At 43.4% G+C, this 288,358-nt stretch overlaps 1 protein-coding gene and 1 non-coding gene across 3 annotated transcripts; both read left to right on the top strand.

The window, feature by feature from the left end:
* Nucleotides 1–77,954: 77,954 nt before the first annotated feature.
* On the top strand, nt 77,955–274,540 carry GABRB2 (gamma-aminobutyric acid type A receptor subunit beta2). 2 transcript variants are annotated; one of them, XM_084832388.1, is made up of 12 exons: nt 77,955–78,198; nt 79,133–79,366; nt 79,532–79,623; nt 80,608–80,675; nt 166,288–166,508; nt 198,328–198,410; nt 246,949–247,086; nt 248,632–248,784; nt 251,861–252,105; nt 260,295–260,405; nt 268,109–268,159; nt 272,707–274,540. In XM_084832388.1, the coding sequence occupies exons 2-12, from the start codon at nt 79,290–79,292 to the stop codon at nt 273,052–273,054; spliced, it is 1,587 nt and encodes a 528-aa protein (XP_084688514.1). In that variant the 5' UTR covers nt 77,955–78,198; nt 79,133–79,289; the 3' UTR covers nt 273,055–274,540. The 2 variants fall into 2 exon arrangements, with proteins under 2 accessions (XP_084688514.1, XP_084688515.1); XM_084832389.1 differs by lacking the exons at nt 260,295–260,405; nt 268,109–268,159 and having other exon boundaries at nt 78,003–78,198; nt 272,707–274,218.
* LOC146354300 (U1 spliceosomal RNA) lies at nt 242,802–242,963 on the top strand. The gene has a single exon (XR_014788723.1). It is a non-coding gene; the product is annotated as a U1 spliceosomal RNA (small nuclear RNA).
* Nucleotides 274,541–288,358: the final 13,818 nt, after the last annotated feature.

The raw sequence follows: 288,358 nt of genomic DNA, 5'->3' as shown, positions 1-288,358 counted from the left end.
GGAACGTACAATCTAAAAATCTGTCATAGGAAAGGCAGCAGAGGAAAGGAAATGAGAGCAAGGCTAAACAGGGGGAGAATATGCATTTATTTTAATTACATGTATTGAGACTTGGCTACAACTGGATATGAGGACTAGAGGGCACTTCCAAAGACCTCTTGGAAAAGTTGGGTTCGGAGAAGAAATTTGAAGGAAGTGAGAGAGGTGGCACCATGCAGGCATTCTGAAAAGCAGCCCCAGGCAGGGAATCAAAGGTAAACGGGTGGGTTTCAATTGGGTTTAGGCAGGGCAAGGTAAGACTCATACTGACAGGAGAGGCTAGGGAGCTTAAGCTTTGAGTTGTAAGATCCTGCGTGAATATTTCAGGCACAGCAAAAAGTCCTTCGCACCACATGTTTGTGTTTTTAATTCATTTTATTATGTATGCACATCCTGAGGCACTGAGCAAATTTAGTCATCACCATCATTATCATCATCAGGAAGTAAAGCAGTTTCAGGGACTCGTGGAAACGATGAGACAAAAGCAATTCCTCTGCAAAATATAGCAGAAAGCTCAGAAAGAAAACTCTTATGAAAATGTGGTAAATGAGGTGAGCAGAAAGATTTCTCCTCTCACTAACCCCACAATAGATACAAAACAAACGGAAGATTTGATCTTTACTCCAATGATCTTTCTATCACTAGTTAGTTGGGCATTCATTCACACTAGCAATCACTTTCATTACCAACAGATCAAGCATCCCTTCACTGGAATCCTGCCAGAAGACATTTAGGCTGTTTCTACATTAAGCAAACAACCCGCAAACAACCCACATCCTTTCCAGAGCTTCCTGCCTTCGGTTTCTTTGCGGGATTAGGAAGGGCTTCTTTACACCGCAGCCTCATGGTTTGAAATGAAGGGGTGCCTTCCTCCCTCCCTGGCATGTGTGCAAAGGAGCGGGGGGAGTCTTGTTTTCATAGCTTACATTCTGCTGTACTGTTTTCTCGCAGCCCTCAGGAAACCTCTGACTTACTACTGAGTAGACATAAAATGTAAGATTGTGCTGTAAGTCTGCAACCCTTGGCATACTTATGTGGAAGTAAGCCGCACTGAACTCAATGGGACTTACTTATGAGTAGACATAAGATCACCCTGTAAGTCTGCAACCTTTGGCACACTTACTTGGGAGTAAGCCCCACTGAACTTAATAGGGTGCTCTGAAACAACAGAGGACGTTGCTTCTGAGCTTGGTGGGGTGGGGGATCAGATGTGTTTCCCTTCGTTGCAGGGAGGCATTTTACCCTCTTTTCCCACCAACTGAGAAATGCAGAGGCAGGAAATGCAATCGGCAGGCAATTCTTGCCCTCGCTCCTGTCAAATCTCATCCTGACCGCCAATGACTGAAAAGAAACACGCACAGCAGACAGACACAGAGGTTTCCTCCTCTATTGTAGAATTTCACAGGGAGGTCATGGCGCTCCTGCTCCATGGGTTGGAAAAAATACCACATTTTTTGCATTTGGGGAAAACATGAGATAGGCTGGAGGAAATGGCAGGAGACACCCTGGAGGGTAGCAGCAGCATCTAAAGAGCCCGCAAGCTTCTAAGAGAGAGCACCATCTCAATAGCAGGATAAAAACCCGGTGTGATGAGCCCCTTAGAATGAAGGAAAGAGCTGTATGCTCATGGATGATAAGCTCCATAGTTCTACAGCTCAGCAGCCTTTTTCCATAGGGCTCTTGGCTAGGGATGTATGAAACCCTTACCTGGCTCCGTTCCAGGGCATCCGCAGTGGGGGGGAGATGCTCCATCCCTCCCCCCGGAATCCTCCCCAACCGGCTCCACTCTGCGGCGACTCCACGGAGCCGCCGGCCGGGGCCAGCCGCAGCCGGAATTCCAGCTGCTGCTGGGCTGCCATTTGCCATTTGCGTCCCTGCCAAGCTGTGATAGGCTACGTAAATACTTACGTAGCCTATTACGGCAAAGAGCCATAGGGGTAATAGCCTATTACCCCTGCTCTTTGCCGTGATAGGCTACGTAAGTATTTATGTAATAGACCATTCGCGGCCACAGCAGCCCGGCAGTGGCCGGAAGACGAGCTGGAGCCTCTGCCGCCGGAGCTGCCGCTGGAGCCGCCGCTGCATCTGCCACCAGGTAGGCTCTGTCCTGGGGGGATTGCTCCGTTCCGCCACGGACTCTTTAGAATCCAGCCTCACTGGAGTCCATGGCGGAATTCTCCAACATCCCTACTCTTGGCTTCTGTATTGTGGTGACCTCGATGGAATCAACGGAGAGCCTAGCAGCACCTTAAAGACTAACATATTTAGGGTGCGATCCTATAGAGATAGTCGGCAGCCTCCAAGCTCGGAGGCTAGCAACTATCCTATGTAGGGTGAACGGAGTGCAGAGGGGATCCTCTCCTCCATGCCCCAGCCACCCTGCATTTGTGGCTAGACACACTTTTTTGCCCATCTAACTGTGGCTTCAGGGGCAGGGGGGAAGGGGCCTGGAGACCCGATAAGAAGCTGTCTAAAGCCAGTGTGGTGTAGTGGCTAGAGTGTTGGACTGGGAGCTGGGAGATCTGGGTTCTAGTCCCCACTCGGCCATGGAAGCTCACTGGGTGACTTTGGGCCAGTCACAGACTCTCAGCCCAACCTACCTCACAGGGTTGTTGTTGTGAGGATAAAATGGAGAGGAGGAGGATTATGTAAGCTGCCTTGGGTTCCTTGCAAGAGGAAAAAAGCTGGGAGATAAATGCAATAAAGAAAGAAAGAAAGAAAGAAAGAAAGAAAGAAAGAAAGAGGCTTTTGCAGTCTGCTCCCTGCCCCAGGGACTGCCCCCTTTTTGCTTTCTCCATGCTCTGTTTATGAACATAGAGGCAGCGGTAGTGCAGAAACTACCGTGCCAACTACAAGGGGGCAGGGAGCCCTCAGTTTCCAGAAACTGAAAAATCCTATGGCCGTCTAGATGGTGTCTAGTGGCCACAGAATTGCTATCGTATTGTTCTTTAAGCTTTTGTGGACTACAGCCCACTTCATTTGATGCTTGAAATGTTATCCTATACTGGCAGATATACACATACCTGTGGGTAGAAAGACAAAACATAGAACTGAGAGTCAGGGTGGGTAGAAAAGTCCAATGCAGTTTGTGAGGTCCCAGGGCATGGCTTCAAGGTACATGATGCAGCAACATTTTTGAAGCTAAGCAGGTCTAGGTTTGTTTGGTCAGCGCCTGGTTGGGAGACCACCTGGGACCCACCCTGTGTATATCTCACTGAGTTCCATGATGGAAGAAAAAGAGGAGGTAACTGTAATAAAGAGTCATTAAGGTATCAGTATCAAATCTCAGTACTGTTTTCTAGGTGATACCAAGAATTCAACATAAAACATAACCCAGAGTTTTGGTCTTGCTCACAACTGAGGCTTTTTCACTTCAAAGAAAATTGGGTGGCTGAGATAAGAAACATCTGGGCTGGATCTACACCTTGTGTCTTATCGATACGATCCCATCATGGTGACGCTATATCCCTCTTGCATATTTATACTTCATAAAAACACAAAATGACATCTGTTGTGGTATTTTGGATAATATGGAATAAAAAGTGGGGGGAAACGCCAGAAAAGCGGTATACAGAATGTGTAGTGTTCCCCAACAGTTATCAGTGCACTTCAATACCAATAAAGAGCACTAGTGTGGATCTAGCCCAGGTGGACAAGCAGGCTTAAGATTAAAAAATGGACATCGCAGCCAGCAAGGCAGAAATAAGGTGGTGGAGGTAAAGCATAGCCAGGGATCCCACTGGGCATCAACTTGGTAGCCCTGGTCAGGGCAAATGGTTGCCAGTGAGAGTATTTATAGGACCTGGGAATGTGGAGGAACCAGTCTGGAGGTAGAACCTTTGAGCCACGGTCAAACTTTGAGAAATGATATCTGGATCAATTCAAGATTATGCAGCATTCAAAGAGCTGTGGCAGGAGGGCCAGGAGCACAAGAAGCACTATTTTGGGAGGATAGAGAACAGGCTAGTTGAACTATCAGCGGTCTTCTGGATATGTTAACTGCTCCCCTCATTTAATACTAAAAAGCTGATCATGCTTCCAAACTCCAGAGACCTCTGCCCTTTCACTTCTCCATATCACACTCACCTAGCTCTTACGCTGTTATTTGCCAAAGACCCGTGTACGCCTCTGATTGGTTATCAGCAGCATGAATGTACCCACTAAGGGCCAATTTAAGTGCTATATTACAGGGGTGTGTGTGTGTGTGAAGGATACTCCCATGTTTGCATTTATATGAATCATGTAAGCTTTGAGTCAAGAGCTTAGTAATGTCTGTGGAAATCATTTTCATGGTCTTCTTCAACATACATTTTAGAGTGCCAGAGATCACAGACATTGCTGTATCTGAAAGCCAGTACCTCATATGGCTTGAAAGTTTTTCGTTGTTGTTTATTCGGTCAGTTGCTTCTGACTCTTCGTAACTTCATGGACCAGCCCACACCAGAGCTTCCTGTCGGCCGTCACCACCCCCAGCTCCCCCAAGGTTGAGAAAGTCTTCTCTGGTTGAAATCTAATTTCAGCCATGAACTTACTTGTTGGCCATATACAGACCTCTGTATCTCTCAACCGTCCCATGTGCAAAATGGAAATACAGATCTACTTTACATGGCTGCTGTAAGGATTGCTGAAATAATAGATTAGAAGTGAATATATAAGAAAGACTTCGAAGGATTGCTTCAAGCTCCTGGGGAGTTTCCAGTTGGCGTGGCTGGTGATCCTGTGGAAGCCCTAGTCATTTTGTGGAATGAAGTCGACATGATCGTTCCTAAGTACCCTCTCTCAGATTGCGGAGTTTGGCTAGCCCCCTGGGTTACCAGGGAGTTTGGTACAATGAAGTGGGCTGGAAGACAGCTAGAGCACAGGTGGTAGAAGTGTCGATGAGAGCTTTTTCATCAGTGGTGCCTTGGCTGTGGAACTGCCTCCCAGTGACATTTGTCTGAAACCTACATCATTGTCTTTTATGCACTAGGATAAGACATTTTTATTCTCTCAGGCAGTTTAAATTAAATTAGTCTTTTAGCTCTGTGGGAAAAGGAAGCTATATTTTAAACAGTGAAGCTGAGCTATCCAGTTTTTCCAGAAGTTGGAAAGTGCTTTTGTTGTCATTGTGGGGTTGGTAGTATTTTAATTAGGTGATTGTATTTTTATTGTAAATTGTTAGAATTTATTGTAAATTGGCATATATTGTATGAAGGGTGGTATACAAATTCCTTAAATAAATAAAATGTTTTGTTCACTCTAAAGCACTCTATAAATGCTAAGTATTAATATGATTCTACATGAAAAGCCCTGTCATCTCAAGGATGGCTGGAGGTAGCTCCATGTTGTACAGTTCCATTCTGGTATCCCAGCAATTACACCAGGGGAGGGCAACCTCCAGCCTGTGGGCCTAATCCAGCCTGCACTGGGGCCCAATCCCACCTGTGGAAGGTCCCGGCCTCAGCCCTCCCCAAGCCCTGCCCCCTTCCTAAGCCCCACCCCCTGGGGAGAAGAATCCCCATGCTATCTCCAGTCAGAGAGCTTCAGCTATTGGGCAGTATAGAAATGTAATAAATAAATAAACAAAGGGATTCCCCTTTGTATCATTCATTCTCCATCAGAAGGTGAGTAGTGCAAAGAGGCACTGGAGATAAGCTGGGGATTTGCCTGTACCCCAGCCAGGACACGAGCATTGTGTGAAGGAGCAGTCCAGCTCCAAGTCGTACTCCTTCCGAGCAGGGTGGGAAGGAGCTGCTTGACTCACCTGGTGCAGTTGGGATGGGAAGGAGTCCGACTTGAATTACAATGTGTGTTAGAAACATAGGATGCTGCTTTATATCAGGTCAGACCATTGGTTCATTTAGCTCAGTATGGTCTTAAGTGACTGGTAGCAGTTCCCCAGAGCTTCAGACAGGCATCTTTCCAAGCCCTACCTGGAATCGCCAAGGATTGAACCTGGGATATTCTGAATGCAAAGTAGGTGCTTCATCACTGGGCTATGACCCTTCCCAATTTCCTTAGCCCAACAAGCTGCCTTTTGCTGAGTGCAGCACTGACACCATGCAGCCCGGAAGTTAACTTCTCCCTGCCAACCTGCCACATGCACTGTTATGGCTCTGAGTTGGGCTTGCCTTGCAGCTCTTGGGCCAGATCTCTTGATACTCTTTGGTGCCAGTTCATCAGCAGCTCTTGGCCTGAACGCAACCAGCTGTGGCTTTCATGTTCCTCTTCCAGTCCTTTGCTTGCTGCCTGTTTCCTTCACCTCCCTAGTCTTCCCTGCATCCTCTTTCTCCTTTTCTTCCTTTCTCTGACCTACACACACACACACCAATAAGGTCCCTCACCTTGGATGCTCTTAACCCCAATCTTCTGTGCGCTTTCCCAGAACGCTGCATTAGCAGCTTCCACCAGGCTCCAGTTCCATCAATTCCAGATCAACTCATGCCGCCCCCCCCCTCCCAGCCACCCACCATCCCCTAAAATGTGTTAATTAGGTAATGAAGGTTCCAGCAATTAATTGTTGGCCATGAAAAGTACAAAAAATTGACATATTTTTCCTCTAATATTTTACTTGTTTTGAAATGAGTCAAAACAAGTTGTTGTTTTTTAAAAGGTGGGGGAACGGATATAACCAGTCCAAATACAGCAGTATTACTTACTTCTGGAGACCATTCATTTGTCTGTTTAGATTTATAGCAGTGATAGAAAATGCAGTCTTCAGGCATTCCTGAGGAAAAGTAATGCATGTAATTCAGCCTTCCTGTTATATACACCATTAACATGTCTGTGGAAGCTTTGTCTGTTAGCTTGTAGCAGCAAAGACTTTCTATTAAAGCCCTTTCTCACTCTGTTAGTAAACAAGAAAGCTGGCTAAGCAAGTTTTCACATTGATACAATTCTTTCTTAAAGCACAGGGAAACAATCCAAGGCTTCTTGTTCCTGTTTCGTTCACTGGAGAACGCCTTGCTGAACATGAAAACCATATCCAGTCTCAGCTTTATTTAGTTGCCTTTTCCCACCTACTGGGAGATGTTGAAGCATTTCAATATATACTCTAGCTGCAAGTTGGTGAGCAGTTATGCATATGTAAGTCTCACTGAAGTCAGTATTTATTTATTTATTTATTTATTCATTCATTCATTCATTTCATTTCTATACCGCCCAGTAGCTGAAGCTCTCTCAGTAGTACTAGAACTGTAGCCTTTTAAAAGTTATTAGTATTACCAGGGGTGAGCAACATGCCAGCTGCATGCAGCCCCCCTGGCTGTTTTTTGCACCCCGTCCCCATGCCACCACCACCAAATTTGTCACGGTGGTGGCAGAAAAAGCCAGAATTTTCTTCAAGGCAAGCAGACACAGATTCTGTTGGGAAGCAGAACTGTGCTTCCAGAAGCCACCCAGGAGTGCAATTTTTCTACCGAACAAGGCACGCACTCCCCTGTTTTAAAAAAAATGCCACTTTTTTGCCACCACACCACTGCATTTTGGTGGCAAAATTGGCAGCCCAGCAGCACTTTTGGCAGTGGGGGGAAGTGTGGCCTCACTTGGGTTTGGGGGAAGGGAATTGGCCCCTGGACCTGCAGAGATTTTCTACCCCTGGTTACTCACATATGTAAAGTACTACTCATCACTTTTGTCTCCATGTTAAGAATATGCAGCACTAATCCATGTTTTTACACTAACGTGAAGTCATCCTCCAAGTAAAGCATAGCACATTGACACAAACAGTTCATCATACCAACTACAACTATACTTTTCTTACAATAGCAGTCTATGAGGGATAGGCAAGATAAATAAATGTTCAATTGTTTTTGCTGCAAAACAGAGCCAGTAATCCCATGAAAACAGACTCTGGGCTCAGCTTCATACACAAAATTAAAAACCCTGGTTGTGTGAACGCAGGAATTTTAAAGCATGGTATTGTTACTATTTGTTTCTCACTTTCTTCAAATACTATTCATTCATTCAGCATTATGGTTGTACATAGTTCAAGCAAAAAAAAGTTAGATACATCTCTCCACCACCAAATGCTTACAAACTAATGTTAGAGAGCGGAAAGAAAAGCAGTTAATGGGACAGGCAAGGGTATTAAAGATGGAGGGAGCAATCCTACTGGGGTAGGCGGCCGCCTATCCAATGCAGGGCAGGAGAAGTATGGAGGGGATCATCCCCTCTGCGCTCCAGCCACCCTGCATTTGATTTCAGCTGTCTAGCCATGGAAAGGCGGAGCGGGAGAAGCGGCTGCTGGACGAGACGTTGGATGTGTCGTACTGGCATTTCCGTCTTCCCTGCCCCAGAATGCCCCCAGGAATGCACATTTTCACTGCTCCGCATTCCTGTTCCGAGTGCGGGGCCATTCCAAGCTGCCTGCAAGGAAATGCAGGAGGGGGGGAAAGTCGGTTTTCTGGGAACTGACCTCGGACCACGGGCTCCGAGGTCAGTTCCTGGAAACCAACATATCCATGGCCATCTAGCTGCTGACTAGCAGCCATAGGATTGCTCCCTTAATGTGTGTAAATTACAAATAATTGGACATTGCTGACTGGGGCTTAAGCAAAGAAAAGTGGAATTTCAGGCAGGATTCAAAGGAAAAGAGAGAAGCACCACATAGATGTTTCGGAGGCGGAGGGAGCTCAGTTAAGCAGCCCATAGTAGGTAGTTTGAGATGTTTCTTGGTGTATAGTGATTGATTGATCTGAAGTTGGACTGAAGTGGGCTTTTTCAAAATCCTCTTTTAAAGTCACACTTTTAAAGACTTCAGTCACTCTTATTGTGTGAACAGAGCAGTGGCTAAATGATTGATGAAGAACCAAGTTAAGTAGAATTTCTTGAACTAAACCTTCTGAATTCCAGGATGCTAGCCAGTGGGGGAGGGAGGCCAGGGGAGAATGGTCACCTAAAGAAAGGTAGCAGTTAAATTTATATATCATAAATTCGCTCCCACCAACCCCCCATGAAGTTGGTTAGGGCTTTCCCCCTGCCATACCACTCCTATCCCCTGGATACTGGCAAAGCAATTGCAATAGGGTCTATAGGCCAGGAATAGACCAACAAATGTATATTTTACACTTTTGTCAGTACAGAAGCATAGTACATGGTTACCCAAGCCCCAAATGCTTTTCTAAATGTATTGTACCTAATGTAGGAGTTTTCAGTTTCTGTCTTCAGGATTTCATTCAGCCATAGACTCATGTTATGTACTGCTTATGGAGACATGGGTCTGAAAAATTATGCAACTAGGTATAAAACATGATGGCCAGCATCATTTGCTCCTCTTGCTTTTCCTTGATCTGAAGCAAAAGCTATTCTGATGCACATATATTTTGTCAAATATCTCTGTGAGCTTTTATGAAGTATAGCCATAAACTTGTTCTTTTAGGTCAGGAGCCAGGAACAACACCATAAAACAAATCTTATGATGATTAAGAAAATGGCTATATTAGGCTTTTATTCTCTCCTGTTAGATTTTATGATGAAATTTATATCAAAAACTGATATAAGATCAAGATAGACACCATAAAACCATGATATGCCATGCTTGAAGTTAGGATTGTACTGAAATTTTGCTGTAGTCAAAATTAGGTGCAAATGTTAATCTTCAAATGTTTCCATACCCAATTACGTTGTTTCCTCTTTAAGGCACTTTGATTCATGATAGTACATTTATATATTCATATATATATGCCAGGTGGCCCAAAAGTAGGTATACAGTTGTTTAGAATGTTGATGGGAGGGGGAGAAAATGTGTGAGTAGAAGATGTGTGGGTGGAGTCAGAATGACAGTTGGGAAGAGTGAGTGACAGTTAAATCAGTTAAGTGTAGAGAGTAAGGGGAGTGAGGCTCTTAAGTAGGTATGCAGTTGTTTAGTTGTTGAGTTATTTTTTTTACTGATATTGTGAATGATGGCAGCAAACTTGAGTCAAGAACAAAGAAAGTGGATTCTAAAGCAGTACTGGAAGACTGAAAATGCTGAGCGGGTGTGCACAGCATGGCAAGAAGCATCTGACACTCCTCCATCAACACGTCTGATAATTTATCGTCTTAGAGATAAATTTGAAGCAATAGATGCACTGAAATCTGGACATCCTAGGACGTCTGTGCCAGAGGAAAATAAGATGAGAGTCGCTCTGACATTTGTGAACAGTCCGAAAAAGTCCACACGACGTGCGTCTAAGCAGCTATCCATACCTAGAACGTCCTTGCAACACTTAATGCGTAAACTGAAATTGAAGTCATCTTCTGGAGGACGACCCAGACCATTGGTTGCAATTCTGTGAGATGATGCGTAACCAAATCTCTAATGAACCAGACCTTCTTGATAAGATCATCTGGTCAGGCTTCTTTCAAGTTGTCAGGCCATGTGAACAGGCATAACTGTGTGTATTGGGCAGATGAAAATACTGTATACCTACTTTTGGGACCACCTGGTGTATGTGTGTGTGTGTGTGTGTGTGTATATATATATATATATATATATATGAGAATATGTGTGTGTATGTATGTGTGTGTATGTGTGTGTGTGTGTGTGTGTATGTATATATATATGTATATATATATATATATATATATGAATATGAGAGGGAGAGAGGGAGATTTAACAAAAGTGTGTTTCTAACTTGGTTGAGTCCTTCCGCACACCATGACGCTGCACTAGAATTTCAGTAACTGCTCTTCTGGGTTTCTATTTTAAAAACCCTCATTAAATAGCTTGTTATTACAAATCAGTCACCTGGTGTTCTTCTTTCAGTCCTCTCTGCAACTGATGCCCTCGACAAAAATTTCAACCTCTTTGAAAATCCACATCTTGATAGCAAAATAAATGATACAAAATAAATACACCTCAATATTCTGAGTACAGTGTGGATACTTTTATGGACTTTTATTAGTGTATGGCATGATGAGTGCCAGTATTATACCATTGTCCTTTACCCCATCTGATTTTTTTTTTTAATATATGCTACTGAGCATGCTTGAGTGCAATTGAGCACAGTCAGTACTACAAAACCAAGCCTGGTTCCTTTTTCTGCCCAAACTTCCTAGCAGAGGTCGTCATTCTATTCAAAGATGGACAAGATGAATCTAACTTCTGTGGAAGAGGACCGGGTTCTGTTCCATGTGTTAGTTGGCACCCAAAGAAGTGTGAAATGCACCAAGGGAAAGACTTCCATGGTGTTTACAAAGAGACATCCGTAGCAATATGGAAGATCTGCAGAGCTGGCAAAAAATTAGCATGCTCAGTTTCAGAGGAGTTAGGTGATATCATGAATGTGATTGGACTGTTATTGGACTCACCTGAGGAGAGGGGAAGGAGACTTTTGTCCTCCCTATTTCAAGGCTGTGCTGTAGCTGAGCCTGCAATTGGGAGTGGTAGAAAAGGCTTAAATATTCTTTGGACTGGAAGCCAATATATGCTGTAGTTGGAGGGACAGAAATTAGTACATAAGTAGGCCTTATCCCATCAGAATTGTTTAGCTGCACCCAGCCTCGCATCACATGGGGAAAAGCAGATGGGGCAACCAATTTGGATAGAAATGGGAATGTGATGGCCAGGCCATCAGAGAACATTACCCTGTTGTTTTGGGATTGTTTAGGTGTGCCCCGCCTAATGAATTCTGATGGAAAAAGGGAAATTGATGGCCTGGACATCAGAAAAGGTTACCTTGGTATTGAAATATGACAGGGTATTACTAAAAAAAAGTATAGTAGACCATCTGAAAATATTACCATTAAAAATTATGTGGGATAAGGGAAAATGATATTACACCAACTTCTGGTTTGAAGGAGCCCTTGAGCAAGTTGCCCTCACTGGACCCCCTCCCTGAGTGGGTTTACCTCTCCACGGCCTCTTCAGTTTTCTTCTTCTTTTGGACCCAATCTGTTACGCCACTCAGAGGAAGAATGAAAGGTGTTCCATCTCCTGACTCTTGTCACTGCTGGCATGCTCAGAGAGGGGAGGTTAACAGACAGTGTCAGCAAGAAGGAGCAGCAGTAGCAGGGCCATGAGGATCTTAGCATTGCCAGTGGGCCCCCAGCAAGGGGGTGTGGGCCTCAGCAGGTGCCCAACAATTCCTACCCCTGGTGGCAGCCCTGAACGATCCCCAGCTCCTAAGGAAGGCTTTTAGAAGATATTGCAAAACATTTATTTTTACAAAGACCTCTGCCGACTCATTGCAAATATTATTTGAATGGATGACATGGTGTGTAGATGACAAGCAGTAACTGAGATAGAACAATGAGAAATTTGTCACAATTTTATTGTCACCGGCAACACTGCTGCCATTTATTAGGTGGGACCTAAAAATTAATATATTTATATCCTAAGGTAAAGGTGTCCCCAACCAGTTGTGTCCGACTCTAGGGTGTGGTGCTCATCTCCATTTCTAAGCTGAAGAGCCAGCGCTGTCCGAAGACGCTTCCATGGTCATGTGGCCGGCATGACTGAACACAGAGGTGCACGGAACGCTGTTACCTTTCCCGCCGAGGCGGTACCTATTTATCTACTTGCAATTTCTTGCTTTCAAACTGCTAGGTTGGCAGGAGCTGGGACTGAAGACAGGAGCTCACTCCGTCATGCAGCACTCGGGTCTCAAACTGCTGTCCTGCTGACCTTCTGGTCTACAATTCAGCGTCTTAACCACTAAGCCACCGTGGCCCCATTTTATATCCATTTTATATTTTATATATATAATAAATATATATTTTATATATATTTATATCCTACCCTCCAGTAAAATGTATCAGGGTGACTGACAAACTTCAAGTTAAAAAGGCATAATGAAACAGATTGCAACAAGAGAAAATAAAATAACAGAAAAACAGGGTAGAAACAGATCAAGTTTGGATCTAAAACTACTTTGCTTAAAGAAAACGAGGCAGGGAAAATTAAAAAAAGGCCATTGCCTGGTGCTGAAAAGATGACAGGGCAAGATCCAGGCAAGCCCTCTTGGGGAGAGCACTCCATAAGCAGGGGGCACCACTAAGAAGGCTCTCTTCCCAGTTGCCACCCATCTCAGCTCATTTGGCAGGAACAACTAGAAAAGAGCCTCTGACAGCTACTTCAGTGTGGGGGCAGGCTGCGGTGCCATAAGCATATATAAAGGGGGCTCTCATTGTATTCTGTGAAAAGAAGACCTATGAAGATCCCTTTTGGGGAGTTCAAGTGCTGGGGACAGACAGAGAGCTTATAAGGGAGCCATGGAATAGGATAAGAATTAAACTTTGCTTCACAAGCAGGCCTGTCCTTCCTGGAGAGCTGAAAATGCTTGCTGCTTGGAGTCTGAGATGCAGGAAATCCAATCATGCTGATGAAGCTGTGGTCCGGTCATGGATCAATGGACCAGTAGAAGAAGAAGTTGCAATGTTTGTTACTCCTCACAGCTAGCAGCTCCATGAGTCCGGAGTATTCCCGTGCATCCTGATAAAGCCTATGGTAACATCAGCTGCCTAAAATGGAAAACTGGTTTCACAGGGTTCTGCCCACCCCAACAGGTCAGTCACCAATCCTGCCCTATTCCCTCTGGTGTTCAAGCAGTACTGGGGGCTGGCACATCAGTGGCTGAAGGTACAACAGAGGAGCAAGCAGAGCCAGAGTCCACAAACAGTCCAAGTCAGATCCCTAGTAACAAATAGCAAGTCAGGCAGTAGAGATAAAGGGGGTTATCCAAAGAGAGTAGTCCAGTCTGGAACAAGGCCACTTACAGAAAGAGGTCCAATCCACAGGCAAGATCACAGGCTGGCACTAAAGCGAAGCAACACATTGTTTCCAGCAGCTCCTATAAGCGTCTACTGGGCTTTTTATCCTAGAGCCGTCAGGGCCCCAGCCAAGTCCCAGCTGCAGTCATTCATTCCAGTTGCAGAGAGTCCCCCTCATGAAGAGGGCTCTCTGGTCACGAGGAGGCCCTCTGGTCATGAGGAGACCTCTGCTGCAGCCTGGCACTTCGTTGAGGGTCTCTGAGTTGGGCGTGCCTCCTCCGGCACTGGCACTCCCTGGACTCGGGGGTGCTCCGCCTCCTTCTCTGTGGCAGACTCCCCCTCTTCCTGAGAGGCTGGGACCTCAGTGGGCTCCTCCATGGGCTCAGCCCCTGTCGCGGCGCAGGCCTTTGCAGGACGTGGGCGTCATCTGCCAGTGGGGCCTCTTCCTCTCCCTTGGAGCCTTCTGATAGGAACATGACAAATCCAGAACCACATTTCTAGTTGGGAATGGGGAAGAAAGAAAAATGCCAATCAGAAGACAGGTAAACGTAGGGGCAGTGAGCGGGGAGAAAGCAACTGCATCCTAGGAGAGGGACTTTGTTCACTTCTTTCTTTGGCTTTATTCTATTTTCATTTTTTGATATCTCCAGTTTTTGCTGACAAACTTTTGCTTGTTTGGGCCGGGGCCTTTTAGGCCATAGCTTGTGTATTTACCTTCTGTTTGAGAGAAGGTATGTCTTACTTTAATCAGGTCCCTTCTTCAGTTTTTGAGGCTATCTTTTCTGAACTGGTCTTTTGGGGCTAGGTGCTTAGCTCCTGACCAGCTCAGTTCAGTTTTTCCGCACTATTTTGTTTTACTTACTGGTGAGGCTCAGACTTCACCAACCATTTCCATTTTAAAACATTTTCTTCACTTCCTATGTGGATTAATTTTCCCATCTGGACTTTGCTGAGTCGTATAGCTTGAACCCTGGCAAAGGGCTTCTCCAGTCTTCCTCCGAGTCCACAGGAGCCTGTTCTTCAGCGTTCTGCTTGGGACAGGTAGCTGTAATTTTCCCCCCACCTTCCTTTTCTCTAAAGGTTTAGACTACAGTACTATATAACTAGGGAAGCGGTGGCTTAGTGGTTAAGACGCTGAACTGCAGACTGGAAGGTCGGCAGGTCAGCAGTTCGAGACCTGAGTGCTGCGTGACGGAGTGAGCTCCCGTCTTCAGTCCCAGCTTCTGCCAACCTAGCAGTTCGAAAGCAAGAAATTGCAAGTAGATAAATAGGTACTGCATCGGCGGGAAAGGTAACAGCGTTCCGTGCACCTCGGTGTTCAGTCATGCCGGCCACATGACCACGGAAGCGTCTTTGGACAGCGCTGGCTCTTCGGCTTAGAAACGGGGATGAGCACCGCACCCTAGAGTCGGACACGACTGGTTGGGGACACCTTTTTTTACTATATAACTGGAAGCTTTAAGAATTGCATTTAACTAGTCTAGACTGGTGGAAGTTTAAGTGGAGCTAAGTAATGATTCAAACTGCTGCTAGGTTGGCCTGTCATAACTTTTGTATGCCATAGCTATTCCATTCGATGCTCCATTCCATTCCATTCAGTTTTCATAATATTGTTTTCTAATAGGCCTCCACAAGAGTTAAACTGTAGTTTACCTTCCATGGTGTAATCTTTGCATCTAACAGTCATACAGCTTTGTGGTTCATGGTTACAACTGCATTTTCTCTGTAAGCATTACATTTTTCACATTTTAGTTCTGCATGTGATGTTCTTTTGCATTTACTCTTTTCTATAAATAGTTATTTCTTAACATTTTCTGTGTGGCATGTTTTTTTATTTTTCATAAGTTGAAGAGCATTCACTGTTTTCTTGCTTGAGCTTTAAAATACTTTTTCACATATATTGAACTTTGGAATAGCCTGAGGTCAGCTCTGGTTACACTCTCTCACTCATTGGGGTGAAGTCAGAACATCATTTTCATGGAAAGAGACAGGAATTTCACTTGTCAAGCATTCTCCTCCCTGTAGAAAAGGATGGTGAATACTGCAAGATACTCCCTGAACCACCGGATCAGTGACATTGGCTTGACTTTCTACATTTGTTTTGCTGTTCCCCATGGACTGCAACATTATGGGATATCTTCTGATGGTCATTTGGTGGTATTTTCATCTCAAATTGGAAGGAGCCATTCACAGTTCAAAAGGTGATGAGACTGTGTGAATTTGTGCTCGGTATGACCTTCACCTCTGTTCCTGTATCTTAGGGCTCCTGTGCCTTTAGTGCAGAACAGGAAATTTGAGGAGGTGCAGCTTAATCTCAACCCTGTTGGGCTATGAAATGACAAGCTGCGCAAATCCCCTCTTCTAGCCAAAACAAGCCTGTCCTCATTTGAATTTTGGCTACCATTCTTTGCACCACTCCAGAAGCACAAAATGTGGTGATTCTACTACAAATAAGGCTCATTCTCTGGGAAGTGCCCTTGCGCATGCCTCATTGAAATTAACAGGAGCTGTACAGGTGCTGTTCTGCACCTTTCATTCATTTCAATGGAGTTTGCACAGGACGTCTTTTTGGTGGATCCTTTGTGCCCATACTCAACAGCATCTTCCCCTTGCTCCTGAAGATCTCTTGAAAGAGGCTCTTATTGGCAAAAACATGAGCAATCTGGACCTTCTTCCCTCCATGAATGTATGTAAGAAGATGACTTTGGCAGGGCTATGTATAGCTTCCACTGTGGAAAGCTCCACTGCACACCCTCCAGAACTGGTGAGACATAAAAATGTATTGAAGGAGAACTTAGTAATGGTGGGATTGAAACTGGGTCTGAAGTCAAAGAGCTAGGAAAAAAAAAACTCCCTGGCATACTCTTGCCCAGTTCATATAGCTGGCAGGGTTCTGGCACAGAGAATCAGTGGGCGTTGGAGGAAGTTATGTACATAAACTCAACCAACAGATGGAAATTGCTCATGCATGCTGCGAGACAGGATTTGCAACACTCTGTGTTATAAGATCAAGCAGCCAGGCACACAGGCAAGCAAATCACATACACATGCAGAAAGGAGAGAAACTACCAAACACAAGATGCTATTGTATATAAAATGTGCCTTAACAATTGAATATACTTAGATCTGTCCATACTTTGAAAAGAAGCAAACCTACATTTTTTGGTAGCTTGTGTGTGTGTGTGGGGGGGGTAACAACATTTGCTAAAAATTTGGGTATACCTAAATATCTTGGATTTTAAAGGACAGCCCAGTATTCCAGTATCTGGTGTTCAAATATTATTTTAAAGGAGTCACTGTGTCAATCTGTTAGCTCAAAGATGAAAGGGTCTTGTGTCATCTTAAAGCAAGCCAGCACAACTCAAAGTCATAACCCACAAAGCCAAACACAGCCCATGTGGCTCTGCATTGCACTTTGCTGAATGTTTAAGAATCTCTTCTCTTCCTCCCACCTCATCATTTTGCAGGAAGTCCACAATCCAACACAGAACTAAATGCAATAAGACCACTCAGAGGTGGCTGATATTTTTGGGCAGGCAGGGCACTGAACACCCAACTGTGGCTGAGATCTCTCCCCTCTGCTTTGAACTCATGGTCTAGTTGGCTCGCCTACGTTTAGGTGCCCTGCCCCACCAGCCCCAATGGGCACCAGCCACCACTGAGACTATGTTAGGGCTGAGACATAGGCAACAATCTGAGATGAGCCATGATCCAGGAGTTACACCAGGGGATCAGAGTCAATAAACAAAGCCAGAAGTCAGGACCAGGCCAGAAGTCAGGACCAAAGGACAAAGCAGGAGACAGGACTGAGGAACAACCAGAGGTTACAGGGAGACACCACAGCTTAGATAGACTGTGTTACTTAGGCAAGGCTGAACTGTAACAGGAAGCCCTCCTATGATCCTTCCTGTCCAAGAGGAGCCAATGGCCAGCCTGGGTGGGCCAAGAATACATCACTGCCTAGGTCTAGGAAAATGTTCTCCAACCTGGTATCCTCCAGATGTTTTGGACTGCAACTCCTAGCATTCCTGGGACTACAACTCTTAGCATTAGCCAGACTGGCTAGGGCTGATGGGAATTGAAGTCTAAAACACCTGGAAGGCACTAGGTTGGGGAATGCTGGTCTAGGAAGATGCTGTAATCTGCAGTTCAGTGACTCACCATACGGCGCAGATGACCGCACACAGATCCAAAAACTATAAATTCAAGTCTCAGCTTCTGACAGCAGGTAATGCTCAGCTATCACTGCCATTGCTCATCTTGGCCTTTTCCTGCTAGCATCCAAGATAGGAAGTGGCTAAGGATCACTTCTGATGTTCATTTATCTTTGGGGAAACAGAGAGGAGGGCCAAATGCAGGGAACAATCTTCATCTGCTACAACAGCCTGTATTGAGTGACAGAAGAAGGGAGTACTCTACAAGTGGCAGTATTATTATTACACACATTCCCTCAGTAAGAGTGTAGCAAGTAAATCACGTCTCACATTACCCTTGTCTGGACATTGACTAGAAGCCCATGTGGGAGCAAAGAAAGAAAGCCAATACTAGCAGCAGTATGGAGAGCTCCCAATGACAATCCAGCTCCAGCAGTGTCTGGGACAGATGAAAGCCTTCTATGTCTCCAGGTCCAGATCGCTCCTCCCAGGCTCAGACAGGCCCTGGCTTGAGGTGACGGGCCAACGTGGGGTCCCTGAGGTTTTTGCTGCATTTTCTTCTCTCTCCCTTTCCACAGTCCTGACAAAAATTGCTGCTCCAAAGTCGCCCATTTGCAATCCTGGAAAATGTCATTGATGACATCTAGTTTGGCCATTGCAGGGGTCTTGTAATGATTACAGCTGGATAATGCATGTGAAGCCTTTTCAGCACTTGAAAACACTATGAAAATGTTAAGTTGGATCCAAGATCTGCCTTCCACGGACAGAAGGGCTCCACTCACAGAGGTCCCTCTGCCTTCAGGGATCCCCTCTCCCCACACCACAGTTCACCCCATTCAGCAGTGTCCCCTGGCCCTGTAACATTTTCAGTGGGCTGGAGGGCTGCTGTGGGGAGGAGGAGTGGGGAAATTTGCTTCTGCCAGGCCAGTTGCAAGTGCCTAAATCTGGATCCAGATTAATATTATCCTTAAAGGCATCTTAAAACTAACAAATAAAAAATATAAAAACCCATTAAGTGTTGTTGTTGTTGTTATTGGCTCTTCTTACATGCCAATGCTGGGAGTCAATAGTGCAACATCCTGTAAGTGTTTTCAAAAACCTATTTTCTTTTTCTAAGGACATGTTAAAGCTGTCAGTTCATGTGATCCTACTCCTTACTTTTTCTCTTAACCCCTTGTGTACTGACCATATGTGTCTGTCGTTGTTTTGGTTTAGCTACATTTTGGAAGGTAGAGACTGTTTCATGCACCACCACCCTTTCCCCTGCAGCTCCTTGTACCCCTTGAAAAGCCACTCTTGAGGTTCTCCAGAATAGTGTACAAAGGAATGGAACAGCTGCAGTCTGTGTGGATTGAGGGGTTGGGTGACCTCTTCCCCTGTGCCTTCCCACTTGTCCAGGGGACACTTTAGACCCAAGCCTGAATACAGAAGCTTCTCATGTACTGAAATGAGTTCAGATTTCAGGTAGGAATAAAATTTAATTAAAGGCACCTTTATTTCTGTACATCAGAACCTGCTGCTGTCTGACAAATGAGAGGCACGGAGACATAGCAGAATAGGAGGAACAGTAAAGCTGCTTCCCTTTGTTCACCTTTCTTGACCATTTGCCAACCATAAAGAAAGATACATTTTTTGGTAAAGAAGAGGATGCCATTCTCTATGAAACCTGGCTGCAAAAGTGAGCTTCAGCTTCAGTGACTTCTAAGTGCTTGACAGAATGATCTTCAGCAACCTTCCCCAACCTGGTGCCCCCTAGATGTTTTGGACTACAACTTTTAGTATTCCTGACCATTGGCTATGTTGGCTGGGGTTGATGGGAGTTGAAGTCCAAAACATCCAGAAGATGTCAGGTTGAGGGAAGGTGCTGTTCTCTATAAATATTTCTAGCAACTATGTACTGGACAAATGGAACTAGTTCTTTTACTGCAGCTCTAATAACTGTGTTTCAATCATTGCTTTATCTGTTGTCGCTATTTTAAATATTGTGATCTTGTTGAACTTGTTGTTTTATTGTTTCATTATTTTGATTTTTTAGTATATTTTGTTGTGTTAATACATTTTTACCCGCCATTGGAGGATAGATAGATACCTTGAAAGATGGGCTAAAAATCCATTAAACAAGTAAATATTATTTATTTTCTTTTTTTTCCAACTTAAAGAGGCTCATTATGATAAAGCATGAGAACCTCTGTTTTCACTGAATGGTTGTTTCCAAAGATCTGTCAGAACACTATTGTGCCCTGATGCCTGCTGTCATCATATCAGTCAGTAGTTTTTTTTTCTTGCCTAAAATAATCTTGTTCTGGGCATCAACCCAAGACTAAGATTTTTGGATCAAACACAACTATTTCTTCAATGACCTTCACAGTTGATTCCAAAACTATTTTAGCCCACAGCATTTCCACAACATATTTACGAATGGATATGTAGTGCCCTCTTTACAATCCCAGCATGCAAGGGAGTACACAACACACCCGTTTTTAGAATGGGTATTCTGTGTACTAATCCATACTAAAAAATCCATTCATACATGCATAAGATTTGCCTTGCTGGATGAGAGCAATGGTGCTTCTAGATCAGCACTCTTGTCTTCTAGAATGGCCACTCCTCCTGGGAAGCCCATAAGCATGTGCAATGTTCAGAAGTCCACTTCATGTTTTCCTACCAGTTCTAGCATACTAGAAATCTAGATGAGCTTCAACTCAGGTTTTATTTAAGGCTCAGTTTTCTCTTTCTTTGCCTCTACCCAGCCTGTTCAGAGAGCCATGAAAGATTCTGATAGGCCTCCAAATAAGTACTTGCTTGATACTAAAGATGTTGTAATAAAATCATAATCTTGCTTATACCACTTGTCTGCATATTCCTGGGTTCCTGAACAATCTTACACATAGAATGATGGAGAATGCAATCTGGGTTGTATTTGCTCCTGCCATCTAAGGTATTCCTGCTCTGATGTGCACATTCCACTTAGCTAACTTGACTAAGAGCCATTAATGGCACTATACATCTTGATTTTGTCTAATCCTGATTTAATGGCTATCACAGCAAAGTACAAATAACTATGAGATGATGAAGTATTTGCTGTGTGTGTGTGTGTGTCTTGAACCAGTTACCAGTATGTCCCCCACATTCTTGTATTTTCAGAAAAAGAATAATTTCTGGGGCTGGACCAAACTTTCCAATTGTAGAAAGTTCAGCCTTTATTCAGGAGTGTCAGGGATGAAATGATGGGGGAACTGCATCCTCTGTTTCACATTTTCACATTTGACTTTCATGGGGGTGGAACTCACCAGAGTTCCCTCACAGCTCTGATGACCATGTGGCTGCTGTAGTCTTTTTCCCAGAATGCCCTGGTCTGAGGAACATGCTGGGGAAAAGAAAATGGTGGCTGCTATCCTATCAGAGCTGCAAGAGGACTCCTTTCAGCCTGCTCCCCACACATCAATCAGGAGGGGAGAAACTGAAATGTTAAGCAGAGCCCTGGGATTTTGACTTTCTCAGCTGCTATTTGCTTTCTCTTCACCTCCAATTGCAACTTGGGACATTTGGGAAACTGTGGCGAAAGGGGGACACTGATCAGTGACAATGACTTTGTCATGACGGTGTGCTTAACTGGCTTGGGGGGTCTCTACATGAGGCTTTTATTCCGGTTCTACTCCGCTCCCAAGTCGATCATGTCAGATGAAGCAAGAGGCTAGCATGGCATTTCTTGCCCTAAATCCAGAGTTTTTTATACTCATTTTGTGGCGTTTTTTTTTTTTTTCCATCACAGAGGCTTCAGTGCAATTTTGCAGTCTGTCAGCAAAGTGCAGTTGAGGGCAATGAGTTACTTCCGAGTAGATATTCAGCCCTCTGCTGGCCCCTCGCCCCACATGACTTTGCCTTCCTCCCATCAGCGCTCCTTCCACCAGCCTGCAGCGCAGCCAGCTGAGGTCACACAGAGTGCTAAATTGCACTGAAGCGTCGTCTGACACGATCAACTTGGGGGCGGAGTAGAACCGGAGTAAAAGCCTCATGTAGATCCCCCCCCCCCCCGGAGAGCATGCATTTACTTTCAATGTGCTAATAAAGTCGGGGATCGGGTAGATTGCTGCGGCTGCTTCCATCCAGTCATCCTCTTTCCCCGTCTGTAGTAGGGCATCCATGGAGTCCTTCTCAGTCATGACAGTGAGGAAGGAGGAGATGGGGAAAGAAACTGTTCATACTGAGGAGGAGCCAATCCGAAGCCCTTTGCCTGTCTTGCAATTCTCACTGGGTGAATCAGAGTAGGCAGAGCTATTTTTTTCTGACGGTTCAGCTCAGCTCAAAATATGGCCCTGGTTAAAATTTAGTTGCTGACCCAGGACGTAAAGGGTATAACTGTCAGTCTTTGAAAAGCACCTGAAGAGTAAGAACGTCATCAGGTAGTTTTTATGGGTACGCGTTTCGATTTGTTTTTGTGAAATGAGGAGGGATGAAGAAAGATTGAGATCCGGAGGCAGCGAACAATATACAAAGGAAGGTCCCGCCGCAGCCTGAGTGCCTGCCAACTTCAAATGCAACGATGTGCTCCCTAGACAGCTGCTGATATTTGAGTGTGAGCGGATCCTGGATATCGGCGGATCCTGTTCCGCTCAGGGCCTAAAATACCAGATGCACTATATTAAATTCAGTCTGCTGCTCTGCAAGCATCCAGTGTAAAGAAATCAGGGCAGGGCAGGGCAGCTTTAAAATTTTATTTCACAACAGGTGTCATTCCAGGAAAACAAAACAAAAATTAAAAGTAATTTCCCCATATCAAGTTCTTTCTTTAGTGCGACTCTCTGCTGCACCCAAGCCACGGGTGTTGCGTTACGTGGAAGAGGGGGGAATGAATGGGCCCTGGCAAAGGTTCAGCCATTTATAGCTTTCTGGCCTTGACTGACTAGAGCAGCCTTCCCCAACCTGGTGCCCTCCAGATGCTTTGTACTACAGTGCCCAACATTCCTGACTATTGGCTAAGCAGGCTGTGGCTGGTGGGAATTGAAGTCCACACCATCTGGAAGACAGCAGGTCGGGGAGGACTAGAGTAGAGAAACCTTGTCTCATCCACAGCCAGTGTGGTGTGGTGGGTAGAGTGTTGGACTGGGACTCTGGAGATCTGGGTTCTAGTCCCCACTCGGTCATAAGGCTCACTGGGTGACTTTTGGCCAGTCACAGACTCTCAGCCCAACCTACCTCACAGGGTTGTTGTGAGGATACAATGGAAAGGACTATGTAAGCCACCTTGGGTTCCTTGGAAGAGGAAAAAAAGGCGGGGTATGAATGTCATCTTCCTCATCCATTATGCCCCTTCCCCAGCCTGGTGTCCTGTGTTGTACAGCTCCATGATTCCTCACCAGCATGGTCACAGACCATGATGGGAGCTGTAGTGCAATGCATCTGAGCAACGCCGGGTGGGGGAAGGCTGCATTATGCATTCTCCAAATGTCATCTTCCTGAAGCATTTGGGCGCTTTCAGATTGAAGGTTTTTTCAGATAACAGGCATGTTCAGTCAGTGCACCTGACACATGACAGCAAGGACCATGTGCTGATTGTCCAAAGGGAGATCGGCAAGGGCAGCCCAATCACAAAATCATAGAATAGTAGGGTTGGATGGGGCCTATAAGACCACTGAGTCCAACCCTCTGCTCAATGCAGGAATCTAAGTCAACGCATCCCTGACAGGTGGCTGTCCAGCTTCATCTTGAATCCAAGTAGCCAATTTCAGAACTAAGTGAACACCCAGGCCAGATGGGAGGGGGGCCCTTACTCCAGAGTACCTGTTTTGCCCACTTCCAGTTTAGTACTACAAAGCTGCTGGGAAAGTTGCTAAGGGTTGGGGTTACTCATCCATACCTCTCTAGCAGGGAGGTGAAGTGTGTAGCTCTCCAGATGTTGTTGGGCTGCAACTCCCATCAGTCCTAGACAGCATAGCCAACAGTGTGGGATTATTGGAGTTGCAGTCGAACAATAGCCATACATTGCCCATTCCTGCTCTAAAGGATCACACCTTCCTTCCGCCCCTTTGTTCAGGTTCACTGGCTATGGGTTAAACTCCTCCACATGAATGCTCACTCTCAGGGTCAAAGTAGACATTTAAGTGTGAGATGAGGGGAACTCCCAACACAATTTTCTTCTCCAAAAGCAGCTGCAGGGACCCCAACTTGGATCACAGTTACAGGGGAAAGGGGGAAGTGTGTCTCCCCACACTGTGGCCCCCCTCTAAATTGGGGGCCCTGTAGCTGCTTTTAGCAGAGCAATTTACATTGAGAGTTCCAATCTTGGATCTCCCACATAACCTCTAGCCAAAACATAGTGAACATGACCAAGTAGAGACCTCAAGCATGAAGACTACCCAAACCTCACCTACCATCTCTAACAGTGAACAGCTGGTAACGTAGCAGGTTTATTTAACAGGCTTATCTACAGCTTCCTGGCAGGGCTCCTAATTCAGGCCTGCAACAAGCCTTCCCCCAAGGGAAGAGAGGACAGGGGAAATCTGGGCTACACTTCTGAGAGGGCACAGTTAATTTGCTGTGCTTGAATTCAGCACAGTTGATAGGGAGGGATTGTTTGAATCAATAATGGTGTGGCTAGCTAAAAATCCAGATGAAAAACAACTGCTGGGCTCTTGTTGTTCTCTAAAAGAGATATCACATTTGAAAGAACCGGTCCAGATAAGTGAGAGTTTCAGCTTTTGAGAACGTGGCTCAGAGGGAATATAGAAATTAACTGTGACATTTAGTCAGTTGATGACCTGTTACAAGTGTCTTTGTTTGTTACAGTCTCCTGACACAACACATTTAGCTGGAATGGTAACCAAAGCAGTGGTAGTGCTATAAATGATAGAACATGCAAGCGCTATTTTTAAATAAAAAGCAAAGGTAGCCATGTTGGCCATAAGAAAGATTTAAAAAAACATTTTAGGGTAATAACTTTTATTAAGCCAACTCATTTGCAAGCTTTCGAGAGCTCCGAATCTCTGAGTTCACCGAATCATGGATTTACCCTAGTATGGATTTTGGAATTTTAAAGTAAGCCCTCTGAACCCTGCTTCAAGCTTCATATATGATATGCCAACTATGCCCTTATCTGGACAGAAGTAGCATAGCTACAGTTATCCATGCTCTGATAACTTCTCATCTGGATTATTGCAATGTGTTATACACATGGGGCTGCCTTTGAAAACGGTCCGGAAGCTTCAGCTGGTCCAAAGCAGGGCAGCAAGTTTGTTAGCAGGGACTGGCCAGTGAGCTCTTCCAGCTGCACTGGCTGCCAGTCCATTTCTGGGCCCTATTCAAGGTGCTGGTATTAACATTCAAAGCCTTTAATGGCTTGGGGCCATGTTATCTGAAGGATCGCCTCCTCCCGTATGTGCCTGCCCAGACCTTAAGATCATCCTCAGTGGTCCTTCTTCGTGAGCCCCTGCCAAAGGAAGTGAGGCAGATGGCTACCAGGAAGAGGGACTTTTCTGCTGTGGCACCCTGGCTGTTGAATGAGCTCCCTAGAGAGATTCATTGTACTCCTTTCAGTGCCATGTGAATACTTTTTTTATTTTTCCCAGCATTTTAGCACTATATTTTAAATCTCTGCATTGCTGCTACCTTTTATTCTGGTTGTACTTGTATATTGTAGTTTCACGCTTTCATATTTTATATTTATTTATAAATAAATAAATATTAATATCAATGCATTGCTGTTATAATAATATTAATCCCCACCACCAATCCTAAATATATATATATGGTAGTTCTGCAAACATGATACTATCATGTTTTCTGACATGTCTATTACATTACAGTGCATATCCGTTGATTAGGGATGTATGAGAAATTCATTTCAGTTCATTTTTTATCAGGATTTTACCCAGTTCACACCTTCCAGACCAAACACAGACTCAGATGCAATCTGCAGTCAAAGTCCATACATTTCTGAGCTGGCCATGTGATTCGCGAAGCAAAAAAAAAAATGTTTGACAGCATGTGTACATTTGAAAAATGTGCATAAAAAAATATGTATATTTGAAAAACGTGCACAAATGCATTTTAATCAATGAGAGAGAGAAATGTACATTTCAAAGATACACACGATTGATGCATACATTTGAAAAAATATGCATGAAAATATGCACAGATTTTCATGTGAAAAGAAAAAAACAGAGCTTGCAATCTGATAGAGACTTGAGTAGGAATAACCTTCCAGATAGAATTTGGAGAACTTTGGAGAGCCCATTTCTCTAAATCTACTGCATCAATGTGCTAAATCCATATAGCAGGTTGTTGCACTGTCATAGCATGCAGGTATGTCAGTCTAAGTCAGGCATTTGGGGGCCTGTGGGCACATTTGGCAACTTGAGAAACTGTCCTGGGCATCACCACAAGAAGAGAGAAGCAATGGGCTGCAGCCAACTGCCATCTTCATTCCCTAAGACTGTCTCTGCAACCCACAAGTGTCTCCAAGGCATTCATGGGAAAAAAGATGGGAGCAGCTAGAGGCCCTCTTTTTGCCTTGAGGCAATGCCAGCTGCTAGTAAGAAATTTTGTCATTTTAAAAAGAAAAGAGCAAAATTAGGAGGGCTAGGGCACCTCAGCAGGCACCAAGAAATGTGTCCAAGGGCACACTGGTGCCGATGGGAACCACCACGTTGCCTACCCATGGTCTACATATTTATTTGTTTGTTTGTCTGCTACATTTATATCCCACTTTTTTCTTCTTGCAAGGAACCTAAGGTGTCTTACATGATCCTCCTCTCCATTTTAGCTTCCCAACAACCCTATGAGGTAGGTGAGGCTGAGAGTCAGTGACTGGCCCAAAGTCACCCAGTGAGCATGGTCAAATGGGGACTAGAAGCTGGATCTCCTGTCCCACTCCAGCACTCTAACCACTACATGCTAGATAAATACCTATTATCTCAGTATAGATTCAGTAAGGATGCATTCAGAACAATGGGACTGCATAGTTTATCCTGGGTTGGATCCAGATTTAAGCTGGATCAACTGCACTGGCCAAAATGGACTTCCCCAACCCTCTTTCCCATGGCAGCCTTTCCAGTCCCCTGAAAATGCTAGACTGAGAGTCAGGAGACCCACTGAATAGGGTGAGCTATGGTGGGGACCACTACTGCTGATGCCTGCCTTGTCTCCTGCCATTTCAACCCATGTTTTTCTGGTCCTCCATTAAGTGCTGGGTGACTTGGTGCCACCATTTAAATCCCCACAATGCTCCAATCTAGTGTTTCCCCAACCTAGGGGGCAAGGCTGCCACCAACCACAATGCTCCAACCTAGTGTTAAATCCCCACAATGCCCCAACCTAGTGTTGCACCAAGGCATTGTGTGAAATTAAAATTGGAGCGCTATTGCTGCCTACCGTTGTTCCCTGCAGGTAAGACCACAAGGAGAGGGGCCATGGAGGTAGGAGGGGGACCACCAGCCGGCAGTTTCCCTAAGGGCTCCTCAAAGCTGAAGCCCTCCCTTTCTGAGGCATAGAATGTGTTGCAAATACTAAGTTCCTAGTTCAACCGCAGGCATCACCACTGAAACATCTCAGGTACCAGGGCTGGGAAAGGCCCCAGCCTGAGAGCGAGAAAAGCCACTACCCATTCTAGCAGTCCTCAGTACAGGGCAAGATGGGCCGGCACTGCTTAATATACAGACCTCTCGTTTTCTGCTCTGTGGGTCTCGGATGATGATTGATGCTCACAAGCACTACAGCAAGGAATGTAGTGTTCAATGAGAGGAAGAATGTGCATGAAATGTTTGTGACAAGGTATCATAAGAACATCAGAACTCAAGAAGAGCCCTGCTGGATCAGACCAAGGGCCCATCTAGTCCAGCATTCTGTTCACACAGTGGCCAACCAGCTGTCGACCGGGAACCCACAAGCAATGCATGAGTGCAAGAGCACTGTCCTGCCCATGTTCCCCAGCAACTGGTGTACATAGGCTCACTGCCTCTGGTACTGGAGGTAGCACATAGCCATCAGGACTAGGAGCCATTGATAGCCTTTTCCTCCAGGAATTTGTTCAACCCCCTTTAAGAGCCATCCAAATTGGTGGCCATCACTGCATCCTGTGGTAGCGAGTTCCATAGTTTGACTATGTGCTGTATGAACAAGTACTTCCGTTTATCTATCCTGAATCTCCCACCAATCAGCTTCATAGGATGACCCTGTGTTCTAGGTTATATCGATAGCTCACGACTAATATCTAGCCATGTGCACAACAGTAACAGCGCTGGCATGTGTATCTTTTATTCCCATCCCTGTGTACAGGGATAGGCTAGGAAGAGGTCTACCCTAGTGATTTTGTTAACTCTATGCATAGTTTTCAACCCTAAAGAATTAGGGAATTATGGGGGGTGGGCTTAATGACATCCACAAGCCCCACCCCTTGACTCGCTGGAATTTTAGCTAAATCATGCCTCTGCATAGTCCTCTAAAACAGTAGCTTAGGGCTGGGGATGGTGCAGGCATCCACTTGGAGCTCGAAGCCCAGCAAGCTTGGCCCCTTGGATAGCTGCCCACTCTTGCTCCATTCAGCTCACGCCCAGTCAGGTAAGCACATGGCTGCCTGCTTCCTCCCTGAGCTGCCTGTCCCTGCCGTAGCTGCTGCAGTAATGGGAAGAGCAGGAGGAGAGGAAGCACCTTTCCTTTCCTCCTCCATCCCTGTCACCGTGGCAGCAGCAGCAGGGATAAGCCCCAGTTGTTTAAGTGTCTCACACTTGCGTAAAATGACTGACCTGTCCCTGTTACTGCCACAGTAGCAGGGACTGGAGGAGGAAAGGGGAGTGGTGCTCTCTTCTCCCTCTCCGGTTCCCACTATTGCAACCAAGTGCATGCCGAATGTTTGGCCCAAGTGTTTCCTTTTCCCTGAAGGGGCCCCTTCAGCGAATGTGAAGGAAATACTTTTGCCAAACAGCCGGTGCTCAACTGGCCATGATGCCAGTTATTTTATGGTAACGTTTCTTTCTCCGTGAAGAGGCCCCTTCAGAGAGACGGAAACATTTCCGCAAAACAAGGGGGTACCGCTGCCACCACTGAGAAACTGCGCCTCCCTCTGCCAGTATCTGGCAGAGAGCACTGCGGTTCCTTGCAGCAGCAAGATGGGGACCGATGCTCCTTCGCTGCCTTTGCCACCTTCGCCACTGCTAAGCGGCCTTGCCTCTCTCTGGCAGGCACCAGCAGGGAGGCACGGTTGCCTGGCGGCAGCAGCCCCTCATGCTCTTGCTTTCAAGGGGCTGCCTGATAGGCGGCAGGGGAAGGATCGCAAGCAGCTGCGAGCTGTTGCTAAGTGCCCGCATACCATCAGGCAGCTCACCCCACGCACTCACTGGGGTCGGGTACGGGAAGGGGGGCTGGCAAGCAGTGCACGGGGCAGATGTGGGAGGGTTCGTCCATCCCTACTTGGGACTCCAACTCAAAATGTAAGCCCCCCCCCCCGTAACTTGAGCACTAATGCTACTCATGCTCGGTCTTTCTTTAATTCATATATATTGGCTGCCACTCATAATTTCTGCCTGTGTTCCCACAGGTTTGCTGTAGGTAACTAACTAGTTGCTTTTCTCTGAAGCTAGGAGATATATTAACTTCTACAAGGAGTCAAACATATATATACTTACCAGGGGGAAAGAAACACAATGGGACGTACTTCTGAGTAAATATGTATAGCATTGCACTGTTGTCTGGAGGTTAGCATCCATAAAGCTGGCAAGAGAATGGAGGAATAATTCTGGCTTGCAGGATTGTTTATATGTTGATGGCATTTAAGGCTCCAGCAAACTTTCATTACTCTAATGCAGAATCTCTGCATTTTTTGCTGTGTGAGCCTGTGTCTGCACTGACAGCATGATAAAAGTGAAACAGCTACTGTTGAATAACCATAATAGGACCAGAATGTAGTGTCATTTGCAAAGGGGAGCATAAAAACAGGTATGGGTGGACTACATGGTATTTTTGCAGACTTCTTGTGCAAAGTGGCCCTCTCCTAAGTGTTAGAGCCAGTTGCATGTCATGATAAGCCATGCTAAAAATAAGCCATGGTGGGTTGGTCGTTCGCTCACTAATCCACATTATTGCCAACAGATGATCAACTTGCCATGGTTTGTTTTCCCCTTAGTCCTCCTGCCTGCTCCTGGCATGTATCCAGCAGCCACTTGCAGCTTTGTTACATCAGCAGCCCTTTTACTACTGGACTGGTACACTGTATGTGCTGGGTGTGTTTTGCGTTTCCCAGCTCCAGAGGGAAACTTTTACATCCACTCCCATCCCCACCTCCACCAGATCTCTATCTGCAAAGACTTTTGTGAGAAATAAGAATTAAACCAAATGGGTGGTGGTGTTGTACTAAGCCTTTTGCTGTGCCTGCTGGAGAAGCAGCTTTCATTCACCCTCCTCCTTCTCCACCCTCCACCACCTGCAAAGTTTTCTGAGCAATAAGAATAAAAGCCCCACCACCACCACAAGCATGTGATTTCTTTTTGTTTAAGCTTTTGGATGCCCTTCAATTCTTTTTTTTTTAAAAGCCTCCTTGGCAGCTCCGTGCAGCCAGGGACAAGTGATGTTCCACTTCCTAGCAGAGCCATTGGTATATGCCTGATTGACTTACCTCTGGACAAGTGTGTGCCACCCTAATTCAGGTCATGGTGATTTTGGATGCGGGGATTTAAGCTTTTCCCCCCTCCTATTTTCATGTTGAAATTCCCCCTCCCACATGTTTTGAGACTTTTTTTCCTATTGTAACCACCACCACCCAACTGGGGGAGGGGACAACTGACTTCGGGAAGCAAGAGGGAGGACACACTAGCACATGCTGCTGGCAGGCAGAGTTCAGCAAGTGAGATTGTGAGGAGGAGGAGGAACTTCTGACACTCTTACCAGGGGACTCTGTAGCCCTTTTGAACAAACCATACTGAAACTTCAGACATCATCACAACAAGCCACCCTGAAAACAAGCTGCCCTGAACAACCCAACAACAAGCCACGGGTTCTCTTAGGGTTGCTTGTGTGTGGTAACGAACCAAGCTGAAGTCACCCTGCCAGGTTTGGACAACACGACAAGCCACTCTGAAACAATCGTGGCTCACAACCCACTGTGGCTTATTGTGTTATGTGAACCCAGTCTTAGTGACCTGGTTCACATGATCATTGCAGCCCACAGGTGCCAGGCTGCCAATCCAAGCCCCTGCCCTGCCGCCGTGGCTTCTTGTTACATGTGAACCTGGCGAGGGTGGGTTGTTGGGGTGGTTGACAAGCCACCCAGAGCCCATGGGCTGTTTAAGGGTTGCAGGTGGCTTGTTAACCATCCCAGCAGCCCACCTTCTTCTGGGTTCGCTATGGTACACCCCCGCCACACTCTAAATATTCAAAATGGTGTCCGCTGCCAGGACAAGCCGTGTGGGGAAATTCATCCACAGTGGCTTCTTGTTATGTGTGAACCAGGCCAGAGTATCCTGTTGGGGAAAAACAATCCAGGAGAGAGATGCCTTGTATCTAAAAGACAGCTTGGAATATTACCCCTTCCTGCCTGTGGAAAGGTAGAAAACCTTGGGATGGGCTTTGGTCTGGGGAAAAAGAACGCATGGTACGAAATCCAAAGAAGCCATCTGAATTGGGCCAACAGAAGATAAAGCAGTTCTAGGTTATGGAATCTGGTTGGAAGAAAAAGTCGTAGAGGTTAAGGGGTGCTACTCTTGCATTGGTGTTGTTGCTCTTCATTGTAACTAGCACCACCTGCTTTTGCCTGCGTGTTTACTACCTATGCAACTTGTATGATTAAAACTATGCAAATATTACAGCCCAAAATGCTTTAAGCTTATCTTCCAAAAGCTGCCACAGAACTTCCTCAGCTAAGCAAGAAACAGGAAACAATACCGAATTTCTTGTCATGAATCATGCCTTCTATTACTCTGTTCTCTCTATCTGGAACATAACCTGCCTGTCAAACTCCTCCTCCTTCAAGTCTCTGCTTGGAAACCACTTTTGCAAAGCCTTTTCATGGACCAACCCAGCAACTTTCTGTATGGTTTCTGATACTGTAACACTTTTCCTTCAGGGTCTCTAAAGCGACTCACAGCAAAGGCTTTGTACAGGGACAATTAACATATATCATTTTAATTTCTTAATTAAAAACAATAATAATGCACATGTAATAATTTTACATGCATAACAGTTCACTTATCGCTAAAACAATAAAACAGTGCACAACCATCCCAAAGGTCTGTCTTTAGCCTGAGTCCACAACAAAAATGTAAATGAAACCTCTCTGAAGCTTGATTTTTCTGCTGGCCAATGAAAACTGCCTCTACTCAGTTCACTCCAGCTCTGCAGCAATCTTCTCAAAAATAGATCAGGATCCAGCAACACAGGAACAACGTAAACAGCCCTTTATATGATATAAAATAACATAAACAAGGAACTCTTAGTGTTGGGGGGGGAATCATGATTGGGGAAAAAATCATGACTCTTTAAAAAAATTTCAAAAGGAAACCTCCCTACTAACCTGTCTCAAGGGTTCACGGTCTTACAGGGAGGAGAAAGCAAGCTTATTCCACACTGCATTTTGGTAACTCCTAAAATGGTGGCCACTCCATATCTGACTCATTTACTGAGGACATGCAGGAATATTCCCTCAGAATTCTTAAAGAAAAGTATACCAGTGGGTTACACTGCCTTTCTGACATATCATGGTGGGAATTCCTGTCTTTTCCCTTTAACCAGTCTATATAATCCTGCACTCGCATCTGCTCTTGTGAAGCCGTTTTGCCCATATATGCTTCACACATTTCTGTCTTATGATTGACAGATCAGATACTCCTGCATTCTATATGCCAGGGGTGTTGAACCTCAGGTCTGCTGGGCAAATCCAGCCTGCCTGGGGTCCCAATCCAAAACCCACCCCCTTTCTCCCATTCCCTTATTATTTGGTGCTTTCCCAGCTTTTATGTGAGTGGGGTTTTTTTCCATTCTAAAAGGTTTTCCCCATTCTCTCCTAGGACTTAGGTACTGGCAGTAAGGGCTTTAAGCTAAAATATGCTGGTATTTTTGACCCGCCCCTTTTGCCTTTGGCCACTGGAATGCAGCCTCCGAAAGCTTCTCTGAAATTGAATTCAACCCTCAGGCTGAAACTGAAAGAGGCTTGGCACTCCTGCTTTGTGCTGCTGGTGTGGGCCTCTGGCATACACTACTGCTATTAATTTAATTTAACATGTGTGTACTGTTATGTACAACACAGAGATTCCATGGCTTGCATTTACATGATACTTATTGCACTCATGGCATTTGTACTGGCTGGAAAATCCATGGTTAATATGGTGTGATCTTGGGATATTCACTAGCTAAGTCAAAGACCAAAATCTTGCCAGATACTCAGCCCAGTCCTCCAGCTGGTAGTACTGCTACCTTAATACTGTTTGCACACTGCTCCAAGATCATCAGGGTTGGTTCAGTGCTAGAGATGGAACCATTCGCTCAGTGGTGGCAGTTCTACAACATTCAGGAATGCACATCACGCATTATGTGATCATTCATCCCGTGTCTTAACCTCAAGAATTCAGTCATTTCAAAGCATCAGTGCAGAAGAGTATAACTTAAACATGAACATGTTATATTGGTCCCATAATAGGCTAAATCTTTTCTTCTTGCTGGACATCACAGCCCTCTTCTCCAGTTGCTCCTTGGTCTGCTTGCCTGAAGTACGTTTGATTTCTGATGTGAATGGAAAGCTGAACAGAAAAGGCCACCTGTCAGATCCTGAGCCTAACGGCTAGATGCCATTTGGAGGTAGGGGGACCACAGCAAAATTTCTCATTAAAAAGCAGCTCTGGAACAAGATCTGTAATAGCACAAATGCTAACTGGCTTGTATCATGTTCAGTCAGAGGAAGCAGTGGCTTTAATTAAGGAGCTGAGCAACTTATGGCTCATGTCTAGACTTGGATTAATACTTGAGCCTGCTAGGTGTGGAAAATGAAGGGGAGATCAGAAAGCAGGCATAGGCTTATAATAGGCAACTAGGCAGCTTTGTTAAGGGCAGCAAGGCTCCATTTGGTACCTGTTTGTTCCTTGGTACTTCTAACGCTAGTAGATATGAACTGGATATGGCTGGGCGAATGGTTTGGGACAAGGGCCACACAGGTCTGAACTGCATAGGTGCAGTATGTTAAAAATGAGGGTATAAGCAGCAGTGGTGATACAACAGTGAGCTGCTCCTGGGATGAACATAGGAACTAGGATCAGTACAAGGGCTATGACGATGACTTAGCAGTGGCAGGAAGGGAAACTGCAGCCAGTCAGCCCAGAAGGAATTGGATGAAATGGGGAACCATTAGGGGCCCTGTTGGCTTATGGAAGAGTCAGTTTGAGCATCTTACCTGTGAGAGAAGGTGCTAAGCAGGATGCCTCTGGCTGCTTGAGGACCTAACCTCCAACCTGTCCTAGACCACATCATCTGCCTCTGGCACCTAACCTCCAACCTGTCCTAGACCACATCATCTGCCTCTGGCACCTAACCTCCAACCTGTCCTAGACCACATCATCTGCCTCTGGCACCTAACCTCCAACCTGTCCTAGACCACATCATCTGCCTCTGGCACCTAACCTCCAACCTGTCCTAGACCACATCATCTGCCTCTGGCACCTAACCTCCAACCTGTCCTAGACCACATCATCTGCCTCTGGCACCTAACCTCCAACCTGTCCTAGACCACATCATCTGCCTCTGGCACCTAACCTCCAACCTGTCCTAGACCACATCATCTGCCTCGGGCACTTGGGATCCTTGTTTGCCTGCTCTGGAACCACCTGCCCTGAGGTCTATTTGGACTACACTGTTTGAATCTGATCCCACTGGGCTCTGACAGTGGAGGGCTGCTTTTTTAAAGGAAGAATATTCAATTGTGTGACCCCACATGCACATACACACACCCCTGCACTCTGAAGTTGTACACATTTAAAAACAAAACAAAAACACTGCTGGAAAGCTAGCTGGGAGCGCTCTTCATATCAGGCAACTTCCAAATAATTGAACCAGAGCAGGTGTGCCAGCTTAGCTGTGACCCTACTGTGTGGAATATTTAGCCTACTGTTTAATCCAGACTGCAACAAATGCAAATCTTAAGAGAGCAAAACAGCGGGGCCATGCTGCTGTGCATAGAGAGGGAGGCTTGATAATGCCGTGAGATGCATGGGTTGCTCATGCCTCTCTCTCTGTGGGACCAATGTGCGACTCCCTGTTTTGCACATTATACAAGAAGCATGAGTCACTTGTGGTTCCTCCGTCATCACTTATTGCAATGTCAAAAACCACACAGAACCTGTGCTGTTGTTGACACTTGTCTTTGCAGTTATCTCACCCCCAGGGAAATAAGGTAGGGACCCTCCAGTTACAACAAGATGCTCAGACCTACAGGTCTAAAAGAGAGCATTGACTGTGTTAGTAGTTTTCACTCTGTTAATCACAATGATTAATTACTTGGAAGACTGATCTAAAAATAGACAGTTTCTTTTGTCTGCTCTATGCAGGTAGAAATTAAATAGAGAAGGTTTGGAATGTCTACAGGGTGGCATTTGTGATTTTTATGAGACCGTTGTTCTGTGCCATGTGTAAAAGCACCAGCATTTGTAAACGACCTTTATTTATTTCCTTGAGGGAAAGGTTTACCTTGAATTAACCTAGGCTTATGTTCCAGAATATATATACAGGATCTGACATCTTCACAAAGCTCATGCTGATTGCATGCATGCAATGTGCTTCATTCTAGCCAATATAGTCTATTTTAGTAACTAACATTTGGGTCAATCTGTTCTCAAACAAATTCTTTATAAATATGTCTCTTCCCCTCCATTACTCCCCCTTGCAGTGGCTGACCTAAGTATTACAAAAATAAGAGATATTGGAACTATCTTTCGAAGAGAGCTTTCTGTCCAAAATATTGTTTTACAGGTTTTACATTTCTTAAAAATGTGTTTTAAAAGTAGACAATCTCTGGGAGACCGTTTAATGGCAACACTAAGTCTGATCCACAAACTGAGGCCAGGTACTTGAATGTAACCAATGTACTCTCTCTTTAACGTAACTGGAATTATATTGATTTTTGAATCCAAATATCCAGGCCCTGATGCTTGCTTGCTTTGTCTCTATGAAAGGCTAAAATTATTGTCTAACTGCAGTGATATAAACTGTAATCCATCCTTCATTCACATAATCTGATTGTTCCAGGTGAAGTTACTGGGTTTCAAGAACTGAATTCACTAGTTCAGTTAGGAACCCAGCTTTCCCTTTATTTAGCGATCTACTTGTGCCCCATCTGTAAGACAGAGCTGGCAACATTCTCAAATCTGTTTCCTGACAATCTTACACACGCCTTTGCCTGCCCTTACCAGACGATGCCATTGGCTCCTCTGCTCTGATGTGACAGTATGGATTTACTTGCAAGTGACCCCGTTTTCTTGTCCTTAGGCCCGCAAAGCCTTTTAAAAACATCAAACAGCAGCCAACGCAGGCTTTAAGAGTCACAGCCTCTGTGCCTGCCATTTGATCAGTTGTCACAAAGAGGATCTTGCAGCCTTGGGTCAGAACACTGAGTGCTATGGGGAAATGGCAAACCAAGGTCCATGGATGTAGCATTCAGCAAACGTGGTGGCCCACTGCAGTCAGAAAGAGCAAGTCTCCTACCTGCTTAGACCAGTGAGCAAGGCTGACCAAGAGGGGTCATTATGGGGTCATTTTATAGGAGTCATTATGGAACTTTTTGTTTGAAGAGGAGTTGTTTCTAGTACCATTAGTAAGGGAATCAAGGTACCGAGTCCTGAAACCTAAATACAATGGGCATCCCAAAAGAAAATGAATCAGAAACCTGATTGTTTTATAAAAGGCCTCTTAGATGTTCTTAAGTACAACACACTGAGCTAATTTGCAGGGCTGTTGTAAGACACTAGCTCTCAACCCCAGAATGCAATATGGGAATAATAATACTGGACTATATTACATTTCAGGACTATCAGAAGCCAGTCTTTCTCAGACAAAGCCCCCCTTCACCCTCCAGCAACTTGCAATATGGGGATAATAATTATGGGCCATATTTGCATCACATTTTTTTTTCATTTTTTAAAAATGAATCAGTTTGAATTCCTGTTTTAGCTTCTACGTTGCAGGAGTGGGGGCAGAGACACACACAGTTGCAGCTATGTGAAAGTCCTGGACAAGTGACATGTTCAAAGTACAGATCAACTGAATGGCCTTAAAGCATTTCACAGGAAACAAACAAGGTAAGATGAAACCCATTGATTCCATTTGTTCCCAATATTTGTAGAATTTAACCGAAACCGCGCTGTATTCCAAAAACACATTACCACAAGATTAGACTCAAATGGCATTTTATTAAGCTTAAATTAAATGACCCACTTTTATAACTCTGCTGTGTTGCTTGAGTTACACACAAGGAGGACTAGCATTAAGTGTTCAGTAATTAAAGAATGTTATTATATTTTAAATATTTAATAGGCCCCAGGGCCAGGGCCAGCACCTGGGTTAACCCTGCCATCTGCATCCAGTCTTGTCTCATCACCAGGAATATATAAGGTCCATGTCGGCTTGAGGAGAGTCATGGGCCTCATTGTAAGGCTGTCTATGCCCGTGCAGTCAGAGTGTTGCTTTCTGGAGTGGGGGAGTTGGGTTCTAGTTCTTCTGCATCCTCCTTTTTCCATATAAAATTATTGTTGTCTTTGGGACACCCAAAAGGTAGACTTTGCTTTGTGCATGTATATCTCAGTCACCAAGGAGTGGCTCAAGTTCACACATCCTGTTTCCCATTGCATTGCCTTTTCTCGTTGATCAACAGCAGGGGTGGGCAACTTATGGCTCTCCAAATGATCTGGCCTAAAACTCCCATCAGCTCTAGCCTTCATAGCCAACGGTGAGGGATCTTGGGGATTGTAGGCCAAAACATCCAAAGGGCCACAAGCTTCCCCCCCCCCGCCAATTTACAGTAAGCGTTCTACAATGTCACTTCCTGTGAGCTTGTTCCTGTAGGTTCTGTGCTCCCTTATTCATGTGGTTCAAAGCCTCTCCCCTGCAAAATGCCAGTTTGAGATCATTTATGCAGCGATGTAGTGGTGGCAAGTCGTGCTGGGGCTTTGCTCCAGCACTTTTTTTGAAGCCAGCCCCCAGCTGGGTCACAGTCTGCTAGGTAAGGAGAGGGAGCAGAGGCAGTGCGGGCAGATGCCTCCTGGCTGCCTCTTGGTCTACTACGCAGAGCCAGCCAGACAAAGAGAGCTCTGTAGCCCCCTCTTCACCCCCCCATTCTCCGCCAGTCCCTGTTCTGTGCCTGCATGCCCGGCACTGCCCTGCTGGCCTCGTCTCCTGAAACACCGGCCACCCATTCAGGGCTGCTGCTGCTGCTGGCCACGGCAGCAGCAGGAGAGTGGGAGATGGGGTGCTGCCACCATTATTCACTTATGGGTCAGGTTGGGTGGTTGGATTGTGCTAGTTTTTTAGGATTTATCACACAATCCTATGCATGGTTACTCAGAAGTCAGCCCCACTATGTTCAGTTGCCAATTGGGCTTTCTCCCAGGTAAGTGTGCGTAGGACTACAGCCTTCGCTGCCTTCCCAAGGTCTCTGTAAATTTAATTCCAAATAAACACCCATCGGATTGCACTGTTAATTCTTGAACATTAATTTCTACAGTAAGCAGAATTGCCAAATGCAACCTGCTTTGTCAGCTACACTTTTTGGTACAAGGCTGGCACGTATCTGGGTAAACAAACCCTGGCGGAGGGAAGGGAAACAGAAAAAATCAGTCAGGGGGGAGAGGAGAAAGAAGGTAGGGGTGTGTGTGTGGAGGGGGTTTCAATTCAGCTGGGTGTGTGGATGTTTCTGTTGTAAGATAGGAGAGAGATAATGAAGGAGCTTAGGGAAGGCTAATGGGTAATGTTGGGCTGCTAAGGGAATGTGCGAGGGGGCTGTTTAAATGAGAAGGGATCTGTCCATTAGGCCTGAGTTGAGAGGGTGAAGCTTCCATAGAGTATCATATTTTGAAAACCTAAAATATTTGTGTGTGAGTGAGTGAGTGAGTGAAAAAGATTAACATCCCTGCATTTTTTCTCATTGGATCCCAGTTGAAGGCTGTATACCTTACAAGGTTGTACAGTCTTAGAAGGGAGCGTGGCTGTGAGGGGGCATGGCTGTAGGGATGTATGAAACCCCGCTTACCTGGCTCCACCGGGTTCCGCTGGGGGGGGAGGCGCTCCGTCCCTCCCCCTGGAATCCTTGCCTCCCCCTGGAATCCTGGCCGGCCTGCTCCGCTCCGCGGGGATTCCGCAGAGCCACCAGCTGGCTCTGCCAGCAGCCGGACGTCTGGCCGCTGGCTAGCAGGGATGCAAATGGCGGCGGCCGTAGCCACTGCCATTTGCGTCCCTGAATTCAGCCGTGATAGGCTATGTAAAGACTTACGTGGCCTATCACGTCTGGGTTAAACAAAAAAAAAACGCGTCCACAAATGGCAGCGGCTATGGCCACCGCCATTTGCGTTCCTTATTTTTGGCCGTCTTAATCTACGTAAATATTTACATAGACTAAGACAAAGACAAGAAAGGGGAATGCAAATAGCGTAGCGGACGCTATTTGCATTCCCCTTTATTTTCACCATCTTACCCTACGTAAATATTTACATAGACTAAGACGGCGAAAATAAGGGGGAACGCAAATAGTGTCCGCTACGCTATTCACGTTCCCTCTTATTTTCGCTGTCTTAGTCTATGTAAATATTTATGTAGACTAAGATGGCCCAAAAATAAGGAACGTAAATGGCGGCGGCCATAGCCGCCGCCATTTGCGTACACATTTTTTTTTTTTTTTACCCAGACGTGATAGGCTACATAAGTCTTTACCTAGCCTATCACGAATGGGGGGGGGGAAGCAGACTGCAAATGGTGGCGGTGGCGGCAGCCGGTCGGAAGACCAGCCGCCACTGCTGCCGCCGCCGCCGAAGCCACCGCTGGAGCCACCGCCCTCCGGAACATCCACCCCAGGTAAGTCTCGTCCCAGGGGGGATCTGTGGGGGGCTGGCAAGCTGTTCCGCCATGGAGTTCAGGGGGCCGAATGCACTGGCATTCGGCCTCACCGAGATCCGTGGCAGAATTCTCTGATATCCCTACATGGTTGTGACTGTCATGAAGGGACCCTGCACTTCGGAATTTGCCACTACACTGCTGCATTTATGTACATTCGACTTTATATTCCAGTCAGCCCTGGTGAAGGCTGTCCCGCTGCCTGAGGCAAGAGAGCACATATGCTGCTGCATCACAACCCCCACCCCTTCCTTTTCCAGACTGCTGCCCCTTCTCCTTACTGACACTGTGTCATGCCCCCCACTCCCTTCCCTTTACTGTATCATGCCCCCACCTTCTCCTTCCCACTGCCTCATTGTGCCCCCCATACCTTCCCCTTCCCACATCATGTTTCCTATCCCTTCCCTTTACTGTGTTATGTGCCCTCCTTTTCCCTTACCTTTGCCATATCTTTACAGGCAATCTTCTCGGACATCCCTCCCACAAGGCCTGGCTCTGAGGAAGGATCCCCTGAGAGCCAGGCATTTTGGCCTTGCCAGTTTTCTGAAGAACCATGCCAGCTGCTTCCTCAGCTGACACAGCTCTCCAGAGGGCACCTGCTCTGGAGAGCCCCACTGGTTGCTTTCTCACTGCAGCAAATACCATGGTGGGAGAGCAGCTGGCAGGGCTTTCCAGAGCACCCACTGGAGGTGGTGGCTGTGGGCCCTCCTGGCAGGGGCATGGGGAGTGGCACAATTCATTGCTCCTCACAGTCTGCCAGGTGGAGGTTTCATCCCACTTTATGGGAGGGCTGGCGCTGAGCCCAGTTTCCTCCACCCTTTATATGTAGGTGCCCAAAGTGGTTCATAGAACAAAACATCAAAACAGCCAATCAAACAACAAGAAGCAACTTCAAATGAAAACAAATCAATAAACTACCACAAAAAAAAACCAGCAATAAAAAGAAACCCGAATACAAGTCAGGACTAAATAAAATATAAACCCATGCAAAAGATAAATTAAAGGCTTGCTAGAAAATAATTGTGGTTTTTTTTCCAGGTGGTGACAGAAAACTGGCAGAGAAGGAGACAATCCAGAGCAGGGAGTTCCACATACCAGGTCCTCTCCCATGTCCCCATCAACCATACCGGAGAGGTCAAAGACATACAGAAGGGATTCACTAGAGGACCTCAGAGTGTGCTTACCACCTCTAAAGCCATTTAGGGCTTTAGAGGTGGTAAGCAGCATCTGGAATTGTGGCCAGCAATGGACCGGCAACCAGTGCAGCTCTTAGAACAAGGGGGTAACATTATCTTGAAACTTGGCACTGGTAAAAACATTAGCAGTAGCATTCTGCAGCACTAGCTAAAGTTTCTGAATGATCACCAAAGGCAGCCCCATATAGTTTCTTATGGTAATCTAGTTTAGATGTATCTATTACATGGCCAAGTCTGACCTCAGCAGGAATAGGAGCAGTTAGTGGACTAGCTAAAGTTGAGCAAAAGTTCTCTGAACCACAGCTCCCACCTGAACATCTCAGAACACTCCCAAGCTGCAAACCTGATCTTCCAAGAGGAGTACAACTCTATCCAGGACAGGCTGGCACCCTATCATTGGCTTAGTTGGTCTCCTGATCAAGAGCAATTCAGCTTGTTCAACCACATCCAGCCCATCACTGATCTCAGGCAATAGTTCAGAACCCCCACAGTTTCTCCAGATTTAGATACAGAGCTGTATGTCATCCACATCACTTGTAACAGCCAAATTCAAATATCTGGATGATCTCCTCCAGTGGTTTCATGTAAATGTTAAGTAGAATAAGGGACAAGATCCAACCCTGAAGGACATCATAGGCCAAAGGCTGAGCAGGAGACCCCCAGCACCATCTTATGGAAATGGTCCTCCAGGAAAGACTGGTGCCACCATAGTATGGTGCATCCAAGCTGCATATCAGCAAGATTATCCAGAAAGATACAATGGGAAATTGTATTGAAAGCCACTGAGAGATCTAGCAGAACCAACAGGGATTCATGTCCCCTGTCCAGATCCCAGCATAGATCCTCCACTAGGTCAGGCAAACAAGGCCCTTTCAACACCAAACCTAAGTTGGAAGTCAGACTGAAATGGCTCCCTTCACAGAGACAGCAATACAGAATTCTCTTCACAGAAGCATTATTCCTAGTGGGATCCAGAAACCCTCTTCCTGGGAAGTGTCTGGTTTCACCATGTAGATCCCCAACCCACTGTGTGATGTAGGGGTGTATGTGTGCTGTAATCACTTTCTGGCTGTCTTGCTGTTCATGGAGAGGGTGTGTGTACTGGGATGTAGCATGTTTCCAGACAAAGGGCTCCTAGAACTACCAATGAGAAGGCATTGTGCAGCTATTCCATTACTAGATGATCTGTGGTAAGAGAAAAGTCAGAAGAAGCAGTGGGAAAACATGGGAAGGTTATGAAGATGACAGTTTGGAAGCCCATAAAATTCTACAAATGAGGCAGGGCAATGGCACCACGGAAACTTCATCTGGAAGTATCCCTGGTCATGGGGTCTACATAACACGGGGTCATTTAGTCATCACCACACACTGATTGATGTCCTCTCTGATGGGTAATGTGGGGGATGTTTCAGGATTGGTGGGTGGTGGCAGAGTTGACAAGGCACCATGGAAGTGTCTGTATATTCTCCTGTCGACTTTCCTGCTGGGTGTGCATGAGATTATCACTATGTGTTAGCACTGGTGTAGTGCACACTGGCATACTGGGCACCTAGGATCCACTTGTAAATCTGTTAAGATGTGTAATGGGTAAAGCGAATACAAAGTAACATCCAAGTAGCAAAATGCATGTACTAGGTGCAGTGGAAATACACTTGGTGATTTATATCATCAGTACAAATTTCATTGATTGAAATCAAACCAACCTGCACTTTACTTGGCTATTTGCCCACAAGGGAATGATAATTTCTCAGAGACCTCATGTGTTACTAAAACTATTAACATCTGAACCAATCTTCATTGGGGTATTCAGAAACATTGCATCAATGTGCTTTCAGAATAACAACTGGATGAAGATGCATCTCTATGGTGGAAAAGAAGAAACAATTAAATAGGCGATCCTTTTGTCCTTTATGAGTGGCCTAATGGATACCAGTGACATACCACTGACATTTTAGATTTTGGTGCTAATAGAAGTGTACAATGCAGTTCTCTAAAATTGCGCTGGAACATTAATAATCCACTCCAGAGTTATTAGCTAACCACTCAAAGAACAAATTCTAATTTAACAGGAGACTTTTGAGGAACACAGACATATAGCTTCTTTCACTGTCATAATTTATGTGAGAAATATGCTCCCTCCCCCCTTTTTTTAAAACCATCAGTAGCTCGTAAGTGAAGGGAGGCACTATAAAATAGTAACCAGGGGCAATAAATATTTATATATGTATATGGTAGTTTACAGAGTAAAACAAACAAACAAAGATAATCCCTTCCCCAGGCAGCCTGCAAACCATATTTTGACAAAAGGGAAGACAAGAGAGAGAGGAGGGAAGGAAAAACAGAAACAATAGTAACAGGGGAAGAACAATAAGTTCAAGTATAGTTTCCTGTACTTCGGTTATTTCTTCACTGGTAAGGAATAAAGCATGAAGCCATAGGCTTCATCAAAAATTATGTTTTGAGGAGGGATTTGAAGGAAGCGAAGGGGCACCATTCAAGTTTGTTTCATGGCCGTCTTTTCTTTTGTCTTTTAATTCTATATCACTTCCATTGCTGTTTGTCAATACCACCTTAACCTTTTCGAACATACTATCAAAACAAATGGGGAGAAAAAAATGGAAGCACTGTAAGGTTGGAACAATATATATATTGTTCATTTCTTTTCACTGTGTGCAATCTATGTCAGTATCTTTACTAGTTACCTAGGTAACTACCAGCAGGTGGAATTTGATTGGTTGTATTCTCAGACTGATGACTAAAGTCGTGGGCATTTTTGAGTGGCAGATATTTCATAGGTTGCACAAAGTCAGTTGCTCTAAATGATTCCGGTTTTAAATCCTGTTATTCGGAAATAAATTATGTGGTACAATACATCAGTCTAGCTTTTTAAAGTTTTTTTTAAATCAAAGACAAGTAATAGAATGCAGATTTTTTTTTTCCCCCTCTGTGTTGTCCTATGTGTTTTCTGTACACATTTTTAACTCTTAAGGCTGAGCAGTTTTAATCTTATACCCTGTTGGGTTTACAGCAGGCAGGACATAAAAAAAAAAAAGCTATGTCTCCAAGTCCTAAAAGGGGAAAATTGTAGAATGAGAGGCAGGAGGTTAAAGTATCGATGCTTCCAAAATTCTCTGCATCTAGATTTTTCCACAGATTTTGGAATGCCAAAGTACTTGCCCCTTTTTTCTGAATTGGAACTGATGGATTTAGAGTCCTCCAGTGTTTTGTTTGTTGTTTTCAAATTTTCTACAGAGTGCTGAACTGTGCAGTTCACTGCAGCCATCAGTCCCTTCACTTCAGATATGCCTTCTCCTTCCCACCTACATTACCAATGCACAGGTGCAGGTAGATCTCCGCTGCAAAAAAAGCGATCTTGATGTGATTGTGTATGATTTCATTGCAATTCTTTATCTGCAATGTCTTATGTGATTGTATCAAATCACATCAAGAGTGCTTTTTTGCGGGATTTTATGCATGTTCACATGCACATCAGCAAAACTGCACAAAATGAATCTCAATGTAATCCAATATACAATCACACCATGAAAGGGGGGGGCGGTGCAAAAAAACAAAAACAAAAAAAGTGTGCATTAGTAAGGGAAGATGGGGAGATGCAAATGAAGGAAGTGGAAGCTGTGGCAAACGGCACATGCTCCAATTCCAGAGTTAATTTTAGAAGTTCTTCTTTGATCCGTAGATAACTTCTGTCTGGGGCACTGCCCACTAAGGACATTCTGCATGGCTGCCATTTCCCACTGAATTACACCAAATTCTGAAGACAGAACTAAACGTTAGATGGGCTAACAGAATACTGAGTTGAGCACAAAATGTACTATTGAAAATTGCATATCTAGTTCTCCATTGCCCTCCATACCATCTAGTACAACTTCCTCATGTCCTGAGAGCTTCGTACTCCATGTAGCTCCTAGTGGGGGCAAAAAAATAATGGCATCACAATATGGGGTGAGTACTACTACGACATGTTAGAGAGGAGGAGGTAGGATGGGAAAATTCAATGAGTGGCTGCCCTTTTCAGGAACAGTTCTCTGTTTCTTGTAATGCTTAGTTCCTCCTTAACTCTAGTGACAAATTAAGATATCTCCAGATAAGAATTGCTCAGCTGGCCATCATACTGCAAGCCACACATGGACAGTGCTACCACTCCTGCTCATTCCCACCAGTCCTAACAGTAGCCTGGAACCAGCAGAAGTGGCACAATCCAAATGATGGATTGTGGAAGGACACTGTACAACTGTGTGTCTTCTCTCTTGGTCATAATACCACTTCCCACTTCTAACTCAACTGCACAATCAAGCAACGTGGGAAAGTGCTACCTAGAAGCAACCTAACTGTACGTCTAGTTCATTCAAAAATCAGTTCCTCCCTTCATGCAATCACTCCAATTCAGGGAAGGCAACTTGTGGCCCTCCAGATGTTGTCGATCTACAACTTCCATTATCCCTCACCATTGGCTATGCTAGCTACTGTTGATGGGAGTTGTAGGCCAAAACATCTGCAGGGCCACAATTTGCCCACCCCTATTCTACATGAATGATGTCTCTCTTTCTATGTACAAATATTATTATTCCACATCCTAGGACAGTTCACGTTAATAACCTGCTTCAGCACCTTCAAGAGCCCATAATTAAGCCATACAGTACTGTGCAACAGTAACACCCAGCTAGAATGGCCAATAGCACCCTGGAGGGGACGTTTCCATAGCAGTTGTAGTTGCAAAGGGGACTTTATTAATGTGTGTTCAATTCATTATTTCTGTAGCTTCAGAAAGGATCTGGCCTCTATTCCTTAAATGTTTTCTCCCATCTTCATTTTTCCAACCCATAAATATATTCCTTGTTACTTAAAATGCGGTTTCTATATACATATGGCAGCTTCCACAGATCCATCCAAAAATGTACTTCTGTCTGATCTAGAGATCCATTTTTGCATCACAGAACTGGGCTTCCTACAAGACATTTAATCTGAGGAACAACAGGAGCAGATGCAACAACAAGGAACAATTGATGGATGAGATGGACAAGTCACCCAGAAAGTGAGAACATGAAAAACACATAAAACTGAATATTGACAGCCACAGTTAAGTCCAGGGGAAGGAGAAGACTGAGTGAAAGCCAAGAGACAGAAAATTTCCTTTATGCCCAAAGTGAAATAGGTTGGTGTACACTAGTCATGTATGGGGTAGCGCAGTCAGAGAAATGTCTATGGGATATTCCAGAGGCTAGTTAAGATCATATGTTTATTACATACATTATAACTTTAGTATAGAAAATGGGTGGGCAACCTCGCCAATGGAGGTAGCCCATCCAATTCATCCCACTCCCTAGCCTGGAGGCTACCAGGGGGTTTGGAAGGAGGCAGTAGATGAGTATCCTTATTATTTCCAATCTGTGATCAGAATAACAAGGGAATTCCCTGTACAATGCTTCCCCTCCCAATGGAGAAGGTGCAAGGAAGTTGAAGTGGCTTTGCTACACATGGGCCTTCTCCAAAGGGAGAAGCCCCACACATAGCAAAGACAGTTCCTGGTGGATACGCCAGGTGGAACATCCACCCTGCGTGCCTGCCAGGAACCAAATGTCATCAGGGGACATGGTCATGCCCCTTTGACATCATACACTCCACGCAAGGCTGGGAGGTGGTCATTTTTGGTTGCCCTTCCCTGGTCTAAACTATCTAGACTGATGCTAATGTTCTAGAAGATCTAACTGAAGATTTTTCCACACTTTCCCTAAGCCTGCTGGTTTTGTAGTGGCGTGTGAGGGTGTAGTGAAACTGTATTCATGAAATGCATCTGGTAAGCTCAACGTTTTCAACAAAACCCCACTAATAGGGAGAACCTTCTGAGCTGTAGCATTTGTATTGCTCAGAAATCACCTTTCATGCACTCAAATGGACTTGTTTTATCTTTCCTTTCCTCTAAGAAAATTCGCATTCATTTTTCTTCCAGTCATCTCTTCCATTCCATTACTATCGTGACTGCTGTGAGAACTGTGGTTTGCCCAAGTGTCACCAGCACCTATTGAATAGTGCTTGTGAAATTGTTGGTGAGCAGCAACATAACTCCTCCCATGCCTGTGTCATTTTGTGTATCCCCAAATGTTGTCTTTTGTTAAAGAAGGGACAGAAAGGAGTGGCATTGATGATAGTGTTCTTGTTTAAAGCTCTAGGCAGGTGAAGAAATACAGAAGAGAGATTGGGTCATTTTCTCCCCACACATTGTGCAAAATGTAATGAGGATGGATCCTCACTTCAGCCTTAACTATGCTTCAGTTTAGCTCTCTTGACATTGATATTAATTCCTAATATATTGGATCAACAACAAATTCTATCTCAGTGAATTCCTCTTTCCCACAATAGGTGGAACCAGAGAAGCGATGGAAGGACAAGCGCCCCCCACAACTAATTCACTCCCATTGCTGGACCCCTGCAGTTACTTAAGGAAAAGGTACTTACTAAAGCCCTTCCCTCCTCTGTCTGTGCCCCTTGCCTCCTCTGTGCCCCTTGCCTCAACACACACATGCACACACATACACAGAGAGAGACAGACAGAGAGAGAGACGGGAAAGAGGGGGTGGGGGCTACAATTTGTAGCAAGACCTTCTAAAGACAATTATACCTTTCCTTGGGCTGAAGCCCTTTCCTGTGGACAGGAACTAGTGCGTGTTGCAATTCCTGGTCTCAGGTGAAGAGGAAGGGGAGCAGAGAGCCTTGACTAGGGAAGGCAAAGCCCCCACTGTTGGCACCTTGCTCTGGCAACCAAGGAGCTTAGCGATTTGAGTGATTTCAGCGTGGAGCCTTTCCTCTGGGAGGAGCGACTCTGAGTGATTTCAGCAGCAGTGTGGCACCATACCCCTGCTGGGGTGAGGCACCTAGTGATTTCAGCAGCATAGCCCCCACCTCTGGGAAGAGGGGGACTGGGGACTGGCCCAACCTGAGGCTTCTTATACAGTTCAGAGAAAGGCAGCGACATCACAGCTCTGATGATCCAGACACTGCTCATAGGCACTGCAAATGGTGCTGCTTGCTGTGGGAGAAAGACTGAGTTGGCCTTCCATCCCGTATAACAAAAGAGCCTGCTTGAGGATGATGGCTGTACTTGCCAAAAACAACAGTCCTACTTACTATCTCTTATTCACTTAACAAAAGATGACTTTGCATCTTAATGACTGTCTTACAGGCAGGTGTCAAGGTTGGAGTTCAACAATGGGAGCATTTTGCAGGTGGTTGACGAGGTAACCTACCAGATATCACTCTTGCTATCCAGCACATTCATGTTTTGCTGAATTTTGACCCCCCCCCCTCCACCTTTGCCTTTGGGGAATGCATTTTAAGCAGTCCCTTAGAAACTGATTTGCTTGATCTAGTCTTGCATGTTGCTCTCAACCCCATTCCTGTGCCTTTCTCCCACCTTTGCTGAGGCTGGGGATGAAGATGTCTGGCTTTTTGTCCGTCTCAAAATGGAGTCAGTATTGTTCACTCAAAAAAGAGCTACGTAACAATACTTTGATGGAATGTATAAAATATTTGTTGGAGCTGATGAAATGTGCATTAAAATGCAAATGTGGTCTTGGATAAGCACGAATTTATATACAAAATTACTGCTACAAGAAACAGGGTGTGTGTGTTTTCCAGAATCCCTTTAATGGACTATGTGATGCCTTAGTGTTTATTTTGCAAAAAAAAGTTTGACACTGAGCCTACTTACTTTTTAACTTACCCAATTCCTACCTTTTCTACATTGTTTGTGGTGGGGTGGATTTTGATGGATTCTACTGTGTATAGGGGGAATTACTGTCATCTACCTGGTGAAATCACCACCACTCTGTAGCCCACAAACTGAGGTTCATTTGCTTGCTTGCTTGCTTGCTCACTTGCTGGCTTGCTGCTTTTCTTTTCTTTCCACAATTCAGCTGCCAGGAGCTGCTGGATCTGTAAGATAGGATGAACTGCAGATGGCCTTCCCAGTGAAGTACCTTCAGCCCCCACTCACCCTGGCTGGCCATTGGCCTTCTGGACAAGATGCAGTATTCTTGTTCCTGCTTCATATTTGACAGACGTATCACAGTGACCAGGTCTGCACATCACTGTGGCCAGTGGAGGCTGGTAGCTCTGATGTCAGCGAGGCAGTGAATCCACTCGGGGTTTCAGTCAGAACGAGTCAGAACGATTCAGAACTCTAACGGAGCTATCCAAGGTGCAGAACCAACATCATGGGTTAGTGGTCAGTTGGGCAGTAGCATGGCAATCGGGCAAGTACTTTGCAAGTTGTTGCAGTTACAGGGAATAATTCCCTTCAACATGATCGAAGAGGAAGCACATGTATTCTATGGCTCCTATGCCTCTTCAGTGGTTTTAGAGTCTTAAGGACATTCCCAGCACCTTTTCAGGCTGCGTTTTCTGGAACCAAAATGGATTCTTGAGCCAAGGTGTCAGGGTAATGCCAGTTCAATACATAGCACACCATACACGTGTCAACACACCTGGAGCTCCAAATGGGAGAGTAAAGGAACTTGCTCCCTTGCTCCCTTATAGAACCATAGAATCATAGAATAGTAGGGTTGGAAGGGGCCTACAAGGCCATCGAGTCCAACACCCTGCTCAATGCAGGAAACCAAGTCAGAGCATCCCTGACAGATGGCTGTCCAGCCCCATCTTGAATGCCTCCAGTGTGGGAGAGCCCACCACCTCCCCAGGTAATTGGTTCCATGGTGGTATTTCTCTAACAGTCAGGAAGAATTTTCCTGATGTTCAGCCGGAATCTGGCTTGCTGTAACTTGAGCCCATGATTCCATGTCCCGCACTCTGGAATGATGGAGAAGAGATCCTGGCCTTCCTCTCTGTGACAACCTTTCAAGTACTTGAAGAGCGCTATCATATCTGCCCTCAGTCTTCTCTTCTCAAGGCTAAACATGCCCAGTTCTTTCAGTCTCTCCTCAGAGGGCTTTGTTTCCAGTCCCCTGATCATCTTTGTTGCCCTCCTCTGAACCCTTTCCAGTTTGTCTGCATCCTTCTTCAAGTGTGGTGCCCAGAACTGGACACGGTACTCCAGATGAGGCCTAACCAGTGCTGAGTAGAGGGGAACTAGTACTTCCCGGGATTTGGAAGCTATGCTTCTATTAATGCAGCCCAAAAGAGCATTTGCCTTTTTTGCAGCCACATCACGTTGTTGGCTCATATTCAGCTTGTGATTGACAACAATTCCAAGATCCTTCTCACTTGTAGTGTTGTTAAGCCATGTATCCCCCATCTTGTAACTATGCATTTGGTTACTTTTTCCTAGGTGCAGAACTTGGCATTTCTCCCTATTAAATGTCATTCTGTTGTTTTCTGCCCAGCGCTGCAGTCTATCCAGATCACTTTGAATTTTGTTTCTGTCTTCCAAGGTATTAGCTATCCCGCCCTATTTTGTGTCATCTGCAAATTTGATCAGCATTCCCTGCACCTCCTCCTCCAAGTCATTAATACAAATGTTGAAGAGCACTGGGCCCAGGACTGAGCCCTGCGGTACCCCACTCATTGCCTCTCCCCAGTTTGAGACGGTCCCATTGATAAGCAGTCTTTGAGTCCGATTCTGTAGCCAACTGTGGATCCACCGGATCGTTGTTTCATCTAGCCCACTTTGAGCTAGTTTGCTCATCAGGATATCATGGAGCACTTTGTCAAAAGCTTTGCTGAAGTCAAGCTATATGATGTCTACAGCATTCCCACGGTCCACAAGGGCGGTTACTTGATCAAAAAATGAGATCAGATTCATCTGGCAGGACTTGTTTTTGACAAATCCATGTTGGCTTCGAGTAATCATGGCATTGTTTTCAAGGTGCTTACAGATGGATTCCTCTGCCTGTTACTATGCATGTAGCTGAAGAAAGCCTTTTTGTTGATTTTAGCATCCCTCGCTAACCTCAGCTCGTTATCAGCTTTAGCCTTCCTGACACCATCCCTGCAATTCTGTGCTACCTGCCTGTACTCTTCCTTTGTTACTTCTTTCCACTTCCTATATGTGTCCTTTTTTGTTTTCAGGTCATCCCTAAGCTTTTTGTGAAGCCACATTGGCTTCTTCTGTTGTCTTCCACCTTTTCTTCTTGTTGGAATGGTTTGTAATTGTGCCTTGAGAATTTCCTTTTTTAAAAGCTCCCACCCATCTTGGACTCCCTTTCTCATTAGCATCGCTTGCCATGGGACCTTACTGATCATTGTTCTGAGTTTTTTAAAATCAGCTTTCCTAAAACCCAGGGTACACATTTGACTACACTTGGCTTTAGCTTCCCTTAGAACCAAGAACTCAAGTACAACATGTTCGCTTTCCCCCAGACTTCCTGTAACTGCTACTTTATCCACTAAGTCATCTCTGTTGGTTAGGATCAAGTCAAGGATAGCCGATCCCCTAGTTCCTTCCTCTACTTTCTGTAGGAGGAAGTTATCCACCACACAAGTCAGGAATTTCCTGGAGGGGCCATGTTTTGCGGAATTTGTCTCCCAACAAGTGTCGGGGAAATTGAAGTCCCCCATTACTACTACATCATGCTTCCTTAAAACATTGGCTATTTGCTTTTCAAAAGTTTCATCCTCATCTTCTCCTTGGTTGGGTGGCCGGTAGTAGGCTCCGACCACCAGGTTCCTTTTATTCTTTGTTCCATTTATTTTGATCCAGATGCTCTCAATGGGGCTACCAAGCTCCTCCTCCTGTATTTCTGTGCAGAGATATGTATTTTTCACATACAGTGCAACCTCACCTCCCTTTCTGTTCCTCCTGTTCTTTTTGAACAAGTTATATCCTTCAATTGCTGTATTCCAGTCATCCTTCTTTTCCACCTCCCTGACATGCTGAGACCCCTTCATGGATCACTGCCTTGTTGTGGCGAAGGGGCTTGCGTAACTCAGTGAAGCCATAAGCTATGCCATGCAGGGCCACCCAAGACTGACAGATCATGGCAGAGAGTTCTCACAAAATGTGGAGAAGGAAATGGCAACCCACTCCAGCATTCTTGCCAAGAAAACCCCATGGAACATATCACAAGGCTAAAAGATATGACGCCGGAAGATGAGCCCCTCAAGTCGGAAGGTGTCCAATATACTACTGGGGATGAGCAGTGGGAATTTCCAAGTAGCACCAGAAAGAGTGAAGTGGCTGGGCCAAAGCCGAAAGAACACTCAGCTGTGGATGTGTCTGGTGGTGAAAAGAAAATCTGATGCTGTAAAGAACAATATTGTTTAGGAACCTGGAATGTAAGATCAATGAATCAAGATAAGCTGGAGGTGGTCAAACATGAGATGGCAGGACTGAACATTGACATCTTGGGAATCAGCAAACTAAAATGGACAAGCATGGGCGAATTTAATTCAGGTGACCATTATATCTACTACTGTGGTCAAGAATCCCTTAGAAGAAATGGAGTAGCACTCATAGTCAATAAAGGGGTGAGAAAAGCAGTACTGGGGTACAATCTCAAAAATGATAGAATAATCTCAGTACGAATCCAAGGCACGAATCCAAGGCAAACCATTCAACATCACAGTAATTCAAGTCTATGCCCCAACCACTGAGGCCAAAGAAGCTGAGGTTGATCGGTTCTATGAAGACCTACAACATCTTCTAGAACTAACACCAAAAAAAGATGTCCTCTTCATCATAGGGGATTGGAATGCTAAAGTAGGAAGTCAAGAAATCACCGGGACAACAGGCAAGCATGGCCTTGGTGTACAAAATGAAGCAGGACAAAGGCTAATAGAGTTTTGCCAAGAGAACACGCTGATCATAGCAAACACTCTTTTCCAACAGCACAAGAGGCGACTCTACCCATGGACATCACCAGATGGTCAATATCGAAATCAGATTGATTATGTCCTTTGCAGCCAAAGATGGAGCAGCTCTATACAGTCAGTAAAAACAAGACCTGGAGCTGACTGTGGCTCAGATCATGAGCTTCTTGTTGCAAAATTTCGGCTTAAATTGAAGAACCTAGGGAAAACCACTAAACCATTCAGGTATGACCTAAATCATATCCCTTATGAATATACAGTGGAGGTGAGGGATAGATTTCAGGGATTAGACCTGATAGACAGAGTGCCTGAGGAACTACGGATGGAGGTCCATAACATTGTTCAGGAGGCAGCAACTCAATCCATCCCAAAGAACAAGAAATGCAAGAAAGCAAAGTGGCTGTCTGATGAGGCTTTACAAGTAGCTGAGGAAAGAAGGGAAGCAAAAAGCAAGGGAGAAAGGGGAAGATCTATCCAACTGAATGCAGAGTTCCAGATAATAGCAAGGAGAGACAAGAAGGCCTTCTTAAATGAACAATGCAAAGAAATGGAGGAAAACAATAGAATGGGAAAGACTAGAGAGCTCTTCAAGAAAATCGGAGATCTCAAGGGAACGTTTTGAGGAAAGACGGGCATGATAGACAAAGAAGGCAGGGACCTAACAGAAGCAGATGAGATTAAGAAGAGGTGGAAAGAACACACAGAAGAACTATACAGGAAAGATCTCAATGTCCCTGATAGCCATGATAGTGCGGTCACCGAACTTGAGCCGGACATCCTAGAGAGTGAAGTCAAGTGGGCCTTAGGAAGCAGTACTAACAACAAAGCTAGTGGAGATGACAGTATTCCAGCTGAGCTATTTAAAATCCTAAAAGATGATGCTGTTAACGTGCTGCATTCAATATGCCAACAAATTTGGAACACTCAACAGTGGCCACAAGACTGGAAAAGGTCAGTTTACATTCCAGTTCCAAAGAAGGGCAATGCCAAAGAGTGTTCAAACTACCGTACAATTGTGCCCATTTCACATGCCAGCAAGGTTATGCTCAAAATCCTACAAGCTAGGCTTCAGCAGTATGTGAACCAAGAACTACCAGAAGTACAAGCTGGATTTTGAAGAGGCAGAGGAACTAGAGATCAAATCACCAACATTCGCTGGATCATGGAGAAAGCAAGAGAATTCCAGAAAAACATCTATTTCTGCTAAAAAAAATAGATAAAATAAAAGCAAGAGATGGGAGTAGGGATGGACAGAACACTTACCTTCCATTCCATTCTGTTTCTGCGGGGGGGGGGGAGGCGCTCCATCCCTCCCCCCGGAATCCTCGACGGGGGGGTAGGTGAGCCGGTCCTCCCCCCCAGAATCCTGCCCGGCCAGCTCCGCTCCGCTGCCAAGCCACAGAGCTGCCGGCCAGCTCTGGCCACCCGCAGCCAGACATCCGGCCGCTGGGCAGCCCTGCAGGGACACAAATGGCGGCTGTCATAGCTGCCGCCATTTCCATCCCTTTACTTAGCCGTGATAGGCTACGTAAATATTTACATAGCCTATCACGGCAGGGGGAAAAAAACCCAGCATACGCAAATGGCGGTAGCCGCCGCCATTTGCGTACACTGGATTTTTTTCCCCCCTGACAAGATAAAAAAAAAGGTAAAGGTGTCCCCAACCAGTCATGTCTGACTCTAGGGTGCGGTGCTCATCCCCGTTTCTAAGCCGAAGAGCCAGCACTGTCCGAAGACGCTTCCGTGGTCATGTGGCCAGCATGACTGAACACCAAGGTGCACGGAACACTGTTACCTTTCCCGCTGAGGTGGTACCTATTTATCTACTTGCAATTTCTTGCTTTCGAACTGCTAGGTTGGCAGAAGCTGGGACTGAAGACGGGAGCTCACTCCGTCACGCAGCACTCGGGTCTCGAACTGCTGTCCTGCCGACCTTCCAGTCTGCAGTTCAGCGACTTACCGCTAAGCCACCGCGGCTTACGTGATAGGCTATGTAAATACGCAGGGATGCAAATGGCTATGAAATACTTAAGTATTTACGTAGCCTATTATGGCTACGAAGAGGAGGAAATGAATGGCGGCTGCAGGACGGCCTCCATTCACAAAGCAGTGCGGACGGGAGCAGGTAAGTGCTCCGTTTCACATACTTTTTGTGGGATGGGGGCAGCGGGGATTTCGTCCCACACACCTTTCATGGGTTGGGGGGGTGGGGGCTTTGTTCCGCGACAGATTTTGGGGGGCTGAATGCACTGGCATTCAGCCTCACTGAGATCCGTTGTGGAATTCTCTGACATCCCTAGATGGGAGTGCCAGACCACCTTACCTGTCTCCTGAGAAACCTGTACGAGGGTCAAAAAGCAATAGTAAGAACCGGATATGGAACAACCGTTTGGTTCAAAATTGGGAAAGGAGTACGACAAGGCTGCATATTGTCGCCCTGCTTATTTAACTTATATGCAGAGTGCATCATGAGAAATGCCGGATTGGATGAATCACAGGTCAGAATTAAGATTGCCGGGAGAATTATCAACAACCTCAGATACGCAGAGAATACCACCCTAATGGCAGAAAGCGAAGAAGATCTAAAGAGCCTCTTGTTGAGGGTGAAAGGGGAGAGTGCAAAAAGCTGGTCTGAAACTCAACATTAACAAAACTAAGAGCATGGCATCTGGCCCCATCACTTCCTGGCATATAGAAGGGGAAGAAATGGAAGCAGTGACAGATTTTATTTTCTTGGGCTCCAAGATCACCACAGACAGTGACTGTAGCCATGAAATTAAAAGACGCTTGCTCCTTGGGAGGAAAGCTATGGCAAACCTAGACAGCATAGTAAGAAGCAGAGACATCACCTTGCTGACAAAGGTTCGTCTAATCAAAGCTATGGTTTTCCCAGTAGTAATGTATGGCTGTGAGAGCTGGACTATAAGGAAGGCTGAGCACCGAAGAATCGATGCTTTCGAACTGTGGTGCTGGAGAAGACTCTTACGAGTCCCCTGGACTGCAAGGAGGTCTAATCAGTCAATCCTAAAGGAAATCAACCCTGAGTGCTCATTGGAAGGACAGATACTGAAGCTGAAGCTCAAATATTTTGGCCACCTAATGCAAAAAGTCACTGGAAAAGGCCCTGATGCTAGGAAAGACCGAAGGCAAAAGGAGAAGGGGATGGCAGTGGATGAGATGACTAGATAGCATCACCGATGCAATGAATATGAACTTGAGCACGCTCCGGGAGAGAGCACAGGACAGGAAGGCCTGGCGTGCTATGGTCCATGGGGTCACAAAGAGTCGGACACAACTTAATGACTGGACAAGGACAAGGACATGCTGAGAACATGAAGAGGCAGTTCTCCAGAGGGCTGTTGAAGTTACACACACACGCAGCCTCTCTGCCCACCTTTTGGCAACATCTCCATATGTTCTTTTATTTATTTTCCTTTGTGGGAGTCATAGTTATAAGATCACACAAACTGTCCACTGGATAAAATTCTCCATTGTAACATGCATTTGTGTGTATTTTGTTCATCCTCCAAAGCTTTCCTTTGCTCCCTGGGCTGTTTTTTCTCACAAGTCCCTTATGTTCAGACATTTCATTCAGCCATTTCATTTATGAAGTCCACAGGCTGATAGCTGGATGGGTCTGAACTTTGCTTAACTGAGGGTTCCTAGTGGGAACTTTTAATAACAGTGCAGAGGATTGCCTATAATAATCTAGCATCAGCACTCTTGGTGTTTTGTAAATACTTTTTTAGTTACATGATTTATTTATAGAGAAAGTTCTCTGGGCAGCTCACATATAAAATAAATCATACAAATATACAGCAGATGACACATGTACATGCATTTGTTGGGTTGTACTAATTTGAGTCAACCATAAAACCACTGTAATATTACCAAAATGCACCAGAACAGGCCTGCCACAAATTATTAGAATGTATCGTGGCTTTTGAATAGGAAAAAAAGACATAGAGGAGCATATTTTGAAGGCATATGGCACAGAGAGTAGGGGGTATTACATAGTGGACAATGTCTTCCTCTTTTCCTGCAGCGCTCACCCACCAGGACACACATTTAGGAGGCTGAACTGAAAATATTTGAACAGAGGGATGCATTTGATAATGATAATTTTCACCCTTTTCCTGCTTTTATATAAAAGCGGACCATTAGGTTGCAATCCTATACCCACTTACCTGGGAATAAGCCCCATTTAACTCAGGTGGACTTACTTCTGAGTAGACATGTATAAGATTGTGCCATTCAAAGAACCAGAGCTCATACAATCTGAATTACAAACTATCATTTTACTGAAAAAGCTGTTCATTAGAAATTAAAATCTCTAATTCCAGTTTTCTTTTTTTTGAAAACTCATTCTGCATGTGTGCTATCAAACAGTAAAAAAAAGTTAAGAATATTTGTCACTTACCCTGCAATCTTATACTTGTCTCCTCAAAAGTAAAGAGTTCAATGGGGCTTAGGTAAGTGGGTACAAGATTGCAGCCTGAGACATTGTTGGAATAATGGAATTACTCTGTAAGTAAGAATTTGGATTTTGACACACAGATGAGCTTCTCCAATCTATGCTTTACCTGTCTAGTTTGAGATGTGCAATGGACTTTCTTCCGATTCTGATATATGTTGAGCAATTTGTGTGCTGATTTACTCCTCTTGTAAGTTCCAAGCCACTGTTTGTTCACCTTTCGTTCATCTTGGGCTAGATTTCCATTTGTAAAAGGAACATCTTGGATAATATGCCTCTGTAGTCACAGTTCCTTTCCTTGCTGCTTTTATTTTCCTTTGCTGCTCAGTGTATTTTCTCCTGATTGCATATTAGGATTGTGCAAGGTGGTTAGGAGGACAGCTCTGCAGCAGAGCACATACCTGGCATGCATAAGGTCACAGGTTTAGTCCTTGGCATCTCAAACAGCAGGCGTGAGAAAGGCCTTTGCTTGAGCTTTTGAACAGCTGCCAATCAGAGTGGACTATACTGGACTAGATCAAACAGTGGTCTGACTCATTCTAAGTCACCCTCGTATTTTTATCAGGACAAGGACTGGGTTTGGAAGGGGACTGTGTAACCACTGCCTGTTTTGTTATGTATGTTTTTATATTGTTAAAATAACCCAGGTAAAATGGGTTAATGGTATGCCAGAGAGTGAGTGAACGGGGGGGGGGGGGGCTGAGTGTGTGTGAGGATTCTAAAGTTGTGTAAAGGGAGATCTGACAGTTAGTTAGTCAGATAGGGCTTTAGGGACTGAAGAAGCAACATCTAGGTAGTGGGGTTTGTGTGTGGGATTGTAGGAGGGTAGAGTAGGTAGGGAGTTAGGAACAAGTATTGATTAACAATAATAACATATAACTTTTCATGTTTTAAATAAATCTTTATTTGTTTTTACAAATCCAAATTCACACATGTTGATCGATTTTTATGCTATATTATATCTGTTTCCTGGTTACTTCTCCTGTGGTGGGTTGAGAGAACCAATCGAGCATATTGAGTTTCTCTGGAACCCAGAGAGGGTAAAAGGGCTGAAGCTTGTGGGACAGTGGGTACAGCTGTCCCAAAGTGAAAGCAGCCATTTCCAGAGGGGTTTGGTTCTCAGTTTCAGAAGTGGAAAAGGTGGAACACAGGCAGAAACATCACAGACTGCTATCCTTTATACCCTTCCAGCCATGCAGAGCTCTGCTTCTCCATACTTACTTTGCTTAAGTAAGTACTATGGGTTGGATCCAAGATCATCAGTCTACCAGTGGAATGGATACTGCTGGCAGAGCAGGACTTCCCCATCCTCTCCTCTCCACTGCAGCCCCCTTCCACCCAGGTACCTTCCAAATCTCCCCTGGAGGGTTGGGAGACCCTCTGGAGCAGCTTTTGAGGGTACATGGGAGCCTGCAGCAGGGAGGAGAGGAGAGGGAATTCCCATTCTGCCAGCAGTATCTTTTCCTCTGAGAGAATGACGATCTTGGATCCAACCCCATATTTACGGTGCTGCTGATTCAGAAGCGGTAGTGTCAAAGGTAAGGGCAGGAGGACAACAAGTAGGGCCCAAGAAGCATTTGAGCTCAGTGTGGGGTAGTGGCTGATGTGAGTCATCAAAGTTCCGAAACCTGTTTCGGAGAGACACTTAAAGACTTGGATCTGCCACTCAGATGGACCAACTGAGCATTACATGGGTCCTACTCAAAAATATGTCCATAACCCAAATTACTCCCATGTTGCATTCTATAGATTCTTATTCCTTACCTTTAAAAACATCAGGGTCCTTTTTGGTACAATAATCTCCTTCCCTTTAAAAAAGGAAGGAAGGAAGAAAAAGAAAAGAAAAAGAGAAGAAAAGAAAAGAAAAGAAAGAAAAAACAAGCAAACCTCTCATTATTAAAGTTTCATGTCAAACTACATCTAAGTATGATTGCACAGAAGATGCCAAATTTAATTACATTATGTCCAGTCTATTGTGTCTCAGCCACACTTCCCTTCTGAACCAATTCCTGCATGTTACTCTGGACAAAGTCAAGAGTAACCTTTCCTCTTCTGTACTTCACAATGAATAGTTCCAAGGAGCTATTTTAACGTACTCAAAATTGAGTTTAGTGTACTCAAAATTATCTCTCCAAATATCCCTATATGACACCCAGGCTAGCCTAACATTACCATACCAGCAAATATTATTGTCTCTCTTAACTGGTGGTGGACAATTCATTCAACAGACCACAAAGTATATCATAATCTTGGGAAACATTACTAATGTTGCATATTTTACACCATCATTTTATATTCAAATTGCAGATTTCTCAAAATGCAATTGATGTATAATTGAACTTTATCCAAGATGTTATCGAGATGTCACGTGTATTTTGGAGGAGAAACTTGGGCTAATGCAGATAGCAGTTCACACAACAAAGGAAATAATTAGAAAAGTAACCATTGCCAAATGTACAGGTCAGTTTAAGTACATCTCACACTATTTTAATTTGTGCAAACAAGGAACAATTTAGCTACTTGTAGGCCCCTTTCAACCCTATGATTCTATGATTCTAGATTAAAACTATAATGGTTTAGAATGCATAGATGACATGGCAATGGATTTACTCTTATCTTGCATTTCATTTTATTCTGGTATGCTAGAAAAAACGTATTAAAGTGCAGGATCTGGCCTTAGGTTTTACAGTGGATACGGGTAGTCAGCTTTGGTACTCAGCACTGCTGTTTGCTTCCCTAGGTGTAATAAACTTCAAGGCTGTGCCAGCCATTTCCCCTTCCCCCTATTACTTCTGACTTGACACAGAGGTAGCCTCACTAGCTAGTTACACAATTAATAGGCTTTTGGGGAATCAAATATTGGTAGGCCACAGTCTTAGTCTCATTGTAACGGTGACACTTAAAATGTTTGTTACTTTTGGTTACTGTATGCCCCAAACATCCCATTTTAAGTCATCTTGGCACAACAATATTGTTGTTTTGTGCCAACTGCTTTTATGCCATTCTCCCTGTCAGGCTCAGCTTAGGTGAATTTGAACTAATTGAACGAACTGAGGGATTGTACTATCATCTCGATTGTACATATAATGCATATGATTGAACACTGCTGGTCAGAATAATAGTGTAATGAGGGATGGTTGGTTGGGATGTAAAAGTGTCAAATGTCATAGTGCCCTGCTGATTCACTTGTGTGGAGATGCTTTCCTATATGGTGGACTCGGTGCTCCTGTGAAGTCTTTGCTACTAAATAAAAATGACACCTCATCTTATAGCTAAAATAAAGACTAATCCAGTTTTACTTACCTCTCTGATTTAACAAATGTATCCCTAAAATTGGAGATGAAATTTTGAATGGTGTAAGTGTTATCATTTCCTATCTGGTCCCCTGTGCTACTCCAATACCAGGATGCAGTTCTTTAGGGATGTACGAAAGTCACTTACCTTTTGCGGATTATGTTGATGGGGGGGGGAGGCGTTCCATCCCTCCGCCCGGAATCCTCGATTGGGGGGGAGGTGCTCCGTTCCTCCCCCATGGAATCCTCTGTGGCCGGCTGTGCTGCGCAGCAGCTCCGCGGAGCAGCTGGCCAGGCCAGGCCAGAGCCATCCGCAGCCGGATTTCCGGCCGCGGAGGGCTCTAGGGGGGAAAAAAAACCGCGTATGCAAATGGTGGCTACGGCCGCCGCCATTTGTGTTCCTTATTTTTGCCATCTTAATCTACGTAAATATTTACATAGATTAAGACGGCGAAAATAAGGGGAATGCAAATAGCGTAGCGGACGCTATTTGCGTTCCCCTTATTTTCGCCGTCTTAGTCTACGTAAATATTTATGTAGACTAAGACGGCCCAAAATAAGGAACGCAAATGGTGGTGGCCGTAGCCGCTGCCATTTGCGTACGCGGTTTGTTTTTGTTTTTTTACCCAGTCGTTTTAGGCTACATAAGTTTTTACGTAGCCTATCATGTCTGGGTTAAAAAAAAAAAAACTGCGAATGGCGGCGGTGGCGGCCGGTCGGAAGACCAGCCGCCGCTGCCGCTGGAGCCGCCCGTAAGATCCACCCCAGGTAAGTCTCGTCCTGGGGGGGATCCATGGGGGGGTGGCGGGCCATTCCACCACAGATTTCGGGGGGCCAAATGCACTAGCATTCGGCCTCACCGAGATCCATGGCGGAATTCTCTGCCATCCCTGGTTCTGTTACTTTACTTGTATTGTACTACTTTATGGAAGGTTTACACCAAGCAGGAAGCTGGACAAGAACTTAATTATCTCTTTTGAACAAGAACAAAGAGCAACAGGAAATGCCTCACTCCACCAAGATAAAATAAAGTCCAGTGCCACCTAATGACTAAACTATATAATTACACAACCCACACTGGCTGCTCCCTGTCTGCATCTTACCTTGCCTTCTTCAGTGACATGCAGTTGATCTCTGGAGCGTATCTAAAGATGAATACTCACAGCCAAACTATACATTACCGTAGCGTGTACCTCAGAGTTATCTTTTCAGTTTCTCTAGTGTAAGCACGTCTGGACCCAATTCAGATCATGACCACTGCGCTCAGGGAGAGGAGGATTAACTCCTCCCAACTGTTTGCTTCCCGAATTCCCTTCGAGTTGTATACACGAATTATTCCATTTTTATCCTCAAGCCATCCCTGTGTGGTATGTTAGGTTGCAGCATAGAGAATGGCTCAGTGGGCTTTATGGTTGAGCTGGAATTTCAACCCAGGTCTTCTTGGTCCGTTGTCAGCATTGTCAGATCCAATACATGGCATGCTCCCACTTCTCTACAACTGGAACTGACTGAGAATGTAATTATACATTACACTAATTGTGTAGCACGTAGCTCAGAGTTATCTTTCTGTTTGTCCTAATGTAAGCGCATGCAGCCCCAATTTTGGATCAGGACCACTGTGCTTTGGGATTAAACCTCACCCCCACCATTTGCTTCCTGAAATTCCACCCCCAAACATGGGAGGGGGTGGGTTTACAAAAGGAAAAAAAAAAAAAAAAGCATTCATTGGTGTCAATGGAGTTTTTTTCTTTTATTAATAATTCATGTGCACAACTCCAAGCTTCTTAGAGGGGAAAGCATAACATGAAAGAAAATGTCTCTCTTAGCACATCGTAATAGTTAATAGTTCCTTAAAGCTGGAGCCATCACGTAGAAGACACTGCAGCCTCTTTTGCTTTGTGACAGAACTCTGAAAAAGGCCCACTGTACAATTTCACAAAATGAGTAGAGTCGTAAAGAGGGTAGCACTTCCTCTGGTTCATATGGGGTGCCAAGAGGTTTAAGAAGGCTCTTCCTAATGAGCTCATTCCCAAAATAAAGGGCAGCATTACTTAGGGCAACCTTTTTTTCAGATATAACACACACAGAGACAAATATCTTGCTACATCAACATTTGCTTTGTTTTTTTTTTGTTTTTTTCTGTGTCAAGACAGCTCAGAAAACAGACCCACACATACCTGTAGTGAAGTGGAGGAGCAACACAGGGAAGCACAGCTCCAGGACATTTTCAGAGTAGGAACAATAATGTGACCTTCCTGAACTCCAGAATAATTGATGGACACATTTTGTTTTGGCAAGTGAATGAGGTGATAATAAGACTTTCAAGATTGTGACAGATTAACATAGAAGAAGTCAGAGAAGGAGGAAAATAACCAAGTAAAAGCAGATACTTGTTTCCTTTTCTTTGATGGCATTCCTATTTCACTCTAGCACTTTCAGTTGCAACTCTTCTTTGCAAGATCCTTTGCATTTCTTATTAAAAGCTAAAGCCTGCATTTCAGCTAGCTAAAAATAATTTGCTAAATGTCAATGTGTTTTCACAAACTGAATGTATGCCATCAGACATAAGCACCACTGAGTTCAATGGAGTTTACTTCCAGTTAACTATGGATATGTTGCAGTCATGCCCCAGTGTGGGATTGTATTAATGGTCTGTTTGTTTTGGATATCTGTAGTTTATGATGGTGTTTTAATAGGCTGTTAGCACCTTTGAGTATAAATAATAGAAAAGTAGGATAAAAATCTATATATCTGGGGGGACATAACTATGGATTCTGTTTGAGGGCATGCCTACATGGGCTATCGTAATGAACTCCTGCACTTCAGAATTTACAATTACACTACTGGAAGTACCAGCCAAGGTCAAGTATTCTATTGGGTACATGTGAAAAGTGAAAAGGTGTGTTGTAGTATCTGCTCTTCTTTTAAAAACACAGTACTATTTTTTAAAGACCAGGGGAAAGAAGAGATCGTTGAAAAAGCAGATTGTGATGCCCTGGGGATTTTTCCCCACATTCTTTTGTTCATACAAGTGTTTATTGCCCAGTGCCTTATTTCCCACAATGCTGTTTGAATTTTAAAAAGGTTGGCATACTTGGATTGAACTGTTTCTTCATTTTTTAAAAGCACAAATGTTCTTCAAAGTTACTGCATTGTCTTTTTGTTTTTTCTAAGCCCTTCATCTCCAAAATAATATTCCCTTCTTGTTTTCACAGCACTGAAAACCTGTCACAAAGAACAGTCCTGATGCAAATCCAATTAAACAGCTATGTCTTAAATCAGTGATTACTGAAAAAAGCAAATAATCAAATCCATTGATTGCGGCTTTCAGGTTTATTCATATAAAAACACAGGAAAAGCTGTAGATCAGGCCAAAGGCCTCTCTAGTCCAGCATTCTGTTCTAACTGTGGCCAAACAGATGCCCATGGGTAGCCCACACACAGGACATGAGGTCAATAGCACCCTCCCACAGGTGTTCCCCAACAACTGGTATTGAGAAGTAATATATTGTCATCAGGACTAGTAGCCCTTGATAGCCTTATCCTCCATGAATTTGTCTAATACCCATTTAAAGCCATCCAAGCTGGTGGCCATCACTACATCTTCTGGTAGCGAATAACATAGTGCACTGTGTGAAGAAGTACCTCCTTTTATCTGTTCTGAATCTCCCACCATTCAGCTTCATTATATGACCCCAGGTTCTAGTATGACAAGGGAAATTTCTGTTCTGCTGTTCTTCAACCAGTTGCTGATCCGTTAGAGGACCTCTCCTATTATCCTATGACTAGGAAGTTCGCTCAGGAGTCTTTGGTGAAGGACTTTGTCAAAAGCCTTTTGAAACTCCCAAGTAAATAATGTGTACTGGATCATCCCTGTCCACATGTTGACATCCTCTAAGAACTCTAAAAGGTTAGTGCGACAGGATAGACCTTTGCGGAAGCCATGTTGATTCTTTTTCAGCAAGGCATATACTTTTATATGCTTGATACTTTTATCTTTAATAATACTTTCCACCAAAATATTTCCAACATTTTTTTTTTTTGCATTACTTATTATCTGCTTGCATTTCTTTTGTGCGAGTGCGTTTCCCTTTGTCATCTCCTCCTTTCAGCAAAATTTCCATATTCTGAAGGAAGCCTTCTTTTCTGTAATAGTTTCCTTAACACAGCTCATTAACCATGCTGGTGACCTCTTGGACTTAGTGAACCTTTCCTGGCCTGCAATATACATTCTAGCTGAGCTTCTGTTATTGTGGTTTTGAGCAACCCCAAAGCATCCTGGAGATATATGACTCTCTTGATTTCCCCTTTCATCTTTCTTTTTACCAATCCCCTCATTTTAGAGGACTTTCCTCTTTGGAAGTGAAATGTAACTGCATTGGACTTCCTTGGCAATTTTCCAGCTACATATAAATATTGAAAGCCCTGTTTCCTAAGCACTTTATTAAGACTCACTGCTCCACTTGAGCAGAATCCATCCCACCACTTGAGAAGATTATGGATCAGTTCAGATGTTAACAAACAGGGTAATTATCTTTCCTACATGCAGTGGGATATGAATCTCAGGATTGTGGAAGAATCTACCACTGCACATAGGAAGCTACATGTCATTCAGGCATATACATAGGAGGTCCAGCAAGATACCAGGCCCTGTAAGTAACCAGGGTGGCAGGGGTGACAGTAAGTAATAGACTGAGTAACACAGTCCTGTGTGAAGAAAGTGTTCCTTATGAAAACATCTAAAAAAGAATAATCAGATGTCTATAGTGCTAGGTTGTGATTACAGACTCCCCCTGTTAACTCTCAGAGAACAGAAAAATCTTGGGGTGGTGGTGAAAGGTTATAAAAGGATTATTCCAGAGGGTCCTTAGACAAGAGAAATATACAGGTCAGTCTCTTTCTTTTAAAATGGGAGTTGGGGGGTGGGGAGACCAAGATGATCACTCCTTAGATCTTTGGTTTCTAGTTAATGAACTGTAGGACACCAGCATAAATATATCCCATTATCACATAATTATCACTAGCAACACATTTATTTGTTATTAAATATGGCAGATGTGTGTAATAGAGATACATACTCATATTTGCAGTCTTTAAGCTCATTGACTTTACAAGACCTGCTTTGAATGGATTTTTGTGCGTTTCGGTCACACTGAAGTATATGCTACTTAGTTTTGACAGCTCAGTGGAGAGGCTGACACTGTGTCTATGCAGTATGTCATATGTTACATAAGCATCATGTTCATTAACTTGCCAACAACACAACAAAATAACACATTTAAGACACATGCACAAATTGCCAAACAAGCTCTTTTTAAAAAATCATCACAGAAAATCTATTGAATGGCTGGTAATACTGCAAAACTTCATTAAGCCTGTGTATTATCCTAAGCTACTGATCAACCTTTTCCCTCAAAGGAGTTGGTTGCGGGATCATTACCTAGGACTATACCACTGTAAACACCACCTTTGCATGATAAACCTGCCTGGTCACTGAGGTCATCAGACGGGAAGCTCCTGGTGGTTCCACATGGACCTATGGCCCGGTTAGAGCCCACCCAGAGTAGAGCCTTCAGTGTTGTGACTCCTTTTCTGTAGAACTTCCTACCTTTGGAGGTTGGGCAGGCACCAACATTGTGTTGTTTTTGGTGCCTGCCAAGAAGCCTTCCTTGATTTACCAGCCATGGTTTTTATTGGTATTGGTATTGGGTTTTGTTTTGTTTTTTTAATTGTTCATATGGTATTTCATATATATCTGTGACTCTGACTTTGTTTTCCAAAAGAGGGTTTTCCAAAGCTTGCCAACTTGAGAGGATTCTATCCTTAAGGTCAGCCTAGAAATAATGATTAGATCGATGGATGGATGGATGGATAGATAGGACAGACAGATAGCTTATATATCACCACAGTCCCAATACGTTTTTGGAGCAAGTCTGAGTGATTCCAGTGAAATGTACATAGAAATAACTGTGTCTGGGATTGCAGCATAAGATTAGAAAACAGAATGTGAATCCCATTAATAGTATCAATGCAACTAAATTCACTGAAATACTTATTTACTGTGGTACACACTTATCCAACCAAATCATGACATTTTTAACAGTGCAATCCTATGGCCACCAGTCAGTGACTACATGGCCACAGGACAGGTCGATTCCCAGGAACCAACCTCAGAGCCCACGCTCTGAGATTGGTTCCCAGAGAACCAACCCCCTCGCCCTCCTGTGCCACTTCGTAGGCAGTATGGATTGGCCCCAAGCTCCGTACTCATAAGAGCAGTGCAGAGCAGGGGAAACAGGGCATTCCCAGGGGCAAGGCCAGCGTGGGGAGATCGGAAATGCTGGTACATCGTATGTGTCATCTAGCTGCTGCTTCCCATGCTCCAAGGTCCCATGGCTAGACAGCCAAAATCGGCTGTCTAGCTGAGAAAGCAGGGCGGGGGAAGGGAGGAGGAGATCCACTCCCCATCACTCCTCCTGCCCTGCAGTGGATAGGCAGTCACCCCTGGCGTCGGAGGCGACCATGGATCCATATAGGATTGCTCCCTAAAAGATGTTATGAATGGCTTCTTTAAATTCTACTATTCTGTGTGGGGGTTGGACTCAGTGGTCTCATAGGCCTCTTCCAACCCTACTATTCTATGATTCTATGAAATTATAGTTGGCACACTTCTATTAGACTCCACAACTTCAAAGATAGTATCAGAGCTATCCTTTTTGCAAATTGCCACAAGCTGCACAAATTCCTCTTTTCCACAAGATAAGTCTCTTACTGCTTTCTGCATATGTAATGCTGCCCCTAAATTGGGCAACAGACATTTGACATTCCAAAATAGCATCTGCCAATAGTAATCATCCCATTCAGCTAAGACGAGTGACTCTCAGCATTGGAATCCTTATTGCCATCTTCTGATGGTAGAAAAGACGTTAACTGAAGAAATATTTGTCTGTGCTTTAAAACTCACGGCCATTGCCACTCTTTATGTTTTTTAGGGATGGCAGAGAATTCTGCCATGGATTTCAGTGAGAAATCCGTGGCGGAATGGCCTACCCCCGCCCCCCCCCCGCAGATTCCCCCCGGGACGAGACTTACCTGGGGCAGATGTTCCGGACTGCAGCGGCTCCAGTGGCGGCTCCAGCGGCAGCGGTGGCTGGTCTTTCAACCGGCTGCCACGGCCGCCATTTGCATTCTGGTCTTTGCCATGATAGGCTACGTAAGTCTTTACGTAGCCTATCACGGCAAGCCAATAATAAAAAAAACCCGGCATACACAAATGGCGGCAGCTACGGCGGCCACTATTGGCGTTCCTTATTTTTCACCATTTTAGTCTATGTAAATATTTATGTAGACTATTACAGGAAAAAAAGGGGAACGCAAATAGCATAGTGGGCGCTATTTGCGTTCCTTTTTTATTCGCGGTTTTAGCCTACGTAAATATTTACGTAGGCTAAAATGGCGAATAAAAAGGAACGCAAATAGCGCCCACTATGCTATTTGCATTCCCTTTTTTTTCGCCGTAATATTCTACGTAAATATTTACCGTAGACTAAAATGGTGAAAAATAAGGAACGCAAATGGCGGCCGCCATACCCGCCGCCATTTGCGTAGGCGGTTTTTTTTTTTTTTTTTTACCCAGCCTTGATAGGCTACGTAAAGATGTACGTAGCCTATCACGGCTCCCTGGCTGGACACAAATGGCGGCCGCTACAGCAGCCGCCATTTGCATCTGCACCAGCTAGTCCGCGGCCGGAAATCCGGCTGCGGATGGCTCTGGCCTGGCCAGCTGCTCCACGGAGCCGCCATGGAGCAGAGCCGGCCATCGAGGATTCCGGGGGGGAGGACCGGATTGCCTCCCCCCCCGTCAAGGATTCCGGGGGGAGGGACGGAGCGCCTCACCCCCCACCACGCGCATAATCCGTGAAAAGGTAAGTGACTTTGTACATCCCTAATGTTTTTAAAATGGCTTTAAGTGGTCTGTAGCAAAAGAACAATGATGATAATTACACTAAGTACCTGTTTCTAGTAATGGCATTGATAGCTTGCCTGACTACCTCCAGAGCAAAAGCAACAAAGGGTCATGACTAAACATTATGGCACAAGCTTTTGTGGACTAAGGACATCTGATGAAGTGGACTCTGGTCCACAAAAGCTTATACCATAATAAACATGTTAATCTTTAATGTGCTACAAGTCTTTGCTGCTTTTACTTCCAGATAGTTAATAAAAAGTTGGACCAGATATGAAACAGAAGATATATTCAAAACATTCTCCATGATTCAGGACACAGTCCAGCCAAAGCTAAAATATTCTGCATTTTGAGTCCCTTTGAATTCAGTGAGATAATCATGGGCTAAATTAACTCCCATTCAAATCAATGAAAATCAAAGTGTCTAAAAAGGAGACAAAAACAAAACTAATCTAGTACTTCAAAGAAGTTGCAATTCCACATCCAGCATAGCTATTTCCATCCTTTGTTTCCTTATTATTGCACTGAAGTACCTTTATCTCATAGACCTGGTTTGCATGACAGGACAACCAGGGTAATCACCCATGGTGGGTTGTTGCGACATCCAAAGCTGGTGCAGTTCCTGCAGAGTAGCTTATTTTTCACGAACAAGCCACCCTGAGAATCCATGACATTGTTGGGTTGTTCAGGGTGGCTTGTTGTGACATCTGAACCCAGCAGGGCAACTTCATTGTGGGTTGTTGGGAATGGCTAGAGAGCAGCCTGGCAAGAGCATCAAAACCCCTGCTGTTCCTTGCAACCTCGATAGTTCTGCTGCCATCCTCCCTTATCCCTTCTCAGTGCCCTCCACCCCGTGCTCCTAAAAACTGAGAAGAAAGGATAGTGGAGTGTCCCAAGCACATTCACAACTATTACTATTACTACTACTACTACTACTACTATTATTATTATTTCAGTCTTGAAAGTCCACAGCTATGAAATCTGCATAATTTCCCCCTCCTTTTTACTGCTCTGCCATGAAATTTGTGTATACTTACCAATCCCACTCACTGCTCTGCCATGAAATTTGTGTATATTTAGTACTGATCCCCCTCACTTGTCTGCCTTGTAATCTGTGTTTCTTTACCTTAAAATTTGCATAACTTTGTAACCCATATGGATATTTGATAGCTAACAACGGAGACCAGCGGAGGGAAGTGAGAAGCACAAAAGGGGTGGGGAGCCAAAAGTGGCTGGTGGCTGCAGAAGGAGCTTTTGGGGTGGGTGTAATTGGTAGTACATGAAGCAGCCTTTTAAAAAACAGGTGTTCAGTAGCAAGACAAGCACGGAAATGGAGGACGAAATTGACAAGGGCATTCATCCTTGGTGAAAAGGGTTCCAACTATCTATGTAACAGATAGCTGTTAACAGTTCAATCCTATGGCTTCTCAAAAGTAAGTCCCATTGAGTTCAATGAGTTCCCAGGAAAGAGGGTATAGGATTGCAGCCCAAGTTTTGAGATTGCTCCCTGTTGCTCATTGGCTCACGGCTGAATGAGATTTCTTAGCCTAATGCTTCTTCTGCTATTTAGTAAATGGCACAACCGTATCACAGCCTCCATCGTCAGAGGGAATAATTATTTCTGAGATATATGCTAAATATATTATTAATTTTGAAGTCTACCATTTTTAAGCAACTGCACACAATCTTCATGGACTGTGGAATCAGTTTTGAATTAAAGGGTCTTATTTTATTTGGAAATTAAAATAATATAAATGGATTGAATTTTACCACAGATCAGTAGAATATGGTGCCAGGAAGCTAGGGGAAGAAGTTAAATTTGCTAGACAAAAAAGGGGGCAATCAGTACCAGAGATACATAATAAAGACAAAGCTATAGATTCAAGAACATTTAACAAAGGGAATTTTGTTCTATAATGTTATGGAAACATTATGGTTCTGTATCTGAGTAAGGATGGGGTTGGTAGAAGGAAAAGAAGAATAAGAAAAGTACATCTGAAATTTACATTTCTGAATACATTTTTAACTGGCATTGCTATGTCACAGGGGGATCATTATTTTATATTGAGGCTTGTATGCCTATAATTTGCCTTCCATCTTTGGAAGAATCTGAACTGCAAACATTCTGAAAAATAAGCACCATCACATGAGCTCATCCAAACTGTGCAGAGGCTTCACTGTCCCAAGTGCAAAACAATATAGATATGAGAGGATCCTTGTCATCCTTCCTTCCTCTCAACTCCATAGGGAAGTAAGATTAATAGGACAAGATCCTGACATCACTCATAACTTTAAGAGGTGCATCTAACTAATAATTTCTTTGTGTGGCCTTCAGGGCAGGTTGAAGCTAGAGCTGATGGGTGGTCAGGCATAATGGGGGTGCTGGTCTAAAATATCTGGAGGGTACCAGGTTGGGGAAGGAAGGAATTCTTCAAGCTACAGGATACCAGGAGTCTGGACCTGGCAACCTTGGAGAAGGGAATAGAGGTAACTATAAACAGCTGGAATCATGGCTATGTAATGACTTCTATGATCCTTAGCTTTCCAGAAGCAGCAGAAGTGTACAAATCTATAGCACTCTTCACCAACCTAGTGTCCTCCAGATGTTTAACCTTCAGTTCCTATCAGCCTAAGCCAGCATGGCCAATGTTTAGAAATGCTAGGAATTATAAAGTGTATGGAAGGTGCCAGATTGGGGATAGCTGGTCTACAAAGTCCTTCTGCCCTGCATGAGGGAAAGGAAGGTAAGAAAGAATGAGATGACTATAGGACTCAGGGGCAAAATGGTTTTCTCCAGTCACCTAACCTTGTATCCACAGACCATTCCCTATTGTACTAAAATTTAAAAAATCACATACCCCTTAACATTAGCTGCCACACCACCTCCCACATGAACTTTAATAGTCAATAACAAATATTTTCTTTTTGTTCACCAGGTATTTTGGTAATGTCTCCATTCCTCATATAAAACCAACACATCCATTTATCAGTATCACATAGCACAACAGAGCATACAAGTAGATGCAAAGGTTCAAATTTATAGGCACATTAATGAAATAAATAAGCATAGGTTTATTACTAGCAAGTCAGATCACATGATTCCAAACCTTAAAGAAAATAATGTACTTTTGAATCAGGCTAAAATGGAAATGTTCTTTGTCCCATGAGTGTATTAAGAGGCAAGGCACATACATGCTATATAGCACATTGTTTACTCAGGTAAGCCCCTCTCTGTTCAATGGAGCATACTCAAGGTAACTGTGCATAGAACTTTAGCCTTAGGGCACAATCCTATGGGTTGCAGCATTGTTAGACAGAAGCCTCCAATCTTGGAGGCTTTCAAGTATCACTGAGGGAGGAGGACAGAGGTGATTTGCACCCCTGACCACCTTTTTACATTTCCCCCTCTAGATGAGCCTTTAAGCCCATCTAGAGGAGGCATGCTGGTGGGGGCTGGACTAGGGATGAAGAAGCTGTAGGATTTCCCATATTCCAGCCTCTCCCACCCCACCCTGCCCACCAGAACACCCCCTTTTCCCTCTCTCTGAGGCCACATTTGCAACCGTGAGAAGCAGCTGGTGCAGTTCTTTCTGCCATGGCTGTGAGGGAGCAGGGAAGGGATCAGTTTTCAGAATCTCCTTTCCAAGGTTGTAGAGCATCTACAGCCTTGGAGGAAGGACTCCGAGGTATCCTGTGGTCCATGGGATGCTCTTTTAGGAACATAGTATTGCTCTTTCTGTTACCCAGTTTGTAGAAGTCCATTTCAAGCCATTTCATTGGGAAGGCTTCAGTTGTCTTCACACAACATGCTAACCCACCATGGGTTATCATGTTGTTTGAACACAGCACATTTTCTGCAGGGGGGCTTGTTAACCATGCAGTGTGGTTTATTTTTCTCAAGCAAGCCACCTTGAGAACCCAAGGCTTGTTGCTGGGTTGTTCAGAGTGGTTAACAAGACACACTGCATGGTTAATGAGCAACCCCATGGAAAATGCGCTGTGTTCAGATAACGATAACCTACCCTGCAGAAAAAGCAGTGTGTGCAGACAACATGATAATTTATGGTTCAACAACAACCACCCACACTGGGTTAGTGTGCTGTGTGAACACAGCTTTCCACTGCATGATCTGAAGGTCAGCCATGTATCCTTGATCAGGCAGAAAAAAGAACCAAGATAGAGAAGCTACTGCCTTACCATTTAATAGGGAAACCCCTTCAGGATTGAGCAAAAAGGTACACAGACACACCCCTTTGAATATAAACCAGTCCATATCTTTGAAGACTATGGCCTAAATCCAATGCATGGATGCTTAAGCCAGTATGCTTAAGCCATTGATTAAGTATGCTTAAGCCATTGATTTCAGTGAGCTTAAGCATGCCTAACCCTGTGTTGGAATTAGGCCTATGTGCAGGGCTTGTGACACGCTCATTAATGTCATCTGTGCATTGCCCACATCATGCAGTCAAGATTAATGCTAATTAGCTTGTAAAGGAGCTGAGCTGTATTGAAACTTGTTAGCACTGATTTAGCAAACTCAGTTCTTGAACAGCTTAATTGCTAATAACACTGTTGAGGAAACTTCAGTGAAGATGAAATTGACAGGAACAAAAGTAAAGGTCATTTCACATTGGGAAGGAGCTATCCATTCTAAGTTTAAGTGGCTCCTACTCAGTACAAGAAAGTTGGCAGGTTTTGTATGCCACAGAAAATGAAAGGTTGCATTGAACAGAATAAAAGGAAGCAAATCCAAAAGAGTTATTAATGAATTATTGTTGTACATTTTTAAAAAGGAACAAAGATACCAACTAAAGAGGGCAAGAAAAAATGTTAAAAGTTCAAACCATCAAGCAATTGCTGCTGAACAATTTCCACCCACTTTGATTGTATTTCATGGAAGCTATACCAAAATGAATGGAATTGTGCAGCAGGTAGCACTTGGTGGATGTCACTCAAGGTGATCAGAACAAATCACAGATTTGGCAGGCAGCCTGAGTCTGTGGATCAACTTCAGTAGCATAAACAGTATGCAATTTCTATTTCTGTTGCTGTTTGTATGTGTCCTAGGTGTGTTCACAAGCCAAAATACAGGGTTGTGCACACTGTCTAGGTGAGCTGCAGGCAGGTGGGAAGAAAGAGGAATGTGGGAGCCAACACTGGTTACTGATGTCTCAGCTGAGCATTAAGTAGAAGCTGGCACCAATCCAAGTTCTTTGATGCTGGCGGCCCCTAAACTGGGCATACAGCTGGAAAGTGTGTAAGCATCCCAGCTAAGCGACAATTTCAAGCAGAGCCAAGGTGTTCCCCATTCTGAATGATGCTCAGTTATAAAGCTTGTGGTCCTCCCAGATGAATGTTGACCTTCCAAAAAGGCTGGGGGTATGGGCAGCTTGACTCCTGCCAACTTCTCCAATCCCATACTCAACTGGGAGACATGCATGGCTCTCAGCTGAGTGTCAGGCTTGTGCAAGGCAGGAGGAAAGGATGACTTTGCTCCCTAACAGCCTCCTATCTCCTTTCTTGGCACTTTTCGTATAGGCTTTGGGCAGATGACAGGGAGCCAAGAATCTTCTCAAAGCCTAACCCAAGGAACTTCAGCTGAGTATCAGATTTAGAGAGGCTTTGTGGGGAAAAGGCTGGCCCAAGATTCTGCCATGTGAATAGCCCACACTTCACAGCAGTATGCTTTGAATGGTATTTGGGAGGTATTCAAAGGGTGTGCATTGCACATTCTCCCTTACCTAATAGATCTCATATCAGGACAGGGAAAGGGCTGATTATGGGGTGTGTCTCTAACAAAATAACAAAGACATAGCTGTAGATATGCTGAATTCCTGTTGTCAGTGATCCCCTGAAGACTGTTGTCTTCCTTGGCTGCTTCTCCAAAAACCAGGTAATCCAGAACAGTGTCCTCAATTGTTGGTGTAATCCCAGTTGTTCTCTGATCCAGTATACACATATTACTTTTCTCTAGCCTCCTCTGTCTCCTCCAGGTCAGAAAATGGTTGTTGGGATGCTACTTCTCCCATAATCTTCATCTTGGCTTCTCCAGTGGTGCTTTACACACCCACACTTGCATGCTGCTGGAACCTCTTTCCACTGCCGTGGGACAATAACGTGGCCTGGATCACTGTTGGATGGACTCATCTGCTTGCCTAGGTGGATCAGGGGGCTGCTTGGGTATGATGACCTCTTTGTCCAGGAAGGTGGTTCCTTCCATCTTGAGAATTCCAGCAGGTGCCAGAGGCCCCCAAAGAGCCTGCATGTGCACTGACTGCTTGAACTCCTGGTATTGCTTGCAGCACCCATTTCAAATATTATTTTGCCCACCTACCCCCTCTTTCCAAATCTCACTTATTTTCATTGTCTACCCGCCCTCACCACTGATGCCCTTATCCTTTTGCTCCTGGAATTGCTGCTCTCTGATTCAAATAGTCATGACCCATGATCTTTTCCTTTCTTGGTCCTTCAAGGTTCCTCAAGCTACTTACCCTCACTGAAACCTAATACGCATTACCCTATACCAGCCTCCCCCCTTGGACTTCAACTCCCATCATTACTCACCAATTACTATGCTGGCTGGGGAAGATGGGAGTTGCAGCCCAACACATCTGGAGGTCACCAGATTGGGGAAAGCTACTCTATACCTTAGTGTAACCAAGCCAAAGTATGAGTAAATTGAAATTTATTATTTATTTATTAAATTTCTTAATCGGCCATCTGTCCGGTCATCCGGCCACTCTGGGCGATGTACAGCACTACAGTCTAAAACAGTAAAATTAAACATTAAAACATCATTTTCTAAAAATACCCTAACCCACTCCAAATGCCTGCTGCCTGAAATAATCTCACATTGCCCTGCCTACTCATGCCTCTTTTTGCCCCCTTCCTCTGTTGTTTCCCAGTTGTAGAACCTTTTTCTGTCTAAAGACATATAGGATTGCACCCTTCAATTGTAAGCCCCTCTGGATAGGGACATTTTATACCTATTCTTTGTAAAGCACCATACACATAACTGGTGCTATATTAAGAAGAAGAAGAAGAAGAAGAAGAAGAAGAAGAAGAAGAACCTTTCACTTGAGTTGGATCCTTTTTCCTATCATTTGGGCCTGGCAATACCTTTCTTTGCTTCAGACATTAACTCTAGTCCCTCATCAGACAGGCAATTGTATCACTTTTCAGTATGTTCCTGGATCTGCTCCTACTTCTTTTTTTTGGGAAGTACTTGACCTGTAAAGGTTTCAGGAGATTTTACCTGTTTCTCAAGTTTGCTGGGGTTAGGGTCCCAAGTGTAAGATGACTGGGGTGAGGGAGAAGCAGAACTCACCTGATCTCGGGAGCCAAAGGGCCCAGTAACAGTGATGTAGTGGAAGCCCACTCTACCTTGTCCGGGTAGCAACAGGGCTTACCTGGACTCAGGGTTCTTGTGTGATAGTGATCTTCTAAAGGTGCAGATGTAGTTATCTATTGCCCACAGTACCCACTCAATCAACCGATGCAGCAAATTCACACATGTCACCTTCACACATTTCTGTGAAGTTGTTTTTAACAGAACTTACATCCAAGTAACGGATTTAGGTTCAGGTTTGCTGTGCTAGACACTCATACTCTAGTGAACTCTGGAGTGTGGCTGCCAATTGGCATGACCAGCAAATTTTCAAGATAGAGAGCTCCTTGACTGCCCATCTTCGAGAGTTGGACGCTTGCATCATGGGAGGGGGCTGGAGTCCCATGAGGGGCGGCCATTTCAAGCCCCCCAGTGGAGGCTGGTGGCTCTGACGTCAGTGGAATGGTGAATTGGCTCGTGGTTTCAGGTAGACCTCTAAAGGAGCTATCAAAGGTGCCGAACCGTTCGCGGGGGTTCAGCACCTTGGATAACTCCCGCAAAGGTCTGGCTGCCTCGGTTCAGCACCTCGGGCGGCTATTTTAGCGCTCTGACTCGTTCGATTCAGCACCATGGACAGCCCCTTGGAGTTCTGACTGAAACCCAGAGCGGAGCCGCCAGCCGAAGCCACCTCTCCTCCCTCCCCGCCCCCACAGGATTCCCACCCTCCAACGCCCAGATAGGAGCGCCTGTCACGGACATCTGCCGCCCTACCTGGCAGCTCTAGCTTGGCTTTTGCTCTACGGAGGCTGCATTTCTCTCCCTGTGGCCCCTTCCTAGTCCCCACCCGGTCCTGTGCCCTCCACGTTTCCAAGCAATCTCACAGCTCTCCCCGCGCCTGCCTACGCCTGCGACCGGCGAGGAGGAGCGGCCTCCGGCGTTCATTTTACATCCCCTCGGCCGAACACGCGCTCTTCACAGGCCTTGGGCTGGCGTCTTAGCCGGCGCGGGTCGCCCGAGGCCGTGTTAGCGGGCCGGGAGTGGGAGGGGCGCGCCACGAGGCCGCTTCCCTGCCCGCAGCCGCCCAGACTCCCCCAGCGCCTCAGGGGAGCCGCCGAGCCGAGCGCCGCTCGCCTCCGGGGCCCCGGCCCCCGGCCCGCGGGCTCGCGCTGCAGCAGCCCCGCGCCGCTGACCGCCTGTTCTGGCCGCCCCTGCGGGTTACAGATGCTGGGCAGGCAGCGCGAAGCACGCGTGTTCCAAGAGCCCGGCGGCGGCGGCGGCTGCTCCTTCCCCATCCCCATTCATTCGCCCCGGGCTGGCCGGGTTTGTAAGCGGAGCCAGCCTTCCCCGAGGGAAACGCTGCTTCCGTCCACCAGGGCGACCAGCCGCTTTCCGACGGGTGGCCGAGAGGCGCCTGCTAGGTCCGAATTGTGAAACGGCCTTTCCCGCCCGCCTTTGTGGCGCGCGCGCGCGTGGTAGCGGCGCTGCTACGGGGGGGGGGGGGGAGAAAAGGGCGGTTTGTCTGGCCGATTGCTGGTTTCCAGCCCTCCGAAAGCGAGCGTAGGAAGCCAGCGGGCGGGCGGGGACGCTTGTCAAGGTCCGTGCGCGCCGAATGACTAAACGTTGTCGAGGCGCTATCGGAGGCTTTCGGCGTCTCCGCCACAAGTGCAGTTCACAGCTGTCTCTCTCCCTCACGCGCCGCCACCGCCGCCCCTCCACGTCCCGCGGCGTGTAACGCTCCCCCGCCCCGCGTCTCCCCCCACCCCGCCGCCGCCGCCGCCGCCGCCGCCGCCGCCGCTTCCTCTCTCCTGCGGCGAATTAAACATTTCGTGGCTTAATGAAGAAGCCCGGTGTTTCTGCCTAATTCCCCCCCCCCTTCCCCGTGCCATCCCCGGCAAGGCGCGAGCACTCAGCCCCGCTTCCCGCATCCGTTCAATGAAGCAGCACAGATCCACGGCGGCTCCAAGTGGGTTTTTGCAGGACGAGAAGCCGGAGGAGGAGGAGGAGGAGGAGGAGGAGGAAGTGGCGGCGGCGGCGGCAGAGGGAAGGAGCTGGCGGCAGCGGCGGCAGCGGCAGGCATATTTGCAAGGGAGCCTTTCAGGTCTCGCTCGGCTACTAGGGATTTAAATGTCACTCAAAGCATCCCCTGATCAGCTCGCTGTTGCTCGCCGCTTTCTTCGGAGGCATTGAGTCGAGCCCCGAACGTTGCATTTCCGCAGCTTACTACCCGGGAAGGTAAGGAGGCTGTGAGTGCAAAATGCACCGCGGCGGCGGCGGCGGCGGCGGCGTGGCCACTGACAGCCCAGACTCCTCGCCAGGGTAACTGCCCCTCGTTGCCCTCCCCCACCCGCTCAGGCTTTCGTGTTACGGTGGTGCATTTAGGCATGATCGCCCTCCCGCCTTGCCCACCCTGATCTCGTTAGACGGAACAATTTAAAAACACACACAGAGAGAGAGAGAGAAGGAGGAGGAGGAGGAGAAGGAGAAGAAGACGACGTGGCCTTTGGAATCAGCCCCTTTGCATGATGTAAAGGCTGTATAGATCTGACTCCCCCTCCTCCCCCGGTGTTAAGAATCCTGAGGATTGTAGAAGCGATAACGTCATTCAGCGCCCCCCCCCCCAGCCCTTCATTTTTGCGCCCCTAAGACCACCTCTTTTTTCTTTCCTTCTTTCTTTCCGGAAAAGCAGCCACCTGGCCCCCTCCAAGAAACTCGTCATCATCTAACATTCCCCCTTCCCCCAAATGCTATAGGCTGAGCCCTTTCAGCCACCCATTGCAAACTCGGGCCCCCTCCCCCTCGTGCTTTCACCCACCATTTGCTATTCCCAAGGAGCATAAAGTCTACCTGCCCCCCTCCCCCATATGCACGCTTTGCATCCCCATTTTAACCTCTTTTCCCCTCGGTTCCTAATCCGATTTTGCGCATTTCTCCCTTTAAACTAGGTTGCAAAACTGCTGTAGCCTGCAACTCTTGAAACTTCCTATGTTGCTGTAGTCCATGTGATGTTACTCAAAAGGACAACAAAAATACGACTAATCCTCTTGAGGATTACTTTTTGAAATAATAATAATAATAATAATAATAATAATGCATTTCCTTCTTCCCCTTTAATTTTTTCCCATTTTTTTCTTTCCTTCTTCGTCTTTTTTTTTTTTTTTTTGGCAAGGAAATTTGCTCCATCTCCAGCAGCAACCACTGCTCCTTTTGATGTTGTGGTACGCCGTGCGCATGCGCTCCACATTAGAATTACTGCACTGGGTAGAATAAGTTGGATCTCTTCTTCTCTTCCACTGAAACCCTAAATCATATCAGAAGCTAAAGGGATGCTGAGAGTCCGGAAAAAAGGTTGCTTCGGGATTTGGTCGTTGCCCTTAATAATAACAGTGGTGTGTGCACAGAGGTAAGTGATCAAAGCATCTCTTCTCTGCCCTCACCCCCTTTCACTTTGAATTGTACTGTATGCTTCTGTTAAACTGGGAGGTTCAGAATTCATCTTGAGAGAGTCAGAAAATCGCTTTATATTTATGTGGGTTTTTTTTGTTTTTTGTCTAACCCCTCTCTTTAGTGCTAACGATCCCAGCAATATGTCACTGGTAAAAGAGACCGTGGATAGACTACTGAAAGGCTACGACATTCGACTGAGGCCAGATTTTGGAGGTAATTCGATTGCTTTTGTGGGAAGATCCTGCTCCACATTCAGGCTCCACTTCTCCCGGGTGATACGTGTGTCTGTTTTAAACGTCTGGTGCGCTGTTTCGGTTCTGCATGTGTAGGGCCATTTTCCGAAGCTTGACCCAAAGTTGAGCCGATGGTTCCCCAATTTCCCTTTGCGGAGAACGGCCGTGATGTGTGGACATGTCCTCGCTCTCGTCGTAAGAATGAGCGCGCGCGTGTATCATTTATGAACCCGCGCTTAAAGCCTGGCTGAATTGGCTTGACTGAGATGTAAATCCCTTAAGTTTGCCCAGCGCCCGTTTCACCGACCCTTGTGTGTGCCTGTGGTCGCAGAGAATATTTCTGAGTACAAGATGTACTGCTAGCCGAGACGAAAATGCCGTTCAACCCCCTGCGAGCTTTGCCTGTGGAAATAGATTTCCGCGTCTTCGTGTGTGTGTGTGTGTGTGTGTGCGCGTGTGCGTGTGCGTGTTAACCCGCTGGAGCCTCAGAATGGAAGGCGTGAATACGGGCGGCGCTCTGTTATCCCTCCAGCGAGCATGCAGTGGCGAGAGCCCGGTAGAGTCGTCCTGAATCCCGAGTCGGTTCCCTCTAGCTTGGGTTTGCATGTTCCTTGGCTAGCCGGAGTGAGACCGAGCAGCAGGCAGGAAAGGAAGTGCCTCGCTTGAAACACCCTTGGCTTCGGCAAGCCGGCTGGGGTGGATCTCCGGCCGGCCAGTTAAAGACACTTCACCCTATTAACACGTGTGTGTGTGTGTGTGTGTGTGTGTGTTGGTTCGTGTCCGTTATATGAAGCGGTCCTAGTGCTGGCAGGGGACCTGGAAGGGGATGCAGGACACGCTTGGGGCTGAAATGAGATCCGATTCTTAGACGCCCTCACGCCCCACCTCCTCTTTCGACCGAGTAGCCCTTGCCCGAATGAGTTAAATTGTGAGAGATCACAGTGCAGACCATCTTGTGTTGCAGGTCCCCCTGTGGCTGTCGGCATGAACATAGATATTGCCAGTATAGACATGGTGTCAGAAGTCAATATGGTGAGTATTTTATTTCCTTCCCACTCACTCACCCACCTGCTTTCCATATGGTTTACTGGGGTTTGTGGAATACATAGCACCGGTGTGTGTGTGCTCACGTGTGTGAGAGAGAGTGTGAGTGTGACTGCCCGTCCTGATTATTTTGCCTCATTTGTTGTTTGCCACCAAAATGCACCAGTGTTCTCCAGCTAATTAGGCCCATCTCCCCACCGCACCCACCCCCAAACTGGTGCTTCTGTTTTCTCAAAATAGATCTAAGAACTGGATAGAATAATTTCTCAAGGCATTGGGTTAGGGCAATCTGAAACTTCTGAATAATAAAAATACTAGGACTAAGACATTTTCAGAAACAAAAACACATTTTTGGTGAGTACATTGGGGGGGGGGGAAATAAGCTTGAATGAGTTTGGGAGGCCTCTGCAGCCACTGAAATAAAATCCTGTCTTTCCGTTTAATATCTGCAAGTTAATACTTAAAGGCTTTTAAACATTATGACTTGCAGTGTGTTAACAGCTAGTCTGATTTATTGACAGTCTTACTATTTAGCGGATACCATTTCAAACATACAGTTAAGTACTATTGAGAGACTTGAGGGAACAATTCTGGCCTTCTTTTGCTTCATGCAGGAGCGCCCCCTGCTGACGTTGGTTTGCATTGCATCTCGGAGACCATACTTTTACATTTGGGCCAATTTACTAGATTGTTTTCGTTACCTTTGGAGTGAGTGGGGATTGAGATGAACGTTGTACGTTGAAACAAAGTTTTAGTTTTCTGACCTAGGCTGTTTAAATGTATTTTTAGAAATTGCATTGATGTTTCCCATAGGTATCTTTCCAGTTCTGAAGTGTATAGGCATACTGTTAAATACAAATCTAGACGGAGGAGAAGTGGGCGTGTACACATTCTGGAAATTTAACTCAGATTGCACTCAGTATGATGATACTTCGACTGACATGTTTTGCCATTTCCGGTTTTTCAAATAGTTGGAGAAGCCATCTGAAAACATTACAAAGTTTGTATTTGTTAGGAAGAGCAGCATCTTGCAGGATGATATAGCTGAGGCAAGGTTTTTTTTGGGGGGGGGGGTTAAGAAGCTTTTCACATAGCAACTGAGTGAACTTCAAGATGTGTCAGACTCATTAATCTGGAGTTGCTAAAAAAAAAGTTGTTGAAAGATCTTAGGTAGCCTGTTTGTATATCCCTTACTCAGGTCACTAATGAAATGAAGGAAGTAACAAAAAGCATGGATAGTAACAAATAGTTTCTTTAGAAGCTTGTAATTAGTAATAAAACTTTTAATTTGCAAGCAATTTTTAACCTTAGCTTCAGCTGTACTTTTTAAGGGATCATAGACTGATAGTAGCATAGACATTGTAAAATATGAAAATCTGTGCATCATCACTGGCGTCACATGTAAAGCAAATTATAGTTATATGAAATTATGTGTGTTCAGTTTCATGACTGAATAAAAGCAAGAGTTTTAATATAAATGTTCCATTTATGTTACAAATTTTCCTCAGCATACTTACATTTGTGATGGTTGCTTAGAATATTTGGCTCTGTGGCTGATTGATATGGCATGAATTAACAGTCTTAGTAATTGCTGCACAGTTTTGTCAAGAGTGGAAGAAGTTATGTAATATTTCTTTTCTGTACAGAACTTATTAGAATGTTTTCCTGATATGGGTAGGATGTTCTATAGTATGAAACAGTAATACATTTATAAATTGTGTTATAAATTGTGTGAATGTTTGTTTTTTGTTTCATGTTCAACGTGTTAGTCGTATGTCTAAAACTGTTCTAGATTGCTAAGTTCCTACTGGCTTCAGTTTTCTCCCCTAAAGTCATCCTAAGTTCTAATATGTCCAGTGAGAAAGAGACACAAAAACATCTTTGCTGTTCACACTGAGTTTTGAATTTAGATCTCAATCGCATGAGCATATTCTAGCATGTTCCTAGAGGTTTGTCTGAATAGGCCAGAAAATACAGTTCTGTTTTTGAAACCAGCTTACTACTGAGTAAAATTAACCTAGCTAACACATCTCATGTCTTACTGTCTTCGGAAAATATCAGCATTTATTTTTGAGGGTGAGCTTCATATCGTACTAACTGGAACACTGTTCTGCAAGATTGGTGTTATATGAAAACCATCTTTGAGTCTGATATGAATGCTGCCACCACTCCCTTCTCTCCACCTCTCCCTCAGCCCACCCTGGATGTGCTTTATTAAGAAGAAACACAGCCTGCTAAATGGCCTCCAGGACTGGAAAGGTGAAACTTTAATAGCAGAAGTATCTGTGTCCAGAAAATAGTGATCACTGTGTGAAACCCCACCAATATTCCTAGTCATACCTGGATGATCTTCTTTGGTGTTTAACTTTGGATAAAATTGGGCCTTGTTAAGGCTTCTTTTAATCAGGTGCTTATCAAATAACAAAAGTGGTCAGAAAATATCTTATTTCATGAGAAATATGGGCTTGGGTCTGTGCTGTGGGCAGAGGAGTTTCTTCAGTCACCTGAAATGTTATTTGAAAGGCACTTGCCTGATTTTTCAAGAATAAAATCGGGTTGATTCACGGAGAATTTCCAGACTGGTTGTCTGAAATTTGGGCTGAATCTACACATAGCAGTTATACCATTACCATACCGCAGTGATAACTATTGGTGCCCATTGGTGTCATGTTCACCCATAGTTATCACCGCAGTATGATAACTGTTAAACTGCTTTGTGTAAATTCAGCCCTGGTCATAGAAAGTTTGATGATTACTCTATGGGTTTTACTTACCATTCTGTCACTTATTTCATTTTGTTTATACATATGACATAATAGTGCTGACCTTGATCTCTTACCCATGATTACAGGACTTTCAGGAGCAAGCTGTGGGATCATACATATCCTCTCCACAAGCACGTCTTCTCTGATGTTGAAATTTTCCCACTGGCCTGCCCTGGTTTAGAAACACATCTGCACCAATATGAACCATGGTTAACACGGATTGTGGTTTGCTCATACTCAGGGTTTAAAGCTAGTTTAAAATCTTAGTTGAGGTCAAACCTTGATTAATATTAACCATGGTTGCCATTGATCCCCAGGCAATCCTTAACAATGATTTAAGTTTGGCACGGAAGACTTGTGCATAAGAAGGGAGGGGCTGGAGGAGAGAAGCATGCAGTCCTTGATGCATTGCCATCGTCAAGGCTGCAATCCAGTGCACAGTTACTTGGGACTAAGCCACATTAAAGTAATGGGACATGCTTCTGAGTTGACATGCATAGGAGTGCATTGCATATGACTGTGAATGGTGTTCCTAACACTGGGCCTGTCCAATCAGAAGCTTGAGTAATTGTCTTCAGAGGCATTTTGCTTGTTGTAGAGTTTGACGTATATTTCACTTGGAACCAGTAGTCTTCTTTTTCTCTGAAGTCCATAGTAAAATCTTGATAAGCTTCACAAGGAAGTACAAATTTACTGTCTATATGTTAGTAGACAGCTGAGCCTGGCCTGGATGGAAAAATAGGACTTCTACAGAGTAATGATATGTATGTTTATTCAGATGTGAGTCCCAATGTATCAAGTAGGTCTTACTCCCTAGTAAGTGCACACTCTTACCTGGGAGTATACCTTGTTTAACATAGTGGAACTAACTTCTGAGTAAACAGTAACAGGATTGAGCTGATGACTAACAATATACGATTGTCTCCAGTAACATCAGCATTAACTGAGTGAAATGTTTACCCATTTCCTTTCTCTTAGGCAGAAGGGTTTGCTTTGAAGTTCATATCTGTGCTTGACCCATGTTTTGTTCACATAACATAGTAATCATATAACATCTGATTAAATTATAATGAACAATGTTGGTCGTTAATTTGTTATTGCTTATATAGGCTGATGCATAGCTAGTATGAGAAATTGTGAGGATTAGGATGTTTTCTCCATACAGACACCTTTCCCAGTTATGTTGATAAAGAATGTACACGTGTCTGAGAAATTCTTCATGCACAAGTGAAAAGGCTGGAGATCCATTTGAAATAGCATGCCAGTAATCAGAGTATGACTGACGTTTGGGAGCAGACACGTTTCCTAAATAGGATTGTTTTAAGAATTGGCATATCAAACAATTGTAGTGATATTTTAACAACTGTAATGTTAAATGCCAGCAAGAAGTACTTAATTACTAGGGTGTTTCTAGTTTATTTTTCTTGAGCAATAAATGTGTATTTGTTGCTCTATTTTTGCTGGCAATCCAGATGTTTTCCTTCAAGGAAGTGATACTCCTAGGGATATATCACATTTTCCCAGCACTCAGAAATTCAGTATTTTGTTGTTGGGGAAATGTAATTTCCCCACAGATATGGCAGTTTCTCTGATATGTGTAGTTTGGATTGAGGGTGTGTAATATATGCAGCATATTAAATGGGTAGTGTGCCCGATTGGTATTAACTTACACATCTTCTGTGATAAACTGGCATGTCTGCACCGCCACCCTGCAAGGTAGGACAGAATACAAATCACCCTTTTGTCTATATTTCTCAGAAGGTAGCACTACCAGCACCCAGCACTGGGTCTTTTCAATATCCTGCCTGGAGGAGAAGAGGGGCCTATGGATTTTACGTATGGAGGAGGACAGTCCCCCTTTTAAGAGCTTCCTTTAAACTGCTTAATAACCTGGTTAATGTGTTTGCCAAGTAGGTCACTACTTAAGTAAGGCCCACTCCAGGCTAGAAAAGACTGTCAAACCAGCTCCAGTTTCCGATCAGAGAGAAGTTGAGAAATCGTTGCTTTTAAAAATAAAATGAAACATCTAGCTAGCTCACTAAACCTTACCTATCAAGATCCTAAGATTAATTCCCCCGAAGGAGTTTTTATGTGTAGGGATGAGGCCCACACCTGAGACTTCCTGGTATACCAAGGCTGATGTTGACTCTGCTTTCCACATGAACACAAAGGAACTTTTCTTCACAAGCACAGACATTCCTGGACTGGTGGGCTAGGCAGCTCCCTGGGAGGGAAATTCAAACTGAGCCTGGGCAGGAGTTGGTCATGGATCCTCCCAGTGATTTCTACTGTACTTCTTTTACATAAGTGGAATTATGGGGGAGGGGGAGGGTAAGCTGGAGACTCAGCCTGGAATGTATAGCGATGTATTAGCAAGGTTGTAATAGGGGGCCTATTGCAACCTTGCTAGGCCTGGACTGTCCTTTGTTCAAGGATCTTTCCAGAAAGTGAGGACAGGGAAAGGTTTTGTTGGTCACATGCTCACAACATTCATGTGAAGTAGAGAATTACCATTTAATTGTATAAATGAAGAATAGAGGTAGAGTTCAGTCTTGTTCATCAGGCCACCTCAGTCTTTGCAGCCCAATTCAAAATTGATCTCGGAGGTGTGGTTGTTGTTCAGTTGTTAAGTTGTCTCCGACTCTTCGTGACCCCATGGACCATAGCACGCCAGGCCTTCCTGGCCTCCGCTCTCTCCCGGAGTGTGCTCAAGTTCATATTCATTGCATTGGTGATGCTATCTAGCCATCTTATCCTCTGCTGTCCCCTTCTCCTTTTGCCTTCAATCTTTCCCAGCATCAGGAAATGCCAGGGAGTTTTCTCTTCGCATTAGGTGGCCAAAATATTTGAGCTTCAGCTTCAGTATCTGTCCTTCTAATGAGCAGTCAGAGTTGATTTCCTTTAAGATTGACTGATTTGACCTCCTTGCAGTCCAGGGGACTCGTAAGAGTCTTCTCCAGCACCACAGTTCGAAAGCATCGATTCTTCGGCGCTCAGCCTTCCTTATAGTCCAGCTCTCACAGCCATACATTGCTACTGGGAAAACCATAGCTTTGATTATACAAACCTTTGTCAGCAAGGTGATGTGTCTGCTTCTTACTATGCTGCCTAGGTTTGCCATAGCTTTCCTCCCAAGGAGCAAGCGTCTTTTAATTTCATGGCTACAGTCACCGTCTGCGGTGATCTTGGAGCCCAAGAAAGTAAAATCTGTCACTGCTTCCATTTCTTCCCCTTCTATATGTCAGGAAGTGATGGGGCCAGATGCCATGATCTTAGTTTTGTTAATGCTGAGTTTCAAACCAGCTTTTGTACTCTCCACTCTCACCCTCAACAAGAGGCTCTTTAGATCCTCTTCGCTTTCTGCTATTAGGGTGGTATCATCTGCGTATCTGAGGTTGTTGATAATTCTCCTGGCAATCTTAATTCCGACCTGTGACTCATCCAACCCAGCATTTCTCATGATGTACTCTGCATATAAATTAAATAAGCAGGGCAACAATATACAGCCTTGTCATACTGCTTTCCCAATTTTGAACCAATCAGTTGTTCCATGTCTGGTTCTTACTGTTGCTTCTTGACCCTCATACAAGTTTCTCAGGAGACAGGTAAGGTGGTCTGGTACTCCCATCTCTTTAAGAATTTGCCACAGTTGTTGTGATCCACACAGTTAAAGGCTTTAGCGTAGTCAATGAAGCAGAAATAGACGTTTTTCTGGAATTCTCTTGCTTTCTCCATGATCCAGCGACTCTTGGTGATTTGATCTCTAGTTCCTCTGCCTCTTCGAAACCCCGCTTGTACTTCCGGTAGTTCTCGGTTCACATGCTGCTGAAGCCTAGCTTGTAGGATTTTGAGCATCACCTTGCTGGCATGTGAAATGAGTGCAATTGTACGGTAGTTTGAACACTCTTTGGCATTGCCCTTCATTGGAATTGGAATGTAAACTGACCTTTTCCAGTCTTGTGGCCACTGTTGAGTGTTCCAGTTGTTGACATATTGAGTGCAATTTCCAATATCTCCAATTTTCTTGAAAAGATCTCTAGTCTTTCCCATTCTATTGTTTTCCTTGATTTCTTTGCATTGTTCATTTAAGAAGGCCTTCTTGTCTCTCCTTGCTATTCTCTGCAACTCTGCATTCTGTTGGATATATCTTCCCCTTTCTCCCTTGCTTTTTGCTTCCCTTCTTTCCTCAGCTACTTGTAAAGCCTCATCAGACAGCCACTTGGCTTTCTTGCATTTCTTTTTCTTTGGGATGGATTGAGTTGCTGCCTCCTGAACAATGTTACGGACCTCCGTCCATAGTTCCTCAGGCACTCTTGTCTATCAGGTCTAATCCCTTAAATCTATTCCTCACCTCCACTGTATATTCATAAGAGATATGATTTAGGTCATACCTGAATGGTTTAGTGGTTTTCCCTAGGTTCTTCAATTTAAGCCGAAATTTTGCAACAAGAAGCTCATGATCTGAGCCACAGTCAGCTCCAGGTCTTGTTTTTACTGACTGTATAGAGCTGCTCCATCTTTGGCTGCAAAGGACATAATCAATCTGATTTCGATATTGACCATCTGGTGATGTCCATGTGTAGAGTCGCCTCTTGTGCTGTTGGAAAAGAGTGTTTGCTATGATCAGCGTGTTCTCTTGGCAAAACTCTATTAGCCTTTGTCCTGCTTCATTTTGTACAGCAAGGCCATGCTTGCCTGTTATCCTGGTGATTTCTTGACTTCCTACTTTAGCATTCCAATCCCCTATGATGAAAAGGACATCTTTTTTTGGTGTTAGTTCTACAAGGTGTTGTAGGTCTTCATAGAACCAATCGACCTCAGCTTCTTTGGCCTCAGTGGTTGGGGCATAGACTTGAATTACTATGATATTGAATGGTTTGCCTTGGATTCGTACTGAGATTATTCTATCATTTTTGAGATTGTACCCCAATACTGCTTTTCCCACCCTTTTGTTGACTATGAGTGCTACTCCATTTCTTCTAAGGGATTCTTGACCGCAGTAGTAGATATGATGGTCACCTGAATTAAATTTGCCCATGCTTGTCCATTTTAGTTCGCTGATTCCCAAGGTGTCGATGTTCAATCTTGCCATCTCATGTTTGACCATCTCCAGCTTACCTTGATTCATTGATCTGACATTCCAGGTTCCTAAACAATATTGTTCTTTACAGCATCGGACTTTCTTTTCACCACCAGACACATCCACAGCTGAGTGTCCTTTCGGCTTTGGCCCAGCTGCTTCACTCATTCTGGCGCTACTTGGAAATTCCCACTGCTCTTCCCCAGTAGTATATTGGACACCTTCCGACTTGAGGGGCTCATCTTCCGGCGTCATCTCTTTTAGCCTTGTGATACATTCCATGGGGTTTTCTTGGCAAGAATACTGGAGTGGGTTGCCATTTCCTTCTCCAGTGGACCACATTTTGTCAGAACTCTCCGCCATGACCTGTCCATCTTGGGTGGCCCTGCACGGCATAGCTTATGGCTTCACTGTGTTACGCAAGCCCCTTCACCACCACAAGGCAGTGATCCATGAAGGGGGGAGGTGTGGTACCATTAACTATAACTTGGCAGTTGCCCAGTGTTTGAATCTACTTCCTGTACATATCCACAGGCTCACAAGGGAAGTATTCTCACCAGTGCCATGCTTTCTAGCAATGACGGAATGTTTGAATAGGTACTGGGTAAGCTGAGATTTGAACCCAAGGGTCACATCCAAGTCTGTCACTCGATCTTGAACCACACTAGCTCTCTTAAAATTCAAAATATTACTGTTATTACTTGGTAACAGAATAAGGTGTTCTAGCTTAAGGGAAAAGATGTTCTGCCTAGAGGGCTATCTTGGAAATGTAAAATAAGATAAACTTAAAGTAACTTAATGGGAAACAAACAGAATGAACAGTATGGGAAACAAACAGAACGAACCTGAACTCTTAATACAAGAGGGAAATTATGACTTGATAGGTGTAACTGAGACTTGGTGGGATGACACCCATGACTGGAATACAGCAACTGAAGGATATAACTTGTTCAAAAAGAACAGGAGGAACAGAAAGGGAGGTGGAGTTGCACTACCTATGCACAGAAATACAGGAGGATGAGCTTGGTAGCCCCATTGAGAGCATCTGGGTTAAAAGAAATGGAGAAATGAATAAAAGGATCATGGTGGTTGGAGTCTACTACTGGCCACCCAATCAAGGAGAAGACAAGGATGAAACTTTTGAAAAGCAGATTGCCAAGGTTTCAAGGAAGCATGATGTAGTAGTAATGGGGGACTTCAATTTCCCCAATATTTGTTGGGAGACAAATTCTGCAAAACATGGCCCCTCCAAGAGATTCCTGACTTGTGTTGCTGATAATTTCCTCCTACAGAAAGTAGAGGAAGGAACTAGTGGGTTGGCTATCCTTGACTTGATCCTAACCAACAGAGATGACTTAGTGGATAAAGTAGCAGTTACAGGAACTCTGGGGGAAAGTGACCATTTTATACTTGAGTTCTTGGTTCTAAAGGAAGCAAAAGCTGAGTGTAGCCAAACACGTACCCTGGATTTTAGGAAAGCCAATTTTAATAAATTCAGAACAATGATAAGTAAGGTCCCATGGCAAGTGACTCTAATGAGAAAAGGAGTCCAAGATGGATGGGAATTTTAAAAAAAGGAAATTCTAAAGGCACAATTACAAACAATTCCAACAAGAAAAAAAAGGTGGAAGACAACAGAAGAAGCCAGTGTGGCTTCACAAATAGCTTTGAGATGACCTGAAAACAAAAAAGGACACATATAGGAAGTGGAAGGAAGGCCAAGAAAGGGTACAGGCAGGTAGTACACAATTGCAGGGATGGCATCAGGCAGGCTAAAACTGAGAACAAGCTGAGGTTAGCGAGGGATACTAAAAGCAACAAAAAAGCTTCCTTCATAAAATCATAGAATAGTAGGGTTGGAAGGGGCCTACAAGGCCATCGAGTCCAACCCCCTGCTCAATGCAGGAATCCAAGTCAGAGCATCCCTGACAGGTGGCTGTCCAGCCTTGTCTTGAATGTGTGGGAGAGCCCACTACCTCCCTAGGTAATTGGTTCCATTGTCATATTGCTCTAACAGTCAGGAAGTTTCTCCTGATGTTCAGCCGGAATCTGGCTTGCTGTAACTTGAGCCCATTATTCCGTGTTCTGCACTCTGGGATGATCAAGAAGAGATCCTGGCCTTCTTCTCTGTGACAACCTTTCAAGTACTTGAAGAGCACTATCATATCTGCCCTCAGTCTTCTCTTCTCAAGGCTAACCATGCCCAGTTCTTTCAGTCTCTCCTCAGAGGGCTTTGTTATGTGCATATGTTCAGATACGTGCATAGTAAAAGACAGGGGAAAGAAATGGGGGTTCAGCTATTAAATAAGGATGGCAAAATGATAACAGAAGACAAGGAAAAGGCAGAAGTGCTCAATTCCTACTTTGGCTCAGTCTTCTCCCAAAAGATGGTCTATGAACCCCCTGGCAAAGGTGAAGTACAGGCTGGAGGGACAGGATTGCAGCTTGAGATCAATAGGCATATGGCCAAGGAACACCTAATTACTTGGAATGAGTTCAAATCTCCAGGGCCAGATGAGCTGCATCCTAGAGTGATAAAGGAACTGGCAGAAGAACTCTCAGAACCACTGTTTATTATTTCTGAGAAATCCTGGAGGACAGGTGAAGTGCCAGATGATTGGAGGAGGGCTAATGTTGTTCCTATCTTCAAAAAGGGCAAAAAGGAGGAACCTGGGAACTACAGACCAGTCAGTCTGACATCATTCCCTGGGAAAATTCTAGAGCAGATTATAAAGCAATCCATCTTTAAGCACCTTGAAAACAATGCAGTGATTACTCGAAGCCAAATGGATTCGTCAAGAACAAATCCTGCCAGATGAATCTGATCTCATTTTTTGATAAGGTAACCTCCCTTGCGGACTGTGGGAATGCTGTGGACATAATATACCTTGACTTCAGCAAAGCTTTTGACAAAGTGCCCCATGATATCCTGATTAGCAAACTAGCTCAAAGTGGGCTAGATGAAACAACTATCAGGTAGATCCACAGTTGGCTATAGGATCGGACTCAAAGAATGCTTATAAATGGGATCTTCTCAAACTGGGGAGAAGTAACGAGTGGGGTACCACAGGGCTCAGTCCTGGGCCCAGTGCTCTTCAACATTTTTATTGATGACCTAGATGAGGAGGTGCAAGGAATGCTGATCAAATTTGTGGATCACACCAAATTGGGTGGGATAGCTAATACCCTGGAAGACAGAAACAGAATTCAAAGTGATCTTGATAGGCTGGAGCGCTGGACAGAAAATAACAGAATGACATTTAATAGGGAGAAATGCCAAGTTCTGCACCTAGGAAAAAGAAAACAAATGCACAAGATGGGTGATACTTGCCTTAAAAATACTACAAATGAGAAGGATCTTGGAATTGTTGTAGATCACAAGCTGAATATGAGCCAACAATGTGATGTGGCTGCAAAAAAGGCAAATGCTATTTGGGGCTTCATTAATGGGGGTATAGCTTCCAAATCACATGAAGTACTAGTTCCCCTCTACTCAGCACTGGTTAGGCCTCATCTTGAATACTGTGTCCAGTTCTGGGCGCCACACTTAAGAACGATGCAGACAAACTGGAAAGAGTTCAGAGGAGGGCAATAAAGATGATCAGGGGACTGGAAACCAAGCCCTATGAAGAGAGACTGAAAGAACTGGGCATGTTTAGCCTTGAGAAGACTGAGGGGAGATAGGATAGTGCTCTTCAAGTACTTGAAAGGTTATCCCAGAGAGGAAGGTCAGGATCTCTTCTTGATCATCCCAGAGTGCAGGACACGGAATAATGGGCTCAAGTTACAGAAAGCCAGATTCTAGCTGAACCTCAGGAAAAACCTCCTGAATGTTAGAAGAACATGACAATGGAACCAATTACCTGGGGAGGTGGTGGGCTCTCCCACACTGGAGGCATTCAAGGTGAAGCTGGACAGCCACTTGTCAGGGATGCTCTGACTTGGATTCCTGCACTGAGCAGGGGTTGGACTCTATAGTCTTATAGGCCCCTTCCAACCCTACTATTCTATGATTCTAATGCAAATTAACTTACTGTTAATTTGAATAAACAAGGTGAGTACCATACAGGTGTATATCATTTACCCATAGTGCAATTTACAGTTGTGGATAAGTGAAGAGATCTTTCTTTATGTGCTATTTCAGAAGCTATCAAAAAAATCTCAGTGATGAACCTGAATACTTGAATTTCTGACCCCACCCCCAAGCTGGATTCCCAAATGGGAATGATGGGATTTACAATTCCAGTGGCATGTCATAGTTGGTTGGTTAGTTGCTTTGGCAGTGGCCTCTGGGCACCAACATGGGTTGATGATGTCACTGGGTGGTAACTAAACCTCATTGCCAAGACCTCTGTTTGCATTACACTATTCAGGTCTTCATCACTGTCCTTTGATGGGAGCTGAAGGAGTAAAGAGGGCTTGAACGACACCGTGCAAGTTGAAGTCTTTGCAAAGGCCATGAAAGCTCCAGTGTAGACATAGGATAGTCCAAGTTGAGCTGCTGCTGCTGTGTGTGTGTGTGTGTGTGTGTGTGTGTGCTCTATATCTCTTTTCACAAGTGTTTAAGATACCCAATTATGGTGCAAGTACCACCATCCGATCTACCCTGCTGCTTGCTTTTCTCCTCTCACGCTTACCATGCAAGTGGGGAAGAAGCTGGCAGCAAGGAAGGCTGGAGAGCTCATCTTTTAAGTTTTTATCTTATTAATTTTTATTCATTTATTTGACTTACCCCACCCCTTTTACCAAGGAAGTGGAATTTTAGGATCATTCTCCTGGCAACCAACATGATTGAGGAGTCTGAGCATGCTTGGGAACCTCAACCATTACCAAGAATCCTTGGATCTTTAGTTTTAATTTTTACTGCTGAATAGATTGAGCCAGAAAGAATTAAAAACTACATATTCTGGTGTTCCTGGCAGCAACAGTGTTATTCCAAGCATGTTTGGATGCCTCCATTATATTACTGGAAACATAAAGATGGGATCTTTGCTATCCACAGCCTTCTTTGCTGCTGGTTTCTCTCCCCTACATACCACTTCACAGGGTGTATTTAAGAAAGGGGGAACTGGAGGAATTAGAGCTGGAGATGGTGAATGGCTGGGAAGGTGCTTCCCTGGGCTGTACCTTTCCGAGAACTTTCAGAGAAAAGGTGTGTTCTGAATGGAAGGGTAGTTCTCCCATCACTAGAGTGCACATAGTATAATGCTTTTTAGGCAATGAGCCTCAATGCTATTTCCAGAAAGCAATTGGAATGGAGTCTGTTGTGATAGTGTTCTGGTAGGACTATACAATTTTGTCTGTCTCTCCCACCCCTATCCTAATTTACAAAAGGGTGCCTGAGCAATTAATAAGATTACAAGCCTTTCTGTGGCGATTTAGAGACCAATAGATTTATTTTAAATGAGTTCAATTGTAACAACCTTCTTGCTGCTACAAATGTAATGTGGTTATTCTTCTGGAAACTTACTGTTGCAATGGAACTTCTGCACAGATGTTGACATTCTTATTCCCATTGTAATAGCACCATATTGTGGATAGACTAAAAAGAATGATTTCTGTAGTTTGTCATCTAATATATTTGCATTAGCATTTATCACCTAGTTAGAAAAATAATACAGAACATAAGCAGTATAACCATGAGGACTTTGGTAATCATTATTTTAGTATGGACACCGCACAGGCATTAATTACCACTACGAATTATCGCTCCTCTGTATTGTAACTGTATGAGTTGAGAGCTGGGCATGACTCTTAAGGCCAAAGAACTTTATGTGGTTCCTGTGGTATATGTATTTACATCGTTATGCTATATATAGCCATTACTCATGGGGAGGTTCATTGCAAAACTTAAATTGGGCCTGTTCAGTGCGGGAATCACAACATTCAATAAAACCAGACTAAATTAGGCCCTCGCTAGAAAGCTGGTTGCCTGCCACCTACAAATTTTTCATTCCCAGCTGCTCTCAAAGTTGCTGTGATATAGAATCATAGAATAATAGGGTTAGAAGGGGCTTGCAAGGGCATCGAGTCCAACCCCCAACATATCAGAGAATGTTGGAATGTTCAGAAATATTTGAACAGGTGAGAGGGAAAATGTCAGCAAGAGAAAAATGGCAAACAATCTGGCCTCTGTGATCCAGTTCATGCACAGTAGAAGCATAATTGGTAACATAAAAAAAAAAAGCCTTACCCTGCCTTATGTCATTGCATTTTTTAATTGGTTTTGCTTGTTCATATGTTTCGATGTTTGGAGAGAAGACAAGACTGCCGAATGATAGTTGACTTTCACAGTGAAGGGCTTTTAAGAGAGGCAGATATGGTCTAGAAGTTGGTTTTATTTTGGAGGAATGCACTTTGGCACATGAGAAGGAGCTTTTAAGAAACTATAGCCACATTCCCATTTCACCTCAACCAGGAAATGATGGTTACCAGTTTTGGAACAAGGCAGAATCTTAAACCACATTTTGAAATTAACTTGGGGCATGGTCTGAGGATGCAGGATGTAGTTACATTGCTAAAGTTAAACAGATCTGGACCTGGCCAGTACCTGGATGGGAAACCACCTGGGAACCCCAGGTAACCCACCTTACTTAAAATAATAAATAACTCCAGTATATATGGACATACCTTGTTTAAACAGCCCCAGTCTCTCCTTCCTATCTCTATTCACCTGCATTATGGCAAGGAGTCCTCCCAAGCTAAGCTGACCTACTGAATGGTATCTCGTTTAGCCCTGGGCTGTAACTTAGAACATGTAGTTTTCCTGCAGAAGATCCTAAGTTCAATTTTTATTTATTTATTTATTTATTTATTTATTAAATTTATTAATCGCCCATCTGACTGGTCACCCAGCCACTCTGGGCAATGTACAACCCCCATAAAACAATTTAAAACAATAAAATTTTACCATAATTTTTTTTTTAAAAAAAATACCCTAACCCACCCCAAATGCCTGCCTGAACAACCACGTTTTTAATGCACGACGGAAGCTCATTAAAGAGGGGGCATGACGGAGTTCCCTGGGGAGGGAGTTCCACACAGTGGGGGCCACCACAGAGAAGGCCCTCTCCCTAGTCCCCACCAGTCTAGCTGTCCTGGCTGATGGGACAGAGAGAAGGCCATCTGAGGCTGATCTTGTTAAGCGGCCTGTCTGGTGTTGCTGGAGGCGCTCCTTAAGATAGGCTGGGCCGGAACCATATAGGGTTTTAAAGGTCAAAACCAACACCTTGAATTTGGCCCGGAAAACAACTGGTAACCAGTGCAACTCCTTCAGCACTGGAGTGATGTGATCTCGCCGGCGGCTGCCTTTAATCAGGCAAGCCACCGCGTTCTGTACCAGCTGCAGCTTCCGAACCGTCTTCAAGGGTAACCCCACATAGAGTGCATTACAGTAGTCTAAACGAGAGGAGACCAGGGCATGTACTACCGATGGGAGCAGATGGTCGGGAAGGAAGGGGCGCAGCCGCCGTATCAGATGGAGTTGATACAGCGCTGTCCGGCTCACAGCTGACACCTGAGCCTCCATGGACAGCTGGGAGTCCAAAATGACCCCCAGGCTGCGGACCTGGTCTTTCAAGGGTAGCCGTACCCCATTCAACACCAGGTCAACATCCCCCAGCCTCCTCTTGTCTCCCACCAAAAGTACCTCAGTCTTGTCAGCGTTCAGCTTCAGCTTATTCCTCCCCATCCAGCCACTCACCGTCTCCAGACATTTGGACAGGGATTCTACGGCCAACCTTGGTGAAGATTTGAATGAGAGGTAGAGCTGCGTGTCATCCGCATATTGATGACACTGCACCCCAAACCTCCTGATGATAGCCCCCAGTGGCTTCACATAGATGTTAAATAGCATCGGGGAGAGGATGGAACCCTGTGGCACCCCACAAGTAAGTGGCCACGGGTCCGAAACCTCCTCTCCCAGTGCTACCCTCTGGTACCTGCCGGAGAGGAAGGACCGGAACCACCGCAATACAGTGTCTCCAATGCCCAACCCCTCCAGGCGGTCCAGGAGGATACCGTGGTCAACGGTATCAAAAGCCGCTGAGAGGTCGAGGAGAACAAGGAAGGAGCATTCACCCCTATCCAGAGCCCTCCTCATATCATCAACCAAGGCGACCAAGGCCGTTTCTGTCCCATGCCCAGGCCTGAAGCCCGACTGAAATGGGTCTAGATAATCAGTTTCTTCCAAGTGTGCCTTCAACTGCACCGCCACCACCCGCTCAATCACTTTGCCCAAAAATGGCAGATTTGAGACTGGGCGAAAGTTGTTCAGAACTTGAGGATCCAAGGAGGGCTTCTTTAAGAGCGGTCTTATCACTGCCTCCTTGAGGGCTGATGGCATCACTCCCTCCTCAAGGGAGGTGTTCACCACCGCCTTGATCCCCTCACCCAGTCTCTCTCTGCAGCTCATAATGAGCCAAGATGGGCAAGGATCAAGTAAGCAGGTGGTCGGCCTTACAGATGAAAGCACCTTGTCCACTTCATCAGGAGGAAGAAGCTGGAAGCGATCCCACAAAACCGGTTTGCCACAGGCCGCCTCTTGCTCACTAACTGTATCCACAGCGTGCAGAGTAACACACCTAATCTGATCAATTTTATCTGTAAAGTGCCTTGCCAAAGCCTCACAGGAGGCCTTAGAATGCTCCAGTGGTTCCGGAGCCACAGGACCGACCAGGCTCTGGACCACTTGGAACAGCCTCCTGGGGCAGCACTCTGCAGACACAATGGAGGCAGCGTAATATTCCTTTTTTGCTACCTTCACCGCCATGTGATAGGCTGAAGATACAGCTCTAGCCCGTGTCTGATTGTCTTTGGAGCGAGACTTCCGCCACCGGCGCTCTAGCCGTCTCACCTCCTGTTTCAGAGCTCGTAACCGTGGATTGAACCATGGTGCAGTCTGAGCCCTGTTCAGGGGGAGAGGGCGTTTCGGAGCCACCCGATCTAATGCCCCAGTGATTGCGGCATTCCAGCCACCCACCAGGGTCTCGACCGAGTGGCCGTTGGTGTGCCCCAGAGAATCCCCAAGCGCGTTCAGGAATCCATTCGGATCCATAAGACACCTGGGGCGGACCATTTTAATGGGTCCTCCACCCCTGCGGAGGGGTTGTGGAACCGAGAAGTCCAACGTCACCAGATAGTGATCTGACCATGACAAGGGGGTGGTGGATATACCCCCGACTTCCAGATCACTCCCCACTTCTCCAGAAACAAACACAAGGTCTAGTGCATGACCAGGCGAAACTCCTGGCTGAATCTCTGGGGAGCCACTGCCAGTCAGTGTTGACAATACTGGGATAGATGGTCCAATGGTCTGACTCGGTATAAGGCAGCTTCCTGCATTCCTATGAAGTTGGTTTAAGACAGGGGTGTGGAACCTCTTTCAGCCCAAGGGCTAAACTCAATTTTGCAGAAATTCTTGGGAGGGGGCACATTCCAGTGGTGGGTGGGGCTGAAAGCAAAGGGATGGGGTCAAAATACAAAAGCACAGCAGCATGTTTTACCTGAAAACTCTTACAAGCAGTAACTAAACCTTAGGAGACACATTTCAACCTTTTAGAATGGGGGCAAAACTGCACAAAAGCCGAGTCATCAGCAAACGATTGGTGATTGGGGGAAATGGGGTGGGGCCAGAGAAAAGAGGTGTGGCATCTGGGAAACTCCCAAGGGGCAGATTTGGCCCCTGGGAATGAGGTTCCCCACCTCTGGTTTAGGACTCTGACTTCTTCTGAAGCTGGTTTCCCAGTTCGAACAAAATGAGAAAGTGTGGTTAATTAGAAAACATAGGGATAAGTGGTTAGGAAACAAGAAGTCATATAGAGATAAATTGACTGATGCTCTCAAAATACTAAAAAGGTTGGATAACATATCTTAAGAAATCTGACTTGGAACATGTGTGATTCTAGCCTTTGTTGGCACTTGAGTAGAAGGCATGGGTAATCTTGAGTCATCAAACAATTTGATGTTTTCTGTTCAGTAGGAGCTTTAGCAACCTGATGTTTGCTCAACCAGACCTGTTTCATTTCAAGAGTCAGAGCTCGAAGTGCTAAGTGCTTTAGAAAAGCTTTTGGCTTCATTTTAAAGAGACAAACAAGACTTCCAGCTTGTTTGAAAACCTGGTACCCATTATGGGTCCTGAGAAAATGTGGAGAACCTGGCCCTTCAGCTATTAAATGTTTTATAGGAGCTTGAAAGTATGCATTATTTATTTGTGACATGGGTCTATTCTAATCTACGTAAAATGTGGTGTTTCATTGTATTTATTTCTATACCTTATTTTCTGTCTTCTAAGCAGCAGCTGAGTAATGTACAATATGATAACATATGAACCACAACAATAAAATAAATTATATTAAAACCATTAACTAAACATATTCTTGAAACTTGGCCTTGAAAAGTATCCTGAAAACATCATCACACAATCAATTATCACCACTTTCAGTCAGTGCCAAACATCTTACTAAAACCCTAGGTTTTAACTAGCTTCTAACAAGCTTTTAACAAGCCAACAATGAGATGGCTAAACCTGCAGTCCCGTTCCTCACCTAGGAGGAAGTCTCATTGAACTCAGTGGGACTTAATTTTACACATGCCTAGGAACACACTGTCAATGTGCTTACAAGAAAACTACAGTCACTAGGGATATTGCAGAAGTTCTCATTAGTCAAACTCTGATGAGAATGTTTGGAGGCTCATAATAGCTCACAGCAGACAAGAGGTGAGCTTTTAAAACAGCCTTTCCCGACCTGTTTTGGACTACAACCCTCAGGATTCCTGATGACTGGCCATGCTGATGGGAGTTCAAAAGGGCCCAGGTTGAGGCCGGCTGGGTTAGAAGCCTCCAAAATCTTGTTCAGCTCAGATGAAAATCAGCCCTGAGAATTTGTTTTGAAGGCTAGGGTAAAACTATCTATAATAAATTAAGAAGATCAACATCTGAGCCAGCAAAGAATTCCATTCTTCTTCCTGCTTGTGCTTGCTAGGCCTTATCATACCCAAAAGTCCTCCCTGCCAGCCTCCCATCCCCAAACTTTCTTGCCCCTCTTTCCTTTTATGTACCTGTCCAGCAGCATTGGGAGCAGCAGCAGAGGCAGGAGAAGAGAGAAGGAAGAGTTTTCCATTCCCCCTTATCTCCCTCCCTCTCTGTGATGACGTAGGCAGTAGCATGCTGGGACACAAAGCCTTGAGGGACCACATAAGAGGTAGTTCTGTCTAGACAGCCAGTCTGGTTTAGTAGTTAGAATGTTGGACTGGGACTGAGGTGACCCGGGTTCAAGTCCCCACTTGACTTTGGGTCGGTCACTGATTCATGTACATCGCCTTGGGTTCTTTGGAGGAAAATGCTGGATAGGAATGTAATACTTGCATATGTACATACATAGGGCTGCTGCAAATGCATCTATCTCTCCAAAGGTTCTCTGGGGCATTGCACCCTGCCATACTGATACCCAGGTTGTTGCATCAGTGATGGAAAAAGGGGGAAAGGAAAGAGCTTCCTCTTATCTTCTCCCCGTCTGCAACCACTGGATAGAGGGAAGGGAGGAATGTGTTCTGAGGGCTGGCAGACAGAGCTTTTTAGAAATGGCAATAGCTGATGGAAATGGATAGCGTCATTTTTATGAGCCCTATTCACAGTTACTTTGACACCCCACCCCAATAACTTGTATAATTTCTGAGTTAATCCAAGGAGAACTTTGTAGAGCTTTCTCAGCTCAAATGGAGACCAGCACAAGAGAAAGCAGGGCTCTGTGCTTTCACCATTAAAGCAGTGTCTTCCCAGCAGATCAAAGGGAGTAGAGAGGAACCAAAGTATGAAGGGCAGTAAACTAATCTGCCAGATTCTATTCCCAATGCTGATACTGTTGCTTAGTTGTGCTAAATCTTGGAGAGGAAATAGAGGCTCAGTGAACATCTGAGTGTGGATATCCATTAGTAGCACTGCTTTGAATGAATTCATTTATTATGGTCACAGACCAGCAAAATCAGTATAAAACATATAAAACACAGTTAAAACTAGCACAGTTACACAGTACAATTTATGATGTTCCACTTTCAAGAAAATAACATCATTTTTTCCTAGTTTGCATTGAAATCATAAAAAACCTAGCAACCTTTCCAGTGACCCAAGAAGACACATCCCTTAAACAAATTGATATCAAAGTGGTGGAGCTACTTCCTGGGAAGGCTGTTAATAGTGGGGAAACTAGCTTTTCTCTGCATTCCCTATAGAGATCACAACATAAGAGAACATGTTCAATTGATTCTGTTACTCCAGCACCACAGAGACATATCTGTTCACTAAATGGGTTCTTACTAAATCGTCCATTCAATAGTGCTGATGGCAGCACGTTAAAATGGGCAAGAGTAAATGCTCTTTTATACTTTGGAATGGTTAATGTATACAGATATGGGGCTGTGGTGATTCCGTAATTATTTATATTATTAAATTTAATATAGAGTAATATAGAGCAGGTTTTATTTGCAGCAGTTCTCAGAGACTGTAAATCTTAGTCTATTAGTCTTTGAAGAACAAGAAATTGAGCCTTCTCAAGCCCATAATTGCCCATGACTTCTGCAGAGAAGGCTAGCTTATGTAATTTCTTCTCCATCGCTCTCATTCAGCAGGTAACTTAGGAATCTGAAAGCGGTAAGGAGAGATAGCTACCAGGAACTGCTAAACAATGTAAACATAACCACCACTTAAAGGCATCAATCCATACCTTGCATTCAGCTGATCAGATAGACACTTCCAGGTAGACTGCTGCATTCCCTACACAAGAAAGAAGGCCCAGTAGCTTCCTAAGAAATACAGACTGGACCCTTTCCATTTGGGTATTAAATCCCAAAATCCAAATAGGGATTCCATAAGTGTTGGGTTGGGCCAATTAAGAGTTGGGCCACAGTCTTAGCTTTGGATATTTGAATTGCAGGGGGAATAAATTGGCCACCTTGCATAAAGAAAAATCTTAAGATCAGCTGCTGGCTAAGGTTTCCTGAGTCAATTGCCTGTCTACATTGTATAGACCAGAATCCAGTGCTCTGGATTTGTATGCCTAAGTATTTTATATGGAAGACTTGCTTGATGATATTACCATTTAAAGTCCATTTATAAAATATTGTTTACGGGCTTTTGAGAACACTGAAACTTTAGACCTGCTGTAAATGTCAGGGGTGTTTGTGAGCACAGGGAGTGGGATAGCAAGAGCAGTTCAGATTCTGAAGGAGAACTGCCAGACATGGGGGAGGTGTTTTCTGGGAGGCTAGTCCAGATACAAGTAGGCCAGCTTCCAAGGTTACAAACGTCCAGCTGGCTGAGGATGAGGGTCCCTCTTCACACACACACACACACACACACACACACGAGAGAGAGGCAGCAAACAGGAGGAGGCGGGGTCTGGGGAGCATGACCTAATAGATGCCAGACGCAGGCTCAGAGCAAAGAGAGAGAAGGCCAAGGCAGAACTTAGATGGTCTACCCAATTGGCCTTGCATGAAAAGCTGCTCTTATAGGCCTCACAAGAAGAGAGGGACCTCCCCTGCTTAAGTTAAGCTAGCCAGACCCCCTCCCTCTTCAAATGGTGGGCAACTCTCATAACTTCCTTTTGATTCCCCGGAAGGCATTCCTTTGTAGACTGAGTCATCGAGAATTTGCATCTGTATGACCCTGTAAAGTAATAGATTAAAAGCTGTAGACAGAAGCCTCTTGTCTGTGTATGTTTGGGCTTATAAGTAAAGTGAGGGCTAAAGGAATCCTGAAAGTAATTGATAGTCAAACTATTCTCAGAGCAGTAAGTCCCAAATGCAGGCAATAAGTGATTTCACCCAGTTCTGGAAAGTGACAGCAGTACAGCATCATTAGCATAAAAAAGTAGAGGTATCTTAGTGTTGGACAGTTTGGGCACATGGGAATCAACATTACAGACACAAGAGGCCAAATCATTTAAAATAAATTGAAAAGAAAGGGGGCCAAAATACAACCCTGTCTTACACCCCTTGTGACAGAGATTGGATTAGAAACTTGTCCCCTACTGACTGCATCTGACTTGACTGGAAGTCTGATTATACAGACATCTAATGAGAAACAGTAGGCACCTCTCCATAGAACGTTTGTGTAATTTAGACCATAGCAATTCCCTCAAGACCAAATCAAAGGCAGACTTAAGATCAACAAAAGCAGTGAAAATCTTCCTACCAGGAATTGAGGTATATTTCTCTGCCAAGTGAGCTAACACAAAACAATGATCTAAAGTTGAACAGCCCGCTTTAAACCCAGTCTGTTCCTCACCTACTATACTATTATCCTCCATCCAAGTTAATAGCTTATGTTTTAAATACCTTGCATATAGTTTATAAATAACTGAGAGGAGACTAATGGGATGGTAGATACTTGGATTCGTCCTGTCACCTTTCTTGAAAATAGGAACTATAATCGCTTTACTACAAACATTGGGGATCTTTCTGGAGTAATTAATGAAAGTAAATAAAGCTGAAAGTAAAGGAGCCCACCATTCTGAATTGATTTTAAAAGATCAGGAAGGGGAGGGGATAGAATCTGGGCCAGGAGCTTTACCAGATTTAAGTTCAGCAATCAAATCAATAATTTCACTAGGAGTAACAGTTTGCCATTCTGGCGGGTCAGAGGACAGTTCGAAACTGTGTGAAGAGTAAGGATGGCGGAGAAATCCGCCACGGACTCCAATGAGGCCGGATTCTTTAGAATCCGGCCCCCCAGAGTCCATGGCAGAATGGACTACCCCCACCATCACCCCGCGGAATCCCCCTCGGGACGGCCCTACCTGGTCGTCAGCTGGTCCAGTCCATCTGCAGCCGTCTGCTGCTCCATCTGCAGATGCAAATGGCTGCTGTCTCCTGAGGACAGCACAACGGAGAAGGTGGCGGTGCGGCAAAAGCAGAAGCGTCCCTGCTTTAGCTGTGATAGGCTACATAAGTATTTACGTAGCCTATCATGGCAAAGAGCAGGGACGCAAATGGCATCTGCTACGCCGGACGTCGTTTGTGTCCACAACCCGGTAGCGGACAGAAGTCCAGCTGCAGACAGGCCCGGCTGGCGGCTCTGTGGCCTTGCCACGGAGCAGAGCTGGCCAGGGTGGATTCCGGGGGGAGGGGTGGATCGCCACCCCGCCCCAGCGGATGCCCCGGAATGGAACCAGGTAAGTGATCTGCCCATCTCTAGTAAAGAGAAGTTGTCAGGATCCTGAAGAATGGCAGAAAAGTGTCTTTCACATTCATAATTGAAAATACAACAGGCAGGATGTTCTTGGCACTCTGACAGGGCCCCCGTAACAAGTCGCCAAAATAATTTGCGATCCCTCTTTTGTCTAGCACATATCAGTAGGCTCCATTTCTCTCTCTCTCTAGCTCTTTTCTTTTGATTAATAAGGGCTTTATATTCTCGTTTCAATTTATAATACTTTTCGGGTAAACATTTAGCTACTTTATTCCGGTACATAGAGTAAACCTGAGTAATCTGATTCTTAAGTGGTATACAGTCATGGTCAAACCAACTTTTGTTCCTGTAATATTTATCACCAGTCAAGGGACTATCTACCCCTGAAGTCCTTTGAATGTCAGAAATAAGTATCTCAAAATGATACAGCTTCTTTTCTCCAGGAGAAGCTAAGATGTCCTGATATAGTTGCAGACAGGTTGAAGATACTATAAAAGAGGCAAACTTGCCCTCTATTTATCCATTTAATGCCTCCCACACAAGGGAGCAGAGAAGAATCCAATACTTGGGGTTTGATGGGCAAATGGATTTTTATGTGAGGTTCAGTTAATGTCACTAATGGATAGTGATTGCAATCTGTACAACTGTCAATACAAAAAGCTTGAATTGCCCTAAATGGCTGAGAGACAAGAACATAACCAACAACACTGCTCCCAAACATTGAACTGAAAGTAAACTTGCCCATCATGTCACCTGGGGTGCTTCCATTCAAGATAATTTTGTCATGTTGACATGCTCGAAGAGCTGAACACATGCCAGCAAAGTTTTTTGTGACATCCTTAAAGTGTCTGATATATGGACATTGGCCTATCATATGGTCAATTCCTTGAAGATGTCGAAATTCTGCTAGTGCATGGTCATCAGAGCCTAACCAGGCATTGAAGTCCCCAGCCACAAGGACCTGTGCTGATGGAAACTTTGCCTCAGTATAGGTAATATATTGTTCTAACTCTTCCCACTGAGCTTTCTTATCAGAATAACATTTAGTTGGAGGGACATAGACATTAAACAATAAGATCTGCAGACAGCTATTCTTGATTAGAATTGCAATAGCAATGGTTCCACAGCTGGGGAGTGCAACTATTTCCACATAGGGATGTTAGAGAATTCCACCACAGACTCCAGTGAGGCCGGATTCTTTAGAATCTGCCCCGCCCCGGGGTCCATAGAGGAACAGAGTAATCTCCCCCACCACCCAAGTCCCTCCCCCCCGGAATGGACCTACCTGGTGGTGGATGTGATGGCAGCGGATGCGGTGGCGGGTCATCTTCCAGCTGCTGCCGGGCTGCTACGGCCGCAAATGGCTGCTGTCGTAGCAACCGCCATTTGCATCCCTGCATTAGGCCATGATAGGCTACGTAAATACTTACGTAGCCTATCACAGCAAAGAGCAGGGGCGCAAATGGTGGCTGCTATGCCATTTGTGTCCCTGCCTTTTGCCGTGATAGGCTACGTAAATACTTATGTAGCCTATCATGGCCTAATGCAGGGACACAAATGGCGGCTGCTACAATGGCCGCCATTTGCGGCCGCAGCAGCCCGGCAGTGGCTGGAAGTCCGGCTGCAGCCGGCCCTGGCCAGCGGCTCCGCAGCCTTGCCGCAGAGCAGAGCCAGCTGGGGAGGATTCTGGGGGGGAGGGACAGATCGCCTCCCCCCCCAGAGGACCCAGGCAGTGGACCGGTAAGTGGGATTCGTTCATCCCTACTTCCACATTAAGGGGTGCAGAAACCAGACAAAGCAGTCCTGCTGTAGGTCTACCTCTATTTGAGGGTTTAGCTGCTGCCAAGGAGGTAGCAATACACCCACTGAATATTATTTGTTCACTAACCCAAGTCTCCTGCAACAAGACAATATCAAAGGATTTGATGTAGTTTAAGAATGATCTGTCCTTAATCTTCCCCTTATAGTAAAGGCCATCTCTTTCTCATGAGGTCTTTTGGAAGACAAAAGATCATCAACTTTGGACTGCTTAAGAAGAAGTTGAGACACCAGATCACTAAAGGAGCTACGTCTCTTCCTGCCCTTCATAATCTCCATCTAGACCACCCACTCAGCAAAAGAAAAAGGGGAAGATGTAATACTAAACAGTATGCAGCCCTTAAAAAAGAAAGATTTTAAAATATGTTAAAATTTCTAAAAAATAGTTAAAAAACAACAACATTAAAACAACATAATAAAACTCCTTTAAAACAAACAACCAAGCAAATTAAAAGGATGTCAGTGAACTTTCTGCTTTGAGATTGTTTCTGTGAGCCTCAAAGAACTAAAAAAGGATATTTTGGCCTTATGCTCTAAAACTATAAAAACATAGAAAATATAATTCTAACTAAACAAGTAAAATATGTTAAGTATATTAAAATAGGTTAAGTATATGAAAATAGGTTTGAAGTAATAATTCCTGTATAGTGGCTCCACCAGTCCTCAATGAAGTATCACAGGGTAACTATAACATCCAATTTGCTGGAGCAGAACATTGGTGAGACCAAATCCCATGGAGTGTTCTTCAGATATTTCATGATGAGTCATCACACCACACTATGCTCCAGTGTAAAATATGGACTGCTTGGATTGGAGAAGCCTCTTGACGTAGGTAGCCTCCTGTGTGACATTGAGCGTGACACCTATGGCAGCCCCACCTTAAATACCTGGTGGGCAGAGACAGAGACAAACACGGGCTCAGGATGCACAGGTACAGCTAGGCTGTGGCCACTCCTTCCTCACAGACTCTTGCCAAGCTCCTTCCCCCAGCACTGCTTTATACGCAAAGGGATGCACATTCCCATCAACATCTAGTGCAGTGTATTCTCTGTAACTAAGCATAGCTAGAACTGGATCAAGACACATATAGGCAAAGCCCAGAAGCAAGCGTAAACTTTTCTCAAACTCAAATTGCGCATATGATCATACACCACAGCAAGGTTACAAAATGGAATGAATATTGTGGTGGAACCACCAATATTATACAAGTATTTACACATGTAAAACATCAACACACATGTACTAGCCTGCTGCTATAATGTGCATCAGTTTTCACAGCTTCTTTAACTTGGGAGAAAAGATAGCCTGATATAAAGAAAAAATGTTTGGGAAAGCAAGGATCTCCAGGGCACTCTGCAATCTTTCTGTGGATATACAAGACTGTGAGGAGACATGCTGGAAACTCTACAGAAATAAACAACAGGGTTCACACATCTCTGCTTCGAAAGTAATTGCCAGCACTTTGAATTGGGCTTCAAGGTTTAAGAGATTTCTTTAACTTGAGTTGCTATTACCCATAAAGGAAAAATGCACATTTTGTTTGAAGAAGCCTAATTTCCCAATAGCCTGAAAATACTTTTATGGGTCCTAGTGAAAATCCATTTTATGTTGTGTATATACAAGCTGCATATATGAGTTAATAGACCAAGCAGCTCCGAAGGGTTACATTGCGAATCATCAAAAAATTTCGCCTGTTTGAACCACTTTTGGCTCAGTGTCTTCTACAAACTGCCTGAAAACCGTTCTTTGTTTTTTAGCCTACTATGTTTATGAACAAAGGGATGATGGAATTTCAGAGACTTGGTGGTGCTATAATGCTCTCATTATTTATTTATTCATTTTATTTATTTCATTTCTGTACCGCCCAATAGCCAAAGCTGTCTGGGCGGTTCACAAAAATTAATTACCTGTAGTATTTAAATTCCTTTTTCTTCTTTCACCGTGGTCTCTGACCAGACTTGTTTTGCAGGCTTTTGAAGTGCTTGAGAATGTACCCTGGAAAAGCTGCCAGTACCTCTACAGCACTAAAGCAAAATTATTTTGAAAAGCAAAGCAAAGACAGCTTTACAGGTTATCAGTCTGCTACAATAGGCTTAGAGCTGTGGCCACCATAGCATCAAGGGGGGAAATCACTTCTGTTGCTCCTCAGAAATATTTCAGTCTGTTTCATGTGGTATAGTGCCCAAACTATTCATACCATCTAAGTCAGGAGTGCACAATCATTTTGGCCACAAGGGTTGTATTGGTGGCACCAGGGGGTTGCACATATAGGCATGCACACATTCACACACTCAAACACTCAGATGCATGTGCACACACGTATGTGGTGAGGCCATAGGTCATGAATCATGCGTAAGATTCTTCAAGTGGTATGACAATGGTTGCAGCTGAGCATAAAGTTTTATCCTTCACCCACCGCCCATGAAGGCCACATGCTGGGATGAAAAGCCTTGTGGCTTTTACTATGTCATTTTTGTTAAAAAAAAAATATTGGAAGATAAGCTAGAGTGCAAGCTATGCAAGATAGAGTATTAACCATGTATGTCTGGCCTCATTGCAGTGAAAGTGTGCTGGGCCTGGTATAAGGACCTTACTAGGGAAATATGGAAAGTTCCCAGAGGTAGTGTAATCTGATTCCTGGCCTTTTTGGTTTGCCTAATAAGTTTCCAAAGTGATACACCATCATCCTTTCCCAGGCAGCGCTATATAATTAGATTTTTAAATAATTTTGTCTGTTAGCTGCAGTTGAATAGCTAGTCACTACATATTAGAAGTAAAGTATTTATTAAAATATTTATAACCACTTTTTGGCCCAAACAGGACCTCCCAAAGCAGTGTAGAAAAGGATCATTAACATGAATTCAAAAGAACAAACCAACTTGACAGCACAAAGTACGATTAAAACATCAGAAAGCAGAATCCATCCCTTAATAAAAACAGTTGAAAGGAACAAAAACATCTTCACCACCTGCCTAACACTGAGCAAAGATTGGGCAAGTCTCACATTCCTAGGAAGGGAATTTCACAATTGGGATCCTACCACAGAGAAGGCCCTGTATTCTGTCCCACCACCAAGAAAGGCTAGGTTGGTGGGAACACAGGACAGGGCCTTCTCTGAGGTAGCATCTCTGTGGTTCATACGGGAGGAGATGGTCTTTCAGAAATCCTGACCCCAAACTGTTTAGGACTTTATACCTTCTGCCTTCTCCAGGAATCTGCCTTCTCCAGGAAAGGGCTTCAACTGTTGCACCACCCAAAGCTGGACAAAGGCACCCCAGTCCTGGCCACAGCAGCCACCTGGGCATCCAGGAGCACTGCTGGTTCCAGAAGTACCCACAAACCTGATCTTTCAGAAGGAGTGCAACCCCATCCAAAACAGGCTGTATTATCTATCCTGGAATCGTTTGTCTATTGATCATTAGAACTTCTGCCTTCTCTGGGCTGTCCCTCAGCCTGTTAGCCCACAAGTGGTCCATCACTGCATTGGCAATTATTCAGGATTTCCACAACCTCGTTGGCATCAGTTGAAATAAGGGAGCCAGGCATCATCAGCACAGTGATGAAACTGAACCACAAATTGATGGATGACTTTCCCAGTGACTTCCACTGAGGCACTAGGTTATTAATGCATGATGCTGAAGTCAATGGCTTAACCTTCCTATATTGTATTTTGTCTTCCCCTGGGTTGTTGGTTTTTTATGTGGTCTTGCTCCTCCTTTTGAATATGTGTGTTTGGTCATTCCACCTTGAAGACAAGAGATCAAATTCACATAGGAATGATCTCTTTTTGTTCCCATCAGTTACAGCGCAAAAGGGTTGAGAAGTTGTTTCCTTGATTTGGTATGGCAACATTCTGACAATCTGTCAGAGCCACTTCACTTTTTCCAAGGAACATCAAAGATGCCCAAGTAACTCTCACCTCCACTTTTGGCTTCTGGTATAATATATAAAGGGAGACTTTCACATTTCACTGCAAAGTTTGCGTTTATGAATTATACCAGTAATACAAGCAATTTAAATGTCTGTTTTTCAGTTATGTTATGCATAAAGCAACCCTGGGATAGATTATTTTAAGTGTATCACATGACTGAAGGCAGCGGTAGTCTGGAGAAATTATTAATGACTTATTTTGTTCTACTACTTGGCCAACTGCTTTAATGCTGAAATTTAGCATAGAAATCTGATCCTAAATGTTTGAATGCCATAAAAAGAGATACAGTCATTTGTGTCCTTATCATAACACTTTTTGAACAGCTTTCACAAGAACATAAGAAGAGCCAGACCAAAGGCCTACTTAGTCCAGCATTCTGTTCACACAGTGGCTAATCAGCTGCCTGTGGGAAGCCCACAAGTAGGACATGAGTGCAATTTCACCAGCCCGCTCACAACTGCTCTGTGTTCCCCACAGCAACTAGTGTGCATGGGCATTCTGCCTTCAATGCTGGAGTGAATATATAGTCATCATGGGTAGTGGACACTGATAGCCTTATACTCTGTGAATTCATCTAATCCTCTTTTACAGCCATCCCAGTTGGTGCCCACCACTACAGCTTGTGGTTGTGAATTCCATAGCTTAACTAAGTGCTGTGTGAATTCAGTTTCATGGAATGATTTCAGGTTCTAATATTATATATGACAGGAAAAAAGTCTCCTTCTCTGATTTTCTACATCTTGCATAATTCTGTATGCCTCATATTTCCCTATACTTGCCTTTTTTGTAGGCAAACTCTGCAGGAAATAAGACTTCTTCTTTGAGCATACAATATTTCTGGGTGCCTTAAGACATCTAGGGTTGGCATTGGCCAAGAATATATGCAGATTTTTTTAGCCTGGACAAAATGTTAGATAACCTTTGACTAGCTCTAGCTAGATGGTTTTTCATGATCAACCCTGCCCGTATCTGTGGGTTGCTTGTCACTGTGTATACTGTACACGTGAAGAGTCTCCAAGGAAGCCTATAATGCCTATATCCCAACACTTCTGATTGGCAGTACAGGGTTTGTAAACTATTAGAAGCCTACTCCCATTGATTCTTGCTAGGTGTTTTTACTTATATAGTGCAATCTGTGTGCATGGCACTTTACAAAGAACAAGAAAGGAAAATGGGCCTCTGGAGGGTGGCAGAGCTGGATGAGCAAAGGGAAGGGATGTGGTGGGATATAAGCACAGAGAGATAAGGAGGAGCAGTACTATAGATATCTTTGATGATTATGACCAGAAGATTGTCATAACCAGAATCCGGGAGTGGATAGAAAGCCAGCAGCAGGATTTAAGGAATGGAGTCGCATTAGACAAAGAGAACTGAATAATTTTATCAGCAGCATGCTATATAGATATCAGTGGAGAAGATGAGACAACAGAAGACCAAGTATTTGTTTGTTTGATTGTTTGTTTGTTTACTTGTTTATTTATTTATAATACTTCTATTATATTTTAATATATTAGACTTCCTAAGTAGTTCACATTAAAATACAACATAATATAAACACCATATACAATAATAAATAATTAAAAACAGTATAAAATATCATAATACCATAACAATAAAACAGGGTGGTAACGTAGTCCTTCACAGATCAGGAGAAGACCTTGTGAATAGATGTGTTTTCAAGTGCTGTTTAAAACTTGTTACCATATGAATCACATGTGGGAGAGTGTTCCAAAGGGTGGGTGCCACCCCTGAGAAGGCACTGCTACCTGACAACATTCCATTGGCTGCAGAAAGACCAGTAAGGCCTCCTCAGAAGATGTCGGGGGTCAAAAAGGTATGTATAAGGGAAGACTATCAGCTAGGTTGGAATAGTCAAGTCAGGTCTGGCATATATATGTGGGAAAGTATATACTAACCTTCATGCAAGAGATGTGTGCACATTAGAATGCTTTTCAATGAACTCTTGTGTTTAAAAAGCATTTCAAGCTGCTGAAAAGGAAATTTGCAGAAAAATGATTATGTGATTTTTCAGGTACATATCTTTAGATGCGCCGTCCCTGTCCACCCCACTGGCCAATTGTATTGTTTCTGGGATTAGCTTTGTCATGGAAAGCTAGAAACATTTAGATGTCCTTATTCTGAACACTTGCTTGTAGGGAATGTGTAGCAAAATCTTGGTATGTGGTGGTAATGATGATAATAAGTCTATAGCTCTGTCACTCTGGGCATTATTCAGCATGAATGCAGTCCAGAGTAAGGAAATTAATAATATTTTAAAAACCCTTTTTCATTTGAATCAAAAGTGTATATGTGTTAGGTAAGATACTCATAAATCATAAAAGGGCTGAAGTGCAGGATTTCATTTTGATTAACTTTTTAATTGGATTGACATTTTGAGAACAGAATGATATACCAACACTCGATGTATCACTTGACATTTTGGTGATGAGGCATCTATTCTGTGATGTACAATGACTAGATAACTATCTCTTAGCTGAGTTTTTTTAAAAAAACACCAGGAATTATACGGAACAAGCTTAAAGCAACATTTCTGTCATTGAAATACAACCTTGCACATGGGGTGGGGTGGAAAACCTGTTATTTAAAGAACAATATCTAAAAACTGTCACTATTTACTGGAGTCTTATTTGTTAGTTCTGTTGCTTGAAGCCTCAGACAGAGAGGGGGATGGGTGGGAAGGAAAGAAATTAAAATAACTTCCTCCCATAAAGTTTAGATGTAGCTGATGGTAATTTTTCAGAAGTTTTTCTCAGAATGGCCAAAGATATACTTGATTTCTCACATAAAAAACACACGATCAGCCTTATGCATCTCTTTACAAGTGCTTTTAGCAGCACCTAAGAATAAACATGATCTAGTGCAGCGGTTACAGCATGTCTGTAACCCTAAGCACACTTGCCGTGGTATAAGCCCCATCAAACATAATAGAACTTATTTCTGAGTAAACATGCATAGGATTGCATTATAAAATCAGTCCTGAACAGACATCAAGAGGATACAGATTTTTCAAACACATCAGACAGGTGGTAATAGAGCATATCAGTTGTATATTGCTAATAAAATGAGATTAATAAAAGGGGAACAGAACAGCCTGGGTCAGACGATAATTCCAGGCTTCATAAACCATGTTTTCTGAAGTTGGGAATGAGCATTATTTGTTTATTTAATTCATACCAGGCTGCCTTGCAGAGCAGGAGCCCTCCCAAGGCAGCTTACAACGATAAAATTCATATAATAAAAGCCAATGTACTAAAAACAGCAACCAGTCCGAAAAACGACAAATACCAGCATGAGGCAAAACCTACAACACAATTGCAACTAGAGACCAGAGCAGCCTGATAAAACATCATCTGGAGAAGGTAAACAAGTCTTCAGGGCCTTCCTAAAAGCCTGCAATGATACGGCCTAGTGGCAATGTATTTCAGAGATGTGGGGCCACAGCAGAAAAGGCGCTCTCTCATGTAGTTGCCCACCTAACTGCCCTCAAAAATGGGCATGTGAAAAGGGCCTCCGTTGCTGATCTTAAAAGTGTGGGCAGGCTGACAGGGGTGAGTAATTTGGTCCCAAACCATTTAAGACGTTGAAGGTTAAAACCAGCATTTTAAATTGGGCTCAGAAATGCACTGGTAGACAGTGCAGCTGGTGCAGTATAAGCGGTACATGATCTGACCACCTTGCCCCTGCCAACACCCAGGTGGTTAAGATTCTGCACTGGATGATGTTTCCAGACTGTCTTCAAGGCAGCCCTATGTACAGCACATGACAGTAGTGTAGCCTGGACATCACTAGTGCATGGATAGCCAAAGCAAGGTCTGTTCTCTCCAGATAGGGCTGTTAGGGTCAAGCACCCCTTCCCCTCCCTTGCTCCTGAGCCATGGCTTCATTTTAAAAGTAAAGAGAGGTGCTGGGGGGGGTGTGTGTGGAGAAACCAGTCAATGGACCACCTCTTTAAAAGAAGTATTGCAATCCTGCCCCCCTCCTAGCCAACAAATGCCTGCTGAAGCTGGGGAATGGGAACTGCTTCCCACCTTTGGGGGTGGTTCTCCTTTTCTCAAAGACCCCACAAATGGATGCAAAAAATGTCTGCACGGGAACATTTCCTTCAGTCCTAATTTGGATGCAGGAGGGAACAAGCCAGAAACAGAGCGTCAACGTGGTAAGCAAAGGGAAAGGTGCCTGTCCCCGAAGCTTGTTCTAGGATTTAGGAACCCTTCAAACACTGACCAGGTCAGTGTGAAGAGTCAGACTGGTCATGTTTCTTATATAGGTTTTTTTCTATAAGGTTTCTGCATATATTTATACATGCACTTAAAAATAAATATGTTTTGGTTCGAAGAGCAAGTGTAGAAGGAACCACCTTAGGGCAAGTATGTCAGATTAGTACAGAGAAACCGATTCCATCTTGATTCTTCTCTTCCCTGCAGAAGGTCAAAGAAGTTAAACAGGGAAGCATTTCACAGGTCTCCCACTTCACAGTGAATTTTGTCAGTAAAAAAAACCCGATTTATGGAGGGGGGTTTAATCCACAAATTCCTGTTGCTTTTTTAACATCTACATTGTTTCCTAGGAGAAACAAATTAATCATCATCAGCTGCAGCAAAGCAGGCTTAAACTACAACGTTCAGGCAGGAATTCTCAATTTCATTTTTTTTTTTGCTTTGAAAAACAAAGTGGGGAAACTGACTGCACCCTTAGTCTTTCAGTTTCTGTTTTAAATCTGTTTCTGTATTTTAAATCTTTGCACTGCTGCTACTGCTAGGTATTATTTTGGTTTTTATCATCAATTTCAATTTTTTTGCTGTGGAAAAAATAGTGGGGGAGTTATAAAATGAGTTTTGTAAAATGTTCTTGGTTTGCATCAGTAGGTCAAGAGAAGCCAGCCCTTTGGTGAGAATATGTTTTCGGAAACAAGGCAGGATAGCAAACTGTAACTTGCTAAGGGCTTGACAGCTCGTGCTCATTATTCATACGCATGCTCTGTTTGTATGCCTATATAACTATCTGTGCAAACAGGATTCTCCCCATTTTGTAAGCTATATTTGCATATGTTCAGAGATCCTGATGGTTATAATCATTTGGTGTAATTTAAAACTAGCATACTATACTTTTGAATTGCTCTTCTTTAATTTGTTTTCCTCAAGGTTGATGGGCTTGTCACCTGTTTTGAAGGCAGATTCATTTTAAGTGACTTCAAAAATAACTCTTATGAATATGTTATATAATTAAACTTGGTATATTTTCCAGTTCATTCTGAATTCTGGCTGGGAAGGTCTGTAGGGGGAGATCCACAGTTGGATCTCCTCTTCTGAGGACAGTGCTCTGTCTTGGAGGAGATCCGCTGCATCCACTGCCCCCTCCCCCAAGTTGCTGTCTAGGGGACACAGGATTGTTCTCTTAAGAACCTGGACCTGGTGGGTTGTTAGCTTTCAGTTTGTCGATAAGGTCTAGCAACTCATCTCTTGTCATCACTATTTGCCTCACTTCCTCAAACCCTCCCCTGAAAATATTGGTTCAGGCACAGGTATCTGCCCTATGTCCTCTGCAATGAAAAGAACTAATTGTAGAGAACAATCCTATGGCTCCTAGATGGCTTCTCAGGGCCGTGGGATAGTTTGGAATCCTGGATCCAAGGTCAGAGTCCACACTCCAACTTAGGACCCAGGAGTCCAAGCTCCCCACCCCCTCCCCACCAGCATGGAGAGAACCACGCCAGCTGCCTCTTTGAGGTAGCAAAGGCGACCTTAGAGGGGAGGTAAAGGGGGCATTCCTGGGGGAGAAGAGGGGACTGGGGAGGCTGCCATATGAGGCATCTTCTGGCCACCCCAGCTTCCATCGTTCCCCCTCCCTGATGTCGCAGTCAGATGGGCAAAAACACCCATCTAGCTAAAATGCTGAGTGAGTGGAGCGTGGAGGCAAAGATCGCCTCCACCACTCCTCCTGCTCTGCATTGGATGTCCATCAGCTCCCGAGCACAGAGGCTTACAGCCATCCCCATAGGACTGCGCCCTTAATCTTTCAGCTTCTGTTTTGAATCTGTTACTGTATTTTAAATATTTGCATCGCTGCTGGGTTTTATTTTGGGTTTTATTTTAATTTTATACTGTAGTTTTAAACTTGTAAACATTTATATTACATTTTATTGTGTTGTATTTTATCATTTAAATTGTTATAAACTGCCCAGTGAACTTTAGCTATTGGGTGGTATAGGAATGTAATAAATAAATCCAGCTCCTCTTCAATCAATCTCCTTATCTTCTTTTAGTACTCCTAAAACTTCGGGTTGGACTTGATGGCCTTATAGGCCCCTTCCAACCCTACTGTTCTATGATTCTATGATCCTTTAACTCCACTGTCATCCAGCAGTCCAATGGCCTTCCTAGCTAGTTTAGGTGGTTTGCTATGTACTGAGCCACAGAAATTTGGCTGCTTTTTGTTTGTTTTTAGAAAACCCAACTCAATTTCCACCTTTCTCAAAAATTAGCTAAAGAAATGTGGGCATCATCAAGCCTACCAGCAGTAGATAGAGTAATCTTCTTTTTAATTAACACCTTTCTATTCTCCCCTCCTAGTTCCAAAAGTTGACAAGAGTCCTTCCTTGCATATCCACAAATCATCTGACTGGTCAAGCATGTTGACCACTCACCCAACCACCCTGGACAAACATAATTTCGAATATGGTTGCCTGTTCCTTTGCCACCTGTTTTGTCCATCCGATGAAGTTGTATGCTGAAACTGCTTGGGTGACACCAACATGTGTGCATATGCAGATTCTCTTCCAAGAGTTTTAGCATAGGTTAGCAAGCTTCATTTTATATCTTTCCCTATGTAACTTATTCCTAATAAAATACACTTTAAAAAAAATATTTGGAATTGAGGTTTGGAGTGAATTTGTGAGAAGCCCAAGGGATTGTTCCCAACCCTCCACCCCAGCCTAAAGCCTATGGGGAGGTAAGAAAAGAAAAGCAAGCTGGCCCTGTCACAGTGATGGGAGGAGTCTAGCTGGCCACTACCTCTCCCAGGCAGATCATGGTCTTGGAGCTCTACACTTTCTCCCTGTCCAGAGTTAGAGGAAAAGGGGAGGTGATGGCAGAAACCTACTATTGAGATGGAAGCATGCCCAACTGGCCTACTTCACAAGACAATTGTGGCACAGCTCCTATATACCCTAGTTTCAAATTAAAATTATTTAAAATATTGAAGCTTGTGATTTATAGAGATCGTTGCTACATAATTTGATGCTTTACACTGTCCTCCAGTAACCACACCTAAGCCACTGTGTGATAGCCACAATAACGACATCTAAGCCACCAAGTAGTGGGCACATGTTGACCTACTGTTCAGAGCCGTTTCCTATGCTGCATCTTTTAGCGGACCATTGACTCTGGAAGTGAGATCCCTAAGATGTTTTGGCTGATGGTGCTCAGTGATTTTGGCAAACAGACCATCTGTTATAAATATAGTCTTGACACAGCATTTAATCGAGAAGACACATACATTCAACAAGGGAATGATCTGTTTTTATCAGTGTCTACTTTCTGACACCTTTGGGTTTGTAGGCTTCTAGCATCCCGTATTTAAATAACAGCTAACATACTGCGTTAAATAAAAAATTACTGTTGGTTCACTGCCAAAATTTACATTTATCTTTATTCCTTTTTAGGTAAGAATAGATGCCAGCTTAATTTAAAAGTATTTAATTGGCAATAGTGTTACCATGCCCCTTATGTCTGCCATTTGTTGTACAAAAATAGTACCTGTGCAAAAATGAAAGCTTTACTTCTACAGAGCCACAAAGCTCCTGGTGGGGCACAGATAAACCCTTCCCTTTTGGATATACTTACATAGCATTTTTAGGATTAGATTGATTGCTCGGAACATCCAGTTATTGCAGTCCTCCCACCACACACACAGTGTGCTTACCTGCCTCTATAAGCAGTTGGAGTTACTGAAGGTCAGGAGGCTTCACAGTGTTGGATGCAGGTTGGCCCTGCCAAACAGAAGGATAAAGCAGCCAGCCTGCTTCAGGCAACACCTAAGGCTGGTGGGATAGACAAAGACAGGAGCTAATGTCTGAATGGTACAACAAGACTCTCTAAAGTGCTGGGTGACTTGGAATGGGTGGGAAGGGTGGCATTTGGGCTCTCCTTCGCAGAGCAAAATGCTTTGGGCCAACACTGGTTGGATACAAGTTTATCCATGGAGTTAGAGGTATTCTAGGAAAAACTTTGCAAACTCTTCCTATGTGCTTCTGGCAATATTGTGTTAACATCCATAGAGTTCCAAACATGTGCAGTGAGGAAAAAGACATGCTAGAGCATCACTGAGATCTGTAGTATTATTCACTGACCCCTTCTTTTGCAAGATGGAAGTCCCAACAATGCGTAGTAGCTCAAATTCTGATCTGGGTTGTGGGAACATTCCTGTGGCTGCTATGGCAGGATACTTGTAATCACAGCAAAGAGCACTTGGTATGTGAAGAACCAGTATAAATGCAGAGTAAGAAGAATGTGAGTTTTTCCCATTTATTGTTTCTCCATAGGTCCAAACTGGACATGACCTGCAATCGTGTATCTTTCCCATCCTTCCTTCCATCCATCCTTGCTTGCTTCCTTAAAAAAAGTTGATAGACTGTGATTCTGAGCAGAAAAACAGCCATTCTTCTGCTTAAACTAGCATGAGTCCTCAGTTGATGGGTAGGTTTGCGGCACCCATTACCTCTCCTTTGACATCCTTTGACCAACCTGGGGCTCAGCTTGTCCTTAGCCAGCTGTTTCTGTTTGGTCTCCTACTGCATGCCTACTTCCCTTACATATTCCCAGTCTCTACAGCTGATGCCAATGCCATCCCCAGCTCCCCAGCTGCTGCAGGTTCTGTTTCCAGGCTTGGGATGGGGTTGCTTTTGGGTCCTAATGCCTGCCTATTTCTCCTGGCTTCTTGCTTTAACAGCATTGTGTAGTAATCTGTACCCACACCCCAATAAAACAAACTCAAAGAATCTCATCTTAAATTATTTCAAATGTTATAGAAACATTAAATGGTTATATTTATCATTTTTCTTGGGCTGTATTTGAACTAACAGTTCTTATTCATGTTCTGGCCAGTTCTCTTCCTTAAACACACACACACACACACACACACCTAACACACCCCTAACTGAAGGAAATGGCATCCAAAGTGAGGGAGTGAATTTTTTTTTAACAATCCTGTGAATTTCTGACGTGAACACTTCTCACAGATAAGTTCTCAGCTAAAATAAAATTTAATAAAATTGAGAGTCATTATTAATTTCTTCATATCAAACCTACTGAGACAAACTTATATAAATTAATACGGGATTCAGTAAGATAAATGTAGATTACTTAACCAAAGGGGTGTTCATTTCTGATTATGTATGCACTGGTTTTCTGTGCTGGTCATTTTCAGAGTTTTGGAACAAAACAATACTTTGCTGATTAAAGAGGAAATATTTATACAATGTAAGGACTTTCCTCACCTCTACCATATGCCAAACTGTGTAGGACAAATCACTCTGTGTGTATTACAGATCACTTTCTAATGTTTGTAGTGTGTCTATTATGCTTCCATGAAGATATAGTGAGGGCCAAAACAGACATTACTTTAAATGTGTGTCTAGCACCTATGTTGTCCTTTCATTTTTACCCTAGGCCCCATCTACACTGGGCTTTTACTCCAGGGCAGGTGCAAGTCGAGGTCCCTCTGATAGATGATGCAGTCACGAATTCGCAGCCATCTGTGGTTTTTGCCTGGAAAATGCAGAATTCCGAGGAGTCATTTTAGTGCAATTTGGTGGGGTTGCTGTGGGTTCCCCCACAGTTGTGAGCCATCTGTTCCTTCCCCGAACTGACTTTTCATTTTACAGTGGGTGAGTTGTAGGCATGCGTAGTGCCTGCGTCACGCTGTGATGCCCCTTTACTCCCCCCACCCCTTCACAGCTGCGCAGTTACAGAGGCACAGAGGGGTGTTTTCATCTATGTAATCACACTTTCGCACAGTTTTGCAACTTTGTATCTTCGCAATGGTTGTGGACTCAGTACCCAAGGGCCGGGGGCAGGGCGGTCTTGGGGAAGGAACAACATCGCTCCGGCCACCATTTTGGAGCAATGGCTAGGCACGTAGCGCTCATGCTTGTGAGTGTGAACCATCACGAGAGTCTCAGGCTGGGGAACTGACAAACTGATGGTGCAGAAATGAAGATGCACAAAACACTCACTTTTTACCTAAAAAGGGACGGAAAGACACAGCAGAGCCCCTCAAATACAAAACAGCCACTGAAGTGTCGCATCCCCATTCTCATGGGACTACACAGCTGTGCATTTCAGTAAAATGGCCAAAAAAAAAAGGCACAGCAAGTTTGTAAGGGAAGAGTGCAGTACATCGCAAATGTATCATAGGGCATGCTGACTCGAAGCCGCATTGCTGCGCAGTTGCAATGGGGTGGGGATCAAAGCGGTGTCATATAGATGCAACTCTAGAGTAGGTGCAGGAGACCAATCTGAGTTTTATAAACTCCCCTACTTGCCATGCTAGGGTCCCGATCTGGATAGGGGGTTGAGTCATAGGGGGTTGATTCTAGAGTCAACATGAGAAAGACATAGCTGGCTGCTAGACACACATTTGATTAGTAATGTCTGTCTTAGCCCTGTGTTTGTATGCTCTCACCAGTAAATGTGGGATAAATTATCATCTTAACTATTTTATGCATCGCTTTAGATAAATATGCATTGTGACAAGTACACTTCTCTAGGTCGCAAAGCTGGCCTTCTCTTTTGTAAGCAGTTAAGAAAAACCTTGTAACAAATGACTGTTTGTGGAGAATCATGTTAGGCATTACCATGGTTTGCAAGCATTCATTTATTTGTACTTGTGTTGTTGTTTTCAGTCACTGCAAATAAAAGAAGTGACTCAAGAACAAAAGAAATGAGCTAAGATGAATAAATCAAACTAAAATTAGCAATAAGCTAAAGGCATGTGTATTGCTTAGAGGGCCTCGTGCATCTGACACATAATGTGATGACAGACAACAGATGAATTTCCATTCTGAGTCTCTAAATTTTGTTCACTAGACAAAATTAAAAGAAATTATGCCTATCACTGCACTCAGGAATTCTGAATAATATGGCCTGAAAGACTCTATTCGCCAACAAAAAACCTTAGAGAATCCCATGTGGGTTTCCTTAAGTCTGCAGTAGTTTAAGGCTGTCAGATCCAAGGCTGACTCTTCCACTAAGGCTGCAATGTACCTAGGATTAAGTACCATTGAACTCAGTGGGGCTTAGTTCTGAGTAGACTAAGATTGCATTGAAAAAGTGTTAAATTAGTATAGCAGAGGTAAGAATATTGTGTTATTGGCAATTACTGCTCTTGTGAATAGTTACTGTTTAAATGATCACATCTTTTTTACACTGAGCTTTGCATAATGTTACACACTCTAGTCCATGGAAACGTATGCTAGAATAAAACAGGGGGTTTGAATCTAGATTTAGGCACATGCAAAATTCAGCCCCTTGAAAATGCTACACAGAGGATTGGGGGACCCTGCTGAATGGGGGTGTTGTGGCAAGGTCACCCCTCTGAAAATTAGGCAAAGGTACCTTCCAGTGGAGCCCTTCTGTCTACAGAAGGCAGATCCTGGATCTTAGTCTTAAGTTCCTGCATCCTCTAGTCTTTAAGGTGCCATTGGATGTTTTTAAGGTTTGCTATAATATAGTGTTGCCCCTCTGAAATAAGATGGAACAGTCCCTTCCTTCTCTCCCTCATTCTTAGTTCTATCCCCCACGCTCATGAAAATCAGGACTGGGGAACCTGCTGCTCCCTAGATGTTGCTGGGCTACAATTCCTCTAATCCCTGACCATTGGCTATATTGTCTGGGGCTTATGGGAGTTCAACAACATTTGTAGAGCCACAAGTACCACAATCTGGTAATAAAAGATAGCAAAGAGAATAAATCTATATACATGATATATTTCATGCTACCTAGTATCAGGGTTGTAACTGAGCCCATAGAGTCCCAAAGCAGCTCTGATACTGAGGAGGAGATACAATTCATGGGGGAGGAACTCTCTCAGACTTCAGAGGCACAGCTGGAGACGGAGGCCCCTCCCGCTCACATCCCTGGGAGCGACAGTGAACCAGGCGTGGAAAGGGAGGGACAACTTGAACTTTTAGACACGAGGCACAGACGCAGGCACAAGTGAGAGATTGCAGGGGCTGAGCTTTGGCACTCAGCCTGATTGGCTCAATGTCAACTGCTGTGCCCAGAAGCATCACAGGAGAGTGGGAGATCTTCCCCTCCCACCCCTTAAGTTCAGACAGTTGCCGTGTTTTTCCCAAACGGAGATCAACTGACATCCTAACCCTTAGAAACCCCTACATGGCTGTTCCTTTGTAGTTCCTCTGAGTGTCAAGCAATTAGCATCTGTATGCCCCATTAGGATCAATAGAATTAAAGCCTTGGAAAGCAGCCCTTTTGTCTGAGTGTTGATTCTTGCTATTGGAGGATTCAGTAGGCAACAGAGGCACCCTGACACCTAGAAGAACCATTCTTGTACATTGACTTGGAGAAGACAGCAGTAGCAGGGCTGAGTCTGTTGCAATATTTATGGTTTTGAACATAAGATGTTGGGAGAAGCAGGCTTGCTGTTTCACAATGGTAAAAGTGAACCCAGCCATTGCTCACAACCATCTGATTGGCCAGTAGGGAGGGAAGAATCATAGAGTAGTAGGGTTGGAAGGGGCCTATAAGATCATCAATTCCAACCTCAAGAGCTAGGGCATCTGTTGCTGAGCAGTTTAAATGGGCCTTCAACAATGAGAAGAGCTGTTGGCTGTACTGTAGACAATGCTACTGACCACTTTGATCATCAGCCCTGGGTCCTGCGATTGTGGCACTATAGGTCACTATTGTTAGCACACTCATCTAAATGACCTGTTTCAATACACAACTAGTTTTTCCTAAGGCTTCTCATGCCCGAATTCACTGGTGTCCATTTTATGTAAGCTCCAGTTGACATGACTTCTTGTTGTGGCGAAGGGGTTTGTGTAACTCAGTGAAGCTATAAGTTATGCTGTGCAGGGCCACCCAAGACGGACAGGTCATGGCGGAGAGTTCTGACAAAATCTGGTTCGCTGGAGAAGGAAATGGCAACCCACTCCAGTATTCTTGCCAAGAAAACCCCATGGGACGTATCACAAGGCTAAAAGATATGACGCCAGAAGATGAGCCCCTCAGGTTGGAAGGTGCCCAATATACTACTGGGGAAGAGCAGAGGGAATTTCCAAGTAGCGCCAGAAAGAGTGAAGTGGCTGGGCCAAAGCCGAAAGGACACTCAGCTGTGGATGTGTCTGGTGGTGAAAAGAAAATCCAATGCTGTAAAGAACAATTTTATTTAGGAACCTGGAATGTAAGATCAATGAATCAAGGTAAGCTGGAGGTGGTCAAACATGAGAAGGCAAGATTGAACATTGACATCTTGGGAATCAGTGAACTAAAATGGACAAGCATGGGCGAATTTAATTCAGGTGACCATCATATCTACTACTGTGGGTAAGAATCCCTTAGAAGAAATGGAGTAGCACTCATAGTCAACAAAAGGGTGGGAAAAGCAGTACTGGGGTACAATCTCAAAAACGATAGAATGATCTCAGTATGAATCCAAGGCAAACCATTCAACATCACAGTAATTCAAGTCTATGCCCCAACCACTGAAGAAGAAGCTGAGGATGATCTGTTCTATGAAGACCTACAACACCTTCTAGAACTAACAACAAAAAAAGATGTCCTTTTCATCATAGGGGATTGAAATGCCAAAGTAGGAAGTCAAGAAATCACCAGGATAACAGGCAAGCATGGCCTTGGTGTACAAAATGAAGGAGGACAAAGGCTAATAGAGTTTTGCCAAGAGAACACGCTGATCATAGCAAACACTCTTTTCCAGCAGCACAAGAGGCGACTACATGGACTTCATCAGATGGTCAATATTGAAATCAGATTGATTGATACTTTGCAGCCAAAGATGGAGAAGCTCTATACAGTCAGTAAAAACAAGACCTGGAGCTGACTGTGGCTCAGATCATGAGCTTCTTGTTGCAAAATTTCGGCTTAAATTGAAGAATGTAGGGAAAACCACTAAACCATTCAGGTATGACCTAAATCATATCCCTTCTGAATATACAGTGGAGGTGAGGAATAGATTTCAGGGATTAGACCTGACAGACAGAGTGCCTGAGGAACTATGGATGGAGGTCCGTAACATTGTTCAGGAGGCAGCAATGAAATCCATCCCAAAGAACAAGAAATGCAAGAAAGCAAGTGGCTGTCTGATGAGGCTTTACAAGTAGCTGAGGAAAGAAGGGAAGCGAAAAGCAAAGGAGAAAGGGGAAGATCTATCCAACTGAATGCAGAGTTCCAGAGAATAGCAAGGAGAGACAAGAAGGCCTTCTTAAATGAACAATGCAAAGAAATTGAGGAAAACAATAGAATGGGAAAGACTAGAAATCTTTTCAAGAAAATCGGAGATCTCAAGGGAACGTTTTATGCAAAGACGGGCATGATCAAGGACAAAGAAGGCAGGGACCTAACAGAAGAATACACAGAAGAACAATACAGGAAAGATCTGAATGTCCCTGATAGCCATGATGGTGCAGTCACTGAACTTGAGCCGGACATCCTAGAGAGTGAAGTCAAGTGGGCCTTAGGAAGCATTACTAACAACAAAACTAGCGGAGATGACAGTATTCCAGCTGAGCTATTTAAAATCCTAAGAGATGGTGCTGTTAAAGTGCTGCACTCAATATGCCAACAAATTTGGAATACTCAACAGTGGCCACAAGACTGGAAAAGGTCAGTTTACATTCCAATGCCAAAGAGTGTTCAAACTACCATACAATTGCGCTAATTTCACATGCCAGCAAGGTTATGCTCAAAATCCTACAAGCTAGGCTTCAACAGTATGTGAACCGAGAACTACCAGAAGTACAAGCTGGGTTTCAAAGAGGCAGAGGAACTAGAGATCAAATCGCCAACATTCGCTGGATCATGGAGAAAGCAAGAGAATTCCAGAAAAACGTCTATTTCTGCTTCATGACTATGCTAAAGCCTTTGATTGTGTGGATCACAACAACTGTGGCAAATTCTTAAAGAGACGGGAGTACCAGGCCACCTTACCTGTCTCCTGAGAAACCTGTACGAGGGTCAAGAAGCAACAGTAAGAACCAGACATGGAACAACCGATTGGTTCAAAATTGGGAAAGGAGTATGACAAGGCTGCATATTGTTGCCCTGCTTATTTAACTTATATGCAGAGTACATCATGAGAAACGCCGGGTTGGATGAATCACAGGTCAGAATTAAGATTGCTGGGGAATTATCAACAACCTCAGATACGCAGACAATACCACCCTATGGCAGAAAGCGAAGAGGATCTAAAGAGCCTCTTGTTGAGGGTGAAAGTGCAGATTGCAAAAGCTGGTTTGAAACTCAAGATTAAAAAAACTAAAATCGTGGCATCTGGCCCCATCACTTCCTGGCATATAGAAGGGGAAGAAATGCAAGCAGTGACAGATTTTACTTTCTTGGGCTCCAAGATCACCGCAGACGGTGACTGTAGCCATGAAATTAAAAGATGCTTGCTCCTTGGGAGGAAAGCTATGGCAAACCTAGACAGCATAGTAAGAAGCAGACACATGACCTTGCCGACAAAGGTCCGTCTAATCAAAGCTATGGTTTTCCCAGTAGTAATGTATGGCTGTGAGAGCTGGACTATAAGGAAGTCTGAACGCCGAAGAATTGATGCTTTCGAACTGTGGTGCTGGAGAAGACTCTTACGAGTCCCCTGGACTGCAAGGAGGTCAAATCAGTCCATCCTAAAGGAAATCAACCCTGAGTGCTCATTGGAAGGACAGATCCTGAAGCTGAAGCTCCAATATTTTGGCCACCTAATGCGAAGAGAAAACTCTCTGGAAAAGACCCTGATGCTGGGAAAGAATGAAGGCAAAAGGAGAAGGGGACGGCAGAGGATGAGATGGCTAGATAGCATCACCGATGCAATGAATATGAACTTGAGCACACTCCGGGAGAGAGCGCAGGACAGGAAGGCCTGGCATGCTATGGTCCATGGGGTCACGAAGAGTCGGACACGACTGAACGACTGAACAACAACAACAACAACAAGTATGATAGGGTTAATAAAGTTAGAGAGTGAGTGAAAGATGGGAGGGGCTTATGTGTGTGTGTGAGGATTCTGAGGTTAAAAAAAGAATGAACTGACAGAAGATTAGATAGGGCCTTAGGGACTGAGGAAGCTACATCTAGTGAGTGGGGTTTTGGAAATAGGATTTATAAGGGTAGAGTAGGCAGGTAGGCTGGGACCAAGCATAGATTGCGTAATAATATATAAGCCTCCTTGTATTAAATAAAATTTTATTTGTTTTATTTTAACTACAAAATCCCACATATTGGTTTGTCTTATTGCACTACCATTAGAAAAACATTTCCTTGCTACTCCTGTATTGGGTAGAGGGAACCAATTAGTCATATTGTGTGACTCTTTGACCCAGCAGAGGCAGATGTCCTGAGGGGGTTTTCTTAGTTTCATCAGGTGGAAGCTGGAGAAGGTAGAACCCAGGGTAGGAGCCTCACACAGGGCATTTGTGACTGGACGATAGTTACTATAGATCTCTGCATCCAGGGAGAATTTTTTCAGGAGTGACCACACCACCTCCTTCAAAGCTGCAGGGACCACTCCATCACACAATGATGCATTCACCACTCTCCTAATCCATCCAGCCAATCCCCTGCAGCTAGCTCAAAAAAGCCATGATAGGCAAGGATCAAGAGAGCATGTGGTGGGTCGCACAGATGCAAGCGTCTTGTTTACATTCTCTGATTCTCAGGCTTCAGAAACTGAAACTGATTCCACAAAACATGACAAGACAATGCAATGGACACCTCGACAAACACTGTATCAATAGTTGCATTCAAGTCAGGATGAAGGTGGGCAATTTTGTCCTTGAAGTGCTTTGCAAACTTGTCACAGCAAGCCTCTGAGGGCTCTGGTATCTGGTTCATGGGGGTAGCTGAAAGCAGCCCCCGAACCACTTGGAAAAGCTCAGCTGGACAGCTACTTCGAACTGTGGTGCTGGAGAAGACTCTTACGAGTCCCCTGGACTGCAAGGAGGTCAAATCAGTCCATCCTAAAGGAAATCAACTCTGACTGCTCATTGGAAGGACAGATACTGAAACTGAAGCTCAAATATTTTGGCCACCTAATGCGAAGAGAAAAGTCACTGGAAAAGACCCTGATGCTGGGAAAAATTGAAGGCAAAAGGAGAAGGGGACAGCAGCGGATGAGATGGCTAGTTAGCATCACTGATGCAATGAATATGAACTTGAGCACACTCCGGGAGAGAGCGGAGGACAGGAAGGCCTGGCGTGCTATGGTCCATGGGGTCACAAAGAGTCAGACATGACTTAATGACTGAACAACAACAACATTCCTAAATAATGCTCTCCTAGTCATCTGGACTTTTAGCACTCAGGGCTGCATAGGAATGGGGCCCAGAGGGCTGACATAGAGGAAAAGAAGTAGTGGTTAGGACTGTAGCAATTTATCTGAAGAGCTTAGCTTTGGAAGTATTTGGGACTCTCATCAGCAGTGTAATTAAAAATCAGTGGAGTTTAAAAGAACTTCAATCCAGCATGGAATTAGTGGAATACTGAAGCATTCCACAACTTTGCTTGCTTAATAATTAGAACAGCTATAAAAAGAAATGCCGACTGGTTCCATAATGATCAGTTCATTTGGGCTGCACCTCTGCGAAATAATTTCTTCTTTGATATTTAGATTTATGATAGTCTTTTTCATAAGCAATACAACTAGAAATCTTTGGGATTTATTTCTACACTCCATTTCCCTAATACTTCAAATATAAGCTTACTCCAGAAAGCGGGAGGAAAAACTTGGATCCAGGAATTGCAAAATATTCTATGGGATATTTTCCAAATTAAGCAGCTGATGGAAGCTAAGGAAATAAACTAAGCTGAATGAAACAAATTAAAATTAGGTGCAATTACAGTTTATTTATTTTTCATTTGTATCCCACCTTTCTACCAAGACAAAGTAACTTGCAATCATAAATAAAGCTTGAGTAAAACAATAATATGACAATGCATTAAAACACACAAAAAACACATCAATAACAGAATAAAAACAGCACCAACCCCAACAGACCCTTTTACATGCCAAAGTCCTGCTTGAATAAAGACATCTTTGCCTGCCAGCAGAAGGCCAGCAGAGAGGGAGCCAGCCTGGCCTCTCTCAGCAGGGAGTTTCACAGGATGGGAGCCGCCACTGAGAAGGCCCCCTCTCATGCTGCCACCAAACCTGCCCCTGAAGAAGGGTCTCTCCCAAATATCTTAAGACCCAAGCACATTCATTTGGAAGAAGACAGTCTTCCAGGTAGTCTAGTGCCAAGCCATATAGGACGTTTTAGGTCATAACCAGCACTTCATATTCTGCCTGAGAACAGACTGGCAGCCAGTGAAGCTGTTGTAACAAGGGAGTCACATGCTCCCTGTAACTGGACCTGGTCAACAAGCTGGCCACAGCATTCTGGACCAGCTGAAATTTCTGAAATTTTTGAAGGCCGCCCCATGTAGAATGCTATAGTAGTCCAAATGGGAAGTTCATCAGCAAATATACTGATGCCACTATTGACAGATGCCCCCCAAATAGAAGAGAAAATATTCTCAGGTGCCCAAAAAAACTTTGTATTATGCCCAAGGCATTTTGGAAAGGATTTTCTTCCTCAGAGGCTGCTTTTCTCTCTCCAAATGTGTTGCAAAAAATCTTATTAATGCTTCTTCTGTCTTAAAATGTTCAAGACAGATAGCAATGCATGTATCCTTGTGCCCGTGAAGATTCAGTTCTCATTGGAAATATGATCATAGTAATTGGGCTTGCTCGGAATTCTTCTTACCACACTATTTAGCACTGTCATATTAAAGAAAACAACGGCAACAAATAGTATAAGATAAAGTGTATTCCAGCAATTTGTTGTAAGGTTTGCTTTAAGTTGAAGAATGTATATTAAGATTCTCTTTGTAAATATGAAGTACTAGTTGTTGTTGTTGTTCAGTCGTTAAGTCGTATCCGACTCTTCGTGACCCCATGGACCATAGCACGCCAGGCCTTCCTGTCCTCCGCTCTCTCCTGGAGCGTGCTCAAGTTAGTACAAGGCTTTTTTCATTGTTCTGAACATATTATAGATGAGAATATATTCTATTACTAGATGGCTGAGTACAACAATTATGTAGCAATACAAATCTGTCCTTCTGGATTCCAGAACAACCATTTTGACTCTTGAATATAGGGGTAGAAAGTAGATCTGGATCTTTTGGTAGATCTCTGGCCAGTTTGCAGTAGATTGACCAGGGTTTCTGTCTCCCAGTTTAACAACTGCAGGAACAGAATGACTCCCCCACCCAAAATTATACTATTTCTTTGGTTATTTGTTACAGTTATATCCTGCCTTTCTTCCAAGGAACCCAAGGCGATGTACTTGATCCTCCTCCTCCTCTGTTTTATTCTCACAACAACCCTGTAGTTTGGTTAGGCTGAGAGTCAGTGACTGACCCAAAGTCATCCAGTGAGCTTCGTGGCTGAGTAGGGACTATAACCAGGGTCTTCAGAGTCCCAATAAAAAATAACAATTACAGAAAAAAGCAGCATCCAAACCAACAGACCCATTTACAGGCCAAATGCCTTCTTGAATGAAGTGCTTTGCTTGCTGGCAGAAGGACAGCAGAGAGGGAGCAAATCTAACCTCCCTTGAGAGGGAGTTCCACAGCCTTGGTGCAGCCACTGAAAAGTCCCTGTCTCACATCATCACCAAACTAGGAATGTATGAACATCACTTACCTTTTTGCGGAATTGATTCGTGGTATGGGGGGGAGGCACTCTGTCCCTTCCCCCAGAATCCTGGACGGGGGGGGAGGCTATCCGGTCCTCCCCCCCGGAATCCTGCCTGGCTGGCTCCGCTCTGCGGCGGCTCCGCAGAGCAGCCGGCCAGGGCTGTCCGCAGCTGGAGTTCTGGCCACGGATGGGCTGCTGTGGACACAAATGGTGGCTGCTGTAGCGGCCACCATTCGCATCCAGCCAGGCTGCCATGATAAGCTATGTAAGTATTTACATAGCCTATCACGGCTGGGCAACCCCCTCAAAAAAAAAACAGTGTACCCAAATGGCAGCGCTATGGCGGCTGCCATTTGCATTCCCTATTTTTCACCGATTTATCTTACGTAAATACTTACGTAGGCTAGAACGGCGAAAAATAAAGGAACACAAGTAGTGTCCACTACGCTATTTGCGTTCCCCTTTTTTTTGTCATTTTATCTTACGTAAATATTTACGTAAGATAAATAGGCAAAAAATAGGGCACGCAAATGGCGGCCGCCGTAGCTTCCGCCATTTGCGTACGCTGCGTTTTTGTTTTTTTGAGGTTAGCCGTGTTAAGCTACGTAAATTCTTACGTAGCCTATCATGGTCCAAGGATGGAAATGGCTGCAGCAGCAGCCCTGCTGCGGCCGGCCAGGAGACCAGCCACCAGAGCCGCCGCCGAGCCACCGAATCCGCCGCCACATCCGTTGCATCCGCCCCAGCTAAGTGCCATCCCAGGGGAATTCCGCGGTGGGGCGGGGGGCATGAGGCTGTTTCGCCACAGATTCCAGGGGGCCGGATTCTAAACAATCCGGCCTCACTGGAATCCGTGGCAGAATTCTCCACCATCCCTAAACCAAACATGCCTCTGATGGTGGTGGGCTAGAAAGAAGTAGGGATGGATGAAAGTCCCTTACCTGGTCCCGCAGTTTGCTTCGCGGTGGGGGGGAGGCGCTTCGTCCCTCCCCCCGAAATTCTGGGCAGGGGGGAGGCGCCCCATCCCTCCCCGCCAAAATTCTGGCTGGGGGGGAGGCGCCCCATCCCTCCGGCCGAAATTCTGGCCGGGGGGGAGGCGCCCTGTCCCTCCGGCCGCGAATCCTGCTGTCCTGCCGGGACGCAAATGGCGGGACGTAAATGTTTACGTAGCCTATCACGGCTGACTTTGGGAAAAAAAAAAGCGCGTACGCAAATGGCGGCACCCATGGGCACTGCCATTTGCGTACGCGCTTTTTTTTTTTCCCCCAAAGTCAGCCGTGATAGGCTACGTAAACATTTATGTAGCCTATCACGGTGTTTTTTGAAAATCTAGCCGTGATAGGCTACGTAAATCTTTATGTAGCCTATCACGTTTGTTTGTTGTTTTTTTTACTTGGAAATGGCGACGGCGGCAGCCAGTCAGAAGACTGGCAGCCGCCGCCGCCACCGCGAGCCGCCGCTGCCAGGGACATTCACACAAGATAACTCCCATCCCGGGGGGGGGCGGGGGGCGGACCGTTTCTCCACCAATTTCAGAGGGCCGAATGCGTTGGCATTCGGCCTCCCGGAGATTCGTGGAGAAATTCTCCGACATCCCTAGAAAGAAGGGCATCTCCAGAAGATCTTTAAGACTGGGCAAGCCCATATGGGAGAAGGCAGTCTTTCAGGTAGCTTGGTACCAAGCTGTATAGGGCTTTATAGGTAGGGATGTCAGAGAATTCCGTCATGGATCTCGGTGAGGCCAAATGCCAGTGCATTCGGCCCCCCGAAATCCGTGGCGGAACGGCCTGCCACACACCCCGCCCCCCCCCCGCGGATCCCCCCGGAATGAGACTTACCTGGGGTGGATGTTCTGGGCGGCAGCGGCGGCGGCTCCGGCGGCGGCGGCTTTGGCAGATGGTCTTCCGACCAGCTGCTGCTGCCGCCATTTGCAGTCTGTTTGTTTGGGGTTGTTTTTTTTTTTACAGGGACGTGATAGGCTACGTAAAGACACCTCTTTACACCTCTGTCTTGTTTGGATTAATCTTCAATTTAGATTGAAGATTAATTCAAGTCTATTACTGACATCAGACACTGATGTAGAACAAAAACAGCTTCCTTGGATTGAGATAGAAAGGAGAGGGAGAGAGAGTTGGGTGTCATTAGTATAGTGATGACACCAAACCTCAATACTCTGGACAAACTCTCCCAGCAGTTTCATGCATATGTTAAATAGCATGGGGGATAAGATGGAACCTTGAGGGACACCACAGGCCAACAGTCATGACGATGAACAGTAATCCCCCAGCACCACCATCTGAAATTGCCTGTCCAAGAAGGGCTGGAGCCACCGCATAACAGTGCTTCCCAATCCCGTCTCAGAGAGATGCCCCAGAAGGGTACCATGTTTGATTGTATCAAAAGCCATGGAGAAGTCTAGCAGAACCAACAGGGATATGCTCTCCCTGTCCAGTTCCTGATGTAGATTGTCCACCAACGCCATCGGAGCAGACTCTCCCCTTCCCCGCCCGCCCCGATGGATTATTTAAATTAAATATATGCTACCCATATGGCTTTGGGAGAAAACCTTCTGTATATGTGAACAGCCAATTTTGGCTCATTTTCTTGTGTGGATCTAGTTGCAGTGGGTGGAACATTTTTGACCCTGATCTTGCAATCTACACTTTATTTTGACAATCGGCTCCACTGAAAAGCGAAATGGCGAAAAGCTTGACCTTCTCTCATGTGTGTGTGTATGTGTGTGTTGTGTGTGTAGTGATTAGCAATGTAAAACATCTTTACAGATCGGATAAAGGATCCATCCGCTCTGATAGCTGCGTGCTAAGAAGGCTTGAAGGGAGTAACAGTACATTCAATTAATAGAATGCACTAGTCCCTTTTAGTTATCCACCACCAGTGTCTAGCTGCTGAATACTTGACCTTGACAGAAAGTTATATGGCCTGAGCATCTTAGCTAAGGAATGGATACAAATCTTTGATGGGGGGGGTGTCTTGGTATTTTCCCCTGTTCTAAAGATTTGCAGTATGTAACTATGCTTTCACATCAGATACACATAAAGAATATTCAACATAAAATTTGTTGTTGTTGTTCAGTCGTTCAGTCGTGTCCGACTCTTCGTGACCCCATGGACCATAGCACGCCAGGCCTTCCTGTCCTGCGCTCTCTCCTGGAGCGTGCTCAAGTTCATATTCATTGCATCCGTGATGCTATCTAGCCATCTCATCCTCTGCCGCCCCCTTCTCCTTTTGCCTTCAGTCCTTCCCAGCATCAGGGTCTTTTCCAGGGAGTTTTCTCTTCGCATTAGGTGGCCAAAATATTTGAGCTTCAGCTTCATTATCTGTCCTTCCAATGAGCACTCAGGGTTGATTTCCTTTAGGATGGACTGATTTGACCTCCTTGCAGTCCAGGGCACTCGTAAGAGTCTTCTCCAGCACCACAGTTCGAAAGCATCAAATCTTCGGCGCCCAGCCTTCCTTATAGTCCAGCTCTCACAGCCATACGTTACTACTGGGAAAACCATAGCTTTGATTAGACGGACCTTTGTCGGCAAGGTGATGTCTCTGCTTCTTACTATGCTGTCTAGGTTTGCCATAGCTTTCCTCCCAAGGAGCAAGCGTCTTTTAATTTCATGGCTACAGTCACCATCTGCGGTGATGTTGGAGCCCAAGAAAGTAAAATCTGTCACTGCTTCCATTTCTTCCCCTTCTATATGCCAGGAAGTGATGGGGCCAGATGCATGATCTTCGTTTTTTTAATGTTGAGTTTCAAACCAGCTTTTGCACTCTCCTCTTTCACCCTCAACAAGAGGCTCTTTAGATCCTCTTCGCTTTCTGCCATTAGGGTGGTATTGTCTGCATATCGGAGGTTGTTGATAATTCTCCCAGCAATCTTAATTCCGACCTCTGATTCATCCAACCCGGCATTTCTCATGATGTACTCTGCATATAAGTTAAATAAGCAGGGTGACAATATGCAGCCTTGTCGTACTCCTTTCCCAATTTTGAACCAATCGGTTGTTCCATCTCTGGTTCTGACTGTTGCTTCTTGACCCTCGTACAGGTTTCTCAGGAGACAGGTAAGGTGGTCTGGTACTCCCATGAAGCAGAAATGAAGCAGAAATAGACGTTTTCTGGAATTCTCTTGCTTTCTCCATGATGCAGCGAATGTTGGCGATTTGATCTCTAGTTCCTCTGCCTCTTCTAAACCCAGCTTGTACTTCCGGTAGTTCTCGGTTCGCATACTGCTGAAGCCTAGCTTGTAGGATTTTGAGCATCACCTTGCTGGCATGTGAAATGAGCGCAATTGTGCGGTAGTTTGAACACTCTTTGGCGTTGCCCTTCTTTGGAATTGGAATGTAAACTGACCTTTTCCAGTCTTGTGGCCACTGTTGAGTGTTCCAGATTTGTTGGCATATTGAATGCAGCACTTTAACAGCATCATCTTTTAGGATTTTAAATAGCTCGGCTGGAATACTGTCATCTCCGCTAGCTTTGTTGTTACTAATGCTTCCTAAGGCCCACTTGACTTCACTCTCTAGGATGTCCGGCTCAAGTTCAGTGACCGCACTATCATGGCTATCAGGGACATTCAGATCTTTCCTGTATAGTTCTTCTGTGTATTCTTGCCACCTCTTCTTAATCTCATCTGCTTCTGTTAGGTCCCTGCCTTCTTTGTCCTTTATCATGCCTGTCTTTGCACAAAACGTTCCCTTGAGATCTCCAATTTTCTTGAAGAGATCTCTAGTCTTTCCCATTCTGTTGTTTTCCTCGATTTCTTTGCATTGTTCATTTAAGAAGGCCTTCTTGTCTCTCCTTGCTATTCTCTGGAACTCTGCATTCAGTTGGGTATATCTTCCCCTTTCTCCCTTGCTTTTCGCTTCCCTTCTTTCGTGAGCTACTTGTAAAGCCTCATCAGACAGCCACTTTGCTTTCTTGCATTTCTTTTTCTTTGGGATGGATTGAGTTGCTGCCTCCTGAACAATGTTACGGACCTCCGTCCATAGTTCCTCAGGCACTCTGTCTATCAGGTCTAATCCCTGAAATCTATTCCTCACCTCCACTGTATATTCATCAGGGATATGATTTAGGTCATACCTGAATGGTTTAGTGGTTTTCCCGACGTTCTTCAATTTAAGCCGAAATTTTGCAAGAAGCAGCTCATGATCTGAGCCACAGTCAGCTCCAGGTCTTGTTTTTACTGACTGTATAGAGCTTCTCCATCTTTGGCTGCAAAGGACATAATCAATCTGATTTCGATATTGACCATCTGGTGACGTCCATGTGTAGAGTCGCCTCTTGTGCTGTTGGAAAAGAGTGTTTGCTATGATCAGCGTGTTCTCTTGGCAAAACTCTATTAGCTTTTGTCCTGCTTCATTTTGTACACCAAGGCCATGCCTGCCTGTTATCCCGGTGATTTCTTGACTTCCTACTTTAGCATTCCAATCCCCTATGATGAAGAGGACATCTTTTTTTGGTGTTAGTTCTAGAAGGTGTTGTAGGTCTTCATAGAACCCATCAACCTCAGCTTCTTCGGCCTCAGTGGTTGGGGCATAGACTTGAATTACTGTGATGTTGAATGGTTTGCCTTGGATTCGTACTGAGATCATTCTATCATTTTTAAGATTGTACCCCAGTACTGCTTTTCCCACCCTTTTGTTGACTATGAGTGCTACTCCATTTCTTCTAAGGGATTCTTGCCCACAATAGTAGATATGATGGTCAACATAAAATACAGTACATTAAATAATTCTATCTAAAATAACTCTTACCTGACACATGTCCTTTTAAACACCTTGGCTTGCTTCAGCAGCAGTGCTCTCCTTATGTTTTTAAGCCAGTTCTTGGAGGTGGTAAATTCCTGAGAGCCACTGTGGAGTAGTGACAAGAATGTTGGGCAGGCCTGGATGCAAACCATAGTAATCCAGGTTTCCTGGCTTTCTCCCAAACATTGGCAAAAATACTTCATCCGGCCTGGTGTCTTCAGGTGCTAGAAATTGAAGAGAGGAAATGGAAACATGACATCTACATTTGCCCTTTTGTGGAATCATCAGCGCATGCTTTGCTGAAGGTTTTTTTTTGTCTTGTGTCTGTCTCCATTTAATTTCAAGAGTGTATATTTCACCTGGCTCTCAGTACCTGGCATAGCAGAACAATAGTTTCTATTAGAGATGGACAACCCCCTTCCCCATCTCAGTTTGGGATGACCTTGTTTGGAAGGTCTGGAAAGAACTTTCTGAACTTGGCCAGTTCTGAATGCTTCCCTGCCAGTCCTGCTGTTCTCAGCTTTTCCTGCAGCTGCTTTTCCTCCCTCCACAACTTACCCTGCAAAAGGAGAGAATTAAAATGTCTTCAGGAAAAGCCTCACTGCCCTCTGTCTCTTTCCTCTGATGATGCCTGGGGGCCTCCTAATACCCCTTCCCCCAAACCGGCTTTCTAGCAGCATCACTAGGGGAGGCGCATAAAGGAGAAAGCTTCATTTTAGGTCGTCATCAGACTTGAAATCCTCAATGAAAGGAGAAATCCTCAACAACAGAAAGTTCCCAGTGCAGAGCTCCCTGGGAATTACAATTTGTCAGGGCTTCCTGGTCATTCCAAATGAAAGTCTGAGGAGCATTCTTCCCCTCAATTCTGCTGGAAGCTAAATTTTAGGAAAGAGGCAGGAACAGCTCAGGAAGGGGTTGAGCTTAGCTACCAATCAAAACCAAATTTGGAAGGATGTTGGCTTGGATGGGGTAAAAGCTCATCATTTCTGAACTGGCAGGGCTGGATGTGTCACACTCCCAATTCTGAAACTCAACACCATCACTACTTTGTAGAAATATGAAGACTATCCCATCTGCAGGGTCATAGAGAATCTTTTTGGAGCTCAACTCCAAGAGCTTGATTTGCTCTTAGGGCTCCTTCACATGGAACTTTTATCCTGCTATTGAGATTGCTCACTCACAGAAGTTTGCAGGCCCTTTAGATGATATCATGAATCTCCAGGGCATCTCCTGCACTAAATGACCTTTATTCCATTTTTAAATAGAATGAAGATAATGAGCTATCAAATTACCCCACTTGTGTTCCGCTTGAGTTCCCTCCGTGAAAAGAGGAAAAGTGGCAAGGAGAGGAGCTAGACCAATGAAACATATGGAAAGCTCAGATCAGGGGGAAAGGAAGGAGAGGGGGGAAAGGAAGCACATGTAAAGGGAATCCATTGTGATCCTGCATTTAAAATGGAAGCAGAAAGCCCCCTTTTAAATGCAGGATTTTAGGCTGGTGTAGAGATGCTCTTAATCTGTTACAAAGAGCAAATAGCTCATTAATGGCTGTCTTGGATGAGCTACAATACAGAAGTCTTTGGGTATTACCAGTTTGAGTAAGAAATACTACTTGAGCCTTCTCTTTGTATGACATGTAGGCTTCGATACAATTATTCTGAGTATTCTCAGATTTAAATACATTTACAGTTCAACATAGTGTTAGCCCATTTAGGGTGCAATCCTATCTAGATAGGTGGCCGCCTCAGAACTCAGAGGTGACCGCCTATCCAAAGCAGGGCAGGAGAAGCACGGAGGGATCATTCCCTCTGCTCCTCTCCTGCTCTGCTTCTTCTGCTAGATGTTTTCAGCTGTCTAGCCATGGGGGGACGGCGAGCAGGAGAGGAGGGTGCTGTATGACACATAGGATGTGTCGTACACGCAGTTCTACTGTCCCCAGCCTGGAACGTCCCCAGCCCCGCCCCTTTTCATTCGCTTCACACTCGTCTTCCGAGCGCGGAGGACGGGGCTTCTCCACACTGCCTCCAAGGCAGCACGGACATGGGTGGAGGTTGGTTTTCCAGGAACCGACCTCAGAGCACAGGCTCCGAGGTCTGTTCCCAGAAAACAGCATATCCTATGGCTGTCTAGCCACTGTCTAGTGGCCATAGGATTGCTCCCTTACTGTGATAATACTTATGGTACTTCAAACCAATGAGTATCTTTTCCTATCTATCAAGAGATGGAAGCCCTCTGGGCTGGCAACCATGTACATTTCTTGCTTCATCTTTTAACCACCCTTCTCAAATATAGTTTTCATGCAGGCAAAAGCAAAATCATTGCTTTTGGAGATGCTTCTGTTTGGCAACCATCTAAGAAATCAATACTCTCTGGTGGTATTTTTAGGTGTATTGAGTTGCAGTAATTAAAATAAGTATAAAGCTACAAATAAAAGAGAAGAATTTGCAACAGGAATTGAGTAGTTTCTGTTTCTGTTTCCTCTCATGCACATTTCCTTCCTCGCTCTTCTCATTGGTGTAATTGGTGAAATGGGGGGGGGGAATGATGCCTTATCTCTGAAAAATAGAGCTTCGGCTATTGGGCAGTATAGAAGTGAAATAAATAAAAATAAAAACAAATGAAAATGAAAATGGTGTAAAATAATTAAGATGGGATATTATTATTATTTTTAACCATAAAAAAGCCCCATAGCATTTCTACACCAAATGTTAAGCACAGGCCAATGGAACTGCTTGCTCACAGGGTAGAAATAGATTCAGAAAGACAGATGGCCTGTCAAGCCAAAGTTAGACCCATTAGCCTCAGAGGAATGGTTGGAATTGACAAGGTTGGACCTCCAGGGTGACTTCAACACCATTCTGAAAGGGTTGGTTTTTAAATCATTTTCTACATGCTTGATTCCTTAGTTCATTTCACAGTGCACTGGATGTTACACCAATGAATAAGAAAAAATATAGCAGGGTACTGCATCCTTTTATGGCTTAAGAAGGTGACTCCATAATTAGTTTCAAGAGAAAACATTCTGCTACATTATGAGAGGCTCATAGCTATATCATTATTGTTTTTAAAAAGAACATTTTACAAGGAAGCCTGATGCATCCAAGGATAACCCTCTGCTCATGCATCAACAGCTGTGTGAGACAGGTGGGGTGTAGCTGTCCAACTCTGCTCCAGTTGCTTCCCATGGCCTCTTCAAGCCATTATATATTTTTGCTGGATCAAAACCAAACCAGCAATTCCTTCATCCTGGCAAGACTCTTCAGTTGCCAGAATATCAGACTTTGAAGATGTAGAAGGTGCCTGCCGTTATGTATTATGGACTGCAAATACTTTAACACACTTGGATTTGCGAGGTCAGAGGATTCCAGCAAGATCAATGACATCACTGAGATAAAGCAAAATGGTTGATTGGAGAGAGCTGCGAATATGATTAACATTTCTGTGTGTGTATATTAGAATATGATGTGCATGCACATGCCCGCGCGCACACGCACGCACACTTGCTTCCTTTGCAGAGAATCTGCCCTTCTAGTATGGGCTACATGTACTATGTTACATTATGTACCACATATTTGTTACACTAGAAGATCAGGGTTCTAGGTGACACAGAGAACCTCCTCAAGGAGAGGACGCTCCCCATTGCAGAAGTTATTCCTCAGGATGTGAGGTGTCTCAAGGAGCCACATGACCTTGGGGGCGTGGCTAGACATGACCCTTTGGCCAAGTAAGGCCTGAGTCAGGCTAAAGTCTGGCGCTTAACTGAGACCAGTTATCCCTCTTGGGCCAGACTACCTCTCCCAGTTTCTGCCCCGTTCCTGAAGAATGGACAGTCTTTAAAAGGGAGTACACCCCTGGCCTGGAGTCTAGCATTCATTCACCTCTTAATCAACTCCTGTCTTGTGCATTGTCTGCCCTTATGAATAGACACCACCAGGAGTGTGAGGCTCCAGGAATGACTGGTTCCTTGGGAGAATCTGCCTCAGGGGATGCTGTGTCTAAGGGTCCGCACAGCTGGAGGGGAATCTCGTTCCAGAGGTTCCTAGCTCACAGGCTTTGGTTTGGTGTCAGGGCTTATATAGAAGTAGCTTTCTGAAACAATGGCAGTGTGGTTTGAAATGGGGAGATGTCTGACAGTCCACCAGTTTGGATATTTATTATGGCAGGAATAAGCAGCATGCGAGCCTTGGGCTTTTGTGCTCCCCTCTCACCTTCCAGCACAGTCATGAGGAGGTGATCTGAAGGTTTTATTTCCATTTTGATTAACCACAGTTTAGTGTCGCATTGAACACATCAACTGTGATTCATTTTAACTGTGGCTTATTTAAAATAAGCCAGCTTCATAACCCATGGCTGGCTTGTTGAAAAGAAACCATAATTAATATTAATGGTTTTTTGTTGGGTTTGGACAAAATGGCAAGCTGCAGATAACCAAAAATGGAAATGAAAAATTCCAATCTCCACCTCGAAACTGTGCCAGGAGGAGAGGGCAGCCCTGAAGCTCACTGTAGCTTCTTCCCATTGAGATAAACCATGGTTGATCTTGACGTCTGAACCAGCTTAGTGAGATTGTGATGGTGACTGAAGTTAAATCAGAGTGAGGGCAATGCTTGCTGCCCTCATTTTGGTGTCTTATGGGTAAAAACCAAAGGTATCCAGTGATAGCAGGGAGTGTGATCAGTGCTACCCCTAAGGCAATGAAACAGGTGACAATGAAAAAGAAGAGTGTGGGGCAGGGCCCTTCTGAAACTCCTTTCCTTGCCAAAGCCCGTCTTTTGAGCCAAAACAATTCACTGATGAGTTTTCCACTCAGTGTAAACTAAAACAAATTGTAATCCACATTATAGTGATGTGTATTGATAGAACAGCGTAAAACTGTAATTACTGTTTTAAAACTTGAACTATTTTGTTTGTAGGCACTTTTGCCTGAGGCACTAAAATATTGGAAAATGCCATGCCAACTCTAAGTCCTGTGCTGCACTGCTGCCTTCTCAGTGGCTGACTAGGGGGCAGCAACATGGCACCCACCAAGTCCTCCAACAGTGCCCACCACGACTCCCTTGCACTTCCTCCCCCACCGCGCACTTTCCCCATCCCCAAACTGTGATTCACCATCATGGCCTACCTCACCTCTGCAGTGCTGACGCCCTAAGGAGGAAGCAGGAAGTCAGCAGATCAGGTCCTTCCTGATCTGCTGACTTTCTGCTTCCTCCTTAGGGCTTGGGCAGTGCCTAGGTGAAGTAGGCAGTGAGGGGGATGTATCCAGCAGGGACACCATGAAAAACTTCAGATTAGACTTGTAGCACACACATTTAAAAAGGTGGTTTGGGGCTGGGGAAGGTTCCAGGGCAGGGAGGCAGATGGGCGGGGTGAAAAAAGAGAGGTTGCAGGTAGTGGGGAAATTGAGAGACTCCAGGTGGAGTGGGGAGTGAAAAGGAAAGCAGCAGCAGAAGTAGAGTGGGGAAAAAGAAGGGTGCAAGAAAAGTGGGAGTCCCCAAAATAAATGCCCACAGACCAAAATGACAAATGCCCCCACAGGTCCGGTGGCCGGAGGGGATACAAATGTGGCCACATACCCAAAGGTTGCCTGTCTCTGCTGTGAAGCATAACTGAAGCTGCATTTCTGCAAACCTTTTGCAAAATTGAGCAGTGGATGGCTACTGGGGAGGGGGTGCGCCAATGATGGCATGCATTCCTCACGGAAGCTCACCTCTCACCTACTTTGGGGTCATTTCAGCTTCAGGCAAAGACTTTTCAAGGCTTTTACAACTGTTTTATCTGTTTTATCTCTGCTAATGGTTTTATGCTGTCTTTTACATTGCTCTACTTTTAATATATATTTGTATGTTACTTGTTTTATGGTGCCTCTGCGCTCCCCCCCCCCTCTGCATTTTAGCTAGATGGGCATTTTTGCCCATCTAGCTGAGGTGTTGGGGAGGGAAGGAGGCTGGGAATAGCTTGTATCCCCACTTCGCCAGTCTCCTCCCCTCCCTGCCCATGGGAATGCCCCCTTTCTGTCCTCTCTGAGGCTGCCTTTGCGACCTCAGAGAGGCAGCTGGAGCATTTCTCTCCATGCCAAAGGTGAGCGGGCAGGGAGCTCAGACTCCTGGGTCTGAGGTGGGAGCACTGTCTCTGACCTCGGATCCAGGAATCCAAAGTATACTGTGGCTCCCCAGATTCTGTCTAGGGGCCATAAGATTGCTCTTTTAACCACATTTTGATTTATGGTAAGCCATCCTGGGAATTAGTTTGAAAAGCAAGGTAGACATCTCTATAATAGAGAGCTTCAGCTGTTGGGCAGTATAAACATGTAAATAAATCACAATGAATGAACTCACAGTCTATGTGAATGCCCCAATTATTACATATTTTAAAAATAAAATATGAAACAACAGTTTATTTCCATGTAGAACCTTTTTACAGGGGAAAGTTTACTTATGCCTGTGTGCTTGTACTGCATTAGAAATTAACTCTGAGAAGTGTGGTACATTTATTAATAATTATATTAATGCTAATATTGATGGATTTTATACATTTGCCATTTTTCACATAAGGATGTTTTCATTCTTTCTTGCCTTTTTTTTTAAGTGTAAGGAAAAATTGCTCTGTTTTTCCTTTGTTTCTGTCTCTGTCGAGCTAGTACTGCTCTTATTCAGGGATAATCAGGCCATCATTTTGTAGAGCAGCCTGAGATTAGTGAGAATCCCTGTTCAACATTTTGGAATCTCAGCTAGTTGGGTGTCCTGGTCAACTCTTTGCTATGCAAACACACAGAGCTAATTGCAATGGAGGAGTCAATTAAGCAGGCAGATTAAGTAAAGCAGATTTTTTACAGGCAAGCAAGGATTTTTGAGAGATAAGTCAGGAACGTAGCCAAGGTCACTGGATAGCAGGTAAGTATAATCAGAATCTAGAGGCACCATCAGGCAGAAGTCCAAGGTCAATAACACAGAGGTCCAAATATGAGCTATGGTTGGGATCCAAGAAGCAGGGTACACCACCTTGGAGCTGAGAAACAATGTTGTTTTCAGCAAAGTCCAAACATAAAATGCAGGCTTATATTTCCAGGGCCTCCTGAGCCCCATACACAGCTCAGCTGCTATGTGTTGCAGTCCTTACTCCTGAGGAGTTCTTCCTTGGAGTCTGGGACTTCATCTTAAAGGAGCCTCTCTGATCAGCTTCCTAAGGCAACAGCATTCTCTGGGTCTGGGTGGATGCTTAGCCTCTGCCTCCCCTCTACTGGCAGGGGAGAACTCCCCTCTACTGGCAGGGGCAGACCCATGGTCTTCTTCCCTGAGGGCCTAGGCTCCCCCATGTCTCCTGACAGTGGTGGTTCCATGGCTTCATCTGTCTCAGCAAGTTCTAGCTCCTCAGAAGAGGAGGAGGATTCCTCTAGCAGAGGCATAACATCATGGAAGGAACGGTTGTTACATTTTCAGGAAAAAAACTACTTTCCCAGGTTTTCTGAGATAAATATTGTGTAGTCACCAGTTTGAAATGATTAATGAAAGCCATGAAAATCAATGTTGTTCTCTGTTCTGGGATCTCCTTCTGAAGGAAGCTGAGCCATGTAGCTTTAAATCTTTTCAGACTCAGGATGCAACTTCACCCACCTTTAATTTGTAACTATATATGTCTGCCTTTTCCTTCTCATATAATGTCTTCTTGGTTTTGTAGTGAAACTTAATTGTTATTCTCACTTGGTCTATATCTGTATGGAGCACATTTCTCTATTGAGCTCTAAAGGGAGTCTTGTTTAGTGATTATGTTTGGTTGTAAACTAACTTTCTCCTTGTTTGGTGCTCCCTCCCTCTGCCCTTCTGTTTTCTCCTCATTAGAAAATCTAAACAAAAATAAAAGAAAATGATGGTGCAATGAGTCTTAGGTTAGGGCAAAGCACATTTGTGGCTCTCTTGACCCACCAGATGAAGACAAATGCATTGGAAGGTAGTAAATATGTATTATTTACATACATAGACACCCCCTCCACACACACATACACACATGTATATACTCAAAAGTGTATTTCTCTCTTCAGAGAAAATGAGTTTATGCTACAGTTCATTTGCAAGCAGATAATTTTCTTTTTGGACTGAGGAGAATAGGTTGGATGCAGTGAACTCAGATTTGCAATGTTCCATGTGCCTGTTTTGCATTGCATTGCTGACTTGTGCCAGCAATTCCCCATTAACTTTTATTGGATTTGACTTAAGTAACTAGAAAAGCAGCCCTGAGCATATAGCTTTTCAGTTGTTAAGGTTCTAGCTTCTGAGATGAACACCGTAGCTTCAAAAGTAACTCTGTATGTGTACAGTGCTGTGTTTGTCAGTTTCTCACTGGTTCTGAGGCAGTTGTGTTTATTAGTTGGGCAATCAGAAGAGATGACCTTTCACAATGTAACCTGAATCCCTAGAAAATGAGACACATATTTATACAAATAAAAAATATTTGCTGCTTTACATTTGGTGAAGCTTATCCTTCTAGAAGCAGTTCCAAAGAGAAAAAAAATCCCTGATTGCCTAGTCTAGAAATGATTTCGTAAACCATTTCTGAAAGCAGTGGTATGTATGTATATTTATGTATTTATTTACTCCAAAGTTCGAAGCTGCTTCTAAAAACATGAATAAAACTTATATTAAAATACAAAGTAAGTGAAGATATATAAATAAGATAACAATAATTAAAAGAAAAAAAGAAAAAAACAACAAAATTAACTTTATTTTATAAAAAGATGAGCTTTAAAAAAAAAATTCCACCCCCCACCCTCCTCAATGGAGTATGCTGGAGGTGCTGAACTGATGTCTACAATCAGCAATGGACTGGAGCAGGGCCAATAAACTGAAGTTCAATCCAGAGCTTTGTCTGACTTGGGAGATGGCATTCAGTATCACAACTGACGCTTGAGAGTGCTATTAAATCCAGCTTTGTCTCTGCAGGCCCAGCATATAACTGTACCACAAAGCACCTTTGACAAGCTGAGGTTTGTGTGCCAGCTATGACCCCTCTTGGACAGAGATAGTCTGGTTATGGTTACCCACATTCTGGTAATACCACTTTTAGACTACTGCAATGTTTTGTTGTATGTGCGGCTGCCTTTGAAAACTACATGGTCTCCTCCGCGCTCCCGCCACCCTGCTTTCACGACTAGGCAGCCAATTTCGGCTGTCTAGCTGCGGGACCTCGGAGCATGGGGTGGGGAGGCCAGATGACACATAGGAAGTGTTGTACTGGCACTTCTGACTTCCCCACCCTGGCCCATCCCCAGGAACACTGTTTTCCCTACTCTACACTGCTCTTCCATGCTCAGAGCATGGGACCAATCTGCGCTGCATACAAGGGGGTGCAGGAGGGGGTGCAGATCAGTTCTCCAAGAACCTACCTCGGAGCACAGGCTCTGAGGTCAGTTCCTGGAACTGACCAGTCCTATGGCCATCCAGGCACTGACTAGCTGCCATAGGATTGTGCCCTTAGGTGAGTTTGCATTAAAATGGGAGCCAAACTGATTTCCCCTCCTCCCCCCCAGGGGAGACCTTTGCATTTGTGGAGCCCCATCAGGAAAACTCTCCTCAAAGATGCTCACTTGGCACTGAGCTGAATATCCTTTGAGCATCAGATGAAGAACATTTTATTTGCCAGGCTTTTTAGATTGAATTAGTCTTTTAACTCTGTTTAAACTTGAGATATTCTGACTCTTTCATTGACTTAAAGTGTTGTATTGGTTTTTATCTTGTTGTAAGCTGCTCTAGGAGTGCATTGGGACAGAAGGTGTTAGGCTTAAACCAATGCTCTCTGATGCTTAGGTTGCTCATTCCACAGCTTTGGGGTGTAACAGAAAAGGCCCTGCTCTTCCCCGCAGCTAAATCAACTTCTTGTATGAACAGGGTGCTGCGTAGGGCCTTCCTTACTGATCTTAACGAACATGCGTGCTCATCTGACAGGGTGAGGATAGTAAAATGATGTAATTGTTTTATTCTTCGCAGGTGGTTTTATCTTTGTTTTAGTCTGTGCTTTTCGTTTTTTTAATATTTGTATTATATTTTTTATGTATTGTACACCACCCAGAGAATTTCAATCATTGGCCATTTTAAAACTGCCCAGAGAGCTGCGGCTATTGGGCGGTATAGAAAATGAATGAATGAATAAATAAATAAATAAATAAAACTACAGTAAATAAATTTAATAAAAATTAGTAGTTTTTATGAACCGCCCAGAGAGCTTTGGCAATTAGACAGTATAGAAATAAATAATAGTAACAACACTGAAATAAGTGTTATGGAGCAAAAGAAAAGTTTTGAGAAAGGAAATCAGTGTGGCATATGCAAGCTTTGTACCATCCAGTTTCAAAATGTAACTCATTTAGCAGTTCTTACTGCCATTTTACAGTTGTTGTTGTTTTCTTTTCATAAATACTAACATTCCTGTTTGCAGTGTTCAGAGCACCGCCTTTTTGCAGTAGGATGTCTTCAGTAAGAGGGGGTACAACTGTGTGGCAAAAGTATAATGTTTCTCCTCATGAAGTCGGCTCTTGATGTTGATGTTTAGCCTTTGGCAGCATGTAATGATGAAGATAAATTTGTTCATGTTATGAGGTTTAACTCTAGAAGAAAAATGTACCGCTTACAACAGCCTGCATTTAGTTCACCACTGTTATGCGTTTGTGTGACACATATTTTACTCAACCAGTTCTTACAAACTAAATCATAAATCATTGCATAAAAACAGAAATGGAAGTACTCTATTGCACATAACTTATTATGGGTGTTTTTTTAATTTTCCTGCTTTATTACCTGCAGTATACATTCATTTTCAACTTTGTTGGTGGCTTATATTTAACAACACATTTAACAGTGCCAGCTAATGCATGCCTATTGAAGTCACATTGAGTTCAATGGAAATGACCCCCAGTTAAGTATCATAGGACTGCAAGCTAGATGCCATTTGGCAATAAGTATGTTTTCTTAATAGTGGCCAGAGATTGTGATAGTTAAGCCTGTTCCCATTTCAACTGTGAAAGCTTAACTGTACATTCCTATTCAAGTCGACCCAGAAGCACTATTGAGTTCAATGGGACTTCCTCCCAGGTAAGTGTATATAGGACTCTAGCCTAATACTCTTAGAAGTAAAGCATTAAGTTTCCACTACTGAATACACTACTACTGCTTCAGTTTTGTGGACCTAAATCTGGATCTAACCTATAGTCTCCAGTGTTTTGTGAATGGATTTGTGTTAAGAGTAGAGACTGAAACAGTGGGAAACTTTAGTTAATTGCCTTGCTGTTAGCAAATATTTACTCTTCTAATTTTATGTATGTAATTATAAAATACATGTTCTATTAATTTTCTGAACAGAGGCCAACTATGCATGGTTTTTTTTTAATAAACCTTACTCTTATTTTCATATCATTTGAACTTTCCAATGTCTAAATGCTCTTTGGAGAGAGTGTGAGGGTGTGTGCGTGTGTGTGTGTGAGAAGTATCTTGCTTCTTCCTAACATTTTACAATGGTTATCTATTCAGTTGTATGTGACATCTTTTCATCTTGTTCTTTGCAAACAAACTATGATAATACAAACACTGTATAGTTAGAGGATTTCTAGTTCTGCACTTATAGGTATGAGTCCGTTAATGTGTAACTAACTCAAGCTTGTAAATAGCCATTTGTCATATAAGCACTATGGGAACTTTACAGAACTCGGTTCTTTATTTCTTTTAGGCCAGAAATAACCAATAAATTTAGACTGGCTAGTAAATATTTTTATGGGTGAGTAATTTTTCTGGCCTTTATTGGCAAAGTGGAACTCATGTAATTCCACCTCTTGAGAATTTGTTTTAGCTGCAACACCTCACATTACTTTGTGCTGTTGCAGCTAAACTTGAGCAGTTAAGCAAAACCACTTCTGTCATTGCTAAGTGCTCTGTGTAATGCAGGGGTGTCATGAACACATTGCATAAGGAATACGATGAGACTACTGCTGATGAGGAAGTGCACCACTGAAATAGATTGCATAGCATTTTATAGATCAGCCTTTGTTATGAATAAATGGCCTTTGCTGAGTTGTAAATCCACAGTCCTGAGACTCAGGATTTATTCTAGAGGATAATGTTGCCAACCAGCCTGATTTGTTATGATTTGTTTATTGTAATATATCTGCTTACAAACACACAGGCTGTGCCCAGTGTGTGTGTGTGTGGGGGGGGGCAGGGACAGGGTTCCTCAAGGAAAGTGATGATCTTGAGTTTACTGAAACAGAAATCATGGGGAAATGATGTTCCACAGGGCTATTACCCCTCAGGTCTCCTGGCAGTTGGTGGCATGCAGAACCAGCAGTTATTAGATTCATGGAACTGGTAGAGAAATGGACCAGCCAATATGGAAGCCCAGCATGAACCAGGTCAATGAAGACACCAGGTGTATCTCCCTGGGAATGGCATTCTGTAGATGAGGAGCCACTACAGAGAAGGCTCTTCCCCTGGTAGCCACTCATCCCACCATAGTGGGCAGCAGGAGCTTCCAAAGGCTATCTTAGCGACTGGGCAGGAATTTATGGCAGAAGGTGCTCCTTAGCCATTTAGGGCTTTAAGTGTGGTGTAGTGGTGAGAGTGATGGACTGGGAGCTGGGAGATCCAGGTTCTAGTCCCTACTTGGCCATGGAAGCTCACTGGGTGACTTTGGGCCAGTCACAGACTCTCAGCCCACCCTACCTCACAGGGTTGTTGTTGTGATGATAAAACGGAGCGTAGGAGGACTATGTACGCTGCCTTGGGTTCCTTGCAAGAGGAAAAAAGGCGGAATATAAATGCAATAAATAAATAAATAAAAGGTCAGCACCAATGCTTTGAATTGGACCCAGAAACTGACTGGCAACCAGTGCAATTGACACAGCAATGTTCAAAACAGCCAGACCCACCAAGCAGCCTCCCTGCTCTATTCTGCACTAACTGAAATTTCTGGATGATCTTCAGAACTGTAGCCCCACATGCAATCATCCGGGCTGGAGGTGACCACTTCCTCTTTATTTTCTGAGGGTTACTGAGCTCACTGAATGAATTGAACAGCTTCACGATATGTCTATTGAAATGTAATCTAAATATGATCTTGGCACAACATTATACCTGATATATAACAATTAGGTCACCTTGCCTCCCTGCCTTGGCAAAAGCACGTTTGAGAATAACGTAGCAATCTATCATTCTTTTTAAACATCAGCCTTAAGTCGAGTCTTCTGAGGAGTTTGCAAAGTCACTTATGCAATTCTCTCACATGGCAGAGCATACCTTCTCTGGTGTACAGTTTGGATGTTCATTTATCTCTGTGTTAAATACGCTTGCGACTTACTGCCAAATTGGTTTTTATGCATTGTTGTGCCATGGCTTCAGCTGCCAGCCATTTAAAAAATTGCCGTTTTATATTACTTCCAACTAGACCTTAATATGCATTGGAGGCGGAGCTTGCAAAACATGTTAAGCAATAAAGAGTGTTTCTGCACATGTTCAGAGTTTTTACTCACTGATGAATAGACATAGGCTGCCATCTCTTACCTATGATTATGAGACAAGACAGGAGAGGAAATAGCTTTTTAGAAGTGAACTACTGACAAACTACTCCTAGTAAAGGTAGTAAAAGTTGTATGGGATGCAGCATCCTTAACTGGATTCCCCCCACCCATAACCATCATCCATGTAGACCAGTCTTCCCCAGCCTGATGCCCACCAGATGTATTGGACTACAACTCCCATTATTCATGATTATTGGCTAGGCTGGCTGGGGAGTCTGGGAGTTATAGTCCAACACATCTGGAGACCACCAGGTTGTGGGAGGCTGATATAGACCATGCCATTATGATGTGCTGATACAGGGGAAAAGACCTCTCAGTTGAGTAATTCCTTTGTCAGTGGGAGGAAAAATGAATATGTCTTAGAGAATAAATATGATGTTGGGAAGACACATCACCCTCAATATTCTGTAGTAGGGCTGAGCTGAAAATGGTAGGAGCAGGGAGGGGTCGCAAAAACTTTGGGCCATGGCAAAAAACAACATTCCTTTTGGTACTAGTTCATGGTCCTTGCAAAAGGGTGTGTGGGGGAACTATTCATACCTTTAGAGTGGGGGAAGCATTGTTCCCGGAAGCATTTCCCTCACTCTGATCTGACTTTGTGACATTGGGCTTCTTCACACGGAGCTTTTATCCTGCTATTGAGATTGGTTACTCAATACTCACAGAAGTTTGTGGGCCCTTTAGATGACGTCATCAGTCTCCAGGGCGTCTCCCACACTAAATGGCCTTTATTCCATTTTTTAAAAGATCGGAGATAATGAGCTATCAAATTACAGCGCTTGAGTTCCACTTGAGTTCCCTCTATGAAAAGAGGAAAACTTGGAATAAGAGGCACTAGAACACAGTGCCGTTTAGCAGCTATATAATGAAACATGTGGGAGACTCAGATAAGGGGAAAAGGAGGGAGAAAGGGGGTGGAGGAAGGAAGCATGTGTTAAGGGAGCCCGTCGTGATTCTGCATTTAAAATGGAAAGAGAAAGGCCCACTGGTGTAGAGCTGCCCATTGTCCCACACTCATATCTGGCTACATAGCAGTGTGATGTCATCACATTTACCACATGATCACACTCCCAGAAAGAAATGTACAACATGATGTTGCTACAGCATATTGGTGAACAGATGGTGAGCGTGGGGATTAGGAAAACATTCTTCCCCCCAAAGCCCTGAAAAACTAGATGCTGAAACTTAAAAAAAACACACAAAAAAAACAGCCAGGCAAACAAACTGATTTTGGGGGCTGGTGTCAGCTGAAATGGATGGTTGCAGTTTGGCTAAAGGCAAGATTTTCCCCTTCAAATGTTTAGAAATATATACATCTGCTCAACCAATTGGCTGTTTCAATTGCAGGTATAATTAAAGGACCCCACACAAACCTCATCAATTGTTCTCTCCATCATATTTTGATTTTTTAATATATATTTATGGGATTGTCCTAAGCAGATTTATAGAAATGCTATGAAATAACAGGTGATTAATCAGGAATGAATCAGAACTCATTCTTAGACCATTTTGTTAGAACTGGGCAGAGGCCAGTGACAACGGTGTTGATAGCTGTGAAATGAACATCCAACATCACCCACAGTATTCAGTTTCAGAACCCCACACCTTGGTAGGATTTGGGGCCTTTTAGAGCCATTTCAACTTTATTTCCTACGCAGGATTCTAGACATTCATTACAGTACTTGCACAGATTTCCTTTGAAGGAGTGATATATGTATAGGAAGGCACAATGTATGAAGCACCACTAAGATTAAATTCTCAGAGACTGAACGCTTATGAGATTGTGGGTTTTGCAGATCCAGTTAGGAGAGAGAGACAGAGATGGGTTATTGAATTTATTAGGGCACAATCCTATGCATGCTGGCTGGGGAATGCTGGGAGTTGTAGGAGTTTGTTCTGTCTAATATACATAGGATTGTGCCATTAGTCACTTTTCCAGAAACTTCTCAAGGTGACATATAGAGGTTCAGATTCAAGTTTGAATTTAAGCAGGTAAAAACCCACACATAACAGTGGAATAGTGATAAAAACAGCAGCAGTACAATGTAATATAAAATAATGCCCGTGGTAAATAACAAAAGGCATACAATGATTAGATGAGATCCCCGAGAGGTGTTCTGCCAGCACTACCAATGACCACACAATAACTCTCAGTAGCTTTTACAAAGGCAAACCTGTTTGCTATAAAATAAAAGAGTGCAAAGAAATGGCAAAGAAATACTTCCAAATCAGTTTAGGAAAGCAAGTTTTTCCCGCTGCCAAGTAGAACAAAAAAGTGCAATAACATATAGAAGAGGGTTTTTCGCGTTGGCCTGTCCTTCGGATTCAAGGACAGAGAGAGAGACAGACACAAGATGGTTTCAGTATCCTGTGGGCCAGCCAGTATCAGTGGAACACTAACATATTCAACACTTGCTGTCAGTTCTTTGTGTTCATTAGGATTCGATGATTAATTTTGGCCAAGGGGAGCTGCCTGAAATTCAGTCAAACGTATTGCATTTGGTGTTTCGTTTTTACGCCTCTAATACCGTACCAAAACACGTGTGTCATCCCTAAACCAGCACTGCGGCTTGCTTCCAGCGTTGCTTTACGGAGCACTAACTCCCTGTTGTGCTTGTGCTGGCTCTGCAGGTGCAGCACAGTTGGCAGGAGCACTGTGGCCCCCTTGGATACTGCCTAATTACCCCTTTTACTGCATTCTAGAATTGTATGAGGGGGGAGAATTTCCCTAGTTAGGGGGTGAATGGCTAGAGATGAAATTGCAAATTATTGGTGGAGTTATATACCTGGTTTAAAAGGTCAAACACCAAACCTGTTGAAACTAACCAGGATCTTGGCAGCAGTCATTTACGTCTGTGAAGTGTGCCCAACCTAGCATCTTAAATGTTCCTTTTGGGATTGAGAACACTTCTGGGAACAAGTTACGTACATGCATTCACTAAGAAATTACTTTGACATGCAGTAATTGCGAGCAGAGATGGGTTAAAGAAGACACAGACAACAAGCTTGGGTTGAAAATTGAGCCACATTTATTGAAATAGCTGCAAAGGGGTAACTAGGACGGGCATCTAACTGTGTCAGCGGCTAGCTGGCACTTCTTGGGCGAAAACACACCCAGCCTGAGGGGTGGCGGTGATCTCGCCATCCCTCCGGACTGCCCCTTGTGGGGGAGGTAGACCTTCCGGTGTCACCCCCAACCCGGTGCCGCACAACACCTGGGTGAGTGAGTAGGGTTGGTCTCCCAGGCAACCCTTATCCCCCCGCTGAGCCACACAACCCGTTCGGGGGGCCTCAGGCGTCACCTGTCACCATAAGCTGCCTCTGCATGCACACCATCCCTACTTTCCTGTTTTGCCCGTCCTAGCCGCCACAGGAGTCACAAGCCTAGAGCTTGTGAAACTCCCCCCACCTGCGCAGAAGAACTTCCCGCAGGCCCCTTTGCAGATCATACAGACATATGTTATTCACTAACTGAGACAGGTGGACACCGTCCTACCTGTAACGCTCCCTCCATGTCCACAGAATTCCCTGACGGGTGGTGCATCCATCAGCTCATTCACCTGGCAATAAGCCATTTCTCCATGTATTTTCAGACATGCCCTGCTACTGGCAACGTCATTCCATTCCTTCCCATTGATCCATGGGAGCAGTGACGGATGCAATAGGCTACTTCCGGCCAGGCATGCCGGACCACGTGCATCTCGGCCAAGGCCTGTTTGATCAGGTCCTCGCCTGGCTTACAGCCGAAGTCATTCCTTTCAATGTGCAGCACCTGAACCTGCGGAGGAAGACTGACAAACTTTGGTGGGACAGAGTGAGGAGGGGACTCCCACCATATGCCACATCTATGGAGCCACTGGATCTTAATGTGACAGGGTGACAGAAGCTGAAGTCTGAAGAAGACATACAAGCCCTTCATGCAGCTCCAGACATCATAACGTGCCCATGTAAGAGCACCCGTACCGGCGTACGACGAGTCTGCTGGTCTAAGGAATAAGCACATTAGGGCAAGCAAAGCGAAAATTGTGTCAGGAAGAAGCGGACAACTCGTGAATGCAGGCCGAAACGTTGTGAAGCCCCATTTTCGAAATGCCATAACATGCCTGAGAGAGAAACCTCCAGCGGCTACCATGGCGACTGCTTCAATGTAACAACAGTGGGTTCTGAACCACAAATTACCTAGGGCTAGCGGGGTAAAGCTAATGTAGAAACTGCCCAATTGCCCTTAAGTCAACAGCAAACCGCTGAAGTGATAAAACCGAGGCCCCTCCTCAGAACCGTGGCATTCCATAAAACCCATAAGCTGCCAACAGAGCATAATCCGTTGACTTGCGTTTGGCCGTGGGCCACTGCCGTGCCCTTGCCATACCGATCAGTTTGATCACCAAATATGTAAATGGGTTACATTGGGCCAGACCTGTGCCTTGAAGCAAATCAAGGCCCTCCAGGACAAGTCGGCCTTGTGAGCCCAGACCAACCCTGCATTCCGTTAAGGCTGCTACGTGGAACAGGGAAACGTCTTATAGGAAAGCTCAAATGGAGGGCCATTACCCCCGGAGCCCGAAAGGGGGTATCCGGAGAGAGAGGGTGGTTAAATTACTAATGCAGGCAACATCTGTGCTCAACACTATCTTGCCCGCCGGACCCTAAAGTCTGTCATGGAGTCAGTGAAACCCACCTTTGTGGGCCGGAAGGCTAAATGGCCAGCTTGCGACTTATGGTCCCAGATAGTCTGCTGTTCCTTAAGGTGGCGTGAAATTGTGGCCAATGACCTATAGAAAAGGACCATGAATCCTATCGCTGAGGCTTTGCCTAATGCGCAGCATACCCCACCTGCTCAGTCGCAGGCGGCTCCTGTACGGAGAGCCCTGGAATGCAAGCTGGCATGCCTGGCTTCAGTATCCCGGTTGCCCATAGTACTGCAAGGATGAGATCTGGGAATGGAGCACCCACGGGGCTAAGGCCCGGAAGATGTTGACCTAATTTCACAACAAGGCATCGACAATTGGGTTTGCCTAACCCGGCACATGGTGGACCCAGAACCAGATGTTGTAACACTGACTCTGGAGCGCGAACACACTGACACATGACATGACCTTCCAATTTCAAGAGGATGGAGAATGAATAACGTGGTCATGTTGTCATACCAAAGGGGGGGGGGTTACTGACTTGTCTATAAGGTTATCCCACAATGTGCTTGGTGGGGGCAGCAGCCTCCACTCTACAGGCCAATACCCACAGCACGATCGGACCTGCCCTAAGAATCTGAAACCCCTTGGGGTGGCGGCAGAACCATGTGGGTCCGCAGTCTGGCTTTGAGGAGGGGCTCATGCTTCCGGAAGGAGGTGCCATTAAAGCCCTATTAAGTTGAAGACTTGCCTGATGTATAACTGCTTGGAGCTGTGCCTAAGGACCTGAAAGTTGTCCTGAGGGAAGTGAGAATACACCTAAGGGTATCGGATTGGCTTTCCCGAATGTTGCTGTGGGAGACAGGCCCTCAGCCTTTGTGAGCTAAGGAGCACCAAAGTAACAGGAACGGGGGGCAGTACTTGCGTTAGGTCAGAACATTGACCACTGTCTTTGGACTCCATGTAGCACATGCCTATCAGGGACCCGTGGCCGGAATCCCAGACCAAGACAGCTACCTCATCGAAGAGGTGTGTCGCACCGAGCAGAGATGATCAGGGATCTCGTGATTAACTGACTGGCCCTCAGGGAAGAGAGGTTATGAATCAGGATAAACTCCCTAGAGGATTTCCTGGGCACCATTTTGAGAAGGGAGATCCCAAGAGTAGCTAACGGAGTGTGGAAAAAAAGGGGGGGGGCTAAAACCCTTCTGCCAGTATTGCCTTGTTAACCTCTCCTGAACTTGTCAACGCCTGGCAAGGAGAAATGTTGCTTACGATGTAAGGATGGCCTATGTTGACCTAGAGAAAAAGGGGGGGGGCCTAGAACCTAGCATAAACCATGTCCCAAGTTAAGACGCGTTCCCCCAGTTGGGTAGTGTCTTAAAGCCGGAGTATCGACGCCAACCTAACTAGGCATGGGCCATCCAGAGCTTCCTACTGCCTCGGCTTTCCAAGGGGGACCCTACCATCACCGGGCATTGGACAAGAGGTGCATGAGTGCCAACTGCTACAAGGGAGCACTCAAGACGGAAACTGCTCGTGTCCTGGGAGTATGTGCCCTTGGGGCTTTATTCCCGGCACAGATAGAAGTGCTGAAGAAGCGGACCCGCTATAGGCCGAGGGCCAGTGCAGGAGACCGCCTGGTGAATGTGGCCACTGCCAGATCTGTCGCCGAACCCGGCCGGGAAGGAGTCAGAATTGGAGCGGAAGGTCCTGGTCCAACAGGTCCTTGTGCAGAGAAGGGCAATGGCGGCCCTCCTGCAAGAGGCCTCAACATAAGCCATTCACACACCTCCTCAGGTGAAAGACATTACAAGAAGGAGTAGCCCTGGTGACAATACAACTCACCAAATTAGCGTAGGGATCTGATACGCCCCTTATGTGGATGCCCGAGCGGGCAGGGGCAGGCGAGGGATCCTAAATTAATCCAGCAAAACCCTGTAAGATGCTGCGTTAAGCAGCTGGGGTTACCGGGGTGTGACTGACGGAGCTGCAAGCGGCCCGGGCGTCATATAGGGAGATGACATTGGGAGGGACAGCCGCCCCAGGGAGGTAAGCTAAGGCGGCAACCCCACGGCCCTGAAGATCACCCGTCTGGACAACTGGGGTGAGGTGCACTCATCTCACCCATATCCAGGGCAGCCGTGTCCGTGTCCCCGGGAGCAAAGGAGGCAATGCCACTTGCAATGCTCCTGATGGAGATGCCCCATGAGGGCGGACCGCCTCCTGCTGTGGTGTGTCGCCTGGGCGAAACCCCAAGGAGAAGGATGTTGCTTGGATCACTGCTGACGGAGATGCCGCAGGAAGGTGGACTGCCTGCAGTGGTGGAGTGCTGCCATGGTGAACCTGTGAAGGCGAGATGGAGGCCTCAATGGCGTCCGAATGCCCTGAACCCAGAGACGAGCTGAAATAGAAAGAAGTAGCGAGCGTTGGGTCTGCTGTCGCGTTCGCTTAGGTTGGACCACCGGGGGTTACTTAAGCCTGCAAGAAGAAACAAGGGCCCGGGTTCCCGGACCCAGACCAACACACCAACCACCACCCCTAGAAGTAAAGTGGCAGGGGTCAGAGCACATAACAGGAGGTTCCAGTGGGCTAGTCACTGGGCACTCCAGGCAACAGGCGGCAGCGCCGCCACTACTGCCAGACGGGGGGGGGGGCACCCTCAGTGTCTGACAGTGGCTAGAGAGGTGAGCTCAAAAACATAGATCCTCTCTCTATGTGTTCACATTTAAGACGCCGTGTGTCTAGCCATTAACCTTATTAGTTTATAGGGCAGGGGTGGAGAATCTGTGGCTCTCCCAATGGCTCTGCAGGGGTTCAGATAGGGGTTTTCTAGCACTACCTGGAAATGCCAGGGACTGGACCTGGGACCTGCTGCATGCCCAGCAGGGGCTTCAGCCTTAAACGATGCCCCTGGAAAGGAGTCTAGAACCTGGGTCTCTCAAGTCCCAGTCCAACACTCTAGCCACTCCAACACAGTGGCTTTGAAGGGGGCGCAGTTGCTGCCTGCTGCAAGCCCAGCGCCCAAGAGGCGCAGCAAGAGCCCACGGCCATGGGAGCCGCTCCTGAGGGCGGGTGCCCCAGGTGGTTATTTTGTTTTGTTTTTGTTTTGTTTATTTTTGTGTTTGTGTATTTTTTAGGGGGGATGCACGTGCCGCCGCCGCGAGCGCCCCACGCTCGCGGGAGGAAGCGAGAGCCAGCACCGATTTGCTCGGCGCCCAGGCCCGTGCGACTACCAGCGAGGACAAAAGGGGGGGCGGCACGTCGCCGCCGCAAGTGCTGGCACCCCTCAAAGTTGTGTTGTTGTTTTTTGGTTGAACGTTGGAAGCTGCCTTATGCTGGGACAGCCCATTGCTCCATCCAGCCCAAGTGTCGATAATGAACATCAATGATGGCTGTCCAGGGTTTCAGGCAGGATTCCTTCCTAGCCCTGCCTGGAGCCACCGGGGATCAAAGCAGATGCTCCCCCCACGGAACTGCGACCCCCGGTGGGGGGGGCGGGTGCCCGGCCGCCGGGAGCGCAGGCGCACCAATAGGCTAGTGCAGTAGGAGGTGCCGCGCATGGGCGCGCACCCGCACAGCCACCGGCGCTCCCGACGGGCGGCAAGCGCCGGCTGAGGGGGCAGCGCTCACGCACACGCGCCCCCGTCACAAGTGCTGGCAACGCCGGGGCAGCGGCGGTGTAGACGCGTGGCAATCCTCCCCAGAAGGCGAGCGGGGTGGGCGCACGGCTGCCGGGAGCACAGGCACCCCAACAGGGGAGCGCAGAAGGAGGCGCTGCGCCTGGGTGCGCGCCCGCACAGCCACCGGCACTCCCGATGGGCAGCAAGCGCTGGCTGGGGGCTGCGCTCGCGCACACGCGCCCCCGCCGCAAGCGCTGGCAACCCCGGGGCTGCGATGGTGTAGGCGCGCAGCAGTCCTTCCAAGGAGGCGAGCGGGGGGGGGCGCACGGCCGCCCGGAGCACGGGCACCACAGCAGGGCGCGCATGAGGAGGCGCCGCGCCCCAGCGCCCGCCATCACCACCGCCAGCGCCCCCGTCGGGTGGCAAGCGTCGGCTGCGGGGACAGCGCCCGCACACACACGCCCCCGCTGCTAGTGCCGGCAACCCCGCGGCCACAATGGCGCAGGTGCGCGGCAACCGCCCAACGAGGCGAAAAGAGGGTGGGCAGCACAAGAGCACGTGCGTCTCCGCCGCGGCCGCCGGCAAAGCCGGAACTGCGGCGGGCGCACCGAGCCCCCAGGAGAAGAAGGGGGGCGGGCGCGCTGTGGCCGTATGCGTGCCGCCGGCACAGCTGACGGCCCTTAGGCCGGCGCAGGGTAGAGGAGGGGGCGGTGCCCGGCCATGTGCGCCCCCGCCGCGAGCTCCGGGAAACCCGGAGCCGCAGCAGGTGCACCGAGCCACGGCGAGGAGAAAGAGGGAGCGGGCGTGCTGCCGCCACAAGCACCAGGGCCCCCAGCGCGCACCGCCACAAACGCTGGCACTCCCGCCAGCAGGGCAGGCGCCGGGTATGAGGGAGGCGCGCCAGAGCGCGCGCACCCTGCCGCGAGCACCAGCAATCCCGGATCTGCGGCAAGCACCGGCGTGGCAGCGAGGCCTTGGGCGCGCTGATAGCATGCGGAGTTCAAGCGGCTGGAACGATGACGACGGTTTCCCGCAGGCAGGTGTCCTTCGTCGTTTCTTGGCGGAGCTGTAGTTCTCTCTAGCTGCGTCGAGCCAGAGAGCTGAGATTGGGAAGGGGGCTGAGTTTAAGGCAACTCAGCCTGCCCCTCCTTGCATGGTGGTGCCACTGGGGTGCACCACTCAGAGGCCCTTACGTCTTGTCACCCCACCCGCCCGCAATGGCCCCCCCCTTTCAGCCAGACAAGCTGGCTCCGGGGTGAGGGCATTTCTGACTAGTGTATACCCATCTCGTCTAAATAGTTTTGAATAATAGCGCTAAGGAAAGGATTAATGCTATTACACACAGCCTTGATGTAAGCTGGAACATTAATAGTGCCATCCAATGCTTGTCTACTCAGGAATAAACTGCGCTGAGTTAAATGGGACTACTCCCAAGTAAGTGGGCATAGAATTCCAGCCTTAAAATGTTTCTGTTAGATGGGCAAATGGTAGTGAATGATCTTCAGAAGCAGAAACAAGGAACTATAGAATTAAAAGAAAGAAAAAGCTTGCTGAAGTTTACCAGTAGGAGACATTAGTTATAACTGTACAGCGCTCTCTTTTATTGTAAGTCAAGGAAATTTTAATGTGACAAATATCTTTACTGGCTGAAGTAAACTATGTATACAGTGAGAATCTGTACCTTTAAACATTCTTTTTCAATGTTAAATGTCTTGATTTTTAATTTTTTCCCCACCAATATGGGGTGGCTGTATTCTGAACTCTTTAAAGGCATCCCCGCATAGCACACATTGCAGTAGTCCAGCTTGGATGTGACAAGAGCATGTAGAATAGGGCTGTGCATTGCTCAGCCCAAAGCCTGAGTCAAAGCAGGCTGCCTTGAGCCACTTTAGGCCCCTTCCGAGGCAAAGCGGAGGGGGTCCGAAGTGATCCAGAGCGGGTCGGGAGCTCTCTGAAGCGCCTCAGTGCACTTCAGCGCTTCGGCATCCCCCGGCCCAGCTGCACCGGCACCTCCAGGCCCTTACCTGAGCCGCCCATCACTCTTGTTGCCGCTGTTCCCGCCACCATTATGGCTCCCACCAGCTCCTGACCCCTGGACACATGCTGGTTCTTATTGCAGGGAGCCATCATTTTTTAAATGGCGACTCTCTGCAGTAAGAGCCAATGCGTATCCAGGGATCAGGAGCTGGTGGCAACGATTACAGTGACAGTGGCAGAGATGGCGGCCACTGCGGAAGAGAAGGCAGTGAAGGCAGAGGAAGAGGCGGCCCAGGTAAGGAGCTGGGGGGCTGCGTGGGGGCTTCAGCCCCCCCCCCCAAAGTGGGATTCTGCCATCCAAATCCCAGTCCAGGTCTGGGTCCCCCGAATCAGCCCAAGCTGAATCGAGCCCACCTTGGAAGCCACAAAGCGGCTTCCGAGTCAGATCGGGGGGGGGGGTCCTTGCACAGCCCGAATGTATAATCAGAGCATGATTTTGTTGTTGTTTATTCGGTCAGTCGCTTCCGACTCTTCGTGACTTCATGGACCAGCCCACGCCAGAGCTTCCTGTCAGCCGTCGCCACCCCCAGGTCCCCCAAGGTCGAGTCCGTCACCTCCAGAATATCATCCATCCATCTTGCCCTTGGTCAGCCCCTCTTCCTTTTGCCTTCCACTTTCCCTAGCATCAGCAACTTCTCCAGGGTATCCTGTCTTCTCATGAGGTGGCCAAAGTACTTCAGTTTTGTCTTTAATATCATTCCCTCAGGTGAGCAGTCTGGCTTTATTTCCTGGAGTATGGACTGGTTTGATGATCTTCTCACACTCCAAGGCACTCAGAATTTTCCTCCAGCACCACAGTTCAAAAGCATCTATCTTCCTTCGCTCAGCCTTCCTTATGGTCAGCTCTCTCAGCCATAGGTTACTATGGGGAATACCTAGGGTTGGCGGAGAATTTCTCCCCGAAACTTCGGGGGGCCGAGCGCCAACGTGTTCAACCCCCCGAACAAATTTCGGGGAGAAATTCTCGGGCCCCCCACCCCCGCCCCCCCCCCGGGACGGGACTTACCTTTCCCGAATGTCCCTCCCGGCGGCGGGTCCCGGCGGCGGTTCGTCGGGTCTTCGTCAGGGGCGGGGGCGGCAGCCAATCTTTCGACCGGCTGCCACCGCCGCCATTCCAATAATACTAAAAAAAAAAAAAAAAAACGCCCCCGTGATAGGCTACGTGACGATTAATGTAGCCTATCACAGCTAGATTTGCAAAGTCAGCCGTGATAGGCTACGTCAGTCGTCACGTAGCCTATCATAGGTGACTTTAAAAAAAAAGCACGTACAGCTAATGGCGGCCCCCATAGGGAGCCGCCATTCACGTTCCTTATTTGGTCGCTGTAGTCTACGTAAATCTTTACGTAGACTACGGCGACCTAATAAGGAACGCGAATGGCGGCTCCCTATGGGGGCCGCCATTTGCGTACGCGGTTTTTTTTTTTTAAGTCACCCGTGATAGGCTACCTGATGATTTACGTAGCCTATCACGGCTGACTTTGCAAATCTAGCCGTGATAGGCTACGTTAATCGTCACGTAGCCTATCACGGGGGCGTTTTTTTTTTTTAACTTTTAATTTCGCGGCCGGGCGAGGCAAGGCGCCTCCTCCCCGGCCTGAATTTCGGCCGGGCGAGGCAGGAAGCCTCCCCCCCCGGCCTGAACTTCGGGGGGAGAGCAGCGAAGCGCCTCCCCCCCCGCGAAAAGCTGCGAGACCAGGTAAGTGACTTTCGTGCACCCCTAGGAATACCATTGCTTTAACTATGCCGACCTTTGTTGTCAGTGTGATGTCTCTGCTCTTAACTATTTTATCAAGATTTATCATTGCTGTCCTCCCAAGAAGTAAACGTCTTCTGATTTCCTGGCTGCAGTCAGCGTCTGCAGTAATCTTTGCGCCTAGAAAGACAAAGTCTGTCACTGCCTCCACGTTTTCTCCCTCTATTTGCCAGTTATCCATCAAGCTGGTTACCATCATCTTGGTTTTTTTGAGGTTTAACTGCAACCCAGCTTTTGCACTTTCTTCTTTCACCTTCGTCATGAGGTTCCTCAGCTCCTCCTCACTTTCAGCCATCAAAGTGGTATCATCTGCCTATCTGAGATAGTTAATGTTTCTTCCAGTGATTTTAACTCTAGCCTTGGCTTCATCAAGCCCAGCATGTCGCGTGATGTGTTCTGCGTACAGGTTGAATAGGTAGGGTGAGAGTATACAACCCTGCCGTACTCCTTTCCCAATCTTAAACCAGTCCGTTGTGCCATGGTCTGTTCTTACCGTTGCTACTTGGTTGTTATACAGATTCCTCAGGAGGCAGACAAGATGACTTGGTATCCCCATACCACCAAGAACTTGCCACAATTTGTGATGATCCACACAGTCAAAGGCTTTAGAATAGTCAATAAAACAGAAATAAATGTTTTTCTGGAACTCCCTGGCTTTCTCCATTATCCAGCGGATATTGGCAATTTGGTCTCTAGTTCCTCTGCCTTTTCGAAACCCAGCTTGTACATCTGGCAATTCTCGTTCCATGAATTGCTGGAGTCTACCTTGCAAGATCTTGAGCATTACCTTACTGGCATGTGAAATAAGTGCCCCTGTTCAATAGTTTGAACATTCTTTGGTGCTTCCCTTTTTTGGTATGGGGACATAGGTTGATTTTTTCCAATCTGGTGGCCATTCTTGTGTTTTCCAAATTTGCTGGCATATGGCATGCATCACCTTGACAGCATCAAGAATAGGCATGATTCAAAGCATGATTAGCCCTCTCCAAATAGAGTTGCAGCTGGCATACCAGTCTAAGCTGGTAAAAAGTAGTACTGTGCTGAAAAGTTCTCCCACCTTTTTTTTTTTTTTTTTTACCATTCTCATTCAATTTGATAGAAGAGAATTTGCTTTTGAAAAGAAATTCAGTGGTGAAGAAATTTCAGAGAAATTCTCATGGGCTGGGTTTGGGTTTCTTGGGCTTACCTTACCTAGGAGATGGCCGAGGAGAGAGCACAAGTGTCCTGTCATTGTACAGTCTTCTCTTTGGCATGAAAATGCACTTGTTTAAGCCAGCTTTCTCTGGCTTGTAATTAACCATAATTAATCACGATTTTAACGTTCCATTTTATTGTCTGTTGTATTGATCTTATTATTGTAGTTGAAACTGTTTTAACAGTGTATTTTACACTGTGCTGTTAATATTGTTATATGTAAACTGAGAGATTTTACTATATAAACATGTATAAGTATTACTAGTAAACATTGCTTCATCTCCAGTATTTAGCTTCTGATACATTCTTTTTACTTTCCATATGCTGTGATAGCATTGTGTTATGATTTTATATTTGTTTCCCTCTTAACAGCTGAACCTTTCTTGTTTTGTTATCCATATAATTTTTTATTAATCATCTGCTGTTGATTTTTGAAAATCTTTCCCATATTTTTGAACATAGGAGATTCTCCTATTACATGATGCTTCTTATAATAATGTGCCCAGTTCTAAACAGTGCTAAGAAAGCAGCAAAAAATTCTTATGGTATAAAGATACCAAGAACTGTTGTCATGATGGGGACTGGTGGAGATGGGGGAGGAGAAAGGTCATGAGCCCAAAGATAATGTGATACTATGCCTTTTATTTCTCAGTCAACACTCCACCTTATGTTACCACCATTTTACTAGGTTGGTTTCTGAAAGGTTAATATTAAAAACTGCAGACACCTTATTTAGTTGACATAAAACATTTTCTGATTCACAATGCCACATGGGTATAAAGGACAGGAATATTATATTGCTGACTATGTGCAACTAAGATAGAAAACATAAACGTGTAAGGTACTTAGGAAGGACTAGGAGTATAATCCTATGCATGTTTAGACATGCTGTCTGGAGAATGCAGGGAATTGTAGGACTTTTTTTCTGTCTAAACACACATAGGATTGTGCCTTAAGTTTTGTTTCAACAGTCTTGGTGGTCTTACTCTGTCTATGTGCTTGCACACCAGTTATGTATATCTCGGACAGGTTATACTCAAGATGTTACCAATTGCATTTGTGCTCAATTTTGCATTTAGTTGAAAAGGATTTTGCTTGTGCCTTTTCTGCTAAAGCTTCTACTTTTTTAAACAACCGATCAGGCGTATTTGTGTCCTGGATTCCTTGCATCTTCTTTCAATTTTGACACTCGACTGTCTCTGGTGGTGCTGCCTTCCACAGACCTCATTCACTGACATTTTGAGCATAATTCTTAATAGTTTATGATCTTTGCATAACCACATAGTAGGCAAAAGGTGTTTCAGAATAATGCTCCAGATGTTTTGAAAAGTGTTCAATTAATTTTAAATAACAGCTGGAATCATATTGTACTATGAAGCCCTGGAGAGCAAGGGAGGTTAAAGACTTGACAACATTTAAATCTTGCACAAATGTCTTGTCACTGGCAGAACATCATCCATTTGTATCTAAATGTTTAAGGGTTAGTGGATAGTGTGTGTGTGTCCACACACATCCACCCATATTTTGGACCCTTTCTATTTCCCAAGGTAGGTTAGACTGGCCTGATTGTATTTAGGTGAGCAACGAAAACCTTTAGACTCTTCCATGGTCTTTAATTTGAGATTGAAGTTTTAACTCTGTTCTTCTTGGTTTTAATACTCTTTTAAAATTCTGTTACACTTCTAAATTGGTTTTGTGATGCTTTGTTTTGTAAACTGCCTTGGGGACACTTAGGGCCAAAAGGAGGTATGTGAATGTGTTTTTAAGTGAACAAAGCAGTCCCTGCAGCCAGAGGAGAAATTACAGTAATCCATGATAAAGAAGAGCTGATAACAGTTACTGTTTTCAGTATTCTTAAAGGCATAGAGTGAAATGCAGTGGGGATTTATTAACATTTATTCAGTTGAAGTCGGATGTGCCTTTGAGTTGTATACAAGGAAATGGATGGGAATGGGAACTTTAGAAGGTGAGGCCAGACTCAGAGATTGAGTAAGGATGGACAAATGTGTCAAGTTCCATTCTGCTCAATTTCTCATTTTTCCTTCATTAAATTCATCTTGTCCTGTTTCTGCATCAGTTCACAGTTTTTTTAAGGACAACATGAAAATTTATATGTATTTTCATGCACATTTCTCAAAAATGTATGCATTTTTCAAATTATACACATTTTTGCAGGCGATTTCCCCTAAGATATAGTGTTCTTGTCCATACTTCTCTGTAACATATACATTTTTGTGTGAACTTCTTTGTAATATACACTTTTTTGTGCACATTTTTTAATGTGTGAGCTTTGATCACAAACTTTGGAGAACTGGCAGATAATGGGCTGTATCCAAATGTGTCATTCTGTTAGTGCAAATCACATTGTGCTAGAAAATGCTATGTTCTGAACTATGTGCATGAGGACAATCCAACTAAAGTTATATTTGCCCAAGCGCAGTTGTGAAATCGATTGTGCATTAGACTTGTGCAACCCACTGTGCAAGTGGTTGTGCATTACAATTGCACAGCCTGCTGTGCAACTGGATATGCATTACACGTGTGTAGCCCACTGTGCAACCTGTTGCCCAAGCATAACGTGCAACCACTTGCACAATGGAAAGGTTTGGTGGAGCTCCATTAGCACAATTTGAGCAGAATGACACCATTGGATACTGCCCATTGAGATTTAACTGTACTCTGATTTGTGTATGGGTTCAGGTAGTGCAAATTTCGTCGGGTCATATTAAAGTGTGAACTGAACAAATCCCATCCCTAAGACTGTAGAACACTGATGTACATGCACAATTGCTAAGCTATCTAAACAGATAAAACAACAGCTCAGTCAAGAAGCTTAAGGGATCAATGTACAATGTACATTAGTGTTTTTGCTGTTGCCCCTGCAAGACAGGATAATTGAATTGCCTGGGTTTTGCATACTTCAGTGAGTAAAATTATCTCAGCTTCTTTAGTAGGAAAAATTTTCAGCTTACAAAAGACCTTATTTCTTGTTTTATGGGTGCCACTGTGATATTTTCTCTGACTCTGAGGCTGCACGTCTAAGAAGTTAAGAAAGGAAACTGCAAGTTGATAAACCTCATGAAGGGGATATTCTCTGTATCAGCTGTCATACAGTATGTCTCTCTGAGAGCAAATCTATACCAGCCTAAAACCCCACATTTAAAATGGGGCTTTCTGTCGGAATACCTTAACATGCACTTCCTCACCCACCTTTCCCCCTCCTCTCCCCCTTTATCTGACTCTTCCATGCGTTTCATTATACAGCTGCTAGATGGCGCTGTGGTCTAGCTCCTCTTATTGCTGGTTTTCCTCTTTTCACGGAGGGAACTCAAGCGGAACTCAAGTGCTGTAATTTGATAGCTCATTATCTCTGATCTTTTTACAAATGAAATAAAGGTCATTTAGTGCAGGAGATGTCCTGGAGGTTAACGACATCATCTAAAGAGCCCGCAAACTTCCATGAGTAACCAATCTCAATAGCAGGATAAAATATTTTATCCTGAATATTTCTTGCACACTACCAAGAATCCCAAGAAAGTTCTTTTTTACAGACATCCCCTTTCAACAGGATGATGCCTATGCTACTTGCTTTCTGGTAGTGATAATTTGCATGATCAGTGATAGGCTGTTTCCTTGATCATGTTATGTGTGGTTCTATGCTAGTTCCAGGTGAACGTGACAATTTGCTGTGTAAACTGTATCTGATCAAGAGAATCTTGTTACCAAACACAGGGTGAATACCAAACATAGTAAATTACAATTTATTCAAAATTAGGTAGTATTTGTAAGCATAACGCTTTGACTGATGGTAAGATAGAAGTTTTTGTAAAAGAATGAATAATTTCATCCTCAGTATTTCAGTTGTTTAGATAAATAAAATAATTTTATTATCAGTATCTGGGAAAAGGGAATCATAATTACACTTCCAAAGCTAACATTTTAACATTTTTATCAAGTAATGCAGATCATATTAAATATGGTATTCTTAACTAACAAACAGTATTTATTGGACAGTTATTGAACCATTATGGTTCTCTTAATATTTCAGGTTTTTTATGTGTATTGAAGGAGGATTTAAAAAAAATAACCTTAAGAAATGACTATTGTCATGCTGCTCAAGCGATGAGTCTTGTGATTTGACTTTTATGCCCTCTGTTTTATAGGACAGAATATGCTTCAAATATTAATGCTACAGGTATTGGCCATATAGATAGTCATGGAGGGGAAACCTCTGTTTTGCTTTACATAACTGAAGTAATACAAGGAATGCTAAAACCAATTTCAACCTATTTCTTCTCTCTTCTGTCATTTCAGGACTATACCTTGACAATGTACTTTCAGCAAGCATGGAGGGATAAGAGGCTTTCGTATAATGTAATACCTTTAAATCTTACACTGGACAATAGAGTAGCAGATCAACTTTGGGTTCCTGATACCTACTTCCTGAATGATAAGAAGTCATTTGTACATGGTGTCACTGTGAAGAACAGGATGATTCGTTTACATCCAGATGGCACAGTTCTCTATGGTCTCAGGTCAGCATCAAACATTTTAAATAGCATAATCCTGTTTCTAAACCTAAGACTGATTTTTTTTTCTTCCTCTCCAGCTTTCTGTCACTTCAGTTGTGCTCTTTTCCCAGGTGGTTTTGGGTTCATTCTTCTGTTTTATTTACTTTAAGAGATACAAACAAAAAAATAAGAGAAGGGAGATTTCTTGGGTACAACTTTGGTAGAATTAATATGTTGCACATATTTATTTGGAAGTAAGTCTTGTTTAATTCAATGCAATTTATTCCTAGGGAAGTGGGTGTAGCAGTGTAGCATTTGGTAAGGAAATACTGACTGTGAAGAATGAAAAATCTACTGATGGTATTTGCCGTTGTCGAGACGTCGGACACCTTAACTATAGACAAAACAATTGATTCAGTTTAAGAGACATTCTTACAAATGCAAATGATTCCACATAAATATTTGTGCCTACTGTTTGTCCAGGGAAGAAGCTCTCACTTATCATTTTGACTTTTCAGCTGTGTTACATATTTCTGAAATACTACTTTTCCTGTGTTTGTATCTTTTTAATATTTAAAAGGCAAGAGCACATTTCAGCATCCATTTAGCTCATGTGGTACCACCTTTTTGGCTTGTTAATTTTTGTCCTTGTCACATTAGAAGTGAGTTTGCCAAATAGCTTCTGTCAACATCAAACCAAAATATAGTTGTAGCAACTGAGCTTTGGGGTGCTTCCAGACAAGGCTTTTATTGCACCATTCCATGTCTTATTTACTAAATTTTACCTGGGGAGGGGAGAGGGCTTCTTCCACTCATAGCCCTCACATTTTCCCACCACTTCTTCCAGCTTTTCTCTTACTGGGGAAAATCCATTCAGAAAGAAAATACACCATAGCTGCACAATGCCTTCTGATTGGTAGCACTAGGATACCTCCATCTTGAAGCATCCTTAAACTTGATGAAGAGTTCTTGATGAAGCTAGCAGCGGCATCACAATTACAGTTGTGGCAGAATATTTCAGAAATGCTTCTGAACTCTAAGGGGACAGAAATGTCTCTGCTGCTTCTCTGTTGCAAAGTGGTAGTGGGGGGTGGTGCGGGGGGATAGAGATTTGTAGTAGAGAAGTGTCAGAAGAGAAATGCTTAACATTTTCCCCACCTGCTGCTTTTTCCCTGCAGCCCTCATCTATTTTTCATGCCTTGACATGGAAAAAAACACATCTGGGAACAACATGGACCTTCACTACCACTACTTTACAGTGGAACAACAGCTACCTGGATGACCACTTATGTACTTTGGTCATAAAATAATTGAATGTTAAATCCTCAGGCTCTAATGTCTACATACCGAAAATCATCCCCCTGATGCTCATTTCTGTATAACATAAACACATTTCTGTGTGACTTGTTCCCATGGTGTTGACATGTTCTAAATGATGATTCTGCATTTGGTCTCCATGAACCTCAGTGGATTTTGTGGAAGCTGAACTTGTGTGGGCAACCTATGTGTTGTCTTAGAGATTTAGTGGGAGAAGAAGAAAATCAGGTATCTATTTTCTAACCCTCCCCTTGCCCCCTTTTAAGGCAGCAGGAGGCAAATGTGTGTGATCAAGGAGGAGGAATGTCTAATTTATGTAAGAACAGTGATGTAGAGAATTGGTTGCTGCATTTTGTGACCATCATTTTCTCCTTAAACACAACTGTAAAACCAAAGCACATCCTAGTATTGTCATTTCCATATTTGGAAGAAAATAATAATACTTAGACTCTGATTCGGAACACATTTCCTAAAGAGTAAGTGCCATTGACTATAGCAGGCCTGATATCTAAGAAAACAAGTTCAGAATCGCGTTTCTAGTATTTAGTACTTACAAAGCACTTATTTAGTACTTACAAAGCACAGTTGACATGGTGGTGCTAAGATGTGAATTGGGAAAATTAGCTTGTGTCCATAACTGGCTGGCTATACAAGCTCTCTGCATAAAGATAGAATGCCTGGAGAAGTCCCTTGGCAGTGAGTCCAGTTAAAACTTCAACACAAAGACTGAATTCTCCCTATACGGATAAAACTGGCAAGGGGCTCTTGCACACTTTGCTTTGAGACAAATGAATTAAAGATCCTTTGCACACTGTGTTCTGGTATTAATCACACAGTATGGCGCTGGAAGGAAGGAGAGGAATTGGGAGACAGCCATATAGCTATACCATCACTTTTCTGCATACGTATTTCTTCTTTAATTTTCATCAGAAAGTTTGAGTGACTTCCCTTTTCCCAGTATTTTGCAGCACACACATGCAAGTGTAGCATAATATATTGGAATGCTGGGACAACAACTCCTTTGACTTTGCTGAAATATGCCATCTGTATGAACAGATGGGAAATACATTACACGACCAGAGGGACATGTCGGAAATCAAACTACAAGGAAATAAACTACATGCAGACTTCTTTCTTTTCTTTTCTTTTTTAAGCATTAGAGCAGAATAGATCCTAGATGCTAGAATTACTTAAGTGATCTGACCCTGGCACTAGCTACTAGAAAACTGCTGTTTCAGAAGCAAATGATATTCTTAGGACTTGTAATAGACATGGCATCATGGCTCTCTACCAGACAGGTTGCAGCTTTTCTCTGTTTTGAGAGAATAAATGTTTGAATACCACACCTTTTCCAGATGAGCTATGAAATCTGATTCAGCTTTGATGAGAAGAGTAACAATTCTTAGACTTTATATAGACTTTTATTTTTGTAATTCTCTACCTCTTCTCCTCTCAGTATCTTAAGCTGAGAGGCAGTAGCTTGCCTGAAACTACCCAGTTTGTGGCTGAGCTGAGATTCAAACGGAGAACTCCACATACCATGGCTCATGCTAAGAACTGCAAGGATGCAAATATGATTTTTCCTTAAAATTTGGAAATAGCAACTTTCTGAATTAATGCTATTTCCACAACTGGTTGTACAAGTACAAATTATAACATATCGATCCCCATTAAGCTGATGTTTTGTTGTCTGGTTGGTAAAGAATGAGATAAACAATATTTTGGATTAAATAACAAAGTTTCAACTGCTAAGTACATTAACTCATCAGATTATAAAGTGATATTTTAAAATGCCAGATTTTTTTTTAAAAAAAACTTAACAACACAATACTATGCATGTCTACGCCATGAAATTTTGTGACACTTACTCCCAGGTAAGTGTGTATAGGACTGTACCCTTACACCACAATTCTATACATGTCTATTCAGAAGTAAATCCGATTGAATGCAGTGGAATTACTCTCAGGTAAGTGAGTACAGGATTGCAGCCGTGATGTCTAAAAACACATCATTTGACCAGTGAAAGCCTAATGAACTTTTAATAGGCTTTGTTCTCATATATGTCCAGATATTTTCTGCTTATTTCAAAGTGTGTTCATGGCAGAACAAACCAATGGGAGTTGTGGCCAAGCAATCAATGTGACTTGGAATGTCTAAGGAAAAGACTCTTACTTTTGTGGGTGACTGCTTAGAGAGTCCAGATGGCATCAACTGTCAACTCTCTAGCTCTGATACAAACGTTACCCCCCACCCCTGCCAAAATTACTGTAGCATGACATACAGCTGTGGTGAAAAAGCCACAAAAATAACTGCACTTCCAGATATGGAAGTGTGGAATATCTGTGTATGAACCTTTTTCTTGGTTTGTGATGCTTTCCCAGTTTCTGGTCACCATAAAAATTTTATTAGTGCTTCTTAAAAGTTCCTTAGCTTGATGGTTCATCTCTAGTTTGACTGTACTTTTCTATGTTCGTTGTTTCTATAACTATATCCAAAGCAGCTCTATCTGTATATTAACAGATAAATTTAGTAAACTTCTTTTTAAAAATCTCACATGAAACAAAATTTAGGGAACAGTGGTAGATATCTTGTGTGGCTCATCAGAATTTTATTAGAGAATTTGCACCTGTATCCGTTAATCATGGGAGAATAATAAAAGAGAATTCCTTGTAACAAAAAAGGGAAATCAGTTATTTTCAATCATCATTTATTATCCAGTATTTTAGAAAATAGTGTTCTTTGGGTAGAATATAACAGAACAAACCCAAGCAAAACCAGGGTCATTTGGTGGAATGTAACAGAACGTAGCCAAGCAAAGCCAGTCAGCATCCATCAGCTTGATTCTTAAAAAGAATATCTGTCCTGCTAAGGAAAGTGAAGACAGACAGAACCAGGACTTCTGCCACTGTTGACTGATCTGTGCTTCAGCTGGGCCAGACTGTGCCCATCCTTCTTGGTTTAGAAAAGGGAGGAAACCCTCTCCTATGGGCAGCTGTCGTAGGGAAGTACTAAAGGGAGCTGATTAGGGTTGCCAAGCAACCAGGGAAAAATAACCACCCTGGCCAGTCTGCCCCCCCCCCTTTTTTTCCTAGCTGGTGTTAGAAAGGTGGGTGAACAGCTGGTTTCTTGGGTGCCAACATCCTTCCCTTTGTGACAACCCTGGTTAGTACTTGGATGGGAGACTGCCTGGGAATCAGGCTTCCTGCACTGAGTAGGGGGTTGGACTCGATGGTCTTGTAGGCCCCTTCCAACGCTATGATTCTATGATTTAACTCTAACTATTGCATTGCAAATGTTGCATGAAGTCATGAAGTTGATTCAAGAAAGTACAGGTAGAAGGTGCTCAAATGTGATGGACTTTATTATAATTGTGGAAGTAAATATAAATAACTTGCAACTGTATGAGCCCTGCCTTATGTGTATGAGATATACCTTTCCCAGCTCTGTAAGTGTTGTCATTTCTCAGGCTTTGGTGTTCTCCATCACTAAAATGTTTAAGTGTTTTCTGGAGGCATAATATCTTGACCATATGATGCTTATTTTAAATAATCTTTATAATTTAACAGCTTTTCAAGGCAGCTCACAGGCAAAATCTAAGCCATCGATAAGAAAAAATATTGAAATGTATTATTCAGAATTCAGGCTGTACTGAATTGACAAGGGCCATTTCTCAGCTATTTCTCCCACTTCAAAGTTGACTATTTTGTTTTAGCTGTATTTGGGGGTGAAGCAAAATTCTTTTGGGGAAAGTGATTATGAGCGGCTGCCATTTTGTATTTCCCTGTTCTGGGGTGCTTTTGGAATTTGGGGAAATTCAAAATGGCTGCCACCATACCAAATGGCTGCCTCCTTTGCAACTTCTCATAGGCTGACATTATAGTGACAGCAGTTGAATATCTACAAAAACCCACATTTGTTTACAGAATGGACAGAAAGTTGGCCCAGCAGCTCATTTTTTCATTTATTAAATTTATTACATTTATAGGAATCCAAGGCAGCTTACATGATCCTCCTCCTCTCCATTTTGTCCTCACAACAATCCTGTGAGTTAGGTAACACTGAGAGTTAGTGGCTGGTAGGGGTGGACGAAAGTCCCTTATCTGTCGTCGAAGGACGTTCGCAGTGGGGGGGAGGCGCTTCGCTGGTCCCCCCGCGAAGTTCAGGCCGGGGGGGGAGGCTTCCCGCCTCGCCCCGGCCGAAATTCAGGCCGGGGAGGAGGCTTCCCGCCTTGCCCCGGCCGAAATTCAGGCCGGGGAGGAGGCTTCCCGCCTCGCCCGGCCGCGAACGCGAAAGTTTAAAAAAAAAAAAACGCCCCCTGATAGGCTACGTGACGATTCACGTAGCCTATCACAGCTAGATCTGCAAAGTCAGCCATGATAGGCTATGTCAATCGTCACGTAGCCTATCACGGGTGACTTTAAAAAAAAAAAAAAAAGCGCGTACGTTAATGGCAGCCCCCATAGGGAGCCGCCATTCGCGTTCCTTATTTAGTCGCTGTAGTCTACGTAAACATTTATGTAGACTACAGCAACCAAATAAGGAACGGGAATGGCGGCTCCCTATGGGGACCGCCATTATCCGTACGCGCTTTTTTTTTTTTTTTTTTTAAGTCACCCGTGATAGGCTACGTGACGATTGACGTAGCCTATCACGGCTGACTTTGCAAATCTAGCCGTGATAGGCTACGTGAATCGTCACGTAGCCTATCAGGGGGCGTTTTTTTTTTTCATTCATTGCAATGGCGGCGGCGGCAGCAGCCGGTCGAAAGACCGGCTGCCGCTCCCGCCCCGCTCGAACACCCGCCGAACCGCCGGGCAGACCAGCCACCGGGAGGGACATTCGGTGAAGGTAAGTCCCGCCCCGGGGGGGGTGCGGGGGACGGGGGGGTTCGGAGGATTTCTCCCCGAAACTTGTTCGGGGGGCCGAACACGTTGGCGCTCGGCCCCCCGAAGTTTCGGAGAGAAATTCTCCGCCATCCCTAGTGGCTGGCCCAAAGTCACCCTATGAGCCTCAAGGCCAAGTGGGGACTAGAACCCGGATATACCCGAGTCCCTGTCCAACATTCTATCCACTGCACCACACTGGTTCTCATATGGTATAGTAGATAAAGGTTTAGAAGTTCCATGTTAAATGCCTCTCCAAAAATGGGCAGTGATTGAAGCAGGCTTATTAAAAAGGTAAAGTCATAGTATCCTGTTCCACACAACCCTATTTTAAAATCTGAATTGCTATGAAAAACATTTTTTTGCTTTTTGTTTCTCTTTTTTGTATAAGAATGTATTTCAAAAACCCCTAAGATATTTTATTTGAAAGCAGTCCCAAAGATTTAAAAGACATCCCATGCTATTTGAGGGAAGGGAGGTGGGGAGAAAACAGAATTAACAATACAAACCTATACATGTCGAATCAAAAGGAAGACTCATTAAGTTCACTGGGACTTACTCCCAAGTAAACATGCTGAAGAACCAGTAAAACGATTCAAAGAGACAAGGGTGAGGGAGGGACCATTTCACAAAACTATTTGTCCTTGAATTACTGGGTCAGTTTCATGAATGCTCATTTCTATTGCTATTTCTCCCCAGCCCTGTTTAAAATACAAATCTATAAAAGATTAAAACTATAAAAACAGAAACAGCACTAAACTAATAAAGGAAACATGCAGCACCAGCTTTATTAAGCCTTAAAAGCCAGGAAAATAAACAGGCTTACAATATGTATTGTATATATGGCTTACAAAATCATTTATTTCAAGAGTAGGCAACCCTGGTGCTGAGTCTTTGGCAGCAGGTCTTTAATTTTACTGTGATGTCTCACTTTTCAGGTGGTTGAAAATGCTGGATCATGGAAGGGAATTGTATAAAAGCAGCCAGTTGTTGGTATTCGCTAGGCAGAAATTTAAGGTGGCACTGGCAGGAAGAAAAGATGGGCCACAAGTTAGGTTGCTGAAAGGGCTGCATGCTGTGGGCAGAGTATGTTTTGGGAGTAGGGGGATGGACATCTTTGGGTAAAAGGCAAAATGTGTGCATTTTGGTAAGACATAAGGAGGGGATACTGGTTAGGTTTTACACTAGTTGAGCTTTTGGTTTTGATATGGGTTTTTAGTGTTAGAATTTTAATATAGCTGTGCTCTCAGCTCAAGAGCCATCTATTTAGAAACATCCTCAAAGAATATAAATATTCCTGTGGATTTCATGGATGTAGATTGCTCTGCAACTTTTAAATGGATTTAGGGGCGGGGAGATCTAAATAAGTGAATTACAAAATAACACTTAATTCTGTGTGTGGCAAAATATGAAAATTTGTCCTGTGTTGAAACTGTATGGCTATTCTTTATTTGTAAATAAAGGAGGAATGAGACTGACTGACTACATTCACTTAGAACACACACACACACCCCTCCATTCATTCAAGCTGGGGAAGCTACATTAGCACAGCCTAGAAAGTCGTTATGTCTTGCAGCCAGTGCCACAGAAAATTATCTCACAAAGCCAATTCTGAGTATAAAGGGTTTAGTCAATAGTATGGGTTTCTTTTGATAAGTGCTATCCTTTGAACGTGGTCGTTTCATCACATTATTTCATTCTATCATTATTTCCCTGGTATCTCAAATATACGATCCCCATGTATATTCCAACCAGCTACTTCTGTATATAGATCTCAGAGATGGTTTTATCAATGCGTATGTGGGAAAATCAAAGACAGGAAGCTGGATTTGCTACTTCAGGCTTCTATTAATTGACGTTTGCTATATTGTGGGGGGGGGGGTTAAGTGCACTTTTAAAATGTATAGAATTGCAGTAAAACCACTCAGTGGTCATGCAGTTCCACCTCTTGTAGTGGTAGCATTTTTGGAGGCATAAGCAGCCTTATACAGCAATCGCTAAAGGGCAGAGGAGAGTACTATCTTGTAGGCATCGAAGTTGTATGTGTCATGGCCTCCCTCAGCTCTGTTACAGCATGACCTGTTTCCCCAGTCTGTGTAGAAGCTCAGTGTCCAATTATTCCATCAAAGCAGTATTGCCAGTTGTCCAACTCCCCAAGGCTCAGATCTGGCAGACAGCTGAAGAACCACATGTTCACACCGGGGGGGTGGGGTGGAGAAAGGGTCATTTTTACTTGTGCATAAAGTAGCAACAGGCTCTCAATTGTACAGTATTGTCATCAAAGAAGAGGGTGATTCTTCAGAGTGTTGGTTGGCACATAAATGCCTGATAGTCCCCTTATATGCCCTTCTGCTGAGACTGAAGCTGTATATTCTGATGATATTGGCCCAATCTACGTGGTCGATTCAGTGCGGAGAAAGAGCACATCAGGGTCATTCGCAACAGATGATGCTGTCACCAATCTGCAGCCACCCCACAGCTTCCCTCTGGGAAAGGTGCATTTTTGGAAAGTCCTTTTAGTGCGTCTTTTTTCCTTAAATGCAGCCCCCACACAGTTCTGCTGCAATGTGCCCCATCCCTTTGCATTAAATCCTGTGCATGCCTATTTCTGTGACCTGGCAGTGACATGGTCAAGGGGCAGGGCCATCCCTCCCCCCATGCCCTCCCAGTAGGGTGCTTTTGGATACCAGCTTTCTTTCCCACTTAGCACTACTTCATGCGGTATCATCCTTTCACTATAAGGAAGGCTGAGCGCCGAAGAATCGATGCTTTCGAACTGTGGTGCTGGAGAAGACTCTTACGAGTCCCCTGGACTGCAAGGAGGTCAAATCAGTCCATCCTAAAGGAAATCAACCCTGAGTGCTCATTGGAAGGACAGATCCTGAAGCTGAAGCTCAAATATTTTGGCCACCTAATGCGAAGAGAAAACTCTCTGGAAAAGACCCTGATGCTGGGAAAGAATGAAGGCAAAAGGAGAAGGGGACGGCAGAGGATGAGATGGCTAGATAGCATCACCGATGCAATGAATATGGACTTGAGTGCACTCCAGGAGAGAGTGGAGGACAGGAAGGCCTGGCGTGCTATGGTCCATGGGGTCACGAAGAGTCGGACACGACTGAGCGACCGAACAACAACAACTGCTTTTCCATTCACAATACGTAGCCTAGTGCAGTAGCGGCTTTCCCCATTCACAGTATGTAGCCTGTATTTCCCATTCAAAAGAGTGCAGAAGTGCTGTTTCAAGCATTCACAATAGCACAGTATCTGCTTTCCCCATTCACAGTATGTAGCCTGTATTTCCCATTCAGAATAGCATAGTATCCTTTACTCTTTCACAATATCCCAATGGTGGATGAAAGAAGAGAGGTGTGGGCTTGATTCAGCACTTCCAGTAAACTTACCTAAGCAGGGGAGTGTGGATGGGGCGGGGAACAAGCCTCTCTCATTCACTGAGCAACTACGGGATTGATGACTTTCAGTTCTACTCCACCCACCCAACCTCAAAGTATGGGGGTTTCACATGCTGTGTGACCTGTGAAAGTGGGTTTTTAGGTAGTGTATACTCTGCTTTTCTTGCTTCCTGCGCCCCTGATGGACCAAAGTGATTTTGTGAAAATCCAGATATAACCAGAAAGCACTTCTCATTCCATTTCCATATAGATGGAGCCATTGTTGAAGTACCCAATTACCTGATTCAGAATATGAATCTGCCTATCTCCATAACACCCACAGGTATTACAAGTTAAACAGAACTTGCCTGGGAAAGTCTTTGACAGATTCAAAATGTAAAATGGGATTCATTCTGCACACATGCAAAATGTTTTCCGAGTTTATCCCAAGTTCTGAGCATAGCTTAGACAATTAAACAAACACATCTAAGGGCTGTATTTTTAGGCTCTAGGGCAGCCTTCCCCAACCTGGTGCCCTCCAGATGTGCTGGAGGTGCTCTGGACTGGTTGGCAAAGGCTGCTCAAGAGAACTGGGGGCAAGCTCAGGGAAGGTCCAAAGTATTCATTCAGGGGGAAAGGGAACTGTACACTCCCTGAGCGTCTCTGACAATCCAAAGGGAAGCTTCCTTAATCCAAATGAGTTTATATGCTCTCTGTTAGAAATATTTATAAAGGCATTTGGGCAAGCCATTGATCAATGGGTTTGAATAGTTTCCTAGGGACTGTACAGCTCCTTTATTGCAGGCTTGCCCATAAGTCCCTGGATGCCTAAAAATCACCCTTTGAGGTTCTTTGTACAGTTCTGTCTGAGTTGTGATTTGTTGGGGGAGGGGTTGAACCCCTCTTCACATGTGTGGAGTAGTGTAGACCAGAATTAATATTGTGCTAGTGAAAGGCCTGTGAAATTTCATGGGCAAGGTCTAGAGATGCAGAATTTCTGGAAATTTTGAGACCATAGGGGGAAGAAAGGGTTTTTTCCAGTTTTTTCCAGAAAAAAAATTGGAAGTTTGGAAAAATTGAAAAATAAGCAATACTTCTTTTTTTTTTAACACTCTTTACAGATCTAAAGTCACGTTGTTGCTTTAAGACAGCCTTCCCCAATCTGAAGGGTCCATGTTATCTGAAAGACCATATTCTTCCTTATGAGCCTACTCATGCTCAATGGTGAGAAGGACTTCCCATCTTCAAGGGAAGCCCTTCTCACCATCCCGCCATCATCACAGGCACGCCTGGTGGGAACGCGGGAGAGGGCCTTCTCGGTGGTTGCCCCAAGGCTCTGGAACTCCCTTCCCAGGGAGGTGAGAGCGGTACCCTCCTTGATATGCTTTCGTAGGCATGTAAAAACTTTTTTGTTCTAGCAGGCCTTTGAGGATAACTAGTCTGGGGACCTGTGAAAATATGATGTATGGATACTATTTTTGTTGTGGTGGTTGTCTTTTAATGTTTTGATATTTTTACAATTTTAGTATTGATGATTTAATTATATTTTAACTTTTGTACACTTGTATTTATATTTCTATTTATAGGTTTTAATTGTATAAGTTTTAACATTGTAAAGCCGCCTTGAGTCCCAGTATTGGGGAGAAAGGCAGGATATAAATAAATAAATACTACAACAACAACAACAACAAAAACCTGGTGCCTTCCAGGAATTTTGGACATCAGCTCCCATCAGCCTCAGGCAGCATAGCCAATGGTCAGGCATGCTGGGCACTGTAGTCCAAAACATCCAGAGGCACTAGGTTGGGGAGGCCTACTTTAGGAACAGAAAGTTCTGTTCCTAGTTATTTTATGTATGGCTTAGTTTACGCATAAAATTATCATTATATTTTAAAACTTTTAAAAGTAAACTCAATTAGTAAATGTGTAATTATTGTCTGAATATACTAGAAGTACATTAAATGACCACTACAGCATCAGAAATACAGGACTCCATAGAACAAAATCCAAGCTGTCAAGAATGCACAGTCAAGAATGCACAATGGTGACTTTACTCACATGCTGGGAAACCGAGCATAAATGTCTATCATTAAAGTATACTTTAGATCAATAACTTTAATAAGGAATGAGAATCTTACAGAGAGGATTAAAAAATATTTTCTCCCATGGCTTCATTATTTCCAGACCTTTTACATCCCTGGTCTTTCTACAAAAGTGTTCTTATTACATAGTTTTTAGAAATCATTTTTTGGGGGAGTAAAGGCTGGGTAACAATAGATAAATATTTTGTCTTAAATTCTAAAAGAAAATATTTCACAATACAGAGCTATTCAATTTGGGGGGGGGACAAAAATGGTCCTCGGGGGGGGGGAAACTGGGGGTTTTCCTCATTTTTCTGGCTTTTTCTGGACCTTCACGTTTCTAGCAAGGTCCCCATTTCCTTTCAGTCCAGGCCTTTTGTTTTTATCTCCCACTCCATTGACTCCTTTACTCCTCCACCACCCTGAAGCTGCTTCCTAGATTTGCCCTGAGAAGAGGGAAGGGGACAATTTCTTTGTCTGTTACTGGATCACACAGTCTTGGGATGTAGGTTAGTTTTACCTATATTATAACATTGCCTCCAAATGTACCAGGTAATATGAAAGATCCATTTAAGACACTGGAGCAAAGCTTGCGGTCAGAGCGGACAATACTGAGTGAAACGGACAGCAAGTCTCACCTGGTATAAGGCATTGTCCTCCTATGTAGCCATGAGCCTCTTGTAGTAGGAAGGATATTTTGCCAAACAGAAAGGAACAGATATGAGGCCATACATCATGTAGGGATGTTAGAGGATTCCGCCACAGACTCCAGTGAGGCTGGATTCTTTAGAATCTGGCCCCCTGGAGTCCATGGCAGAATGGAGCAATCCCCCCGCCACCCCACACAGAATGGAGCCTACCTTTGTCGGCCGTCCTCTGCCCCGCGAATGGCTGCCGCAGTCTGCGGCCATTTCCTGTTTACTTTAGCCGTGATAGGCTACATAAGTATTTATCTAGCCTATCACGGCTAACGCAGGGATGCCATTTACGTCTCTGCCTTTTGCCGTGATAGGCTATGTAAATATATACGTAGCCTATCACGGCCTCCGCAGGGACGTAAATGGCGTAGCGGCCACCATTTGCGTCCCTGCAGTAGCCGTGATAGGCTACGTATATATTTATGTAGCCTATCACGGCAAAAGGCAGGGACGCAAATGATGTAGCAGCCGCCATTTGCGTTCCTGCCTTTTGCCATGATAGGCTACGTAAATATATACGTAGCCTATCACAGCCTCCGCAGGACGCAAATGGCGGCCGCAGTCCAGCAGCGGACAGAAGTCCGGCTGCAGGCAGCCCCGGAAGGTGGCTCTGCGGAGTCGCGGCGGAGCGGAGCCGGCTGGGGAGGATTCCGGGGGGAGGGACAGAGTGCCTCCCCCCCACCGCAGATGGCCCCAGCAGAAAGGGGTAAGTGATTCGTACACCCCTAACCTCATGATGTCATGTGCTGCATATATGCAAACCAATTAATGGCCCTTTGCCAGGTTATAACTATAATTGGTATTCTGTCTTCCTCCATGAAATGTCACCTCAACCCAGTCTGGATTCTCTCTCTTGCCTTGAAGTTTTATTTTTGACAGGGTTTCTCTCCAGTTCTTCTTGCTTTCATGCAAGCATGAGAGGAAGGGTCTCATACTTGCATGTTTGTTTGTTTGTTTGTTTGAGTATAAAATGTTGCTCAGGAAGCTGCTGCATTCCCCCCTCCCCCCGGCCTCCACCCCATCGTTCTTTCCTCTCCAATCTATAATAAGAAAAGAAGTTCAATTGAATTTGCTTTTATTTCTGGTGTGGCCTAATTTATGTGCCCTTCTAAAGATACAGTCTGACCCAGTATGAACTGCATATTCTTTCCAGCACACAGCAGAACTCAGGAAATTGTACTGCACCAGCTATATAAAAAAACACACCTCTTAAAACATTAATTTTTCATAAATATTGCCATTCAAATCCATACTCCTCCACCTTTCCTCTTCAGTTATTTTTTGCTCTGAACAAATATGGTAAAAAGATTAAGTATACAGTCACAAAATAGTCAGGAAATTGAAATGTTGGATATTTTCCCACTCTTGTGATATCACGAATTTTTCCAACTTCATTTTTACTTCTCTAAATAAAAAAGATAAGTTTTTTTAAAATGTATTAGTTACATTAAATACCTGTTTGCATTTCTCATATTAATTTGATAAAGGAAAGAAATAGGGGGAGAGGGAGATGTCATCTCAGGTCATCTGATCATATTTGCCTGTTTCACCTCATTTTCCTTTAAGCTTCATCTGTTCATCCAATTTCAATACAATATAAATCTGTGATCTACAAGGTTGCTGGTACAATATCCATTGGCAGTAAGAAAGATGGAGAGAACCATAGAATGAATAGTGAATTGAGGTACTTTCCAGCACAGTTGCAGGCATTATAGGTTTTGCATTGTCTACAGTAGGATGAGGATTCCACCCATAACTTGCACTGGAATGCTAATGACTGAACAGAGCACTGGGGAAAAGCAATATACAGAAAAATCAAAACATTATTAAATTAATGGTGATTATGCATTAATGAAAAAATATGCTAAATATTTTTGTAACAAGTTGTTATTGTTACTAGAGAAATATTAAAAGGGATTGTTGTGGAAGGGATTTAACAAAGTCTTAGACCAATAAAGATGCCAGTTTGTGGTTTAGTATGCCAAAAATGTACTCTGCTTTATTACATGGATGGTAGATCTTGGGCCACTGAAAGAAGGATCATTATAACTATTGGTTCTTTTTCATGGTCTCTATGAATCACACATATGGGCTCTGCGCCTGCTCTGAGCCTCATTCAGGAAACTTCTAAAGTTGAGGAACATTTTGGCAGGAACCCTCCACCATCCACTGCACATGTCCCAGTGGGTTTCCGCCCATTCTCTCAGTTCTCTTTCGACTGCCTAGTGGTAGCCACTCGTGAGTTTTCCTATATCCGTACAGAACTTGTCAGCGTTTTCACACCGGTGCTGAATTTTTTAATTCTTTCATTTTCTTCTCGTTATTGTTTCTTGTTCTGTCGTTACCACAAAAAAGGGGGGAATCTTTCCATTGTCTATCTATCTGTCATTTTGTCATCCGCCATGGTTGCAATCTCCTTATGGCCACAAAGGCCCTGTTCCATAAATATGTCAAATGTGGGAATAAGTTACCCCCACCACTGACCCTTGCTCTCCTTGCCTTTTTTGCTTGGGTGAAGGTCATTTACCTGATGTTTGTTCTTTGTGCCAGTCTTTCACCAAACAGGCGCAGAAGAACAGGTCTGACAAACTCAAAGCAGAGCTGTGGAGGAGAGCTTTGTTGGCTACAGATCCAAAAAACTCAGGCACCTCCCATGTAAAGGGAAAGACAATGACTACTATGTCGTTGTCAAAGCCATCGTCTCCTTGTCCCTCAGGTTCTGCTGACGGGGTTGACCCTCTGACTCCGGGGCGCTATTTAGCACTCTTGGTAGTGAGGAAGATTTTGAAAAAGGCTAAAGTTCCAAAGTCAGGATCTGATAGCTTGAAGAAACAAAAGAAAAACAGGGTTAGCGATAAGCCTTCAAAACGGAAGATTCTAACCCCTCCACCTTTACCTGACTCACCTATCCGGGTGTTGCCGTCAATACCAAGCCCTCCTGTAATCAAGCCAATTTCTACTGGGTCGGAAGGTGAAATCCTTGAGCTGTCCCTTCCACAGCCAGTTTCTTGGGACCGAAAAACCATTGGAGGATCACCAGTTGTCATCCTCAGTGAGAGAGGAGCTTTCTCTACAACTATTACAGTCTACGTCTAGGGATCGAGGACATCGCTTTCCTCCTTCTGAGGCGTACAGATCTCCTTATGGCAATCATCATCCTGACCACCAGTATAGGGAGAGGTCCAGGTCTCCTCATGGGGACTGGGACAGAAGCTCCGATTGGTCTCTTACCCCACCCAACATGCCTCACGGCACTATGTTTTTGAGGATTGGCATTGTTCTCTGGATTGAGAGTATTATTATGATTGAGCGAGATACTTAGGAGCCTCTTCGCCTCGGTACCATCCTCAACTGTTAGCAATTCAGTCTTGTCCTTCTTTCTACCTCTGTCTGTGCTGCCTCACTAGTCATCCTTACTTCAGAGCTAGGCTACATCAGTCAAGTCGACTCAGCTGCCACCTGCACCTGTGGTGCAAACTAACCCTCTACCTGTTCCAGTTCCTCAACCGTCTTCACCTCATAATTCTGCAGGTGATTACTAATCTGACACTTCTTCATATTCTTCCGTCCCGCCGTCGGTCCCTTCTCTGGATGATGTTGCAGGAGTGCAGGAGGAAGCTTCTCCCTCGAAGGACATGTTTAATTTTGCTGAGCAAGTTAGCAGAATAGCCCATTTGCTCAGGATTGATGTGCAGCAATCGGAGCAGCATGTACAGGACCCATTTTTTGACACAGTCCGTACTGAATTGTCAGAACCAATGGCAGTCCCCTTCCTCCCAGCCCTTCTTCAAACGGTGCAACAATTGTGGAAGGCTCATATTCTGTGGCACCGATGTCTAAGCATCTCGAGTTCCTATACTGTGTGCAAGAGAAAGATGCGGCATTTTCATATTCACATCCATGGCCAAATTCTATCATTGTTGAATCGGTGCAAGGGAAGTCACAGAAAGTTCATGCTTTGCCCATTGATAGGGAGGGTAGTATTTAGATCTGTTGGGGAGACGGTTGTATTCTTCTGCTGCTCTTGGTCTCCATGTGGCAAAATATCAGGCTGTGATGACGATACCAACCGTTTCTGTGGGAGAAAATGGACTCCCTTTACACTTATCTCCCAGAGGACAAATGGGATCTCTCCAGAGTTTTTCATGTAGAAGCTGTCAAGCTGTCCAGGCAGCAGATCAACAGTTCCCGGCATGAAGTTGACTGTAACACCAAGTCAGTGGTGGGTGCGATTGCACTCCGGAGAAATGCCTGGTTGTGGTCTCAGGCTTAATGCCTGAGGCCCGATCACAGATTGAGGATTTGCCCTTTGATGGCGAAGGGCTCTTTAATGCCAAAACTGATGAACAAATGGACTGTTCAAAAGGCAAAGATGACCGCCCCCAAAATGGGCTTGGGTCCTCAACCTCTGCAGCAACAATACAAGTTGCACAGGTGATTCCACCATCAACCGTATATGAGCAAGCAGCAGATTGATTGTTATTCTCTTTACCAGCCTCCTCAGCAGCAGAAGAAGCAGACCGCTTCTTCTTCAAAGTATCATCAGGGCTGTGGAAGGACTGACTCTTCTTCTAAGCAGTGACTTTGACTTCCAGTACTTGCCATTCTCCATCTTCCCAGCCAACTCTTCTTCAGGTCCATCCTGGCTCCATACCTGTCCATCTGGAAAAGAATAACAATGGACAGCTGGGTGTTAAGTATAATCAGTCAGGGTTACATGATAGAATTTTATACCCTTCCCTAAATGGGTGTTGTTGGCATCACACACACACACACACACACACACACACACACATCACTGGCTCTCCTTTTAGAAATGTCCACCCTGCTCCAGAAGGGAGCAATTCAAAAAGTTCTTCCATACCAGCTGGAGTATAGTTTCTTCTCTCAGTATTTCACCATACTGAAATGGAATGGAGGCCTCCATCGCATCATAAATTTGTGGAACTTGAACAAGTTTATTACTCCCAGGAAATTCAGAATGATCACATTGGCTTCAATCCTCTCCTTCAAAAGAATGCTTGGTTTGGTGCCATAGACCTGGAGGACACATATTTCCATATAGCGATTGCAGAGGCCCACCAGAGGTATGTATGTTTCATCATCAGTACTGACGTGTTCCAGTTTCAGGTGCTGCCCTTCGGTCTAGCAACCACTCTGAGAGTTTTTACAAAATACTTGGTGGTTGTGTGTGCCTGTCTTCAGCTTCAGAGCATCGAAGTCTACTCTTACCTGGACGATTGGTTCCTCATCTCAGACTCCAAAGACTCTCTGTTGTGCCATCAAGATTGTTCTGAACCTTCTGGGAGCATTGGGCCTGTACGTCAACAGGGAGAAGTCAATGTTGATGCCAACACAACAGCTCCAATTCATAGGGGCCCTGCTGGTTCGACAGTTGCAAGCGCTTACCTTACTCGAAATTGACAAAATTGGATGATTGCACTTGTGGAGACCATTTACTGTCAAAGGCAGGTTACTGCTCACACTATTCAAACATTACTGGGGCATATGGTGGCAACAGTCACTGTTGTTCCATGGGCAAGGCTTCAGATGTGACCACTGAACTGAGTGCTCCAAACCTTTGTTTCCACCATCAACACTCGACATTATCACCTGAGGGTTCCAGACAAAATAGCAGACTCCCTCCTGTGGTGGATGCAGCGGCACAACCCCCATGTCGGGATGCCCCCTTCATCCAGACATGTCCTATGTGGATATTGACAATGGACGCTTCTCTTTCAGGGTGGGGAGCACATTGTGGTCCACTTTGCATTCAGGGAACCTGGTCCGCAGTGGAGAAAAATCATCGTATCAATTACCTTGAGTTTCTCGCTGTTTGGAAAGCAGTGCATGCATTCGAGACTTACCTCCGAGGCAGACATGTGCAAATCCTGACCGACAATACCACCGTGTTGTGACACATGAAGAAGCAGGGGGGCACGCATTCGTCCAAACCTGTCATTCTCTTCGCAAAGGCTTCCCACAAGCCCACCCCCACCCCTCATTTCTCTTATTCAATTCCAAGTAGATTAGAACATTCTGGAAAGAAGAGAGGATGGCAGGAACTCAACAGAAGCTGGATGTGAGCAACCAAATAACCTGACTCCCATCCATGGGGAAGCAATGGGAGCAATATTGCTCTTTAGTGAATGTGCCAAGCCAGCCAGTAGGTCCTTCTTCCACATAACTCTGGAAGTTGGAAAAGAAAAGAAGAATCTGTCCCTCACTCTTTTTTCTTTTTTTTTGTCCTTCCTTTTTGATATATGAGATGGCTTCTACTCTAGCGACATTCTTTGGTTTCAACATATGGGGCCACATTGACTTCCACAGCACACATCTAATGACTGTAATATCATCCTCATAACCACTGCTGTGTTTGTTACTAAAATCAGTCAAGTGGGAGGCTGTATTCTTAAATCCATTATGTGACTGTGAATCAGCCTTCCTCTGTGTTGTGACCAAATGCTCTGCTTTGTACTGTGGCAGTCTGTGAATTCCTCCTTCATAGAAATTAGATCATCAGCTTAATAGACCTTTAGTTTCTACTATGTCATGTCTCAGTGATTTCAGTTACTGTGAGTGCCATTTCTGTGTTTATTATGAAGTAACAGATTTTAAACTTGGCCCAGATAATTAAGTGACCATCTAGATGTTGGTTTATACCATATTTATTCAGTGTGAAAAAATGGACAGATGGCATATCAAGAATGTACTGTGTGTGTGTGTGTGTGTGTGTGTTAGGGGTGAATTGAAACTGTTCTCTTGATTTACATTTCATTGTAGCTTCAACTGACAAATGCTTCCCCTTTTTCAATTCAAAATTAAAGGCCCATGAAACTTTTGAAGCAGCCCTAATATTTTAATAAGAAGTATTTAATGTAATATTTAAATTAGCTGATTTAATAAATACAATCACTAAGTTGTATTGAACAGTACAATTTAATGGCACAGTGTATAATATACCAGCAATCTAATTTGATGGCTTAATAAAAGTTCCTATCTAACTAGCCTTATCTTTGAGATTAGAGTTGATAATAGCTGTATTTAAGGCAATGCAATCTAGCAGGAAGAGATAGTAAAAGTGGGTGTAGAACATTAAAAACACAGAAAGCCAAGAAAGAAATGAATGAGGCACAATGTCAAAGATAGTAATACCTATCATAGGACTATAGGAGAGTTTGCAAGAATGCTTGATCTAGGAGGGGCAGAAGAGGGCAACTAAAAATGATAAAGGACCTGGAGCAACTCCCCTATGAGCTGGGATTGTTTAGGTTGGAGAAAAGGAGGGTAAGGGGAGACATAACAGAGGTGTACAAAATTACACCTGGTGTAGAGAAAGTGGATAGGGAGACGTTTTTCTCCCTCTCTCATAATACTAGAACCTGGGGTCATCCCATGAAACTGATCGGTGGGAGATTCAGGACAGATAAAAGGAAGTACTTCTTCACATAGCACATAGTTAAACTGTGGAATTCACTACCACAAGATGTAGTGATGGCTACCAATTTGAGTGGCTTTAAAAGGGGGTTAGACAAATTCATGGAGGTAAGGCTATCAATGGCTATTAGTCCTGATGGCTATATGCTACCTCCACTATCAGAGGCACTTTGCCTGTGTACACCAGTTGCTGGGGAACATGGGCAGCAGGGTACTGTTGCACTCATGTCCTGCTTGTGGCTTTCCCAGTGGCAGCTGGTTGGCTACTGCGTGAACAGAATGCTGGACTAGATGGACCCATGGTTTGATCCTGCGTAACTCTTACTTACATTCTGATGTAACTGAGAAACTACATATGGCTTTATTAATGATGATATAATAACCCTTTTCAGTCATTATAGGGCGTATTTGGATGTGTGGGGAGGGAGGCAATAGTATCCTGTAATCAGCAGATTTGTCTCCTGCACAACATATATTCATTAAAAAGTGTGAAGCGATGCATACTAATGAATGCATATAGGTCAGGAGAGAAGCAATATCACCCCACCCCCTGCAATCACCCCCCACCCCCACTCCCAGCCCCATGTGAATTCCTAGAAGCCTTACAATACATGAAAAGGACTAGTATTGCAGTGAAATTGGAGATGGAGACAATATTGGTAGGACTTAAATATGTTTATTAATTTTGTATCAGTGAATGAAAATTCTATATGCAAGGGAATTTGAGGAGCCAGGAGATATGTCATTTATACGTTGCCAGATAGATTAACCATATATGTTGTTTCTGTTTGTGCTGTAGCTTTAAAGCAAAATGTATAATTCTGATAGTCTGCAAATGTCTGACCTTCAGGGAACTTTTTCTGCATTGACTTACCTACTGGAGAACAACTGCGTGTCTGCCACAGATGTTGGCTATAGGACTGCTTTCCACAGCCTGTTTATTCCAAAGCAGTTCTATTGACTTCAGTAGAACAGTAATGGAACAGCAATGGAATATATTTGCTTTAGATTTCAGTCCTCACCAATATAAGTTTAGTGACTGGGCAGTGTTCACAAACCCTGGCTTATTGTGACATGCAAACTGGGACTTAATCTGTTACAAAACTGAAGCACCAGCCTGCTGAAAACACAAGCCATTGCTTCCTCTTGTGCAATTAAAACAGCACGTTCTGTCATGAGTCCTCCAATGTGCCTTTCTGTAAAATTTGCAGAGAACATAGAGATAGCATTTGCAACTAGTCATTCATAATAAAGGTTTGCAACCTCACTAAAATATGAAATGATATTTGAATATCATTGTTCAACTTCCATTTAATTATGGCATTAGTAATTGAAGACTTAAAGACTTAGATTTAAAATCCTAAAAGATGATGCTGTTAAAGTGCTGCATTCAATACGCTAACAAATTTGGAACACTCAACAATGGCCGCAAGACTGGAAAAGGTCAGTTTACATTCCAATTCCAAAGAAGGGCAACGCCAAAGAGTGTTCAAACTACCGCACAATTGTGCTCATTTCACATGCCAGCAAGGTGATGCTCAAAATCCTACAAGCTAGGCTTCAGCAGTATGCGAACCGAGAACTACCGGAAGTACAAGCTGGGTTTCGAAGAGGCAGAGGAACTAGAGATCAAATTGCCAACTTTCGCTGGATCATGGAGAAAGCAAGAGAATTCCAGAAAAACGTCTATTTCTGCTTCATTGACTACACTAAAGCCTTTGATTGTGTGGATCACAACAAATTCTGGCAAATTCTTAAAGTGATGGGAGTACCAGATCACCTTACCTGTCTCCTGAGAAATCTGTACGAGGGTCAAGAAGCAACAGTCAGAACCAGACATGGAACAACCGAGTGGTTCAAAATTGGGAAAGGAGTACGACAAGGCTGCATATTGTCACCCTGCTTATTTAACTTATATGCAGAGTACATCATGAGAAATGCCGGGGTGGATGAATCACAGGTCGGAATTAAGATTGCTGGGAGAATTATCAACAACCTCCGATATGCAGACAATACCACCCTAATAGCAGAAAGCGAAGAGGATCTAAGCGCCTCTTGTTGAGGGCGAAAGAGCAGAGTGCAAAAGCTGGTTTGAAACTCAACATTAAAAAAACTAAGATCATGGCATCTGGCCCCATCACTTCCTGGCATATAGAAGGGGAAGAAATGGAAGCAGTGACAGATTTTACTTTCTTGGGCTCCAAGATCACCGCAGACGGTGACTGTAGCCATGAAATTAAAAGACGCTTGCTCCTTGGGAGGAAAGCTATGGCAAACCTAGACAGCATAGTAAGAAGCAGAGACATCACCTTGCCAACAAAGGTCCGTCTAATCAAAGCTATGGTTTTCCCAGTAGTAATGTATGGCTGTGAGAGCTGGACTATAAGGAAGGCTGAGCGCCGAAGAATCGATGCTTTCGAACTGTGGTGCTGGAGAAGACTCTTACGAGTGCCCTGGACTGCAAGGAGGTCAAATCAGTCAATCTTAAAGGAAATCAACCCTGAGTGCTCATGGGAAGGACAGATACTGAAGCTGAAGCTCCAATATTTTGGCCACCTAATGCGAATAGAAAACTCTCTGGAAAAGACCCTGATGCTGGGAAAGACTGAAGGCAAAAGGAGAAGGGGACGGCAGAGGATGAGATGGCTAGATAGCATCACTGATGCAATGAATATGAACTTGAGCACGCTCCAGGAGAGAGCGCAGGACAGGAAGGCCTGGCGTGCTATGGTCCATGGGGTCACGAAGAGTCGGACACGACTGAACAACTGAACAACAACAACAATTGAAGACTAAAGAAAGTGATGGTGAAATGGTTTGCCTTCTTCCAAATCCTTAGTTCATTGGGGCTGTTCAGACAACACACTAACTCTCACTCAGTGGTTGAGTGTGGGTTGTTGTTAAACCGTGAGTTAGCGTGTTGTCTGAATGTCCACAGGATGGCTTGTTAACCAAGCAGTGTGGCTTATTTTCTTGAACAAGCCTCCTTGAGCTCCCATGGTTTGTTGTTGGTTGTTCGGGGTGGTTAGCAAGCCATACTGCATGGTTAACAAGCCACCTTGCAGATGTTCAGACAACACGCTAACCCATGGTTCAACAAACTACAGTTTAACAACAAACCACACTCAACCACTGAGTGTGGGCTAGCGTCTTGTCTGAACAGCCCCACTAAAAACATGATGTCCAGGTTTAGTATTTTTTAGGGACACTCAAGATGGATGATTGAGTCTGCTGAGAGGACTGGCAACTATTCATTGTTAATTTGAGATCCTTTTATCCAATTGCTCTCACTTTAAAATAATCTGAAGATATGTTGATAAAAAATGCATTTAAAACAAATTTTATTGATCTTTGTCAGGAGACAAAATCACAGAAAACCAAAATATGGGCAGCTTATGGCTACATTCATATAAGAATATATAAATAAGCTGAATTCATTAGGCTTTCTCTTCTCAGGGTATTTTATATTTCTCACTAACTTTGAAAAGCAGGCACATGATATTCATCACATGATTTCCACTTGCTTAGATGGGTCTGTATTGTCCTGCAATGATATAACAGACATTTTCTTTCTCTCCCTCCCTGCCCCCCCCTTCTGTTTTAATATACCCTGGAGAAAGTTTGCTGTAAATGAACTGTACAGAGCCCAATACTGAATAAACAAATATTTGTTTTGGTCTGGCTAGTGATGAAATCGTAACACAGTGGCATATCTGCACTTTAATGATGCAGCAATCTTAGGATCCTACTTTTTAACAGAATATGAGATTTTGTTAGAGCTTTTAGACAAAGGGCAGAATTAAAATGTTTTGAATAAATACATGAAACTTCTGGATATTATTTTGGTATAGAAGGAGGTTTGCTGTAATCAGAAGCAGAATTTTGAATAGTACTATTATTACTCAGAAAAGAGTAGACTAATACATTCTTAATTTCATTGGAGCTCAATTACAGAGGATTCTTCCATTCCAGCAATAAACAGGGTTATACTATTAAAAACCCGTATCTGTTGCTTTTGACTTTATCTGTATTCCACTTCAGTGTTTGATACCTGTGTGGCTGAAAACATATCGTAGCGTGCTTTGGATAAACTGTGCTGTAACTAATCATCTTCTTGCTCTTCATCCGTCCAGGCTTTCAATTCACAATTGCTTCTTGTGTATAATGAGAGTGAACAAGCCTGCCCCATAAACCTGGAGAGATTTGTCTTGCCCAGTTTTAGATATCAGGTGCAGAAGCAGCTGTACTGGTTGTCTCTGTTCCTCTTTTCAATGCTTTGTTGCTAGGCACCGCTCTAGTGTGTTTTCCTGGGTCTGTGGATGCTTCCAGACTGCTGGCTCTTAGTACTACCAGTCAAAAGCTATTGTGAAGCTATTTTGTCTTTCTGTCATTATGGATTTTTTTGTGGTAAGAAAAAAGGCTGAGAAGCAGTGGGAAAACATGGAGGAGTTACAAATGGAAGATAATGATATCTGGGCCTATGCAAAATTCTGTGAATGGAGCGTAATTGCACAATAATAGCCTTGTCTGGACACACCCTATGTATACAGAACCAAGTTGCTGTCACGTCCTAGTGACAGAGCACAAATATTTCAACAGCAATAAAAGGAGACACCCTCTGCTCCACATTCCCCCCCCCCTCCCCCAGGACCATTCACATATTAAAACAGGCTTAAAGAGAGAAACATATATGTCAGCTTCCAAACCCAGGTAACATTGATTCTGGAAACTCTCACCCTAATTATCTTGGCAAAAGCATTTTGAATCTTTTGGTCCAATGTAGCTTAATGTCTTCACAGGTTATGTGTGTGCTAATATAATTTTCCAAGAGTTCCTGTATGTGTTATTGCTTGTTTGGTTGATTTCCTAGGAAGAATGAAATGCAGTAAATGTTTCAAGATTGGCACAACTTTCTGCATCATAAAATAGTACATCTTTAAAGTGCTGCTCCTGGCTGCTTTCATATGGTATACCACTGTTTAATGAGCAGTTTTACTTCTGGGTCAGAATACAATAATTCAAGAGCCTAATCAACTTGCATACAAGAAATTACATAATACTTTTTATTGCAGGATGATGGATGCTATTTTATGGTTTTAAACAATGATCTCTCACCCCTTGTTTCATTCAACTCAGTCATTCACCACCTCCTTCAATCTTAAAGCCTACCCAGTCATTGTTTCTGTAGCTTAAACCTTGCTCCTTCCTTGAGAATGTGTACTAGTGATGCCTTGTCATTCTGGTCTTCCTAGTAATCTTTCTTGTGTAGAGCTGAAAGGCTTCTTCTCATGGGATATCTTGTATTTCTATATGGATTGCCTCAAGATTTCCTCCTTACCTTTGTGCTGTGCCAGGATTTTGGAGAAAATTATGCAATATAGTGGCCATCATTTTTCACTGAAATGCAATATATGCTTAGGAAATTCCCCTTCTTTTTCCATAAAGCAACAGCAGAAATTATCATGCCCTTTTACAGCTGGCTTGCAAGTAGATAGTCCAGTTTACTGGACAGTCTCTGACTGATTAAAAGGTGCTTTTTGCTGAGGAACAAAGAACAAAGTTTGTAGTCAGCCTTTTCTAAGAAGTATCTCACTGATTGTATAATAGTAGATCCATGAGTTGCTCTAGTTTGCTTTATATAAGTGCATCCCACTAAAATCTATTTTCTTTTTTAACCTTCATATAATGCTTTATTTGAATTTGAGGGGCCCCGTTCCAAATTGCTACCAGGAGAGAAACCAGTGGGGAGTAGTAGACAGAACTGAAGAAGCCTGGGTTCAAATTTCAGCTCTACTATGAAACTCACTGAGCGGCACTGGAAAAATGACTGACCCAGTTCACATGTAACAACAACCCATGGATTGTTGGGGCCATGAGCACACTGCCTCCTGCCACCCACTGCTTCAGCTTTGCATCCAGTTTAGAAAACAACCCAGGAATGGAACTCTGGGTTGTTGAGGGCAAAACAACCAAGAGTTGTAACCCATGGTTTGTTCTTTGGTTAAAACTCTGTTTTTTTTTTACCTCTCAACAACCCAGAGTTCCAAGTTCCCACATAATGCTGAACAACCCAGGTGTGGGGGTGTTCTTGGGTTGTTTTCTAAGCCCGTGGTTGGTTGGGGCTGCATTGGAGCAAGTGAAAATGCTGCCTCCTGCCCACTCGTTGCACCACTGTGCATCCAGTTTAGAAAACAACCCAGGAAATGCCCCATGTGAACCGAGTCACTATCTCTCAGCCTAACTGTATTCATAGGATGTTGGGCATCCGGGCCCAAGTGCCAGCAAAATCCAATTTCCCATGGCTTGAGAGGGGCAAGTATCTGAAGCACTTGACAAGTAGCAGGCTGAGTAGTAGCCAGTTAGCATTCAATTAAGAAATGCAGGGAGATGGCCTAAGTGGCTTGCTAATAATTGCTGCCACTCCACCAACAAGACTAAGTAATTTGGAATCCCAAAATCTGTGGAGAAATTCAGATGGGGCAGTTTTGCAAGCATCCCTATTTAGATTAATGTAATTTAGCGTCTTTTAAATGCCTCTTCATCTTAATGTGCAAGGAGAAGGGAAGCTCTATTCCCCCCCACACACAAGGGACATGGAAACAGAATTATCCTGAATTTTACAACAGGCAGCAAATTAAAAGAAAAGAGGAAAATACTGTTGCTAAAACCCATAACCATTTTTCTTCAAAGCTGATCTCTCTGTGCAGGAGAGAAATTAATCACAAGGCAGTTTTGTCTTCAGATTTCCATATATTATAACTGGGGCTGCTGCCAACCTTTCTAACTGTCACAAAACAGGCCTGCGTCCAAGAAGCAGAAGTGAACACTGGGCAGAGCTACAAGTGCACAGCTTTGGTAACTATTTCAGATATGAGAGTCACCCGCGCTTAGTCATTGTGCATGGAAGACTCCTGATAAGAGTTCTAATAAAAGTAAGCAATCAGCTGTGGAAAAGAATTTTATACTGAAATATCATTAGTAAGATTGCTAATTAGTAACTTGAGTGTGGCATCTGATGTATATGTCTGTTTTCTGTTAAGCTAGGTGTGGGTGTAATATATGATCGTGTGTGGGGAAATTAGGATCTTTAGAAACTCTTCTTGAATTTCATATTTTGCCCAAACTTTTCCAGAATGTTCTTTGTGTGTGAGAGAGAGACATATGGTCTTTTGGGTAGAAGGAAGGAGTGAGAATACTACCAGTCATTTTATATGCTTTGAGGCGCAGGAAAGGAACTACAGTATTTGTGAAGAAAAATGAAAATATTATTTGAATTCTCTATTAAAATTAAAACCTCAGGCTGCACTGATTAAGCAAAAAATGGAGATGGGATTATGGCTTCTGTTTGAGATAAATGGTAAAATACTGTAGTCCAATGGTTCTCTTTATAGATTTAATTGACTATTGTGCTTCAGTGCCAAGAGTGGTCCATAACATCCAACCAGGTTTCCACAAAACAGTTACTCACTTTCGCTGCCTCTTCTTTCCCCTGACAGTAGTAATTGTTGTTGTTGTTCAGTCGTTAAGTCATGTCCGACCCTTCGTGACCCCATGGACCATAGCACGCCAGGCCTTCTTTGCATTGTTCATTTAAGAAGGCCTTCTTGTCTCTCCTTGCTATTCTCTGGAACTCTGCATTCAGTTGGATATATCTTCCCCTTTCTCCCTTGCTTTTCGCTTCCCTTCTTTTCTCAGCTACTTGTAAAGCCTCATCAGACAGCCACTTTGCTTTCTGGCATTTCTTTTTCTTTGGGATGGATTGAGTTGCTGCCTCCTGAACAATGTTACGGACCTCCGTCCATAGTTCCTCAGGCATTCTATCAGGTCTAATCCCTGAAATCTATTCCTCACCTCCACTCTATATTCATAAGGGATATGATTTAGGTCATACCTGAATGGTTTAGTGGTTTTCCCTAGGTTCTTCAATTTAAGCCAAAATTTTGCAACAAGAAGCTCATGATCTGAGCCACAGTCAGCTCCAGGTCTTGTTTTTACTGAGTGTATAGAGCTGCTCCATCTTTGGCTGCAAAGTATCAAACAATCTGATTTTGATATTGACCATCTGGTGATGTCCATGTGTAGAGTCGCCTCTTGTGCTGCTGGAAAAGAGTGCTTGCTATGATCAGCATGTTCTCTTGGCAAAACTCTATTAGCCTTTGTCCTGCTTCATTTTGTACATCAAGGCCATGCTTGCCTGTTATCCCGGTGATTTCTTGACTTCCTACTTTAGCATTCCAATCCCCTGTGATGAAGAGGACATCTTTTTTTGGTGTTAGTTCTAGAAGGTGTTGTAGGTCTTCATAGAACCAATCAACCTCAGCTTCTTTGGCCTCAGTGGTTGGGGCATAGACTTGAATTACTGTGATGTTGAATGGTTTGCCTTGGATTCATACTGAGATCATTCTGTTGTTTTTGAGATTGTACCCCAGTACTGCTTTTCCCACCCTTTTATTGACTATGAGTGCTACTGCATTTCTTCTAAGGGATTCTTGCCCACAGCAGTAGATATGATGGTCACCTGAATTAAATTCTCCCATGCTTGTCCATTTTAGTTCGCTGATTCCCAAGATGTCGATGTTCAATCTTGCCATCTCATGTTTGACCACCTCCAGCTTACCTTGATTCATTGATCTGACATTCCAGGTTCCTAAACAATATTGTTCTTTACAGCATCAGATTTTCTTTACACCACCAGACACATCCACAGCTGAATGTCCTTTCGGCTTTGGCCCAGCCACTTCACTCTTCTGGCGCTACTTGGAAATACCCTCTGCTCTTCCCCAGTAGTATATTGGACACCTTCCGACCTGAGGGGCTCATCTTCCGGCGTCATCTCTTTTAGCCTTGTGATACATTCCATGGGGTTTTCTTGGCAAGAATACTGGAGTGGGTTGCCATTTCCTTCTCCAGCGAACCAGATTTTGTCAGAACTCTCTGCCATGACCTGTCCGTCTTGGGTGGCCCTGCATGGCATAGCTTATGGCTTCACTGAGTTACGCAAGCCCCTTCACCACAACAAGGCAGTGATCCATGAAGGGGGACAGTAGTAATAGTGAGTACTAATCATTAACAGTTCTGCGTTTTCCCAGCAGACTGCAGGATGGATGAGACATCATGCTCTTCTGAAATGCTGTACAGAAAGCTCTAATTCAGGGTACTCTCTCATTGTTTGTCCCAATTTGTGAGATGAACTGGTTCCATGAAGCATGCTAAGATTAGGACTGATGAGTGAATGGTTCACATAATCATGTGTTTTCTGAGGATGGTGGCCAGTCTTGTTGCTGTGATGTGCTGGAATATCTGTATTAGCAGAATAGTCCTAGGACCTTCTCCCATAGCAAAAAATGACAACTTTGTGTTTTGTTTTGCAGTTAACTAAGCTCTCCCTGGGCGTTACAGATAATTTCCCGGAGTTTTCCATGTAAAGTCTGAACATACATCCTATGTTTCATGGAGCATAGAACACTTTTATTTTAAGGACACATTGTTAGATTCTGGAAGTTCTGCTGAAAGGCAGTATATAAATCTTTAATATAAAAAGTAGGCTCAAAAGTCAGATACTTTCAAGAACTACAAATTAACTGTGCATCATTATAGGGCTTTAAGAATTAATTTTACCTTTTCCCATTTAATTTCGATGACACTTTCATCATCACAGGGCTTTAAGAATTAGTTTTACCTTTTCTTCTAAAGATGTGAACAGAATGCAATTAATAAAAATCTTGTTACTGTACTTGTTTACCTTGATACAGCTTGGGGCAATTCCTTCCTCAAGCCTAGCAGTAAATACATTTTGATGGTGCAGATGTTCCTACCAACATCTAAAAGGTTTACTAATACATGTTAAAATAGCATATTTCATGGTGTTTAGAGTCACAAAATGTGTGCAATATATAGCATGTAAATAGCCTGCAGAATATTTGTGGAGGGGAGATATGTCTCTGGAACATGTCCTCAGTTTGCAAAGAATTTTTCAACAGCAGAAAGTACAAATCTATTTGAATGTGCCGTTTAACAGTATAGACATATCTTTGTAACATTGTGTGTGTATTTTGCTAAAGTTCAGCCACTTCTGCTATTATATGAGAATTTCCACCTGAGTCATGGCCAATTTGTAGCCATTGCTAACACAAGCAGTGAAAAAGGAAATGTACTAGGGATGGCAGAGAATTCCGCCACGGATTTCAGTGAGGCCGAATGCACTGGCATTCAGTCCCCTGAAACCCGTGGCAGAACGGCCTCCCACCCCCCGCCACCCCACGGAATCCCCCCGGAACGAAACTCACCTGGGGCTCCTGCGGCAGCGGCAGCTCCGGCGGTGGTAGCTGGTCTTTTGGCCAGCTGCTGCAGCCACCATTTGCATCCTGCCAAGCTGCCGTGATAGGCTACATAAGTATTTACGTAGCCTATCACGGCAAATAGCAGGGACACAAACAGCAGCTGCTACGCTGTTTGCGCCGCTGCTCTTTCCATGATAGGCTACGTAAGCATTTATGTAGCCTATCACGGTAAAGGCAGCCACGCAAATGGCAGCCACTATGCGGCCGGAACTCCAGCTGTGGATGGCCCTGGCCGGCAGCTCCGCAGAGGCACCGTGGAACGGAGCCCGCCAGGGAGGATTCCTGGGGGAGGGACAGAGCACCTCCCCCCCACCGCAAATCACACCTGCGAAAAGGTAAATGACTTTCGTACATCCCTAATATGTCCTGGGCCACAGAAATCACAGTCATATGTTTTCTGAAATGGCAGATTTCTCCATTTAATTTTGATGACAATTTCTTCTCTTACATAGGCCTAGTTTTCACAAAGAGCAAATGAGGTGTCAAACCTGCATTTGGGCTGTACCACTTCAGCCCGCAGATCCATTGCATACGCGCACACCAACAATAATAGACAACTGGCATGTCAGGAAGAAAGCTAGATTACAACTCTTCTCGCTGACGCTTAGTTTTCTATATCAAAAAAATGCAGAAGCATTCAATTATGTGAGCCCCCACCTGCAGACTGAAGTGGTACAACCCATATACAGGTTTATGAGAACAAGTCCCCAATCTGTTATATTTGTTATATATGTTATATTTGTCCTTGTGAGCACCTAACCAGAGATGGTTTGGGTTGATCTCATTGACAAGAAAAGTGTGAAATGGCCTGCAGAGAAGTATAGTGCCCTGAAATAATAATAATAATAATAATAATAATAATAATAATAATAATAGCAGCAGCAGCAGCAGCAGCAGCAGCAGAAATCGTCATTAAGGCTTAGGGCTTCCAAAAGAAACACTGAGGAGGCCTCCTCATAATTATTTATAGTGTGTGTGTGTGTGTATATATATATATACACACACACACACACAGTCCAAGCATTCTCAACCCAAAGGGCTCCAGCAGCAACATAAAACTATTAAAGAAAATATGCTAAACCAAAGCAATATTTAAAATCATACCATTAAAAAAACCACCCATAGAAAGCAGCAAGTTAAAACCCTATACACAGCAGTGGCCAGGGCCTTTTGTTAGCCATCCTGAGCAGGGCGCACACATATTTAGCTAATCCTTAGAGAGGTTTGTGGGAGGCTGCCTCAGCTGAATTCTCCCAAGTTGTTAGTGATCTCTTCAGAATATGACAGGATGAACTCCTTGGCCTGGGCTTCCTTCAAAGCACACAGGGCAGCCCCTTGGATGATGTGGAGGACTGGCCCAGCTGGCCGCTGGCCACTATTGATCTCTTTGGGAGCTAGCTTGTGCTGCCACTTCTCTTGGTTTTCTCTTGGTATTAGCTTTTTAGTATCTAGAGAATATGAAATGAAGACTAAATAAAACTCTGATCCATTAAGAAGCAATGAAAAGTGAATTCGAATTGTCCTAAAGTCAGGCAAAAATGGTGGACAGTTTTCTTGCAAATATGCAAGTCTTTTCTCTAGCCTTGAGTGACAACATAAGGAATGGATCCATCCATCCATTTACTGATCTTTTAGCTGTATTTCAAACAGATTGAACAAAAACCATAAAAGTAGCCTTTGTATGTGCTTCTTTTCTAGAATTACAACAACAGCTGCATGTATGATGGACCTCCGAAGATACCCCCTAGATGAACAGAACTGCACACTAGAGATAGAAAGCTGTGAGTATTTTTTTGCAAATCCTACTTACTGCATGCTCAAACCGATTCAGACGTTTAACTTTTCTGTTCTACGTGCTACTAAAGTTGTTTCCTCTATCTGATGATATTTAGATCTCTGTAAACACACACAAAACAAATGTTGCTCTCCAGATGGATTAGTAATTTGTGGCACAAGGATTAGAGGAATTTATTTTGTGAGTTTGATGGACAATTTTCAGCTTTAAAAGTCTCACTCAAATGTCTTTTGGAGTTTATGTGAGGAATATGAGGATTACTTCAGTTCTTTATCCTTCTCTGCTGCTGAACTGGATTGCTATTTGTTTCCATTTTTTAAATGTCAGGTTTAGATTTGTCATTGGAGTCAGTGGTGCATGTCACAATGTAGTTAGGTTTTCCATGCAAATGTGATGTCAATATTATATGTGCTTATTTAAATTACTGTTTCCTACCTCTCTGTACAGATTCACAATGTTTCATCTTTTTAGTGTTTACCTTGTAAATTCTGCAATCTTCTATACCAGCCTATAAAACATTTATCGTAACTTTTATAAATACTGCATGCATGAGTTACCTGACACCTTCAGTTGTTTGCCTGAATTTATTGAAGCACTTGTTCAGGAGGAAAGGGTGCTAGATCACTTAGTACTGATTCAGACTTTTGTAAATTGGTTCATGTGGAGCAGCCTTAGCAAACTACACTTCCTCAGTATAGAGGAAGTAGAGTCCACTCTAACACGACAACACATCCATGGTTACAGCTACTGCTTCTCAACAGTGTCTGGTGGCATTCATTGGCTGCCACAACATCATCTCTGGAAAGTAGCAGTTGTATTCCAGGATGCACTGCATCAGAAGTCATTTCATCCATGTGGTTACATCCTTGGATTGCTCAAGCCAGTCAGCATGAAGCAATTTCTAAACAGCTGATTGATTAATGAGAACTAGGAGCAACATCACCCTTAAGGCATAATGCCTCTAATATTGCATAGATGAAGCTTTTCCAGGCCAAATGTGTGCATATTTAAATACACATAGTTTTTTTACTTCCCTTTTTTGGTTAAAAAAAACCCCAAGTTGGCGAAATGGTGGGCACTTGCCAGGCGGTGACTGTGGGTGGCTCACTGAGCTCATGGAGGCTCAAGTGCAGGTCCGGGGGAGCTCGAGCGGGAGCAGTGCTCCAGTGGGTGCCTGCCAATCCCAGTGGGTTTGCATATCCCTGCTTATGCCCCCGCTGATTCCTCTCAGCCCCACTGATTCCCTTCCACAAGTGGCGGTCCTGCCAATCCCACTGCAGAAGTGGAACCCACTGCTGATACAAGGGGGATTTAGCACTTCCTTCAGGAAGCCCTGGAACAAGCAGAAATGCTTGTTTCTGGAAGGAGGCAGATAGGGAGAGTTCCCTTATGCATGCTCCGCTGACCTACCTCCTTCCAGAAATGAACATTTCCGCTGGCTTTGGGTTTCTCTGGAAGCACTAAATTGCTGTTGTGCAAGCAGTGGGGGCCACTTTTGCACTGGAATTGGTGGGGAAGAAGAGAATTGGTGGAGTGGAAGCACCCTGTTGGATTCTGCCCACCAGATCTTTGCATTCACTTTTAAACTTGAATACATTTATGTAATCCTTTTCAAAAGTAAACATGTATACAGTATTTTGTCCAGAATCTATAGAGCATTAGAACTTGTAGGATGCTTAGGATTCACTTTTTGCACCATTTGAGTTTATTTCATTTATTTATTGTATTTAAGCCCAAGGCAGCTTACAGCAATAAAATACATAAAAACAGTCCAAATATTCAAAGCGATAAAAACAACAATAAAAGCCAACAATATAAACAGCAACAGCAACAATGGCAGTAACAGTAACAACAGTGGTCATATCAAGAAGAGGCCACAGTGAAGTAATACATTTTCAAGTTCTGAGGTTTTGTCCAGTACAGAATTTCAGATACTTATGTTCTCCCAGTACCCATTGGTTTGTATCTCCTTGAGTCACTCAGAGTTTTACATCCACAAAATTGCTGTGATTAATTTGAATGATTCGTGTATTTTCCAGGCGAATGCAAAGTGTGCCTTGTTGCCTGTATTTGTACCTGGCCTCTGCATGATAGACAGATGAAGTAGACAGAATGAGTTGATGGGGACAGAACTTTAGATGGATTTGGTTGCAGAGCTGAATTCAGTGGGCTGCTGCTTTGGGGGAGCATCAGCTGTCAATGTCTATACTTCTCTCCATAGCAGCTTATTATAATTATTATGAGGTGTTGTTGATGCTATGGCAGACTCTGGTAAACAGCCCATAGGAAAGCTCTTGGTGGGTTGTATGTGTTCATGGTACAAGACACTCAAAAGCTAGTGACATACTGTTTTTACTAGAAAGATGTTGTAGAGAAGTGCAATGAGGAGCTACCACAACGTGGTCTGTCTCTTACATTGATTCTGATTCCAGCTATCTCCCGATGGAACTACACGTTACTTTAAAGCGGTAGCTATGCCTTGCCCCCACTAACTCCAAAGTACGCACAGGGGGCCCAATCCAGATTGGGATCCTCATGTAGGAGTAAGGGTGGCTCTAATCCTTTGTCCCCTGCTGCGATGCTAATCCAGAACAGGATCTCCGTGCCTGCAATTTGCATTGCCCAAACAGGATCCATTGCAACAAATGGATGCAGTTCTTCCTCTCATATTCACTCAGCCTTCCAGTCTTATTTAATTATGTGCTGCCCAGTTCTGAAAGACTCACAATGGCTTATGCATAGCAATATGTTTTCAATTATAAATACAATAAAATGCCAATTAAAAATCAGCAACCTTAAAATCATAATACTGAGCTGAAAAGCCATATGTGAGAGAAATAAAATTGCTAAACACTATTAAAAGTTTCTTGGACCTATAATTCTTGAGCAATGGCTTGGAGTTATCAACTCCCTGGTGTGCACCAGGATGGGCTCAATCCATATTGTGCCCAACATTATCTTAAATTTTGAATGGGCTTTACTAGTGATGGGGTGAACCACCTGGCTAGGCTTATAACCATGCAGTGCATAACTCTGGGGTATAGTGGGAAGCTTAAAATGGCAGCTCGACCCAGCTGCTCAGAGTCCTGCTGCTGCCTGCCACTGCTGCCACCAGGGAAGCCCACTAATACAGGAAAGACCACACCAGACACCATTTTGCTCAAGGTCCTCTCAGATGTGGAGCCAGTTCTACTGTAATTTGCACCTCATATTAGGGTGAACATTATAGCCCTATTCAGGAGTTATTCAAAATGGGTAACTCCATTGGTAAAGGCATTCAGAGCACCGTCTGGTCCAGTTTTATTGGATGAGTTTCAGTTATTGAGGCCTGAGGATGCGGACAAAGTGCTTAGCCAAGTCCGATCAACCACTTGTGTGCTTGACCCTTGCCCTTCATGGCTTATTAAATCAAACAAGGAGGGGATGTCCGGCTGGGTCCAGGAGTTTGTAAATTCCTCCTTGGGAGAGGGAGTGGTGCCAGCCTCCTTAAAAGAGGTGGTAATCAGGCCACTCCTGAAAAAGCCTAACCTGGACCCGGAGGACGTTAACAATTATAGGCCAGTGGCCAACATCCCCTTCCTGGGCAAGGTGCTTGAGCGGGTGGTTGCAGGACAGCTCCAGGCACTCTTGAATGAAACGGATTATCTAGATCCATTTCAATCGGGCTTCAGGCCTGTTTCTGGAATGGAAAGTTGGAAACTGCCTTGGTCGCCCTGTGGGATGACCTCTGCTGGGAGAGGGACAGGGGGAGTGCCACCCTGTTGATTCTCCTGGACCTCTCAGAGGCTTTCGATACCATCGACCATGGCATCCTTCTGGATAGATTGTCTGGGTTGGGAGTTGGAGGCACTGCACTGCAGTGGTTCCACTTCTACTTGGATGGCCGATTCCAGAAGGTGGTGCTGGGGGATTATTGCTCTGTGCCTTGGCAATTATGCCATGGGGTTCCACAGGGCTCTATTTTATCCCGCCTGCTGTTTAACATCTACATGAAACCACCAGGGGAGGTTATCCGGAGGTGTGGGCTGAGGTGCCATCAATATGCGGATGACACCCAGCTCTACCTCTCTTTCTCTTCAAACCCAGGTGAGGCAGTGGCTGTTCTGAATCAGTGCCTGGGCACGGTAATGGACTGGATGAGGGCCAGTAAACTGAAACTCAATCCAGACAAGATGAGGGTACTGTTAGTGGGTGGTTCATCTGCCTGGCTAGGTGATATTCAACCTGTTCTGGAGGGGGTTGCACTCCCCCTAAAGGATCACATTTGTAGTTTGGGGGTGCTTTTGGATCCAGAACTGTCACTTGAGGCACAGGTGAACTCAGTGGCACGGAGCACTTTTTATCAGCTTAGGCTGGTATACCAACTACACCCTTATCTGGACAGAGATAGCCTAGCTACAGTTATATATGCTGTGATAACTTCTCGTCTGGATTACTGCAATGCGTTATATGTGGGACTGCCTTTGAAAACAATCCGGAAACTTCAGCTGGTCCAAAATAGGGCAGCAAGATTGTTAACGGGGATTGACCAATGAGCTCATATTACGCCAGTACTTTTTCAGCTGCACTGGCTGCCAGTCCATTTCCAGGCACAATTCAAAGTGCTGGTGTTAACATTCAAAGCCCTTAACGGCTTGGGGCCAGGTTACTTGAAGGATTGCCTCCTCCCATATGTTCCTGCCCGGACCTTAAGGTCATCCTCAGTGGTCCTTCTCCGTGAGCCCCTGCCAAAGGAAGTGAGGCGGGGTGGCTACTGGAAGGAGGGCTTTTTCTGCGGTGGCACCCCAGCTGTGGAATGAGCTCCCTTGTGAGGTTCTCCTGGCACCTACACTGTATTCTTTTCTGCACCAGGTGAAGACCGTTTTATTCTCCCAGGCATTTTAGCATTTTAGCTTTCTAGACTTTTAGCTTTGCTGTTTTAAATCTGTATTTTAAATCCCTGCACTGCTGCTAGGTTTTATTGTGGTTGCATTGTTATATTGTGGTTTTAATGTTCTATATGTTTTATATTGTTTTATTGTGTGTGGTTTGGTTTTAATTTTTGTGAACCGCCCAGAGAGCTTCGGCTATTGGGCGGTATAGAAATTAAATAAATAAATAAATAAAAACTTGCCACACAAGTGGTAAGTAGGACCATGCCAAGTACACTCCCCACTGATGTCACACACATCACATAGCCCCTCCTAATGTCTGCAGTGGTGGAGGGCTGGTGGAAGGATCTCTGTTTGCTTTACAGTTTTGCAGCTTTGTTGCCTCTCCATTTTATTGATTGCATGAAGGATATTGTGTTTTCATTATATTGTATTTTTTCACAATTGTACAACTGGCCTGGAATCCATTTTGTTGACATCTTTGCAATCAGTAAAGATAAAAGCATATGCTTTATTGAAAAGTGGCTTACATCAATTAAAATCACAATGTCAACATAAAGCAGCAATACCAGCTAAACGCAGTAGAGGCTAGCAGAATAGATTAAGGGCACAATCCTGTGGGGATAGTCAGCCACTTCCAAACTGAGAGGTGACCGACTATCCAATGCAAGGTGGGTGGAGTGCAGAGGGGATCTTCTCCTCCGCACTCCAGCTGCCCTGCATTTGCGGCTAGGTGGCCAATTTCAGCCGACTAGCCGGAGCAGTTCAGAGTGGGGTGGGGGAGCCAGATGGCGCATAGGAAGCATCATACCAGCACTTCTGCTGTCCCTTCCCTGCCCCAGGAATGCCCCCTTTTCCCATGCTCTGCACTGCTCTTCCGAGCATGGAGCCGGGGACAAACTGTGCCACCTATGAAGGGGCAGAGGAGGTGGCAGGGAAGCAGTTTTCTGGGCACCGACCTCGGAGCACGGGCTCCAAGGTCAGTTCTCAAAAATTGAAAAATCCTATGGCCATCTAGCCACTGTCTAGTAGCCATAGGATTGCGCCTTTAAATGAAAAGTAGCTTCAGTTGAGACCATTATCTGCCTGGCAGGGCAAGAGCCTTTACTAGTCAGATGAAGTTGGTTAAACTTCGGGGGGAACATCCAAGCATCATGAGGCAAAATGCACGACATAAAGAAAGGCCTTTCCTTTCCACCAGATTCAAGGCAGCAGGCAGACTTAGCAGCATCAGTAACATTGTCAGTAAATAGTGCTGCCTTGAAACTGTGAGGGTCCCTGATGGAGGGCCACCAGCAAAGTTTTGAATGGCTAAGACTCTGTTTGTTAAAGCTGCTTCATCTTTCATGTTTAACCTACCTAATGCATGTTCCAAGTTCTTCACATTTGTATTAAGTGTAAATAACAATGGGTGCCATTGATCATTGACTGTGTGTGTGTGTGTGTGTGTGTGTGATTGACTGTGTGTAGTATACAACAAGCAAGAGAGAGAAAAACAAGCTATAGAATTACATTAGTGGGGCCTGTGACCTGGATTGCATGATATTCCGTGGCTGTTTCTAATGCAGCAATAATGACCTAGAATTAATAACAGCAACATGAAATATTAGGGGAAAGGCAATTTTCTTTCCACTTACATCTACCCAAGAAAGCACTAGCACAATCTATAAGATATATTGCCAGCTTTGTGGTTTTTTATATAGTATCAGCAGGATAGAATGCCTTACATTTCATTTAGTTTGGTGCTAAGTATCTGTGTGTAACTGTAAAGGGAATGCAATATTTTCCCAAGTACACGAATTAGGTCATAAACCAGGTCTAAAAATGCCTGCTGTGAAGCACATTTAGGAATATATAAATAACAACTGAAACAATACTGGAAGGGGCAAAAGTTGCCTTGGTTTTAATTCTTAGTCTTGCAGAAAAATGGAACAAAGAAAACTCCACAAGAAGTTGGGGAGAAAGTACAGAGTGAGATTATTTCCATTGTTTATGTCCAGGATGACACCTGCATATTGATGTATGTTAGAGTTCCCTAAAGGTAGTATGTGGGCAGGTTGATGGATAGGTTGGGCAAAGACACAATGAATAACATATCACAGATCTCCTAAATAACCTTGCTGGTACCAATTACTCATAGGCACAGTGGAACAAGCAAAAGGAGAAATGGGAGATTTTTTTTAACAATTCCAAGTCTACACCGCATGAAAGCATTTAAAACTTAAGAAAAAACAAGAATACATATACGTACCTGTTTATGTGTCCTTGCTTTGAAATCCTTCAGATTACTGATTTAGTGCAAACTAATACATGTCTACTCAGAAATAAGCCCCGTTGAGTTCAGTGGGGCTGGTTTCCATGTAAGTGTGTTTGGGGTTGCAGACTAAGATCTAGAAATGAAAATCACACATTTCATAGAGCAATCTATGGGGAGGTGGAGGTGGGATGGGAGTAATAGGTTTACTGCCTCACCCAAAGCTTTGCCAGCTAGGGATGTATGAGAATTCCGTTGGGGGGGGATGAAAACTCAATGGATTTTTCCAGTTCAGCCCTGGGAATTTTGTTCTGTTTTCCCCTGCTGGCGTCTAATCGATCTGTAGTGAATCAAGCCAATATGCGGATTCCAGGTTGTGGTTGTCGTTTAAATAGCAACCATCTGCGCAATTTGGGGGGATCTTGAAATTTGTGCAAATGGTGCCATAATTTTTTTAAAAATACTGGTAATCTTGCACAAGTGCACATGGTTGCAAGTCCTCCTGTCCACTAGGTAGCCCCACAGAGGCATATTCCCCCCTTGTCAATATCCTTGTCAGTTTCATCCTCGATGTCAGGGTTGTAGGGGTGTAGGGGTGGACGAAAGTCCCTTACCTGTCGTCGAAGGACGTTCGCGGTGGGGGGGAGGCGCTTCGCTGCTCCCCCCGCGAAGTTCAGGCCGGGGGGGAGGCTTCCCGCCTCGCCCGGCCGCGAACGCGAAAGTTTTTTTTTAAAAAAAACGCCCCCTGATAGGCTACGTGACGATTCACGTAGCCTATCACGGCTAGATCTGCAAAGTCAGATAGCGTTGCCCTTATTTTCGCCATAGTCTACGTAAACATTTACATAGACTACAGCGACCAAATAAGGAACGGGAATGGCGGCTCCCTATGGGGGCCGCCATTATCTGTACGCGCTTTTTTTTTTTTTTTAAAGTCACCCGTGATAGGCTACGTGACGATTGACGTAGCCTATCACGGCTGACTTTGCAAATCTAGCCGTGATAGGCTACGTGAATCGTCACGTAGCCTATCAGGGGGCGTTTTTTTTTTTGTTTGATTGCAATGGCGGCGGCGGCAGCCGGTCGAAAGACCAGCTGCCGCTCCCGCCCCGCTCGAACACTCGCCGAACCGCCGGCCGGACCCGCCACTGGGAGGGACATTCGGTGAAGGTAAGTCCCGTCCCGGGGGGGGCGGGGGCGGGGGGGGTTCGGAGGATTTCTCCCTGAAACTTGTTTGGGGGGCCGAACACGTTGGCGCTCGGCCCCCCGAAGTTTCGGGGAGAAATTCTCCGCCATCCCTATAGGGGTGTACGAAACCCTGCTTACCTCGCTCTGCTGGGTTCTGCACGTGGGGGGAGGAGATCCGTTCCTCCCCCCTGGAATCCTGCCCGGCTGGCTCTGCTCCGCGGCCAGACCGCAGAGCCGTCGGCTGGGCCAACCCGCAGTGGGGCCTCCAGCTGCTGCCGGACTGGTGTGGACGCAAATGGCATCCTGTGTAGGGGACGCCATTTGCATTCCTACGCGGGCCCGTGATAGGCTACGTAAATATTTATGTAGCCTATCACAGCAAAAAAAAAAAAAAAGGAACACAAATGGCGGCGGCTACAGCAGCCATTTGCGTTCCCTTTTTTTTCTGCCGTGATAGGCTACGTAAATATTTATGTAGCCTATTACGGCAAAACAGAGGGGTGCAAATGGCGGCCACTATGCCATTTACACCCCTCTGTTTTGCCGTGATAGCCTACGCAAATATTTACGTAGCCTATCATGGCGGGGAAAAAAGGGAACACAAATGGCGACCGCTGTAGCCACTGCCATTTGCGTTCCCTTAGTTTTGCCACGATAGGCTACGTAAATACTTCCGTAGCTTATCACGGCTATATGGAAGAAGCAAATGGCGGCCACAGACACGGCCACCATTCACAATGCAGCGCGGAAGGCAGCAGGTAGGTGCTCCGTTCCAGGCCCATTTCGCGGGGTGGGGGGCAAGGGGGCTTCGTTCCGCCATGGATTTTGGGGGGCTGAATGCGCTGGCATTTGGCCTCACCGGGATCCTTGGCGGAATTCTCTGCCATGCCTAAAGGGTTGGATAGGAGCCCATAGAGCCCCAAAGCAGTTCTGATTCTGAGGAAGAGATAGAAACCATGGGAGAGAAACCTGCTCACTCTTTAGAGGCGCAGCTGGAGGGAGAGTCCCTCCATGCTCACATTCCTGAGAATGACAGTGACCCTGGCAGGGAGAGGGAGGTACAAGCTTCTGGATGCGAGGTGCCAGTGCAGGGACAAGTGAGAGGTTGCGGACGCCAAGAGGAGGCACTCAGCCCGCTTGGCACGACAACAACAGCTGTGCCCCGATGCCCCACAGGAAAGGGGTGGACTCTCTCCTCCTTAAGTCCAGAGGCTTCCTGCCTTTTCCCTCCAAATGGAGACCAGCTGACTCCCTCAGGCTAGAATCCCCTGGTAGGCTGCTCCCTCTTAAGTTTTCCTCTTAGGCTAAGGCAATTAGCATCTGTAAGTGTCATTAGGTTGAATGGAAATAAGGCCTTGGAAAAGAGCCCTTTTGTCTGCGTGTTGATTCTGGGCTACTTGAGGATTTCAGAAGGCAGCAAGGGTGTGCCTGACACTCTCCACAGGCTATTCTGTTTAGCCCAGCAGAGGGCTATATTTGTCAATCCCCGCCCCCCCCCCCCCCCCCAGCTTTAGCTCCAGAAGTGCTAAAGTGGAGGATGAAATTGACATGTCCTTTGACAAGTACAGAATATGGCTCTTCTGGGCTAAACAAAGTATATGGAGAGGATAAAACTGACAAAGATATTGACAAGACGGGAATATGCTTCTGCAGGACTACATATCGGACAGGTGGACTTACGATCGTGCGCACTTCTGCAAGATCTCCATTAAAAAAAAAAATAACAATCATGACACCATTTGCATGAATTTAAAGATTCCTGTGCAATTTGCACAAATGGCAGTCTCTCTCTCTCTCTCTCTCACACACACACACACACACACACACCACGTGCAAAATATTTCTGGAATCAGAACAAGTAAACCCGTTTTACTCTTGCCACCACTTACAGGAACCAAAATGCTGCAGCATCCCACCAGGCTTAAACAGAACAGAATTCCCAGTGTTAGACATCCCTACTGCCAGCTTGCATTGGCCTGGGCAAGAAGGTATGGTGGTGTGTCTCATTCCGCCGCCCCCCTTCCAGTGGTACAGGGTTGTTTTTAATTTTCTGTCCTGTTGGTTACAAGGGGAAGGAAAATTCATATACCTACTCAGGGCTGGCATAGGTGAGGGGCCTAGTACGGGCCTCTGAGGGGAATGAAAGGGCTTTCAATCTGGGAGATCCAAGGCCACCTCTGCCCCACACCCAGAATGTCCCAGTTTAGGGCCTTCCTTTGGCTGTTGTACTTCTGTAAACTTTGTTCCATTCAAAGTTTACAGAAGTACAATAGGCTGGTGGGGCTGTGAATCCATTCTGGGTTTCAGTCAGAACCAGTCAGAATTCTAAAGGAGCTGTTCAATATGCCTATCCACCTATTTAGATAGGGTTCAACACCTTGGATAGCTCCTTTAGAGTTCTGGCTGGTTCTGACTGAAACCCAGAATGGATTCACAGCTTCACCAAAATGGGAGCCACTACCATTCACAGAAAGAAGATTAAAATGATCATGAGCCAACAATTCTTGTTCCTAGACTATGTCTCTAGGTTTTGTCCTGAAACCCTCTTCTCACAAGTCAAAGCCTCCTCCATCTGTCCTTCCTTCAAGCTCTTGCATCTCTACCCAGTATTCTTTTGCTTTCTGCAGGGGCGGCAGGTGACTCACCTCTCCTTGCCCCTTCCCATGCTTTCTAGGGTCTCTAGTCCCCCTGTCTTCCCAGCATTTGTGGCTATGTCTTTCCCACTTTCTCTTCAGTATCATATAGCTACATCCTGACCTCCACAGCCTTTGACGTTTTTCACCCAGCAAAGAAGGTTTTCACATTTTTCCTGCAAGCACTGGTCTCATCTAGGGATGGGCGAATGAATGACATTCAAGATCGTTACATTTCTCCAAGCATCAGCTCACCACTCATCTCATGCTAGATTCCCATTTGCATTTGCAATTGCTGCTCATTTTGTGCGAACAGGAAAATCTCTCAAAACAAACAGAGCTTGAACGTGGAAGTTGTGCAAAAATCCCCAAATTTGCACAAATTTCCCAATATGCGTAAATTTCCCCCATACACTAAAGCAGGGCTGATTTAGTCTATGGAGAAATTTGCTCAAATCCAGTGGGGAAAGTTGTGCAAATCGAACATGAGCACATGTTTGGCAATTTGCAAAAATTTTCGGTGGACACGTATTCACTCCCTTATTCAGGATTGCAAATAAGGCATGCTCACACGTTTTGTGAGCAAAAATGAAATTCTCAGACATCCCTAGTCTCACCCTTCATGTTTTGTTAAATGGACAAAGTCTATTTGGCTGTTATTCCTCCATTCCGACTCTTTTCTTTCCTCTTCATTTTATTTCTGTATTCTAATATTAGCTATGTTTTAATAAATGAGCCTCTACGCCAGAGGCAAACATATGTGTTTTTTTTTGCAGTTCACAGAACACCGGTTCATCTCATTAAATCTATAAATAAACAAAAACAAAACCTTGCCGCACATCTGCTAGACACCGGCTTCATCCATATATAAAAGCTATGGTGCGTGAGCTGCAAATTCCACCAGAAAATAATTTAGGCTTATTTTGGAAATGTTCAGCTAATCTTGTTCCACTTAATTCCTTGATTTCAATGATGTAAGGATTACAGTTAATTTCTTTTTTCCTGTTTGTAACAATTCACTGTGATAGATGTAATACATTGGTGTATCAAGTCTTCTGCCGCTCCTACTCATTACAGGCCCTCGTTAAAGCACCATTAATCATTGGGACAATTTCCATATTCTCATCAGTGACCATGTTTTGGCTGTTCAAGGCTTGTACATTTCAGAAGACCCTCACCCACCTCTGTGGGTTTGGGGGGGGGGTTCTTACAAGACCACCATCATTCTGTGGAATAGTTTGCATTTCAGAATTGTGGTATTGGACTTGAATTTCTCTTTGGGTGAGTTTTGGCAGCAGCAGTATTCAGAATTTCCACAAAGTTTTACATTGCAAGCAAAAATAGGTAGAAAACATCTTTTCACGAGTATTCTTTGATCTCGCCTAATGTTTCTTTTGTGATACTAGCTGTATCACAATACCAGCTTTGATAAGTGAAGAATTTTTTCATTCTTCTCACCATTTAAATGTCAGAACTGCTTACCAAGAGGAAAATTGGTCACATATTGCTTGTGTTTTTCAGTGTCCTTTAATCTCTCTGCAGTAAAGAGATGGTATAGGGGCATCAGGATGTATTTTTAAAGCAAATTGATGAAATTATTCCACAGTTCTTTTTTAGAAGGGGCTTATTCCCATGGCATAATTTTCTTTCTGTGTTACTTCAGCCTGCCCTAAACAAAGCTGATAGCAGCCCTGCTACGATCCAGTTAGTCCAGACAAATATGTCATACGCAGGCACATGCAATGGCAAGCAGCTGTGGACTGCTGCCTTTGAAAGGGAAAGGGGTGGATCTACATTTCATATGTGTTGCCCATTTGGTAAGGAGTAACTTTGAAACTCATTTACATGACTTCCTGCCTTAACCTAACAACATTGGTCACCATTTAGCAATTCCACCTGCATTACATACATGCTGCAACTTGAGTTGTAAAGTGCTAGAGTTTTCTCTTTCTCCCCCTCTCTTTTTTATAAATGTATTATCAAACCATCAGAAACCACGGAAAAATAACACTTCTATACTGGATGCCATGCAACTCTCTCACAGTAGTCAGCCTGTCAGTTTCCCAGGCTCCTTTGTTAGGTGTTATAACACAGCTCTATATCTCACAAAGTTACCCTCGTCATAAAGTGTCTTAGATAAGACTGAGTGCGTTTTAATTAGTTCATTTTCAGAAGCTGTGATGCTGTATTTTTAGCAACAAATTCAGCCACCTGATACAAGTATTAAAGCATCGGTTTTGAAGCATCTGCACCTTCTGGAAACATTTGGGTCAGGTCATTTTTACTTTCTACCATAGATGACATGCTTATAGAAAATGGTCTCAAAACAATCTTAAAATCAGTTCTGTGTGTGTTTATACACACATGCACACACACACACACACACACACACACACACAGATAGGGAGAGAGAGATGGTGCTTCTCTCTGTGTGTAGAATGTATTAAATGCTAGCAGCATGAGACAGATTTCTACCTAGGACTCCTAGTCTATCTGTTGTGTTGTCCAATGGTGCCTTACTGTCAACACATGGCTCAAAGGTTCTGCAAAATAACAGCTGTCTTGGGCTTTGTTGTTACTCCTACCTAGCCCAGTAGCTCCTGAGTATGTGTCTGGGATACATATATGCTCCCACAACAAATATAAATAGGTTATCATCATGCATTTTAGTCATTTGTTTTCTACCTTATAATCTATTTCAAATGGAATATTTTGACATTCCAAAGCTCTTCATGCATTCCACCATTTTATGTGCTATTTTGCAAGGAAATACTGCTTCCTTTCCCCCACAGTAGTGGTGAGACATATATAGAGTTCTGCAGAACAGGGCAGGGATTAATAGCACAGTCAAGCTCTTTCCCCTGGAAGGCATCTGTTTCAGTGGCTTCTGGAAAGAGCTACAAAGGAAGGAAGGCTGTGGGAAGCCAGTAACAACTAATCCAAAGTCACAACCCAGGAAGAACCAACGGTAAAATGCCAAGGTTTCAGTCCACACTGAGTGCAAGAAGCCAGAACGTAAGGAGAGACCGTTACCGTAAGGCTGGAAGAAAGGGACTTACTCAGATTGAGCAAGCAGATGAACCTGAAAAGTTGAAGCTAGATAAGAAAGAGAAAGGAGTCAGGGAGGCATGAGCACAGACCAAACAGGCAGTAAGAGTGGCTGGATAAAGGTGACCTAGATAAACAGTCCAAGGTCAGCAGATAATGTCTAAGGATAATAATTTAAAAAAAAACTTGGGGTCATAATGGGACATTCATTGGGTTGTATCCAATGTTAGGCAAGGGGGAAAAGTACAAGAGCTGGGGTTTCGCTAGCATTTGAGTTAGCATTAGAGGAACAAGTAGCACAGCTAATTAATGCGAACAACATCTAGCCAAATAAAGTTGTAATGACTTGTGCAATGCCTTGTGGAAGGGCCTGTGAAAACAACTTGTGGAAGGGCTTCTGGAATAACTTGTGTACACAGAATCCAAGTGGATTTGACCCCAAGAATAAAAACAGGTTTCTGTGAGCAGTAGAAGCTTTGTGCTAGTGGAATGACACCATTGGATACAACCCACTGAAAGGAATAATGAAAAAAGTAAATTTAGTGTTAGGGGTTCATTGCTTTTTAAATTTAAAATATCTTTAAATGACCCTTCATCCTTGCAGATGCCAGGACAGCGTACAAGAATTTAATCAAAATATTACTATTAGAAAGGGGATTAAAAATAAAATAGCAAGTATTGATACCAATGTAAATTCTGGCTGCTCCATCTCAAAAAGGATATCCTAGACCTGTACAAGTTAGATTAAGGGTGCAACCCTATCCAGATAGGTAGCCGCCTCCGAACTCGGAGGCAGCCAACTATCCAAAGCAAGGCAGAAGCAGAGGGGATCGTTCCCTCCACGCTCCTCCTGCCCTGTATTTTTGGCCAGATAGCCGATTGCAGCTGTCTAGCTGCAGGAGGACAGAGCGGGGAAGGAAGCTGCTGTATGACACATTGGATGTGTCGTACAGGCATCTCCACCCTCCCCGTCCCAGAATGCTCCAGCCACGCCCCTTTTCAGCCGCTGCATGCTCCTCTTGTGAACATAGAGGATGGGACTGTTCTGCGCTGCCTCAGAGGCAGTGTGGAAGTGGGGGGAGGTTGGTTCTCCAGGAACCAACCTCGGAGCGCAGGCTCTGAGGTCAGTTCCCAGAAAACAACCTATCTAGCTGTCTAGCTGCTGTCTAGCTGCTGTCTAGCAGCCATAGGATTGATCCCTTAAGGGCACCTAAGATCCTGTGAATGGAGAGGTGAAGACCCAGGAAGGTGGGGAGAACATTTATTATGTATTTTTCTATTTATTTACAATATTTGTACACTGCTCAACATCTGACATTCAGGGGCAAAACAATTTTTTCCTGAGGACATTTTTCCCATTGTTTCCAATTAAAAAAAACTATGAAATATGTTCTCCTATAGCATTAGTGAAATGCTTTTTAAGACAAGGTTTTACTCATTCAAAATGTGTAGTAGAATTATAATTACAGTAGACATATCCAACATTAAAATCCAAGATGCATTGCTGCCATCATGAGAAGAGTTTAGAGGGCCTTCATTGCTTGTGAATTGCTGCTTGCCTTCTTCTGGTGTCTTTGACCTAGTCTAGGGATACTAGAACCAAGTATTCTATGTCTGCTGTCCTTTCGCTTGTAGAAAACTAAGGCTACAATCCAGTATATGCACTTACCTGAGAGTAAGTCCCATTGAATTCAGTGGGGCTTACTTCTGAGCATATGTTTGTAAATTTCATAAATATCCCCAAAAGTACATTTAATATGCTAACTAAGCTATAAATAATGAATTTCATATTATTAAAATAGTTCAGGTTTGATAAGAAAGTAAATATTTCATATATTTTCATTTTCCCCAATGTTTTCATTTCCTTCTGAGAAAATGTTGTGTGTGTGTGTGGGGAGACCCATTTTTCCCACAGCTTCAACATCTCCAGAAATGGCACCATTTAACTCCTGATCATCCAAGTGGAGCATCTCTCTGTAAGGAAAGGCTAAAGTGTTGGGGGGCAGAAGGTAGGTTAGGAACAAGATAACTAGGGGAGGGGAAATATGATAGATACTTATCAAATTATCAACAGTGTTACCAAATTATCAAAACTTATCCAGTTAGCAATAGTGAATTAAGATCCTGCCTCCCACAGAACACTAGACCTGGAGCTGATTGGTAGTAGGTTTAGGACAATCACAAGGAAATATTCACAGATTTACATGTACACAAAAATTCAGTGATGGATTTTTTAAACAGAATTAGGCAAATTCATGAAGGGTAAGTCTATTGGTGGGTGTTAGATAGCTAAGAGTAGTACTTTCATGTTCAGATACTATATACCTCTGATTATCAAATCCAACTTCAAATAATGGTTTAATGTCCTGACTTCTTCTGAAGCTAGTAACCGTAGTTTCCCAATTTGGATGAAACAGGAAACTGTGGTTAATTACAGGCTTCCTGGTTTGTTCATGCTATGAACGCAGCAGCAGTGTGGCTGCATGTATGAGCAAAAGGCTCATTCATGTCTCAGCTTATATGTGTGCTAAATATTTTTTTATTGGATATTCTTAAAGAACTGCTTTCATTCAGAAATTGAATTTGGGATATTTAAGTAAGTATGCAGAGACACAAGTAGTGCCGACTTACATGAATACCCTTTCTGAACAGCAGTTGCCCCAGGAGTGTGCCTTTTCCTCCATCAATTGAACATGAAAGAGAATTTTAATCAAAAGCTAAGACTTTCTCCCTCCTTATGCTATGCATAAGATTACATGCAATCTTATCTCAGTTAAAGGTTTTCTTGACACATCCCTTCTCTTTACAGCTTTCTGCAGACTCAAGGGGAGTAGAAAAAATGTTTTTAAAATGCTTTTCTTGTGTTTGAGGACTGAAGAATACCTCCTGTTCTTCTAGAAATAGATACGTTTGTTCAATAAAAACAGCCTCTTGGCTATATTTTCCAAGGTACTGAACCTTAAATAACAGCTGTACCAAGTGTGAAGATGCAGATGTGATGTCATTCTGTCATAAGACTGTGCCACCTCAGAATACACAAAGAGGACCACAGCTTTGCTGGGCATGTGGAAACATTCCACACTGAGAGAATCTGTAAAGTAGGGGCACTTCCTTTATGCTTTCTTGAAACTCAGTGGCCCTGTTCAGACACACATTGGGGAAGGGTGGTTAAGTTAACAATGGTGCAGGGTAGTTAGCACTAACCATTGCGAAAGCCCCTGCCACACATGCAGGTAACCATGGCCCACAGCGTGGTTAGTCTAACCACTCACTAACCACCATGGTTACCACTAAACTCTGCAGTCCTCCAGCTGGGCCACCATGCATCCCAGCAGCCTCAGCGGAGGAAGCTGCTGCAGGCAGCCATTTTGGAGCCTCAGCAGAGGAAGCTGTTGCAGATGGCCATTTTGGAGCCTCAGCGGAGGAAGCTGCTGCAGGCAGCCATTTTGGAGCCTTAGCAGAGGAAGCTGCTGCAGGTGGCCATTTTGGAGCCTCAGCAGAGGAAGCTGTTGCAGGTGGCCATTTTGGAGCCTCAGCGGAGGAAGCTGTTGCAGGCGGCCATTTTGGAGCCTCAGCAGAGGAAGCTGTTGCAGGTGGCCATTTTGGTACTTGGTGCTGCAGCAGTGGCCAGTGGCCATCTTGGGGCTCAGTGCCACAGCAGCTGCAGGCAGCCATTTCACAGGGGCTGGGGGGGTACAGGTTTGGGGGCAGGGGCACCATTTGAGGCAGGGATGCTGCTGTTTGGACAGCTGCCAGGCAGGGATGTTTTCCCTTATTGTGGCAGACACAGGTGCTTGTGCCTGGGAGTGCTAAGTGTTCAAGGTCACTGTGCCAATAACAGCAGTGTGGGATCAAAAGCTTCTTTTCTCCCTGCGTGCTTCTCAATTTTTGTATTACAGGCAGGGAGGGAGAGCAAGGAGGCTGGCTCTCAGCTGCCATGTCATGTGTTGCCAGGCAGAATTTGACCATGGAGATCTGGAGCGCTGGCAGGAGCAGCTGGGCCAATTTCACCAGCCTTGCCGCAGAGCTCTGTAGTAACACTCAGTTAAACATGGGGCCTGTTCAGATGTCACTCTTAAGCCATGGTTAGGGCCGCTAACCATGTTGCAGCAAGTGGTTAATGACTGTGGTTAGTCCATGGTTCATAATAAACCACCATGGTTGGGAAAAACACCATTCAGACATCACACTAAGCCATCATGATCAGCTCAAAAACGCTAACCATCATGGCTTAGTGTGATGGCTGAACAGGGCCAATGTTTTGTTTTTGTTTGATTTATAACAAAAGCTGTTCACACAGTTTAGGCTGCAGTCCTATACACAATCCCGGGAGTAAACTCTACTGAGCCCAAGATGCAGTGGGGGGACTTACTTTGGAGTAAATATGCATTAGGATTGCACAGTTGACCTAAATTTTAATTCAAGAAGTCATCTCTAGGAGTCATAGCATAACTGCAGATGTGTGGCAGTGTGAGATAATTTCATTGCTGAGATGCCGAAAGCATTTGACCTTACTTCTCATGCTGCACACATGCCACTTCAGGTGTATTGTTATCTCTCCATAATTAATTACTTGTTACATTGATTGCCAGTTGATATTTTATATTTCACATTTGCTGTGCATTACACTTGAATATCAACGTTTTTACAGTGCTTGGTCAATATATTGCACTGGATTCCCCCCTACCACTGCAGCTGGTTGCACCCATCGAAAATTTGCTCTAGAAGTTGGAGACACACACACCCCCAAGCAGATTTTTGGAGGGTGCCAGCAGCTGCAGAGGAAGGGGGTATTAGCAAAAGACATCTCCCCCTCCATTGCCCCAGTGGGATCCCTCCACTGGAACAAATGCATTCTGTGGACAGCAGGCACTCTTCTGCTTGCAGGATGCAAAGTCTGGATCCAGCCCTTGGATAATTTGTTAGCTTGCTGCTCGGTAAGCCATTTTACAAAACAAAACCTATACTTGCATTTTGAAGGCAAGGAGCATGATGAGCAAATTTATTTTTCACTGTATGAAACCCAGGAGAGTGAATTGTAGCCTGTGTTTCATTTGTAAAATAATTGCTCACTGAAGGCACTAGTGTCTGAACACATCCATGAGATCAAAGATTTATTATAGTTCCAGATAGCAACTCTTGGCACTGTGCACATTCACAGTTGTTTATTATATGTTCTTAAAAATCCAGTGAATAGCTATTCCATGCCATTAAGAAAAAGTGAGAAAGTATAATTAGTGCTGCTTGGGTAGAAGAACAAACAAATTCTACATATCTTGTGGAGCTGCGCTTTTCTTCATCAACATGGGTGACTTTTCCTGGAACTCTGAGATGATTCCAAATGACTGATTGATTGTAATAACTGAAAGCGGAGTGAAGAGCTGTTGTTGTTGCCGCTGCTGTTGTCTCACTCAGCTTTCAGGTGCTCAGCAGGCAGCAGCCTGGAGAGCCCTAAGAGAGGAAGTCCTGGTTAAGCCTCTAGGCCTTTTCAGAAAGCTCAAGGAGGTGGAGAGGCTGCAAGGACAGAATGGGATAAACATTGTAAAATAAAGAGCACATGCACACACCCTCAGCCACCTCCTTACAGTCAGGTAAGCACTGAAGCCCGGCACCCTGAAAAGTTTGTCTGAAATGCTCAAAATCTCTGGGCATGAGACAGAAAAACGACTGCCTCTTTCAAAGAGAGACAAAGAGGTTGCAAAAGGGCAGGTGGGGTTTCAACACAGAACCAGTTGAAATGCCTCTCCTGAGTGACTGGCAGAAAGACGTTTAAACTGCAGTACACTGATAGTTTCAGTGTTTTGGCACCATCTCCTTGGCTTTGTGTCTTGCCCACCACTAGAATTCAGGGCTCAAGATCTTCAGCCCTCAGGCTGAAAGAGGTCCCTCACCCCTGCTGTAATCCCGATATAAAGACAAAATCAGACATGACATTACAGTCTATGTCAGAGAAGCACGATTAGGTAAAAAGAGATAAGAGACTGGCAATGAGGAAAAGAGATGGGAGAGTCCAAAGTCAATGAAAGGAACAGAAGGCTAGGGAGAGGTTCAGGGAAGACTCTGGGCATGTGTAGGCAGGGCACTACTGGGCTCACAGCCAGGCTTATGCAGTAGCTGTGAGCCCATACATATTTTGTATGAATCATTGCCCTACATGGGACTGTTACAAAAATTGTGTTCTTTTCCCTGGTAGACTTTCCAATTCGTTTACCAAGAACGAGAGGAGGCAGAGATCTGGTCCAACACGATTTTATTCTGCAGAATAAGGCAACCCTTGGGGCTAACGCTCCATCAAAGGTTACAATCAAGTGATGTGATTCAAAAGTTTATATAGGCAAGACCTTTGGGGCTGTCTTACGCTTGCGCTGTACTAATCTCTTTGTCTAGCTGAGAGGGAAACAGAAGACAGGCAGCACCTTTGACATATCTAGGCATGCGCAGAGAGGTAGCCTTGTACTCTAGTAAACACATTCTTGGCATTCCTGAGTCTCTGATAAGACGCTGTGTCTTTGTTTAGCATGGCAGTCTCACACTGAGGTAAAACAGACATAGCCTAGCTTATAAAATCATGGGATAACAGACATACTACAACTGAAATTTCTATAACAGGACTGTACATCCATCTTGTACAATTTGCATAATCATGCAAATAGAGATGTGAAGGCCCATTTTAAATTCAGGAAAAATGTCCCCACACACACACGCGCGCGCACACACACACAGCCAGGACCATTTTCGATTTTTCTGAAAAACTGGAAAAACTGAACAACTTTAGATTATTAAATATTTGCTTTTAGAATTTGTGACAAAATATTCATATATTGTTACCCAGCCTTTATTCCCCCACCCCCCGAAATGATTTCTAAAAACTGTGTAATAAGGACACTTCTACAGAAAGAATAGAGATGTAAAATGTCTGGAAATAATGAAGCCATGGGTTGGAATGTTTTTTTTAATCCTCTTTCTCTTTGTAAGATTCCAGGCATAGTTAGTTCTTTCATTTCTTATTAAAATTATTGATCTGAAGTATATTTTACTGATAGACGTTTATGCTCAGTTTCCCAACATGTGAGAAGAGTCACCATTGTGCATTCTTGACAGTTTGGGTTTTGTTCTATAGAGTCCTGTGTTTCTGATGCTGTAGCGGTCATTTAATGTAGTTCTAATCTATTCAGACACAAATTACAAATTTACTGAGTTTAATTTTAAAAGTTTTTAAATATAATGATAATTTTATGAGCAAACTAAGTTATACATAAAATAACTTCAGGAACAGAAAGGCTGCTTTCTGTTCCTAAAGCACTCCCCCCCAACCTGGTGCCCTCCAGATGTTTTGGACTACAGTGCCCAGCATTCCTGACCATTGGCCATGCTGCCTGAGGCTGATGGGAGCTGAAGCCCAAAATATCTGGAAGGCAGCAAGTTGGGAAAGGCTGTCTTAAAGCAACAAAGTGACTTTAGATCTGCAAAGAGCACACACACACACACACACACTGCTTATTAATCAATTTTCCCCAAAATTTCCATTTAAAAAAAACAACACACCTGGAAAAAAAACTGGGTTCTTTTCCATGGCCTCAAAATTTCCAGAATTTTTATATCTCTATGTGCAAATCATTGCAGCGGCTTGGACAGCTCCTGTGTGGAAGCACCTACATGTGATCACCTCTCAACGGTAGCCTCATGTCCTGCTAGTGGTGAACATATGACGTGCTCTAGGGGCATGAATCATCCCAAAGCCCAAAATGGATCTTTAAGAGACCCTGAAGGGGGAAAGGAAGGCAATAGTTTGTCTGAGGGAAGATGATAAAATAATGTAATCTAGACCAACCCACCTGCAGTCTTATTTTTATTAGATTAGAATGACATCTCCATAGAATGGACACATTGTGTGGTCCAAACTTATTTTAGTCCTTTTCAATCAGTGTTTCTTTATATTGCAAATGCAACATGTTCAAAGTCTGTATGGATCACAAAAATATAGCTGCATTCTGCCACTGGAAATATTCCCATTTTCCATGCCTTAGATATATGAAATCTGGAGTGATGAGTTAGTTTATGTCTGACAACAGCAGTAGTTCATTTAAGAGAATTGAGCCATGGCTTCATCTAACTTTTAGCAATGCTAGGGGATACGGTTGTCATTTCTGGTCAGCCGAAACTGTTTAAATCGATGTGAGAAAAAGCCATTGCAAGTTTGCTAGAACACATTGGCATGCAAGTTGCAACATGAATACTTCGCTAAGAAACTTCACAAGCTTTCAGAAATTACAAAATGCATATGGTGCAGTATCTTGGGAATATAAACCTGGCACAGACACGCTTTCCAAATTGGTATAGCAAAGGCTGTTAACTTTATGTATTAACAGCTCTGTTTCTTCCAGCGGTTGAGAATAGAAAAGGCGGGGCTGTTTCAAAATGGGTGTTTATCCTGATTCAGCCAAAGAGTAATTTAAAAAAATCTTTGGCCCAGTTCCAGATACCCACACTCGAACCTCAGTCAGTACTTGATAATAGTGCTGATCAACTGTTTGGAGGAAGAAGAGGAGGAGGACAGAGTCCAGACCCTTGAAAAGACGGGTGATCTCACCTATATTCTGACCAAGGCTGTGTGCGTGCAGCCCTGGCCTCTGGACTAAGGCTGCCTTTACATTAAAGGAAAAACCCGCAGTCCTCCCGTTGTGGAGCCTTTCTGTGTTTACAGTGGGCTCCCAGACGGCGACCTGAGAGATTGCTGAGAGGGGAAGGTTTTAATTTTCAAGGTTCCATAGAGAGCAATGAAACAGCGCCATCTAGTGGTTGTTTTAGTGGCATACCAGTCCAACTTTAATAGATAGTTCATTATTTCTGGATCCTTCTGAGATGGAATAAGCAGGAAATACTTCTAGATGTGCTCTGGAGGTTGATGACGTCATGAAAAGGACGAACAAATGTCCATGAGCAAGCAATCTCAATAGCAGAATAAAAGCTCTGTGTGAAGAAGCCCTAAGTTAGAAACTGCACGTAGCACTCCTCTGTGTACATATTTCCTTTCTTCGTCCCCCAGAGCTGATCTGGCAGCATGGTACTCACAGGCACTCATGTGCCCACCAGGCCACTTCCACTCCCCTCCACTCACTACTTAACCCAACTGGAAAGTGTCATGGAAGGGATGCGCCTGATCTCGTCTGATCTCGGAAGCTAAGCAGGGACAGCCCTGGTTAGTACTTGGATGGGAGACTGCCTGGGAATTAGGCTTCCTGTCCTGAGTAGGGGGTTGGACTCGATGGTCTTGTAGGCCCCTTCCAACCCTATGTTTCTATGGTTCCATGACTCATCCCCACTTCCTCTTCCTCACTGGTGGGTTTGCAGCACTTAACAGGCACATGCTGTGGCTGTAACAGTAAGCCTATGAAGTGGGCAGGGAGCCATTCACTGGGACGCTACTGGGGCTGGATGGAGGGAGCAAGCCAGCAGACAAAGGGGGTCTAGAGTTACAAGCAGTGAAGCCTCCACAGTGGAATGGGGTGTTTGACTGGAATGCAGAGAACAGCCTGGGTCAAACTGAGGTGATTGATGCAGGCCAGCAAGGTTAAATTTTGTTGTTCAGTCGTTCAGTCGTGTCCGACTCTTTGTGACCCCATGGACCATAGCGCACCAGGCCTTCCTGTCCTGCCAAACAAATTGATAGAAACAAACTGATTAACACTTTGACAACCATAGCGTGTTAGCGAAGTTTAACTGTGTATTTGGAAATTGTCACAAAATATGGATAATAATGTGACCTTCACCACAGGTTCCTTAGAAGACCAAGTAGTCATGGCAAAGAAAAGAATGCCCCTTTTAATGTCTCATTCATTTTCACAGTAAAGAAAGCTTTGTTAATTTCTCCCTCATTTTGCCTTGAAACTATAGCAAGACAGCTTCAGGGTTCAAGTTTTGTCACAGTAGGCTGTACAAGATTGAACACTGGTTTGCAAAGCCACAATGCTCAGAAATTTTTAGGAATTTTATCATCTTTTTGTACATTTCTTACTTTAACATATTTTGTTAACTTTGCCATTTCTGAAATCAAATGGCAGTTTCCCTCCCAGGACAACTAGTTTAGGAGGGGCAAGTTGCACTGGGAGGGGTGGACTATCCTGCCTTCCTGCACACCACAGACCCAATTCTGGTTCCCTTGGCAGCTGTTACTTTTAAAGAAAAAATAACCCTTGTTGAAGGCATACATTGTTGTTGTTGTTGTTGTTGTTGTTGTTGTTGTTCAGTCATTCAGTCATGTCAGACTCTTCGTGACCCCAGGGACCATAACATGCCAGGCCTTCCTGTCCTGCGCTCTCTCCCGGAGCGTGCTCAAGTCCATATTCATTGCATCAGTGATGCTATCTAGCCATCTCATCCTCTGCCATCCCCTTCTCCTTTTGCCTTCATTCTTTCGCAGCATCAGGGTCTTTTCCAGAGAGTTTTCTCTTCGCATTAGGTGGCCAAAATATCTGAGCTTCAGCTTCAGTATCTGTCCTTCCCATGAGCACTCAGGGTTGATTTCCTTTAGGATGGACTGATTTGACCTCCTTGCATTCCAGGGGACTCAGAAGAGTCTTCTCCAGCACCACAGTTCGAAAGCATCAATTCTTCAGCGCTCAGCCTTCCTTATAGTCCAGCTCTCACAGCCATACATTACTACTGGGAAAACCATAGCTTTGATTATATGAACCTTTGTCGGCAAAGTGATGTCTCTGCTTCTTACTATGCTGTCTAGGTGTGCCATAGCTTTCCTCCCAAGGAGCAAGCGTCTTTTAATTTCATGGCTACAGTCACCGTCTGCGGTGATCTTGGAGCCCAAGAAAATAGAATCTGTCACTGCTTCCATTTCTTCCCCTTCTATATGCCAGGAAGTGATGGGGCAAGATACCATGATCGTAGTTTTTTTAATGTTGAGTTTCAAACCAACTTTTGCACTCTCCTCTTTCACCCTCAACAAGAGGCTATTTAGATCCTCTTCACTTTCTGTCATTAGGGTAGTATCATCTGCGTATCTGAGGTTGTTGATAATTCTCCCGGCAATCTTAATTCCGACCTCTGATTCATCCAACCTGGCGTTTCTCATGATGTACTCTGCATATAAGTTAAATAAGCAGGGCAACAATATGCAGCCTTGTCGTACTACTTTCCCAATTTTGAACCAATCGGTTGTTCCATGTCTGGTTCTTGCTGTTGCTTCTTGACCCTCGTACAGGTTTCTCAAGAGACAGGTAAGGTGGTCTGGTACTCCCATCTCTTTAAGAGTTTGCCACAGTTTGTTGTGAACCACACAATCAAAGGCTTTAACGTAGTCAATGAAGCAGAAATAGACGTTTTTCTGGAATTCTCTTGCTTTCTCCATGATCCAGCGAATGTTGGCAATTTGATCTCTAGTTCCTCTGCCTCTTCAAAACCCAGCTTGTATTTCCGGTAGTTCTTGGTTCACATACTGCTGAAGCCTAGCTTGTAGGATTTTGAGCGTAACCTTGCTGGCATTTGAAATGAGCACAATTGTACGGTAGTTTGAACACTCTTTGGCGTTGCCCTTCTTTGGAATTGGAATGTAAACTGACCTTTTCCAGTCTTGTGGCCACTGTTGAGTGTTCCAAATTTGTTGGCATATTGAGTGCAGCACTTTAACAGCATCATCTTTTAGGATTTTAAATAGCTCAGCTGCAATACTGTCATCCCCACTAGCTTTGTTGTTAGTAATGCTTCCTAAGGCCCGCTTGACTTCACTCTCTAGGATGTCCGGCTCAAGTTCAGTGACCGCACTATCATGGCTATCAGGGACATTCAGATCTTTCCTGAATCTTCTGTGTATTCTTTCCACCTCTTCTTAATGCCATCTGCTTCTGTTAGGTCCCTGCCTTCTTTGTCCTTTATCATGCTCGTCTTTGCACAAAATGTTCCCTTGATATCTCCGATTTTCTTGAAAAGATCTCTAGTCTTTCCCATTCTGTTGTTTTCCTCGATTTCTTTGCATTGTTCATTTAAGAAGGCCTTCTTGTCTCTCCTTGCTATTCTCTGGGACTCTGCATTCTGTTGGCTATATCTTCCCCTTTCTCCCTTGCTTTTCGCTTCCCTTTTTTCCTCAGCTACTTGTAAAGCCTCATCAGACAGCCACTTTGCTTTCTTGCATTTCTTTTTCTTTGGGATGGATTGAGTTGCTGCCTCCTGAACAATGTTACGGACCTCCATCCATAGTTCCTCAGGCACTCTATCAGGCCTAATCCCTGAAATCTATTCCTCACCTCCACTATATATTCATAAGGGATATGATTTAGGTCATACCTGAATGGTTTAGTGGTTTTCCCTAGGTTCTTCAATTTAAGCCGAAATTTTGCAACAAGAAGCTCATGATCTGAGCCACAGTCAGCTCCAGGTTTTGTTTTTACTGATTGTATAGAGCTTCTCCATCTTTGGCTGCAAAGTACATAATCAATCTGATTTTGATATTGACCATCTGGTGATGTCCATGAGTAGAGTCGCCTCTTGTGCTGTTGGAAAAGAGTGTTTGCTATGATCAGCGTGTTCTCTTGGCAAAACTCTATTAGCCTTTGTCCTCCTTCATTTTGTACACCAAGGCCATGCTTGCCTGTTATCCCGGTGATTTCTTGACTTCCTACTTTAGCATTCCAATCCCCTGTGATGAAGAGGACATCTTTTTTTGGTGTTAGTTCTAGAAGGTGTTGTAGGTTTTCATAGAACCGATCAACCTCAGCTTCTTTGGCCTCAGTGGTTGGGGCATAGACTTGAATTACTGTGATGTTGAATGGTTTGCCTTGGATTCATACTGAAATCATTCTATGGTTTTTGAGATTGTACCCCAGTACTGCTTTTCCCACCCTTTTGTTGACTATGAATGCTACTCCATTTCTTCTAAGGGATTCTTACCCACAGTAGTAGATATGATGGTCACCTGAATTAAATTCACCCATGCTTGTCCATTTTAGTTCGCTGATTCCCAAGATGTCGATGTTCAATCTTGCCATCTCATGTTTGACCACCTCCAGCTTACCTTGATTCATTGATCTTACATTCCAGGTTCCTAAACAATATTGTTCTTTACAGCATCGGATTTTCTTTTCACCACCAGTCACATCCACAGCTGAGTGTCCTTTCGGCTTTGGCCCAGCCACTTCACTCTTTCTGGTGCTACTTGGAAATACCCTCTGCTCTTCCCCAGTAGTATATTGGACACCTTCCGACCTGAGGGGCTCGTCTTCCAGCGTCATATCTTTTAGCATTGTGATACGTTCCATGGGGTTTTCTTGGCAAGAATACTGGAGTGGGTTGCCATTTCCTTCTCCAGCGGACCACATTTTGTCAGAACTCTCCGCCATGACCTGTCCATCTTGGGTGGCCCTGCACAGCATAGCTTATGGCTTCACTGTGTTACGCAAGCCCCTTCGCCACAACAAGGCAGTGATCCATGAAGGGGAAAGGCATACATACATTTAACATATCATCTAGCTTCTCCCTTAATTTTAATTTGGAATATTGTATAAAATGAATACTGTTGTCAGAGGTGAACTGCAGCCTTCTTCAGAATGGGTTTGCCTCCATCTCTGCTTTCAAAACCTCTACGTAACCCCTTTGACTCTCAGCTGTTGATACTGATAGTGTGGTAGAATATAATGTAATACCCCATTTGTTGCCATTGGCGTAGCTCCTCCAAGAGTCTCTTTCCTGCACCTCATCAACACAGATTGCTGGATTTATAAATACAATGTGGCAAGCAATATGTTCTCCATAAGTTACATTATTAATGTTGACAATCATGCATTCAAGCAAGTACTTAGGTTTATTTGCTTTGAAACCCAGTAGCTGCAAATGCTGAGATATAAGTTAGAAACACTATTGCATTAATAAAGTCCCAGCCAAGTAATCCACTGTGTGCATTAGAGAGCTTGATAAATCCTGCCTTATCTCTGCTTGCAAAATTATTTTTTCTTTATCTCTCTCTCCCTCTCTCTCATTGGTGTTTGCCCAACTTACATTTTAAAACAGAAGTTGTATTCTTCTTCCCGCTTCATAGATAAATAAAATTCAGGTGTGGCTCAAAAATGTCTTGCAAAATTCTTTCTCTGGTACACTTTAAGCCTATGTTCGAGCCAATATTGGTCCCTCCCATGTACATCCAATATGAGATCATTTAGCAAGTAATATGGCTGAGTGCCACATGTCTTTAGTGGAAACCATACTAAGGAAATGGTTAACGTGGTCTACCTTTGCATGACATGCAAGAATTGATGGGCAGACATGGAAGACAAGGAAGTTAACTAACCTATTTAACATGTGGCTATTGCTTTGAGGATGGCCAGGCAGTAGAACCATTACCACTGGATCACGGGACTGATATCTGGGGCCTTGCAGCCCTGGGCAGGGGAAGCAAACAACGCCAAGGAGACAGCACTCAGGCAGCAGTGGTGGCAAACCACAGCCCATGCAAAGAAGTGAATCACTGTGCCACACCAGCAGCTCAAATTGCAGCCATGTAGCATTTTAATATAAACAATTTCCCCACAGTTAGAGTGGCAGTGAGCTCAGCCAATCTGATGCCATGTTTGGGGTTATGCGGCCAGTGAGGGAATTGGAACAGAAACAGGGTAGGCTGAGCCCCCTCAGCCTGCCTACTCACTCCACTTATGCCCACATTGGTCCCACACTCCAAAAGGTGGTGTCTGATTGGCTGAGCTTGCCGCCATTCTCACCCCGGGAAAAACGATTTAAATTAAAATGGTGTGCAGCTGCAGCCTCAATAGTGCTTTGCTTTGCTTTGCAGCACACGCAGGCAAGCAGCAGCCTTGCCCAGTTAACCAGCCAACCACACTACAGCTGCCCAAGGGTTCTTAAAAAAAGTGGGGCATTGACAGAAGATCACCACTGCCCAAAAGGGTGGCAGCAGGCAGGGAGCAAATGAGAAAAGCAGCCCCACCACCAAGGTCGCAAGACATCACCAAGCTATGGGGCCAAACTTGGCAGTACCTCTCTGGCGGGGGCATGGCTACAGACGTGACTAAAACTGGAGTCCAGAGGTGAAGATATGGGCATTTGGAAGAAGTGATTTGATTACACATCCCTTGTCCTAAAAACAAGTGCCTCAGAATGCAGAAGATGTCTGCAGAAGCCACATCCAACACTTTTTAAAACATCTGTCTTCACCCTTAGATTCAGCACTGCTGAGTCCCACTGGCTACAGTGGAACTGAACTGGCATAGTTCTAGTACTTCAGCTTAACTGGATTTTACATCAGGCTGTTAAATGGTCAGAAGCTGGGTGTTGAATGATGGCATGGATTACTTAATCATTCCACTTTAGAGTCCAGTATTGACCATTCTCAAAACGGACCCAAGGCTTTTAGTTCATAGATCCTTAAGAACATGATTCTTTACATTTTGTAAAGCAACAAAGGGAAGCTGCCTTTTATTTTCCTCCAGGGATTTGGCTCATTTTTTGGAAGCCTTTTAGCCAGGAGGTATAGTAAAGCTCAGTAGGGAGATTCTAGCTGGGCCCAAAAATCCAGCACAGTTTGATCCACATGAACATAATTTAATAATACATTCAAAAAGATCTAAATTTGTGAAAGTGCTGATAATACTTTGTGTTATGTCTTTCCTCTATCCCACTTAAACCAGGATGAGCCACATCTGTAAAACAGAACCCAGATCTGTTCACTACCACACACCCCTTCTTAACCAGCTGGACCTCCAATTCCAAAGTGAACTATGGAGAACTGAAGAACCAGGGCTTCCCAGTATCATGCTTTGATCACACTGTCTCATGAACCTGCCCCAGCCAATGTCTTCCCATCCATTATTTATTCAGCAAATTGCTGTAGTGGCCCAGGCATATATGGATATGCATTCGCATCAGCATTAAGACACTGATGAGAAGCCACACCCACATCCATTCCTGTGGAAGCACAGAAGTCTTCTTGTATTGGCATGTACATGGCTCTGTATGTACAGTCCAGTGGGTCTAGTTGCCCCACTTATACAATTGCTAAGTTTATACATAGACAGTGGCACCTGGAAATTGTCCAGAAATTATCTAAATGTGCAAGTTCCGGTGAGCAGCCAGCATTGCTGGTTGAGGGCAAAAGTCGCCAGGAGAAAAAATACATTAACAGAGTGTATTTTACATATGTTAACAGAGTGTATTTTGGCAGATCTCGAGTGAATGTAAAAAAACAAAACAAAAAAGAGTCAGGTGTGCAAATTGCCATCACAATCCCTTATGCACCCCATGCCTTCTTCCCACTCTGATCTCCACTATGTTACATTTAAAAGTCATGCTTCATGTGTATCACTAGTAGGTGAGGCATAAAAGGCTATTTAAATGCATGATGCCTATTAATAATAGCTGTAGTTTATAGCACATTGTGAAGTTTATGCAGTAAGAGCAACACAATGCAGAGGAATCAAAAGGCTCTACGTGATTTCTGAAGGAAATCAGAAAACGAAATAATGCTTTCTTAATACAACCTACAATTATTCAATTGGTGGACCCATCAGCTACTGACAGACAGCATTCTGAGGCATTTCAATGTATTTATGAGACTTAAATCTGCAACGCATCATTTACTATTTTGAAGCATATGCTGATGTTTGGTAAAGGCAGAGTCAGAAAGGGTGTCAACTGCCAATGCTTAGCGTATTAAAATTTTTTTAAAAGTCAGAGAAAATTATGGGGGGGGGAGGGGAGACTGGTTAATCCATAGAAATCTGTCATAAAGATTTCATTGTAAAGTTGCTTCAGCATGAATTCTGGTGGCATATGGGGTCTTAAAATATAATCTAATGATATATCTTCATGTCTTCACGATTGCCATGAAACTGCCATTTCTTGTTGATTTGTTAGGATAATAAAATATACTGTGTTTGGTACAAATGTGAAGAAAGACAAAAGCAAATGCTGGTAGCACCTGAGCAACGGCAGATTTCATCTATGCATATCTGTGAAAACAAATCAAAATCCCTTGTGTGTTCTGTGCCAGGGACTGGGAGTTCTCTGAATGGAGACCTGAAGAGCTGTTAAATGGTTATTGTTTTGGACACTGGAGGATAGGAGACCAGAAATTTGAGATGGTGGGAAGGTAGAGTAAGACAGTATAAAATTATGGCACTGAGTGGCTGTGCTAGAATAGAAGAACTAACATTAGATTGGAGGAGAATAGCTTCAGAAAAACATCTATTGGAAAAGGTGAAGAGCAGAAATTGCATCCACAGAATGCTCCGGTGTAAAACTAAAATGCAGCAATTTGGTACTGACTGTTTAAATTTGAGGAACTGGAACCTAGAACAGGTGCAGGGGGTTGTTCTACCCCTTCAAATGAGACTATGTTTTACCCCCCCAACCCCCACTCAGGATGTTTTTCTTAAAATTAAGGTGTTATCCTCGCAGAATCGAGGCTTCTCTGCAATGTTGTTTTTTTCTACTTCAGACATGATCCTCAAAGCTTCGAAGTTGTGAAGCTTCACAACTTCGAATCTTCGAAGATCATGCCTGAATTAGAAAAAAAAAACATTGCAGAGAAGCCCCGATTCTGCAAGGATAACGCCTTAATTAAAAAACAACAACATCCAGAGCGGAGGATAGGAGGGGGTAAAACTTAGTCTCATTTGAAGGGATAGAACAACCCCCTGCTCAGTGCAGGAAGCCTGATTCCCAGGCGGTCACCCATCCAACTACTGACCGGGGCCGAGATCAGACAAGCATGCACACATCCAGCCCTTTGCTTGTTGCTGAGGAAATGGGGGCTGCTGAGGAAGCTATGCAATAAGTAGCCGGAAGAAGACATGGGGCCGTCGAGAGCTGTGATTGGACAGGAGGGAAATACAAACACTGCTGTATAAGGATAGGCGGGGGAGGGGACTACGACCGGATACGGTAGCAAAGGTGGAAAATCAGAGCACATTAAGGGGAAATACCAGGATATTAAGGTATTGAAAGCGGAAGCACGGAAGTGGGAAATTCCGGTTCCAATTCGAGGCGGCTACTGCATAGTGTGAAAGGCGGGCGGTGAAACCTCATTGGAAGCGAAAAAAGGTGGTAAGTGTAGATCCAGCCTTGGATCTAACCCATGGTCTCCAAGATAGGGAACTGGTAAGGAGTTTGCTGTTTTCATCATATTTTCATTACAAACACATCCCATAGAGTTATGTTTATCATCTGACATCTTTTACCTAAACTGTTTTAGCATTACAATTTCCAACAAAGCCTTCCCAATTTTTTTAGATGTGCACTCATAAAATTCAAGTAGATCACTAGTCATATGTTTATGGACTTCAGTCAATTGAAAATGAAGTTGATTTTGTGTTATATTACATCATATACAGTATTCTTAGAAATACAGTTATTGAGAATTTGAAAAGCAGGGTGCAAAATCTTGATCTATACTTCTGTCAAATATGTTACAGTCACTAAACCTGCAGTGCCTTTTCAGAAACTTAGAAAGTACCTTGTCAAAGCTATCACAGTATAGCATGTATGTAGAATGAATAGATGTGATTATTTTGATTCTCTTGCCTTGCTGAAAGTATTTTTTAAAGCTATTTTAACGTTTGTCCTTGAAAGCATCTGTCATTATATTTTGTATTACACCATATATGCTGTTCTCAGTAAGAAGCATATATGTTCACTTCTTTGAAAGTCAGTGTGAGTTGTTTCACACCATTTATTTATTTTAAAAATGAATACCCTGTCTTATCTTTTAAGGCAACCCCAGCTGGCTAACAGCATACCATTATCATAAAACAGCATCAACCAGAACAAAATACAAAGTAAACAAACAAACAGAAAACCCAACACTTTACAGTGATGATTTTTTAATAATCCATAGGAGTCAGGCAAAACAGAAGCCAACTTGGGTATAAAAATTCCAAATGTAATCTAGTCCAGGAGCTCCAAAAATCCAAGTTTTACCCTGGCCACACAGTTTCTGAGCCTGGCAGACCTCGTGGTGAGGATATTCCATAGAGTTGGTACCACAGTTGTTGCACATATCTGCCAGATTTGGAGAACTAGAACCTGGGGGAAGGCCAGTGCACACTGCAGTGCATAGAGAGACCCACATGGGAATAACAATCTCTGAAAGCATATTTTAGTACTAAAAGTGGGGACTTGCAATAATTTGCAATAGTGGGGAGGGACAGATAATGGACCTACACTTTCTGCAGACATGCATAGTACACATGTGCATATACTCCCCTGACTGTTCTCACTTTCATGCATGTTCAGATATGCACACACACATTTGCCATATCCACACATACGTAACATAATGCTTTTGGGGGGATGTTAAGAAATGGCAGCTGCATACAAGAAGACAGCTCTGACCTGGTGGATTTATTCACTAAAAATGTAGTCACAATATAAATTCAACAGCACAGCATGACATACAAAAGTTGGCAGAGATAGTGGGAAAAAAAACATTAAGGGAAGGAAATGTTCATGCCCTACTTAGTACGCAGTCAAGACTTTTGCTGTCCCAAGGATCTTTAGGTACATGATGAAATATCCTAAAAGATCAGTGAGTGGAGTGAGAGGTTATACACAGGCTCAGAGTCGGTTAAATAGTTTCCTTGTGATATCCATGGAGTGTTGCCCATACAAATGCCAATGGGATCCCTGTAATGAGTTCAGGGACAGAGGTCAACTGCGAGTCTCTTTGGCTAACCTCCATCTCCAAACTTCTTGTGAGAACTTGGCTTGCTCAGTCAAAGTGCTCCCACTAAAGTGCAAAGTGCTCCCACTAAAACGAAAACATATCAGCACCAGGCATCAATTCCAAGCCCTCACAATACATATGCAATGTTCTCATGCACTGCTAGAAGTATTACTTCAAAAGACTGCCTTCGCTTCTACACCTGGAAAGTAAGGTGGCAACGTAAAAACAGCCAGCACTGTGAATAATGAAATGGATAATTTTTACAGGAGCAGATAAGTCACTGATGACAAATGACAAGCAAGGGAATTTTATTATTTCATTATCCAAGAGCTCGGGGATTGTTGGGACCAGGTAATTAATTTAATTTGCTGAGTGAGAGTTCAACTAGAGTGTCCAAATGCTCTAGGTATGCAGGGAAAATGCCTTCAACATACAGACAGGTGGCATTTCCACAGCCCAAAGGCTCTCTTGCTAGTTCAAAACTGCTGTTCAAACATTTCTTCTGAGAATACAGTTAAGAAAAAGAGCACTGATAAGCACAAATGATGACTGCCTAGGAAAGCCTTTTGCAAGGCATTGGTAGACTTTTATCCCCACATCCTGCCCCCCACACACACATGGTTTCAAGTATGTGTCTCTTCTGAATGAACCAGCTCACATCTTCTGGGGCATAAGGCAAGGTCTGTTCCAAGCACTAGTCCAACAATCTTAGGAGAAGGATTTAAAAACATCATTATGAAACCTCTTGGAGAAGAAGCCTTCTGTATTCAGAAAACAAACATGAAATCTGTTAGGCAAAGCAGGTGACATAGGAAAGGGTTTGTGGAGAAAGCGCGGCCAACAAGTGGGGTGGGCCATATGGGGAAATGGGGAGGCTATGGAAAGGGGAAGGAGGTGGCAGGGGCAAGGAGGTACCTAATAAAGGACAGGGGGAGGGGGGAGGGGGACGGAATAAGCAAACATAGCATTTAACAGAGGAGAAAGCAGGAACATAGAGAAAGAAATCCTGTTCAAATCCAGCCGAGGGAACAGGGAGGGGAACATATTTTTTATAAGTTCCATGATTTGATAGGCATGTTGCAAATGTATAGATTAATCTATATACTGGCAAAACATGGAATTGACTGGATGCGTTTTATAACTTGATTAAAGGCAGATGAGGCTCTGCTCAAATAAATAAAGTTAATATCCTCGTTTTTTTGTGGCTTCAGTGTAAGTTTGATCAGTCTCAGAGTTCTGAGCTTCAGGGGCTGGGGGGGGGGGGAAATAACATCCCAGTGTGGAATCTGCAATGGTCCTTTACTATTATTTTAAATATTTATATACTACCTTTGAGGTATGTAAGGTGGTATGCACATTAAAAACATCATAAAACAGATAAACAAAAATACATTTCAATAACAAATCTGCGGCTCAACAATACCATTTAAAACCACAACAGAATAATAAAGAAACCATTCTGGAAAAAAAAACTGCTTGTACATGCTGCCAGTTTTCTGTGATACATATTTGTAGACAGGTCTATTAAAAAATCGATCTACCCCTGTGTGAAGACGGGCTTGAACATACTGCCTGTTTTTTTCCATGCCTAATGAGGCATGCCTAATAACATGCCTAATGAGCTAGAATCTCCATTCTATGGAATCCCTCTTGTTAGCCCAGAAAGCATCTCAGGATAGGATCCCTCACCTCCCTTTCTGCCAGAAAACCAAAAGGAAGTCCCTCTAATTCACATCTGTTTTCCTTCCTATTGAGGCTATAGGAGTTGATCACTCAGTCTCACAAGCCTCCTGCTTGTCATGCTGCCAAAAGTATGAAAGCCCCAGTCAAGTACTTTTACTTACACTGGCTGGACTGGTTGATCCTTTCTTCCCACAGTCAGTCTCCCTCCTTGACCTCAGGGATAAAATGAAACCCCTTTTGCCCAGGATTTTGTCTTCCGTGGAACAACTGGGGGGACCCTTATATTTGGAAGTAAGTTTGCTCTCTGTCAGTTGGATCCAGATCTAGTCATACTTCGAGTAGACCACTGAAATCAATAGGACTTGAGTTAGTCATGACTGAGGTCCCACTGATTTCAATGGGTCTTCTCTAGGCGTGACTAAATATGGATCCAGTCCTGTAAGTTTGCCTAGTCCAAGTTTATTTAGCCAGAGAGCAGTTTTATTTCCTTTTCAGTGCTACCTGCTTGGCTTTTCCCCTTAATAAAGTTTCTAATTGGAACCTGGGGTTGGACTTAACTTTGATCACTCAAGGAATAATCATCTACATGCCACATTGTTTGATTTAAGCTACATACTTTGGTCCAAGAGAGAAAGGAAGGAGAAAGACCATGATCTATTACACTATAGATTTCATCACAGATATGGCCTATCCCCAGACTATGCTCAGCCAAACACACTTACTTTACTAAGCACTCACCTAGACATTCTTGCTCTGAGCCTAAGCAGTACATAATCCAGTTTCTACTGGTCTCGGGCTTCTTTAGATCAGGGCCTATTATTCCACAAGCAGCAGCTAAATTGAGAGCCAGTGTGGTGTAGTGGTTAGAACACTAGATTGGGACTGGGTAGACCTGAGTTCAAGTCCCTGCTCAGCCATGAAGCTCACTGGGTGACTTTGGGCCAGTCACTGACTCTCAGCCTAACCTACCTCACAGGGTTGTTGTGAGGATAAAAAGTAAAGAAGAAGGAGCGTGCATGCCACCTTAGGTTCCTTGCAAGAGAGAAAAAACCCAGGATATAAATGTAATAATAAAATAAATACATCTGAAGCCTTCCCGTATTCGTTATTTCATTGTTCTGTTATTAATACATTTTGCTGTTGATGGGAGGCTCATATGCCCAGGAATAAATGAGTCTGTGTGCTGTTCTTTGCATAAAAATGTAGTGTGTCATCTTTTGCTTTGAGGCCAGGTTCCTTTTATGTATGTAAAGATATTAAGATATTATTACTGGCTTCTTATTTGCATGTAGATATCCTCCTGTTCTAGTCCAGGAGGCAAGGTTATGTAACACTCATTTGCATATTGACATAATTAAGCTGCTACAACTGAGAGAACTTGGATAAGACATTGACCTAAGGGGGTTAAGAATCTGCCTGCAAAATGCAGGTCGTTAATGGCTGGTTTCACAGAATCTAGGGTAGTTGTTGCCAGTGTTGCCACATTGTCTGTTGTCATGCTGAGGATTTGAGGACCTATGAAAGAGCAGGATTATATGTATTGAAAACTATTTTGTCAACATGAGGAAGGAAATCCTTGTGCCCTTTCCATCTTGTAGCTAGAGACACCATACAACAGGTGGCTTGTCAGCCGGGCTATGTGATGTTCAGCCTGTTCTGGAGGGGGCTGCACTCCCCCTAAAGGATCAGATTCATAGTCTGGAGTTGCTCTTGGATCCAGCATTGTTACTAGAGGCACAGTGGACTTGGTGGCACAGAGCACCTTTTATCAGCTTAGGCTGATATACCGACTATGTCCTTATCTGGACAGAGATAGCCTAGCTACAGTTATCCATGCTCTGGTAACATCTTGTCTGGATTACTGCAATATGTTATATGTGGGGGGCTGCCTTTGAAAATGGTCTGGAAACTTCAGCTGGTCCAAAATAGGGCAGTGAGACTGTTAACAGGTACTGGCCAACATGATCATATTATCCCAGTACTTTTCCATCTGTACTGGCTGCCAGTCCATGTCCAGGCCTGATTCAAAGTGCTGGTATTAACATTCAAAGCCCCAAAAGGCTTGGGGCCAGGTTATCTGAAGGATCGCCTCCTCCCATATGTGCCTGCCTGGACACTGAGATCATCCTCAGCAGTCTTTCTCTGGGAGCCCCTGCCAAAGGAAGTGAGGTGGGTGGCTACCAGGAAGAGGGCCTTTTCTGTTGTGGCATCCTCGTCATGGATGCCACAACAGCCTCAACTTGCTTTAATAGCCTCAACTTGCTTCCACTTGGGAGGTCATTTGACTGAGGCAATAAGACTGATTTGTTCCACATATCCAGGCTATCAAATGTTGACTGTCATTGCCATAATATGTGGATTTGACCTCAGCACAGAGAACTGTAAAATCAGCCATGCACTCCTCATGCCTTTCTTGTCAATTACACCTTTGGCTGCCGTGGCAGACAGTTCTTTCTTTTTGCTATGTGGGGGGGGGGGTGGAACTGTTGATAAGGCGAGTAAGAGGAGACATGATAGAGGTGTACAAAATTATGCATGGTGTGGTGAAAGTGGATAGGGAGAATTTTTTCTACCTCTATCAAAATACTAGAACCCAAAGAGGTCATCCCATGAAGCTGAATGGGGGAAGATTCAAGACAAATAACAGGAAGTACTTCTTCACACAGCACATAGTCTGACTATGGAATTCACGTCCACAAGGTGCAGTGATGGCCACCACTTCGAGTGGCTTTAAAAGGGGACTGGACAAATTCATGGAACATAAGGCTATCAATAGCTACTAGTCCTGATGGCTCTATGCTGCCTCCAGTATCAGAGGCAGTATGCCTCGGTGCACCAGTTGCTGGGGAACATGGGTGGATGGGTGCTGTTGTTGCACTCATGTCCTGCTTGTGGGTTTCCCATTGGTAGCTGGTTGGGCATTGTGAACAGAATGCTGGGCTAGACAGACCTTTGGTCTGATCCAGCAGGGCTCTTCATATGTTGTTATGATACGAGGACCAGCTTGTAAAGCATCCTGTTGGGGACGTGTGTGCGCATGTTCCAAGCTATAAGAATGCAGTGTTTGGCAAACAGTGGCAAATGCTTGTAAGCATACCGTGCATTTTTCTTTCAGCAATGGAAATGTGCAGCCTCAGTTTGAACATGGCTCTGGATTGTGGCCATTATGCTTCCCTCCTTGCAGTTCTGATCTGTGATAGAACTATGGAATAATTAAGCAAAGTGAAGAATGCTATTTCACTGCCAGCATTATTAGAGTTGCCAGATGTTATTCACTTGTTCTGTTCATTGTTCTTATTCACTGCAACATTAGCCTGCTGAGGAGAGGGTGTTGATATTATGTATTGGTGTGCTTGTGCAGAAATCTTGAGTTACAGGTATTGTTGTGCCTCATCTCACTGGTTATATTTCATTAATCACTTTATGCTGCACTGAAATCTAGAATGATAGTTTGGGATTTTCTGATACCTCCAGGCACATGGATTATTTATTATTTATTTATTATGCATTTTGCTTTTGCTTTTCAGTGCAAAGAATTGACACTGGCCTGTTTATAACTGCCTTGTTTTATAAATTAAGCCTTTTCTTCTTTGCCAGAGAGAGGTTTTGTTTTGTTTGAGGGGCAGCTGGATTTCAGTTCTCTTCACAACAAAAGTCTTTTTTTTTTTAAGGGCCTGCAGAGACTATCAGCATTTTACATATGGACTGAGTCCAATTTCAACTGAGTAAAATAGCACTTGATGGAATTTCATAAGAAAAACTAAGTGCCTTTGCTTGGCCATTTCTGCATTCCTGTCATCTGATTTGGAGTGGGGACGGAAAACAGAATAGCAGTTAATTTGGGGGTAAACCTTTTAGCCAAATAGGGAATGTATAAACATCAAGTATTTCTGTTCGAGAACACTAGATAATTCCAGGAGGCATGCTCGCCTGATAGATCTGGCATCTTTTTCAATGTGTTTAACCTTTTTATAGTTATCTAGTTTTTACCTTTATGTGAAAAATTTCCTCATTCACCACCTTCAAATGGGGTCTCAAGTCATCTGTGTTATTTTGCATGACAAAAGACTGATGTATATGGTATTCAACTTCCCATAGAGAGAAATCCATTAAATTCTACAGAAATGGGTACACTCCTAAATGGTATTGCATTTGCCATAGAACAAATAAATGAGGAAGATCCTTTGGAGGATATGATAAATGATAAAACCTAACATTTATTCAGTTCAAGGCAAATGTTCAAAGCACTTCAAATACATTAGCTCAGATGTTCTTACATGACATATGAGAGAAGCCAGTGTTATTGTCTCCATATTACAGAGAAGTGAAAGAATAGTAGCTTGCCCAAAACCTGGGTAGACATTTGGACAAGGGACTTCACATTTTTGTCACTGTGCTACACCAAGAGATGTGGACTGGTAATGATGAAATGGGGATTTAAAATGGTATTTCGTGGAGTGCTGTAGTGATCTCAAATTCTCCTGTTGACCTGGGCCAACCTGGGTCATGGAGATTATATATATTTTCTTTTGTACGTCTGAAACAGCATGTGTTACCTTGGATAGTGATTGCTATTGTGCAGAAGAATGAATTATTATGTCCAGATGTGCAACGGGGAAAAAATTATAAACCCATGCAGAATAGCTTGGTCAGCCCAACTTGCCAGTATAATGACCAATTACAGTGGAAGCAAACAAGAAAGTTTTGAATACTTTTATAAAGGAAACCCGTGACTGCAATAAATTGCATCATCTTCACTTTTTACTGTGAAGGCTGCAATGGCAGGATGCTGGTTTTATTTTTTTCAAAACTATGTTGCCTGCATAAAGGGTATAAAATGCCATAAACATCATCTGGATATAAAAAAATATATTCTAGACATATAAAAAACTGGTATCTACACTTTTCATATTTTGACCATTTTTCTGGTTTACAAGTGTATGTAAACTTTCCTTCTTCCTCTAGCAGAGAACTAGAAGAATGACATTTTCCATTTTCCCAACATACTTGAATACTTCTGCAGTCATGTACACCAGTGTCCAGGGTTCTGTCTTCACAAGCAATTTAGTGCAAAGTTAGGGCAGTCTGAAGTCCTTCACATCACCAATCTGCTGCCAACCAGCTGCTTCCCTCTTGAAAGGTCACATTTTCTGAAACTCCTTTTACTCCAACTTTTTTTTACTGAAAGCAGCTCCCTAGCGGTTTTACCACAGTGTGCCATGGTCCCCTCCCCCCCTGCATTAAATCCTGGGCATGCCTCTTTGACCTGGCAATGACATGGTCAACAGGGTGGGACACCCCATTCCCTCTTGTTTCCCTAATGGAAGTAGTTTTTCCCATTGAGAAAATCCCCAGGAGCACAGCAGGAACCCCTCATTACCACAGTAGCAGGGACACTCATTCATGCTAGGTAGCCTGCTTTTAATCTTTAACATACCTGCCCCCCCTTCTGTGCATGTTTGCTTGGAAGTAAGAAATAAATCTCGCTCCCCTGCAGTGAAAGGGTTAAAGGCCAACTTTAGCAACTTGCACTAAAGCGCTCTTTCGCTTCTCTGTTGCTCTCTTAAATCGCTACTGCAATGTTGTGCTTCTTTGATGTCCTGTAGTTTCTCTGATGTAAAGTCATTTCTGCCTTGTTATGTAAAGTCCCTTCTCCACTTTATTGCAGTAATGATCTTTCGAATGTATGGGAGCTTCTCATTGCAAGCAGGGAGAAGGCGAAAGGGAGAAGGGAGGGTTGGAAGCAATAACTCTGGGGAAGAGTGCTGGAATGGGGCAAAATTGAGGGGCTGAGCTGCTCTCAGTGGGGACCTTCAGATACTGCACTAGAGAACTAAGGATTTTGGCTTCTTTAGGGAAATCTGCACACACAGGGAAAATTAGTTGCTCTCCATTCATAATAACGTAGTAGCGGGGGGAGCCTGGACAGGGGCGGAAAACAAGCCTCTCTCATTGGTTGAGCAGCCCTTGGAAGTTTGATGACATTCAGTTCTACTCCCCCCATCACACCCAGAATTATGTTCTTTTCAAATGCTGTGTGACCCCTGAAAACATGGCTTATTCTGCTTCATGTGTCCCTGATGGACCAAAGTCGATTCCATGAAAATCTCCATGGGTAATGGAGTGGGTAATACTCCAACGCACTTCTCATTCTGTTGTCATGAAGATCCCCTGCCCCCAGGACTATAGTCCCTGCCATGGTGTTCTTGCAGGGAATAGAGATCTTCCTATTGCCTCATGCCTTTGGCAAAGTCTCCAGGGACCAGGGTTGCATCTTTAATTACAAATCCTTGTGACTGTAGGTGCTGCCGTGAGTGGGGAATCTTTCAGCGAGATCATTAAGTATCCTTGATAATGCTTTGTAGATGCTTTTCAGAAGATATGTTAGAGTTTGAGATCCCCATGCTTCTCAGAATGAGGAAATGGGAGAATCAGAAGTCATACAGGATTACTAGGATTTGTCTAATGTTTGACTAGCAAGGCCCTTCTTACAGACTGGTCACGCTAGAGCTGGGAGATACCCACAAATGATCAGTAGGTTGATGCCACTTAGTAATTCCTCCCCAATGATGGTGTCTGCTTACTGTTCTTGGCAACTACATTGAGTGAGAATATATTGGTTTATCTGAGAGTACAGAAAAATCAGGATTCCTAAAGGGGAGCTAGAAGTATTGCTTATGATCTGATCCTTTTGTTTTGTTCCTATCAAAGGTGAGCATAGCCACCATGTCTAATATTTCTAGGTCTTCATTTTTTAAAAAAAAGATCTGCTTATGCTTTACACAATTACAGGAACATTTTGACTGTGTAGAGGCATAAGAACATATATATATATATATATATATATATATACACACACACACACACACACACATATATATATATACACACACATACATACACACACACACACATACACACACAATCTTCAAGACTGCAATCCTATGTACATTTAAACAGAAGCTAGCTCCACTGACATTAATGAAACCTACTTTAATCTGAAGGAATTTCCGAATGAATTTTTAAAACTGAGTTGGAAATTCAAACTTCCACTTCCTTTACTGTGCCATATACGCACATAAGTCACAGCAGTTGTCTCAATGCACCAATTATCTGTTGTCTCTAAAGCACTGGAAAAACCCACAGAGGTCTGAATATGAAAGAGGTCTGAATATGAAAGATTACTTGATATACCATCCTCAGAATTTCCATCTAAACAAGAATTCAGTGAATGAATCATTCATTTCTTAATGATTAACTGGGTTGTTATATTTAATCTTTCCTTAAACTGGTGGACATGTGTTCTGCTTGACTGTAACATTTCCACTGGAGTTGTGTCACTTTTTGCTTACTTGCTTCTTAAAGGATTGGATAACCTAACATGTGCAATAGAAAATCAACTCTGTTGCATTCCCTTTAGGAATAATCATATGGTTAACTTGGTAGGAAACAATGTGTTTAGTGGCCATTTTTGCCAGCAAAAACAAAGCGGGAATGCTGAAGGCAACAAGGAAAATAAGTGGAAGTAAAGTTCAAGGACATCATAATTTGTCCCCCTGATTTTAGCTCTGTTCTATGCTTCCAAAAAAAACCCATTTATGAAATCAATATGTGAGGGAGGGAAATTTAAAAAAAAAAATGTTTCCAGAGAGCCTAACAGCTGCTCAAGAGAGAGGAAGCATAAAATGATGAAGTATGGAATCTTGCTCAGGCTTCAGTATAGAATTAAGTCAGTAGTAGCAATGAGGGGAGAATTAAAAGCCGTTAAATGGCTCAGAACAGCTGCTAAATAGCTATTCATACAGAAAATAAAGAGGAGACTCTGTTTTTAGTCACTTTGCTTGCTTGCTTTATGTAGATCTGAAGAGCAGTGTCTTGTACTGAGAAATCAATATGCTATGATTATTTCCTAAGTGTGTTTGTTGAATTGTGTGGGAACATAAACTGCATTTGAGTGTAAACAATTTAAATTCTGTATTTTTAGCTAAATAGCACCCTATTGGATCTGCATGCTACAGAATTCATGAATCAGAGGGATAAGAGGGATCCGGATCTATCTATCTACCCATCTATCTATCTAGGGGATGTAGTTGATATTCTTGCAAAGACTTTGATATTTTTCTCAGTTGTCACTTGCGATTTCCTACATTTTATTCCACTGTTTTTAGTGGTGTAATAGCCAAGCTGTACCCCTTTTCGATTAAGTATTTTTAGTCTGCAGGACAACGGAATTTAGTAATGGTGATCACTGAGTTTGTGCAGTTTTCCTAGTAATCACATGCCCAACACTAGTGAGGTATGAAGAAAAGTTTATTTAGCACACAAAGTAGTTGCTGGAAAGACAGGATTGAAGAAGCAAGCATAGCCTCATGTTGTCAGAGAAATGAGAGAAAATGTCTCATTTACAGCAGAGTGGTAGGCAGCAATATTGCAACCAAAACTCTCCCCATGACCTGAGTTCGATCCCAGCAGAAGCTGGGTCTCGGGTAGCCGGCTCAGGTCGACTCAGCCCTCCTTCCTTCTGAGGTCGGTAAGATGAGTACCCAGCTTGCTGGGGGAAAGGTAGTCACGACTGGGGAGCACAATGGCAAACCACCCCGCTACAGTCTGCCATGAAAACGCCAGCACAAGCGGCATCCCTCTAGGGGTCAGTAATGACCCGGTGCTTGCACAGGAGGAACCTTTCCTTTCCAGACCTGTCATAAATCTTCTCACTTTCCATGATTGCTCCCTGACATTCCTCCTAAGGACTTTGATGGGAAAAATAACATTTCTTTGAAAAGGTAGTTTTAGCTCTCATGGCTGACAAACCTGCAGAACAGGTGCAAAGTTGCCAATGCATTGGGGTGGGAGGGGATCACATGCCTAACTTTTTGACCTGTGGAGCATTTCCCAGTTTATTTATTTATTTTGGTATAAAATTATTTTGTGTGTTTGTTTAGCAGCATGAGTTTGCATGGTGAAGGGAATGGAAGTAGAGGCAGGAATAAACAGGAAACCAATATGTAACTAAGCTTCATCTTAGTTACTTGTCTGGCAGGGGTGACACCATGATCACGAAGGTAGTTTTCCCAGGGTGACGAGGATCATCCATTGCACTCCAGGTATGCTGACCCCTGCAATTTCCCCAAATGCAGGGAAACTCGACTGCATAAATTTGTGGTTTACAGGAGGACATGGAAACCAGGCAATTTAGCCAAGGGCTTCATGAGAGGAGGGCTCTGAAGAGTGATTCGAATGAAGTAAGAAACACAGGCATTCTGGAAAGGTGTTCCAAGCCTCTAGGGAAGCAAAGGAGAACTACTGGAGTCTTTGGAGGGACCAGGAGACCTTTGGATGGTGGAGGGTGGTAGAGTTGAAGGAGTGAAGGTCACAAGAGGAGATGTATTGACATAAAAGAGCAGAGAGATGTGGAGAGGGGGCGAGGCGAGGCCACAGAGGGCTTTGAAGATAAGGGCAATAAGTTTGCTGGATCCAGGAGTGGACAGTGAAGAAATTTAAGGTGTCATGTGATCAGAACAAAGAGAGATGAATGGTGGAGTGCTGGAGAGACATAAGAGGACCAACATGAGACAACAGAAGACCAAAGAGTAGAAGAATAATCTAGACGAGAGATGAGCATGAAATGGGACAGTGCATTTGCTGAGGGAACATAGAGGTAGGGATGGGAGAATCAATTACACTGATTTACAGTACAATCCTGTTCACCTTGAAGCTCAGCTTGCCTTGTTTTCATTCTCAATTACAAGCTTTTGTTGTCGTTTTTCGAATGGGGAAAGTGTGCGTTTGGGTGCAATTTTTTAAAAATGAACTCTCCGTTGAATATTGCATGAAAATGTGCATTTTTCCCAAAATGTGTATTTTAAAAGTGCACATTTTTCTAATGTATGCACTTTTTGAACACAAGTTTGGGTATATGCGAACATTTACCAAAAATGCATTAACGTTCAGGGGTGCCAAAAAGTCAAATTCTGGTCCCAAACAAATCAAAATAAAACTTAAGAGGAAGTGGTGTATTTTTGAGGTGTTGTAAAGGGAGAAGCAATGTTACTTGGCTACAAACTGAATATGGGGAAACGAAAAAAGAAGAGAGAAGTCGATGATAAAGATAAGGCTATGTGTCTGTTCAATAGGGTGGATGATAACATCATCAATAAAGAAAGCATATGGTGGCGTGACCTGCTTTAAGATTTAGGACAAGGATAAAACAAAGGTTGATCATTAATAAGCACCAGGTATTTTTTCCTTGAGGAAGGTAGGTTGGGAGTCTCTGCAAAAGAAAGGTGAAATACAGACTTAAGCTATATACAATTTCCGCAAATTAACCTGTTGTACCCTAAACTGTTGCATCTGCAACAGAAATAAAGCCAATTATCACTACAAAGATAGAAAAATCAGGATTGACAAGCTGCCCAGCTTAAGCAGTGACTTAGTATGGTCATGTGAAACAGCCAAAAGTGTAACGTGTGTATGGCTACATGCAGTTCAATGGAGCTTGTGGAGTTTGTATGCAACTGAACTCTGGTTTGGGCTGGAAGTTTGTAGAGGGGGGCGTTAATTAAAAGACCCTGACCTTTGCTGTGACCTGGTGTGTGTGTGTGTGTGTGTGTGTGTGTGTTTGCCAGGGGTATTAGGGGCTAGAAATTCAAACTAGCCATTGACAGAAAGTGACCACATGGGGCGTGATAGTGACAGTGGTAATAACTTCTATAGCACTGCGCTGTTTAGCAACTCCAGGGCTCAAACTACATGTGTTTGTTTTGGGGTTTGTTTGGATTTGTGGGGGTGGGATGTAGGCAGGGGCTGTGAAATTGATTACAATAATGGAGTTGGGGAAGGGGTGACTAACACTTCCTCTCCAGGCTCTTTTTGTGATCTGAATCCCCCCCTCCACATCAGTCTCGCCTATTCCCTCCCCCTGGGTGGGAAAGCAATTAATCACACACACAAACACACACATCCCAGTGCTGCTATACTTAACTTCAGCACCCTCCACCCACATGAATGCATTCCCCCACCCCTACCAGAAAAGCCAACACTCCAGGAGACTGTATAATAACACTGGGCTACACTGCATTGCAATTGTGATATACTACTCTATCCCAGCCACGCCGCTGCCCCCACCCCCTGGCATCATAACAACATTAGTATATCAACACTGGGCTTCTTTGCAGGTCCAATGTAACCCATGCTGTTTCAGCCACAGCCTGCCTGCAATACAAGTATAATAATGATAATTATAATATTTTTATTTTCATTTCCATTGGTAGGGTCATTTTTAAAATATTTACAAAGTGAGAAAAAAATCACATGCATGAAATAAGTCCTGAGTTAAAAAGAAAAGAAACTTCTGTTTTCATGGTTACCTTTTCATTTTGGATGGACATACTACTGCACAATCAGAATTAAAATTCTGGGCAGCAGCAATCACTTCTCCATGCTGGAAGGTGCGTGCACTCGCGCACACACACACGAGGCTTAAAATGGACCAGGAAGTCCCCTCTCAAAACATTGGGTGTGTCACTTTAGCCTCTCTCTTTTTGCCTATGACTAGCACTATTTTTCTAAATGTCAGTCATAGCTGTGACTTCACTCATTTGCTAAAAAACACTGAAAGACAGGAGCAGACCCATTTTTCTCAATGTGATTGGGCAAAATAGTGCCAGCACACTTTGCCTCTGATTGTACAAGGGCTAGAGACTTACTATTAAAAATAAATAAATAAATAAATGCTGGAAATCCAAGCCAGCTAATCGTGGAAACACGTGCTGGGTGGTATAGCTGGAACCCAGGTGAAACACAGTCAGCTAAGCAATATGGCAACTTTAACCTACTTTCCCAAATGGGACTTGCTAACAAGACTGGCTCTTCCAGCACTGAATTTCTATTCTTTATCACTGGTGTCCCAAATAGTGGCTTTGATTGCACAGACTGGGTGTACGAGGACCACAAATACTAAATAAACATTGTAAAACAGAATGTTAAGTATGGCTTATACCGTGCTTCTTGATTCATCTAATAAGTAAGAGTATCCAAAAACTGCATCTGTGAACTAGTAACTTAGATAATCAGTATAGGCTGTAAACTGGCAATTAAAATATTGTTTCTATTTAACCCACCTGTTCACTCCTAGACAGACTATTAAACACAGCTAAGTTCATAAGTTTAATAACAAATCAGCAATATAACAATTAAAAATGCAACAAAAGAGACAGTGGTCAATTAAAATCTCTATTCCAGGTAGAAAAAGAAAATCAAACAGAGGGTAGGCCAAATGTGTGGCAAAATAAAAATGTCTTCAAGATAGAGTGGCCACTTACAAATTGCCCAAAAAGAAAGAATGCATCACCAAAGACAAGAGCAAAAGAGGACATAGATTTACATAAGATTGCATATACTAATACACACAGTAATTGTACACGCACGCACACAAACTGATAACTGTTGATGGGCAACTTCCAGGCACCTGCTGTCCCTTCTAATGTTTTTTATCCATAAACCATACCGGAGATGCTTCCAGACAGAGGGCTTCTAGCACTAACAACCAAAAGGCATTGTGGAGCTATTCCATCTTTCTCTCCTTTACAGATTTTTTTTCTGGTAAGGAAAAAAACATGGAGGAAGTGCTGGGAAAGCATGGGAAGGTTACAAATGGAAGACAGTGGCATCTGGACCGCTGTAAAATTCCATGAATGAAACAAGGTGATTGCACAGTGAAAGCCTTGTTGATGCACCCTTGGACTAGACAGCTCTTGAAACAGAAGACAGTTTCAAACAGAGGACTGTCTTCAGACATCCCTTTGAGCAGAGCAATGTCCTCTGTAAAATGAGACACATGGCCAGCCTACTTCAAGGAGCAACTGAGAAGACTAATAGTGAGGGGGCTAGAATAATCTCCCAGGGCAGGGATTTCCACATCCTAGCTGCCACCCTTTCCCTTGTTCCAACCTGGTTCTGATTCATCTGCCTTAGTGGATTCTATTTTACATTTCCCTCAGACTAAATCAAGTCCAGTTGATGTGCACAGGGTATGAATAGTAGAAGTGCTCTGAGAATTGGATTCATTTTTATTTAAGGTAAAATGACTGAATTCTTTTTGCAGCCAATGTGATACTGCAAATGTACCATGTCCTAAAGTTTTGCTCCTTTTTTTCTTTTTTCTTTTTTAACAGATGGCTACACAACAGATGATATTGAATTTTACTGGCGTGGGGGTGATAATGCAGTTACAGGAGTGACAAAGATTGAATTGCCACAATTCTCCATTGTAGATTACAAGCTTATCACAAAGAAAGTTGTTTTCTCAACAGGTTTGTGAAGGGATACTACAAAGGGAGTACTTCAGTCTGTTGACTGAAAAGCTTCCTGTGGGACTTACTTCTGAAGAAATGGGCACAGGATTGTGTTGCATAAATAGTAAATATCTTTGCATCTGGCTGATGCAGCACCATTTGAAACAGTAACAATAGCTCATGGGTAGTCATCCTAGCCAGTAAACTATTTTCTGTCCTGTGTGGTAACTCCACTCTAAAAGCTAAGCAGAAAAGCAATCAACTTTATCCACCCACCTAACATTATTGAAATATACACCGACCCATTTTGATGCTGCCTAATGGCATCCTCTGGGATGATAATTAGCTGCCCCCTTCTGCTACACAGACTTCTAATCCTAGTTCAATGGGGCTATTTTTGCTTTTGACAAACAAGCAGTCTTCAACAGTGCCAGAGATTACTTCATGTAATTGACAGTGGGGAAACAGCCTTCCAGACTGCCAATCAAGTCTGACCGCAATTATTATTTTTAAGCGTTGCAAATTTGTGTAGAACAGCTGTCCCCTTTGGCTTTTTCTCAGGTAGCAGAGACCAGTGCCGTTCAAGGAGAATGATTAGAACAGTACTCCTTGCACTGGAAGTTTGAGTGGGCAGAGTGGTGGGTGGCAGTATTGCAACCGAAACTCTCCCCACGACCTGAGTTTGATCCCAGCGGAAGCCAAGTCTCGGGTAGCTGGCTCAGGTCGACTCAGCCCTCCATCCTTCCGAGGTCGGTAAAATGAGTACCCAGCTTGCTGGGGGAAAGGTGGTCACGACTGGGGAAGGCAATGGCAAACCACCCCGCTATAGTCTGCCATGAAAACACCAGCACAAGCAGCGTCCCTCTAGGGGTCAGTAATGACCCGGTGCTTGCACAGGAGGAACCTTTCCTTTCCTTTCCAGAATCAAAACAGCTGTCAACATTACTCAGCTTCTGTGTTTTCACTTCTCATCCCTTTTCATTTCCTTTTCCACACCCTGGTCTTCTCCCCTCTTTCTTTCATATGGTTCCACAGGGGCAATTTCTACTCTTACAAACCCTGGTGTGATTGTCAGGAACATTATGATGAGGGAACACAATCCTGCCCTAAATACCCAACATGATGGCTTGTTATGTTCGATCAGTACGATGGCGGGTACAGCATAAATATGACTGTCCTTACCTGACGTGATTAGAATTCTGTAGCCATCAGAGTGTGAACCAGTTTCCCACCCTGGCACTTTGGGTGGTTTCAGAAGTGCTGCGGTCTGGTCAAATTTGCAAAGGTCATGATCTTGGAAGCTGGGCCACTATACAGCTTAGTTGTATTTATGGATGCATGTATGTTAGCAAAATGGCAATTGACCTTTGAAATCTTTGTTTTGGCTGAGAACAGAGAAACGGGTGTTTGGGGTCGTTGTTTTGTTTGATAAGGGATTTTGTATTTATTTTTGTCTCAAGTATACCCAGTCAAAATAGAAGTATCTGTATTGCAAATGGATATTTGTTTTCAGTACTGCAGAATTCAATCATGGTCTTTGACCACTTTTTCTTTTTATTCTAGGTTCCTACCCAAGGCTGTCTCTCAGTTTTAAACTTAAGAGAAACATTGGCTACTTCATTCTGCAGACTTATATGCCTTCCATTCTGATCACTATCCTTTCCTGGGTTTCATTCTGGATTAATTATGATGCTTCAGCTGCAAGAGTGGCTTTAGGTAGGCATTTCACTCCACTGATATTGAATGTGTTACCTGTACAAATTTGTATTGCTATTCAGGCTGACATATTTTTAAACAGTGGGAAAAGTTTCCATTAGATCTGTTTAGAGACAGTATTTAGAGTTAAGTAAATTTGTTTCAAATTATGTAAAGTGACTAAGGCTGCAATCCTATACACAGTAAATCCCACTGAGCTCCTTGGGGTTTAATTCTAAGGAAACATGTATAGGATTGCACTGTAAATCAAAGTAAATGCAAGTGTTTCAGCTCAACAGAGCCAAGTGTGAGGTTTCAAGCTGGGATTTAGCATTGTTGTTTACTACTACTTCTTAAGGTTGCATTTATGATTCAGCATTTGCATAATTATAATTCTGTTAACAATTAAGCAATTACAACTTTGAATTAGCTACCTGTATAACCATTGCAATTTGTATTAGCCCCCATCACTTCAGTGGCTTTTATTGCCTTACTTGGTCTAAAAATTAGAATTCCTTTATTTAGCTTGCTGGAAATGTAATTTCCCCAACTGAAGTACAAGGAGGGGCTGTGAGTCAGTGGTGGTGGAGCACGTGCTTCTCGCATGTAAGATGTCCTGGATTCAATCCCTGGCTTCTTCTGTCTGAACTCAGGAGCGCTGTAGCCAGTCAGTGTGGACAATCCTGAGTTAGATGGATCAATGGTCTGTCTCAGGATAAGGCAGCCACCTATGTTCCTAGCCCAAGATGATCTAATTGCCTTAGTCCTCAGGAAAAGATGATCGATATGATCTAATTGTCTTTGTCCTCAGGTAAATGTTAGGTAAAGTTGAAATAGGACTTTACTTAGGAGTAAGGCATCTTCTTCTTACTTGCAAGTAAAATATTTTGCCAAGGTTAATTCTGAGAAGACGGTTTGCCAGTGGGCTTGTTTACACCACCAGGATTCAGATAGTGTTACCTCAGAGTTGTTACTTTGCTATATTGTTACCTTGGAGTAACAACTCCTGGCCACATAGACAAGGGATTCCAGCACCTTCAGCTACACCCCTTCGCTTGACTATCTTGAAATTGTCAGGGCTAGCCAGGGTTGAGAGCAACTGCCCTCAAATCCAGACTGTGGTATGCTGTCCAGCTCATTGTCCCTGAGATAAGTGGCCTGAGCTAGAAAAGCAGCAAACAGGATTCACATTTCTATCGACCAGGAAATGGCAAAAGGAAGGATTCCTAGCATTTAAACTAGCCCTCATGTTGCATACTGATGTTCCCTTTGCTGTCCAAAGATAGCTCTAAAGCCCGAGAACATATAGCCTCTACAGCAGCCTTCCCCAACCTGGTGCCCTGCAGATATGTTGGACTACAACTCCCAGCATCCCCAGCAACTCCCACTGGCTGGAGGATGTTGGGTGTTGTTGTCCAGCACATTTGCGGGGTACCAGGTTGGGAATGGCTGGTCTAAGTTAGGTCCCAGACCTAGAACCCTAAGGTTCTTAGATCAAACTCTGCTGACCCTGACAGAATTGTTCACAAGTCACTGTGCTTCTAGGTACTAATGTGAATTCCACTTACCAGAAATGATAACCCCATTATTATTTACATCTCAGGACAGAATAAGGACAGATCAGGAGAGCTTTGTCTTGTTAGGGCTTATGTTCTTTCTTTTGTTTGATTCACCGTTAGGACATGTGTACTAATCAGAGGCTGAAATGAGTTCTCCTGTTGTCATTCCAACAAAACTGATGGTGTAGACAGGGGGCCTTTTAAATCTCCTGGCACAATAAGTCAGCCATTAAGGAACTACAACAATGCTTGTTGTTTTGTTGCTACAGACTAATACAATTGTTCTTCTGAAATGAGTTTACCTTAGTGAGCCATCAAATTCCTCTTTGTGTTTGCTTTTGCCTGCATCTTGCATTCCAGCTAAAGAAGATACAAATCAAATCAAAGATAAGCATGCTTAAGTTTTCGCAGGTATTAAGAAGAAACATTGCCATAAAACAGGTTGAATGTATTATCTACTGTCCCCTCAGTTCAAGCTCCCATTGTCTCCAAGAAAGAGTTTTCCAAGAATTCAAACCAGAAGACAAGACATAAGAGAATCTTAATAACAAACAACAGCACAATGAGGAAAAGGTGCAGCCTCGATCCTGCCTGTGTTAGGAGGAGTTAGTATGGTTACACTAAGTGGAAATATGCTGGCATTCATATTTAATAACACAAAAATCTCAAAGGAAAGGCACCGAATGCAACAAGTGACCAGACGAAAAACGGTTCTCAGAAGTGCCAGAGGGAGCGATTCTATGGCCCTGAGTGTCTGGGGGGAAATAGGATTTTTTGGATTCCTGGATCCAAGGTCAGAGTCAGGAATCTGAGCTCCCTACCCCCTTCCCCTCACAGCCATTGCAGAAAGAACCATGCCAGCTGCCTCTCTGAGGTTGCTGAAACAACCTCTGTGAGGAGGGAAAGGGCCAGTTCTGTGGGCAGGGTGAGGAAAGGACTGGGGAGGCCGGCATATGAAGAATGCTCCAGCCTGCCCAGCCTCCTTCCCTCCTGCTCTGCAGAGCCCCAGCTACAAAAAGCCCATCTAGCAAAAATGCAGCATGGGAGGAGCATGGAGGTGAAGGTCGCCTTTGCCGCTCCTCCCTTTCTGCATTGGAGAGCCGTAAGCCTCCAAGTTCAGAGGCTGACGGGCATCCCAGTAGGGCTGCTTCCTAAATTTATTAAAGTATGATGCATTTCAAAATTCCATAATGAGAGAGCTAAGGAGTTTATTTTGCAGATTGCTGAATGCCCCTGAGGAAGAAAATTTGGTTTTCCAAAACACATCAGGCCTTACTAAATTTAGGCACTTCTGAGAACTGTTTCCTCCCTTGGTCGTTTTTTGTATCATTAGTAACATTTAAAACTTTCTCAATGCTGCCCTAACCAAAAATGCAAAGATGCTAAGGAAATGCATTGGCGATACTTCTTCTCACTTCTCTCTAGTCTTCCTCAATACATTAGTAAACTCCGAAAACTACTGACCTTTAAACATTGACATATAGTGATCCATATTTAAATGCATACACTAAATTGGAATTTGTGTTGCTTTTTTCCAGGGATCACAACGGTGCTCACAATGACAACCATCAACACCCATCTCCGAGAAACACTTCCCAAAATTCCCTACGTGAAAGCCATTGATATGTATCTGATGGGATGCTTTGTCTTCGTGTTCATGGCCCTACTGGAGTATGCATTGGTCAACTACATCTTCTTTGGCAGGGGACCACAGCGCCAGAAGAAAGCAGCAGAAAAAGCTGCCAGTGCTAACAATGAGAAATTACGAATGGATGTCAATAAGGTAAATTGAAATGGGATATATATATCTAGCAGCTCACAGTTGAAGCATTGGATAATTCTTTCCTTCCAAACAGAGCTTTAACATAACATGCAAATTCTTTACTGCACAAGTCTAGTAGGAGTACAAGGGGTCCATCTCGGCTTTCAACACAGGGCCTTTCCGGATGATTACAAACTGCAGCTTATTATTATTAGCGATAACCCCAAGCCAGTCTAACATGGGTGAGGATTTAAGATGTTGGAAGGGGAGGATAGTTGTATTACATTGAAAAACTAATTGAGGGCTGGTGTGCATCTGTTCTATGGAAGTAAAACATGCAGTGTACATGGAACTAAATAAAACCAGGATGTGGTGTTGATGTATGTGTTTTTAAAGGAAGGCAAATGTTTCATGAAGTGATGGAGACATTAATTCAGGGGTAATTTTGCTAGTAGTCACTTCTTCCTTTCTTGTTTCAAACTTTTGGGGTGCTCAGGCTGCCCGCCCCCAACGTAACATACATTTATTTATGCAGTTACAGTGTTTGTATGACACCGAGTAACAGTGTTCTCTGGGCAGGGCAGCTTACAACAGTCGCCAGTAGACTGACACAGTAGATTGCCAGTAGATTGATTGAATAACCAGTAGATTGACACAGGAGATGATCTTTTGCTGAAAAAAATCTGCAGACTTTTTTCTCTGCCCCCTGAAGAAGGCCTAAAAATAAGAAAAAGGCCAAAATGCATTGGGCTTCCTACAATAATTTTTTTTTTTTTTTTGCATCCTGAGAACCTGTTTTTCTGATTGACTTTGTATGCTCACCTCCTTCTGTTTGCTCAGCTTACAACAATAAAACATTACATACAATAACAACCAAATATCGATAAAAGCCATATACAAATAGCAGCAGCAGCAAGCAGAGGCACATGTTTATCATAAGAGGTGCCACAGGTTCTTTCTATGAACTGTCCATGACCCTCATGCCTCTACACAGAACCTGCATGGTTCTCATGATTCTACATAGCACTCTCAGTCACAAATGGTTGCTCTAGTTGGAGGAAATTACCTTTTCCCAGGGACAGAACATTTTGGTGCTGGGGGTGTGGGCAGGTGGGTGGAGGGGGTTCAACATTCCTACATGGGAAGAACAACCATGAGGGGAGGTGCCTGGATCCTCCTGAGCAACAAATAAATCACAGCTGCACACTTATTGATTGCACCCAAAAATAAACATCTGGAAAGGCCCTTTAGGGTGCAATCCTAACTAGATAGGCGGCCGCCTCTGACCTTGGAGGATTGTTCCCTCCATGCCTCTCCTGCCTTGCTATTTTTCACTAGACAGCCGTTTTTGGCTGTCTAGCAGCAGGAGGGGCCGACTGAGAAAGGAAGCTGCCGTACGACACATTGGATGTGTTGCACGCACAGCTCCGCTCTCCCCGCCCCGGAATGCCCCCAGCCCCACCCCTTTGCAGTCACTCTGCACTCCTTTTCTGTGTGCGGAGGACGGGGCTTGTGAGGCAGCGCGGATGATGGGGGAGGTCGGTTTTCTGGGAACTGACCTCGAAGCGCGGGTTCCAAGGTCAGTTCCTGGAAATGACCATATCCTATGTCCCTCTAGACAGTGTCTAGCGGCCATAGGATTGCTCTCGCCATGCATTGGAAGCATTAAACATCTGGAAAAGCCCTTTAATGCATTGGAAGCATTAAACATCCGGAAAGGCCCTTTAATGCATTGGAAACATACACTGTCATTTAGGGGGATTTTCTCCTTGCTGAAGCTTGTTTTCCAAGATGTACATATTCTCCATAGGCTCTACTGCCATCTATCAAGCGGAAGGTTTGTAGAGTTTAACAAAGCTTAATGGGTTTTTCAGCTGTTCCTCAAAAGAACAATCCACAGTGATGACTAAAATATGAAGTGCTAGAGAGGTGCATGAAGCTCCACACCAGAACCGAAAGGGGCTATATAAACTAGACTGAGTATAAACTGAGTGTAAAATAGGATAAACTAATATACTATTAATATGCAGTAGTATATTAATTATAACATATTTATATCTGGGATAGTATATAAATTGTAATAAATTTTATGATGAAACTATTTCACTGAACTACAGCATGGAACTAATATACATTTTTTAAAAAATGTAGCATTTGGAAGCATTTATAAACAATAATGCATATTTGTTTGTCTTTAAAAAAAAAATCCAGATTCTTTGTTGACATTTTTTTTCATTTGTGTGAAAATTTAAGAATAGCGAGCCAGAAATACATTGAGTTCACACAGCTCTTACCTAGCATTTTTATTTTCCCCTTCCCTATTCCCAGTTTATTATAATAATGGTGCCCCCAGGTTGAAAATGAAATAAGGTAAACACTATAAAACAGGATAAACAGTCGGCCCCACTATCATGATAGTCTTATCTTGCTTCTGTTCATATTTGATTCAAAACAGTCTATGTCACACACACACACACACACACACACACACACAAATAAAGAGAGAGGGGGAGGGAGAGAGGGAGAGAGGGAGGGAGAGGGAGGGAAGAAGGAAGGGAGGAAGGGAGGAAGGAAGGAAAGAAGGAAAGAAGGAAGGGCTATGTTGTCATTTACTAGTTTTCTGGTTAAGTAGGAGCCTACTTTGTTTAATGATTTTCTGAAAGAACAGAATACACAAAATCTATGAATAAAACTTCTCTACAACCAACTAAGATGAAGACTTTGGATTTACAGCCCAACCCTAACCATGTTTATCAGAAGAGTAAATCCCATTGAGTTCAGTGTGATTTACTGCCAGGTAAGTTTGCTTAGGGTTACCGACTTAAGCTCAGTTTAATTCTGTTGAAATTCATGGGAGAAAATTCAGTCCTAATACTAGCGCTTCAGTTTAACTGAGTTGTGGATTCTACTGTATACATCTAAGGAGTTTGATATCCAGCCTGTATTTTTTATTTCAGTGAAAGCCCCCAATTTTTAAAAAAATCTTTTCAGCAATGCACAATGCAATCCTATGAATATTTACGTAGAAGTAAATCCAGCAGTGTAGTGGAACCAGGGCTCACAGGGATGCAGCACCAGTACTTGTTTATTAGCAGGGATGCTGACACCATCTGCCAGCCCCCTCAGAATTTCCTGTTCTCTGCAGTACTCTCAGTACCTGCGGGGAAATGAATTTTCCAACAACTGTTATATTGTTCCTGTCGTAATGCAAAGTATTTGGGGGTGGCTTGGTTGTGAATGGGCAATTAAGCCCCATCAGCTTTATCCAAGATCTGCTCCTGGTGGAAATGAAAACTGCAAGAACTGGTTTGTTGATAAGGATCAATACAGCCGCCTGCATTTTTGGAATCTTTTGCAGTTGTGGCTCTGGGGACTGTCACGACGAGTGCCTTCACAAAACTTACCACTACACCATTGAGTAAACCCCATTGTGTCCAGTGAGGCTGACTCCCAAGTAAACATACATAGGATTATAGCCTTAGTTAGGCTTTATGTCTGGCATTTCATTGCTATGATATCAACAATGTCAGAAAATTGAGAACTGCGTATATTTTAGCAGACAACTTCGAGTTGCAATTTTTCTGACTAGTTATCTTTAAAATATATACTTATTATTATTATATACTTATATGTTATAACCAGGAACCAGAGTAAATAATAACTACCCTCATGGCAAAGTACATCGATTTTCATCTTTTCTAATCTCAAAAAATGTTGCTAGCATTCAGCATGATAGCCCTCCAGGCGTCAACCATTGTCTAGCAACGCCTTTCTGTACCCTCCAGCTAAAAACAAACCAGAAGGGATGCTATCAAGCCATCATTTTGTTAGTGAGGTGAGAACCTGAACTCTTGCCTCCCTCTGAATCCCTGTGATATGCAAGTCTCCTAATAAGACTGCCCTTCTCCTGACAAGGTGACTAGACTTTATAGCAAGGGGGGAAAGTGCTAGAGGCACAATTGTTGCCTGTCCTAATTTAATGTCCTGAAATTGTGCAATATCCAAGTATGATTTTTGGCAGAAAGAAATTGTAGAGGAAAGTAGGTTTGGCTTGGCTTCAGAAGGTGAACAAGAGTGTTCTTTCTGCATTATACTGCATAAGGAGAAACAGCCAGTATCCCAGTGGGCTATTGAAGGATTCCATTTCTCTTTGGTAAGGGCACCCTCTAGAGGCACTACTTTCCAGCAACGAAATGGATGGATCCTTATAACAGTTCTTGCTTATTCTTAGGGCTTCTCCACATGGGGCTTTTATCCTGCAATTGAGATTGGTTACTCATGGAAGTTTGAGGGTCCTTTACATGATGTCATCAACCTCCAGCACCTCTCCCAAGCTCTCTGATCATTTCTGTGGCATAATTTGAAATGGAAATAATGAGCTAATAAAAAGAACCACTTTGAATCGGGTAGAATTTGAGAGGAAGTGGTGCTATAACAACAGCACCATCTAGTGTCTGTATAATGAAACATATAGAACTCGCAGATAAAGCCAATCCTCAAAAAGAAAAAGAAAAACCCAGGAAGTGTGTGTGAAGGAGCCCATCTTAATCCCGCAAAGAATCTGGAAGCAGAAGCACTGGTAAATTAACGGGATAAGATGCTTATGTATGGAGAAGTCCTTAGTTATTGTGATGAGAATCATTCATTTCCCATTTCTTAACCAATGAGTAAGCAGAAAAGAAGATGCTGTTGCTGCGTTTGCCCTTTTATGCCAGACTCTTAAAAGAGAAATCGCTCATGAACACTGAGTCACTTTGAGGGCCATGTCTGGTGGAAAACCAGCATATAAATGCCATATATAAATAACACAAAGGGAAGGGGAAGTAAGACAAGCTCTTACAGTGGGCCAAATACTGCCACACTAGCGGCTATGAGAATTTTTCATTTTTAAAAAACAACAACATTTAAAATAATAACAAACATGCCTAGAATGCATAAAGAGTGGGAGACCAAATATTTGCTCATGAAGAAAACCAATGACTTCTTTAAAGTGGGTCATGAATTAATTAAATATTCACTGCCTGAATCATTATTAGAAATTTCACTGCCTGAATTATAATTTCTAGCTTTATTTGGGAAGATATAGAAGCCACAAACTCAAAGAACCACTTCAGATATAATATATCAGCTTCCCACACAGTGGGGTAAAGCAGTGAACTTGAAACAATAAAAGTAAATAATAAAAATGTTTTCCTACACAGAGGTTATCACTGTGTAGGCAAAAACTAATAACTGAAGGGGCTTTCAGAACATAGTTTGACATGAAAAGTATGTGATGCATACCACCTCAGACACCTTCCTTTTTAATCTAATTCTTTTTCAGGCTTTTTGGTGGAAAATTGCTCTCTCAGGGTTGAATGAGAAAAGGGCCCACACACAACAACTAAATGTCTGGTAACAAAAACAATGAAATGAAATGAATCCATGGGTGCATTTCAGCATGTATAAATGCCTCTTCACATATTAGTAGCATGAAGGGGGTCCATATGATTAAAGGAACAGCAGGGCTGCAGTATCCATTCATTGAGCATAGGTGTCTGCAGGAGGAAAGCCTATGCACATAAAACTCCACAGGAGCTGGGACACTGATTGTGCAGGGTGCCAGGAAGCCTCGGTGTGTAGAAGTCTTCCTGTGTAAGCTTTCCCCCTGCAGATATCAACACCACCCTCAATGCATAGCAATCGTGGGACAGTGTGAGGAAGCTGTGAAACCTCAGAGATGCAGCCAGTGGCAAAACCCAGTGTCCGTTCGATCACAGGGATGATTAACATGCAAAGGGGGCTTAATGGTGTGTCTCTGCTCTGCTCCACAACCAGGGTTAGGGGAAGGCTTCCGAACTTGCTGTCCAGAGCTGAACCAAAATTTTAGCTACAACCATGTGTCCATCTGCCATGTCACATAGCACAAGAAGACTATTGTGGTGTTTTTATTCAAGTCTAGATGTGTGTAGCGATGTTTGATAAAAGGGATTTGTAACGTGTAAAACACACTGTGCAAAAATAGTTTTGATAGACATGCAGAATCACACAGAAAAAAATGGTGGTGGTGACTGGGGGGATGTTTTTAGAGGGGGAGGGGTCTTGGCCATATATTTTGTATTGAAAGGAAGTCATCAAAGAATATTTTTGACCTGCTGAATTGGCTGTTAAGATTTTTGTCCCATACTAAGACTTGGTATACTGTAACAATGGCTGAGGATTGGTACTGAAGAGGCAGGGACTTCTTTCCCTATTGTATAATGAACTACAGGATGACATAGCACTTGATTCTCCATTTCAAATATGACAGCTCCCCAAGCCAAACAAGTTCTCAGGTTGCCTTGTACAAAGGGTATACCTAATAATCTGGGTCATACATTTTAAATGTTACCCTAGAAGTTGTATTATTGTTAAAGCCTTAAACAAGAAAATCTACAATTGTTAGAAACTTGCAGAAAACAATGCTGCTAACTTCATTCTATATAACTGCATAATTAATATTATATTTGTGTGTGGGGGTAAAGTTAAGGTCTTGGTGTTTCTCACCTTCCAAGTTGTTCAAAGTTCCACCCTTCTCATTACTTCAGAAACCCTAAGACTAGTCATTAAATCCAACAAACCATAGTTTCCTTCATCCTTTCAAAATCCTCTGCATGTGAAAGGTGATGGCACAGCACAGATGAAACTTTTCCTAATCTCTTACCTTCTCCCCTCTCTGGTTTGAATTCTCCCACCACTTCCCTTTTCAGCATAAACTATGGTTAACATTGTGTTTGCATCAAATCAAACACTAACCCGAGTTTGAAACATCTACCCATGGCTTCAAATTCTGGTTTAAAACTAACTATGGTCAGCATACATAGATAAAAGGCAAGGGAGGAGGAACTCAAAGGAAGGAGGGGAGGGGAGGAAGGAATGGTAGGATTGTGTAACCTTAAGGGGCATTTCTGAGCTCTTAAAAATGAGAAAAAGTCTGACTCTCAAGCTATCAGGTTTTGTCCTAATACCATTTCGGAAAAACATATCTAAATCGATGCCCAGACTTCTGAGAACAATTTCTTGCAGGCTATTTTCAGTCTTTAATTTTTGTGACCACCTTTAGTTCCCAAAGGTTCTGAAAAGAGGTAGCAAGCCGTCTATCCAACATGATTACCAAGCTTAGATGCAGAATCTACTGGATTCTGTCCCATTGCACCTGTCCTAGTAATTGACTATCCTCAGTCATGACTTGCTTAGTGATAACACCATTCTGCTTTTTATAGAATGTTGACCCAGGTGCTGTTGCCAGATTCTTGGTATCCCAGGATGGAGTATAGGGCTGTAAGGTTTGCCCATGGATCAAGTATGCTATAAAATCTATTTGTGCTCTGTTTCATGTTCACGTTCTATTCTTACTAAGTATCTCCTGGTTTATGGGTAACCATACTATATGTATGTGAGTTTTGTATTTATTTGTCTCTGCATCCAAGTTCTTCACTTAATACAGTTCTGACAGCATATGGTAATCTCACAGCCATTTACCCAGAAAACACACATCCATAGATCAGATATGTCCAGTTATATTTTGCACATAAAATTTTGATCCAAGGTTCTTCAGGTGGAAAAGCTCCTTCTCCACTGATTTTTCCTGAGGTCCCCCTTCTGTTGCATTCTAAATGTGTAGTTATTCAGTGCTAACATTGCACCTTCGACCTGGAAAGACAGTGCCAAGACTATTATATTGATTATTTTGTCTGATCAATTTTTAATGTTTAGAAATGTCATATCTCTATTTCAATGCGCTTCTTTACCTTGGCTTTAATGGAACTTATTCTTCCACCTTTGGCTTTGAAATTTCTGCAGTTGACTGTCATGTTGTTCCTTGTACGTTTTATTTTCCCCAAGTTTTCTATGCACTTAGATCATATAGTCTACCTTCATGTGAGATGGTGTTTCCTCTTCTGCCTTTCCATGTGAGAATGCTTTTGGCTTTTTAAGAGATTCATTATGAAGGAGGACACAGACATAACTATCAAAGCCCCCTTCTGTTTTCTTTTCAGCATCCTGTATTCTGTTTCCCTCTTCTGTCTCTCTGTTAATTTAGAAATAATGGTCTGTAAAATCTATCATCCAATTTTGGAGGCATTTAGAGTTATTTTACAACTACTATTTTAGAACTAGCTCTGCTCACCATTCCCTACTTAGTAGAAGCTAAAATACTTATTTAGCATATTCTCTACTTTGTCTTCCAGATCTTTTATAAAGATATAAAACAAAATGGGACCGAATTGCGATCCCTGGATCCCACTGGAAATCTCTCCCCAACTAGATGGACTGCCAGTTACGATTACTCTCTTAATACGGTTAGATAGCCAGTTTTTGATCCATTTGATTGTACTAACTGTCCAAGACATCTTATGTTGGCTTCTAACCACAAAATATTGTGTAGTATTGTATGAAATGCTTTACTAAAACCCAGAAAAAATATCCACTGCATTTTCATCATCCATTATATTGTAAGTCACTTTGAATTCTTTTAGTAGAAAAGCGACCAACTATATATATATATATATATATATATATATATATATATATAATTTTATACATTGCAATGTCAAATTTATTAATTGATTCAGTAGATTTAGTCTGAACCCATGTTGATTTAGCCATTTGTGCTATTTTTCTCTGAACAGATATATCCACCTTGTTTTATTATGGAGGAGGAGTTAACTGCCAAGGTTCTAGAATGGAGTCACAATCACATCTTATTTCTAATTTCTAGTAGGAACCATGGCTCCATCTAGACTCTTTTAGTCTTTATTAGATTTTCACAGATTTATGAGGAGTGCCTGATGGTTGAAAAGTTCCTTTTTGGACGTATTTCTGTTTGTCCTATATTTGTATTTGTCCAACTGTATGCGTGCATGTATGTATTTTAAAAAAAATTGCTTGTACAGTGTATCTTCCATTATATTGAGACTGAGCATTGTTCTTCCATTCCTGTCTTACCAGTTACTTTTGAAAATTAATGCATATTCATACTTTAAGTCATCTTGAAATCTTAATCCATATATCTTTTCACACTGCTTGGTCACCATACCATCTTGGATTTGCTTTGCTCCTGATTATATGCAACGTCTTTTTCCTTCAGTGAGCAATATTTTTCTCTTCTTTTTCCATGCAGGGTATATAATCCTACATCAATAACGTCTTAGCATTGCATTTTTTCTGGATAGCTTCTTTGGATCTTATGCCAAACTGAGACTTAATATTCTGAGCTCCTCTTATTTATTTTCTTTTGGGACCTTCAACACCTCTTCTCTCTTGCTATTGCTCTAACCTGCTTGATGTGCCCTGCATGTTCTTGTTATCTTATGTGAAGATGCTAGTTTGATGAGGATGATGATAATCAAATATATAACTTCATAGTAAACAACAATATTCATGTGATAGTGAATGAGATTTGCTAAGTAGTCGTTAGTAGATAAAAGAGCCTAGAATTCTTTGTTAGGAAACTCAGACTTTTATTGGACATCATTATGCAGATATGCATATGTTAATTATGGTTGCAAAAGTTGCAGGATTTCAGTTGCTTGCGCCATAGCAAACTCCTATTAGTTTACTACCAGCATTTTTTTTTTTTTTTGTATTTCAAGCTCATTCTCTAGCAAATTGTAATTTGCATTTGTCCAAACTATTATCTCACCCAATGGTTTACAAATAAGGTCTGCCATTTTGTGGAGGCATTTATATAGCAATTACTTCTTTGAGCAATTAAAACTTTTTTCAAGATACATTATAAAATTGTTCATATTGATTCCATGAGCCAAACTCATCTCCAAAGAGTAGTCTGATGTGTTATGGCTACCATCTACACATTTTGATAAAGTATATTATGTGAACCTGTTGGCTTTGGTTCAAGAGTCCTCTGCATATTGGAGAGGAAGGTTCCATGCAGTAGTCTGTGTTACGTAAGGTATCCATAGCCAGCATATCTGAACAGCTGAAATATGTTTCTTGTCCAACGCCAAGCATCAACCAAATTAGATCATCAAAGTAATGATGGCTATTACTTGTCAGAAACTAAGATAGGTAGAAAGCTATTCTGGAACATGCATAACTCTTAATCTAATGTTGGGATTTAGCTGCTTCCTTAAAGATTTGAAACTCACTTGAAATCGTAGTTCATTAAAGCAAGTGCACTGAAATATTTAATCAGAATCCTAGCTTGATATACTGCAGTCTCATTGCTCACCCCATATTAGGTTGAAAATATACATCATAAATTGTCTGAAAAAAATGCTTGTAGTAGTGCATTCACAGGCACAACACCACAGGTCATCTTCGCAACTAAACCAAGGCTGGAGATGGATATAACATAACAAAAGGGCTTGCCATGTTGTCATAACAGTGTCAGCCACCCTGACCACTAAACTGGGACAGAGAGGCATATGACTGAATTGAATGGACTGCCTGGGAAGGTAGTGGACTCCCCTTCTTTAGAGCTTTTTAAGCAGAGCTTAAGCAGAGGCGACACACATATTGGGTGTGTCGATGTCGTGGATTTCTTGCATCAGCAGGGGGGGGTTGGAATAGATTACCTTTGAGGACCCTGTGCTTCTACAAATGCTGGCTGAGCCCCTCAGCCTCCCCCACTTGCCTCCTTCTCTGGCTGGAGAGAGTTGACAAAGTGCCTCTGTCTCAGACACTGGCTGCAGGGCACTTTGTTAACTTTCCCTATCTAGAAGAGGAGGCAAGACAGAGTGAATAGGGAGGGGCAAAGCTGAGGAGCATCAATCAGCATTCATTTTGCTGGTATGCCTGCTTGTGTGTAAGTTTAGTTGTGAAGGCGGGCTCCCAGCAGAGCTGAAGAGCATGGTGCGAACCCTTTTTTTGTGTTGCAGTGGCCTCCAGCCTTAGTGGTGTCAACACCTTCAGTAGCTGAGGTAGTGGAGAGAGAATTGCAGTGGAAAGGCCGCCAAAGATAGAGGAGAGCAGGAGAAGAGGATGGAGGACGAAAGTATGAGAATCTACTTTTGCTAAGTCAGGTGTGCTGATGCAGAGAAACAGCTGTGCCAATTTCCTTAACACCTGCTCAGTACTAAATCTCCAGCTGCCTATTCATTCATGCTACATTTGCATCTTTTTTTAAATCTCAGGATAGCAAAAACAGTCCACAGGCACTTGGAATAATGGGACCTAGGGGTTTATCCACTCATAGTTGCCACAAGGTGGCTACTTATACATCGCTAAAGAAGAGAAAATGGCATGCATCATCAAAAGAGGGCACAGATTTGCATAACACTTGCATATGCAGATATATATGTAATTATTTCTCTCTCTGTGTGAGTGTGAATACACACACACACACACACACACACATTTAGAACTAATTACTATAATTTAAATAGAAATACAATACATCTCACCATAGTGGAGAAGAGTGCAACCCAGTGCCCTGTGTGTCTGATCAGTCTGCTCTCTTCCTTAAACCAGACAAACTTTCCAATAGAGGACTGTCCCCAGTAAGTAGGCTACATGGCCACCCTACACAGCGATGCCAATAACAGAGTGGAACAAGTGCAAACATACTCTTTTGATGATGCTGTGTCACTCTGTGCAAAAAATTATGGTGGAGAGGGGAGACACCATTTTCGCTGACATCCCAGTGGCAACTGTTTCTTCTAACTCTAAGACGGTCTTAAAGAATGGAAATGGGTAAAGTAATTTTGAACAGATATTGCCTTTACATGAAGAAGGGGGAACTGTGTTGATGAAAGGCTACCAATTACCGCAGGATCAGATTATTCCATTATTTGCCCCTCATATGGTATCATGTCTTAAGCAGCTGCTTCTGTTGAATTAGTGGTGAGATAGGATATGTAATTTTAAGGCTGTAAAGGGAGCAAAAGATGGCTCAAAGAACAAACTTGTAGCCCCTAGACAGCTACGGCCTCAGAAGGGGAGAGCTGACTGTGGATATCCACCCATCCACCCTCAAGCTCTGCAGTGGCTTCCGAGGTCAATCCTCGGACCTCAGGAAAGGGAAGAAGTGGGAAGGTGGGGAGGGGAGGGGAGATGCTGTGGATCTGCTAGATCCAATGGCCTCTCAGCTTCTGTTCCCATCCTTGGCAGGAAGAGAGGTTTAGATGGGCTCAGAAGGCCACCTGAAAGCAATTTCACAAAACACAGAGGCAAACATAGCCTCTGCTATTTCTTCTGCCCCCCCGGCAAGGCCCCGCAAGGGCCTGGCAAGGCGTTGGATACTCAAAGCGCTCCGACATGGGAGCACTCCCTCATGGCCTCATCTGGGCTTCTATCCTACAGGATTGCACCCTTAAAGAAGGAAGGCAGAGAGAAAAGTCTTAGTAATACAATCTCCTTCAGCCTCAGGACCTCACTACACATAATTTCTTCCAAATTGAAGTTTGGAATTCCTTATGCAGAATTATTCCTACTATTTAGGATATTCTGCAGCTCCAAAACAGTGAAATATACATACATACATACATACACATACACACACACACACATACATATACACATACATATATATGTGACTTTCCACCATGTAAAAGTGAGTACTTGATCTATGTTAAGAAAACTGTCAGACTTATACACCAAACCTTGCAGGTTAAGGGTGCTGTCAAAAAGTAAAAACCCTCTGCAAGAAATGACTACTTTCGTCTATATTTTTCACATTGAATTTGCATTCATATATTGCTCTAAAAACCTTTTTAAAAGCATATAAAAACCAAGGTTCACAACTATATACACTGCTGTTGTGTGCGGATTTGCTATGTGCCAGCAGTATATGAGCCATTGTTTGCTATTTCTCCACTAGTATTATGTAAAGATTTGCTATGAATGTAATGTAAGGTGGTGGTGGTGGCAGCAGACTTAGCCTGTGGCCTGATCCAGGAAAAGTCACAAGGTAACTTCTCTGTACAGTCTGTAGTGCTATTCCTGGTGACATCATAAAAAAGGGCAAGTCTCAGTTTGTGAGACTCTCTGTCCATTGCAATGATTTCAGAATGCCACCGTTAATTTGCACAAGGACAATGTGTATGCAGCCTCTGCTTGTTTAGGATACATCAGCTCTCTTGCATAATCTGAGTGCCCTGTCCTCCAATACTTTCAGGGAGATTTATCGGAGAGCACTCTATATTCTTGTTTATGATCTTTTTAATAGAGAATACATTTAGATGCAGCTGTTGCAACAGTTCAGACAATGCAGCATAAGGTTTTATGGAAATAATGTATGCAAAACCTTCTACCTGGGGCCCAATTATATGGCTCATATTGTATGATAAGCTGTAGCTAAGTGGCTATTTGATTCCTTTTGCACTTGGCCACGTCATTGTTCATCAAGCAGTCCGTCACATCTCATTATATGTGGCTAGCGCACATTTTCAAAGAATGTGGCATGGGGTAATGAAAGAGAGGTCTCTGTCACCAATTGACCACACAATTGCCTTTGTGCAACATCATCCATAGGATCCAACCTGTGCTGTGCTGTGCTGGTACTTTCTTCCCAGTTCCTTCATGATATGCCTGTACCATGCAAGGACCATTGAACAATCTGGCTGCAGCTCCCTTGTACGCTATCTTATGGGGCCATTCTTACCTCTTTTGGATGCTGGTGCAAAACTGAATCAAATATAATGTAAAAACAAGGGTCAATTCATATGTGGCATGGTGGCTTGAATGGTTAGTTCTGCATTGTTACGTCTGCATACCAGTCTAGTTGCATCTGCTAGAACAGGCAATGCTGGCAGGGGAAGTGGCTATATCAGTTGGCTAACCAGTGGAGTTCCTCCTAATAGTAGTTACTGAAATAGAGTGATGGTTATTTCAGATAGTTAAAAATGACATGAAAGAGGCATTGCTGCCTGTGTTGTCGACTCGCATGCCTCTGGTAAACTGGTTTTACAGGTTTTATAGTGACTCAAAAGCTGGCAAACCTAAGCAATAGTGTCTGTTCATGAAGAAAAGAAAAGAAATAAAAATGAGTGCACAGCATGGATACTATGCCTTTTTCCTACCACTTTCAACACTCCTAAAAAATGGTCTTGGACTCCAGCTACACAGAAGGAGTACCAGCACCACTCAGTAGCTACAGTGAAAAGGAAAGAGATGGCCTACGAAACAGGGGCCATTTTTTCTGCCTCGCTATCCAAACATAGATTCATATTTGAGCTGCATCTGTGCAAATAGTGGCTGAGGGATAGATTAGCACACTTATTCCTGCAAAGCTGTAAATTCAACTCTAATTTCAGTGACATTTAAAATTTTATTTCATATTTTGTTAAAATTATATACTAAGAGTGCCTTGTCAAACTGTAAGTTATACAGCCATGGGAACATCTGAGAGGCCCAATCATCTATAATGTAATACACTAAGGGATTTTGTGGTAATGACAGTAAAAAGCTGACAGGATTGGCTTTCTGGTATTGCACACAGGAAGTCCTCTGCTGCAGTTAGCTGAACTGCTTTCATCCTAAGGGTCTCTGACTACCTTTGGATTCTACAGGAGCCAATCATCTCCTACAGATGGGTGGCACAGACAAAATGTCCTAGGGAAGGAGGCTTAGAAGCGGACATGAGTAAAGGAAAGGCAGCAGGGAAAGAGAAGCAGAGAGTCTAGGAAGAGTGGGTGAAAGAAGGAACAACCAAAAGGAATTGGGCAAAGAGGAGAAGGACAGAGTCAAGGAAGAAAAGTATAGACAAAGAGAAGAGGTGCTTGACCAAGAGTTTCAGTAAGGAAGGCTGAAGTTCACATATTGATTTGAAATTACCAGTTACATCTTTGACTATAGGCCTCTCCTAGGGGTGAAATGCTGAACAGATAAGACAACCCATCTTACTTTGATCCCTTTGGCTGAGGATAGCACAGCCAATTCTAACAATGTCATGTAGCTCTCATACACATTGTTCTGCTTGTTCCATTTGATTTCCATTTGATTTTTAAAGCCAGAAATAAAATGTTATGATTGTGTCTACTGCTTTGATCTTGAGTCCATGTTTTAAAGGCAAGCTGCTGGCAAGCAGTGTAATTGTACAACTGAAATGTTTTATAGTGTCAATATGATGATGCATGTTCAATAGTTAGTGATAAGTGAATCCCACAGAAGTACCTTATGAATAAAGCTTCACAGAAGCATGAAGCTACTGATGCAACTCCTAGATAGAAGTGATCACTTCCTTTTATTATCAATAAACTTATTAGATTTTATTGTGTTAGATTTTGTTAGTGTTAGATTTTGTATTGGAGATATTAAAATGTTATACTCAACTCCTTTAGATAGTCATAATTTTGGAGTTTCTAGATATAGGCTGGAATCACTTCTCCTGTAGATATATCTTCTATTTAAGCTGGGCTGGTCAGCAGCATTTCATGCTCTTTGGTCAACATTCTAAGGGTTGATTTTAGGACCATTAGTGAATTCTATTTTTGTCATTTATCATATTATCATTTAAAGTGATTGTACTACACCTCCATGATTACCAAGTTTGTGTAAGTATTTTAAAACATTCATCTCATACTTTCATTACTTCTTGTTTTTCCCTTTCACTTATTTACCACTCCTACTTTCCTGCCCTGTGCAATTGCTCTGTCTTCTACCTAAAGTCTGTCTTGTACATCAAGAATCCTGCTCTGTGACTGAATAACCCTTCAGCACCTAAAGAGTTTATTTTTAACTTCCCTCCACCACCTTTTAAATCCACATGTTGTTCCACTTTGTCCAGAATAATTTTTACATGTCATAATTGCTTTCTTGGTCAAAAATGGCCAGTTTGGAAATATATATATATGTTTCCAAACTGTACATACACACACATTTCCATCACAAATTCATGTTGTCTATAATGTCAGGGCCAAGACAACAACAGCACTTCTAAGCCAAGGATATACTTCTGCTGATTGTTGGCTCTGATTGCCCTGTGCTTTTAGTTAATGTGCTGCATAGTTTATAATAATAGCCTATAGTGCATTAATTTTTAATGAAAGCTAACAGCTGCCTTTTCTCTAAGGAAACTGGTCTTGATTTTATTAACTTACAGGACAGAAGAATAATTGGCACATATCATTGTCCAGAAATGTATTCAACAAAGGTATATTTTATTGTTTTCTAATGATTTTATTCTAAGGGCACAATCCTATGCATGTTTAGACAGAAAAATGTCCTACAACTCCGGGCATTCCCCAGCCAGTCATTGCTGGCTGGGAAATGCTAGGAGTTGTAGGACTTTTTCCTGCTTAAACATGCATAGGATTGCACCCTTAGAGACTTAAAACTGAGGTCTTAGACCATTAGTGGTCATTAAAGATCCCATGGCACTTTTTACAAGAGCTGGCATCTTAATGCCACGATCCTGTCCACGTTTTGGTTGTATTATAAATTGTCTTCTACCTTCTGAACCATCCCCACCGCTCACCCACCACCCCACTGCATAGTTTTAATTGGCTACAGCATTCTTCATTTCCTGTACTAAAATATAGTGTATTGTTTGGCAATGTTAGATAGCCACCACATTTCGCCTGAGAGGTGACTGCACTTGTTGGTGAAGTGATGTCGCTTTCTAAAGTCTGTAAAGCGCTTTGGGATCCTTCTGGATGAAAGGCGCCCTGCAGAATTAACGTGTTTCACTGTTGTATTGTAAGCTTTTCTTTAGTTACAAGCATACATTTTTATTAGGGATGGGTGAACCTATTCTATTGCAATGAAGCTCCAAGTTACCTTCCTAACCTAAATCTCAAACCTCTACTTCAGGTTCAAAAATCAGGTCAATTTTGCTCTTTATCAAATTTGTTTAATCATAACCTTATGCACTTCCTATTTTGGAAGTAGAGGCAGGGCCATTTCCACCCAAGGAAAACTGCCTTTTTATGAATAAGCATACAATTTCTTCCTATACACCCTACGGTAAGACAATCGGAGGTTCATCCATTACTAATTTACTGCTATCAAGTAACTTCCAATATCTCTTTGGAAAAGGTGTAGAGACCTCCAGCCTTCTCAAACTGTGGTGTTATCAAACAAGTGTCTGATCACAGCAGAAAAACTTGTATAAGAATATTATATATATGGTACTATATGGCATCTGTGCTGAAAACTATTTTCCTTTCCTACTAAATTCTTTGAGTGTGTGGCAGCTTGTTGAGCTATTCACATTGTGATGACTATAATGGAATCTCTGCTGCAGCCACAGAAGACTCCAAAGCTAGCCATAGCAGAATTTGATCTATCTGATTATCAAGCTTTTTGGTTCTGTGTTTCAAACAATCACACTCAATATTTTCTAAAGATCATCTCATGGGAGTGTGTGTGTGTGTGTGTGTGTACACACATACATACACTTTTAAAACATTCAAACAAATTTGTCTGTGGCCAAGCTGCACCGTTCGCTTTGGAGTGAAGTATATAGAAGGCTGAAGACTGGTTTAACCTCTGAGGTCTGGGCTTTGACTGGAAATGGAAAATGAATCGTTCAAAAAGCTTTGCTACCCTGCTTGTGTGATTCACCCCATCCAACCCACCCACCCACCCACCCACTCCCCGGGATTAACCAATGTTCATGTTTTATACAACCTCAGATGTAATTGAAAATGCTCTTTGTTTCACAGTTGTGTCACAAGGCTAACTTCCTTCCTTTTATTTTGCTTTAAAAATATTTAAACTTTAAAGAATTTACCTTTTGCCAAATGGTGAATTCTTTAATGGTTGGTGCCATGAAATATATGTTGAAATAAGCTATTGTGGAAAAAAAAAAATCACCCCTGCCTGTTTACCCCTGTTTGGGATTGGCTGGTTGGTTTCAGAATTGAAGGATGCAATGGTAGTGTCTTGAAAAATGAAACAACTATGTTTATACATATGTAAATGTTTGTTATGGGACTGCAGAAATAGTATGCTTGGGTATTGATTTGTTTGTTTCATGGGAAGCAGTAGAGGACCTTCTCCAGGCATTCTGATCAGAATTTTGTTAATTCTGTTATGGACTAGACCCTAAAGGTCTTCTGGCCCAAATACATCCCATGTAACAGGAATTTTGTATGTGTGCGTGTGCGAACATGGAAGAGATTTTAAATTATGATTTCATTCCATGTATTCAGAAAGAGATTATATATGAATTTCAGACAATTCCTAACTCAGAAAGTTTTGATTTGAAAGCAGAATTTGGATAACTTTAATTAAATTTCATCTTGTTAAAGCAAAAAGTCCTGAAACTAAGGGGTGAAATCCCACATGGGCTAGCACAAGCTTCAGACCTATTCAATTATCTCAAATCCTTGCTGTAAACATTGTGTGACATCTTGTAGATTTCTCTAGTATTCAATATAGTATTATAGTGAACAATGATATGGGTGAAATCTTCAAAATTAAATCTAATAATTCAAAAGCTAACATTTTCCTACATCAGTAATAATTTATAAACCCTCTATAACAGAGCAATCCTATACATAACTACTTAGAAGTAACTGTCATTGTTTTCAGTGAACTGTACTCCCAGGTAAATGAGTATAGGATTGCAGCCTAGATGTGTAAAACTTTGGGTACAACATTGAAACCACTCACTACTTATGCTTGTTTGAATAATTTCTGAGTAACTTATATGAGGTTCACTGTGACTTGTGGACTCTGTCTGCAATGATTATGCCACAGTTATCAAGGCACAAGGAACTGTTGGTGGGACACACAAATATTTTCCTATTTACCTACTATCAGAAGCCCATACTTGATGTTTTAAAGCTTGAATTGGAATTTTAAAAAGTATGTCTGTATGACTAGTTGCACTGGAATATAAATGGGGATGCTCAGTCAAATATGCATCCCTTTGAAAGCAAAGCAATGTTGATACACAGCATCCACCCCCAGATGGACATCTAATTTTCTCCCATCCATAGTTCCCATTCCAGCAAGTGATACACTCATGGAAGGCTTCTTACATTGTGGATCTCCTAGCAGGAATAGGGTACCAGTGTCTGTGTATTGTATTGTTTGGGCCAAGAGACAGAGTACCAGCTAAATGTCTTGTTCACATGTTTTGCCATCTCCATTTTCCCTTAGTTTATGCTTTGGGAGGTAAAAAAGGAAAGAACGGATTATTGGATAAGAAAAACTCACTATGACAAAGTTTTGAGAACCTGCTGACATAAGCCGATTCTTGCTCAGTTGAATGTTTTCATACATGTCTCTCCTTGTTGGAATTAAAATTCTCAAAGACCTCTAGCAGTAGAACATATAGAGGGCCTGAACTTTTTAAGTAGAGCTATTCCCCCCAATACTGAAGTGAATGAGCAAGCCCAGGGTGGTGGCATGGAGGACTGACAGAGAGTCCTTTGTATACATCTGAGACCCCAAACATGCAAGGAGTTGCAGGAGTGGAAAACAGTTTATTCTGAGCTTTGTATACAAATGCTCATGTAGTAGGAATAGACACTGTACACCATTAGAAGTCAGTCTAATAAAACATGTCACTTCATTCAGATTTCCTAAGAAAATTTGCAAAGATTATAAAACGTTGCTTAAGTTCAAATTACTTTCAAAGAAAAATATAAAGAATTTACTGAATTGATGGATAATGTGTCAGTGCAATATTTAGTATCCCTATGAATGTTAAATTTACTTTTCTAATCAGATAACTGTAAAGAAAATGATCACATAACAAGAAAAAAATAGGGTTTTCTTTTAAAGGCTGTTAAAATAAAAGATTGGCACTTATTTCTGTTCATCAAAATGGCTGTCCCAAATAAGCAATACTGCATTTCTGAGGAGAAACTTACAGATAAGGAATGGATATCCTTCATTTATCTCCAGATAACCAAGAACTCAATAGGACTCCAATCATTTGCCTTTTCTTCACTTAATGCCAGAAGTTTAACATGGTATTTTAAAAAAAACCAATTACCTTCTCGCATTAAAAAAAAAGAATAATACTCCAAAACAAGTGTTGACATTCAATGTGATTATACTCTGAAATGAATGCCTGGTTAATCTTGCCTCTGAAGTCCAGCCAAATGCTGTGGCCAGTCTTCTGTTCTGATGGGATGTTCCAGAATGAATTCATTGTTTCTGAAGTGAGCACTGTTATTCTCAGCACTGCAGCTTGAAAGAGGCCCCAGCATAGATGTAAAACACTTGGTCAGCTTTCTCTCTGATAACAAAGTTTCTAATCTCTACATCAAAATATGAATTACTGTGAAACTAGAGTTTCAAAGTTGTTTTTAGTGGCGTTAGCACTGCATCCAAATGATAGGACTGTGCTAAACACAGGTGTCTTGGGAAAAGCAGGACAGTGTCCAGGAGTCATACCTGGTGTGTATCCTAATTGTGCAGCTTTTTTGAGCTCACTCTTATTGTCAATGCTGGTAAGTCTTGTCAGAACAGAACTGTTAGGCCTGCAAGGTTCAGTACTTCATGCAAGTACGTAGTGGCAGTGCCACAAATTTCCAAGACATCTGCCAGACAAACATGTGGCTACTGAGAGTGCCATATAATGTATTTGCCTGTGCTTTCAAAATACAGGATCTACAAATAAATCTATGTTTGCCACTTTTCTGTAGATCGGCATTGAGTTGGCTGTCTTAGATCTGGCCTAATACTTGATTGGGTTTGATATTTTATTACGCAACTAAGCCAATCTCTTGTGTTTTCCAGATGGATCCACATGAAAACATTCTGTTGAGCACACTTGAAATTAAAAATGAGATGGCTGCCTCTGAAGCTGTTATAGGCCTTGGAGACCCTAGAAGCACTATGCTGGCCTATGATACCTCAAGTATCCAGTACCGGAAGGCTGGCTTACCAAGACACAGCTTTGGCCGTAATGCCCTGGAACGGCACGTGGCACAAAAGAAAAGCCGACTACGGAGACGTGCTTCTCAGTTGAAAATTACCATCCCTGACTTGACTGATGTAAATGCCATAGATCGATGGTCACGCATATTCTTCCCTGTTGTTTTTTCCTTCTTCAATATTGTCTATTGGCTTTACTATGTGAACTAAAGCAAAACAAAGCCACACAGATATCAAGAACTGGATTTCTCTTCAAAATCGGTTGTACAGCCAAATGTGGGACTTAGGGAGAACAAAAACCTATTCAGGACAAAAGTTATTTTAAAACACCTTAGTTGCTGGCCCACTCTATAATCTGTTTTGTAATGTTTGGGTTTCTTTGAAAAACTGTGAAACATATAAGTTACAGTACAATTGTATACAACACGACCTTTAAAGATATAATTGCATTTGATGTTTGGAGGCAGAGTTGTAAACTTGGTCATTTCATTTTTTCCACTCCTCATCTTAGCACTAATATGTTTAGACACAGAAAGAGATAGCTAGAAAACAGGTTTGAGTTCTAAGATTTTCATGCCTCTCTCCACATCTGGAACAAACACAGCATTCCCTGAATGGAGAGAGTGTATTCACATTATCATGCTTTCAATCCAAAATATATTCCTACATTAACTTTTAAATACATTAACTTGAAAATAAGTAGTGCCTACCGTCATACCACGAGGACAGGTTTTAGAGGTTTCCCAAGTAGGTCATGTTACTGATTGAGAGAAGGGAAGTTTTGAGTGTGTGAGGAGTTCACACAAAACTTGAAAGTATTTTATTTGAGGAAGAAATTGTAGGGAATTAAGACAGCATAATGGATATGTATAACAGTGATACATAGAGTTGTCTGGGAGATATCCAAGTATGCGCTGCCATTAAACATAATGTCTAGGAGCATTCTGTGTGTAAAATGCCAGATGTCAGTTGACCAGCAGTGACTTCATAGGTGGCTTTCTCTTGGTGCTCTGTTCTTCCTTATGGAAGAGAGAAAACAGTGGCAAATATTCTCAAAAGTAAGGGCCAGGTAAAGACTGGAAATACTGTGTGAGTAAATCATATCAGTTTGCCAGTGAGTTTAAGCTCTTCCTGTGGGTGCTTAATTACAGTTTGGATTTTGATTTTATTCCCACCCCAGAAAGATGGAGCAGAATCATGCGTTTGCTGTTTGGCCAATATATATTTTAAAAGGAAAGACTAAACTTCTAGTACTGAGTTGCATTGTGTTCTTCACCCAGTTCCATTGCATTCAACTGTAGACATGTTTCTTTTAATATGAGGACTCTGGGAAGTATTCTAAATAAATAAAAAAGGGCGCGTGTGTGTGTTTTTAAAAAGCTGGCTACTCCGGTATTTTCTTGTGGGAGGGGTTGAATTATTTATCTACATCCTGAGTTTTAGAAATGCCCTTTCTTTTTCATACATAAGTATGCTATTATATGGTCCCCATTTCTGAAATGGTGGGACAAAATAAGGTTTTCAGCCCACCAAACATTATATATATCTTCCAGTCAATTCAGTGGGGTTTGCATAGGGTTCAAGATAATTCTTGGTTCTTGTATAGAAGAGCTACTTATTCTAGGAAATAAGAGATGTTTCTGTTTAAAGGGTTGGAGAAGAACATCCTCTAAAACAATAAATATTCCCAAGTGTGTGTGTGTGTGTGTGTGTGTGTGCTCTCTTTATACCTGGTTTGGTTGCAGTAGCACAAAAGAATGAGTGTTTCTTTGTAAAGTACTAAAAAACTGGGGGTTACTGAGCACATGGTTGATGGGAATGTTTGACACCACAATGTATTAGTGAAAAGGCTGATCACATGGCTCATGGTTTCCCATGTGCAGTTGGGCTGAGTATGTTTCACAAGTCAGAGCATCATTCTTTTTGTGATGTGTTGTCCACAACCAGACTAGCACTATTTTAAAAGACGCCTTGCTTAGGCCATCTTTTGTAATAATTGAGATTGGTTTCGCTATATTGATGGTTTATTTTATTTCTCCCTCTGCACAAAGGAACTGCCTTGCATAAACTGCCCATTCATTTTATAAAAACAGAGCTTTAAAAGTGTGGAAAAATATCAACATTTTAATTAACGCTTGGGATTTATAGACCTTAAACAAAGTACTTCACTTTTCTCACATTGGTCCAACAGGTCAGCTATAACAAAAACTACAAAATCAGCTCCTGGTACTGCACTTTAAGATATCTGGAAGTTTATAGTACAAGCCATAATATTTTCTGACCTTGCCAATGGGAGATGTAATTTACTCAGCAGGATAACAAAGAAAGTATTCAATTACCTCCATGAGGTCCTTTTTGCTTTTAAGGAGAAGATGCTTCCAGAAGTAGATGGGATACCATGTTTCTGAATTAATTGATTCAACGTACTATGAGGTGTATAGATTAAAACAAGGTTTTAAGGAGAAATGGAGGACCATGACACAAAAAAGACTTTGTTTTTCTCTTCTGTAATGGCAGCATGTGGTAGAGACAGAAAAGTATTACATGATTTGCTTCATAAAGGATATTTAAATAAGCTGTTACCTTTGAAATGAACTGAAATATATGCTTGCTCATCTTTGTCAATTCCACATTTCACATAATAATTATTCCATTTTTTCAGGTTTCAGGATTCATACTAGCCAGCAATTAAGGTGTTTTCTCTTCATCTTTGTGAAACTCATGGCAAAATTACAACTATCTAATACGGCACAGTTTTAACAATATCTTTGCGATCAATGCTCTGTAAATATGTTCTGTATATGACTGCTAGGAAGTCTAATATGCATTTTCCAAACTAAAAAAGTCATGCAGCACATTTGTGTTTGCCTAAGGAATGTTATGTTTCTATACTACTGCAGTTTTAATAACTGGGAAGAAAGAACCAAGCAATGTCATTCTGACCATTTTCATTTGTCATCCCCAGGGGGAAGTAAAGTCTTGAATAATAGCACTGAAGGACACACCTGAGAATTTTTATATTCTAATAGTAAAAAAAAAAACAACCAACCCAACCCTTAGAATCTGCCAGACAAAAAGCACAATGCATAGAAAACATAAGAGCAAGTGGATAGATAGATAGATAGATAGATAGATAGATAGATAGATAGATAGATGATATAGGGAACAAATCTCATTTAAGTTTAGATAAAATGTACATTAAAAATGCAACTGATTTTTTTTTAGAAAAATCTAAAGCTATGTTCCAGTTTCATAGTTAGCAAAGATAATGTAACTGAAGAAAACAAAACACTAAACATTATCCAAGTATATAATGAGTATATAGACATATATGTCAATATGTGTATATATATTCCTCTGTGTGCATATACCTGATGCACATATACACACAGGCCTCCTAATCCAGTGAGAGCAATCCACGGGTGGAAATGGGTTCCTGCCCATAGATCTGCTATACTGGGAAGCGGGCAGGTTTCTGAATGATATTGGAGGGGGGGCCTGTTTGCAACCCCAGCAGAACTGTGGGGCCACAGTCTCTAAAGCTTCCATTTTATCAGAGCTGCACTGTGAGGGGCATCAAGCAAACACTGAGTGAGGCTTTTAGATGAGGTGGAAGCAGTGGTGACAGGGGCTCCATCCAGATGCCCCTGCCCCTACCTGAATATTATCACTACTGAAGGGGGGTGAAGGCGTTCATGGTGCCGGTTTGATATGGGAAGGGGAAAGAGGGCACACAGACTGTGTCTAAGGCAAGCACTCTCTATTCCTGCTGCCCTCCTGAGAGAGAATTAGGGCTGAGACTAAGGCGGTGCTGCTGTGTCCACTCCGGCTTTTTCTTTGGCACCACAGGCATGCAGCCCTCTGTGGTGCTTGTGGTTGTCTGGATCTGGACTAGAATCTTACACTGGTGTTTTAAAAGGAATAAGCTAATAACAGTTTTGTTTCTATAATCAACTGATATGTGAATATTTTTTTGAGAACGCAAATTATTAATGTATTTAAAATCTTACTATACAGGGTAACTGGGCATTTCTATATCAGCACATCAATGCATATAATTCTTACGAAGCATTTCACAGTTGACATGAAGAGAGTACTGTACCTCCTAGCATCTCAGAATAGACTAACAGAATAGACTAACAGAATAGACTAACATTGCTTGCCTAGTTCTTCTCTTTTTTAAAAAAAATAAAAACATTGTCCGCTAGAAAAAAAATTTGAAGTCCTAAAACCTAGGGGGGGAAGCAAAAATATGAAATATTATTTCTATGGGAAAAAGACAGGAAGGCCAGGGTACGATACTTTAAAAGTAGTGGGTCATAACATTTTGCTATCTGTACATAGAACATATAATGTGAGCAATCATAATTAAAAACGAACGTGTGTAAATATTATCAGATTTCTTAACATTTTTAACTTCTAATTTGTACTTTAACGTAAGACAAAAAGCTGATTCTATTTATGGTTTAGGTTAGTGTCCTAAAATCATGTAAATATTTAAATAAGCTGTAAATGAGCAATCATTAGAAACAGTAATTGTTCAGTGATTTTAAAAATTGTTTTTTTTTCTTTTTTTTAAACTAAGTACAATAATTGCAGTTCTCTAGCAGAATAATTTAAACACCCTCTTGCATAAGACTTGGATTCCAGGGAAGAATTTTAATATACAAATCCATGGAAGCTACAGCGTTATAATACTCAATATGCAACAGCATGAGTTTAGCTGGTTCATTTGCACAATGTCAGGGCACAACAAGCTTGTTAATTAGTGCTGCCCCGGCCCCCATCCAGTAGCTCTGGTGCATGTGGGGGCTCAGATGCATGCATGCTACTCAGCAAGCATGCATACCTACCCCATTTGCACTATTAGCTCTGAAATTTCTGCACATGAAGAGGTCTACATATTCTAGGCTTTTTCTGACACGGCAGAGGTCGGGGCAACCACTGCTTGTTCAGAGCCCCTTGTGAGCATTGGAGCCCCATAGAGATTGAGATCCATAATTCGGGATTCTGTAGACACAGCAACGGAAAGGCATTCATCTTTTTACATTCATTTGCACTAAGGCTGTGATCCTGAAAGCACTGGGTCAGTACAATTTCACTTCAATGAGCAGAGATGAAGTAACTGCTAGGCTAGTTCGCATGATCTAAAATACACCCCCAGACAACTTGGGGGGAGGGGGGGTCATGATATAGGATAGTTAACTGAGCATAACTCTGGGTAGAGAATAGACATACCCTGTGTACCATAATGGTCTCGTTTAGAATTCTCTACAGTTTAGAACTTCATGGCTATTCATCATCATGAAACAGAAGCAAAGTTCTTATTTCCAGTTACAGGGAAATTTAAAAGGTGAGTAGTGTGCACAATGTCCCAAGCAGAATGAAAGGATATAACATAGGGGCTCAGTGGGACCAGAGAACCATGCCTTTGTGATTGCCCTCTATTAGATGGATTCATAACGGGCCTGCTGTCTCCTTGCCGCAGACCAAAGCAGGGTCATGAGCATTTAGAGTTTCATGTGCATATCAGAACCCTCACAGGCCTTTGGATTATGCCCCACTAAGCCTCTTTAAAAGCTGTATCATGACAGTGAATGGCAAGACGTCAAAAAGACATGTCTGCCAGCATATACTAGTCTATTCCTTTCCACTCTAACCCATCCCCAATACCAAAGAATCTTTACTTTAGAAATTTATTAAAAGGGAACACTATCAAGACACTGCTTAACACCAAAGGTAAAGTTTAACAAAATGCACTAGAAAATATTTGTCAGCATTTTTGAAGAATAAATGGAATGTTAATGAATCACTACCATATTCTAGTTTATACAAATAGTATCTCTATCCATTTTAATTAACTAATGGTAAATTGGAATGGATTATCTTTGTAGGTTATATGCAACACATTTCTGAAGTGCTTTGATAATAAATACACTATAATTTATTTATTTATTTTGAAATGGTGGAAATCTTAGCTGCCGTTTGATAATAGTTGGGGGAGTTAGTTTTATTTCTTTTTCTTAATGTTTTGCTCATTGCTAAAGTTATCTCATTCAAGTTGATTAGCATTTTATATGTTTGCATTGTTAATGCCATTTTAGAAAATTTCACCAGGAAGCATATTTAAGATCCATTGTACAGTTTGAGTTACTTAACATGGGCATTTAAAACATCCAACAATTCTATCAAGTTGACTATGTTTTGAGTTTTCACATTTTAATTTGTATGGGTGTTTAAATGGTTCTGTCAGTACTGTCTTTGCACTGTTCTTCTTTCTCTTTCTCTTTCTCTCTCTCTCTCTTTCTCTCTCTTTTACTTAGTACTATTTACTTCATAATGTAGTAATCATCAGCCTTACTAATGACCTTGTAGCCTTTCTAATATGCACATAATGCACATTTTCCAATGGCTAGAAAATGCAAAATATTAGTGGATATCATTGCATCAGATTTTCATGTTTTTCTCAAAAGGACTGCTAACCTCTGGGATAAAGGAGGTAGTAAAATGATGATTGTAAATTGAGTAGCACATAAGAGATATTTTCTTGAATCTAAACTTATTACAGCCAGTTTCAGCATGTAAATATATAACAATGTTGGCTAGTGTGTAATTCTTAAACTAAAAAAATATAAATAAAGACAATGTAAAAGAATCTATTTTTCTATTCATTTATGCCCCGATTTTCAAGGTAAAATTTTCCCATGGTTCTTTACAATACTAGTAATCTGTCCTGTTGTAGTGAAATGCTTTGTCATGCCAGCTTTGTTGAAAGGCCCAACAGTATACTCTTGCTTTACTACATTCTCTCCAAATACATTCAACACAGCGTTCTTGGAAGTTTTTGCCAGAAAGAAGATAGCCTCCAATCGGTGCAACTTTTGCTGTGCACACGGGGCAGCCTTCCCCAATCTGGAGGCGCCTGGTTGGGGAAGACTGAAGTAAGGGACAAGTGAAGCCTGGATTTCACAATGAGCGAAAATCAAACCATTCTCTCTGTCTATAGACCACTGTCTGTGGGAGCAACCCTGTATTTGGGGGGTGCAGCTTCACCTGCTGAAAAGGGTGTATCAGCAGCACCCGTCATTTGCTCTTGAAACCTCCTTTGCACGAATGCAGGTACAAACTGGAGCTAGAAGACAGCAGTGCCAGCTCATTAATATCGCTTTTATTAGGTTTCCAGAGCTGAACCATGGGGAATTTTAAGCAGTGAGATATTTGTTCAGACAGATAGCAGCACAAGTAGAGTGTTAGTCCCCAGAATGCTTCACCTCAGAAGTAAGTCTTGTGAATTTCAAAAGCTACAGCAGCAATACAAGAAAACGGTCATTGTTTCTGCAGAACAGCCATTTTCTGTGCACTGAGCACACGTGCATAAAACTTTTTAATATAGCATAAGAATAATGGTGGCAGTTACAGGGCAGGGTGGTCACTGAGCAGCAGTGATTGCTGTGCTGGACACAGAGGCCACATCATTGTCATCATTATTACATTTCTAATCCACCCAGTAACTAATGTTCTCTGGGCAGATTAAAACAGTTAAAAAACCAGAATGCCATAGAATAGTTAAAAATATACAATACAAATATTTAAAAATATACAATACAATGCAAAATAATATCATTATTATTCACTAGCCATAGGCCTTTCATAATGACAGGTAGGTCAGAAAGAGCGCCTGTAAATTATAAGGCTCCTCCATCTTCTCAATGGAGATCTCCCCCACAGGGGCAGGGGGCATGTTTTACCTCAGTCATGATGTCAAAATGTGTTTCTTCCCATAGGGTTGGATAGCAACCTTTTCATTTCTATAGGAAACAGTAAGAGTATGTGCTCAAGGACAACATTGGAGTGGGTTCTAAATATGCACCTAATGAACCAAGTTTCTTGGGGGCTTATGTTTTATGTGCCCCAACAGGGTCGGCAATTACAGCTGATTTCTTTTGCCCCACAGAATTCAGAGGGAGCCATTGAGAACCAAGCCACCTTCTTCTCTACATAGCCTGCCTTGAACTTTGGTCTTTGGGGCTGAAACCCTATACACCCTGGGGCTCCCACTGAAGTGAATGGGCTTTATTTCTGAAAAGGCAGGTGTAAGATTACACTGTCAGGCTGCAAATCTACACAGTTGCAGCCTGCTTAGGAGTAAGCCATACATAGGATTACACTACAGTGGGAGCACTAGAAATTGGGTTTTGTCCCCATCCCCTGCACATGTATGCATAATCAAAAAGAGAGAGCTTACAATCTAAAATGCTGATAGGACAGGAATAATAAAGTGGTGTGGGGTTAGAGAGAAGGAGAGGGATAAGCCAGAGTAACTGCTCTGCAGAGAACCAAACTGAAATCATACTTCCCAGTACAGAACTCTAGGGCAGAAGGTTCTGTGACTGCAGAAGATGAAATGGCTGGTACATCTTCATGGCCAGTTATATTTCTGTTTTATCTATTTGAAGATTCTGAAAGAATGCAATTGCTGACTACAGTGACTCAGGTGTAAATAACTTAGGAAGAGACTAAAATAAGACATAGTCACATTAAGAAGGTTTAAGTACCATATTAAATTATAGCACATATAAATTTACAGCATTCATTCAGACATCTGAACAGATTATGACTTTCATGCTAACAAAGATCAGTGACAGGCCAAACTAATGTTACATTAGGGGTGGATGAGAATTTTGTTTAGTTTGCATTTTGATGTGAACATGCCTAGTTCGTATTCCCTGAATCGAACTGGAATGCAGTTGCACTCCAAAATCTGCACTGTCCTGAACACTGAACTCAAGCTGAGTCATTTTAAATATATGAACAAAAAGGCTAATATTAAGAAAAAGAATGCACACCTTAAGCATATTAGTGGAAAGTGTGCATAAGATCAGTTTGGCTTATGGGGTATTTAATATATGCATACATTAAAAAAAATGCATTAAAATGTCTACACCTGGAAAACTGCATATAGAAATGTGTATATTTTCATATGGATTTATTTTTAAACAGTACACAAATCAATGCAGAAGTGGGATGGAACAACTTTACCTATGTAAATCCACTGAACTGACCAAAAATGATCTTGACAGATTTGCCCATCCATATGTTAAATCCAGAAATCAGGAAAAGAGAAACAATTCGAAAGAGTCAGTAGGTTACAACAGGGGTGGGAAACTTGTAGCCCTCCAGATAGTTTGGCCTACAACTCCCATCATCCCTCACCATTGGGTATGCTGGCTAGGGATGATGAAGTTTGTAGGCCAAACCATCTCGAGGGCCACAAGTTGCCCATCCTGGGTAAGAAGCAAACATAAAAGAGCAGAAGCCAAGCAGGTTTTAGTCTGTCTCAAATATTTGGGCAACAGCTTGGGCAAGAGTTCATGTGTGTAGGTTGTATAGCAGTTTTTATGCTTCACTTGTGCAAGTGGTTGCACATGTTCTTGGAAAGTGGAAAAACGTTGATTTAGGGCATCTCTACACCAGCCTAAAATCCTTCATTTAAAACGGGGCTTTCTTGCTCCTCTTCTTGCTGTTTTACTCTTTTCACAGAGGAAACTGAAGCGGAACACAACAGGGTAATTTGATAGCTCATTATCTGCAATCTATTTAAAAATGGAAAAAGGGCATTTAGTTCAGGAGACACCTTGAACGATCATGGCATCATGTAAAAAGCCCACAAACTTCCGTGAAGGAGCAATCTCAATTGCAGGATAAAAGCGCAGTGTGAAGTTTTTAGTTTAACTTTCCTAGTGCGATGGTTCCTGCACAAGATATACAACAGCTCTTCTGTTACAGGACGTCATCTGCTCCTACAGCACTGGTAATATACTGGCTATTCCTTTTAACCTTTATTTGCACCTTGCCCTCAGTATTCCTAGTTTGCTCCAGTAATTTCAGCTAAATCACCATTTTGCTAATGGAACTGAAAACTACACAGCCTATAACATACTCTCCATGTTGCTACAACTTTGGCATCTTGTGACCTATAAAAACATACACCAAACCTTGCCCACTTCTAATAATCAAGATTTAACCCTAAATATTTCACTCATTGCTGAACATCTGGCATACAAAACAGCAATCTTAACTAATGCCAACCCAGCCTATATGAGCTGTAAGAACACGCAAATCAATGGGTGGGAATCCTATGCTTTTAACAACTGACATAACCATCTGGTGGGCTGTAAAATCAACCACCATCACATTTTGTAATTAAGGATCCTGCTGAACTGCAGACAACAGAACATGAGGTAAGAGTCTCTGAGATAATTGTGCATGGAGACTCTGAAGAATTACAACTACAAATAAGGATGAAATACTTGGATTGAAGTAGTAGAGAAACCAGTTGAAATCCTGCCTTTTGAAAAAGAAAACTTGGTGATGCACTGGCATGTGAGAACTCATGCTAAGATCTACTTTGGAAGAGATACACTATAATTTTTTTTTCATAAAGTATCCATTCCAAACCAGAGCTTTGGATACATTCAGGCATCCATGTGTTCATCACATGATACTGAGATTTCAGGTGATTATTTGTAAGTATGAAGCAGCCAAACACAGAAGGTTGGATCCAAGTTGACTTAATTGGACTTAAGAAGTCACTGAAATCGATGAGACTTGTTAGTTATTACTTAGAGCCAAACTACACATTGGACCAGTCCTGTAGCGGTTAGCTGACACTTAGCTATTTCTTTAGTGTAAGCACATGTGGCCCTAATTTGGACTGGGATGACTGTGCACTAGGAGGGAAGGATTAAACTGCCCTCCTCAAACTGTTTTTTCACACACACACAAATCTCTCCATTGGTGTTTTCTTTTCTTTTTTAAAAAAAGATTGAAGTCTCAATTGGTGTCCCCCCACTGGGTGGACGATTTGGGGGGAAAACGGGGAGGTTTGAGCCTCCCCTCCCAGTGCATCCAAATCAAGGCTGCATGTGCTTACACTAGAGTAAGAAAAAAGCCCCCAACTCTTCATGTGTGTTTCCTAGTATTCTTTTCAGGGTGAACTGAATGCCATGTGAGACCCGCTGCTGCCAATATAAACAGCAACCCCATCTCCTATTTCTCTCTTTCCCAGTAATTCTAGTAATTACAAACTTGTGACAAGCAGCAATGAAGTGGAGCAAGATGGGAAAATGTGCAATACAGTGATGTAATGTTACCAAAGCAGGGAGGAGGCAGAGCCATGGGGCTCTTGTTTTGAGAGGCAGTCACACATCTCTTTCCTAATGGCCCCACTTAGAACAAAACGCTGGCTTTCCAGGGGCAATAGGGTATTTGTGAAGCATTTGGAAGAGCAGTTATTATTTATTCACTTTCTAGGAAAAGATGCCAGAATCTGTTGCATCCGTGGACTCTTTGTTGTTGTTATTTTTACATACAAGCAGGGAAGAGTGTGCATTCATGCATTTGAACAATAACAGCAACAACACATCTCACATCTGTCCAGTTTCAGATACAGTTAACTATGTTTCTCCAGCAATACTTGATGAGTGAGATAAAACAACATGTCTTATTCAATTGACAACTGTTCATATTTGACTACTATAATTTCGTGTATTATAGCTGGCCCGTGGTAAATTAGACAACATCTCCAAGGACCTACTCTGAACTTGAAATAACACCAAAATGCCACTGTCACACATAATGCCAAGAAAAGCTGTTAAATTTATGTGCACTAAAAATGTATGTTACGCTGTAGACTGACCCAGTTAACTTTGATGCATAAATAAGCTTTAAAAAAAAGTTCTGTCTTTTCTCGCAAGCTTCTTTGGGTGTGGGGGCACTTTAAGCAGAAGACAGAACAATCCGTGCATTTTGCTTTTTTTTCCCCCTGTGGAGACAAAGAATGCAAAGGGCAATTTTCTCTGTCAGCCCATGTAAAGTTTCTAGGAATATACAAACAGACAACAGCAGATTGGCTCCTAGAGCTTATAACTACTTCTGTTCTTGAGCAGTTTGTACAATAGTTGATAAAAACAGACAGTAAAATGAAGAAGTCATTCAGACACAATGTTAGGGGAATTCAGTTCTATAATTTCATGCAATATGATATTATTTCAAAGCAATGGGTTGTTTAGGCTCTGCTCAGGGGAAGAAAGGGTGCTGATCCCTCTGCAGGCCCATTGTAGCTAAACAGACCTGCCTCTAACTTGGTTAGCGCTGTCAAAGGTTAGCGCTACACACCTTTGTTGACTTTTCCAAAGTCACTGGGTATTTGAGCAGAAGAAAAAAAGTACAAATGTTTTATATTCATGCTGCAAAGATCCACTCATCCGAGCTTTGGAAGCTGCAAGCCCCTTCAAGTGATTAGATGCTCAAAAACAAGCTGCCCATGAAGATGTTAAGTATTACTAGAAGGTGGATGAAGCACTATGTTAAATCATTAGGAATTATTAGAAGAAAATAGCATTAGGCTGACACTGAACTTCCATTTCAGAGTATGTCCTTTGCCCCTGAATGATTCCATACTGAATAATTCAATAATGGATTTCATCTGCCAGTTGTCCACCCACCTTCATGTGCTCTCTTTGTGGCACTTTGCGGTTGCTTATAGATTTAACCATGAAGTATGCTGTGTTATCTGCAAACCTGACTGCCTTACTTTTTAGGAGTCGCTGATTCTAAGACACCTACAATTACAAGTCACTTTGCTTACGTAGATCTTAGTTTTCATTGGCTCAAAGCTCTAGGACACTGGAGTGGGGTACAACATGTCACAACATGATATAAAGCACAAACAACATGCGTGCGGAGGGGGACAGGGAGTCCTCTTCCTTTCTACATTACTTGTTCAGCAGCAATGGTGGGAAACTCTCTCTCTCTCTCTCTCTTTTCTTTTCTTTTCTTTTTTTGAATGAAAATGGCCAGCAGTCCCAGTTACCTATTCTGGACACTAATACACGCACACATCCACATGTATCCCAGACAACAATGCCCACAAATCCACTTGTACACAGCGACACCCTTAGATACTATGGGCAACTTCCACCTACATACATGGTTGCATATTATTAGCCAAAATCCAACACAAGAGTTAAGCACACATGATCACTGAAATCAATGGCCTTAAGTGTTCACTGGTTCCTAGTTTATGCCACTGGTCTATCATGAGGCTTTTTTCCTCCTCCCCTCCTCTGCCCCCATCCGTTTTCTTGGCCCTCAGAACACACAGCGTGGAACATCCGCAGCCAGTTCTGTAGGTCAAATAGAAGTGAACAGAACCAGCCAGTGAGGCAGCTAGGAGGAAACCTTGGTTGCCACAGAGTGACAATAGAAGAGGGAGGGGCCTTCTTAGGTGCTGGGAAGTAGCTGTGGCAGCCAGAGCAGCATGCAAGTGCATGGCTGTTGAGTAGATGGTTGTCCTGGAAACATGAGTAGCCTGTGCTTGGCTGGGACAACTATCCATGTGCTTGCATGATACTGGCTGTGGCACCCCATGCCTCCATCACTACTTCTGGCACTAAAGATAATGCCGGAAAGGCCGCTCCCCCCTCTGTTGCCATACCATGACACCCAGCAGCTTCCACTTAGTGAACCACCTCACTAGCTGCCTCTGGCAGTGATTCGAAGGCCCTCAATTTGCTGGTCTGCTGATGGTGCAACTGTTCCTTTGCCCGTCACTGTGGCTGAGGCAAGGTAGGTCTTTAGGACACTGCCATCACTATTTTATTTATTTATTAATTTTATATCTCGTCTTTCCAGCAAAAATGGCTCTCAAGGCAGCTTAAATAATAAAGATTAAAACAAAACCATAATTAAAACATAACATCAAAATGAATCAATTTAAAACACAATGAAAAAACAACACTAAAAGAAACAGACAACACCCAACTTTCAAAGGCAGCCCTGCAGAGAGTGTGTTACAATAGTCCATATGGAATGTAGCTAAAACATGTGTCACCGTGGCTAGATCAACCTTCTCCAGGAATGGATGCAATTGGCGCATTAGCCTCAGCTGTGCAAATGCATTCCTGACCACTGGCTGAAACACATTTAGGTTCAGGGCTGCATCCAAAAGTTCACCTGAACTGCTAGCCTGAGTCTTCAAAGGGAGAGTAACCCCATCCAACACAGGTTGAATCCATATTCCTTGATCTGCCTTTCAACTGACCAGGAGCTCTCTGCCTTGTTGCTTTCAGCAGAACTTTCTAACTAATGACACCTTCTCACTCTTCTATCCTTCTGTTTTTTCCTCTACTGCACTGTCAAGCAGTGTGAAACTCAGAACACTGGATTGCCTGCTTTCTCCAACAAAGTCTTAATTAAACAAAAATTTCCATGAAGCTTAAGTGCTACCACTTAAGAACAATCATGTGTAAGATAGAATGCTCAAGTCAGAATGTTACGTGCATTCTCATTAACTTGTTTCCCATCTATTTCTGTATATATGCGTTGTCAAATTCCATTGCCTAAGAATGTGGACTGAGAAAGAATGACCAATACATACCATGTAAATATCACCACTGCGGCTCACATTAGGGAAAATATCAGGAGTCTGCCAAAAGAAGAGGTGATAGGCTTCTCAAAATATTTTTTTTTCCCCTAATGAAGTTTGAATCTTCACTCTCCTTTGCAGGCTGAGAAGAAGCAAGGAAGTTTTAATGTAACAACTGAAAATCTCCTCAAAGATCTACTGGACATCAGGAAAGTACATACATGACCTGAAGGTTCATAAATAATGAATGGTTTCCTGAAGCTGACTTTTTGTGAAGACCTGGACTTTTTATAGGCTAGGCTTGGAATATGAAAAGTTTATTGAATTTTATAAACACTATTGGATCTGGTGAGATGTTGGGGAAGTTGTCATGCAGTTTGGTAACCCTTTCCCTGAATTTAAATTGGTAGGACATTATATATTCTAATGGGGGAAAACTTTACCCACAATAAGTTGGGCTGTCTAGTTCTTTTGATTAATTTAATTTAAAACATGTTTATATACTGCCCTTGAGCTTTTTTAGGATTTCAGGGTGGTGTACAATAAACCAAAATTACAATAATAACACAGTAAATAAAATCCATAATATCAATTTCCAACCAATTAAAATGCCTTGGTAAACAAATATGCTTTTTACCTGGTGTAAAAAGAATGATTATTTATTTATTATAAAATATATTGCAATGTTGTTGCCAGGCGGGCCTCCCTAGGGAGGATGTGCCATAGCCAGAATGCCACCACTGAAAATTATTATTATTAATAATAATAATAAATGCATTTCCTGGCTGCATTTCAAGACTGCAGTCTTCCCAAGGTGGCTTACAATATATAATATAGTCCTTTGTTATATCAGCTTAACAAGTTCATAAAATCATAAATTAATTTAAAAGCCAATTTAAAATGAGCCACTAACAAAAGCCCCATATATAATAAAAGCCTTTCAGTTAAAAACCAAAGAAAACAAATACATGTTTAAAACACTCTTTTAAAAAGCCCTTTTTTCTTGTTGAATAGCATAGCTTCAATAAAGGAAGCCCTTGAAAGAGGGCTACAGTGGAAGATCTCATGTCACAGGTGTAGGTTGAT

This window comes from Heloderma suspectum, chromosome 2 (assembly GCF_057233095.1).
Source record: "Heloderma suspectum isolate Gila_16-S chromosome 2, 16-S_ref, whole genome shotgun sequence".
NCBI classification, from domain to species: Eukaryota; Metazoa; Chordata; class Lepidosauria; order Squamata; family Helodermatidae; genus Heloderma; species Heloderma suspectum.
The sequence above is the reverse complement of the archived record's forward strand: the minus strand, read 5'-3'. Positions and strand labels throughout refer to the sequence as shown.

What these genes read in the sequence shown, in the direction of transcription:
- GABRB2 (XM_084832388.1), top strand. Translation starts at nt 79,290, where the DNA reads ATGCTGAGAGTCCGGAAAAAAGGTTGCTTCGGGATTTGGTCGTTGCCC. An exon ending in TGGTGTCAGAAGTCAATATG is followed by an intron (nt 80,676 to 166,287) that starts GTGAGTATTTTA and finishes CTGTCATTTCAG; the next exon opens with GACTATACCTTGACAATGTA. An exon ending in GAAAGTTGTTTTCTCAACAG is followed by an intron (nt 247,087 to 248,631) that starts GTTTGTGAAGGG and finishes TTTTTATTCTAG; the next exon opens with GTTCCTACCCAAGGCTGTCT.